Here is a 266,321-nt window from a genome sequence, read left to right on the forward strand (position 1 = left end):
TGTACATATCAAATGACTCCTTAACATCACCTGCCTGAGTTAATGCAGCTCCATATATTTGAGGTAGCAGTAGCAGGAATTTATCTAAAACCAGCACTACACATTCTACTTAAGTTTGTGGAAGCTGATGCTCTGCTTTTGAATATTTTACTAGATTCTTTCTTTTTAGAATACTAAATTAGTTTTCCCTTTCTGCCCAGCTTATTTAGAAAATGACCTGGGAAACTATTTCCCCAGGATACATCTTAATGCTCTCCCTTTCCTTTTTTCTTTTTTTCTTGTAAGACAATTGCTTGGTATGTGACTGTCTGTAGAATTTGTTTACTACAGCATATTAAGTTATCTTCAAGCAGTTATATGTTCTGTTCCCCATCAAGATAAAGGTACTTTCCTGAATGCAGGTCCTGATCTTTCTCAACTTTGTTGTTTAGTAACAAATATGTATTTCCCTGAAAAGTAGAAGCAGAAGATTGTAGCTTGCTACCAGATACGTGGGAATTGGGATTTATGATGTGAGTGAATATTGCACAAAACAATTACCTTCCTGGATTTCTAGCAGCTATGTGGAGTGAGTGGTATGAATATTCTTCCATCCTCTGAAGTTTTCCTGTGCTTCTAGGTTAAACGTTTGAACTCTGGTTTGCTTTTTGAAATAAAACTCAATTTCTTGCAAATACAGAACGGATGTCTACAGTAAAGCTGCAACTTATTTTGACCAGTTTTAGACTTGAGTATGTGTAAGTGGTTATACCTTGTTGTTAATTTATGAATCCTTACAACTTTATAGTTTTTATCCCATCAGGGGACGCAGCCTTCACTTGAAGGCAGCAATGCAAGATTCTTATCTGGAGTCTTTAAACTCCTGTGTTTAGGTATAATAAATATCAACTTTTGAATAATTTGTCATCCCTAATTTCTGCCCCAAAGGAATGGAATTTAGTTCCTTGTAATGTGACTTTTACCCTTGGGACAGCCTTGTAATTGTAGTTTCCACCTTTATCTTCATTTGCTTAGATTTTTGAATTTCTTACCCTTATTTCTGTCTGATAAAAGTGAACCATAATCAATAATTTCCAAGAGTTGTTGCCTAAAATATAACAATAGTGAATGACTTCTGTGTCTAAACTTGATTTATGAGTGCTCCGCATCTAGGAAAAATCAGGCTGCAAAATTATCAGGACATCTAACTTCAAAAATGGTCCCTGAGCTTTGCTTTGTAGTGACTTTTGTTACGATGGCAATCTTGTTGGCTAAAGAATGCTGAATTAAGTGTAATCTTCCACCTTCTGAAAGGTATATTTAATAGAAAATTACAATGTATGCTGAAGTTGTAGAAAGGCTGGGAATGGAGTGGCTACTTCTGAAGTGAATTTCACCCTGCAGTTCCTAATATTTCTCCTTCTTGTCCCAGCAGTGTCTTCAGGGTGTGTAAGGTTCTGAAGTACAACCCAGAAAAAAGTGAACGTGGGGGAGAGATTTAGGTTTTCTGATCTGTTTTCCAGTTCTATGTTTGTGGGGTAGTGGGTTTTTTGTTGTTTGGGTGTTTTTTTTTTTTTTCTTTTTCCCCACAAAGTAAAATTCTAAGTTCTCTCTTTAGAAGCCAACGATAATCCCAAAGTGTGACTGTGACATGGCAGACATTTGTACTATTTTCTGTTGACTCAGATGTCAGTGAATCTTTTTGAAACAGCATCCTTCTCTTGTCTGTCCCAAGCAGATGATGTCCTAAGCACAGTATTCTTTTCTTTTTTCTGTTCTTAAACTGAACTCTGAGTCAATGTTTTTCTTCAGCCAATAGAACCGATAGATCATTGGGTTTATTTGATACTGCCTTTTAATTAGATGTATGTTGTGTTTTATCCAACTGTTTTCTAAATTGCTAAAAGAGATAACTTATTGTCTTGGATTATATATGTTACAGAATTCCAGATTTTAGAGAAACTTTACCCTTTGCCATTTTCAGCCTAAGACAAGAAATAAGCCAAAGGCCTAATTTCCACCTACTTCCTGATAGTGCCACAAATTTGGACACAGGATGTGTGTTGTATTTGCTATCAACTTTGCCTTCCAGATATACATCAAGAAAGCTGAAATGCTTCACTCGTATGTTTTTACATCAGGCTTTGCAGTTTCTAGCCACAGGGGCTAATGCTTTAGTTGCTTGTGCACTCTTGAAAAAGTGTCAGCGCATCAGTGTAGATGTTATATATGAGCCCATTTCTACTTTAAAGGGACATATTAAACTTCTGTCATAGCTTTACAGTTCCACTGTACCACATGGATTTACACGCCAAGACTGTTATATTGTGCAATGGCAGTCTTTATACTAGGGAATTGTTTTAATGAAACTTAAATTTTTGCACCTAATATTGCAAATGTAGGCTTGGTTCTCTGGTGCAAGCACATTCTGTAATTTCATTATAGTCGATAGATCTATTCCATTGGATAAAGTTTACTACTTAAATGTTTGTAGGATCAAGGCCTTATTTTCTGATATTTTGTTTTTCTGCCTTGAGCATTGCCTAAATGCAATTAAGTTCTAATGCATTGCTGTGTTGTCCTAGGTTTAAAATGGAAAGTACGGACAAGTTCATAGAAGTATAGAATGGTTTGGGTTGGAAGGGACCTTAAAGATTATCTAGTCTAACTCCCCTGCCATGGGCAGGGATACCTTCCACTAGACCAGGTTGCTGAAAGCCTTTCTGACCTGGCCTTGAACACTTCCAGGAATGGAGTATCCACAACTTCTCTGGGCAACCTGTTCCAGTGTCTCACCACCCTCACAGTAAAGAATTTCTTCCTAATGTCTAATCTAAATCTACCCTCTTTCAGTTTAAAACCATTACCCCTTGTCCTATCACTACACTCCCTGATAAAGAGGCCCTCCCCATCTTTCTTGTAGGCCCCCCCTTAAGTACTGAAAGGCTGCTATAAGGTCTCCCCGGAACCTTCTCTTCTCCAGGCTGAATAACCCCACCTCTCAGCCTGTCCTCATAGGTGAGGTGCTCCAGCCCCCTGATCATCTTTGTGGCCCTCCTCTGGACTTGCTTGAGCAGTTCCATGTCTGTCTTATGCTGGGGGCCCCAGTTAGTTACTCAGCTAATATTCTATCTCCAAATTGTTAAGTGCTCATTTGCCTGTGGCTTAAACCAACTTGGCTGCTCCTCTGTGGTGACAGGCAAGCGTTGTCACTTTTTTTGCAAAAGTCAAGTTTGCTTTCTTTCGCTCTCTCGTGGCTGTAAAGTTATTAAGAGTGTGAATGGCTGAGAGTGAATCTGGGGGCAGTGACTGTGCTGTTTTCCAAGTTTTAGGATGAGGTTGAAGAGACTGACCAAATCTTCATCCTGCTGTGTGATTCTTGCTAGTTTCTCAAGGATTCTGAAGAATTTTCTTAAGCAGGTGCAAAGATCTACTTTTTTTGTAGGTTTTTGTGTTTGGTGTGTTTTTTTTTTTTAAAAAAGAGGCTGGATGAGGTGTACAGACTTTTCTCTGGTATATTTGCTCCCCTTCAGATAGGAATGAAAGAAAGGACATGGGTTTTCCAGAGATATGGAGGTCTGTAGAGAAGATTCCTTTTTTCTGTTAATGAAGCATCACTGCTTCTTCCAGTACCTGTAGCACCACCACACCCCATACCTCCCCCCCGCCACCACCTTTCCTTTGAGAAAAAAGGGCTGGCACACATCTCAGTTACTGCTAGGAGGTCTGAAGTAAATCTTTGGATACATCTCTTCTCCTTCACTCCTTCCCTTCCTGTGAATCCTGTGAATCCCTCTCTGGGATTCATTGACTGACTAGTCATGACATGGATTTTCCAGTAGTTAATTCCTGATGTTACTTGCTTCACCAAAGAGTGAGTGTCTGTGTCTGAAGAGCTGATACTGTCCTGAAATATCTTGCCATTAGCCTGATAAGTAACTTTGTAGGACTGGATGGAGGATTTGGAAAACTGATATAGAAACTTTTGCTTGTTATTGTCAGTAGGGCTCTACACCTTACCAGAAACTTGCTTCATATGCTGGAGTGCTTGTGGCTTCTTTCTTAATGTCTTTTGCTTTTTTATAACAACTTAATGGTTTAGACAGCAGCCCTAGTGATGTACTGTTACCCTCTTTCCTGATATATTTCTGATCTACATACTTTGAGGGTTGGTCATGTCCCTCCCCCCCGCCTTCAGTTCTGGGCATCTTTATTTCTTCCTATGTATCCAAGTGCGTGTATATATATAAGCCTGTAAAACTTCTGCTCTATTCAGCAGAACTGTCATTCAGCTATGTGGTTTTTTTAGAAGTTCTTCTATAACTCTAATTCTAGTTTAGAAACAGAGCTACAGGCTGAACAGGAGATACTCTAGAGTTGAGGTACATCCTAGAGAGGGATTATAGTGAGCCTAGAAAGCCAGCGTACAACTAATTTCGGTTTGTACTAGAACAGGTTTTAGTATGAGGTCTTAGCTGCTGCAGTTGTATCTGGAAGTGCAGGGATGAAGATCAAAAGCCACTCTGAATCAAAACTTTACATGGTAATGGAAGACTTTAAATCTAGCAGATGCATATGAGAAGTAAGAGTTTGCTAGAATTCTAGTTGTTACAGAAATGGGTCTTTAGTCTGCAGAAGAGAAGGCTTTGGGAAGCAGGGGAAACTAATAGTAACCTTCTGGTACCTATGGGAAGGCTATTGAGAATATCAAGCCAGGCTCTCTATAGCAGTGTGTGGAAGGCAGGCAAGGGACAGCAGACATGCATTAAAATAACTGCTTTTAAGAAGAATGTGTTTCACCATAGAGCGGGACAGTCATTGAGACAGGTGAAAGAGGTTCGGCAGCGTCCATCCTTGGATGTTCTGATGCCCAACTGGATAAAGCCCTGAGTAATCTAGACTGATCTTGCTGACCTTGCTTTGAGCAGGAGGTTGACCAGAGAACCTAGAGATCCTTTCCAACTGGAATTATTCTATGATTCTGTAGTGGAAAACTAAAAAAAACCCCTCAACTTCATGAATATAAAGTTGTCCATGTTAGAGCTTGAAACTAAGTATCAGAAATGGACCTGTATTAAAAGCCTTAATGTAGATAGTGTGGCTTCAGTGGAAATCCAAGAAGGTTTTTAAACTTAAAGGTAGTCCTTGATGTAAACACTGAAGCTTATGGACATAATACAGAAGATCGCTGAATCTCTTGCACTGTCAAAGGATGTTTGTTTGTTGTCTTAAAGTTTGAGCTGGTAGCTTAACAATTCAGTGATGAAATTCTCAGGAGTGAAAGAACTTTTCCATACACTGTCCATGGTACTGCAGGTGCAGGTGCTGCTCTTCCACAGTGGTAGTCAGTCTGAGAATGTGTTGGAATAAAAATGGTTTAGTATTGAAGTTTGGGTAGGTTGTATGTGTCGTGGGTTTTTTGTGGGTGTTTTTCTTCCTCTCTCTCCAGTAAGGTTTTTCTTTTTGTTTGTCCTTCAGGCTAGATACTTCTGTTCGAAGCCTCAGGAATAGTGACAGCGCTGTATGTGGCTAAATGCTTGTTCCTGTAGTTGTGTGTCTGTGAAAAGCAGGAGAAACAGAATTCGCTTCTGTTGGCTAAAAAGCACAATTTTTTTAGTAGCTAATCCAGAATAATTTGTGCAACTTGTAACTGCAAGTATGCTGTAATTTGTCTTATAGTAGAACTTCAAGTCTCAATTTTCTGCTTAAGCGAAGACATTTGGGTAGCTTCCTAGTGATCAGCAGGATTATGAATAGTCCCAAATGAAAGATAAAATGAGGTGCTGGACATCATTACGGTGGTTCATAGCTTCTGCAGTGTCTCCTGGGAGAATGCAGGCAATGAAGGAAACCTGGTCCTAGCACCCAAAACTCTTCTTCATCTTTGCACTATGCCTATGGATAGTGTCCTTTACACTAGTTATTCTAGATTTTGCAGGTATTCTTTCTCAAGCTTGGGAATTTTGTTTGGGTAGTTAGAAAACTGTTTTTAAACTAACCCTTTGTTAGGTTAATACTGCTCTTGGAGGAAAGCTGAAGGACACGTAGTTTTTCGGTACCTTAGTACTTATATTTTCTCTCAAAACACTGGATGATAATTCTCACTCTTTCAACTCATACGAAGACTTGTGATGGTTTAATGGCACTTGCAAACTAAAACTGATTAGGGATTGATGAACTAATATAGGTGTTTGTAAACTATCCAATACCTTTATAGAATGCTGTAAAGAAAAAGAGTGTGTTTGAGAGAGCTTTTTGTGTGCCCAGTAATATTGTTCAGTTCTTTCAGTCAAGTTTAGCAGGAATAATATAAGTAATCATCAAAGTGTACCTTAATTCTGTCCTGGAGGAATGTGAAGGTAGTTCATTCTCCAGGTTGACCTTTCTTTGGCTTCTCCCCACAACTGGTAACTTAGCATGGCATGGGCAAACTGGGGTACTGTGGGTACTAGAGACCTGGACTCTAACTGACAGTTATAATAAGTAGTTTGCATGTCGTGGTCACTGCTAACCCTGAACTAGATCCTGGTGCCAGCTGGAAGGTCAGAGTTCTAAAATATTCAGTGACTACTGGAGAAGTAGTGCTCTGCAAACAGCATAATTTTAGCATTCTCTTCTAAGAAGAGCGGAGATGATGGGCAGGCTCTTCACCTAAATGTATGATTTTTTTTTCCTTGGTTTTTTTTTCTTGGAAATGTTGAACATAACAGTACCTTTTCTGTTGTTGTGGGTTGTTGCAGTTTGCCTATTATATAATTTATCAGTGAATTACATTTGGTACTTTGACTGTTGCTAGATATATTGAAAATAAAACTTAAATAATATTGCCTTTCTCCATCTAAAAATGCAAGTGTAATGTTTATGTTGAGCAAGATTTTTTTGAAGGGTAGAGGGGGAAGCTACTTATACCATGTAAGCAATTCTGCATCATAGTCCTTTTATAGATAATTAGTATAAGAGAACCATTCTGAAAGACAAAACACCTTTTAAAGGTTGAAAAAAGTTGAGAAGTAGACCCTGTGTGTTTTGTGGAGAGCAGTAAAGTCCTAAGCTTTTTTCAGTTTAAGCTTGTGTCAGTTAATATATTTCTTTCTGTGCAAAGTGCGTTGTAATAACAAATTCTAGCTGTACATGACTGCAGTTTCACCTAAAATAACCCAAATTTGTGTTGAACTGTGAGAAGACAGATTAGTAAACATGTTTAAATAGGAAGTAAACGTAGTTGGGATGTTCCGCAACCATAATGCTGCCTGTTATGGACACTGTGCAATGACTGTATAATAGGTACTTCAGGGATTTTTTTGTCTCTTTTAAACTGATGTAAGATGTTTATTTTACTGCTCAGGTATAGTATGCTGAAGGCTCTACTTTTCTCCTCCTACCTTGTCTGGAAAGACTTTGGTATAGTGGGTAACTTACTATGTGTTTTGTTCTAAGAGTATCTTAAAAACCTCTTCTACCCCTCCCACCCCCAAGTGTAGCTATTGGTTTCCTTTGCTATGCCATAGCTGATCTTATTCAATTTACTTTCAAAATGACCATGCTTCTCCTCTTGCTGTTCACTGAGAATAACAAGGTATATAACTCTTAATTTTAATTCTTACGCATTACCCTAAGAACAATTTTTAAATTAATTTAACAAACTTCTCTTTAATTCTGATGAAAATTTAGGACATCAGAACTTGGCATAGAGTACTGAATATATTGAAGAGCCTATTTATAACTTATATCAGTCAATTAACTGAATTTTGGAAGTGTCACATTTTGTCATCCTGTCCCCCTGTGCAAGGTGGAGGATGCAGAGGTAGTATCTTCTTGGATGCAGAGATAGTATCTTGTGTTAGACCAGTATACCAGTTCATTGTACATGTTGGTCTGATAAAAGATACAATCTCAGCCTACAAGCCTTGTGGCTGCTTTGGAGTAGAATGAGTGCAGGAGTGTATGCAAGGCACTAGGATGTGGCTTCTCCATCTTTGGCAGCCTCAGGACTCCACAAAGGTGCACAGTGCTAGAAAGATGACAAGTTTTCTTTCCCTCCATGCTCACTCTCACCTTCTTTTGTGGCCATCCTTGATCTGTGTCCTTCTGCTTAAGAAAAGCTGCTGTGGGCACATGCTTTGTTTTTGGTATTGATACCTCTGTGTTCAGCTGTGACAAGGTGACTTGTGATTTCATGTTGAAAACCTTAATTCGGTATAGTGATATCTTATGCTATTTTATATGCTGTCTGTGATCTTAATCCAAAGAGAATATTCTGTGTGCTCTAGAATTCTTAGTCTTATGCTTAGCCATGTGTCTCAAGGAATTAAAAAAAAAAAAACAAAACAAACCCTAACCCTGTGGCTATAAGTGTCCCTTTAAAAGTGTTTAGAACAGCTTTCAGGCTTTTGTTGAAACTGTTTTCATATGAAAGTCGAAAAACTAAACAGGAGTTTTCATTGAAATATGATTTCTGGGAAGTAGTACTTTACCTTGGGACCCCTTGCAGGGGAGAAATAATATGAAATCTGGGTGTGGTCAGTTTGGAGCTCTTGCCTTGCAGAGGAGGCAGCTAACCTGGCAGCTGCTGTAATCTGTAACCCTAAGGAATGGGGCAGTGGAAAGCATGTCCCTGCCGCTGACGTCACCAGGCTTTCTTCCTCCTGGGAGAGGATGTTACTTTTCTGTTACTCTCTGACTTTGGATTTCGTCTCTGCACTACCTACTCCACCCAATGAGCATTTCCTTCCAGAGGGTCTGGGAACTGAGTTGCTGACATTCCAGCAGCAGCAGTAATACTTCATCCCTTTCCAAAGGTTTGCTGTTTGTATGAGAGCTGGGAATTTATCTGACTGACGTTTAGTGTAAATTTGGGAATGATGATGTAGTTGAGACGTGCCTACATAACCAAGTTTTAATAAGCAGAATAGAAAAAAAAGAAGAGGGGCAGGGAGAAAACCCACAAAACCAAAGGTGCCATTTATTCACCCTGACTATTCATTGTTAGTTAAGTATTGCCGTGTTAATGCTTTCTGGGCAATCTGAACTACCTGTGTCTTTCTATGTGCATTATGTTATCAACTAAAACTCTTGATAACATTTGATTTACCTAGCTGTGTGCACAGTACTGAGCACCAGGCTTTTCTATTACAGTAGCTAATGAGAAAACACTAACCTGCTTTTCAAAGACAAATGTCCTTTCCTAAAAAGCAGATAAAATCTGTCTGTTATTTTATTGAGTCAGAGGACCAAAGATACTTACTGTATGTGTTGTTGTGATCTGTACAGATTATTTAACACCCTCTCCATTACTTTATGCATCTGGCCCTTATGCAGATGGGTATTAAAAGAACTTGGAATGTGTAGCCTGTTCCCTGTGATGTGGCTACAGCACTTGTCAGGAAGCAGATAACCTGGTGTCATGCTTTAATCCAGCAGGCAGCTAAACACCACACAGCCGTTCACTCTCCCCCTAGTGGGATGGGGGAGAGAATCGGAAAAAAGATAAAACTTGTGGGTTGAGATAAAGACAATGTAATAGGACAGAAAGGAAGGGAAAATAATAATACTGACAAAAGAATATACAAAACAAGTGATGCACTGTACAGTTGCTCACCACCTGATGCCCAGCCAGTTCCCAAGCAGCAGCCCCACCCTCCCTGCCACTCTCCCCGGTTTTTTGTTCAGCATGATGTCATGTGGTATGGAATATCCTTTTGGCCAGTTTGGGTGAGCTGTCCTGGGGGTGTCCTCTCCCAGCTTCTTGTGCACTTCCAGCCTCCTCGCTGGCTGGGCAGTATGAGAAGCTGAAAAGTCCTTGAGTTAGTGTAAGCACTGCTCGGCAACAACTGAAACATCAGTGTGTTACCAACAGTGTTCTTATCCTAAATCCAAAAGTCAGTATTATACCAGCTACTAGGAAGAAAATTAACTCTATCCCAGCTGAAACCAAGACAGTATCCACCCCTTATTCTATACCATCTACATCATGCCCAGGTCCCACACTTTCCAATACATTCCAATTACTCACCATCACCTTTTCTGTCTTTTTGTATATGCACACAGATGTCATTCTCTATGGGCCATCCCTCTAAAATGTCTGTTGAGTTCATTTAGTCTGATTTTTGGGCTCCATCTGTCATAACAGTCCTTCAGAGCAGGAGAGATGGTGTGTGGTGTTGGATTGTTGCATGCTGAAGCCAGTTCTGGTTCCATCAGCGCTGTGCTTGTCTAGTTCTATCATCACTGTACTTTGGCTTGCTTTCATCAAAATCATTCTTCATTAATCTGGGTGATTCTTACTGTAATACCGTTGACATGGCATATAGCAACCACAGAAGTGATGACATACAGTATCATATATCAATTAACAGCGTACAATTAAAATCATTGGCTTTTCTCACCCAAAAGCAAATTCCCTTAAGGTACACATCAGACTTCCCCATCCTTCTGCACCACCCACCAAGTGCACCCAGGTCCTCGAGCAAAAGTAATCCCATGGATAGGTTTACTTTTGTCTGAGGCGGAAATAACCCAGTCTTCCCCAGCATATTTTTTTTATGTGCACTACAGGGACTTTATCCCCTTCTACAGCACATAAAAGTTTTGATTGGGAAGGGCTAGCTCGATTGGCAGATCCCGTAGTATTGGCTAACCAGGTGGCCTTTGCTAAATGTGTATCCCAATGTTTGAATGTCCCAGCACCCATTGCTCTCAGTGTAGTCTTTAACAGTCCGTTGTATTGTTTGATTTTCCCGGAGGCTGGTGCATGATAAGGGATGTGATATACCCACTCTTTGGCCCAGGCGTCTCTGAGGTTGTTTCGGAAACGAGTTCTGTTGTCTGACTTGATTCTTTCTGGGTGCCATGTCGCCATAGGACTTGCTTTTCAAGGCCCAGGGTAGTGTTCTGGGTGTGGAATGGGGCATGGGATATGTTCCCAGCCATCTGGTGATTGCTTCTACCATTGTAAGCACATGGCATTTGCCTTGGTGGGTTTGTGGGAGTGTGATATAATCAATCTGCCAGGTCTTCCCGTATTTATATTTCAGCCATTGTCCTCCATACCACAGAGGCTTTAACCGCTTGGCTTGCCTGATTGCAGTGCATGTTTCACATTCATGGATAACGTGTGTGATAGTGTCCATGGTCAAGTGTAGCCCTCAATCACAAGCCCATCTATATGTTGCATCTCTTCCTTGATGGCCTGAGGTGTCCCTGGGCCCACTGAGCTATAAATAATTCACCCTTATGTAGCCAGTACAGATCCGCCTGAGCCACTTCAATCTTAGCAGCCTGATCCACCTGCTGGTTGTTTTGATGTTCTTCAGTGGCCCAGCTCTTGGGTACATGAGCGTATACATGACATACTTTTACAGGCAGGTTCTCTACCCAGGCAGCAATATCTTGCCACAGTGCAGCAGCCCAGATGGGTTTGCCCCTGTGCTGCCAGTTGCTCTGCTTCTACTGCTGCAACCATCCCCACAGGGCATCTGTCCATGGGTCAGTATAGAGATAGAGCACTGGCCGGTTTTCTTGGTCAGCAGTGTTTAAAGCTAGCTGGATGGCCTTCACTTCTGCAAATTGGCTCAATTCACTTTCTCGTTCAGCAGTTTCTGCGACTTGTTGTACAGGACTCCATACAGCAGCCTTCCACCTCCAGTGCTTTCTTACAATACAACAGGACCCATTGGTGAACAGGGCATAATATTTCTTCTTTTCTGGTAGTTTATTACACAGTGGAGCCTCTTCAGCATGTGCTACCTCCTCCTCTGGCAATATTCCAAAATCCTTGCCTTCTGGCCAGTCCATGATCACTTCCAAGATTCCTGGGCGACTGGGGTTTCCTATTTGAGCCTGTTGTGTGATCAATGTGACCCACTTCCTCCATGTAGCATCAGCTGCGTGATGTGTAGAGGGGACCTTCCCTTTGAACATCCAGCCCAGCATCGGCAGTCAGGGTGGCAGGAGGAGCTGTGCTTCAGTACCAACCACTTCCGAAGCAGCTTAAACCCCTTCATATGCTGCCAATATCTCCTTCTCAGTTGGAGTATAGCGGGCCTCAGATCCTCTGTATCCTTGACTTCAAAGCCCTAGGGGTGAACCTTGAGTCTCCCCTGGTGCTTTCTGCCAGAGGCTCCAGGTAGGGCCATTCTCCCCAGCTGCAGTGTAGAGCACATTTTTTACATCTTGCCTTGCCTGGACTGGCCCAAGGGCTACTGCATGAACTGTCTCCCATTTAATTTATTCAAAGGCTTGTCATTGCTCAGGGCCCCATTTGAAATCGTTCTTCTTCTGGGTCACCTGATAGAGAGGGCTTACAATCAGACTGCAGTTTGGAATATGCATTCTCCAAAAACCCACAATGCCTAAGAAGCTTGTGTTTCCTTTTTCCTAGTTGGTGGGGACATAGCTGTTATTTTGTTGATCACATCCATTGGGATCTGATGATGTCCATCTTGCCATTTTATTCCTAAGAACTGGATCTCCTGTGCAGGTCCCTTGACCTTACTTTTGGTTTACAGCAAACCCGGCTTTCAGGAGGATTTGGACTATTTTCTTCCCTTTCTCAAAAACCTTTTCTGCTGTACTGCCTCATACGATGATGTCATCAATGTATTGCAGGTGTTCTGGGGCCTCACCCTGTTCCAGTGCAGTCTGGATCAATCCATGGCAAATGGTGGGGCTGTGTTTCCACCCCTGTGGCAGTTGATTCCAGGTGGGCTGGACACCCCTCAAAGTAAAAGCAAACTGGGGCCTGTACTGCGCTGCCAAAGGGATGGAGAAAAATGCATTAGCGATGTCAGTTGTGGCATACCGCTTGGCTGCCTTTGACTCCAGTTCGTATTGAAGTTCTAGCATGTCTGGCACGGCAGCACTCAGCGGTGGTGTGACTTCATCCAGGCCACAATAGTCTACTGTTAGTCTCCGCTCCCCATTAGACTTTCACACTGGCCACGTGGGACTATTAAAGGGTGAGCAAGTCTTGCTGATCACTCCTTGGCTCTCCAGCTGATGAATCAACTTATGCGTGGGAATTGGGGAGTCTCGGTTGGTGTGATATTGCTGCCCATGCACTGTTGTGGTAGCAATCAGCACCTGTTGTTCTTCGACCCTCAGCAACCCCACAACAGAAGGGTCCTCTGAGAGACTGGGCAAGGTAGACAGCTGTTTAATTTTCTCTGCCTCCAAGGCAGCTATATCAAAAGCCCACCAGTACCCTTTTGGGTCCTTGAAATACCCTCTCCTGAGGTAATCTATGCCAAGGATGTACAGAGCCTCTGGGCCAGTGAGGGGGGGGTGCTTTTGCCACTCATTCCCAGTTAAGCTCACTTTGGCCTCCAATACAGTTAGCTGTTGGGATCCCCCTGTCACTCCAGAAATACAGATGGGTTCTGCCCCTCTGTAGCTTGATGGCATTAGGGTACACTGCGCACTGGTGTCTGCTAGAGCCTTATGCTCCTGTGGGGCTGATGTGCCAGGCCATTGAATCCACACAGTCCAGTAAACCCAGTTGTCTCCTTCCTCCATCTGGCTGGAGGCAGAGTCTCTCTAGTCCTGGTCATAGTATTTGTTACTTATGTCTCTTAAATACTAATTGGAAGTCCCTTAATTAAGATCAGAAGTAAGATCAGCCCTTCTACTTTGTCTGGGGAACTGCTCACTGGAAACTGGAGCAGTAATTTTCCTGGAAGAACCCCCTTTTATGATTGTTTTTCTTTGTAACTCACATACCCATGCCTCTAGGGTCAAGGTAGGTTTTCCATCCCACTTCCTCATGTCCTCTCTGTGGTCATGCAGGTAAAACCACAGAGTGGCCTGTGGTGTGTACCCACTACATCCTGTCTTGAGCAGAGGAACGCTTACTCCTCATAGCTGAGATACTGGTCTGTACAGATAGGGAGTAGGGCATATCTTTGAATTGCTGGAACTCCCAGGACAGTTTCTCCACAGCTGAGATGTTGGCCCCTAGGGAGGAAGAGAGACTTTCTTAATATTGCTGGAGTTGGCCAACCAATTCATCTACTATTTGTCCCTCTCCGTGTTTCCAGGTCATTACTACCAGTGAGTTGGCATATCATGCTGATGCGCTTCATACAACTTCCGCCACATGGGTCGTGTGCACCTGACTTCATCTGGATCTTTGGATAACTGCTTGTTGTCCAGGTCACTATAAATCACCTCCAGCATGTCTAATTCTCTCAGGTACTGGATACTTCTCTGTGGTGGTCCACTTGCCTGGGTAACATATAACATCTTCCTTGAAGGGTTACCTTTCCTTCATGCCTGACAGTCGCCTCCAGAGGCTGAGGGCTTGTGCCCCTTTTCCAATCGCTTTGTCAATGCCAGCTGCTTGGCTTCCCTACCCTCTAATTCCAGGCTGTTGGCCCTGTTATCCCTGCATTGGAGCAGCCAGGTGACAATGGCTGAAATCTTTTCGCATATCTCGCAGCTCATTCAGGGATAGGGATCTGGTGGTTACCGCCTCATGAGTTCTGCCTCTTCTTTCTCCACCTGTTCTTGTGATGGCCCTGCTTTGGAGTAGCATGCCTCATCCACTCCTTCCTCCTTCCCATTCTTAACAGGAGTTTCTTCCCTTGCTAAATGAGCTGTCTTTTGCATCCAGTATTTCTTCTTGTGTATAGGGGTGACTGATACTGGCACAGGTTGGTTCTCTGGTTCAGCGGCAGTGCCTGTCGCTGAGGTTGGAGTAGCTGCAGTGCCTGTTGTTTTCTCGTCAAAGCCAGAGACCACCTCTTCACCCTGAGGATACTGAATAGTGTTGAACAGGGCTCGGTAGGCATGGGCCAGGCCTCAGCACATTGCAGTAGTATCATAGAATCATAGAATTGTTTAGGTTGGAAAAGACCTTTAAGATCATCCAGTCCAACCATTAACCTAACATTACCAAGTCCACCACTAAACCAGTTCAGGGTAGAGTAGCAATTTTGTGTTTCCTGGCTTGGTGGCTGGATTATTTTTTAATTAAAGTAAAAACTAGGAATCATTAAGGTTGGAAAGGACCTCTAAGATCATCAGTCCAACCAACTCACCATGCCTACTAAACCATGTCCCAAAGTGCCACGTCTACCTGCTTTTTAAACACTTCCAGGGATGGTGACTCCACCACCTCTCTGGGCAGCCTGTTCCAATGCTTGACCACCCTTTCCGTAAAGAAATTTTTCCTAATTTCCAGTCTAAACCTCCCCTGGCGCAGCTTAAGCCCGTTTCCTCTCGTCCTATTACTAACTACGTGGGAGAAGAGACCAACACCCACCTCACTACAACCTCCTTTCAGGTAGTTGTAGAGAGTGATAAGGTCTCCCCTCAGCTTCCTCTTCTCCAGACTAAACCACCCCAGTTCCCTCAGCCGCTCCTCATAAGGCCTGTGCTCCAGACCCTTCACCAGCCTTGCTGCCCTTCTCTGAACACGCTCCAGCACCTCAATGTCCTTTTTGTATTGAGGGGCCCAAAACTGGACACAGTATTCCAGGTGCGGCCTCACCAGCACCAAGTACAGGGGGACGATCTCCTCCGTGCTCCTGTTGGCCACACTATTCCTGATACAAGCCAGGATGCTATTGGCCTTCTTGGCCACCTGGGCACACTGCTGGCTCATGTTCAGCCGGCTGTCGACCAACACCCCCAGGTCCTTTTTGGCCAGGCAGCTTTCCAGCCACTCTTCCCCAAGCCTGTAGCATTGCATGGGGTTGTTGTGACCGAAGTGCAGGACCCGGCACTTGGCCTTGTTAAACCTCATACAGTTGGCCTCGGCCCATCGATCCAGCCTGTCCAGGTCCCTCTGCAGGGCCATCCTACCCTCAAGCAGATCGACACTCCCACCCAATTTGGTGTCGTCTGCAAACTTACTGAGGGTATTTTGTGTGTCTCTGGAATTGCCAGGGTGACAGCATACTTTTTCCAAATATTTTACTAATTTTTTGGGATTCTGCACTTGTTCAGGGGTGAAGCTCCAAATGCTGGAGGTGCCCACTGTCCTAGGTACTTGCCCGTACTATCCCACACACCCTGCCACTCATAACTGTCCAGCCTCAGGGCAGATCTCTGGACAGTATTCTTAAATAGTTGTTTAACCTTAAACAAGACCTGAAACACATTCAGGAGACATAGCAACAAAAGCATGCTGGCTTGAACGTCCCAAGGATACTCAAAATTCTCAAGAGCTATTGTAACTAGCCTGGAGGAGAAGGGGAAGGTGAAGGAGCAGGGGAAAGTGTCCCTTCTTGTCTCCCCCATAAATTGGCTCTCCGAGGAGAAAAGGTAAAGAGTGTAATTATTAATAGGTTCTGAGAGATGGTTCCTGAAGTACAGGGATGATGACAATGCTGAGTACAAATACTAGATTAGTCTCACGACCAGTAATTTTATCATCATATCATAAGCCAGTGTTACCCAGTACAGCAAAATGATAACCTTAATCCAGCCCCCAGAGGTGATAAACAGCACAACAGAGAACATGCAGCAAGTGAGGTGTTAGTAGCACAGCTCTGAGAACAAGCACAACAACTCTGAGGGCAAATAAATCAACATTGCAACCAGTGACTATTAACCTAATAATGCATGCTTATAACTAATTTGTTTTAGCATGTTCTGGTCAGATCTGTCATTATCTCAACCCTTTGAGCCCCATGTTGGGCTCCGAAAAGACTGTTGTGGTTTAACCCAGCAGGCAGCTAAATACCACACAGCCGTTCGCTCACTCCATCCCCCTAGTGGGATGGGGGAGAGAATCAGAAAAAAGATAAAACTTGTGGGTTGAGATAAAGACAATGTAATAGGACAGAAAGGAAGGGAAAATAATAATACTGACAAAAGAATATACAAAACAAGTGATGCACTGTACAGTTGCTCACCACCTGATGCCCAGCCAGTTCCCAAGCAGCAGCCCCACCCTCCCTGCCACTCTCCCCGGTTTTTTGTTCAGCATGATGTCATGTGGTATGGAATATCCTTTTGGCCAGTTTGGGTGAGCTGTCCTGGGGGTGTCCTCTCCCAGCTTCTTGTGCACCTCCAGCCTCCTCGCTGGCTGGGCAGTATGAGAAGCTGAAAAGTCCTTGAGTTAGTGTAAGCACTGCTCGGCAACAACTGAAACATCAGTGTGTTACCAACAGTGTTCTTATCCTAAATCCAAAAGTCAGTATTATACCAGCTACTAGGAAGAAAAATAACTATCCCAGCTGAAACCAGGACAGCTGGGTGCCATGTCACTAAATAATGATACCTCCCTCCCTCTCCAAGTCTTCAGGAAACATGCTTCTATAATTATGTTGTTTACTAGATAAATGTTGAGAAATATCTTTTAAAACCCAGGGAGTAAGTCTTTAGTGTGGTGACTTAGCATTATTTTGAAAGTGGACATTTATATTAAAGACAGTGAAACCACTTCACTCTGATGTAGGAACACTAATAAGCGTTTTCTGGTTGCTCTTTAAAATGCTTAATTACTATTCAGCACCTTGCAGATAAAGACTAAACCACACTATATAGTTCTATTACAGGTTTGTAATCACACACTAGCCCGCACAAAAGTGGCAGTACAATATGACCCATTGGTTTATTTTCTTATTTCTGCACACGCATTTCAAATGGAGCTTCTGTGGTTTTAAGACTAATTTTGGAAGACTTTTTCTCATCAAATTAAGCTTCATGCTTAACTGTTGTCCTAAAGCAAATATAGCATGTCAGATACCAGCTAGTGCTGTCTGTCCTGCAGTTAATACATGTAGTAGGCATAAATGTAAAAAGCACACATTTGTATTTCATTCTGGTTCATTACTACTCGGCCTCCTGATGCCAAGACCCTAGAAATTCCGAACACCAAAACAATAGACTGAGTGGGTTGTTTTTCTTGTTGAATGCAACTGCTGAGCTGATTTAGATTTATTTACATATTAATATTTCAAATACCTTGATTAGCAGGAGTATGTGGCTCTTTATAATAGCCATCTGCGCTAGCCATTTTCCCTTCTAAAATTGGATTTGCAAATTATATTTCTCTAAACTAGAAATGTCTGTTGTTTTTTTGAGAATCAGTTTTGGGATATGTGCGAGTAACACTGTAGTTATGTCCAAGACCCAAATATCAGAAAGCTTACTAAGTGGAATGTCCTAATGAAAAGAGAATGATGATGTCAGAAGAGTAGTCATAAATGGTTGGGCTCTGAAAACTGAAGGGCGAGAGTCAATAGCAACACATCTCAAATACGTGATAGTAGCAAGGGAAAAGGATGTTGTTCTGATGCTCGCTTGATTCTGTTCTCAGGGGTCTTGTACGTGAGTCTGGACATGATGAACATCTCTGTCTTGGGGAGCTGCTGTACTTGGCCTGGGATAAGGGTGCAGCTGCTTCTTGGTTCTGTCCTGCCTGAATTCAGGAATTACTGTTCAGATGTGTGTGATAGATTATATGGCTGCTTTTAGTGACAGGCTTGTTTGGAATATGTTGCTCATTCAGATTGCAGTTTGGTGCTAATGACTTTCAGAATAAAGCACCTGATACTTTTTTTTTTTTTCTTAAAGAAATCCCTGCAGCTTGTAACTTTATTTCTTGATGGTCTGCTTTGATATATGTTTGTATGGGTTCAGCTTCTCTGGAAGGAATGCTAGGAGAGCCTTCTGAGCCTCTCCTGTGGCCAGTGTCTTGAAAGGATCATTCTCTTCAAAGGCTTATGTTGTTTCTTGATCAGTATAGCAACCCAAGATGTTCTTCCTGCATTTAATCTTCTAGATCTACTACTTTTGAGACTTCTCTTGAATCTCTGTTCCTGACTGTTACCTGGAGAGGACCATGATGCTTCTGGCACTGTTTTGCACTGAGGACCTTGGTGATTGTCACTGTGCTGGCCATTCAGAGTCTGGCGCTGGAAGAGATCACAATAAACAAAGCTTTTTAATTGTCCCCGAGAGTGGAGAAACTTGGAGCCAATGTAAGGGTACAGTCTGAAAAATTCCTTTCCTAATTTGAGACGCTAACATCTTTGGCCCCAAACAAAAAACCCTCGCACCATTGCTAGTGGAAGACAGCTGTGTTCCTTCTTGTGCTTCGTCCCATAGGGTAAAAAAGGGCAGTGATAATCAAGCCAAGGATTTTCAGCGGGAGCTATAGCTTTTCAGAGAAGTGATGGTGGCATGCTAGGTTTTTGGTTTGTGGGTGGGCATTTGGTTTTGGTGTTTGGTTCCTCCCCCCCCTTGCTTTTTTGATGCTTCCACAATCTTTAATCATACTACCTTGGATGGTGTGAAACTGTAATGCAGTAAACTACTTTTTGCAAAGGCAAGGATCTCAACTTCTGGGGAAGGCTACAAGGCAGTCTCATTCAGCTTAATTTGTAGAAAGGTAAGAAATATTTTACAACTGCAAACATATTTTACTGAGATCTAAACATTCACCCTCCTAAGTCTATTTGCATCAGCCTCTAATACAATTAAGGAATGAGTTACAGATTTTCTAGGAATGGAACATACTTGCTAATACATTCTCAAAGTTGGCTCTGGATATAAGGGCTGTAGCACCTGACATTGGTATGAGATTTCTGTTGTTTCAAATGTTAATTGCTTCAACAGCAGCCTAGTCATTCAGTGGCCATAGAGAATATGTTCTCCTTACAAGCAAATGTTTTTCCATCTTTGCTCTTGAAATCTTGTGTAGCCCTATCTCAAAGAAAACCCATGTGTTTTCTTGTGAGGTAGAGTGTTGCTACAGTCATCTCAGCTTTGTTGTTAGCACCAGTCCTCTGAATTCCTCTTCTGCAAGACAGGGTCTGTAGACATAATGTATGATGCCTCCTCTATGTCTGTTGCAATGGTTTAACACAATGGACCTTGTTTAGAAGTGACTGATTCTTCTGTAAAACAAACTGTGCAAACAGTCTACAACTCGGGGTAATATGCCTGACTTGCAAGGTTTAATGTTGCTATTTCACAGTATAGGTGCATTGTGGGAAGGCAAGGAAAAGACCTCACCTTGACGCAAGGTGCATTTAGCTGATGGGGCTAACTGCAGCCTCTTAAATGTTAAAACAAAAGTCTTGTGTACTGACTTCCCTTGCTGGAGAAATTCTGTGCTGCTTCTCTAGAGGATTTTCTTGTAAATGAAAAGTTTTGGAATGCATTGAATTACTTAGAGTCATGGCTCTGGGCTGTGATGGGTGGTTTTTCTTCCCAAGGAACTGATTTAGGCTTTTCTCAAATTCCTGTGATAGGATCAGATGCTTGTGTGCTGGCTGTGTGAATGTCTTTTTAGAGACTTATCTCTAATTCCTGGTTGTTATTGTTGTATGTTTGATCATAACCAGAAAAAGTGGAGAATTTCTTCGCACTTCTTCATTGTGGTACTGACCTCTGGGATGCTTGCCCTTGCTGGGGAGATAGAGACTTTCTCTGAACCTTCGAAGGCTGCATGTGATGATTGTTTATTCCTACTCATGCTGGTTGGAGGATGTACTGTGTGCTTCTGCCATCCTTCCCATTGCAGCAGAACTCCTATAAAATCTTTTCCATGGCTTTTTGGTCCATCGTGGAGTCTTCCACATGCCTTGGATCCTAAAGATTTGGATAGTCTATTTTAATCCATGGCAGCCTGCTTCCTCTATTTTATACCTATGAGAGCAGAATACAATGAGGACAAGCTTACTCTTGCAGTTAACCAGAGGGATTGCTGGAATACAGGATTGTAACTTGGCGGCGATTTACTTTATCATAAGTATAGAATGACTATAAAGTCCAGCCCTATATTATTGGCCGAAGTGGGCTTGAACTCTTAATCTGAACAAATACATGATTTAACTAACTTTCTTCCCACAAACCTTACCCAAGTCAAAGTGAAAATGCGTGGATTTGATTGTGATGATATTGTCCAGCTGAGAAGGTACAAGCAGAAAATGTTTGAGGATGATCTTTCTCCACCTAGTGGGAGTCTTGATGTGATAGGGTTTGCCACCAAGTGATAAACAGGGACTCTCCTTGGAGGCTACTCAAACTGGGCTTACCTAACCTCTCTTATTTTTCCCTTCACATTTCCCACGTAGCAGTACCTGTAATTCTTTGCAACTCTGAGCTCTGTGTATTTTGATGCTACTGTTTTCCAGAATTTACTTCAGTCACTCTATAGATTAAAACTGTACTCACTGCTGTTGAAAGCCACTTGCTAATGAGAAGGAGCAGCACCAGTGTGAAAAACATTAGAAGAGAGTCCTTCTAACCAGGCAATATGATGCCATGAAATCTACTGACTGTAGATATGTTGCTGCTTCTTTTTTCCAATGGTTAAGATTTCGGTTGTGGCTGCCACTACAGATTATGTATTAAGTTGTACATTAAGCAGTCTGAGGTTCTTGGATGTGGTTATTTGAGACATTGCTGTGTCAAGAAACAAAGTTTTGTTTGTAATAACAAGTAAACAAACCAAAAATAGTATGGTTGCAACAGCTTGTTCCAAGTGATATTAGCAGTAGGTAAGTTAGTCTCTTCTGTCAATGCTGAAGTTTTGGAGCTGGATATAGCTTTTTTCGTGTGTAGTGTTGTTCAAATAATACTGCAGAAACAGTTCTGTACTCCCACTTTACGAGTAGGTTAAACCAATCTTGATTTAACTAATGTCTTCCTCAAATTTTTATCAGTTGCGAGAGTCTAGAAAAGCCTACTTATGGATAGTATGTCAGTGCTATGACTAAGTGTTCCGCTGTCATAATACCTGGTATTGCTGGACACAGAAATGCTTTTTGCCGTAGATTTGCTCATGATGCCTTTTAAAGGGTTGTAACTGAGAGGATCACTAGACAGCAGTGAATTCTGGGAACTTCAGGCAGTACCTATAGTGTGAAAATAAAAGTGTTGCAGCTGTGATTCCTCTCATGTAGTATATGTGTGGTTACCTGGCAGATGCAGAGATTTGTAACATTAAATTAGCTTCTCATAAGTTTTGTTGATGAAAATTAGCAATATTTCTCAGCAGTTCAACATAATTTCCTGATGTACTTCTGCGAAGAGCTATGAAGTTTCACAGTGTGTGTGTATCTGTTGCCTGGCTAACTGCTGGTAATCAGCTTCAGGACTTCTCATGAAGTTACAGAGGGAGAAGTTTTCTTGATTTAAGTTAAACATGGAAGTCTTTATATTTGCACTGCCTTTTCTATATGGTGCATTTCTTCCACTTGTGTTTAGCAGATGCTAGGTAAATAACTGCTTATGCTTCTAACTGCTCTGTCAAGTTGTAGTCGTCATAAAAGCGTGTTTATAGAAATGCTAAAGTCAGCTCTAGGGATAGGAAATAAAATTAAAAAGATGTGGAAAGAATCCAGTGTCCAAAACCACTCAAACCCAGTGGTGTGTATTAATGGTTCTTTTCCTCTTCCTTTTGTGTTTCCAAAAGTGTGGAACTTGGTAATAAATTAGACCAATACTGTGTGCAAGAAATGCTGTACTGGATCAGAATGAAATTACCTAGCCCAGTATCTTGCTGTGGTTAGTGGCTATCAGCAGATGCTCTAGGCCAGACTCTGAGGTCAGGAAGAACATAGTGATACTTCTAGGATGCTTTCAGATAACAATCCCTAAGTCTATGGACTTCTCCAGCCCAGGAAGTGTCTAGGCCCACCACTTCCTTGGCAGTATGTTAGTATGTTTTCTGCTTAACGGTGTTTGAGCTACTCGCTTTACACACTGCATCTTCTACCCGGGTCAGCTTGTCTGATTATTTTTAAACCATTTAAATTCTGTCATCTGCAACTTTTGATAGCAAAGAGTTTCATGGTTTAACCAGGCACAGTGCTATATTTTTTAATATATATATATAAAAAAAGTAACATATAGAAAAATATAATGTAACATATATAAAGGTGAATATATACATATTCTCTGTTTGTCTCTTCCATTCTACTTGTGTACCCACAGTACCCTTTTTCCAGTGGGTCAGTTTTGTTGCTTACAATACATGCGGTAATTCTTGTTATTCCTTCTGTACTTGCTAGATCTTTCTGCATGTGGGGAGAGGAAAGCAGAGTTCTTCTGAGTAAAGGATGCAGGTGCACTGTAGACTTCTACAGTGACATTGTTTGGTGCTTTTTTTCCTAATAATTCCTTGTATTTATTTTGGCTTTTGACTGTGATTACTGAGCTGATGTTACAGGAGATACTTATGACAGCTCAGAGAGCTTGTTCCTTAAAATTACTAGGTAGATTGGTGCATCATTGTGCTCATTTAGAAGTCATTTTTCCTTGGTTGCATCATTTGCCATTTAGCAACAATGTATTTGATACTGTTTTATCACTCTTCAATCTCATGAGATCCTTCAGATTTCTGTGCTGGTTTTAAATGGCAAGTCCTTTGGTGTAGTAACTTCTGTCCACTTTCTCCTCGCTTTCTTTTTCAGATCACTAATAAATAGAATGACTTATGTCTGTGATACCAGAGAATCGTGTGGAGCTCCCATGGTTGACTTCCCTTGTTCCTTCTTTTGTTTCCAAGTTTTTAAAATAAATTTTTAATCCATGAGAGGACAGATGCTTCTGATGCCAGCCAGCTTAGTTTCTTTAGAGAGCTCAGCAGAACCCTATTGAAAGCCTTTTTGAAATTTAAGGAGAGAACAAAATCGTTCTGGTCCACATGATCTGTGACTTTCCTCAAAAAATTACTTATGGGGCGTGACTTGTCTCTCCATGAACAGTTGGATATTTTTTCTCTTTGTTTTGACTGCCTGCTAACTTTAGCTCTAACTAGCGTGGTCATTGGACTTGATTACAGACTAAATCTTAAAAGCTGCACGCTTTGTGGTATTTGTTCACACCTGGAGAATCTGATGTGTTTCTGTTTATGAATGGATGCTTCTTTGGATGGTTAATACCTGGCTGGAAGCTGAAATAATGTGCAGTACTGAAAGTACCAGTGTACCTCTGATTCCGTAAACCCAACAGGAGGAGAGGCAAAGAAATTCAATCTACTACTTACTTTCTCTGAAGTACCTTAACGCTTTTCTAAGCAAAACGTTTCCTTTCAGTACAGGACAAGTATGCAAAGTCCCTTCTAAAATGTTTTTACTATAAATTCCTGTTCTTAAATATTGCTACTGCAGCTACCTGTTAAAAAGCATCTGTGTAAACTCATTAGCAAAAGTTTTGAAGTACAGGCTCAGCAGGTAAGAACTGTGCTCCTCCCCAGCTGCCTGATCAACATGTACTACTGACCAGAGTCTGACTCTGTGAAAGCAAACCTGCAAATAACTTCTAAACTAAACTTGTAGAGACAAACCCAAACTCTTAAGCAAAATGGCTTTAAAAATAACTATGGACTAGAATTTATAGCTCTTTTGGGTAAAATATTTGTGAAGATATTTATCCTTTACCCTGCTGAAATTTGATTCAAAACTGTCTGATCAAGCATTAATTATGCTTGATTTTATAAATTTGCACTCCTCATTTGTAGCAAGTAGAGTTTGTATTGAAAAAAAGTCATCGGATAAAGAATCAATGTGCAGATACTGAGGGGGAAACTCTTGCCAATTTTTCAGGTCATGTGTATTAACACATTGGGGCTTTTACAATTATATTCTAATCAAGGGAGGCAAGAAATCCCAGTTCTAGACTACTGCTTAATATATTCAAGATTTTGTAACATTTAATGACTGGGAATGGCAATTCACGTGTCAGTGTCCTGTGACTAGTGGCTGGTTGTCACTGTCTTTCCCAAACTGCGTGTTTTCCTTGAAAATTCAAAATGCAACTTCATTAACTTTGGCTTGATGCTTCGAAAGAGAAAATTCTGGCTTTGTTCTTTCTGTGCTGAGTCAGGAACACTCTGAACCCAGGGATCTGTTTGGTTTCTGTGCTCCCCTCCTACCCCGCCCCCCCCCCCCCCCCAGCCTTGTTTCAAGAAATGACTGGACAAAATGTAATGGCTTATTTTATTTTCACATCAGACCTGAATTTGGAAATTCACGTTGTCATGTATTGCAGTTGTCTGCATTATGTCTGCTCTGTACAAGTGAGCTCTAGACCACAGCATATTCAAAAAATGTGACGTACATGAAGAGAAATTACTGCTGAGTTGCCTGATTTAAAAAAAAAAAAAGGCAAGCTATTCATCTTAGTTTGATCATATGTAACCAGAGTCATTAAAAGGCAAAATACTTGATTCAGACTTGGAAAGATTTTAGATGGTATAGTGCAAAAAAGCTGATAGATGAAACCACAAAATCTGTCAGAAGCTGTTACTGCTCCAGCAGTTTTCCTTGCACTCTCTCCTGTACAGAGGAATGGCAGCAGCTGTGCTATGGCTCCTACACTGTATCTTTGGGTCTGGAAATATAAAGTGATTTAATAGTTTTAAAATTTAACATTTACCTTCTCTGTTCCATTCCTGACCTTTTCAAGAATGGCTTGTGTGGTGATTAGCAGTTGGTTAGCAGTTGTTTTTTGATCATATCATCGCTTCTTTCTTACTCTTGCTGATGTCTTTAGTTAAAGCCAAGAGGTCTAGTTAGTAGCTGCCTGCTGAGGTTCCTGCTCATAGGGCCAACCTTGGTGTGGAAAATTCTGCCTTGAGAAGAGAGAGGTACAGTGTGGTTCCTGCTAGCTTTCCAAGGGAGCAGTTCCAGCTCTGGAGGAGGGGTATCTCTGGAGTTCTCTCCATCGTTTTATGTCTCTTTTTAAAGAATGTAGATTTTCTTATGTACACATTAGGATGCTTTTCCCTTTTTTTTTGTATTGTTTTGTTTTTTTGTTTGAGGTTTATAGAAACTTTCAGGAGTGAGGCATGCTTTCTAGTGATACTGAATCTGTGCCATTCAGACTATTCTGGTTATCACAGTTCTTATTTAGAAGGCTTCATTGCTTCATGGCATCCAGTAGGACACTTGGAATTGTCAAGAATAAAGCTACAGCCTGGAGAATCAGAAGATGATTTTGAGATCTTTGTAAAGCATCCACGTAATTCCAGAGTGAAATCAAGATCAAGAACTACTGTGGCTTATTTTTTTTCATAAGTTAAGGTTAGACTTAAAGTACAAGCTACTACTAGAACTGTGGGGAGGCATTGACATATAGGTGCTTCACAGTTTCTGACCAGGGAAGTGACGAAGAAGTAGTTTGTGTTTTACTTGTATAAGAATAAGCAGGCACGTTCCATCTAGTGCCATATGTGGCTGTTGATTTGTTAATCAGTGTGTCATACAGCATACTTCATGCCAGTCCTTTAACCTCTGGCATCAGCTGCCAGCAAGTTTCAAGATAGAGTTGTGGGCACTGGGGAGTGCAGGGACTTTGACAAAGACTTTTTATTCTTCTGAGCTCAATGCTTTGCATTATTACTTGATTAGCAGAAGTACTCAAGCTGGAATCACTGCTCATCCAGAACCTATAGATGAGCTGTATAAGGCTTTCTCTGTGTGGATTTCTCAGTCTTAGACTTGTTTTGGTTCTTCTCTCCCCTCCAGCCCAACTAAAAAGTCTTTATACTTTCATGGATTATGGAAAAACATGGGAGACCCAATACCATTGTTGCTAAGAAAATGGTAATTATGCTGATACTATGTTCATGTTTGCTGTTCGAAATTACTTGAAAAGCGCATAATAGGTCTGTTGCTCTGTAATACTTAAAGGTCAAGTTATCCTTTTGGTCTCTTTTGAAAATGTTGAACGACTGCAGGAGTTGAAGCCTAGAATAAATACACCTTAATTGAGAAGGTGGGGAGAAAACAAACCAACATAAGTAGTTTATCAGCCATCTTCTGAAGGTTGTTTTAGACAAATTTTAAACACCTACATAAAGAGCTTTGAGAATTATCTAAAATGTGTTCTCTCTCAGATTTTCTGGTGTCTTAGTTTATGCTTTCCTAATTTCAAGGATGTTACTGAAGGGAACTGAGGGGTTGTTGCTAACACTGACTGGATCTCCCATTCCCTAGATCTGAAGTGTATTCAGCTGTGTTATTAAGCTTCAGAGTGAAGAATTCTTAGTTTTATTCATGTGTTGGTAACACAGAATAAAGGTTACCTAGTAGAGTCACTTTATACTCTTTTCTGTTCAAGAAGAGCATCTCAAGCAGTCTGTGGAATTAAGAACAATGTTCGGGGAGGCTCTCAGAGGCAAGGCAGGTGGGGTGCTCAATCCCCCCTGCTTATGCATAAACAGAAAATTTACTACTTGCCATGTGTGTTGTGTGAGGGTTTTTTAATAGTACTAGTATATGGCTGATACACTTTTCCGGTTTGTTATAGCTTAGTATTTCTGTGACAACTTAGTAATACATAAAGGGAGGGTTAAGGAACTTGGAAGGTTCCCAAGATACTTAGCAGGTAGGGATAAGAAGCCATGACCTGTGATCATCCAGTCTTCCATTTTATACCTAGTTTTCTACAAGTCATTTTGGGAATTCTTACTGGCTAAAGGAATATCTGTCTGTCTCTCTAATGCATGGTGCTACAAATAAGAATGGTGAATTTCTTGGTGTGATCAGCTTTTATCGCCCTTTTCTGTTCTTCTTCCCCCCTGCCCCCAGCAGCTCTAACTTCTAGTAGTATTCCCAAGATAATTTCAGAAGTGTGTGTGTGTTAACTACTGGATGCTGTTTCCCTAAGAGCAAAAGATAGTGCTGCATTTTTAACAGTTAAAGATCCTTAAATTTTTGTAAAAAAAAATCCAAAGAGAAAAATTTCATGTGTAGTGAAGTAATTCCAATGGCATTTTCCTTGTTATGCTTTCTGTAGAAGATACGGTTTCTGTAACTCCTTCTTCAGGGACAAATAACAGATAATCCTTTTGCTGTAGAGGAAGGTATAATATAGATAATAGATAATAAAAAAATCTCTGGAGATCTGTTTGCAGGAGTTTTAACTTAACTTTCTTTTTCCTTCATTTGGATAACATAAATATCCAGGAATTATTAAGAAAACTGGTTACAAGGTTTTTGCACTGGGTGGTACAACTGTTGTAATTACTGAGTACAGCTGGATGGGCAGGCTAGGACTTCTAAAGATGCTGCAGCAGTCTTGTTTGTGCTGCACCATGAAAATGCAAGTGAGAGGGTTTTTTAATGTAAAATGTCCTTTAATGCAGGTTTAAAAAAAAGTCGCATATGCATTTTTCTGAGCATACTGCATTGATGGTGCTCTGCTAGATTGTACTTCAGTGATCGTATGACTCTTGTTCTTCAGGCATCCTTTCAGATCAGACCAGTTGTAATATTAAGTGTATGTGAGCTAATGCAGGTGGAGAAGCAGGTCAAAAATAAGTCCTTCTGGTAAATTATCCAGAAGATGATGGCTGCCAGCAGGATGTTGCAAACTGGGTTATATTCAAATACAGTCTTGCAACCTCAAGTGGGGTGATTTTTTTTTCTGTGTGTGAGAGAATTTCTGGGTCGTCTCTCTTTAAGGCTGTGGAGCTCTTCAGAGCTGAGCTTTTCTTTATAATTGGATCTGGGAATACTCGCCATTATGAAGTATGCAATCATACAAGCTAGCACAAGAAGTTTTCATTACAGAATGGCGTTTTCTTACCTCTCTTCTTCAGTGAAGAAAGAAACAGACTGATAAAAGCTCAAGTAGCCAGAAGCCTGGAGGAAATGCTGGTTTTCTCATCTTCTGGATGAAGGCATCCTAGGAGAATGTGAATAGGCTGAATGGCACCAGGGAGACCCATGAAAAGTGGGAGATGGTGAATGGGCTGCCTAGGAGACAAGCAGCTGAACTGTGTCCCAGGAGAGGGAGAACAGCCTGAACTGCTGTGCAAAGTCACCACTGGTGTGGTGAACTTGGTCAGCATATTGTGGGTTTTGGGTTGGTTGGGGTTTTTGGGGTTTTTTTTAAGTTTTAAATTGGTCTGTAGATTGTGTCTTTTAAAATTTGTTTGTTTGCTCAACTACTCCATCAAAATCAGTTTGACAAGTGTTACAACGTAAGTCTTCTACTTAGTTATCTTTGTCACTTAAATTGGCATTTCCTCTAGTAGTCAACATATTCAACAAATAATCAATACACATTGATTGATACTAGTACTGAGTTCTAGCATTAAATATACTACTAGAGTTCACTAGGTAAAGAACTGAAATCTGTTTACCTGCTGTAATGACTTTTTTTGAAGGCACAATCAGGCCAGGTCACTTTAATTTACTGGTTCAGTGATGTGTTCATTTTCACTGGAGGAACCAATTCTCTTAAGGTGAAAAAGATTTTTTTCTTTTTTTACCCTCAGGAAAGGAAAATGAGGATATGCTATACTAGTTCTGAAACCTTGAAGGATTTGGAGTTATAACCTACGGTTAACACTGCTACTTTTAGATAACTTAATTGGTTTCAAGTTTTGTGAACATACTGTCTTACATTACAAGCACATCTAAGAGTTTGTATGACTTTTGTACACTTTGCTAGTTTAAAAATTCCATGTAGATTTGTTTTTAAAATAAGTTATTAAATGCACCAGTGTCACTGGATTAAGAAAAAAACCCTCAAAAATCAGAGGAACATATTACATACTGAAACAGCAACAGCTTAAATGTGGGTAATGCAGACTTTCTGCTGAGGTAATTTTAAAAAAAAAAAAGCTTTGTTTAGTTGTATATCAACATATACAGTAGTTATCAATAGAAAAAATGTTGTAGTTGAAAAGTTAAAATCGGTTTAAATTGAGGGGAGGGTTAACTTGCGGTTTGTCTTAAAATCAGTAATTTTAAGTCATAGTGATTAAAAGGCAGTAGCAGGATAAGAAACTCATAGATAAGTGAGATGCTTCATTTGCACGAACTCATGGTTGGGGTTGCAACGTGGGATAAGTTGAAGCTTGAAGCTGTTCCAGCCAGTGTCGCCAAATTTACTCAGGATAGCACCAATAAAACATCTGTGTCTAGGGTTTTTAATCTGCAGAGGTTAAAGCACTGGAAAAACTGGAGGTTGAAAGCTTCTGTGAAACAGATGGAGGCACAGGTCAGTGAGGTCGAGCTGCCATCACTCGCCTGGCCTCTGTGCCTTGCTGTAGAGAGTTTGAGTGGCTGAACAGTGTTAGCCTGTTAACGTTATCATTAAAAAAGCTCAGTCTGCTGGGGTGCTCTGCACTGATGCTGAATACACTTTCTTACGTTAGTGACTACATTTACAATTAAATATTGTTATATCAAAATTACTGCGTGTGTATGCATTAGCAAAGCTTTAGTCTCTAAGTCACCTGTCTTTCACAAAACACTTTGTTTTTCCAGAGTACTGTTTCAACTGTCTGATAGTGCTCCTGTGCTAGAATGGGAGTCTTCTACAATGAAATCAATATGCTAGTCTTCAAACACAGAGAAAACTGGTATACTAGGACGTGGAAAGAATAGGAGTTTTCCAGTGCTGGTAGTACTTTACAGATTTACAAGGAGGACAAGTGTGTGTTTGAGTATGTATCACCTTACTAAGGACTAAATAAAACACAGCATTATGGAAAAATTGAACTATGGTACACTGCGTAGGTACCCCAACTGCAGAATGAGTGTTTTGTGCTAGGGTGCTGCGTGAACAGAATAAAGACTCCATTCCCCAAATAGGCTGTTTAATAGCTGCCTGTGGTTGCTGCATGATTGGCAAGCTGATCTATCTAGATCCTCTTTCTGACAGTGACTGGTAGCAGATGCTCTGAAGAAAAAAGTACAAGAAATAGAGTAGCACCCTTTTTCCCAGTAATGAGAGATTTAGGGAATTCAGGATAGTTCAGATGGAACATATTTCATGTTTAACAGGAGCTGATGGATCTATTTTTGGCAGATTTTTTTGCATGGTATGTTGTAGTCTCTGTAACATTCTTTGACAACAATTTGTGATATGGAATTTGCTGTATAGAAATCTATATAGGTATGGCTATTTTGTTTCACCTTTTACTTGAGCATCTCCTACTTGTGTCCTGAGGAGTTGGAAACAATCATGCTGGAATATGTATAATGATATTAGATGGTCACTGTCTGTGACATAGGCTTTTAAAATATTTAAACTAATAATTGTGTAGCCCACTTCTAATTCATTATCCAAATGCTCTTGACATATCATGTTTATATGTAGTGGTGCTATAGGTACAAAAATGAAATGGGGACATGCAGAAAGAGAAAGTAAGGAATACTGGCGTTCAAGTTCTACCGTGAATGAATGTGGGAAATTAATTTAGACAATTAGAGACCAATATTATGCTTTTTATTTCATTGAATGAGTTGACCTAGATGCTAGGATAGTGGTGTTGTCTTGCATAACAGTGTCCAAAACTTTATGTGCTTGTAGATGAATCTGTCAGAATCTTATTTGGCCTGTTTTCTTTCTAAATAAAATCTAACACCTTGATTCTGTTCATGATTTGTAAGAAAGTAATTTGAGTAAATAATCTTTTATTTGGCATTCATGTGTCACTGATAGCATGTAGCCCTTTATGCATAAAAGCCCTGAGTCCCATAACACTAAGCCTACAGTGACCAATTTTTGCTTCAGTGTAAATGAGAGAAAAGCGTCTTTTTGTGGCAATAACTTTTTTTGCCACATAACTGTCTTGAAATAGTTTGTGTTCGCACTGGGTTTATAAAGAATGATTAGTTCCCCTTTTACTTAGCAGGTGGCATCTGACTCTTCTATTTTTGTTATTAGGGTGCCTTGAGGGCATTAGGTTGAAACTTATCTAGTGAATTCTTTGGCTGATTTTTTGCAGTTGCTGAATACGCTGCTTGAGCAGTTGCTGCCCCTAGGTGCCTGTTTCTATGTCTTCACTGTGCTGGTGTAAGCTTTTGCATGGCTGTGTGATGAACTGGATGGAGGATTGTTTTAGGTAAAATATGACCCCGCAAAAATAGTTATGTTTTGGTCTTGTTGGTTCAAGTGACAGTACACCTGTTTATGCTGGCAGAATTCAAAGTCTGAAATGATGAGTGAGCTCCCTAAGCACTTGCAGGGAGGCTTAAAGCAGAGGAGTCTCTAGAGACTCCAGTTTTGACCTCTTTGAGCTAAATAACTTGAGGATAATCCTAGTCAGTGTAACGCTGTTTTTAGAAATACTGAGATGGCTACCTGATTCCTGATCATACTTTCTAAACATTCGGGGGACTGTCTACCTCTTACTTTTCTTATGTGTTGTTTGTACCATGATCACAAGGTAGTTGCAGACCACACATGGAATAATAATGTTCAGAGAAGACATGAGTAAAAACAGACTGTGCAGTTGCCGGCATGATTTTGAAATAAGCAGTACAGTTTGCTTTACATGTTCAGCACGGTCAGGAAAATGAAGTAGGAAGTGAACTTTCCCTTTGTCTCAAATGAAAATTAACTTGGATGAATTCAAGAGCCTGCTTGTTTGCCACTGAGGTGTCTTTGTTCTCATTCAGTAACAGTGCCATAAAACTTAGAAAAGCATAGCCCATTTTCAGCACTCCTACCATCTCCTGCATCAGTGTTGCCAACCAGGTGATTGTAAAATATCACTGTATTTTGATGTGAGTGAAGAGCTGGTGGGAGAAAGGGATTACTCTCCTTGTGTAGTGCTTCAAAAGCTGACAGGCAGGTAGAGCTTAGCATGTCAAAGAGGTGGCCTGTGGAAGTTCCCCAGATTTCTTCTGAATTGTGTGGATGACTTACTTGAGACACAAGACTAGATGTTTTAATGACTAGACCATCCGTCCATGATTTGGGACATGCATATATGAACTTCCTCCTGTATGGGTTCTCTGTGGGGCCCTGAACAACTAAGTTGCTGGATCTCCCTCAGTTCTGCATGCTTAAAAAGTAAAAATGTGCTTTTTCTCTGCAGCCTGCCTATGAAAGGTTTTGATGCAAACCTTCCTGTGGTCACTGCAATGCAATAAAGTGATGGCCTTTCTTATGTTCAGAGACCAAAGGAAATCAAGGTTGCTTTCCTTTCAGCAGTCACAAGCAGGAGGAGGTCATCCAAGTGTGGGCCTTGGGCTGCTGTGCCCCCGTGCCAGCCTGGAGGAGAGTGCTTCGCTGACAGAACTGCCACTGGTCCCCTGATTCAAGGAAGGGATAACCCATTATAGCTGCTGCTTGCAGTCTGCTTGCCTTTGCCCTCCAGCTGGTATGTAGGTTCACCACAGAGGTGAAGCGTCGTGGTTTAACCCGTGTCAGCAACCAAGTGCCACACAGCCTCGCTCGCCCCCCCACCCCCGGTGGGATGGGGGAGAGAATCGGAAGGGCAAAAGTAAGGAAGACTTGTGGGTTGAGGTAAGAACAGTTTAATGATTGGGGGTGGGGGGGAAACTGTAATAAAAAGGAAGAGAGAGAGAAACAAAACCCAGGAAAAACAAGTGATGCAACTGCTTACCACCCACTGACCAATGCCCAGCCTGTTCCTGAGCAGCAATTGCTGCCCCCTGGCCAACTCCCTCCAGTTTGTATACTGAGCATGACGCTATATGGTATGGAATAGCCCTTTGGCCAGTTTGGGTCAGCTCTCCTGGCTATGCTCCCTCCCAGCTGCTTGTGCATCTCCTTGCTGGCAGAGCATGGGAAGCTGAAAAGTCCTTGACTAGTGTAAGCACTGCTTAGTGACAACTAAAACATCAGTGTATAATCAACATTATTCTCATGCTAAATCCAAAACAAAGCACTATACCAGCTACTAGGAGGAAAATTAACTCTATCCCAGCTGAAACCAGGACATTAAGTGTGGAAGGATCAGTCCCCTTTCAGCAGGGTGGGATCAGGGGTCTTGGGGGGCTGCCTTCCCCATGATGTTATGCAGGCAGCATCTGCAGTGTGTTTTTGAGACTTCTCGGGGCTGATGAGCTTGAAAAGATACTAGGCCACAAAAAAAAAAAGTATGAGTTTCTGTTTGCATAAGTTTAATGAGCCCTTACTAAAGGTTCAGTGCATAGACTCCGACCCGTTTCACTTCAAGTGTCAGGTATGTTTGAACTTTAAAGTGAAACGTTAGCTAACACATGTCTGGATTTTTTTCCTTCAAGAGGCCCTAAGTCTCCAAATATTTTCTGGGATGGGAGTCCTTTACTCAGGTTTTTCATTACTAGATTTTGACAACTTTTGGCTGTGACACTTTTAGTATCTTAGAGCAGGTAGCAAGGCTGAATTCAGCCCATTGTGTGAGGGGGAGAATGTGTCTGTATACCCTGGAGCTAGCTGCCCTGCTGGGGGAGGACTTAAAGTTTAAGGTACACTTTTACTAAAATGAACTGCTAGCAAGTGGAGATGTTCTGGTGTCTACTGTGGGGAGATGAGGAGGAGTGTGTGTCAAGTCTCAAACTGGTGCACTTCAGGAAAAAGAATAGATAACAAGCTAGTTGTTTCTTCCCTGCCCCCCCCTTTTTTTAATGACCCCTTTTAAAACTAGATGGGGAAGATAAACTGCTGGAAGCTAAACTTGCTCACCTCAAGTGAAAAAAGGAAAGGCAACGTTTGCATCCTAAATGGACTGAAATCACTAGCTATATTAGAAGTGAAATTGTGTTTAGGTTAGTACCCTCAAGTAGTAGGATCTCTTTTTCCCCGACTGCAAAATTTGGAGGATTTCATCAAGAGAAACAATTGTACAGTGAAGCTGATTAGACACAGCTGTCAAATCCACTAAGTAAGCACTTCTAGAAGTTAATGAAAAATTATCTTTTTTTTTTTTTTTCATTTTGCATATGTTTGGAACAGAAGGGAACTTGTTAGTTGGTATGGTGGAAGGGGTGAGACACACAACTTTATATTTCTATATTTTACTTATTACCTATTACAAATTCACTAAATCTGAAAGATGCTGCTAGACATTGTCCGCCTCCACTCCATCCCTGTGTGTATGAGTGTTTTGGCAGTCTCCTGTAAACAGGATGTGGAGCTGTCAGAGCCCTGTTTGACTGCAGTTGTCGGTGTTTTGGAACGTGTATGGACAAATTCTAGCTGCTTGTATCACATGTGTACACGTGCACAACCTTCCTTCTTTTCTTCTCTTGAGATGCTATTATTTTAATCTATTGGAACTTGATCCCAAAGACCACTCTGGATTAAACACAGCATGGAATACTGCCTTTTGGTTTTTGCCATTGCTGTGTTACTTTTCATGTGATGTTAATCTTGAATTGTTTGGAATAGTCTTAGAGCTGACTAGTTACTCTGTGTTTCTTGGTAGTGCTATATGAACAATGCATTAATGATGCCTTACTATGCATATTACTCTGATTTTGAAAAAAACAAGCATTGTTCTGATGCAGAGTTGAGACACAGACCCTGGTATATAAACCCTCCTAAAATGGAAACACGCTTCAGTGGAGAATCTCTAAATGGGATGCTTGAATGGTCTTTTCCCAAGTAAATAAATATTGCCTCTTACTTAGTTTCAAGAAACATGGCACACAGCTGCTCTTTACTCCTTGTTGTAAAATAATGGGCCATTTGCTGACTGAAGCAAGCTATTGGCATTATTGCTAGCAGCTGCTGAACTCTTAGTGTTAACTTAAACAGCTCATAAATGTTAATCATGTTGCAGTTTTGTTAGAGCTTGTCTGCATACCCCAGAGGCACTAGCTAATATGTCACACTTTTTTTCACATGAACTGATGACATCTCTTAGTGGAGATTCCAAATAGTAACTAAATAATTGAGTAGTTTTACTGTGGTGGCTGAAGTTTCTTCAAAACTGCACTTTTAACTACAGCTTCACTAGTACTAGTATAGCTTTATTTAGATGTGTTTCTGTAGGCTCAAAGCTGCTGAGCATGTGGTGGAATGAGTACAAGGTTGAAGGGAATATGCTGTCTGTCTACCAACCTGTTGTTTGGACATCTGTGACAAAGGCAAATCCAAATCTAAGCTGAACAAAATCCGTTCAGTTTGTCCCATGCTGCAGTTTAAAGTCACTATCATATTGTAATGGTTTTGCTGCTGTACAAGTGTGAAAAGTTTACATGAAATGTAAGGGTTGCTGTAGAAATGTGTGTTGTTATCTGCATAATAAGCAATTAAATAATGTGCTGTGGCCTGTTAACAGTCCCTCCTGCTCTTCAGCCAGTGGGAATGTGTTATTAAAAAGAAGACAAAGCTCCGAAAGAAACTAATCCTTTCCTTCCTTCAGGTCAGATTCTGCTAATGTTCTCTCTAGAAGACACTAGTAAGGTCCCAGAAGCCGGTTTTAAGCCTGTCAAAATGATTGTAAATATAGCACTAATGAAAGCATAGATAATGAAGTAAAAGCTGCTGTATTATTGTGGGAGTTTAACTTTTTGATTTTAATCATTGTGAAGGTCAGAAGGAGGACAGTGTTGTTACTAGTGCATGCCATATAGAGAAATTATGCTTACTGCATCTAAAATCTGTTCTCTCATCCTTACTTTTATGTAAGCATCCAGTGGAACTTTTTCTCTCTAGGGCAGTGGTATATGTTTACCAGAACTGCGCTTTGTGCCTAGAGGCTATACTCCCGACCAAGCTAGCTGAAATTGCAGTTAGTCTAGGCTTCTGGTATCACCCTGTGAACACAGGTTGACCTAACTACAATGCGACCATTCCCATACAAAGCTATATACTTTCTGCTGTGTATTTGGATGATGCTTTGGTTGTGTGCGTGTATGCTGGTCGTCTTCAGGGTTCTGTCCTGGCTGCTTGCAGAGGAATTTCTGTCCCTGAAGATGTGCAGGACAGGGATAAGTATTGTGGACTGATGCTAAATGGATCCTATCCTGTAAGGTGGGAGGTCCCAACTTGAGCTGGAACCTCTTGGGCTTTACAAGATAGACTTCATGCAAGGAAGTACGGTTTAGAGTGTGGAAGATCATAAATAGGACTGGATTTTTTGTGGTTGTTATTTAGAGTGTGGAAGATCATAAATAGGACTGGATTTTTTGTGGTTGTTAAAATATCAACCCAAAGATACGTAAGGCTAACACTACAACATACAGAAATCTGTGAGGAAGTGTTTTGATCTCAAAACAGTCATCTTATTTCCAAGGACAGGAGTAAATGTTAGTCGTCTTTTGTCTTTGAGTAGGTGGATGTGAGAATTTGTTTCTGGACTTGCTCCTAAAAGCCCAGAGAAAGATTGGATAGTACATGATCTAGTAGTTTTTGGTTAGATATGTAAATGGGAAACTCTCTGGGAAAGGAGAGGGGATTCCAGATTGTATGTGTGTCATTAAATCATAATTGCAAACCAAGCTTCCTTGGTTTCGTTTGATAATTCTGTAACCCTACTGCAAAGGCTGAATGGATGACCTAAATGTTGTTGCAAATCTCTGATTGTTTCAAGTCTCTGATGTTTTGGGAAAGGCATAATTGTAAAAAGAATCTTGGATTTTTTCAAAACTTTTGAGCTCACTTTATTTGTAAAGAAGTGGTGTAGTTTGTTGCAGATAGTGTGACCATCCAACTATCAGTGCTGGTCACATCTCTTTCAGTTCAGTGGGTTTCTAGTTCTTTTCCTGCCCCCCCCCCCCCGTCCACCTAAAAATTCTACTGTTGCCCTTTAATTCTGTCCCATCTACATGCATGTATTATGCAGCAGATCGAGACAGCTTGATGAGATTAGATAAAACTTCAAATGTCCAGAGTGGTACTTAAGTGAAAAAAGAAAGAAGAAAACCCCCAAACTGATTGACTGTCTCAGTGATGACTGTATGTGCCTTGTTTTGAGTCTGAAAGTAACTTCTTGTGCTGCATTCTTAAACTGACAGAATAGAAGCATAACCAAATGACTGAGTTCAAGAAATGAGTTAAGAAAATGGTGACCTGAATTTTGGTTCTCTTTGAAATTCTGATCCAGAAATACTTTATTGTAGCTGCACTTTATGTTAAAACTTAGGATTTTTTTTCAACCACATGTGTATATTTGGGCTTTGTTGTGAATTGATGCTGATGAAAAGCATAAATGACTTGATGAAAGTTTGTCAAATATAGAAGGCTGTGCACCTGACAAATCTTGGCTAATGCTATAGTCCTAAGGCTGATCTCGGAGATCAATCTCTGGACCAAAAAATGAAATGGACAAAGTAATGAATCCTCCTGAGTAAGAAGCTTCCTTGGTTTCATTTGATAATTCTGTAACCCTACTGCAAAGGCTGAATGGATGACCTAAATGTTGTTCCAAATCTCTGATTGTTTCAAGTCTCTGAGCAAAAGAATAATTTGATCTTAAACATGAAGTCCTGCATTCAAGGATTTGACTTTGGGTTTGTAGAAGATTTCAAGAAAACAATAGTTAAAGGAGCTGGCAGAACTTAGAAGCAATGTATGATGTACACTGTTAGGCATTTCTTTGCGACTGTGCAGTTTGAAACCCACACAGGCTAGTGAACTGCCAAAGAAGTGCTTGCCTATCCAGGTAGGGAGGTACATCACCAGTACTATCTTTCATATTCCTGGTGTGACTCATAAGCAGGAAGAGACACTCAAGTTTATTAGGGAGTAACGTGTGTGTTAGTAGATAATTTGCATGGGGAGAAGGAAAGTGGTGAAGAGCTGAAATATTAAAAGGTGCAAATGAAAGGTTGTCAAAAGTACTAATCACTTTTTTCTTTTTTTTTTTTTTTTTTCTTGCAGACCTTCAAGTGCTGACCTTCTTGGTCTATTAAGTTATTATAAACTTTTGCTGCTCTGCGAACATATAAAGATGTCTCGCAGCCCTGATGCTAAGGAAGACCCTGTGGAATGCCCCCTTTGCATGGAGCCTCTGGAAATTGATGACATCAACTTCTTCCCTTGCACCTGTGGCTACCAAATCTGTCGTTTCTGTTGGCATCGTATCCGCACTGATGAGAATGGACTTTGTCCTGCTTGTAGAAAGGTAAATATCCTGGAACAGCGGCGTGTCTTGCACATATCACAAGGCTCTTGCATTGTGTTGGTACCAAAGACATCCTTTTCCTTCGGGGAAACATTCATCTAGTCGTGGCCTAGTTCAAGGGTGAGGTGTTGGATCTTTCAGATTCTATCTGCATACGTGTCAAAACTGTTGTGCAACGGCTAGTCTTGGTTTGTAAAATTCAGAACTGGATTAATAGGGGAAGCTGTGGATGAGAACCAAGGCATGCTGATGCTGGGAGAACTGCCAAAAAAAAAAAAAAAAATCTTTTGAGTTGGGGTGCTCATGCATTGACAAAGTCTTTTCAGAAAGGACAGTGAGGATTCCAGCATCAGGGGTTTGCTGAGGGCCAAGGTTCAGCTAAACTAGCAGAGCTGTCTGAAGCAAGCTTATAAAGCACCTGCTTATTTTGTTTGTGGCACTGGAGCTTTTAATCCATATTTTTCTGGACACTAAACATATAAAACCTTTGGAAAATATATCCAGTGGTGTTAAACTTTAAAGCATTTTGAAATCTAGGCTAAGTCTATTTGTCTAGTATTCAGATCTTGTTGCCAAATGCTTAAAGGTAGTACTTTGAGAGTCTCACTTAATTTCTCCCTGTCTCTTAATTGATGTCTGGCTGATACTTTGGTTGGCCACAACTATAAATTTCATCTTCACTAAGTTGCCTGCTTTTTCCTTTGAGTTATTTTCCTCCTCCTTTTAGTGTTCTGCTTAACCTCATTATTTCCTTACCTTCAGTGTTTAATAAAATTCTTTCTCAAGGTCGTCTTCTCTTTAATGACTTCCCTTGATTGTAACTTTCTTGCCTGGCCTTCCTCTTTTTGTAATCGCAGCTACTTATGTCCCCTCTTTCTCCTGCTATTTAATCCTACCCTCAGTTTATGCCTTTGTTGGCTTCCTGTCTCATATTACAGCTCCCTTTTCAGACCCCAAGTGATCTTACTTGGTCTCACTATCTTTATTCACTGCCACAGCTTTCTATAAGCACTTCCAGTCATATTTTCTTGTTGCTCTTTTGGGCTTTGGCTACAGTAGAGCTATCACTGCTAACCTGTGTTTGGACGCCTCTGCAAGCCTGAAGGCTATCCCACAGCAACGTATGTTTGTTAACAAATTGTGCAAATTTGCTGCAATATTTGAGCCCTGTCTTCTACAAGGAAGATCCACCTGTCATCAGCCAAATCAGTCTCCGCATGTGATACCTGCTGTAGATGACACATGCTGTATAGTAATTTTCATAATACAACTAAATTTCTAGTCTTCTGGTACAACATGAGATTTCTGGAGTTTCCTTGTCTCTGGCGTTTCATTTACCTGGATTTATTATGCTACTTTTTGGCAACAACTACTTGATTCACCTCTGCCTGTTCATTATTGGAAATTTGTGGAATATATCTGAAAAATCACAGAAGCAGCATGCTATTCACTGCCTGTGGGTATCTGAATTCTTTGAAATATGGATACTGCCATAGCTGAACTTTTTAATGTGCAATAATCTGGCATATGATTGGATGTGCAAATACTTTGCTGAAATGGATACAGTTCACTCAGAAAAACAGTTTCGGGAGAAAAGCTAAAATGAGTGCTACAGTCGGCATGAAGCACACTAACCATTCCAGGAGAGGAAGGAGACCTCTTCTTTCACAATGGATGAGGATTATGTTCTTGATACTTTCTTCACCCATGGACTGCAAGATGTTCTTGAGTAGAGTTGCAGCTATATCGCTGGATTGTAGGAGATTTGGATGGAGGAGGCTGAGGAGTGCACTCCTTTTGTGGCATAGACAAAGACATTATCCTGGAGAGACTCCATCAGGATCTTGGGAATAAATCACTTTGAGCTACACAGTTGATGGCAGCATCAAATAAGTCTGAAGAAGCTACCTTTTGAAGTGTGCTGGACCTTTGGAACCAGGTATGTGTTTTTGTGTGCAGTATGTCTAAATAGTTCCTATCTGTGTGTAGTGAGGTTTCTGGGGGAAAGAGCTAAGCAGTTTTCTGACTCGTATCTACTATGATTTATATTGGTTGTGACCACTTAAAATGCTGAAGCGCAGAAAATGGCAAAGCAACAAAATTTTTGCAGGAAAGTTTATAGTAGGTACTATGGCTTCAACAGGTACATCATATTTATAATGCATATACCAGTGCAGGATACTTACTACAAAATGGACTGTGAATAAACATATATTAAAGCAAGGCTGAGTATGTTATGCACAATTACATAATAGAAAGCTGCTATTTGTGCCCATGGTATTGAATGCAATGCGAGTTCTACAGTGGTTTGATCACTAGTCTGTGGAGGGGAGCAATGAAGAAGTTCCATATCCAGGGATTTTGGTTGAAAGGTTTGGGGAAGATTTTGGAAAAGTCTATGATAAAATAGTTTGGCTATACACTATAGTGGTACCTATGCCATTAGTTTGCTAGATCTTAACTGTGCATTGCATATATACCATTATTTTCCTAAGCTTCTCTAATTTACTTCTAACTGAAAAGATGTTACCTTGCAGTTTTTTTTACCAAGGAGAAAATACTTCTACATGCTTGAATTGTTATATAGCTTAACACTTGCATGTGCAGAATATGTTCGTGTGGTTGCAGTCAATTGAGTTAGTGTGTCTTAAGTTTCCTCCTGTGAGTAACAGTAGTAGACAAACATTTGCTTTGTTTTGATTTGTGAAAGCAAGGTGCTAGTATGAATTTAACTTGAATGCTTGTTGGGAACTAGTACTTGTTAGTCTTAACACATTACAAGCTTTCTAAACTTTGCCTGAGTCTTCTGAAATAGACTCGGAAATTGTTTAATTCATTAACTACAAAAAGTACTTCCTTTAAAAAAATAGAACTGACCTGCTTTGAATTCCCTATGCCCTTCAGAATTGTAGGTGTAGTCAATTGTAAGATGCTAAGCAAGCCTTCCTGTGTTTTCCAGTCAATTGATTTCTTAACTGTGAGTGAAATAGCTGCTAACTAGTCAAATTAGAATGAAAATATGCTGTCCTCAAAAAAGACTTCTGTAGCCAAAAGCTGGTTTACAGGTCACCAGACTCGCTGGTTCTGGTTGTAAAGCCAGTGTTTTTTATCTTTGCAGTGATTTTTCTTTTTTCTTTTAAAATTCAGCCGCATAGGTACTGTTTGTCATATGAATAATATGTACCATTTCGGTCACCTGTGTTGCTTTAATCGAGCATAGCATTCTCATACCTTAGTGTCAGTTGTTGCAATTTTTAAATCCAACAATAAAAAAAGCCTAGCTCCTTCATACTTCTTAATTGCTTTGCCCTTCCACCAAATAATATAACTTGATACACAGCTGTTTCTGTGGTGTGGCTTTGCCTTGTTCTCTGGTTCCTTGACTTAGTGAGCTTTATTTGTCCTAGCACCTCGTGTTAGAGATGGAGAGAAATAGTAAATTGCTACATTTATGAACAAGAAACTAATACGTTTTAAGCATGGTTTTGTACATGTTTCTCCTCCTCCTGCTTCTGTGTAAAAGGAACACCTGGTCTTAATGCACAGTCTCCAAATGTCAGTTGTTTCCTCTGGTGCTTTTAATCCCACAACTGAGTAGTTTGGTGCAACAATTGATATTTAGAAATATATAGGAAATGGCTATTTTTTGCTCTTGATACAAGTAGTATGGTGTATACTATGCATAAACCTTACTGACTCTCTCTGTATTTCTCATTTCAGAACCTATTCGGTAGCAAGGCAACAACTGAGAAATGTTGGTACATCCATTGTGTGGAAGGAATGTGACCCATCTGGGAATGACAAAAGCAAAGTGCTTGATAAATCCCAGCTCAGCTTTCAACAATTGGGAAAATGTGGGGAAAAAAGTCTGAAAGAAAACAAAACTTAAATGACAAGACAAACTTAGTCAGGAAGACTGAGAATTCATCAAGGGCCATCTCTGGTTAAAGAAATGAGACTGCAGAAGAAACATTCGAACTTTTGATGAAGTTCTTTTCTTGTAGGACTACCAGCAACTTTCAGTTAGTGTAAACAAAATCTGGTCACTTTCCATGTTGGCACATCTTATTCAGGTGGCTTCCATGGTTTTTGCTGAAGAGGATTTGTATAACTTCAGTGGAGGGTTGGCTAAACTTAGTCAGTGAATCAGTGATGTTGACATCTCTTAATGTCTTGTACCTGAAAATATACAAAAGCTGATAAGACTTGATGTAGCTACTGTGCTTGGATCTCAAATCCTCTACCAGCTAAGGAATCACTGATAGTAGGTTAAACAAGTATCTTATGCTTCTTGTTTTTTAAAAAAAAAAAAAAAAGTCATGTCAGTAGCATTGCCACTTCAACTGTTGTAAGACCTGAGAGCTTCTGGTACCTGTGGTCCTACCCCTGTTTTGTAGGGTTAGACAGAGAGTAAACAACAGATGAAACAGTACTGTGAGATACACCAGCAGTCAATCCACTTTGCTTGGCTTTCAGAGCCGTGTTCCACCAGCCTTCCCTGCATGTGTTCTGTCTGTAGTTGAACTATCATCTGAGTTCATGAACTTCAGCACTGTGGGAAGCAATCACTCTGAAGATGAAATCATTTATTGCCCTATTTGTAGACTGACTTTATGTCCTTGTTTGAAAGGAACAGGATTTCTAAATCTTACTGTTTTTTAGAATTAGCTTCTGAAATGTTGGTGTTGTGCTTACTTGCCTTCCTCCCTCCTTAAATGCACAATATCTCTTATCTCTCATCATGCCACACATTATAGACAGGAAAATCATCTATCACTTCTCAGTATTGTGTTTTTGATTTATTCTTGGGATTCAAGAGGTGTGCGCAGATGCATTTACAGGTCCTGCAAGTCAGGATATCCAACTACTCATATTCCTTAGAAGCATTAAACATGTCATAAGAGTGATAAACATACATATGAAACATTTCATATATAATGCAGCTCTACAGTATCTAGCGAGAACTTCTGGTGATTCTGTTGCTCAAATGTGCTGTTATCCATGGCGGCAAATCAACTGCTATACTACTTAATGACTGAAATCCTTATTCAGGCACACTCGTACTTCTGCTGAGATTTCTCTTCCCTGATTCTGAAGTTGCTGTTTAGTGTTAGCACTTCTTGTGCTCTGCTGTACAAATACAAACTACTAGTTTTACTACAGACAAATAAACATTTTTCTCAGGGTTATGCTTGAGCTGCCTGGGATGTCTCCTGACTAATGTTTAGGACCTCCAGTAGCAAATAGCTGTACAGAGAAGGAACATACTGTCTGTCTTGCTTCTCATTTGAGAATATGATCTGAATGTGGCTATACTTGGCAAGAAAGAAGCTGATGAACTTTGGCACTGTTTGCTGTAGTTTTCTTGGACCTTCAGGAACCTTCAGGAACCAACTAAAAACCATGAATTCATTTCTTGCACGGTACCAGAGAGCAGCACACTTGCAAGCCTTGCCTTGTATAGTATGGGATGTGGAGAAGGAATTAATCTGTGAAAGGATGGATTGTGGGTATGATACCACATCACTTGATGTAGGGCAAGCCATTTTATTTTTTGAACTGTATCTACCTTATACTGGTGCACTTGTTTTCTTCCCGTTCCTACCTGAACTCAGCTTGACGGTGATAACTGAATTAACTCTCTCTTTGCTGAGCAGTCTTTCTCTTCCCTAAAACAAAACAGTGTCTGTTCTTTATTCTACATGATTGACTAACACAGACTTTGAGAATCTCTTTAAATAAGTGAAGTGCCTTGCAGAATTATTCTGTATCTCTGAAGTCCTCATGGGTACATGTGTTAAAACTCCAGATAATCATTGGCTATAGCTAATCTCAAATGACCTTACTAACAAGACATTGCTGTTCATCAAGTACATTGTGAAATCTGTATAAGGTATTCAGTGTTACTTGTGAATAACATAACTTTTTAAGAAACGGTACAGTTTTAGCTGTTCTTCAAGAGTAATATGAGTCCTTATTGTGTTTTCGTGTTAAGGACTTAGTTGTGTACCTTTGGCTACTGCTAAAGGATCTTACAAGTTTAAATTCCTTTGTGATACTAAAAACATGTTTCAGAGGCTTGGTGTTAACCATGAGATGCCATCTGCTGAAGTCGACTGCAGCATATTTTCAGAAGATGTCTCAAGTATAGCATAATGATGCTGAACTTTAAAATCTTCAAACTGTAAAATGGATCTTGTTTTGTTTGGGGATGTACTCAGAAGACTACTACGTCTGAGCACTTGGTGGCTCTTTCAGTAGCATCATACAAGTATGAGGAATATATGCTTTTAACTTAAACCTTATTTTAATCTGCTGCTGTAGATTTTTCTCAGGTCATTTAGTATGACAACTAGTTTTGTATTCTACCATTAATAGAGAACAGTCAGGAAAAAGTTAAATTCATTTTTGTTGGACTTGCACACTGAAACCTTTGGTTATGGTAGTACAGGCAAAGAACTTAGTTCAATGTATTCATGAGCTTAACTTCTTTAAGTCTTTACCTTAATGCATATCTCCTGTACTCTTCTCATTTTTTACTTCATCTCAGTGTTTACAAACAGTTTTTATTTGAGATATATATTTTTATATATTTGCTTCTGTGCTTAGCATTGCTTTATATTTAAAGTGTGAAATCTAACTTTTCTGTCTGAGAAAACTGGGACAGGTAAGGAGTATGGGACTGCTTTGAGGAGTAATAGGGAGCAGAGGACAGTGCACTGTAGTCGACAAGACCAGGCTAAAATAGTTCCTTTATAGCAATGCTCTGCACAAATAGAGCAATCTTTCTAGGTAACGCTGAGGACACTTGTACTTCTGCTAGATACTTTTGAGATTAAAATCTACAGTGTTATGTCTGTGTTTGAGGAGTTATCTGTAGATGATAATCTTGAGGTTAAAAATGCACCTTTGTCCAGGGAAGATAAAGCCCAAGTTTCAAACTGGTACACAAGCATGGCAAGAATACTATTAAATCAATATGCAGTAACTGTATTGAAAACTGTCTCTTCACTAGAAGTTAACCATGTAAAGATTGAGCTGTGTAATGGTGCTACTGTCTTGAACTTGGTGGGCCACTGAAATTACATTTGTATTTTGATTTCTTATCCTGTAGTCTTTCCTTTGTAAGTATCTTAAGTTTCCAAATCTGTATCAGACAACTAAATATGAAGTGAATATGCAGGGCATGCTTTCATCCTGCTTACTATGCTATGTTAGTGAAATCTTAACAGGATGTGTTGGCTGTCGTGTTGCAGCTGCCTGTAGCGTTACCTAACTGACTAGGCAGCTGAGTTAGAATGTGGCTATTGCCCAAATCAGTATTATGTCTATAAATAGGAGAATTCCATGAAAATATGCAAGATGTTCACCTTTCCCAAAGGAATGAATAGAATTATAGAATCATAGAATGCTTTGGGTTGGAAGGGACCTTTAGAGCTCATCTAGCCCAACCCCCCTGCAGTGAGCAGGGACAGCTTTAACTAGATCAGGTTGCTTGGAGCCCCATCCAACCTGACCTTGAATGTTTCTAGGGATGGGGCCTCCACTACCTCTCTGGGCAACCTGTAATATGGCTGGCTATAACAATCGGAACAGTATAACAGAAGAAAGAAATTTGTGCATTAAAACATTGAGGCTAATGATTTTCAAATGCATTGTTTCTTACATGGGTTGTTTTTAATGGTATATGTTATATTTAGCCATATCCAGAAGATCCAGCAGTGTACAAACCACTCTCCCAGGAAGAGCTGCAAAGGATAAAAAATGAAAAGAAACAGAAACAAAATGAGAGGAAACAGAAGATATCAGAGAATCGCAAACATTTGGCCAGTGTACGGGTTGTACAGAAGAACCTTGTCTTCGTGGTAGGGCTGTCTCAGCGCCTAGCAGATCCAGAGGTGAGCGGTTCACACTTGCAGATCTTGCTCTTAACTTACTGTAAAGAATCATTTGCAATACCCGTGTACCCACCCATGTCTGTCTCCCTGATGAGTACGAAATGAAGCATCACTGAAAAGGTTCACTGCTGCTGAGGCCCCCCTTCTTCAGGGAACCTACTCAGCTTCCTCCTCCAACGTAACCTCAATAAGTGTTTGTCTTTGCTTTTGGGAGTACAGATGCTCTATTTTTTTAAGGAAATTGTTCTTTGTATTTGTTTAAAAATGGCTTGTTGTTAAAGTAAAAATAAGGTTAAGGATTTTTTTAGGTACTTATTTTCCTAGGCTGGAACTATACAGCTGTGTTGTGCACCACCAATTCTAAAATGGGAGCTTGGTTGGATTATCAAGAACAAATATAAAGTATAGCACAAACCTGTAGGGACAGAAATAAAAAGCCAACACTTGATGTGTAACTAGGAAGGAGCATAATGGTGATGTCAGTTGAGGGGAAAAAAATTAGTAAGAGGAAGACCCAGGAAAGAGTTGGCTTGCTACTCTGCATCATCAAAAAGAACCTTTTCATTTGAGAAAACTGACTGTGTTTAAAATGTTTTATTTACTTCCATCATCAGTCAGCTGCAGGTGGCTAATGGAATTAGTGCTAATGAGTAAAAGTACCCTGAGTTAGAATATGGAGGGAAGGTACTACAGGGTAAGATAGATGTTTTCAAAACTACTGTGTCAAGTTAAATTCACCTGACCAGACTAAATTGTCTGGGGAAATCTCAAATAGAGGTGGCTGTTTCTGAGGACTCACAGAGTATGGGCTGCATTTTGGTAGAGTGGGAAAGAACAAATGTAAAAAGCAGCTTTCAGTGGAGGGGAAAAAAGGGGGGATATGAAGGGAGCTGATCTGGTGTATAACACTCCAGTTTCTACACGAATATAGCAACAAGTATTTGCAAGTAACTGTCAACACTGGCTTGGGGCTATTTATTACTGAAAAATATACTTGATTTCTTTGACCAGATAGAGGATTTGTGAGTAAGAGAAATAGTAGTATGTGCAGGTTTTTTTTTTTTTAACCTCAAATAATTCCACACTGAATACTTGAAGTAATTAGAAGTGGGTTTATTGGTGTAGTAAGGGAGGGGTTCCTAGGTTTGGTGGGAGTACTATTCTCATTGACATATGAGAAGATATATTCAATTAAAGTTTTCCACTTAAGCAGGCAAAAAAACCTCCTGCACAAATAAAGATGATTTGGAAAGGGCAGACTGGCTGCTCTTTGCTGTTTCTGGAAACAGATCTGTGGATCAAAATGGAGTACAGGTGGATCCACTTCTGTTGACATGCTCTTGTGACAAGTGTGAAGGCCATGCTGCCATAATCTTAATCAGGAGTGTAATCTGGAAGACACTTGAAGAAACTCTTCCATTTTGCTCAGGATTGTCAGTCTCCTCTGGAATGATGCCTGCCAGTGGGTGTAGGATCTTTCAAGAGAGTGTAGATCAAGTGAAGAGCACTCCGAGACCAGTGTGTGACTGGTTTTCTATACAACATGCCCTGTAGTTCTACAGGATGTTCCAAATGTGATTAATGCTGTTAGATCTTGAAGACAGTGATGCTCCCTTGAGAAGGGAGAGGAGGCGGTTAGGTAAAGAAGTTCTTGGATCAGTACAGTTTAACTGTACTGTCCAGTGTTAATATGAAGACGGAGTTGGGGAAACAAATCTTCATTTATAAACTCTCAGGTTACTGTCTAGAACTAGAAATACCCTTAGCTTACCCAGCTTCAGCCTGAGTAGTCAGTACTTCTGCACCTCTGTCCATCATGGGGATAGAAAAAGAAAGGCTTTTGACATACATTGCCAATTCTATTGGCACACAGGTAACTGTTACTCAACCGAGTTGCTTAATATGCTAGAGATGCTTTGCACAGGATCCCTAAATGGTATGTTAGTAATTACTGATGCAAGGAAGGACAAGAGAGGAGTTTTGTTTTTTGTTCTTCAGGGATGTGATAGTCACTCATTCATTTCAGCATGATCTTGATTCTGAAACGTTTTTCTTGCCCCTGGGAAGTGTCATATATTGTCTTCCTGTACTTAGTCCCTGAAACTGGTCTTCTGAAAACTTGAGGCTGTCTCGAGCTAATTGGTTTACTCTCCCTCTATTTGGAGTGGGGCAAGTGAGTCAGGATTCAGCATTTTTTTCCTAGCAGTTAATATATCTGAATGCAAGTATAAGGTGGTTCTTTATTTTAAAACTGGAATGAATGTGATTTTTATTTTTTCCTCAAATTATAAAATAAATATGTACAGGAATATTTCATGCTGAAAGGGATGTATCTTGCCAGGGTAGGGTTTGGGTAATCTGAGTACTGAAAGAAATTTTAAAAATACAACATAAAATGTGGAATACCCCTCACTTACATTCTTTACTGCAGTGGCAACATACTCTGTATTGCAAGTAACCATGTTTTACATTGGAAAACAAATCTACATCTACATGTTCTTCTCTTTGTAGAAGGGACCTGGTTTTTATTAGTTAAAGGCTTTAGTTGCACAGTTACACAGAAGAATAAGTACAGCCCTGTATGAATTAACTTTCAGTATACCACTTTAACTTTCTTTTCTTGTAGGTTTTGAAACGACCAGAATATTTTGGGAAGTTTGGTAAAATACATAAAGTTGTCATTAATAACAGCACATCATATGCAGGCTCACAGGTAAGTCAGAGGCCCTTGTGGGTTTTTTATCCCTTTAGAGAAAGTACACGTGTGCAGAGTGAATCTGGGGCTTCCTATTTCTGATTGAGCAACAGGTGAAAGTAGTAAAAAGAAAAAAAATACAGCATTGCAAAAATCAAATTACTGTTAAGTTACTGAGGCATTGTCCAACTAGACTCTCAAAGTTGGATGCAAGATGCAATGTAGAAAGATTAAAAACGGGGAGACAGGATGAGAACCTTCAAAGAAGCAGCAATGTGGCATTTATTCACTAACATGCATTTCAGGGATCAAATAACTTTAAGCGTTTTTAGAACTTTAAGCAACATTTTGATGCATTTCTTCTTTTCCCCAGTCTTTATGCATAACATCTAAATTTTTATGAATTCTACCATTTTTCTCAGTTTTCCTGTTAAAAACATCTAGCTGTGAATATTCCAGTTTATGAAGTGAGCTGCTAAAAAAGCAACTTAGTGTTCTGGTCTGTCTGTGGGGAGGGAAAAAAAAAATGGTATGGTTTTTTTTTTCTAGGGTCCAAGTGCCAGTGCATATGTTACCTACATCCGGTCAGAAGATGCTCTCCGAGCCATACAATGTGTCAATAATGTGGTGGTAGACGGCAGAACACTTAAGGTGGTAATATTTTTACATTCTTATGTATATGTGCTAGGACACTAATATCAGTGCATAGTATAAAATTTTATTTGTATGGATATGCTTGTGTTGATGAATGAAAATGTCCACTTCATTCGGTATTGGGTTTTGACCTGTTTTCCTAGCATTAAGCACAACGTGGAAGTTCAGTGAGCTTCCAGCAGGCAGTGTTTTAGGGGGTTAGCAGGTAACTTCTTAAAATGAAAGTTTGAGACAAAGAATGAGATGCGCCATCTCCCCTTTCCCACAGTGGCTGCAAAAGCTGTATAGCTTAATAGCATAGTGTGAAAACCTGATTATTTGCTTTTACAGAGCATTTCTGTAGTCCAAACACCACACCTCTCAAAAGCTCCCTGGGAAATGCAAGGTTTTTTTGTTTTGGTATCTGTGTAAACAGGTATTCAGGCTGACTTGGCCAAATCGGTGGCTATAGAAAATCATCTAGTTAATACTCATTTCCTGACCCTGCTACAAAACATTACTCAGTTTCATGTAATACAAACTCATAACTACTTATTTGACTTCTTATGATTTTGAATGCAAGTATTTACTGAGGCTCTTATTTTGGTGTTTATTTAGATTGGATGAAAATAGAAATACACCCTAATTATCTAATCCTCAAGGATATAGATTTCTTACAAATGGACTTCCTAGTCCATCTGCATCAAAAAATGCATTATGATAGAACTCCAAATCTTGGGAAGGATTTTTTTTTTTTGCAAATACAGCTTTTTTTTTTCTTATACTGTAAAAGGTGTTATTAAACTCCAGTAATTAACTAATGATTTTTTTTTCTTCAGGCATCATTAGGTACAACAAAATATTGCAGTTATTTTCTAAAAAATATGCAGTGTCCAAAACCAGACTGCATGTATCTACACGAGCTGGGAGATGAAGCAGCCAGTTTCACAAAAGAGGAAATGCAGGTAAGTGTAATGAATGGGAAACACATGAAATGTGGCATGTACGTATTTTATTGTATATAATTTAGTCTAATATATGTATAATGTAGCCTTTTGCTGAATGTTATGGCAGAGATGAATTTTGAAATCCAAAAGGTGATTAACCAGTTGGATATTGGAAGTGAGCAGTTTAGTTAAATTTTCTCATTGCATGCTGCTTTTAAAGGCTGAAAAGTCCACTGAGTGTTCATGAGTCTAAAAGGTGGAGATAAACTCTTAGCAAAGAATTCAAATAACCTTGAGTTAGCTACTTGTTGTTTGTTCATACCAATGCAGGGTAAAAAGAAAGAAGTTAGTGCAGATCTGGGTTTTCCTGTAGGTTTTGTGTGTGTGTGGCCAGTTACCATGGCTTGACTATTGTACTGTGATTTGACCATGGTGTTTGAATTCTGATATCCCTTTTAGCCTGTGAAGAGTATAGAAATCTTCTGGAAATAAAGCACTGAGGGTAACTCTAATAGAGCATAAATACTGCTGTGGAGATTTTTTGACTATCTCAACATCAAAATGCTTATTATCTAGGGTAGGGAAGCAAGTGAATGGATAGCTTTACTTCCTCAAAGGTGGTGCATTCTGAGGTCTTTTGGGTCTGTGTCTGTCCGTCTACATGAGGTATGGTAAGGCTTTTAAACTCAATCTCAAGTATGCTAGCCTTGTATCCATGCTGTAATTTTGGCATGTGGTCTGTCCGTGAAGCAGGTGGTCCCCACCCCTAGTGATAGCACAAAAGTACAAGTAGGTTTTATTTCATGTGTTAGGCTGAGGTAAGCCAGAGAGTAAGGAAGAATGTCCATATCTATTAAACACTTCTTCCACAAATTAGCAGTTATTTCTGAGGATTTCAGCTACATTTTCATAAATTAAAAGAATACCGTGCTGGTTCAGATGAACAGTCCCTGTAGTATATATTTTGTTGCAGCGAATGGCAATAGGAGGTAAAATTCAAGGAGAACTTGCAAACCAGGCCACCTTCCCTGTTCATTTCCCTGTATTTCTCCCACCACCTAGATCCGTTATACGTGTTTGAGGGTATGTTCCCGTCTAGGCTTTTTGGTTTTTTTTATAGAGCTGTCAGCCCTAAGTAACCTGCTGATATTGTCAACCCTATAGTCTTTTGTGGCAGCAAGTCCCAGAAGTTCACCAGCTGTTTTGTAAAGTACTTTCTTTTGCCTGTGTTAAACTATCTCCAGTTAGTTTTGTTGAGTGTCACCTAGTCTTAGCATGATAATGAAAGCAAAACCCTTATTTGCCTTATCCATTGGCTTTGTGATGTTGTAAAACTTGATCTTATCTCTCAGCCTTCTCTCCAAATCACACAGTTTCTGGACTTTTACACTTCTTCGTAAAGCAGTTCCTCCCTTTCTGTGATAATTTTTGTTGCCCTTCTCTGTAACTTCCAACTGTGTCCTCCTCAAGATGCAGAGGTCAGATGTGCCATACTCATGATGTGGGGGAAGCAAAGTTTAATACAGCAGTCCTCAATGTTTTGTGTAGTGTGGTGGTGGTGGGTTGGTGTTTGTTTGGGTTTTGTGGTTCTGGGTTTTTTGTTGTTGTTGGTTTGTGGTGTTTGGGGTTGGGTTTTTTTTTTTTTTTTGTTTTGGGTGGTTTTTTTTTGAAGTGCCCTTCCTAATGATGCCCAGCACATTTTTTTGTGTTTGGTTGCCAGTGCATAATCAACTAACAGTTTCAAAGATCTGTTGGCAGTAACCTCAGTATCTCTTTTCTGAGCTGTAATGGCTAGTTCAGAGATCAATAGAGCATTAGTATGGCTTAGGCTACTCTTTCCTTGGTGTGTTACCTGACATGTTTCTGGTGAAGCTTATTTGCCACCTTTTTGCCTATTTACAGAGTTCTCTGGGGTTCTTTTGGAGTTCCTCATTATCAGCATGGCAGCTTACTACCCAAAGAGCTTGGTATTGTCAGCAAAGAACGTGCTCTTCACTCCTTTCTCATGCATACTGATGGTGGTGCATAAAACTGATGCCAGTCATCAGTCCTCATCACTTGCTTCTGCACCCTAAAAGAGTGACCAGGAAGTCTTACCTTTGCTTTTCTGTCTTTGAATCAGCTTCAATCCACACAAGAACCTTTCCTCTATCCCAGGGCAGCTTCGTAAATAACTTCTGGTGTGAAACCTTATCAAAGGCTTTTATGTAAACTTTGTAGATCTTCTTTATTTATGCTTATTGACACTATCATAAAATTCCATGAGTGGATTATACTTGATCTTGGTGACTTAAATGAATCTTCCTTTCTTGTTCCTTGTTACATTTCTTAAACTTTCTTCTTGATTTCATATTGTTTTCTTGGAAATAATGGAAATTACACAACTATTGAAAAGTGCATTATGCGTTCAGTGTACCAGCTTTCTGGGGTTTGCGTTAGTGTCAATAAATTTACAGGTCCATTCAATGAGATTGAATGTTCATTGTCACAGACCTTGATTCTCTGTTTAAAAAAAAAAAAAAAAAAAATTGTCAATGGATGAACTTGCGTTCTAAGTTCAATAATTGTTGATAGAGCTAAACATTGTGACAAACTGAAAAGAACTGGTAGAACTCCAGGAAATCACTGAAAGTGAAGTTGGGAATTTAGGTAAGGTAGGCTGGAGATGCTAAGTTTGGCCTCTGGATTGCTTTTTATAAAATAAAGCATGATTACTGCCAGCTTCTGTATAGGATTTTAATCTTGTTTCTTTCTTACATTTATGTGACACATAAGTGAGCTTAGGACTGGCCTGATGTTCCTGGCCATGACATTCAGTCTTTTGCTACTGAAGTCTTAAGCACGATGAGCTATCCAGGGAGGTTTCTTCTTACTCGGCTGCTTAATGTTTGCAGTGCAGATCTGTGCATCTGAGCTAGTTGCTTATATTCTATCCATAGCAGATGGTGAAAGAAGCATTTCCAGGGTGCAGTGTATATCATAAAATTTGCATTTGGGTGAACCACACTCTAGAACCACACTTTTTTCTACTGTAGGTAGTAGCTGGGGTGTAGACACTGACAAAGTTGGGTAGGATGATGCATACACCACATGTTTTAGTGTCCTTTTTTTGAGGGTTGTGTAGGTTGATTACATAGAGAAAGACACATTCAGGAACCAACCAGTTATGGAGAACTGGAGAATTAAGTAGCAAAAAACTGGAGATATTTATAGCGTTTGACTGACTTGGAATATTCAAATGGAATATGCAGTTGCCCTCCTAAAGGAGCCCATAAGGGAATTTAATTTCTCAGCAGTACTGTTTTTTGAATTTTGTCAAATATTGCTACTTAATTTTTTTTAAAGCAAGTAATAGTTTTCTTTTAGATTCTGATATTTTTCTAGGAGGATGTCCATATTGCCTGTGCATCAATTCCATTCCTGTTCCAACAAAATATTTATAAAGGGGATGAATTAAGTAATGTACAAATGTTAATTTTTAGGTGTACAAGTAGTGTGAGACCTTTTAAATTGATACTGAAGATGTGATGGATAATAACATTATCTAAGTTCCAGACTTAAGATTCAGAAGGCCTGACTAAAATCTTCACACTTGTTTCCTTTGCTTAAAGGACATCTTTTAGTACCTGGAAACTCTAGATAAAAGCTATTGGCAACTTCAAATTCACTGCTCTATTTTGCATCTTGAGTCTACTCATTACAATACTTAACTTGCAAATAGTAATTCTTAGGTTAGAGTGGTATAACAACACACAAAAAATGTGAATGCTCATCTTGAATTTGTTTCAGATATCTCTTTAAATGTTGGGGGGGGTGGATCTTGCTGGTTTTGTTTTAAATATTTAGCTACAGAATGTTATAATGAGCTAGACTGAAAAATGCTCTCTTCATTTCAATATTCTGGAGTTGGATTGGGCCTCCTCAATTTCTGAAAGCAAGAAACTGTTCTCAGTTAACCAGTTCAATTAGTCAAAAGAATATTTCAATTTTTCTGTTATTAAAAAGAATGATTTATCAGTTATTGCTCAGAATATACCCCTTGTTATGTGATAGTTAACACTCAAACCATCTCAGCTGTTTTTGTTAAGCCAATATAAAATGACTTCCATTTTGGAACTTATGGTTTAAGAGAGACACTCTTTACTCCTTCCCGTCTTCTGAAAAGCTTAGTATGGTTGATATATCAAATGCAGACAGCCTTGGAGATTTAGCTGTTCGTGATTTAGAAGGTATATTGTGAAGCTCTTGATTAAAACTGAAGAGCAAGTTCTAATAAGGCTGTAACTATTTTTCTGCTTTAGAAGTCTCCAAAGCAATTACAAATTGGTGAATACATCCAAGGGATTTCTAGGCAAGCTTTAGATTCATTGAGATCATGTCTATGCTGAGATTGTAAAGCACTGGTTTGAGTTTGTCAGGAGTGACCTGTTAAGTTGTTAAACCTCAATTACTAAGCTTTGGGACATACATATGTACATTAATAAATAATTTTTTTATATAAATCTATATATATCTATCTATAAAAATATCTATTAAACCAGTATTCATTCATCGTGAGTTTCTCTTTCCTTAGGCGGGAAAGCACCAGGAATATGAACAGAAACTACTGCAAGAATTATACAAACTAAACCCCAACTTTCTCCAATTATCTACGGGTACAGTTGACAAGAACAAGAACAAAGTGACAGCACTGCAGAGGTATGATGCACAAGTACTAATGCTGGACTACCTGGCTATGCTTTCTTTCTGTTTTTTCCTGAAGAAAACTTTTCTTACTCCTATTGCACCCCCCAAGTTGCCTGCTCTTTTTCATGGCTATTACGTGATAAACTCTATCTGTGTGGACATATATGCACCACTTTGTTCTAATACAAAGTGAGTGGGAGTCTTAGTAAGGAAATGTTTTTCTGTTGTGTGCATTTGGATCATGAGTTCAGAACGAGGTATTCTTATTCTGAAAGACTTTGTATTTTATATTTGCATGAATACATAATATTTATGAAAGACCAGATGTCAGCTTTCTTGGTGTGGTGTTATGATCAATGCAGTCTGTACTCTCACATCTGGGACACCTTATAGTCTTGATATGTGGTTTTTATTGTGTTTTTTACATTATGATTTATAGTGCAGTCCTTACATTAGGTGTAAGGACCTTGGAAATTGAAAGTAAAATCAGTTTCTTTTGTGTGAGTGAGAATTCACAAGATGTGAGTAAAAGATTTCTTGCTTTCATCAAGTAAACTGAAGTGATATATCTTTCCTTGTGTTGTCATTGCAGATATCACTTATTACTGCTTAAAATAATACTCTGTTGAAGTAGTTTGTTCAGTAAGTTATGAAAATAATCTGTCCATATGAGTACATAGTCATGCAAAGAGAAATGAAAGCCTACGGTCATCAGTCCTTATGTGAATTATCCACTCAAATGTCATATTTAAGATAAAGAAATAAAACCCGTTAATTTCCTCCACTCCTTTTTATAGGATTTTCATAAGGAGATGGGCAGAGTGGAATGCAAAAGTTAGATTGCACTTCATGTGCACCTTGGTCTTGTAATCAGGGTTTGTGTTGTGTGCCAGTTTATCCACTCTTGAATTTTTCAGACAATAATATGCCACTGGCAGCATCACTGCACAACAGTTTAAGCAAGAAAGTGGGTAATATATCTAAAATACTGCCAATGGAGCTTGAATAAGCAGAATATAATTCTGAGAACTGGTATCCCAGCTGGTATACTGGGATTATTTTCTTTAACTTCTGGAGGAAGTGTCATATGCTCTTTGACTGCAAGTGGTTAGGACCTCCAGTTGGATCTTTTCTTAAGGACTGTGCCACTTCTTATTTCTTGGGCACCGGTTCAATATTGACTTGGAAGGTAGAGTGCAGCAAGTAAAGCAAATAGACCACTTTCTGCATTTGGGTATTGATTATTTTATGTTCAAAGTCTGAACTAATCTTAACTTGAAACCTAATTAGATCCCAGCAAAACAAATGATACCAGTGAGGAAAAAATGCTCTATCTGAAACTGCAGCAAACTTTTAAGCCTTCAGAAAGCAATTATGAGTTGGAGCTTTGCGAGTCTGCGGTGCTAACATTTTGGCACTTGTGGAAAAAATGGCATGTTACTCTAAAGGCAGCAAGTGGTCTGGAGTTAATTTCTCTTGTCAGCTGAACAACATCATCACAACATAGACTATGTTCTTTGATAATGCCTAGGCACTGCCTTTTGGGTTGCAAAGTGAATTTCTTGCAGCTGGGATTTTGAAATGTTTCTTCAAGTCCCATCTCATCAGTACAAAATGTAGCTTGTGAGCTGGTGAATGTGTGTTGTTCTCCTTCACAGCTTTCTACCCAATTGGGTTCTCGTTTTTGTCTGATTCATTGATATGATATTAATATTTCTGGCAGTTTGTCAGAGGCTCTGACAGTTTTGTGGCTGTTCTTGTGTTTCTGGGGTGCAGGATTTCTGTTTCACTCTGGAATTGAACAGAAGTTGAATTCTAAAGAATAGATGTTTAATTATAAATATCCAATAGTAGAAAACAGTTTCTTAAACTATGCATAAATACTTTTTCACAGTTGTGTTCTAATTTGAAAGGCCCTACTCACAGACTTTTTCTTACTGCTGAAGGCAAATGTTAAAATCCCCCAGTGCCACTTTGTATATGGGTACTCATCTCTTGGTATGTCACTTGATAGTCATGGTGACTGCATTCTCTTAAGAATAGAGGTATATTCCGCATTTAAAACAGATCAAGCTCGCTTCCCCTGCCCCTGCTGACCTTTTCCTAAAGAACTGAAATGAATCCTTTCTTATGCTACAAGTGGAAACACTTGTTAAGCACTTGCTGGTCTTTTAGAGAACAGCCCTTTAGAAGCATGCAGCTTTACACTTAACCAAAACAAAAAAAACCACAGAAAAACACACCACAAAACATAAAAGTTTCTTTCTCTTTACCTTTCTCCTTGGATGCACAATTGACTTTTAACTGTCACCTTTTGAAATTATTTTTAGTGTAGAGATGGCTTTGCACTGCAATGGACGTATATTTTGATATTTAAAATAGACCTGTTAATGGATTGAAAGTCTTGTTACATCTAGATTACAGCTCATTTTTAAGGGTGAGAATATTGAATGACTGACATTGCGCTGATGATAACGTGTCTTCATTCCTTGATGTTCAATATCTGATCAACTTGCTATCTCTTATTTCTAATGTCTACAAAGCAAAGATGAGATCTGTAAATCAGGTCAAGGGTCTTGTGTGTACATATTGTGTAGGTATATGAGAAAAGATGGAGGTAGAATAGCAAATCTTAAATACTGAGATTTGAGGGTAGCTAGTAACACCAGATTTATCTGATTAGGAGTAGGAAACACTTGTGTGGTTATAAGCAGCTATAGGAATTTCCAGATTCTGACTGTGAATTTACTAACTTGACCTAGAGATGTAGAGTAAATGTTGGACCATGTAATAAGAACATATTAATGAAGGGGGGCATCAGGGAGAACATGCATACTTAAAAAAAATTTTTTTGAAAGCTTGTTCCTTATGAAGACAGCACTTGGACACTAAAAACAGCATCCTAACTGAAGTAAATGAAAAGCTAAAGTTAATATAAAAGAATTGGAGAACTCAAAGGCAAATCCTTTATAGTAAGATTTTAGGGTTAGCAGATGACACTGTATCTGAATGTATTGTTATAGATGATACTCCAGCTCACTTCAATTTATATAAACAGTAGCTATTTTCAGCAAAAACTTGGGCTTTAAGTCCTCTCTTGAACTTCTTTCAGATCTAATTTGCACTCTGAAATGAAATTTAACGTTACTTTATAAAAGGGAAGTAATTACAGCTTTAAACTAGAAATGAAGGGAGCAGTAACTTGAATGAACAGTGTGTTGGTCTGACGGGTCTCATGGTCTGTTAGTAAAGCTGTGGGCTCTCATGTAGGCATAAAACACAAACTTCATGTTTTGGGGCCAGTCTTGATAGGGCCTGGAATATAAAGCTTTTTTTTTTTTTTTAAAAAAAAAAAGTGATTTAGTTCATGATTTACAGAACTTACAAATACTTACAAGATAAAGCAAATAATTCTAAATGAGGTGTGTGTAGGTCTGAATACTTGAAGCTGTCAATGGATTTTTTGTTTTATTTTTCCCTCTCCTGCAAATGGACAAGTTTGGACTTCAGCATTGGCAGAGCTGCTATCTATTCAGTGAAGAAAACAGAATTCCCTGCATTTTTCTTTCTCTCCTCCCTACCCCACTAATTCTTTTTTTAAGTCATCACCATTTTAAATCTGAGAAATAATATCCAGATAAATCTATTCTTATGGATTGTCTGGCACAAGGATTCATTTCCCCAGTGCTTACAATTTTTAAAAACACTTTCTTCATAACTTGAACTCTTCTTCTTCTTTTTTTTTTTTTTTTTTTTTTTTTTACTCTTGCCTTTTTCCAGACCCAACAGTAATAACAAAGATGCCTGGCCATCATTACAGAGTTCAAGTAAATCAGCCAACGGTTTAACAATGGAACACAGGAAAACGCCTCCTATATTAGAAAATGGCACAGACCCAGAACACATGACTCCAGATGGTGCAGACTCAGATTTCGGGTAATTGTGCTGCCTTTTATACTTCAGATAGCTTGCTTTCTCTCTCACTGATTGATGTGGAGGGAATGATTCTCCGGTCTCTCTCTCTGGTTGGAGAGCTGGATTCAAATCCTGATCAGGTCACAAAAAGCTGGGTTTAGCCTAGCCCACATCAAAAAGACTGATTGGCAGATTGTGCAGGAGAACCCTAACGTGAGGTTAGTAAGTGATGGTACAGGTAGGGGCTGAGGGGAACTGAATAACTGGGGGATCAACAGCTTATATAGCTGCATGGTCCCAGCCACAGCTGAGCCCTTCATTTCTATACAGAAGCTTCCACAAAAGTAACACACTAGTTGCTATACATCAGGAGGCTTGTCACTTGTAAAAGCTTTAACAGAAGGAAGCTAAATGTTAGGGCTGAATATCTGTCATCTATTTACAGTGGTGTGTTCCAGAAATACAACTGCAGAGGTAAGGGTTCCCTGATTATCACTCAGTAACAGGAACAACAGGGTAGCAGATTCAACTGAGTGAGGCTTCTTTGTGCAGAGGAAATAATTCATCTGCTTGCAATAACTCCCTTATTCTAACCAACATTTTTTCCTCTTTTGGTGCCCTCCTTGAATCAAACTGGTGTTCTCCTCCATCATAAGCATCGTGTGCATTTCCGAAGGTAGTCTGTAGTCAGGCTGTTTTGGTTTTTATGGTAGTATCGGTTTTTTAGGTAATAGCGATTGGTCTCATTTCAGAGGTTGGATGAGAAAATAACAAGGTAAACCCTAATATTTCAAGAACTGGTGTTGCTGATTAGGTAGCTGATCTTCATTTTAAATCAATATTGAACCGATGCATTAATGTTGTGAGTGCTGTTGAAAGTGGTACCTTCTTGTTAGGCCTAATAGGAGTCCTGTTGAGTGTGATCAGAGATCCTGTGGTTGCATCTCAGTAGTGACATGCAGCTTCCTTCTTATGTTTTCTGAAAAGAATGTACTAAATGTAGGTAAAAATATTGTAGCCAATAGATAATTAATCTTGTTCATTGCTGAGGGCTGGAAGCCTGTCTTACAATTAAAGAAAGGCTCCTTAGGCAGGTTCAAGTATAATAAACATTTTCAGCATTTAAATTGTTGTTAAAATAAGTTGTCTTGCGCATATCTTTTTAAATTGCAGCATTGTTACTTTCTGTCAGCAGCTTTGGGAAAAGAATTTGGCTGGAGTATCAGCTCTACAATGAGAATGATTGTGTAAAACATCATTCACAAAGAGCAAACTTTTGTGCTATAGGTGTTCAGAAATTACTAACCCAAGGCAGTTTCTTCCAAATGGAAGAACTTTGTTCATGCTGTTTGACCACTGAGTAGGAAGTATTTGTAAATCTTCACTGGAGTAATGCTTGCTTGCAAGTATATTCCTCTGATTTTTCTTTTATATTTTTCTTTTCATAAATAATTCAGCTTCAGTTATCTTTTTGAGATACCGACTCGATCAGTGTTCTTTTGCACAAAAATTGTTTTTATTGATGGATTACTATTCCACAGTTTCTTTAGAATGGAGAAGAATTAATTCTCCTTGGTTTTGACTCTAGTTATTCTGGGATGAGAAGAACAAATATGGGGGGAAGCAATCTTAGGAATTTTTGACCTTGATATGTGGCTCGATGCAATATTTAAATTTTGCAGCAGCAAGGGGTGTTTGAAAACAAGGTGTAGCTAGAATCAGAAGTCTGCAGCCAGTTAAAATAATTACTGTATACATATTTGTCTTGTGCTAAAACATCATTGTATCACATTCTGGCCTCTTAATGGAACTGAAATTCTTGTTCTTACTTCTGGTCCTTTTTTGTAGGACTGGTGTTTTGAGCTGGGCAGCCTGATGCTTGTGCATCTTCTCTTATGGGTAGATAAAAATGAAAGTACCTTGAAGTTGTAAAGCTGAGATTTTAATCTGAACTTGAACTAATACTGTTTCATTAGTGTGGTATTTAGCATAATTAAGGCAACTCACAGATGCCTCTCAGAATCTTGAATCCTGAGATGTGCCATTCAGCTGAGTTATGTTAATTCCCAGTGAATAGCTTTCTGAGGTGGTTTTCGGCTGTATCTTATGTTTTATTCTGTTTGCATTTGTTGGCAATTTTTTATGCTATGTCTTTTCCTGCGTTTTCCCCCTTCTGTCATCTCAAAACTCAGTTTTCTTACCTTGGAACTAATTGCTGCTAGTTAGCTTCCCACCAGTCTTCAAACTTTAACTTGTCGCCAGGACTAAATAGTTAATTTAATCTTTCATCTCTCCCCAGATTTATTTAGGACTTGTATGGGAACTGACAATTTAGGTATTTGGAAAACAAATCTGCTCCCAGGTTTCTCTCCAGTAGTAGCATAGATGGAACTGACTACTACGGAATACTGCCGTAGTACAAGAGTCCTGTTTTTTGAATGGCGTAGTTACTATGAACATGTTTAAAGCTTTCCTTTTGTTCCTTAACAGGGCAGTCAACAAGCAGAGTGGAGAGTGGTGGGAAGAAGTATTACAGTACATGGCAAATGTTTGGAATGCCTGTGATTAAAAAAAAACAGTCTCATAAATAATAAGTGGACTTTTTCTTCTTAATTCCTCCTAATTAATTTTGCTTTGTCTTTATTTCAAGGCTTTTCTACCCTACAAAAGCAAATGTTGATTTCCACATTAAATACTTGAGTGTCTTACTGTCTCTTTTCACCTCCCACTTTTGCAGCCCTATCGACAAACCTTCAGATTCCCTCAGTATAGGAAATGGTGACAGCTCCCAGCAGGTAAGACATAAAGAAAAACACTGTGAAAGTAAGAATTGAATTTGAGGGCTTGGCGCAACTTCTAGTTGGAGAAGCAAGTACTTTCTGAAGCGTATCATAATTTTAAACAAAACTAAAAAATGCTACTGCTAAGTTGGTTTTTATATTTGATCTTGGACTGAGCTATAGATTAACTAACCTAATTGCAGCCAAAAGTTTTGAGGAAATTTTTCAACTGAATTAGTGAAGAATATTTTATATATATAAACACTCATGTCCTAATTGTTTCTCTCCCTGTCTTGCCTGTAGATAACAAACAGTGACACACCTTCACCACCGCCTGGTTTAACAAAACCCAATCCGGTCATACCCATCAGTTCATCTAATCACAGTGCACGGTCTCCTTTTGAAGGGGCTGTAACAGAATCACAGTCGCTCTTCTCTGACAACTTTCGGCACCCTAACCCCATCCCTAGTGGGCTTCCTCCATTCCCAAGCTCTCCACAGACTTCAAATGACTGGCCCACAGCACCAGAACCACAGAGCCTCTTCACATCAGGTATGTACACAGGTTATGTGGCTGGGTATTGCTTGCTTTTGCAGCTGATGTCTAAAACTGTGTAGAACCAAAAACTCTAGGACTTGCTTCATACTGTTTTTTTTCCCTTCACAAATGATTAAAATTTGCCACTTAACTACAAATAAATTGGACTGATGTAAGGGTTTCTTCTAAAAGAAACTTTACAAAGTTTTCCAGCTGCATCAGTAAATTATCAGAGTGCTTATTTTAGTTTTTCTTAGCCATGTGCCTGTCTAAATAATAGGATGTGACATGTATTCTTAATATTTAATGTTACAGGTCTTTATTGAGAGTGGGGAAAATACATGGTGTCAGTATTTGTTGGTATAATAATTTGTTATAATCTATAATTCTAACATCAGAAGCTGTGCAGTGGAATTCAGAATTTTATTTAGTATCCTGCATAGTTATCTAAAGGTGCCTAATTGTTCTCTTTCTGAAGTGAGATTGTATACATTGAGAAAAGATAAAAATATGGTTAATGGTATCAACTGAAAGATACCTGTATTTTCCAGATACTTTTGTAGGAAATACTACTTTATATGAATGAAACATCCTTTTAGGTGTGTTTGTATAGTCTTGGGAACGGTTAACAGTATTTAAAAGCTCACAAATTATAAATTTGAGGGAGTTAGGAAAATTAAACAATATCAGTAATAAATAGAATGTAAACGATACTTCAAGGACACAGTTGGTTTACTTAGTGATTAGTCTTCTTTTGATGTTTATCTGACTTCTGGATGTCATAATCCTGTTTGTAAACAATATTTATTACCAAGGAAATTATGTGCTGCTAAGGTACTATATGCACCAATTTTGTGAGGATTAAGTAGCAGTGAGAGACAATTTCCTGGTAGTAGAGATCTTGTTTGTTTCATAATTAATATAAAATACATGGTTGCTATTTAAATAGGAGTACAAAGGACAAGTTTTTGTCTGTCTAGCAACTCTTTTCATCTATCATCATGAATTTTAGAGTGAAAATAGAAGCATAGATTTCTTTCATAAGAGAGGATACTGAGCTTAATTTTAACTACTTAAAGCAGCAGATCGGGTTCCCTACCAGCAGAGGGAGTTAATGTGAGTGATGCTACCTTGTACTCATCAGCTTGCATTACCACAGTTTTGAGGAGAAATACTGTGAAACTAGACCCAGCATTCACTGAACCTGCATAAAAAACTTTAGTGGTATAATGAAATAGTAATTGAAAATGCAGGGAAATTCTGATAACCCTTTTTTGCAACACTGCCTCAAAAAATTTAACAGTATCTTGTAATGCAGTTCCTTATTTCCTTTTGTTTTATCAAGGTGTCTACTCAAGAATTAGGCTTGTTTTTTCTTCATAATGGTAGATGAGGTGGGGGGGTGGGGTGTTTTGGTTGTTTTTTTTAACCACTACTCAGAGGTTCCCCCTTTGAGAGGGAACTTCTCCTCCTCACCTTTCTTTCACAGCACAGCATTAATACTGAAAGCAAAATACTGAACTGAATAACAACCTTATTTAAACTCTGCTGGGTCACACTTCTATCAAGTAATATGGGTGTATAGAAGGTTCTAAGCAAGTGTTTATTGGTCTCTACTTGGTGCTATTACTGAAAATACTTACTTGACAAGGCTTTTCTGTAGTTTGGGAACAGAATAATTCTGCAGTAAAAATACTATTTGCTAGTTCTACCACTGCATCTTAAGTAGAAATCTATGACAGTTTGATCTGAAAATGGCATTCTAAGCTGATGAATAAGGTGTCTTTGGGGAATGTGTAAAGAAGTATTTTATGAAAGATAACTGGCAACGTAGATTCAAATACACTGAGGCTGAAATTTTTTTATGGATACTTACTAATTCTTGTTCTAAATCCCATTCCTCTCCTCTCTGACAGAAACTATACCAGTATCCTCCTCCACAGACTGGCAAGCGGCTTTTGGGTTTGGTTCCTCCAAACAGCAAGAGGACGACTTAGGGTTTGACCCCTTTGACATCACCCGCAAAGCCTTAGCAGACCTGATTGAGAAGGAACTGTCAGTCCAAGACCAACCTTCCCTCTCGCCTACATCTCTTCAGAACCCTACCCCACACACTACAACTGCCAAAGGGCCAGGCTCTGGATTCCTGCATCCTGCTGCACCCACAAATGCCAACTCTCTCAGTAGCACCTTTCCAGTCATGCCACAGAGGTTCCCACAGTTTCAACAGCATCGAGCAGTTTACAACTCCTTCAGTTTTCCAGGCCAAGCAGCTCGCTATCCTTGGATGGCCTTCCCACGCAATAGCATCATGCACTTGAACCACACAGCAAATCCCACCTCAAATAGTAATTTCTTGGACTTGAATCTCCCACCACAACACAGCACAGGTCTGGGAGGGATCCCTATATCAGGTAGGTGAATCGGGACAGCTGTAAATATGACTTAATTCATGCTTTCAGCTTCTCTGAGACAGGACAGGAAAAGGGAATAGCCAGCTACAATGGTAGAGTGGTATCTCTTGACTGTCATAATAGGTTTATGAATAGAGGGAGGAATATTGTTTTAAATGGGCCCTTTCCATTTTAAAAAAAAAAAAATTATCTGGATGTTTAGCCTTGTAATATTGAGCTTTATAAGGAAGGTGGAGTATTCTGTGCCCGCTTAATTTTGTGCCAAAGCAGATTGGTATTTTGGTTCTTCAGTCTTGCCAGACTGGCTTTCCTTGAGAGTAGGCCCTGGAAGCTCATTGCAACTTCCACGTCGACATGCAGGTGCTGACCAGAGTTCTTAAAATTGTGCAAAAAATTTGTAGTGATGGTAACTTGTGCCAGATGTCTTGGCTGGGTTGTTCCCTCTTGTGCATAACCAAATGGCTGCACAATAAAGCATTCAGTGCTGTTCATTTCTGTACTTCAGATGGCCTTAATATTATGGTAATCTTTCACTGAATGGATGCTTGCAATGTGTGTAAGAGGATTCATCCTGATTGTGCGGGTTGTGATGTTAGAGGAAAATAAATGTGCATTCGGGCCAGTTCAGGCTGCCCTGAATGGATTGATAGGCTCTTGCAGCAAACATTACAACTAAGGAGCTAATTGTAACAATAATAGTCTTGATTAAAAATTTACTTTTGGAGTTTGAGGTCCTTCCATGCTTCTCATTTAGCTTGGCCCAAACATGTTCTCTTTTCTGAACAGGGAAAAGAATTGTATTAAGTGTATAATGAACTGCAGGTAGAAAGTCTCTGTAAGCTCTTTGTAGCCTTAAGATGGAGAAAACTGCTTCTTGAGATGTTGCCAGTGTTATTTTCTTTTCATGGGTTTTGAGAAGTACTAGCTATGCTATAAGAAAGTGACCTAGAAAAAGTCACTGTGTGTTTTTGATGCTCTAGTACGAGAGCTAATTTTGGCTCTTACTTCCCTGTACTTTGTCCTCTTTGAAGGCTTGTTGAAGCTACAGTACTGCTGTAGGGTCCTTAGGCTGATTCATAGTATAAACACTTGGTCCAGACTACAAATGCAAGTAGTTCAAAACTCTTTATACTCGCAGTAGCGAAGTTTTTAGACTAAAATGAAAGGTGGAGTCAAAAATGCAGCATCTGTAGCACTGCAAATTGTTGCTCACTTTCCCCTAAACTACATAGGGTTTCCAGGAACATTGCAAGACATCAAGTTTTGACTTTAGCACGCAGTTCTAAAAATTGCTAGTTCAAGGGGCCAGTAACAAGACTATCTTCTGGACTAGGGGGACTGGAAAAATCCTTTAGTGTTGAAAAAGATCTGTTTGTAGTACAGGTTGATTCTAGGTTTGCAGAAGTGTTCTTTAATTTGCATTACTTTAATTGCCTTTTGCAGTTTGAAAGTGGACTCTTTGTGTTTGTAGAAGACTCATAGATCCTTGGTACAACTCCTGAAGAGCCAGTTGTGTGGTGTTGGTTGATGCACAGCCCATGCCATGTACTTTCCCCATATGTTTTAAGGCAACAGAATTGATATTTAAGTATATCTTTTTTTGTATGGAACTGCAGAACCAATTAATCTCGAAATATTTTTGGTAGATACAGTGCTAAAAACAGAAAATAAACATCTGTTGTAGTCTCTATGGAAAGTTCCTTTGAGTTGGTTTTAATTTCTTGTTATAGAAAACATTGTTAGTTGCCTGACTGACAATTAGATAGCAGCAGCTGCTGCAGTGCAAACACTTCTCAGCTGATCTACATGTCAGCTTTGATATATCTTGAAAAAAGAATCATTTGCACAAACACAGATTACTCTCTTTTCCTGTTGTCAGAAATCGGCTGAAATCTCAGATAGTTCTGGTTTTGTTTGCTGGGCTATGGATTTGTATTATTTGTATGGTATTTAGAGCCTAGGGTTTTCTTCAGTGATCTGCTTCAGAAGAACAAATAATTTGAAAGTCAGGAGATGCCCTCATACCTTTTTTTTTGTGTGCTGATTTAATAGTTTCCAATTTATTGATTATTCTGTCTTTTCAAGTCTGTATCTAGTGTACAGGTCTCTCGACAAATTCCTTTTATATTATTTTTGAAAGAATAAATCTTGTTCTTTATGCTTGTTTCTAATCTATCAGTAGCAGGTATGTAATTATAGAATTTTCCTAGTTTCCTCACTTGATTTACAGATACAGCTGCCTGGTGGGGTTGGGGAGGAAAGTGGTGCACAAGTACAGAGAAGTCCTGTTGATGGGACTCTATTTACAGTGCTCTGTAACAGGCTCTAGCTCACCTGCTAGAAAGGCGGTGCATATCATAATAGCCATTTAGCAGTATGGAAAGATTAGTTATAGTATACCTGAAGCTGTTTTTCGTTGGCTCTTTTGTTAGTCTGTATTAGGGTGTTTTAGAAAATGTTGTCAACTCAGCTGTTTCAGATATAACAGCAAAAGAAACCTTGTGCAGGTGAAACTTCACATTCTGTCTTCTAGCAGAGACCCTCAACTGCTGTCAAAGTTGTATGTTTCCTAAGGTCTTTGACTGCGATTTTTTTAGAGGACTATAAATTCCTAAAGCAGATAATACTGGACCAGTTCTTTAAAAAACAAACAAACAAAACTCCCAAAACAAAAAAAAAAAAACCAACCCCCAAAACATTCATTTATTCTGTGTGTTTGCCTGCTGTATTTAATCAATGCTTTTCAACTTTTCTATTTCATTTATTTGAAAACAAGCAGATCTGAAAACTTCTATAACTTCAAATGAAGTTAGTGTACTATTTTCTAGGCTTTCTAAATACAATTTTAGTTGACTTTGCTAAGTGTATTTGGAAGTCTGTATGAAGAAAGCAGTACCTTTTAAACTGCTGCTGCTTCTTCTGCCTTAGGCAAGCATTAGTACTCACAGGAATTTGAAATGCTCACGTGTGACATGTTAAATGTAATGTTCTGAAGCTACCTTTTGTTTAGTTGAGAATCAGAGCTGTGCTATATTCATAATCCCACAGCTCCAGGTAGGGCTGTTTTCTGATGTACACCAGATTTTTTTTTTAATTATTTTTTAAGTTCTCATTTAAAAATAATCTCTGTATGGAATTTGGTAGCCTGTTTCTCAGAGGAAGTAGAATTTATTAAACTCATTCTGCAGTTTCCAGTGAAATGACACAATAACACATGATTGACTTCATAATTTTATTATGCATATACTTGAAATGTGTCATATTCATCAGGCATACATTTGTCCCCAACCCATATTTAAATGAACATTTGATTGACTGATTCCCAAACTAGCATTTTTTTTTTCTCCCCCCACCATATGATTTTGCAAACTGCAGCAGATGTTACATGTTCTCATTGTAAGGGACAATTTAGGCTTGTTGCTGTTCTTTGGTGTGGGATGGATTAGACAATTTAATGTGTAATTATAACTGTGTAACTGTGCTTCAGGAGAAAAGTTCGGTGACTTCTTATTCATGGACAGCATGATTGTTGCGAAAAGCAATCTTACCCTAGCTTGTGTGCAAGCTATCCTAAGAATATAGGGCAGTGGCTATCGTTTATTCTGCAGATAATGCCAAAGGAAAGATCCACTGACAGTAATGTGGGTGGGTGTGTGCCTTTATTTTTATGTTACTTTAGGATAACGGGAAACTCTTCGTAATTTCGTAGCTAATACACTAACGTCTTTGCTACCCTACTGCCTGGTGGTGTGTTCTAAAATAATAGGTATAGTATTGGATCATAAAGTAGGTCTCAGATTAGCAGTGTGTTTTGAGACAGATGCTTATAAAATGAGATGCATGCATATTAATAATGGGAAAATAGAAATATATAGTTTTATTTCTTGAGTTTACTGAATGGTTGGTAGTCACTGATTCTGTTACGTAGAAAAAGTATAAGAACAAACTCACACAGTTAAAAGTATGAGGAAAAAGTTGTAAATGGTTAGTCCACCTTTCCATCAGTTCTATGCAAGATGAAGTACTTGACATTTTGAAACACTAGCTGTTATTTCATTTATTAATTTCATAATTTTCATGAACATAATTCCAAATGAGAAAAAACTTAATTGTAAGAACTTATCAATTCAATAATAATGAGATAGTTTGAAATTTGAACTCTTCCAAGACTAATGCTGCACAATTTTGTGTGTATAGTCTTCCCACATAAATCATTGAAACTCCTTGAGTTGGAAGGGACCCACAAGGATCATTGAGTCCAACTCCTGACTTCACACAGGGCAGCCTAAAAATTAAACCATACATCTTGGAGCACTGTCCAAATGATTCTTGAACACAGGCAATTTATGTGTATCCTGCATGTATTCGATTTCTAAGATAGAGGAAATAGTCAGGTGGACACAGAGACAGACAGGAAGCGCAAAGAATTGAACATTGTTTAGGGAAGGGGAAGAAAAAAGTTTTACCTGTTGTCCTTGAAGATAACCACTGTAAAATCCATCAAGTTATTTCAGCCATGAAGCCCATTGATGTGGAGAATGCAGTAGAATTCTGTGAACTGTTCCCAGAACTTCAAAACAGGGGGCTTGAATGTAGTAAGTCTTTGTAGTTGAATATAATTGACAAATCAAAATTTTGTTCTCTCAAGACCTTTCTGTTTTGATGTTGTGGCTTGTATCTGTTGAATATGCACAGCCTAATTGATGGAATTATGTATATTCAAAGATGAGATTGAGACAATAAATAGACAGACAGTTCTGCTAAGTTTGGGTGCCATCCAGCAGTCTTTGAGGTCTGGTATTGCATTCCTTATCAAGACACTGATCAGCGTGCACATTTTTGAGTGTTGCCTGCATTTAGGTTTTTGTGAAGCAATAGCTGGTAGCAGGGAGGGCAAGGCAATGAAGGTTGTATTAAGAAGGTCCAACTTCTTCCCACTTATTTTAAGTTCTGAGCCCTTTCATATCTGAACAACTGATGGTGTTGTATCTTCTCCCACTTTAAATTTTCTGGCCTCTGTGCCCTCAGCTATTGAACTTGCCTTGCACATCAAATCCTTTCTTGCCTAATGCTACCTTTTGGACAACATTTTAGTAAAGCAAGGGAAGATCCCTATATGTTGGCTATGATCATATTGTTTAAAAGACCATTTAGACCACAGAGAAGGCTGAGATACCAGAATTAGCATTGACATGCTCTGCCTTTAATACTAAGAGTCCTTGCCTGACTTGGTATTTTCTCAAAATGTAACCTCATTTCCATTTGGGGCACACATTTCTTATTTGACCTTTGTCCTTTGACTTTGTTTCCTCTCTCTGGATTGATTCTTAATAGCTGATTCTGTCTCCTGAACAAAGAAAAGCACAGCTTGTTTTATACAGTCGTGGAGCCAAAAAAATTGAATTTGCAGCATAGTAGTTGACACTTCTCTGTGGTCTCAGGATAGTAGCTTAGTATGGGGTTCTTCTGCAACCATGCCTTTTTAAAAGAGGGCCTGGCCCATGTGGTATGGCTGTTGAATTCAGCATGTTGTAAAACTTAAAATTCTCCAAATGCAGTGTACAAAATGCATTTAATCCCATACCCTAGCAACAGGCAATGTGACTTACAGTGCTGCCTCGCATCCCTTTATTTGGATGCAGTGGTTGAAAGAGCATTTTGCTACTTTTCCTCTTGACCTGACAATATGTGAAAGGTTTAACACCAGTTTTAAGTATTGATGGCCATACTGTTAAGAGTAAGAGATGCATTAGTCCATTAATTTTCTGTCATGATCCTTTAAAGATGACTGCTTGCTCATTTGATGGTCTTCCTTGACATTTGGCTTTCCAACGGCAGCTGGGAAGAAAGCATGGCAGCTCAATGTTATCTTTTCTGTGCCCCTGATTAGATCTGTGGCTGCCTATAGCTGAAGTCTTTCTCTGATTAGGTATAAATATTGAAAATAAGAAATCTGGTGAAAATCTTGGTTGATACAGCTGTTAGTTGTAGGTGCCACGTGTGGTGCCTCCGAAGGCCTATATCTTTCTGGAGTGCAGAGCAGCTCCTCTCAGAAGTGGATGTCTTACTCTGATAGCAAGGTCACTCCTCATTTGAAAATAAAGGCCTGAACACTGCTTTGAAATTGTAAAATGAAAAGTACTGTTTGTAAACAACCTTCAGCTGTTTCCAGTATTGCTTTTACTGACCCTTGCATAGACCCTGTGTGTCCTGTTTTCCTCAGCAAAGATGACTCTTAGTGCAGCCTTTGCCACTGAATATTTTGTTCTTTTCATTGGTCCTTATGCCCACTGCATCCTGTTTCTTTCCATGGAGGTTCTCAGGCCTCCACCCCCCTTCTTTACAAGGTGCTTTGTGTCCCCCACCCCTGAAATGAATTATCCTTTTATTTCCCATCACAACTAATTTTCTATTTCACTGGTGAAGAGGTGAAGTGTTCAGCACAATATGGAAGAAATTCAATTTGAAAATAAACTTTTGGCTTGCTTCTGTTGCTCTGGAGGTGTTGGTGTTTTTTTTTAAATGCATGCAGGGTGGTGCTGCTAGGTTTAAAATGAAGTAAATGGAAGTGGGATTTCAGATTAATTTCCAAACTATTAAATCAGTGTCAAGACTGAAGTCACACTGTTTGAAATCTGCTATGGATATTACTTGTCCTACCTCTGGTAGGTGTTAACTTAACTCCTTACACTTTCTACATTTACTGCTAAGGCCTGTGTGCCTTAGTGTAATCTTGTCATGATCTGTGAGAGAACTTCATCCACAGCACCTGTCCTTTAAGTCCTGCTACTTCTCCATCTGTTCCAAAAGCTCATCTCACACACCCACCCTTCCCTCCCACCGCCTTTTCAGTGCTAATATTGCAACTGTTTTTAAAACCCTGTGGAATTTTTTTCTTATGATTGTATAGGAGATACTGTTCCAAATTAAGCATGATATATAAATATCTGTGCCCTCATCTCTGGGAGCTTGGTTTTAAGCTCTTATGAATATCTTAAAATCTTTGATTGTAAGATTATTAGGGATGGCAGTGAAAGACAGGCATCCTGCTTTTTTGAGTAGTAAGATGCCTATTTTTAAATGTGTAATTTTATTTCAGAAGAAGAAAATGTGACCAAAAAAATATAAAGAAAAAAAAGTGTAAAAAAAAAAAAAATCCTCTAACTTCTCTTGGCTGCAGTATGTCAGAGGAATGACTAATCCAATTAACACTGCTAGAGCTGAAATAAATGCGGTGTTGGCTGAAGTAGGTGGCCTGAGTGGCTGACCCAGTTTGCATTCTAGACCATCAGTCCTGACAGCTTTTTGGGTAACTCTTCCCCAGAAACCGGGGGAAACAAGCACACGGGAGGTGTTTCACATCAAATTTCCTGACTGTTCATGCCTGTAGTAGTGTCACCAAATGAGCTTCAGCTGCACTAAATGTTGGGCCCTTGCCTGTGTTTTAGGGATGAAAGAGTGCATTTATTGTTTACAGAACAAGAACTTTTCCCTTCCTCTTTAGGGCTGGTTCACCAAAAGTTAGAAAGTCTGTTTCCCTTCAGAGGTAACCCCTAAGATCTTGGGACAGCTCTGCAGTAGTGTAAGAGGCAGCTCTGTTGGCAGGTGTAACATCTGTCTCCCTCCTCCAGCAGGCAGATGCTTAGCCTCAGGGTGCTGTGTTCTCTTGGATGCTTCTCTAAAATACAAACTGGCACTTCAAAATGCACAGTAAACCACTAGTGCGAGTTAAAAGGTATAATTGGCTTAGTGATGTTAAAAATGCGGTGTTTTCCCTTTAAACACTGGAAATTAGTACACTTGGCAGTGCAGTGCCAGCTGTTAGTAGCAGTGTCTAACAAGAGGCTGCACCTTGGGCATGGACCTGAAACTTTGGCTCCTTCTGGGTCAAGTCCATCTCGCAAAATACGAATTATGACTGATTAATTTTAACAAAAAGCACGGACAGTTCATGGGCTTTCTGTGTAAATGCATTTTGAAATGCACCAACTTGAAGAACCATTGAGAAAGGGCAAACATATTTTTAAAAATTGTATTGGGGGAGGAGCGTAAATGAAATATCGCAAAGGGATAACAGCAGTTAAAAGAGCAGCTTTACAAGAAGTGTTTCTCCTCCCAGTGATATGAAATCACATTGGCGGGGGGGAGGGATATCTGATTTTTTACATCCTTTTCTGTCTCTTGGTTCCTTCTACATCACAACCTCATTTGAACTTCAGCGTGTTCCCAAAGGTATTGATTTTAAAAAAACATGTATTTAAAAAGTGGGTCACCTCTGTTGGAAGACAGCATTTAGGAATCGGAATGAATTTCATGTCATGGAAGGTTTGTTTTTCTTCACAGCTTTCTTGCAGTTTATCTAATCTTCCCACAGAATGACTGAAGTATCTACAAATATACATAAGACTTAATTGTTACACATGTGGAAAAACTAAAAATGGGTTTATCATTTCTCAGAGTATGTGTTCACTGTGCTAATGCTGTTCTCACAGCTTTGGTCAGAGGATTGGTTGGGTACTCCTGGAATCCAGAACCTTCATAACTAGATAGGCTTTGCTAACTATCGATATAGCTTTGAATATCTGATTTTTCTTTGCCAATTCTAGTTATTGCATTGGCCATCAGGCAAATTCCACATACTTTGCTTTTATTTATGTCTATATGTATGCACGTACCCACAAGTACAGTTGTACACACGGGATTTTCATTTGAGGTTAAAGGGTTTTTTATTGACAGGGTAGCCTGGTGAGATTGAACCCTGATGCAGGATCTAAGAGTAAGCAGCACGTATACTTAGGTTAAAATTAGATCTGTTTCCTCAGATGAATGGAATTGCATGTCTTTCTGAGTTTTTTAATGAAACTGTTCTGTATGTAGGATTCAGGTATCTATTTCCTTCGCTTCAGTATCTTAACAGTCTTTGTGCGCTCAGTTTAGGTTTATGTTAATATTTAAGATTATCAGTGGTGAGAACTGGCTATTTTCTTATGGGGTCCTTTTTTGGATGGGAAACATCTTATTAGTTCACATGAAAAAGAGGTTATTTATTGACTAAGGTGGAAGCATTTATATTGTCTTTTTTGTATGCAGGACAGTGGGCCACAACTTGAAGTCCTGCATTTGACCACTATACATTTTTATCAATAAATGATTAAAAAGACAGTAATAAAAAATGGTGGGATACTGTGGAAACCTCTGATATGAAGTCAAGCATGTTTTTCAAAGCAAGTTAGAATCTCAATTTGAAACTTACTTATAGCTTAAAATTGGGTGACTGGCTGTTATGTATTAGATTTGGTCTCTTGAGCCATGGTAAGTATAAGTCAATCACAAGAACTCTTCAGAATACTTAATGTAAAACTGCTTTTCTCAAACCTAATAAAATTCTGTCACTGTACATACAAGCAAATATGAATCTTCCTATTGAATATCGAAGATGAGCTGTCCCCTCACTGATGTTGTAGAAAGGATTTCCCCTGAAAAGAAATTAAATCTTCTGACTCTTATTTAGTCACAGAAAGTTTAAAAGTTGTATTGTCAGATCTTCCACAAAAAGGAGAATTATTTAGAAAGACTTATTTTGCTTTTTGAAGTGTATACTTTAGAATTTGATATATTTCTTTTCTACTTGATAGTTTGGCTTAGTGGCGTGTTAAGTTGCACTTGATTTATTTTAAACTGAAAAACGGCACTCTTGATTTACATGGTTATCTGTTAAATTGGGCACACGTAGAATTAATACAACCATAGAAATCAATGTGGAATCAAGATAAAAGCTGCTTTACTTGCATTATTTTAAAGCTGAGGGCAAACTGGTGTCTCTTGACTACTGAAGCCAATTTTGTACCTGTGTTTATGTACGTGTGTGCGTGTATGTACACTTCTTTTGTTTCCCCAGCTCTTAGAGCTCATGACTGTAAGACTTTCATTTGAAATCCACAGTGTGGAATGGCACTTAGAAAGCTCCTTTAGGTGGATTGCCAAGTTGCTTCCAGTGTGTAGAGAATGTCAGTGAGGCTTTTAAATGTTTCCTTCAAACAGCTTTATCTTCTAGTGCTCCTGTCATTTGATATCTCCCTAATATGAAGTGGCTACTTGTATTCCTGATGGGCAGCGCTGCTGTATAAATGTGGACAGATTCCATCCTCTTTAATCTGCCAGTGACATTCTCAGGCCTCTGTGAATGGGTGAAACATCGTTTGGTTTAAGCATTGTGGGATTCCTAGAAATCATAGATACACAGAATCAATGAAGTCTGAGAGTAAAATCCTTCAAGACCATAGCAGTTTAAATGGGACTTTACTCATGGTTTTAAAAATACCATGAGCAAACAAGCTTATTATTCATACTATAGTGACACAGGTACAGTTTTTATCTGTCTTGTTGATGGTTAAGTATATAAGCTTTGGATGAAAGACTTTTGAGTTTATCTAATGTGATGAGGATCACTTCATTTTAGGATGTGGTAAAACACACCTTCTCTTCCCCCCTCGGAGTGAAATATTGGACAACTTTTTGCAAAACAGAAATACCAATAGTGGAAAGTCATTTTGAGATGAAAATAGAGAAGCCCTAGTCACTTCTCGGAGCAGGGTAACGGGCTGTTACACAAAAGCACAGGCTATCTGTGAAAATGGTAGCGCAAAGCACAGGCTGGGACTAACAGGGATGTCACTGCAAAGGGTATGCTTTTCTGGTGGCCCCATTTGTTTCTAATCGAGTTGAAAGACTCCTGGTGAACTCTTTCTGGTAGTCTTTTCTGTTCCTTTTTTTCCTATATTTTTTCCTCCCCGACTCCCAGGTGCAACTTTGTCATTCTGGTTGTCTTGCCAAGGCTTCAGAACTATCTGTTACTGTACAGTGTCCTTGAAGATTTCACAAGGGCCTTCTTACTAGCAAGTCATTGCAATAGCCATTCTGTTACAGAATACACTTTGATAGCCTCTTCACTTCTTTTGTTGCTACTCTGTGCAGTCAGGTACATGACATTGCTAATAAGTTTATTTTTCTTTCATATGATGGTTTTCCTCTGAATTTCTTTTGCTTATTTGAAGCTTTTCTGTAGCACTGTTGTGTGCCTTGGTCACACACATGGCATACTGATGGGTTCTTAAAAAAGAAACAAATAATTGCAACCTAGATTTTCAGACTGCTTTTCTTCAGGACTCTTGGCATAAAGATATTTGTTTTACACAATTAGTACAAAATCAGGCTCTTGCAATAGTTTGGAATATAATTTTGGCAAAGCAAAGAAATACACTTGCTTTACACTTACTTAATGTGATGATCTTGTGATCTTTGCTATTAGTTGTATTTATTTAAGCATATACTGCTTAAATTTTGATATGGATTTGACCATAGACTTGTATCAGAATTGGGGCAATAATTTGAAATGGCCTAGTCTCTGTAGGACATTCATTTTAGTGGGCTTGCCTCCTTCCAAGTCAACTGTAAGATGTGCTATCCCATTACCCTCAATATAAAAGATCAAGTGCGTCAACATCACAAATGTGGTCAGCTAAATCTGAAACACCTTTGGGTCTACATTGTGGTGTCATTTGTCAGAATTTATAAAGTCACGGAACAGCCCATGTCAATGAAGCTGATATTTGTGCAAACATCTTCTAAAGTGTTGATTATGTACAACAGAATAGTTTCTGTCTTGGCCATCATCCTCTTTGCCATCTCTCCCCCAAACACGCACTGCTTTGCCTGATTTGAAGGAATAATATTAAGGCATTTCAGGTAGAGGATATTGAAGTAACACTACCAGACTGTCTGGTAGGATGTCATGATGGGGCAATGATTTTATTTAGAAATTCATTAAATGACCAGGTTTTTTATACAGATGAATGTTCAGGCTTCTCAATTGTATTCTATTTTAAGCTAGCTTTAAGTATTTTTTATTTAAATTAGGTGTACAGGTTAAGTTTGTGATGAAGTGGTTTGGTTTTTTTTCTTCCCTTTGCTCACTTTAAGACAGTGGTTGACTTTGAAAATTTTACATACAAGTGCTTTTATTTCATATTGGCATACTACCTCAGACATGAAAAAGTTCAGTGCTAGAACTGTGGGATTGGTTCACCTCTGTAAACACAATTTTCCACTAGACCAGATAGGGTTATGAAATGCACATCAGGGGAAGACTGGAGTTCAGAATGTGTGTTTAAGCCTATTTTTCATGTGAATAGTGGTGCTTTTAGTGACACTTCACCAGGTTATTCTCTCGGAGACAAAGCCGGAGCATGGGGTAGGAATCTCCAATTTATCTTGGTGTGCAAAATCTTTTCATTGCAGTCTACCGGGTTTTAACTTGTCCCCTTCTGTGTTTTCCCACTGTCCGCAGACATACTGCTTTAAATTACAATGAGGCTATGGAAGGAGACAGTGTTTCCTCTACTCGAGAGAGGGAAGCAGTGGTGTATTGGTTCTCACACCCCTAGGTTATGATGTCCAACTGAGAAGTCTGCTAGCTAGTAAAAAAATTACTCCCTTCAACCAGTTAAGTTTAGAAGTAGGGAAATATAATAGACAGATGCCCTTTTTAATAGATCTGTATTAGCTGAGAGTTAACCTTTTCTCATTTTTAACTACGGTACTAGCTTCATGGTGAAGCATAAATGTAATTAACAAAAAGGACAAACTAGCTGAGGGATGAGTAGTAATTCCTTCTGAAGATACTTATTTTCTTCAGGTGGTGGAAGTAACTCCTGCCTCTGGGTTGGACTTGTACTTTCACTTAGACTCTTGTTTAAAACTTGTCAGACTGTAGCAAAGATGTGATGATTTAATTGTTTGGTTTGGGTATTGCTGAATGGTGCCTGGAGATTGCTCATGTACTTGGGTTGCATCAGACGTTTTTCTAACTGGGTGTTTAATAACTGCTGGTGTTTAATAGCCAGCAACTGAGGCCTTGGAGGGCAGTGCAGGGAGTGTTGTAGAGCATTGCATTCTGTATTGATCCCATCTACTTTAACACATTAATGCGTTTTAATCCCTTACCAGATCCTATATTATAAAAATAATTTAATTGCAGCATTTCTCCTTACAGGCTTGGGAGTCTGACAAAGCTGTGAAACTTTGGTCATGTTTGGTTTTTTTTTTCATTCTGTGCATGTATTAGCCAAGCTGGAAAACCCTGTTACAGACACCTGAGTAATGCATTGCTTGCTCTTTCTTTGGTGTCAGAGGGCAATGTTTTTGTTGTACCTTGCCTTTCAGCCCCACACACCGAGCTGTCTGGGAAGGACAATAAATCTTTTGGAATTCTGTGTTTTGTCACTTCTGAACCCACGAGCACAAGATTTTAATAAACAAACTTCCTTATTGCTAGCAAATAATACAGTTTTTATAGATACTGAATCCTTCTAGGACTTTCATCTCTTGACTTCTGTGATTCCAAGTGGATTTTGTACTGACAGTTGAGATGGACAGCCTTCCTCAGTTTCTTCTTATTTTCTTTTGCTCTGTGTTAGTCACAGCAATGGTGGACTATGCCTCCCTCACAGATTAATATCTCCTCAACGAATAGTGCCAGCCTTTTCTATTCCATGAAAATCTTGTATCTTAACTGCTTACTATCTTTCTGGACTCATGTATGCTGCATTAGTCTTTTTTAAATGGCGAATAACATGACAAAAATAGATACAGTTTCTTAGCCTAAGGTGGCCTAATGCCTTACTACATTTATTTTCCTGTCCCATTCCTTATAAGTATGACATCTTGCTGGCTTTGTCTTCATTAGACTTCCTCAATGATATGTTGCAGGTGTGTAGCTTACTGCCCATGTTTATTTTCTTGCACATGAGCTTTGAGGGCATGTTGGGGGTTAGCAATGTCCATGATTAAGATCATCATGAGCTTGCAGATCCCCAGCTCGCAGGTATTGCAGTGAGTATGTTCACTCGTGCGTGGTCCTAGTAAGCATCCTGTGTGTGCTTTTTGCCTTGTAAGAGAAGCAAGTTACTAAACTGAGCTACATTTCTTTGCACAAGCTGTTGGAAGCAGTGGTGAGAAAATAAAGTGGAAACTAATGGTTTACCATGCAGAATCTGCTGCACAGTTATTTCCGTGCTGCTGAGCTGGCTACTTTTGTTCTGAAAAATGAATTTAGAACTTGTCTCAAATAGGCTTATGGATGTTCAAGAGGGTTGTGAGCAAATATCTATCAAGGATATTTCTGACTAATACTTTATAAAATTTTGATTTTTTTTTTTAACCCCAGGATGGTAGGTTTCAGTGAAAAACATATTGCACCAAACTCATTAAAACTGTTTATTATGTGCATTAGTATGGCAAAGAAAAAAGTGGGAGCTCTGGAGGGAACAGGAAGTAGATTTGATTTACAGTAGGAGAAATGAAAGTAGACATGAAAGCCAGTTGTAGACACTATGGCTCGATGCTAAATGAACACAGAACAAATCTCTGATAAGCCTGCTTTTTTTCACCCAAAGTGACTTGTACACCAGGCCCCACAGAGCACATTGCTGCACGCAGTGTGTGGATACAGTCACACTTATGTCTGGAGGCTTGATTGCGTATGTTTGCTAAGGTGTTACTAAAAAGCTGATCTGAGGTTACTTGCTTGAGGCAGAGCTGCAGTTCTGTTATGACTGGGTTTTTTTTTCTCCTGTAGCATTTAAAATTTTAATCTTTAGATGTAACATGCATGTAGTAATGGACAGGCTTTTGGGTTTACTTTCACTACCTGTTTTTGACCTGTCCTGTCTTTGTTTATGGGAATGCTTTGGAGTTGTCTGTCTCCCCCATGGAGGTACCTCATGCTGTAACCTCTGAGGAAGAGTCATTCCCCAGTCTCAGCCAGTGAGTGGGGATAACAGCAGTCAACTGTAAACCTTTCAGAGTCAAATGTATTCTGCAAACTTGCCCAGGCACAGAGGATGATTTTTGTAGTACACTACACCTGCATCTGCGCTGTTATCCCTGTCCAGGCTCCATGCACAGCATCAGTCTGGCTGCAGACATTCTAGGTGTCAGCTGCCATCCTGCTATGTGGGGACATCTATGCATGCAGATGGATGCTTGTGCTAGAACAGCTGCATTAGGCATGCATAGGACTAGAAATGAATGGATTGCTCCAACAATTGTCACAGGCAAAGTGGATATAGCAGATTTGCGTAGTAATTTGTTTTGAAGTTCAGTTGCTGACATGGACTGAGGTATGACTTGCTGTGATTTGTGATTGAAGTTGCTTGCTGTAATTCTGTACAGAAGCAGAATCTTATATAAAGTTCACTCTAAAAAAACTCTGGCCTGGGGAAGGAAAGTTCTGCATGAAAGCACAGGATTTCAAGAACTTGGGGGGGGGGGGGGTCCCCTAGTTGCAAAAAGATAATTGCTCGAGACATCAGTTCTTTCTGAGCATTCAGTTTTACAAGAATTGCCAAGGCAGGTTTTGATAGCAAGTGAGACTGTTTTTGTCACTGTCCAATATACAGAGTTGCAAGTTAGTGATATCCTCTAGTTTTCCATGAAGACTTAAATCTCTGCAGTTGTTGATGAAGTAGCAGTATTATGTAAGTATCTCACTGTAACACTTCTGATTGACATCAAGGTCCTGTCTGCAATTAGGACAGGCAGAGATGGTTTTAAAAAAAAAAAAAAAAGTTGTATTCTAGGTATTTCTCAAAAAGAGTGTACTACCAGTGTACTACCTAACACTCCTTTTCAAATATATTTGACCACAAGTTAATTATGTATGACTTTCTGTATTGGCTGATAAATACTTGGATGCACGTGTCCAGCTTGTTTTGCTTTGAGATACTTAAAGCAGGAGATGGATCATAGAACCTGATAGTCCATTCCAGATGGCATGGTTTAATGTTTGTGTTCAGGGCTCATTTGCTGTAGTGCTAATAGCCACGTTATCCTGTTGTCCTTTTCCAATACATGCCCTGAAACACTTAGGCAAATAGGTGAGACTTGACTGTTTTTGTGTCCAGCTGGTTTGCTTCTAACCAAAGTTTTGAGGATGTTGCTGTGCCGGGAATTATTCTGAAAGGTCTCTAAAGAATTTTCACTACTGTTCTTCAACTGCAAGAGGAAATTGCACTCCCTCCAACTTCATGAAAACCTAATTACCATTTCCTTCGGAAGAACATCTGTAGGGCTGTGAATGAGCGAGCTATAACAAAACAAAAAACTTTTGTGATACTCTCCGCCTCCATGGTTCCTCATGTTCGGTTTCTATTGCAAAGCCCTACCTAGCCTTTCTTCATTTTAATATACTTCAAAGAAAACCCTTTCGAGCCTGCTGCCCATTAATAAAGCAGCCGAATTGGGTTATCTAGCTTGCAACAGAGGTATTCTCATAAAGGATCTGGTAGGTTTTCCCCTATTAGTAATAGAGGGAGAGCCACTGTGCCCTTGATTATTTGAGTCTCTGAACTGAAAAAAGTGGGGAAATATTAACTGGGGGAGGAGTTAAATCTTTCTCCCACTCCCTTATACTTGGTTTAAAACCTGCCAGCCCCTCTGAGTAATTCATCAATCACATAAACATTGTCCCTAGTTTTTGGACAGAGAAAGTATTAAATGCTTAGCTTAAAAAGTAAAAACAAAATCCCATACCCCACCAAAGAAGGACATCTGTTTCTAACTTCAGCTTTTTATTTTTTTATCTTTCATTTTTTTTTTGTTGGTAAATCTCCCAGACAACAGCAGTTCTGTAGAGAGTTTAAATATGAAGGAATGGCAGGACGGGCTAAGGGCACTTCTACCGAACATTAACATCAGCTTTGGTGGACTGCCCAATGCTTCTTCCCCCTCCAACGCCAACCACAGTGTACCAACGTCCAACACTGCCACCACCGACAGCCTGAATTGGGACAGCCCTGGCAGCTGGATGGACCCCGCAATCATCACAGGTAACCGTTTCTCACTCCTTCAGCTCCGCTGGCAAACCATCAAATGGGTATTTGGCACAAACTGATTTACATCTGGAAAAAAGAAAAAGTCAGTATGCGGTGGTCTCTTCCAGCTTCCATCCACAAAACCTCAAGGGTCCAGGAATTTTTGTGGAACCGCTAGGTATAACAAAGCGTCACTTAGGCCTTTGCAATGCATGCCCGGGACCTCTGCAGGCAGTCAGGTGGATCAGCGCTTATCTATAGGGTCAATGTAGGTGTCCCTTCGCTGGATGGCATGTCCGGTATGTGCGCCGCTGGTCCTGAGGCACTGAAGGCATTCGCTGGACTTTGTTATTTAAAAAGGGACATACTCCACTTGTTTATAAAGCTCTCTTTTATAAGGCTGTCTGGTTGTGTTTCCCTGTTAGAGAGGCTGAAGCATGATTCAGGTAGGCAGAGTAGGAGGTGAAGCATGCAGTGTACTGGTAGTTTGGTGTGGTAAAGTCACGTCAACAGGGATGCAGTCCTTGCACAGTATGTTTGATAGAAAAATGTGTATTTTGTGAAGAAGTGCTCTGAGGGGGAACTTTCTCCTATCTGGATTTAATGTTAAATGTTTTGCGGGCAGGGTAATTATATGTAATAATGTAAAATGCATTCTCTGTGCAAACTAATCATGTTTTCTCACTGTTGCTTTTTGTTAGGTTAAATTGACCTCCTTCGTGCTCGGCTTATTGCTTCTGCTCTGACTTGCCTGTATCCCTGTTTTTTTTTCTTCTCTTCATAGGTATCCCAGCCTCCACAGGAAACAGTTTAGACACCCTTCAAGATGACAATCCTCCACATTGGCTAAAATCTCTTCAGGCCCTCACAGAGGTGGACGGCCCCAGTGCAGCACCATCACAGACGCACCACAGTAACCCCTTTGGCACACAGATCCCTCTGCACAGAGCCAGTTGGAATCCCTACTCTCCTCCTTCAAACCCCACCAGCTTCCATTCCCCACCACCAGGCTTTCAGACAGCCTTCAGACCCCCCAGTAAAACCCCCACAGATCTACTACAGAGCTCAGCGCTGGATCGTCATTAGGAAAGGAGGAAGAAGAAAAAAAAAGAAAAATAAAACCCAAAACGTTAGAAATGCAGGAAGTGTCCCACCCTGACTCCTCCCCATGCCCACCTACTGTTCCCTGTCATATCTTTCTTTCTGAAGAATCCAGTTCCTGATCAAACCTTCCCCCCAAATGCAATGCCATCACAGGGTCATGACCATATCTTTTTGTTAAGTTTCTGCTGAGCCAGTGTTTGAAATACACTGTTTGAAATATTTTCTAACCATTCTAAGAAAAAAAAAAAAAGAGAGAGAGAAGTCAAATTGCAGTCTCAATGCTTAAGGAGAATATTACTGTCTTATGTCTTTTGCACATGAGTATTTCTGCCTAGTGGAAAAGTGTCAATCTGCAGTAGGGGAAAATATGCAATGCAGAATCAAATGCAGAAACATGAAAAAGATATTTAATTTAAATGAAGTTACTGAACATGTGGGGCAAGCAGTGGCCTAGCATTTATTTTGCATTCAGTGTGGCACTACACAGGGAAATTGCTATGCTGGTTTTTTGGTTTTTTTTTGAGAAGGGGATTTTGTGTCAGTCAGTTTGACATGAAGTGTGTTGAAAGACAGAACACTTAGAGCTATGAGTAACTGGCATGTTGCTAAAGAGTGGTTTAAAGAGGGGAGAATAAGATTTTTCTTTAATTTTGGCTTTAGATTTAAAGTAAACTTTAATGTTTTAAAAGTATTCACAGATTTAATACCTAGCGTATACGTAATATAAGCAGCTGAAACACGAGTGATATTTACTTCAGTCTTTCTGTCTCCTCTGTCAGTCTCTCTTTCTTTTTTTTAAAAAAAACAAAGATTCACCTGATTAGGGCACTCTGGGATAGCACTGCATTGGGGCCACATGATCACCATCAGGAGCAACCTCTGACCTCCTCTGCCTGCAGCTTTTACTTAACCCTGTAGTTTCTGGACGTTTGTGCAGTATTGAAAAGACAGGAAAAAAGAAACAGATAAATAAACATGGCTATAACCTGATGCTAAAACTAAAACCAAGGAAATGTACCTCTTTCTTCAGAATTAAAACTAAAATCTTAAATAAAACAGAAAACTTGATGATGACTTTGTGTTTGCTTTTTGGTTTTTTTTAAACTTGGATTTTTAATTACTGCATCTGGTAAAACCGTATGTCATTGCATGGTTTGGGGTTTTTTCCTGTTCATTTAAATGGGAGCTGATTTTTCATGGAAATACTGCTTTGCATGGTGATTTCTGTATTGAAGGGTGGAAAAAGCATACACACTTTAAATTTTGAAAGGGATTCTGTTGTGTTTACTCATGGCGATAGCTAGAGGCTCTCTGTCTGTAACCTTTATTGGTGGTATCCTTTTAAATCTGAAGCATGAAAAACTTGTTTGTACTTTCTGAATTAAATGCCATGGCACTTGGGGCAGATAGCATGCAATAATGTGTCTGAAGGTGTGGCAGAGAATTCTAGTTACAACTCCCTGTTTCCATCAGCATCCTAGCTTAAATGTGTAAAATATTGTCACCGCACAACAGGGGATGAAGAGCTCTTAACATGCAGAAAGCCTCCAACAAGCTCTTATACTTCCAGCCAGAGATACTTAAAACAGCAACCTTGGGATTGGGGTGCTGGGTTGACATAGCTCATGAGGATGGCAGATTCTGAAATCCTAGGGGTGCCCGTGCAGAAGGATTTCTCACCTGGTGTGAGCTGTATAGTTCAGGCTGGTTGCCCTCCTTAAAATGTTTGCTGCTGGCAGGGGCAGGGAAGGGAATTCAGACCGCTGGACTGTGAGCACCTAACGGGGCGGGGGCTGGCCTTTCATGGCCCAGGGAGCGGGAGCAAGTCCTGAATGGATCGCTGGACAGTGGAACCAGGCATTGAATCCGCACAAAGTGACTCTAAATATCCTGCTTTGTAAAACATCACTTGTTGGTGATTGCCCTGCTTTTGCTCTTCTCTTACCTGTGTTGCCGTTTAATGCTGTATTTACCATCTGTGTTAAGGAACTGCATGTACTGTTTCTGGACAGGCATTGTTGCTGCAGATCAGTCGTGTGCCCCGGTTACTTGGGAGAAGGTGCACACCCTTTGATGCCAACACTCCCCTGCAAAGCAAACGATGTTTTTGTTGCCCAGTCAGCGCCTGCACAGTCCCCCACTGTAACTGCTGGTGGTGGAAGAAGTGCTGCCCGCTGGGACGGCAGAGCAGCCTGGGAAGGTCCTCTCCTGTGGCTGTGCCTGCTGCTGCCCCTGGCACTGGGAAGCAACCCAGCGGGAACAGTTTGCTGGAGGTGCTGGTGAAGATGCAATGGGCTGCTTTTTCTTTTTTTTTTTTTTTTTTTTTTCCTTCCCCGGTTGTTAGACATTTTTTGACCTTTAACATGTCTGTTATAGAAAGGTGCCTTTCCTTACCCTGAAAATAAGCAAGACTCCCAAAGCAGCTGTAATTGCTTCATATGTAACACGGCAATTCCTGAAGCTGCCGCCGCCTTCGGTTCTTGATTCATCTCTTTGCCACAGTTCAGGATACACTGAAGGAAAACTATGCCTGTGGTCTGCTACCACTAGAAAATAGGCTTTGGCTGCTCAGGAGAGCACTTACTCCCTGCTGCCATGCAATAGCTTGTGTGGTCAGCCTACTGACCAAACTTAGTGTTAAAGAAAAGGTTTGCAACTTGGAATGATTTTTTTTTTTTCCTGCTCTTCATTGTGCTGTCCCTGCCCCCCCCAAGAAAGACTTCTTGTTGGGTAGCATTGGTGTTATAATGTTAAAATATATCAGTGTTTGGGTTGATTGGGGTGGGGAGCAGCTTCTGCCTCTTTTAGCCTAGCTTTATCTACTGTCTGATGCAGACTCCTGCATTCCCACAGTCAGGAAGCAACCTGGCATTTCACTCGGTTCAACTGTGTGGAGCTCAATTAGTTTCTTCTGAAGTTTTTTTTGTTGATGGACTCTTCCTGCAACAAGAAATTCTGTACAGGAACCTTTATTGAAAGGAGAGCATCCATGTGTCTGCTTTGTCCATGTGATCATCTCAGTGCACGGGCTGTTGCTGTTTTATATATTGTATGGACACTTGCAGCTCTTCCTTGCATTAAGCCAAGAACAGTGCTTGACTAAAAGGTTGGTGACCCAGGACTAGCAACACATTTGGTGGTTGGAGTCTGGTGGAGGTGAAACTGGAGAAGGAGGGTGGACCAGACTCTTCCTCCAAAATGGATATGAATGTGTGTTGAGGGGAGGGAGTTATTAGCCATGAACATGTTGGTACAAGAAGTTGTGTTGCATTTTCAACGAATTCTCAATTCAAGCATAATAATTTGGGGGTCAGTGTACTGGACTGATGTTAAGGGTTCATGACTCTTTTTTTTTTTTTTTTCTCCCTTTTTCTTTTTAATGTCTAATAAGGGACTGATGTTTCTCTGGAGTACAGCAAGGAGTATAATGTCACCTAGGTAAGGTGAAGAGCCACTGCATAAATTCCTTTTCCTTCCTTTTATAACTTTCATTTCCTACTTGCAAGTCAAGTGTGAGCAGGTATGTGCCCTTATAAATGCAGTGTCTTCACAGGGATGCTCTAACTGTACTGAAAACACCATTGCCAATTTCCATGACAGTTTTAATCCTGAAGTTGAGTTTGTATTCTAGTTCCTGAACTCCAAACTTCTGGTTTCCTTCCCCTCTGTCATAGACTCTCTTATCCAAAAAGTATTTTTCTGAGATGCTTCATCATAGGCATTCAAGATGTTGGATTTTAGGGAAAATGCAGTTTTCTTGTGGGGGGTGGTTTGGTTTGGGTTTTGTGGTGGTGGTGGGTTTCCTTGATTTTGTGTGTTTGTTCTGGTTTGGTTTGGGTTTTTTACAGCTCTGTAGAGCTGGCTATGCTGCTGTGGAGATTTTTGGCTTGAACACCTTCCCCCCCCCCCCCTTTCTTCTTGGTGGAAGAGGGGTCATGCACCAATTTCTTCCCTCACCCTTGTAAGGGAGCTTAGAAAAATACACTTGAAAAGGTAGAACAGTTACCTGGGTGTCTCCTCTTCGTCCCTCTCCTCAGGATGCATAGGAGTTGCCTTAAGTTGCAAAGGAGCTTAGATTTGGTGTTGGTCCCCACCATATGTGAATCCACTGAGTGGGATTGTATTGCCTGGGACTCATCCCCTCTGGGAAAAGCTGTAATGCTGGAATAAAAACTGTTACTGCTCAGAACTGAGGTGTGCTGAGAAACACAGAGTGAGAGGTAGCACAGTGCTTGAAGGGTTAGGGGACTGGAGTTGCCACCAGCCCTGCTTGAAGGGGTTGTAGGTACTCCTGACTTCTTGAGGGGAGTGAACTCTCCTCCAGTCTAGCTGCTAGTGACGTGAATTCTCAGCACACAGAAAGCGAATAGTGTCAAGTGCTGTTTGCTATGAATGCATGTCTCAAGAGTAGCTGTTGCTTTACATCTTCCAGCAATATATGGCTAGCTATAGAAGTGCTTTCCACTTCACTCATTTATTCTCATGTGTTCGTGCTGAATGTGGATGTAGTAACTGTAAGAACTTGTGCTCCTTCCTCTTCTCCTGAATCCCAGCATCTCTTTTTCCCTACTTTTGGACATTCCACTGATGGGAAGCAGCTCTCAGGTCCTCTTCTGTCTACCGCTGTGACAAAGCTCCTAAAGCGGAAAAATGTGAAGTATCGTCATAGCTCTGGGTCACAGTGTAAGAAATGGTGTAGCCTCAGTATGCTCTGATCTACATGTGAGAGCACTGTATATGAGCAAGATCTTCATCTTCCCTTCTTTCTGGGGTTTGCCTTTGCCCTCGGCTTACCACTGTTATGTTTATGTGGCAAAGTGAAGGCTCCTGAGATGGAAATGGCCGAATGAAGTTCTTGCCATACAAGTACAGGGAGCTAGAGCGACTTGGGATGCAGGAGCCTGAACTGCTGCATGCTGGAGGTTTGAGGCAAATTGAGTGATCCTGGCAGCAACAGATTTGTTACTGGCTTTGATGAAAAGCACTGGTTTAGAGTGGTCTGATGCGGCGATAACTAGGTGTGGAAGTCATTTGAACAGAGGTGGTGTCACTGCGGAGGAAAAGAGTATAGAAACGTCCTTGTTAATCTGTAGGCAATGGGAGAGTGATCTGCCTGACCTGCGGTGGTCATGAGGAGCCCATCTGGATGAGGTGGAGTCCTTCAGTGGGATACGGCCATCGCATGGTTACTGTTGCTTTCTCCTCTGAAACCTTGCTAGATTACTGTTTCTTTCCCCCAGTCCTCAGACTTAGAAATCTGGCAAATCCCCAAGGAAACTTTTCAGTTTTGTCAAGTAAATATCTTTTTAAATATCAGTTGTATAAAACGCTTGTTTCAAGTTGACATTTTTCTCTGTATGAGAAAGTACTGTGTCAGTTTTTAATTGAAAATGCTAACTTTTTGTTATGACACTTCAAAATCAGCATCTTTCTGGACATGTTTGGCAAAAGATTTTTATATCTAAAATGTGTGTCACTTCAGTTTGCAGTGAAAGCAGGTGTCAATCTCTAATCGTATGTAGCAAAAAAATCCCATTTTTGGTTTTAAAGCCTTGGTTGCATCCAAGGAGCCCAGTGTCTCAAATGTATTTTTTTGCACAAAAATCTCCTTGGAGAGAGGGGAAATTGTAGTGAGGGGTTGTTTTTTCCTTAAATCACGACAGGGGAAAGGAACAGAGAAGGAACAGATACGAAAAATTTCATTCCTGTCCTCATGTTTCCCTTCTGTTTTTTCCTTGTTTCTTCTCTTAACAAGGTAACGCCTTCCTACATGAACAAGAAATTGGCCAGTGCTATTCCCAGGGCAGATCCTGGGCTGAATCCCCGGCCATGAAACCTATTTCAGTGAGATAGAAGTGAAAGTGTAGTCCGTGGGTATGGCACCGATGTACTTGAGAGCCCAAAGCTCCCATAGCACTGTGTCCGAATTCACTGCTGGCGTGTCTGCACGCAGAGCGCCTTTTTCCGCAGGTACTCCGGGTGGTCTCTCGAGCATCCGGGAGGGGACTGAAGAGCAGGTTGCCTTGAAGCAGGAATATTCCCCTCCCTGTGTGTTAGACTTGGCTGGAAAAAGAGGGAGGAGAAAAAGGTAAGGTTAGGACGTGAGCTGAAGGGAAATGCAGAGCAGGTCCTGTTTTTCCGGTCCTTTCTACAGCTTTGGTTGTCTTAAGAGAATGGAAGTTTTTTTTTCCTTCTCATGGTGCAGTTGCTGGTAAATGGCCACTGTGGGCATCATTTTTTGCAAGGGATCTGTAAAAGCTTTACCACCTGGCTCCCTCCCCCATCAAAAGCCAGCTCCCAAACCAGACTTCCCATAGCTTGGTGATGTGAAAAGATGACACAGGAGGTGGAATGGGGAGAGATTCCTTTATTGTTGTTAGAAAAAGAAAAAACAGTGTCCCCAGCCCTCTTTCCAGGGAGAAGCGGCAGTGGTTCCCAGACATCCACTAGTAGGTCTTGCCTTATCACAAAATGTGCTACCTTGCATCTTTTATGGCTTCTTTCCTTGAACTATGATGCAAATATTGACAGAAATGAAGTCAGCGGACTAAAACTCCTAGCCTTTGTAGCAGAGGCTTGTCTGAGTATCGCAGTTTGCATCCTTGAGCACTGTATGATAGGTGATGCTGGGGGTTCACGTCCTGGGCGCTTGTTCTTATTCCCTGCCCCACGTATGCGGCAGCTCTCGGGGCTGCCAGCACCTCTTCCGACTAATGCTGTAATGCCTCCCGAGATACAAACAGCATCGCTGTGCGCACATGGTGCCACGTTACTCAACGAGCCCCGTGTGCCCAGACTGCGTCGGGCGTGCTACACATGCACGGGTCTGTCCTGCAGTGCGAACAGGGGACCGAGGCGTCCTGAAGCTCTTGGCCAGGCTCTGCATACGCTGCCTGGAATGCACCCCTGTATTTCTACTCAGGAAATTCTGGACAGAAATATGGGTGTCATTGCTTTCTGAAGGCAAATGATGGCACTTAGGCTAGCTCTTTATGTGCTGCTGTAGGTCCTGATAGACCTGATGTGAATTTCTAATGCAGGAGAGAAGGGATGAAAAGCCCCAAGGTTTTTTGGTGTGGGTTTTTTGGGTTTGTTTTTTTCTTTTTCAGATGTGATAGGTCCTTTGTATTAAAGATAAATTCCTCTTGACTTGTTTTCCTCTTGGCTGGCTATCTTTGTACACTTGTCGCTGCATCTTGCAAGTCTAAGACTGTGTAGAGATGGGAGGATATGGTGAGTTCTGAACAACAACAGAAAAACCCCTGTAAATCTCAGCCTACATTCAAGTGCAATGAATTGTAAATGCTTCCAATTATCTGATGACATAGATTCCTTGTTCCTGGTAACTGGCTGTCTTCACTTTCAGCCTTTAAAAGAGCCCTAAACAGAAAATCAGACTCTTGTGTTTAAAACCTGAAAGTCTGCACATGCTCAGCCTGTAGGTTAGGCTGGAGCGGCTCAGTCTCTGCTTCATGCGTCTTGCCAAAATGATCAATTAAGAAGCTTGTAACCCAGGAACTCTTGTTTGAAATGTGCACTTCTACACATGGGGGGCGAAATAAAAGGATTATATCAAAAAAGCCTTTCAACATGAAGTGTCAAATTTTCTCCATTTGAAAACCCAGGTGCAGTAATTGGCTCTTGTGAAATTCTTTCCTGAGCTCTGCAGAGTTTCAAGGAATTGACGGTGTTAAAAGAAAAAAGGGGGGAAAAAAAAAGTTGAACGGCAGTTTAAATTTTCAAACTGGCCTCCCAAACTTGTTGAAGAGCTCATGTTCCTCATAGCTTCTGTAGTAGAGGGGGAGCAGGTCCTTAGGGAGGTCGGCACAGCAGGGCATGGCAGGCAGCAGCACGTTGCGGGGCTTGCGGGACGGCTGGCTGGGCAGGGCGGTGGTGGGTGCTGCGCGGGGCTGCAACACCAGCTGGGGCACGACCTGCGCTTCGGGGTGCCAGCTCGGCAGGGGCAGCTTTGGCGGGTGTTCGGGGCTCCTGGTAAAGGCAAGAGGGAGAAGGGGTAGTAAGAGGGGGCTGCAGCACCAAAGGGAGCCTGCAGCCCACCCAGGTGATGCTGAGGCAGGGCCAAGGGATGCCCTGGTCCTCTGGCTCGCCTCCCCCTTGAGAAAGAGCAGGTGCAAGGGTTTTATTGCTGTTAGGTGCTAGGTGGGGAGCGCCTAAGAGGGTGAGGCAGGGGATCGGATGCCCAAGCCATGTGGGCTTTTACATCTGGCTGCTCCTGCCTCCGGGTGGTCTGGGAGGGGCTCTTGCCCCTGCTTGAGGAGCTGGGGAGGACAGTGCCAGTGTGGGGGCTGAGCGGTACCTTTGGAAAGCCAGGTTGTTGCGGCCTGTGAACGCCCCCGGGAACACAGAGCTGGAGAGGGCTGAGAGGTGGTAGTCGCGCCGGTGGTAGTGTTTCAGTCTCCCAAAAGCATTCCTCCCCCTCTCTGGGGTGGAGGGGTCATACTTCCGTCCTCCTCTGCCTTTCCTCCTATGCTGCTGCCTGCAAGGTGGAGAGAGATGCCCACGCAGATGCTTGCTTTGCACTCTGTGGGCTGGCTGTTTTCATTTACACACCCCCCCCGCCCCACATCCCCCCGGAAAGATTGCGTGTTTGTATCCTAAACCCGAGTTGTCACCCAGTGCTTCTGACCCCCTTCCTCCACTCCCCGAGTTTCAGCCCTGCAGAAGAGGGGTGCTGTGAGGCACCAGCCAGCCTGGGGACGAGCAGGCCAGCGGGGAGAGGTATGGCTGGTGCCTGCTCAGAGATTCAGATTTCTCTCTTGCAGGTTTTTTTACTCCTTGTCTTTGTGTGCTCCTGATAATAAGGAATTAGGCTCTCAATTAAAGCTGCATCCCTAGGTAGGCTCCTGCACGGTCCCTGTTGTTGCGATCCCTTGTTCAGGATACCATTGCTGGTAAAACCGGGACGGTAGGCTGGGAAAAAGGGAAGTGCTGCTGCAGAGATGCTGCTCTGTGAGCATGGTCCTGGCCAGTGGTACCTCTGCTCGTGCAGCCCTTGCTCCCCACCGCAGCTTCTCTCCCAGTCCTTCCCAGAGGAGGATGCTCCTCCTTTCCCCACGCTGGGCTGTGGACACGCAGTTGCGCCGAACCTAGCCTCAGAAAAGGGATATTCCCACCGACCACCCTCCGTGTATTGTCTGTTCCCTTCATATGCCGTTAGGGAGAGGTTTTTTTGTAAATCACCAAGCTGACAGCTTCGCACCGTGTTGCGGCTTTTCCCGGCAGGAGCCCTCCCTGCAACCCACCAGCAGCCTCCCCGGCCCCCCCCTTGCAAAGCCCCGTCTTCCTCATCGGGGCCAAACCTACCTTCGGTTTAATTTAAAAAAATTTTTTATGCGCGATCGTGCCACGCTGCCGGTGGTTTCAGATGCGTGAGGGGGGTCGTGCAGCGGGGAGAGGGGGCGCAAACCCGCGCGGCTGCGTGCCTCGGCAGATGGCAGCAGCGGCTCTGCTTCGCCCGCAGCACCCTGGCTGCTCCTCGCACCCCCCCCCCCCAAAAACCACCTCGCCGCCGCCCCCCCCCGCCTCCGTACTCACCCCCCGCGGTTCCTCCTCGCCCTGTCCCGCCAGCAGCAGACGGCGAAGGAGGCGGAGAGGGCCAGGACGACGGCTCCGCTCAGCAGCGAGGCGGCCACCGCGGCGCGGGCGCCGCTGGCCGAGGGCTGCGGGGCGGCTGCGGGGCAGAGCGGGGCGGCCGTCAGGCGGGGCCGGGCCGGCTCCCCCAGCCCAGAGGCTGAAGTTACGCGGCGGGGTCGGGGGTTTTAGGAAGAACCATTGGGGAGTATAAAAAAAAAAAAAAAAAAAGGGTGAACGTGGGTGATGCCGCGCCGGCTCAATTAACAAGGAAGTGAATGGGGGGAAAAAAAGAAAAAAAACCAAATTGTATTAGAAGTTAGTATTTTCTTCAGGTAATTATAGTAAAATAATCTCAGAGGGTGGAAAACGTAACGCGTCGGGTGTGTCTTGCGTGATAGCATGATTTGAGCCCTGAATGAAAAATAGAGAAATGAGGGTAACTTGGGTTTTGGTTTGGTTTTGGTTTTTTTTGTTTGTTTGTTTTGTTTGCTTGGGGTTTTTTGGGGTTTTTTTGTGTGGGGGGGTTTTTTTGGTGTTTTTTTTTTTTACCTGGAACATATATTTCTGCTTAATGGTTCCTAGGGAAAAAAAAAAAGGTGGGGGAAAAAGGCAAAAAGGTGGGGGAAAAAGGCAAAAAGGTGGGGGAAAAAGGCAAAAAGGTGGGGGAAAAAGGCAAAAAGGTGGGGGAAAAAGGCAAAAAGTTGAAAAAAGGGGGAAAAGTTTAAAAAAGGATTAATGAAGCATGAGTATTTGAAAGAAAAAAATAGGCTTGTGGAATTAAAAAAAAAAATAATTGGAAACTTTGGTGGCTGTAATCATAGAATAGTTTGGGTTGGAAGGGGTGTTTAAAGGTCATCTCGTCCAACCCCTCTGCAAATGGGCAGGGACATCTTCAACTAGATCAGGTTGCTCAGAACCGGTCCAACCTGACCTTGAATGTTTCCAGGGATGGGGCATCTACAGCCTCTCTGGGTAACCTGGTCCCGTGTTTCACCACCCTCATTGTAAAAAAATAGCCACTTCCTTCAGAATTTGCTTGGATGGGTGTACAGTCTGTCCAAGTCTGTGATCCCTACCTGCCCTAAGATGGATGCCCAGAAAGAGCAGATGAATTACATCTTGATCAAACTGTAAAGGGAACCTAAATGATGTTTGCATTGTAGAGGTCTACAGTTAGGGACATGGCTCCCATCCCAAGGGCAAAATAATATGAAAGAATTCGCTAAAGTCTGCAAAAATGGTATGTTTAGGTTTTCAAAGTAATAAAACACAGAGATTCAAAAAACCCAACCTTGTCACCCTTGCGAAATGACCAAACTAAGCCTTCTGAAAGTACAGAGGTTTGCTTTTTGTTTCAAAGGGAACAAGTGCCTGCAGATTTTTTCCTTAAAACTGTCTTAAAACCTCTTTGTTTTGGGGAACCCACGGTGTGATTTAAGGTTTGGGATTTTTTTTTTTCTTTTTTTTTTGGTTCACCCAAGTTGTGTCTCCATTAAGCAGTGCACAAACAGCAGCCTCTGTTTAGAAGATAAGGTTTGCTAATGAGCTTTATGACTGTTTGACTACAGGAGTACCTGTCATCTATTGCAACAGAGTTCACTGCTTTTATTTTGCTGTGTTTACTGTTATGAAAGAAAGATATTCGCTGACTGTATATCACCAGGCTTCATGGTTCTGAATTGAGGCAAATTGCTTTATTTTTGTTCTCATTTTTAAGGGGCAAGCTGTCTGGAGTGCTTCTGAGCTGAAGCACCTGCAGGGTTGTCCAGTGGTTGAAGCACTTTGGTTTCTAATTTGACCTTTGTGAGATGCTAGCTTTTTAAAATGGATTTGCTTATCTTGAGCAAGTGAAAGAGAAGTGGCAAAAGTGAATGTGACAGACCTTTTCTGTTTCAAACTTCTTTTTAGCTAGCTATTGCACCACAGGTTTGCCCGCAAACCGTTTCTTGAAAGGGCCCTGGGTCTTTAATTCTCAGCATCCAGCATGAGCAATATAATTCAGGTGTAAGCTATATAGTATTTACAACTTCTGTGGTTTTGCTTGCCACTGCAAAAATATATAACTTTCTTGAGGGCAATTTTCCTGAAATTATTTTACGTATGCACGCAATATGCAGTGCGGGAGAGAAAGCTTTTAAAGCAATAAACTTTGTTCCTTCAACGTTCAGGCATTTGTTCTCGATGAGCTCGTACCACAAAAAAAACGTGAGGGCCATTTGCAACTGGCACATGCTCCGCACGTGCTTTGACAAACAGCACGTGCTGGGTTATTACCGAGTTCAGCTTTCCTCCTGCTGAAAGCTTTTGGCTGTGCCCTGGAGTCCCTGTGCCGGGCACCCGGAGTCAGGTGTCAGCCGGTACCAGGTTTTGACCCCACTTGGTGACTTCTGTACCTGCTACTGGGAGCAAGACAAGGCCTGGTTGTCTTGCCAGGAGAATGCCAGGTGAATTCACCCCTTCGGCAACCCCCCGCCTTACGCAGCTCGTGAAACGCTGCTGCAGGGCCCCCGCTGAAGCATGGTGCTGATGCCCACTGACCAGGTCAAGCTGGACCTCTGCTGTCCCCTTTTTCAGGTGGCTGGGGCACCCCACCTCCTCCTCCTTCTGCCCTTGCTGGCTTGGCCAGAGCGAGGAAACCCCCATGCAAGGGCCAGTGGCTGTGCCTCCCCTCCCGAGGTAGCAATCAGGTGGTGATCACCTGCACCCCATGGACACCCTACAAGTGGGCACAGGGGCTGGGTCACACCGGCGGGCTCCTTACCCTGGCAGTGGGGCGGGGGGTGGCTCCAGGATGAAGTGCTCTCCCGGCGGAGGCAGGAGAGCCTCTCGCTGCCCACCAGCTGGTACCCCTCCTGGCACCAGTACACGAGGACGGAGCCCAAGGAGACGCCCGAGCCTCTGTCCACGTAGTAGTATCCGTAGCGCGGCGGGGGGAGAGCCGTGCATGGCGCTGGGGGAGAAGGGGAGGCATTAAGTGGAGGTGGTGACAAGGTCACCACTGGTGATGCTTTTGAAAAGGCTGCCTGGCCCCTGCGTCACTCCTGTGGGTCCTGCAAGTCTCTGAAATTTTTTTTTGCGTAATCCTAAAGGAGAGACGTAGGGAAGTCGAGTGGCTTTATCTGAAAAATAAGTCTCCTAGTTGCAAACGCTGCAATGTGAGCAGCTGCTGAACAGCAGAAGTGGGACTGGAAAGGTACAGGATGGGGACAGTGTGCAGAGAGCCTTAGGAAGGAAAGGAAGGAATGGAAGAGGGCAGGCATTATTTAATACCCCAATATTCATAGAATCATAGAATCATTCTGGGACAATATTGTTGGCTGGAACTCAAAGCAATAAAAATACTTCTTTATGCTATAGAGAGATACTCTTTGCATCCCAACCTTTAATTTTTTTCCTAATTTGTTACCCACAACTATTCAGAGCTACTCAGTTACACTGCTTAGATCATCCTTTCTGCACTGCACTCTTTGCATCTCTAGTACTTTCCTTGTTCAAGATTGCTAGTACCTGGCGAGAGCCGGGAGTGAGGCAGGCTCCAAAAGGGATGCCAGTCTGACTGTGTGCTTGCAAAAAAAACCTGGATATACTAACACAAGGCCAAGAAAATGTGGATGAGTGGAGTCTTGTGTAACAGGTACCACAGGTACCAATATCCTGAATAAAAGGAAAATACTCTGATCAACTCCTCTTAAGTCAAGTTTAAAACCTGCAGGCAGAAATGTGCTCTATCTATCTTAGGGGGAGCTTTTGAGGGACGTTCCAAGTGCAACAGTAAAGCTAATGCAAGAGAGAGGTTTGGTTTGCCTCTGCTTTTGATGAGATGATGTCGGCTTCTCCTCCAGAGGGGCTGGCAAGAAACAAATCAGGTTGAGTAAGATCAGACTTTCTCCAGGTCCAGCAATACTGTTAACAGGTAGCGGAGATGTCTATATGAGTAAATTCAGCGGTACCAGGGAGGCTGCCTGGATGCCTGGACTGGATCTGTTGTATGGTTAAATTGTGCAGCGCTGGCTAGCACCTTCCTCAACAATCTCTTGCCATGATTTGGAGATAAGGTGGTCCAGGGACTGTTCCCAACAGGCATTTTGGAATCAAAATATAGTTCATAAAGTTTTGGGAAAGTGAAGGGTTCAGTAGTATGGCATGGGCTGCTCTGTGCTGCTGCCCACACATGGAGGTGGGCAGGCTGCCTGCACCGGGCAGGCAGTCACCCCACAGCAGCCCCAGCGCCGTGTCCCACTTGCTGGGGAACAGCACGTGCTCTGCTCTAGGAAGTGGATTAAAAAAAAAAAAAACCCACCCTCAGCATTTGGAGATTATTTGTGCTTTTAAAAAATCTCCATCCTCATTTCTTCCCAAGGGTCCCAGCTCAGCCCTTGGGGATAGGGATGTATTTAGTGCACCCATACACTGGCCAGGGAGCTGGTCCATCAGGATATGCATAGAGGTTAATGTGGAGGCGGATTTTACTCTCAAAAGATGACAGTCAAGCGTTAAATTTCCTCCCTGTGCCTGGCGACTTTGCATCTGATGTGACACATCTCTCCCAGATCACAGAAGCTGCTGTGGCTGTGAGGACCATGCAGAGCCCTGCAGCCCCTATGCGTGCCCTGGGCATGCCTCCGCACCCAGCGGGAGAAGCACCCTCATGCCATCATCAACATGTCCCCGTGCCCTTCACCCTCTGCGCCTGCTCGGTGGGGCCCTGAGCAGCCCCACGGAGGGAGAGGTGGGCAATCGCTCGCTCGAGTACCTGAGATGTTGCTGTGCACATAGGTCCCGTTGGCAACGTCTCTGGGCGGCCCCTTTCTGACGTGTCCTGCCCCAGGCAAGGCGGTCCCGGGCCCAGCAGCATCACTCCAGGCAAAACTCAGGCAGCTCCAGGGCAGCAGGCAAAGGGCGATGCATTTCCCAAACCTTTGTCCTGTCATGGTTTGGGGAAACACAACATCGTCGGGTGCCTGGCTGTCCTGGGTGCCTGGCTGTCCCAAGTGCCTGAGGTTTCCCTTTGCTTCTGAGCAGGAGTCAGCTGGGCTCTTATGGCATTAAGCCTTGAGCAGCAAAGCTAGCAACCGCTCTCCCCCCGGGGCTTGCCTCTCCGCGTCGGCACCAACCCCACATCCCTGCTCCTAGCACTGCCAGCCCTGCTCTGGCCACACGTCTGAGCAGCTCCGAAGCCCCGCAGAGAAACCAGGCATGGGAAAGGGAGTGAGAAGCAGCAAGTGCTTGGCATCCATCTTTTACAGCTCCCTCCTGCAGGGACTGGCTGTCACTATCTCTCTGGGTGCTGGAGTTGCACATCATGCACCCTCCTCCTCCTCCTCTACCTGCTGAAGTCCATGCTCGAGCTCGCTGCTGAAACTCCTGAGCTGCAGACCCTTCCACGCTCATCTATTCCCCCCCTCCAGAGCCCAGGGCTGATTTTCTGCAAACAGCAGTGGAGTGGGGTATGTGCCACAGGAATCAAAAGGGTTTTGTAGCAGCAGCTCTGCCAGATTTGCCGCTGCGGGAACCAGAGAGAAATCTGTTTTCCCTTTTCCCTGAGGTTCCCTCGCTGCGGCATCTTTCTGCCTGTCACTTCAGGCCATGACGTCTTCTGATGTTTTATAGCTGGAAGGGCTGCAGTAGCGACCAGCTCTTGCCTCCTGGGATGTAGGTTGGTCTTATCTGCCCCCACCTGCCTGGCCCCTTGTGCACACCCAGGAAGAGGCGAGGTGTCCTGCATTGCCCAAGCACTCAAGACAGTGAGGTTTTGCTGCAGGCAATGCCTCTGTGCCGAGGCTTTCCCCAGCAGCCAGTACACCAGCTGTGCGACCAGCAGAGCTTTGCAGGCTTTTTTGGATCGTCCCCTGCTGTGGCCGTCTTCTTCCCTCCTTACACCCCCTGGAGCTCCCCTCATTCTGTGGGTCTTCTTTACCCCTCCTGTCCTGCATCCTAGCCTGTTCTGGGGTAATCTGGGACTTACTGCAGGTATAGGGGTGAAAGTCCAGGCCACTATTCATTAATAGCGTTGGCACAAATACAGTGGCCTTGGCAGCTGGGTGTGAGGACATTTGCAAGTGCTCACAGTTTGGCAAGGAGATGCTCTGGCTCTGTGGGCTGGTTTTTGTTCACCTCTCTTTTATATCTGTGGCCTGTAGCTGTAGCCAATGTGCTTGGCTGAGTATGGCTGTCCGACTGGATCTGGGGGGCCAAAATGTTGCCTTGGATGTGTGGGCAGCTCCTGTTTGTAAAACCAAACAGTGGTCTTATGGTCTTTGTGTGATTTACTGCAGTGCATAAAGGGGAAATAAAGATGTCATATGGAATCAAACCCCTATCCCATCCCATCACATCCCATCCAATCCTGGGGGTGCAGGCAAGTGGTTCTGTGGCAAGGAGGGGAGCTGCGGGCCCAGGCAATGGCTGGACCTTGCTTGCAGTCCCTCCCTGGCACTGGGATCCCCTCTCGCTCGCACCCAGCGTGGCTCAGCAATGCCCCATCCCTCCTTGCATTTGCAGAGGTGTCTCGTCACTTCAGTGGGCCTTTGGACCTGGAAACACCTTAATCCTACTCTGTCCATCCATCTGTCTCTCAGACACTCCCTTTTGGCTTTGGCTGTGCTGGTACCTCTCTGGGCTTCTCTCCAAGGGATTTACTTGCTTTCTCAGGAAAACCTGTTTCAACCTCCCATGACTCATAATGATCTCGCTCAAAAACTGCTTTAATTTCTTCTCTTTCCTGGTTAATCCTTCTTAAACTGTGAGCTTTCCTCAGCTCCCATTGGAGAGCAGGCTGAGGAGAGGGTTCCTCCCCAGCTGAGTGAATATTGCTGGTTTCTTGGTTTGGTTTTTTTTTTTTTTTCCCTTTCCTCTTCTGACTGCAGGGATTTTGCTGTTTGTTTGTGCAATGAAGGTAAGCTTTGAGGCAGGCTGGGCAGTGTGAGACCATAATACAGAAAGCAGAGGAGCCGGCCTTGGGGCATTCCTCTGATGCAAACACAGACATCTTCCGGCAGCCCAGAGCTGGGGCGCAGGCAGCCCCATGGGCACTGGGCATGCATCCATCTGGTCGGACGGGACCAACCCTGAACTTGCCCCTGCACTGAGCCTGAGCCCAGTGCTGTGTGTGCCTTCTCTGCCGGGGCTTACGAGCCAGCCCCACTGCTGCCGATGGCTAGGGGATGGTGGGAAGAGCCAAGGGCAGTGCCCTCTGCCCCCTCCCCACTGCCGGATGTGGCCAGATGCTAAACAGCTGGGGACCGAGCATGTGCCCCAAGCGTGGCCTTCAGCGCAGGGCCAGCAGCGGTAAGTCTTGTCACATGTGCCGGGGAATGAATGGGCTCAGCAAAAGCCTGGGGACACAATAACCACGCTTGAGCTTGTGCTCAAAATGCTGAGTAGATGACATGGATTATTCCTTTGCTAATGCTCTTAAGAGCTATTCTTGGGCCCAAGGGAGATAAAGGGGCTTATTATTGCAAAATCAGTATCCTGCTGGGGGCGGATTTCAACGCCATTCCCTGCACCCTGCTTTCTGGGCATTGGGCCGTGCAGGCAGAGGCAAGGGATGACCCTGGGCTCAGGAGAGGAGCGTGTCTGTGCCCCAACTTGGTGAGCCTTTTCCTTGCAGAAGGCAAGAAGGAAGGGGGAGCTAGCAGGGGAGCTCGTGTGGCTGAGGGCCTGCAGCTCTCCCAGCTCCAGGGTCTTGGCTGGGGGCTCCCACCTTCCCAGCAGATCACCTGTGGGTGATCTACGTCAAGGCCTGCTCCTCCACTGCAGCAGCCTGCAAGGCAAAGCTCAGCTGATGGCTTTCAAAGCTGGCTCAAAGGTCTCTCACAGCTGCACACATCCCCCTGCTGCCTGATGGGCATCCCCTTAGAGATAAAGCTTTGCTGAGCCACATTGGGATTTCTCCCTACCTTCTCCTGTGCCTCTTTGAACCTTTTAAATACCCTCTTTGCAAAAGTGCCCCACTCACATCTTCCCGCCTGCATGAGTGTCGCTCTTGCCTGGGCAATTTTCTCCTCCAGCCCCTGCTCTACAGCTTCAAAGCTGGCACCCCAGCTTGGATCGGATGCTGGGGCTCTCCCGTCTCCTGTGCCGTGGCCTTACCAGGCCAGGATGCCCTCGGCCCTGGGGATGGTACATGGCCACCCACCTTGTCCCATCCCTGTGTCCTGCCTCCCCTTGTGCCAGTGCGCCTGGCCAGAGAAAGCAGCATCCCTCTTCCCATGGCACAGGCAGCCAAGCAGAGGTGTGTTGACATCAACAAGGCACCATGACATTTAAGAGATCCCTTCTTTAATCTCCCATAGGTATTTTTTCCATCCTGGCATGGCCCACACCCTCATACCATTCTCCTGGTTTTGGCACAGGTTCTGTCAGCTCTGTAGTTTCTTACTGTGCTGCTTTGACACCAAAAAGCACCAGCTCTAGAGAAGGACAGGCGTTTTTCTTCTTCCTCATGACACAAGGATGTCTGGAGGAAGGTCCCTGGAGGAGCGCAGATAGATGAACTGCAAGGGTAACCAGAAAAGGCTACACAGTGGTCTGCCTCGTGGGGTCTCGATCGCAGCGTGTCCCAGGTTTTGGCCCACGCAAGGGCTGGGCGTGGTGGGCAGGAGCAGCTCTGCATGGAGAAGTACTCATCCCCTGGGACTGACAAGCTCACCTGAGAGTGGTGGTTTCCAGGACCCACACCCAGGGCAGGGTTGTGGTGTGGCTGGATGAACAGCGACAGGAGGAAAGAAGGTGGCACTGGGTCAGGCGAGACTGGCTGGGAGAGCTGGGCAACTGCAGGGGTCTTCCCAGAAAAGAGCCGGGGAAGCTTATGCATTGCACCTGGCTCAGCGGGTGTTGCTGCCTGACTGCAGCCTGCACAATTTCCCTGGGATACTTGCTTTTGCTTACATGGGGAACTGGTGACGGGAGTGTAGATGTGTGCCTCAGTGCCTCAGTTGTCTTAATATGTCAGGTCCTTTGGATGAGAAAAGGCAACTGAGACGTGGGAGGAGGAAAGGTAAGCACACAGGTAATTCTCTGGCTGGGACTCTGCACTCGGTTTCTTGCTGTGCCATAGAGATCCTGGTGCAAAAGCAGAAAGCAATGATCCCTGACTATTTAAGGGAATTTACTTTGGGCATGTTTGTTCCCCTGTTGTGTTTTAATCAAACAGTCTCTCAGGTAAACTTTGTCATATATCCCAAGTACATTGCAGTGCGTTGCACTGGTTGCACTTAAGTGATGAGACTCATTTCTCATGGGAAATAGTGTTTGTGCGCTTCAGCAGGCCAAGGCTAAAAGCACTGGGCTCACCCAGGTCTGTTCAGTGAGCAGTGCAGAACATTTCTGTAGAAGCCAGCCTTCCACTATCGAAGACGTAAGTACTAATTTCAAGTCAGTGACCATGGGTGATCCTATTTGCTTTCTGCAGACAGAAAGACATTGAGGTATTTTGTGACTAAATTACTCACTGCAAGTCAATTGCTTAGCTCTCTTGCTAGTCCATCCTTCATGCAAACCAACCAGGGCTAGCTCTGTGGAAGAACAAACCGTTCTCTCCAGGAAGATGATTCCAGTTTTTTTGGTGCAAGGTCTCCATGTCACGCCTCTTCTGTATCGCACTGCTTTTATCTCATAGCCCTGAGTTCCCTCTAAACCCATTTTTCCCCAGCTCCAGTAGCTGGGGCTCAGTGCCACAGGTTTGTGAGAGCACTGTGGATGAACCTGCCCTCCCAGCGAGGGGCTTCTTGGTGTGACTCACGGAGCCTGCACCTCCCTGGGTAATGCATGGACAGCTGCACACGGAGGGACTCCTCTCACTTGACTTTAGATACCTTCATCTGTGCCGGTCGCTCTTGGTTGTTCCATAGTTTGGGAAAGAAATGGGATTTGTTTTATCTAGCCCATTTGGGACTCCTATTTTAAGATGCAGTGGAAGTTTTAGAGGTGCCCACTGAATGCAAAGGAAGCTCATGTATCAGTGCCTGCGTTGCAGATGGGTAAACTCAGTGGGAGGACTCTGTCACCAAACCTGCCTGTAGTTGCTGGCAGTGGAGGGCGCTGCCAGCACATTCAGATTTGTCGCTACCTAGATTTTTTGGGGATTGCATGTGGCAGGCACTCACCAGATCTGTACCTACCAGTAGGGCCTTACAAGTTGCCACGCTGGTGCCACCCCAGCTGCAGTTCGGTGGAGACTCCTACAGAGTGCAGGAAGCTTCTTGGTCATGGAGGCATAATCAGGGACAGTTCAGGTTTGCATCTCAGGGTAGCATTATAAGTTGATCCATTATGAAACACGCCCTGGGAAAGACTTTGAGTTTCAGGGGGAAATGTAGCGTAAGAGAGAAAATGACCCTGTCAGGAGAGCCAGGATACAGATGGTCCAGGATCTCCTTGTGGGTACAGGAGACTTGGGGTCCAGACGGAAGATTTGAGCTGGGTCTTCCATGTCTCCAAGCTTTTCCTTAATTAGTTGCTTTTAACTGTCAGTTGGCTGCTTCTGCCCCCAGGGGCATAAACCAAGACACCCTTTACTGCCACGAGCAGCTGTCCAGGTAGCTTGACTGATAGCAGGAGATATGCCAAACACACAAGTATAAAGGGAATTCATACTACATTTTCTTTTCTTTTTGTTCCTAACACATCATGAATGAGATGAACAGGTGGCTGCCTGCCCATTCATTCCTAAAAGCCATTCATACAATTGATTAGGCTGTTATTAAGTGATGACATTACTGGTTAAGCGTGCATCTTTGCTAATTGAATAATTCCTTGCTGTGAAAAACCTCACAGTTTAGTAATTTATTGCTAATCCTGTTATATATGCACAAATATACACATGTACATACACATACAACGTACACAGACATTTGCATGCACACAGAGACTTCCTACATGCTTTGCATAATTCCAAGGGTAGGACATTCCAGGTTGGGGCACTTCACATGAACTCCGTAAATTTCTACTTTAACATGTACATTGTGCTATTTCATAACCTTTTTCTAGATTCCAGATTATGGCATTAACCTTTTGTTGGCCAGAGGCTGGTACTATTAAACTCTTCATTCCTAACAGGTCTACTCTGATGTCCAGGCTTTTGGCTAGGTAGGACTTATTTCCTGCATTTTTCATGAAAACCTGCAGTCTCTTGGTACTCTTAAAGTACATTTTTGGCACGTCAGAGTTTTCCACAATGGAAAAATTGTTTTCTGCCCAGCTTTTTTGAGAAAAGGGATTGTTGTTGTTACTGTTGTGTTTTATATTATTATTATTATTATTATTTTGTTCTTCTGATCCTGTTCACTTAATACTCTTTGTGTGGGAAGTTTCATGTGCTAGTCTAGATGACACAGGCATTGTTATGCACCTGCACCTTTGGGTTGTTACACAAGTTTATACAACCAAAGAGAAGAAGAAATCCTGATGACTGAATGCCTAGGTGTCATTTGAAAACAAGGTTATGGCAGGACTGAGGAGTCACTGAACAGGTGCAGGGCTGAAATTAAGAGGTGGAGGACTGTTTTGATGGGAGGTCTCATAAAAGTCTACTGGGAAGACAGACTAGCCCCAGAGGAACATAGTGCTGTAGTTTGGCAAAAAAATTCACAAGGAGAGAGATTGTGAGCCACAGAGAGTGGCTAATTCATGGAGTGGAGTAGGGTTAATGGAGGATATCAGAACGGACAGATTTAGACAGCTGTTTGGAGAACTGTGCTGCATCCATCGAGAAATGCAAGCAGGAATGTACCTTCAAAAAAGGAATGGAAAAATCCAGTGCTCCTTTTCTTAGAGCCTTGCAATGGTGCATCCTCACTGGTACTGCATCCTTACTGGTACTGCTTAATGGACACTCTTGATATACACAAGATGTGCAATGAATTGCAACCATACAGTGCACTGGATAACAAAACATGAGCAAATCTCTAAAACAGGATGGTTTTGTGCTGCTCCCTCTATGCTAGGAATTGGTAGTTGAAGGCGAAAGCATCCAGGGTAGTTTAACCAGGGAACAAGTTCTCGTTTAGAGCTTGCAGAAAAAAGTGGCCTCATGCCAAGATCAGTGGGGCTGGAAATGCACCCCCTGCGGTAAAAATACAGGGAGATCCCTATATAATGGCAGTTCAGAGAGGAGATCTGGCAAAGCCATGAACATCTGGTGGTTTTGATGCCTTAAGATTTGGCTGTCCGGCAGTTCATAGCTTCATTGATGGTGTTTAGGGTGAGGTTGTCTCGCCCTGTAATGCGGTCCTGGTCTGAAGAGAAGGCCTGAGAATACCAAAGCTCTACAGGAGAAATAGGGACCAGAGTTTATTTCTGTTAGGCTGCTTCCTGTGTGGAAACATTAAGAGAAGGGTAACTGTGCTTCGGGCCATCCGGTGATCACCATTCAGCTAGGACCCTTAGCTGAATGGAGATAATCAGATGGCCTGAAGTAGTCCTTTTTCAATCTTACGTCTTTTATACCTCCCTGGTGTCACATTCTCATGATTTGATTATATTGGTTGCGGCCTTTAATAGGTTTCCAGTAAAATCCTCATTCTTTTCATGTTGTAATAGGATTATTGTACAAGACAATGACATTTGTACCTAAGCCAAAATACACAGCAGTTTACATGTGGAATAACTGAAACCATCTAGAAATTCAATTTTCTCAAGATCAGCATAAAGCTTTTCAAACAGGCCCAACCCACATGGGAAAAACAAGTTGCTGTTGAATCAATAACAAAGCAACAAGTTTCAAGGCTGTGCCAGCAAAACAAGGAAATGTCTTTGCCTCTCGGATACCCCCTCACATCCTTACCTATGGAGGAAGTTTTTTCTGCCATCAATTACTGATTCATTCAGTCTGGGGAGGGGCTGCTTTCCAGTTTGGTTTGCATGCCGGTCCTCTAATCAGCTGGAGAAAAGGAGTCACTTATATAAGCCAAGGGAAAGGAACTGCTTCTGCAATACAGCTCACATGAATAGCTAGGACCGAGCGCTGGTTGACTCCCGAAATCCAGCTTCTGCATCTGCTCACCCCGTTTCTTTAGGGTTGTGTTGACTGGGACAAGTGGCAATTTGGGAGGCTTTCCTCTTCTTACTGGTCTTTCTTTTTCAAGGCAGTCGGTGAAGGAAAGTGGAAGGCATGACCCCCTCCTCAGACAAAGAGCTCAACGGGCTAGATAACCCCAGCTTTGTGGTGAGTCTGCTCTTCTCTGAAGGGTAATGCTTGCATAAATGGGTGCGAGCCCTGCAAAAGAAGGAGAAAGGGAAAGCCAGGGGGCTCAGACTGGCTGCGAGGATGCTGGTGTGTGGTAAATGTCTGTCTCGGCTCCTTTATCGACAGGAATCTGAGCAATGATTTCCTCACTACAGCCTGCTGCTGCTGCTGCAGGATCAGCATGCTTTCTACTCTCTGGCACCCTTTTCACTTCTTTTCTCTCCATTATTTCTAAAATGATAGCTTAGATGAATGGCAGCGCAAGTGTATTGGTACTGACAAGCAAGCGAGCTTGCAGCTTCTTGTGCCTGTGTCCCTGGGTAGAGCATTTTATATATAAATTAGTAAAAATACAATAGAAATTTAGCCTAGTGAAGAGTGTGTTTCTTTGTCTTCTCAATCTATTGCTAGTGAGGCAAATTGTCAGAGAGGTGAGGGAAACAGGAATCTGAGAGTCGTCAGGGGAGAGCACCCTGCCTGGTTACAGCAGGGTGGTAAAAGCTGTAAATGATATGTCAGTTCAGGGGTGTGCAGTGCACTGGAAATGCTGTGGGCTGTAACAGCCATAGGGCAAGGGCCGGGGGCACAGCAGCCCCCTTCCTATCTCACGGCAGGGGTCACCTCCATTAGAAACGTAAAGAGCTGCTTATGTTCGGACTGCAGGTGTGAGAGGGGTCCTGACACTGTCTTTGTACCACGGTACAGACCACCCGCCTGGGGGACCTTGGAGGAGGCATTTAACCTCCTGGTGTGCAGGTCTCCCATTTCTCAGATAACTCCTGGTGAGCTGGCTGTGAGCAGTGGGAGTGCTGTGCCAGCTGCAGGCAGAGCCTCAGGGAAGTACTCAGAGCAATGCAGTTTTCTTTTTCTATTGTTAATGGTCTCCGTTTGTGCCTGTTCTGCCATAATGCAGATCAGGCTTGTGACTTCCTCTGGTTTGAATCACCCCAAAGAAGGCAGAAGACAGAGGTCTTTTACCTGTGGTTCAAGCTGCTCAGTTTCTGACTGCCTTCCTGGTGTGCTGATTTAAGATGCTGTTGAAGGCCGTGATGCTGTGCCTGGAGCCTGAGGTATATGGAGGGTGTCCTGGTCCCCTGGGTTTGTGGGAGAAGCTGGATTGAGAACCACCAGCAGTGGTTCCCCATTCCCACTCCGGACTGCTTCTGTCTTGTCCTCCTGCCAGCATCTCAGCATCACAGGCTGGCTGAGGTTGGAAGGAACCTCTGGAGGTCAACTTACCCAACCCCCCCTGCTCAAGCAGGGTCGCCTAGAGCCTGTTTGCCAGGACTGTGGCTACACAGTTTTTAAACATCTGCAAGGATGGAGATTCCACAACCTCCCTGGACAACCTGTGCAGCGCTCGGTCACCCTTGCAGTGAAAAAATGTTTCCTGGTGTTCAGACAGGACCTCCTGTGTTTCAGCTTGAGCTTGTTGCCTCTGGTGCTGTCTTGTCCTGCTGCATCCTTCTCCTGCTGAGCCCTGCTCGCTCCCCTCCAGTTCCCGGGGAGGGTCAGGCGTTCATGTGATGGTCATGCGGGGCTGTTACTGGCACAGGCTCTTCCAGGCTTGAATATGCCTCCTGGTTAACATGGGAAAAGTTGCAGTGCAAGGCAAGGAGCTTACTGCTGTCTGCCTAGCTTAGAATTCATCTACCCGTGGTGTTATTCAGGAGTAGCTGTCCCCACATAACTCCATGCATGGGCAGTCTTAAGTACCTTGCTGTACATTTGTTAATCCATGGCTCAGGCTCTCTTATTCTGAAATGAAAATGTCTCCACAGGGAGTTATTTAGGAATGCCTTTTGCTCTTGAAGTTCATGCCTGAGCTCAGTTTGAATTAACTCTGCCTTCACCTGTCTCTTCTGAAGTATCTGTAATGCTCCCAGCCTGCCTAGGCTGGGTAAATACACTTTGTTTAAAAGGTATTATTACATAGCACATTTTCAAGAGCATGATCTAAAATGGGACTTTGGAGACTCAACCATGAGAATGGAAACCTGGATGTTTCAGACAAGTGATGAAGTCCTTCAGGATTAATCTGCCACACCTGCAAAATTTACAACTGAAAGTAACATTAACTTTATGTCCCTATTCCCTGACCACAGCATTAGGTGTTTGCCTCCATCGGTAGGTAGGCCATGAGTGTTACTGCAGCCACCTCACTTTTCTGGGCATTTCGGTGTCTTCAGGTTCCAGCAGGACTTGGAGGATGAAAAAAAAAGTTTGGTGCTGACAAACTGGTTGAGCTTCTGCTGACAGCAGGTTTCAGTCTCTGCCTGAAAGAGCAGGGCATCCCAGCCCAGAAAAGCCCTCTGCTGCCCGCGTGCCGAGGACGCGCTGGCTGGAACAGGGTCGATGAAACAAACGGTTTGGGATCTTAATTAGCTTCTGCATTCGGCGTGGCTTCCCAGGCAGCCTCCCTCTACCACACGTGTGTGTGTGCAGGGGGGTGTGTGTGTGCGCGCGCGCATGGGGTGTCTGTGTGCCCAGGCAGTGTGTGTGTGTACGTGTGCACGTCTGTGCTCAGGGGTCAGGGTGGGTTGGAAGGAGGAGTGGACAACCAGGGGCATTTAAGTAGCTTAAAAGCTGTGGCAACTGAAGGAAGGCAATATTTTGCTTTCCTTGGCAAAACGCATTTTTGTATAAATAAACTCTGAAAGGCATACAGCTCCCTGGGGAGCCCTGGGGCTTCTGGCTGCCTGGGAGGGGATCCGAGCCTTCCAGGGGAGCTATTTCAGACCCCGCCACCTCCCTGAGGGCCCAGGTTCCCACGCTGCTTCCCCATCCCTGGTGCTGCCCCCACCCTGGGGCATCCCTCCGGGTGCCGTTCCTCACAGCAGGTGGCCAGGCTGGGGCAGCACCCTGGTAGCCCTGCTTTGAGTCAGCTCCTTGAAACAGACACCAGGACTCCCTGTCCATCGGTGTCCCTGTGTTTCACCCAGCTCCTGTGTAGGAGTGAGGTTTTCTAGTAAGACAAAGGGCAGGTGTGTTTATGGAGGCAGAACATTTGTAAGGGTGAGTATAAGCAGATTGGAAAGAGAAGACTTAAGAAAATTAAATATAAAATATGCTTCTACTCTGTAATTAGTGGTGGCCAAGTTGTTTCAACATATTTTATCAAAAGCGCTGTTTGGGTGGGGCAGACAGGAGGGGCAGAGACCAGGGGACAGTGCAGCTTTCACCAATTAACCCACTGCACACTCTTTCTTGCTTCTGGTTGCAGTTTCTCTGTCCTTAGCTAGACATTAATGATAATAACGTATCTTGTCCAGATGTCCCTTTGAGGCTGAGACACTGGTCCAGACACACACATGCATATAAAACTTTTCCATAGGTGTTTTTACATCTGTTTTAATTTCCCCCTTGCTCTTCTTTTTTTATTCTGCCCTTGTTGAAAGCTACATACAAGGTGTTCCTGCAAGATGTAGAGTGCAGCTGCAAGAGAGGAGGTGGTGGTGATGGGTGCCTGCAGGGCCAGGCTGTGGCTAACACAGGGTCTCTCCTGTTTGCCAGGGTGAAGATGGGAGCCACTGCTGCTCCTCACTGGATTGCGCTGCCCAGGGCCCAGAGGAAGGTGGGGACACGGGCCATGGCAGCAGCAAGCTTGCCTACACCATCACAGATGTGCCCCCCTGGTACCTGTGCATCCTGCTGGGCATTCAGGTGGGACGGGGGAGCAGGTGGAGACTGGGGGTGGGTGGAAGTTTAATGGCTGTTCAGCTCGTTAATGGGGGTGAAAGCTGAACTTGGGAGTGCTTCACCTTCACTGGGCATGAAAGGAGCTGTAGGGCTGGATCCCGAACTCAAGTCCTTCCCACCACCTGCTGAACACCGACTGTTATCCTTGTGCCCACAGTTACACCATGCCCCTTGAAGTGCAAATGGGAAGGCAGAGTCCCGGTGCTGAGGCCAAATAGTTAATAAGAACAGGTCAGACACCTCAGCTGAAGGCAGCCAAATGTCTAAGGGCTTCTGAACTTCTGCCTTCCCACAGCAATAAAAACTAAGCAGAAGGGCCAACAGTGCTTTGGCTGGAGTCTGTGCCCAGGCGTGTTAAATAACCCAATGCCACCAATGCCATGCTGGGTACGGAGCCTCAGGGAAGAGAGAGCTTGGTGGGCATTTTGTACTTTGTTTCCTTAAACGGTCATCTCAAATTTAGAGTGTATTAAACCAAGGTTTTCTGAACACATCTGCATCATAATTTTAATAAAACATGCTGCTAATGAGCACAGTGAGCTTCTGAGTGCCACTAGTTCCACCACTGCAGTCCTGTGCTCCAAGGTGAGAACTAACAACTGAGGTTAATATTTAAAGCAAAATTAAGTTTGAAGAATTATTTTCACATTTAGTAATTAACTGAAGGGCATTGTAGAAATAAGTCTGTGACTCTTCTGAAAAATACAATACCTGATTTTTCCATTCTTTGGCATCCTTTTTTTTATGCTAATCCATAATTGCACTGTGTGAGAAAAGCTACTGATAGGAAAGAATGGGTAGCTCCAATTTGCCAACTTTTTATGTTATCCTTTGTGGTGCACATGAGATGGACTGAAACATTTGCACTCACTTTGCCTGATTCCTCTCTCCCCCTACCTTGGGATGTCCCCACCTTCCTGGAAGAGTAGTCCTGACAGCTTTGTGTGCAGGCGCTGGGGATAATATGTTTGTGTCTGACAGTGGTCTGGGGAGTCCAGAGCACTACAAAAGGTCTTTGGGCATGAAAGCAGGAGAAGTTTGGGGGAATGCATTGCAGTTCTTGTAGGTGCTTTGGAACTGCCCCTAACAGAGCATTCAAGTTGCCAAAAAAGAGAATGGGTAATACTGGTACCGGCTCAAACACAAATCTGTGAGTTACTTTTAGATTTCCCTCAACAACACGGTAATAATATACAGCCAGTTCTGTGTCCTTCTTCACCCAGTCTTTCTCTGTGGCTCCTAGCATTTCCTGACAGCCATGGGAGGTCTCGTAGCCATCCCGTTGATCCTCTCCAAAGAGCTTTGCCTCCAACACGACCTCCTCACCCAGAGCCACCTGATCAGCACCATCTTCTTTGTCTCAGGGATTTGCACCCTGCTGCAAGTCCTCTTTGGAGTCAGGTAGGCCAAATGCAAGAAATGGGACATGTGACAAAACAGTTTGTAGATGCAATTACTACGTGCTCAGCCACCAGTCTGCTGTAGAGTTTATCTATTCAGTGAGGGTCATTTGGTACCTTTGGGCAATCAGGACACACGCCAGAGCATCCTGAAGTCACAGTAGGTGATACTTTGCAGGGCTACCTCACTGTTCTGACTTTTGCATCTCCTGGTACTTGATGCACCTTTCTTTGGGCTTATAAGGAAACTGTCCTGCAAAATAATAAAGCACTGAAACATGCAGTAAGCAGTATCTGCTTGCTCCTTATCCCAGCGATCCTCCAGCTGAGGCAGGACCGTTCTGATCTGGGCCCAGGATCAAGGGAGCACAGAGCCTGTAGGAAACTCTGGGGGATAACTGGGAGAAATCAGAGCCCATCTGCCACCCCTTAGGGACTCAGGCAGGAACTCTGCAGCATATCTTGTTAAGCTGTACCACTTCCCGTGCTCAGGGATTCGTGGCACAATCTGAATGTAAGCAAGGTAAATCCTCTTGCCACTGAGCTGTTGAAGAGCCGGTGGTGAGGACATGAGCATGGAGTTGCCATTCACTACCCAGAAAATGAAGTACTTAAAGAGACATGACTGCAAGCACTCCCCCTTGCCACAAAGACCCTGCATCTTTGCTGGCCTTGCAAAATTTCTTTTATTCCCCTTGTCCTAACTCTGGGCTGCCTCTCTCTTTTCACAGGCTGTTTTTTCCTCCGATATGGTGGGAACCCATGTTTCTTGTTTCAAAGGCAAAAATGACACATTCTTTGGCTTCCAAATCTGAGGGACCTGGTTAAAACTCTTCTGCCATCAAATCACTGGTCAACTGCCAGCTCCACAAAATGTTTTTTACTCCTCCTGTTTCTTTCCCCAGTGCAACTTTTCCATCTCTGTCTGTCTTAAGAAAGTGGCTGTGGGTAAACCTCTTCCCAGAGGGTGGTCCCCTTCTACTACATTGCTACAGGATTAGTGGAGGCGGGGGGGACGCCCTGGCCACGAAAAAGAGAGAATCTGGTTCTTCTCAGTTTGGTTAAATTCAGGCTGGGGTGCATGACTGTGGCTGAAGCTGCTGGTGCGATTCAGGCTGGAGTCCTCCCAGGCACCCCCCAAATGCCTCAGTGAATACCTGAGAGCTGTGACATTTCCTCCTCGCTGTTAGGCAAGGATGAAAGAGTAGCAGGGAGCCTCTCCCATGGCTGAATAGCTAAATGAGGTACAACAGATCAAATTAAGTGGTAATGAGTTGTTCCCGCAGGATAAGCTTGAATGTCTTTTGCTGTGCTGAGGATGCAGTTGCCTTGTTGCTGGCCCCAACTATAATGTGTGAGGACATTCCTGCCAGAAAGGTGGGACTCAGCCTGTGGTGTGGCCGGAGGCAAACCAAGACTGAGGAGACAGTTGGAAGCAGATTATTTTTTTTCCTTTTACTGTTTTCTCAAACGCTGTAGTAGTTGATAACCATGAGTCCCCAAAAGAGAGCCAGAAAAATGGTGAATAATGAGTTGGAGGGGATGCTTTTCCCTGGAAAACATCCATGACACTCTCCAAGGCCCTGGGGAGCACTCAGCTAAGCGCTCTGCACAGTTCCCGGTGTCTATATTTAAGAAAGACTAATTCAGAGGAGAGGTATGGAAATGATCTGTTAATGTGGCACAGGGACAGGGAAGGGAGACCATTCATCTTACAGAGGCTGGCCTGGTTAGCCTGGCAAAGTGGCAGCTCAGAGGGATACAGCTGCAGCCTGAACTAGTCTGGGAGAGAAATGGGGGCAGGCAGGGAGAAACCATTTTGGCTAAAAGACAATGTTGGCACATGAATAAATGGATGGGAACTGGCCATGGAGATGGGGAGGTTCCCACCAAGAGTGAATGTGGTTCAGGAGCAGCCCTCCAGAAGCAGTAGCCAAGGGAAAAGCCCGACGCACTGCAACCTGCAGCTCGTTTGTGTTACACAGCGTGAAAAAGCAGTGACAGGTCCCAGATGGTCACTGGACAGACTATCCAAGAGGCTCCTGAGGGGAGACACAGGTCGCTTGCCATTACCGTAAGCCCCCCTTAGCAGATACTTGGACATCGTGTAGTGATGATCAGAGCATAACTTTTCCTTCTCTAAACTACAGCTTTCCCTGGAAAGAGCTCGGCATGCCCCATATGCATCACCTCAGCACTCCAGTTTGCTCTGAGCCCACCCATGCCAGCACCATCTGTGAAATAGCTTGAGGGCCAACGCAGCAGGAGCTATAAATCTATTGTTAATTCAACAGTGGTGGCACTGGGCCTTCTCTGTTTCTTTTTGCTTGTTTTTTGCCTTGCCCAGCAAAATCCTTTGAAGGCTGCAACATGTTTGGCTGAATGCCGTAAATAAGCGACTCCACGGATGACTGATACTCAAACATAACTTCCTGGCAAAGCACTGACAGTGCTTTGGTTGTGCGTGGCATGAGTAATTGTAGTGGTATAAATATTTGCTTTAGGTGACAGGGACGTGGTGCTGTTACAGCTATACTGTCTCTTATTTTCCGGTGCTTTCCAGAGAATGGTGGAAACGCTTCTGGTTCAGGGAAATCTGTGCCCTGCCAAAGCACTCACCTGGCTTGCTGCCCTGCTGCTTTTCTGAGCAGGCACCATAAGGGCTCCTTGGTGCAAGGAGAGGTTGCTCTGGGGGCTGCTCCCAGGGGCAATTTCTAAATGGAGGAAGCCGAGGCACCTCAGAGGTTTCCCTCAGCTTGTTCAGAGCTGCAGTGCCAGCCCGTGCCCTCGGGCAGCTTTGGGTTTTTCTAGCACACTAGAGGAATGGCCCAAACAACTTGCACTGCAACGGGGGCTTAATGCCTGCGGTGGCTTCTCTGTGTCCATTTCTCCCTGTGTGGAAGGAGAAGAGGCTGGCGTTGCTCACAGGAGCACTGGCTTTGCTGTACAAAGCTCTGTATGAAGCCAGTGCTGAGTGCCTCTGGAGGTGCGAGCTCCTTGCTAGCCTGAGGGGTTTCCAGAGTGAGGGTTACTCTAAGCCAGGAGACACAAAGCGTGTGGGGAGAGCCAAGGTCTCACCCAGCCGGTGCGCTCAGACCCATCCATGCAGGTCTCCTTTCCAGTGTCAGTGGTAACAGGGCAGAATCATTAGCTTTAAAAAACTGTACTAAAAGCCAAGTCACATTTTCCACTGCCCTCAGTCTGAAGATGGTTGTGACATGGGGATTAGCCAGGGCACGTCCTTGTGTTCATAAGCAGGTTGTGAAGAAAACTGAGGCAGCTGCAGGGGACAGAGGAAGCAGCCAGATATTGGATAGATTTGGGCCTAGGTTGATGCTAAGCTTTTCTTCAGTCTTGCCATTTTTCTTCCTTGGTCTTCTCCCCTTCTCCAGCTTTTTCCTTTGGTTATTGTTTTACTCTGTGCAGCTCTAGTAACACCTTAGGAGGAACACATTTTCGTTAATGTGGGGTAGCAGAGTTTGACTCCAACACCAATGAGCCTCCCCATTGGCAGTGTTTGAACATGACCTCTTCCCCCCGGGTACGTTGCTCTTGAGTGCAATGGGCAGCAATGCCCACCTGTGGTCAGTGATGGAGACCTGCCAGAACATTTCAAAAGAAAACAAGGCCCTGCACAGACTGATTTTTAAATTTCTTTCGCTTTCCTTTCACTGACCCCTATGGAGCTGGGTTTCTAGCATTCTTGCTCGTCATCTTTTGCCTCTGCTTCCCTTCCAGGTTGCCTATTATTCAAGGAGGCACTTTTGCATTCCTGACCCCAACCCTGGCCATGCTGTCTCTCCCCAAGTGGAAGTGCCCTGCCTGGACGCAGAACGCTACCCTGGTGAATGCCTCTTCACCAGAGTTCATCGAAGTCTGGCAGACACGGATGCGAGAGGTATATTACATTTTCCATGGCACCTGCTGTGTATCAGGGCTGTTTGCTTTCAGAAAAGCACCTGACCATGGCAGAGCCATCAGTGCTGGAGAACCCACCATCCCCAATGGACCTTGGCCTTAACCTGTTGCAGCTTCCTAAGCATCTAGTCTCCATTAGGAAAGCAGATGCTTTGCTGCTCCTGAACAGGGGACATGCAGACCTCAGGTGATTTATGGTCCCTGCAAAGTCCCCACTGGTCCAGCCAGATCCTTTCTCCATGAGGTGTGGTTAGGCTTGAGGAAGGAAGGGAGGGAAGATGTTTCCAAGGAAAAGTGCCTGTCTAAGCACAGGAAACCTAGTAAAAAGAAATGCAAGGGCAGAGCTTACTGTAAATATGAAGGAAAAGTGCATTCTTAGGTAGTCAAAAAAGAGGAGGAAAGGTCAGGGATCTCAGTTTCTTGTCCTACATCTATTGACTTATCAAAGTAGGTGGCTAAATTTGCCTCTGTCAATCCATACATTAGGGTGCTTTGCAAAGCACACAGGAAGCGTGAGCTTGCAAAGGATTTGCTGTGCAGCACAGGCTGCCCTCCCTACTGAGACTTGTAAATCTGCCACAAGGGCAGTGCTGTCTTCTCCTTTCAGGCTGGGTGCTTCACCCCAGCCCCTTTGTTTCTCTTCCCTTTGAAGCCAGGGGAGGGAAGGTGCTGCGCACTGCAGAGGACCGAGCCTGGGTTTATCACCATATTTGCAGCGAAGGGCGATTCAGGATGCAATCACTGGCTACCTAGCAGTGACTGTCCAACACAGGAATGTTCAGGGTGATAAATGTGTCCCCGGAGGTAAACCGATACTCAGAAAAAAACAGAGGCTGTAATGACCCACCTGCCCTATCAGTGTGCTGAAATGCCCCAAGACCTTCCCAGATGGGACATGAGTGGAGACCATGACCCTGCCCCCATTTTGGGGACAAGAACTTTTCATCTGCATTTTGGGGGAGCCGGAAGAGAGAGTGCAGGGAAGCTGATGCATGCTTGGGTGGCCCAAGAAGCCAGGGAGGAGGTGGTCTCTGGAACAAAATTAGCCCTGGTGAGGACTAAATCCATCAGCCAAGGGGGGAGTGGGTGTGTTGGTACTTTGGTGGTCCTTCCTGACACGTAATGCTCAGCCAGGCTTTGCTGTAGTCAGCAGGAAGCCTCTGTGCTGGTCCGTCACTGGAGGCTGAGCTTGGCTTTCACACTGGTTTTGCACTGACTTATGAAGAAAAGGCTCAACAGCTGGAGCTCCTTTCAACCTCTGTTCTCTTCCTCCATTTTTCCAGGTGCAAGGAGCTATCATTGTAGCTTCCTGCTTTCAAATCTTCATTGGATTTTCTGGCCTGATCGGATTTCTGATGAGGTTCATCGGCCCCCTGACAATTGCCCCCACCATCACCTTGGTTGCGCTACCTCTCTTTGACTCAGCTGGGGACGAGGCTGGGCAGCACTGGGGCATAGCATTCATGTAAGTCTCACTTCCCTGTGGGAAAGTTGAGCGTACACAAACCTCCTGCCGCTAATTTGAAATCAAGCGTTGCAGTCTGTAGCAGGGTTCCCCTGGGTTTGAGATTTATTTGTTGAGCACTAACATGTGGCAGACTTGTGCAAGACAGCAGTGTGGCATAGTCGTGTCCCCCCCCAGGAGGTTAAAGCCCTCAGCAGCAAAGCAAAACCCAAAAACAAGTTTAAAAAAATTATTTTTGTGAAAATCCAAAGTTCATAGGTCAGTAGAGAAACAAGTTTTTCTAGTGTGTGGTTCCTGGAGACAGTTTCCGTCACAGTTGTCTATGCACTGTCTTACGCACCCATCATTTAAGTTAAAAAAACAAATGACAAAGTTGAGCACTCAGAGTTAGGTATTCCTTGAGTTAAAATAGCTGGTGCTTTATGTGTTGTTTTCACATGAGGAGGAGGAATTGTTTTCTCCACAGAGGGCCTGGGAGGCTCTGGAAATGTCTGTGCATGTGGCTTTGCAGTATTAAGTGCTGTTTCAAGGATTTTTGTATGCATGCCCTTGTGCCTGAGTGTATGCGCGCTTGGTGGCAGGATTTCTTTGGCATTTCAGAAACAAATCCAAAAAGTAGAAATGCCACTGCACCTGCACCTTCAGGTCCCTAATGCAGACTTCAGCTTGGGATAACATGCAACAGGAGTAGGTTGTTCGCCTCTCTATGGGCTCCCATGAGTTTGCTAGTGCTTTCAGAGCTGCCCTTAGAGACTCTGGGGCCAGGCTTGACTGCAGCCCGAAGAAGGCAGCATGCTGTGCTCCAGTCCACCTCTGGTTCTCTTCTCCTCCCTGCACCTGCCCTCCCAGGCCCCAAAAGCCACCTCTTTTCTCCACCTCCAGTTACTCACTTAACTGGTTTCTTCCCCCCACACCCCATACGACCCCAAGCCCTGCCTGCCCACAGCTTTCCTTTCACCGTTGTTTCTCCCACCACATCTCCGGCTTGTTGTCTTGTTCTTCAGCTCTGATGATTTGTCCTAGCCCCTTTACTTAGCCAGTCTGAATTTTCACTTCAAAATGTATATCCTTATCTGGACTATCTCTGTTTTCTGCCTTCTTTCTCCAGCCAGTGGCTCCCAACCTCAGTCCCTTGCTTGACCTCTTTGCCCAACAGTGCTGCTCCAGCCCTCCAGCCTGTGTCCCTGTTCTCAATCCTGGTCACTCTTTCTGTGCTGTTCATTTCTGTACCATTTTCTACCCGTACTAATCTCAGTCCTTTCTTCCATGACTCAAACACTTTAGCCCCAACCTGATCATTGTGCTTTGAGCTGTCTGAGTTTGCGTCCTCTTTTTCTGCCTCCATGCTCCATGGGTGCCATTAGGGAAAGGGGGAGAGTGGTGATGGAGAAGACAGAATACATGAGCCGTGTGGTCTCAGCCTTGCTATCCAGCCCCATCACAGCCCAGAGCCCCCATGACAGGCAATACCTGCTGTTGCCTCAAGAAAGTGGTCTAGTGCATGCTCACTTGCTCCCTGGTGATGGTGCATCACTGGACAAGGCCTGGATGTACTCAGAAAGCTCAGAATCTTTATGAGCTGCAAATACTAAAGCCTGAGATGTTTCTGCTGACTGCTTGGGACCTGGGATGAATGATTGTTGTTACAGACTGATCATAGTTGAGCAAATTTTTGTGAGAAAGAGCAATATCCCTCACCCCAAAGAACAAGTTCTACTAAATCTCAAATTTCTGCTCCAGGTCATAAGCAGACCTTGCTACTGCTCAAGAAAAAAAGAGCTTCTCAACGCAGGCTGTATAGTATGTCTATTTCCTGAACATCACTCTTTGAAATAGGTTTGGGATATATTTTTCCAGAAATATTTGGCCTGAGAGACATGTTTTCCATGGAAATTTTCATCCTGAATGGGTAAATTTAGGCAGAATTATAAGCAGCTGAAAATAGCATTTGTTAATGGAATGTGTCAGGCAACCTGAATAATAAGCAGTGACACCTACCCGAGATAGACGAGGGCTCTGCAGTGATTCATAAGGCTGCCGAGCACCTTTGTTAATGCAAATGCACAAAATGTACACTGACGCATTCTGTCTGGGCTCTGTAGCTTTAGAAACCACAAATGGAAAATAGTTCCTCCTCAGACTTTCTGTCTCCAGTCATTCAGTGCTTTGAATCGTGATTGATAGATAACCTTTGGCTGTATGTCGTGGCATGTCTTCACAGACAGGTGAGGTTAGCATTTCCTTTACCCTGCTGGTATTCTGCCTGCCTGTGAATATTGCACCTATAGCTCATCACCTTTTCACACATGGAAAACTACCAGTTTTCTGTGCACTGTCAGTGCACTTCAGCTAGTGCAATTGATTTCTCACCAAATCCTATCTGGATTAATTCACTCAATGTACACAATTCAGATTTGTTATAAAAAAATGAGGAGCCCTTCAGAGGCCTGATTAACATAGGAAGAAGATGTCCAAGGTCTTCTACTAGCTCATCAGTCAAGGTGGGGTGCCTGGTCCCTGCCCTCTCAACCGTATTGCAGCCTCCAGCTGAATCTGGTTGCCCTTTCTGGGGGGAAGACACAGCAGGGATGGACAGGGCTTGCTGTGAGTGCACCCAGCTGTGCTGCCATTTGCAGGAGATATGTACTACACGAGGGATGGGAGAGGAACTGCACCTCGTGGTTGCTTCCACCAGAATGAGCCTCGGGTGCTGCCAGGGGCACACGTGAGCACCCCTGCCTTGGAGGACCCCTCCGCCGCGCAGCCCTCGCAGACTGGAGGGCCGTGCTTTCCCCTTCTCGGCTGGCCGGGAGGGCTCTGTGGGCACTACGTGCAGCCCCATAGTCCCATCATGGTTTTTTCTTTCAAAACAGGGACTCGCACAACCAAATCAAATCCTCTTTCTTTTCTCTGTGCTATGTAGGAGCTTTTTGCCACTTGCAGAGCAGCACAGGTAAACCTGAAATCAGGAAACCAATAAATGCTGTATTTCATAGAATCATAGAATCATAGAATGCTTTGAGTTGGAAGGGACTTTTAGAGGTCATCTAGCCCAACCCCCCTGCAGTGAGCAGGGACAGCTTTAACCATATCAGGTTGCTCAGAGCCCCGTCCAACCTGACCTTGAATGTTGCCAGGGACGGGGCCTCTGCCACCTCTCTGGGCAACCTGTTCCAGTGCCTCACCACCCTCACTGTAAACACTTTCTTCCTTGTATCTAGTCTAAATCTATTCTTCTTTAGTTTAAATCCATTATTCCTTGTCCTGTCACAACAGGCCTTGTTAATAAGATTCTCCCCATCTTTCCTGTAGGCCCCCTTTAAGTACTGAAAGGTTGCAATAAGGTCTCCTCACAGCCTTCTCTTCTCCAGGCTGAACAACCCCAGGTCTCTCAGCCTGGCCTCATAGGAGAGGTGCTCCAGCCTTTGGATAATTTTGGTGGACCTCTTCTGGACCCGCTACAGCAGGTCCATGTCCTTCTTGTGCTGAGGGCTCCAGAGCCGGACGCAGTACTCCAGGTGAGGTCTCACCAGAGCAGAGCAGAGGGGCAGAATCACCTCCGTCGCCCCGCTGGCCACACTGCTTTTGATGCAGCCCAGGATACAGTTGGCTTTCTGGGCTGCAAGCGCACATTGCCGGCTCATGTCCAGCTTTTCATCCCCCAGTACCCCCAAGTCCTTCTCTGCTGGGCTGCTCTCAATCTCTTCATTCCTCAACCTGTACTGATACCGGGGGTTGCCCTGTCCCAGGTGCAGGACCTTGCACTTGGCCTTGTTGAACCTCATGAGGTTCGCACAGGCCCCCCTCTCCAGCTTGTCCAGGTCCCTCTGGATGTCATCTCGTCCTCCTGGTGTGTCAACCGCACCACTCAGCTTGGTGTCATCTGCAAACTTGCTGAGGGTGCACTCGATCCCACTGTCTATGTCATTGATGAAGATGTTAAATAGCACCGGTCCCAGTACGGACCCCTGAGGGACTCCACTTGTCACCGGTCTCCATGTGGACATCGAGCCATTGACCATGTCCCACTGGATGCGACCACCCAGCCAATTCCTTATCCATCGAATAGTCCACCCATCAAACCCATATCTCCCCAATTTAGAGAGAAGGATGTTGTGGGGGACTGTGTCGAACGCTTTACAGAAATCCAAGTAGATGACATCCATTGCTTTTCCCTTGTTCACTGATGCAGTTACTCCTTCATAGAAAGCCACTAGGTTGGTCAGGCAGGACTTGCCCTTGGTGAAGCCCTGCTGGCTGTCTCGAATCACCTCCCTGTCCTCCATGTGCTTGAGCATATCTTCTAGGAGGATCTGTTCCATGATCTTCCCAGGCACAGAGGTGAGGCTGACAGGTCGGTAGTTCCCAGGGTCCTCCTTTCTTCCCTTTTTAAAAAGGGACACAACATTCCCCTTTTTCCAGTCAGCAGGGACTTCACCTGACTGCCATGACTTTTCAAATATCATGGAGAGTGGCTTGGCAACTACATCAGCCAATTCCCTCAGGACTCTGGGATGCATCTCATCAGGTCCCATAGACTTGAGTACATTGAGGTTCCTCAGGTGGTCTCGAATTTGATCTTCCCTTACAGTGGGAGGGGCTTTACCCCCCCGGTCCCCATCTTTTGGTCCATCGATTCGGGAGGGGTGAGGAGAGAGGTTGCTGGTGAAGACCGAGGTAAAGAAGTTGTTGAGTACCTCAGCCTTCTCCTTGTCCATTGATACCAGTTCACCTTTCTTGTTCATCAAGGGGGATACGCTTTCTTTAACCTTCCTTTTCTGGTTGATATGCCTGTAGAAGCCCTTCTTGTTATTCTTTACATCCCTTGCCAAATTCAGTTCCATCCTCGCCTTGGCCTTCCTGACCTCCTCCCTACACAACAGGGCCGTTTCCCTGTATTCCCCCCAGGACACCTGTCCCTGCTTCCACTGCCTGTGCACTTCCCTCTTACTCTTTAGTTTGACCAGCAGGTCTCGACTCAGCCATGCTGGTCTCCTCCCTTCCTTGATTGATTTTTTACACTTGGGGACTGATAGCTCTTGTGCTCTATGGAAGGCATCCTTAAAGATCTGCCAACTCTGTTCTGTTCCCCTTTCCCTGAGGACCGTCTCCCAGGGGGTCCTTCTGACTAACTCCTTGAAGAGCTGGAAGTTTGCTTTCCTAAAATTTAGGGTCCTGACTGCACTCCTCGCTTTTCCCATGTCCCTCAGGAGCGTGAACTCCACCAATGCATGCTCACTGCAGCCCAAGCTGCCTCCAGTCTTGACATCACCGATGAGCTCGGCTGCATTGGTGACCATCAGATCCAGTATCGCGTCCCCTCGGGTAGGGGTGTCTATTACCTGGCTTAGGAAGTTGTCGTCTATGCATTCCAGGAATCTCCTGGATTGCCTACAGCTCGCCGTGTTGCTTTTCCAGCAAATGTCGGGGTGGCTGAAGTCCCCCAGCAGGACAAGAGTGTGCAAGCGCAAAGCCTCCCAGAGCTGGAGGAAGAAGGCTTCGTCAGCAGGCTCCCCTTGATCAGGCGGCCTGTAGTAGACACCAACCACAAGGTTCCCTTTGTTGCCTCTGTCTCTGACTCTTACCCATAAGCTTTTGCCCTGCTCGTGGCTATTCTTCAGGGACAGCTCTTCACACTGTATTGATTTCTTTACGTAGAGGGCAACGCCTCCGCCCCTCCTTCCTCACCTGTCCCTTCTGAACAGCCTGTAGCCATCAATAGCCACATTCCAGTCATGGGATTCGTCCCACCAGGTTTCGTTTATGTCAATCAGGTCGTAGCTGTCTAGTAGCACAGCAGCTTCCAGCTCCTCGTGTTTGTTCCCCATGCTGTGTCCGTTCATGTAGAGGCATTTCATCTGGGCTGTTGGCCGTGTCACCTTCTTAGTGGAACATCCCTTGTTTCCCTCGGGGTGTTTCACGAAGGTTTCCTTGTGAGCTCTAACTATCTCAGGAGCCCCCGGCTCGTCTCTGAAAGACTTCCACTGTGCTGCAGCATCCCCATCATGCCTCTGGGCAACAGGTTGAGGGCTCACAGTAGCACCCCGTCCCTCTAACCATTGCGTACCATCCCACAGCTTGTCACAGGCAAGCCTGATGTGTTCCCCCTCCCCCTTCACATCTAGTTTAAAGCCCTGTCAATGAGCCCCGCAAGCTCCTGTGCGAAGACTCTCTTTCTCCTTTGAGAATACATTTCCAGTATATCTGAATTACACAGAGGTTCAGGGACAGTTTCCTACGTAGCTTGCCTGGAGCTTGCACACGTCTCAGGTTTTTCTTTTACTCAAGTGTCATTTTTAAGCTCTGGCAACTGTGTCATACTCAGTGATGCACCATCTTGGGGGTCAGTTTTGAAAGGGGGAAAAGGGGGAAAAAACAAAAGGGGAAAAAAAATATTAGCAAATGCAGCAGAGCTGTCGGTAGAGCATGATGGAAAGCTTGTTCCACCAGAGACTTGCTGGAGTGGGGACCCACAGTCTCATGCTGAGAGCCTGTTTTTTGGGGTCCTCTGGAGTCCTGGGTCCTTGGGTAGCAGGTATTCGGTTAATGCGGGGGCAGGCGGGCAGCTCAGCACCCACTTTGTCTCATGGTCTGGTTTTCCCTCCTCCTAGGACTATTTCTTTCATAGTTCTGTTCTCTCAGTACCTGAAAGATGTGCCTGTGCCGCTGCCATCTTACCAGAGAGGCAAGAAGTGCCACCTCTCCCCGGTCTACCTCTTCCAGATCTTTCCGGTACGTCGGGGTTCCCAGAGACCCAGTGGTCATGGCAGAGGTACTGGCCTCACCCACCCTGGGCTGTCTGGGCTCTTTCCACTTGTGTCCAGCAGAGCTTCCCAGCCCAGCCTGTGCAGCAAGAGGGCACAGGGGGAGAAGGTCCCCATGGCCCTGCATGTGGGGAGGGAATAAGGGAGGAAGGGCCACCAGGACCCCCTGCCATCCCTCTGCCTCCATCCCACGTGCAGGGAAAAGGGTCAGGCATGGAGACACCTTGTCCCCCACAACCGTGCCAGAGACGCGGCCATGCCCTAACCGGACCCCACTGCTGCGTGTGATGGGCAGGTGCTGCTGGGGCTCTCCCTGAGCTGGCTGCTCTGCTACGTGCTGACGGTGACCGACGTCCTCCCTGCAGACCCCGCTGCCTATGGCCACCTGGCCCGGACGGACACCCGCGGGGATGTTTTGTCCCAGGCTCCCTGGTTTCGGCTGCCTTACCCAGGTACCACTGCCCCCTCTTTCCCCAGCCCGCTGTGCTGCTCCCTGCTCCGGCTTGCACCTCCGCTTATGGCTAGCAAGGGGAGACGAAATGTCAAAAATCAGGCAAACCCCCACAAGCACCCTTGCTGTTCTTCCCCGCCTCTGTAATAGATTTCAGGGCAAATGTGCTCCCCTGATCTGAACCGAGCTCTTTACTTGCAGGCCAGTGGGGAGTGCCAACCGTCAGCCTGGCTGGGATATTTGGCATCTTAGCCGGGGTGATTTCCTCCATGCTGGAGTCCGTGGGAGATTACTATGCCTGTGCCCGCCTCTCTGGGGCCCCGCTGCCGCCGAAGCATGCCATCAGCCGCGGGATCGGGGTGGAAGGCATCGGCTGCCTGCTGGCCGGGGCCTGGGGGACAGGGAACGGCACCACGTCGTACAGCGAGAACGTGGGGGCCCTGGGCATCACTAAGGTGAGCTTCACCACAGCAGGGTGGCTGCGGTGCCCTGCCCCTCCTGGAGGTTTCCCCCCTGGGTGTATGTACAAAGGAGCGGTGCACATGGGTACGTGCTAGACCTGGGATGTGATCTTAGCCCACCTCCTGCAAGGCACGCCGGAAAAATGTGCCCTGGCACATTGGTGAGCACCTCAGCAGCACTACGAGTCACCTCACGGGGTGTCAGTCCCTCTCTTTCTCTGCATATGGTCTGCATATGGGATGAGTGCACGCTGCCATTGTGCATGGCACCTGGCTTAGGTGAGACTAAAGAGAGCATGTTACATCTGAGCTAACCTGGAAACTTCCTGGGGACTGACTTTATCAAAGACTATCTATCTGTCTGTCTGTCTCTCTCTCTCTCTCTCTGGCTGTCTATCTGTCTTCCTAAACATATTTATAAATACGAGAGGGGAGGAGAGGAAAAAGAAAAAGGAAAGGAAAAGGAAAAAGGAGAGGAAAAGGAAAAGGAAAGGAAAAGGAAAAGGAAAAAGGAAAGGAAAAGGAAAAAGGAAAGGAAAAGGAAAAGGAAAGGAAAAGGAAAAGGAAAAAGGAAAGGAAAAGGAAAAAGGAAAGGAAAAGGAAAAAGAAGGGAGGGGAAGGGGAAGGGGAAGAGGAAGGGGAAGGGGAAGGGAAGGGAAGGGGGAAGGGAAGGGAAGGGAAGGGAAGGGAAGGGAAGGGAAGGGAAGGGAAGGGAAGGGAAGGGAAGGGAAGGGAAGGGAAGGGAAGGGAAGGGAAGGGAAAAGAAAATATTTAATAGGGCTTCAAATTCTAGAATTTTTATAACCCAAGGATGGCAATCATGTGAAAGGCAGACTATTTCTTTGGGATTATAAAATGTGATGACAAAGGTTTATGCTTTTACCTGTCTATAAAGTTTTGTGAATCCCTCGAGTATCTTATTGCTCTTATAAGGGAAAGAAATTTCCAGAGATAAGCCTGACAATCAGATCATGGATTTTCACTAAACTTTACAGCCAGGGGATGGGTACATCCAGCAGCCAACTGGAGAACATTTTTAAATCATTGTCAAATAAGCAATGTCATGTCAGCAGAGCTGTGAGTCAGTAAAGAAATGCAGAATTTGACTTATGGCTCCCACTCTATAATATTGCTTATTTCACTGGATTTTATAAACCTCACTCACAATAACCATTTTTCACAGACTGAAACATTAGTGTTTGACCGAGGTGGCTGCTTCCAGCAGCGAGGGCTGTCTGGATGTCTGCATGGAGTCCAGTTTAGCCTGTCACCCCAGGTACCTTGTCACTATGAAATCTGTGCATACTGACCCTATACCTGAGCTCGTTCTTTCCTGACATGTAGTTTGCTGCACACATTATATGTATGGGACGTAGCATAGGGCAGAAGTGCCCAGACTCATAGTTATCAGATGTTCTCCCCATGTACGCTAAATCCTTCAGGTGGACATGCCATCCTTGCTGATTCAGGAGAGACGTTTCCCTTAGATCTCACCTCTGCTGACCTTGTTCACACTTGAGAAAAAAACACAGTCTCATCTCAGTCAGCCTTAAATCAGTGTAAAGACTCTGGCTGGGATAGATGGGACTGCTGAGAACACAAGGCAGATTTCATTTCGTTTTTTTATGTGGGAAACACATTTTTCCATAATAAATGGAAATGCAAGAGACTTGTTTCCTCTGCTTAAACAGAGGTGTCCAGCACCACCTGAAACATCTTTGGATATCTCAGATATCCACAGGGGCTGTCAGATAAGGCAAAGGAGCAGCTGCCAGAAGCTGCCAAGATGGAACATCTTAAATGGCACCAGGCACCTATGTTTAAGCTGCTTGATCAAGCCCAGCATGCCAGTACTGAGCTCTCATTTTCAAGAAAAGGAGGATTTTAAGGGGGGGTAAAGACCTCAGAGTCACCACATAGATAGTAGGGCACTGTGCAGTTTCTTTGACCTTAAGAAACAGAACTGATTTTCTTGTTTTCCTAACATAATTGAAACAAACCCTGAACCAGAGGCTTTAGCAGTGTATGCTCACAGTTGTGGTATCAGTGGATTGGGTAATTTGCCTTTAAGACCAACTCCATATACTGGGTAATTTGACATTTTGGCAAATTAAGAATCTGAAGCTTCATTCTAATCCTGGAACAAATAGATCTGTTGGCTTTTATTAAATTACAGTTTTGATGGCAATGGTGTCCCAAGGTTCTATGCCAAGGAATATAAAAATCCCACCTGAAGGCAATGCATGATTTTATTTTTAAACTCCCCAACAAATCTTTTTCATTTATCTTTCACAATCAAGTAAGACTCAAAATATTTTAAAGGGACACGTTTAAGAAATACTTAAAAAGAGACACTACTAGTTACTGGGGATGTTTTTGTTGAAAGCATTCACAAAAAGCCCTTTCTGGAAATATGACATTCTTCAGCTATTTAAAGGGAGGGATTAAAATATTTAATTGAATTATAAAATGTTTGCAGAGGATTACAGAGTTTCCCTGCCTAAGACATGAACGTTGTAAATCTTAGCATGATTCTTTAAGCTGTCCAAGTTTTTGTGTGGCAAGTTGTATCTTGGATTGAAAATCTAATAAATATTGCTGCTTTTCTTTTTAGTTCCAATAATCTGTAAATGTCTCTTTCATCCCTTTGTTTGTCAGATACTCTTTTTCCTTCCTATGCACATGGTCTAACAGATCTGAATGATGGTGCTGATGACTTGGTGCTTCATCCCATCTTTGTTGTAGCGCCCAACAAAGAAAAGGCCACCCTGGCTCTTCTTAGTGGAAAAAAAATGAGAAAAAAATGGTTTTGTGGAAGCTAGATGGGTGATGAGAGATAGGGGCAAACCAAGAGACTTCCTCGCTTCTTATTAGCTGTTTGTTGACCATGGAAAGAATATATCAGATCCTAGAGCTTGGGATTGAAGCAGCCAGCCTGGCCAGCTCTGCTCTCCCAAATCTTGGTCTCCAGGGAATTGAGGGATCAGTGTGGGACACCTAATTGAAAGCCATTTTTAGATGGCAATCCAAACCCTGGTAGAAGGATTGTCCAGTGAACTGACTGGGTGGTTGCAGCTCCAGCCCATGGGTATGCCAAGATATTTCTAGGCTGGAGCAAGAGCAAAGCTGTGTGTGTGTATTACTGTGTTCATAATTTAATAATAAACTTCTTGTTTAACAGCAAACTGTTAAAGTCCTGATAACAATAGGAAAGAAGATAACATCAAGTAAATAGGTGTGGATCCATGATTGCTCTCAGAGTGCCTTTCATGATAAATATATACTAGTCTGCAAATACAGATGCTTCCCGCCCAGTGCGAGCGTGCCAGCTCACCAGCATCTGAACTTGTGACTGACTGCGCCATTGAGTGCTTTGGCCTGAGGTGCAGCCCCTGCCCAGCAGGTTGGCGCTGAAGCCTGCCATCCCATGCCTCTCTGCACCAGTCAGTGCTTGACTGCCTCCTCTTCCTCTTGCCCCAGGTAGGGAGTCGAATGGTGATCATTGCTGGTGCCTGCGCCATGCTCCTGAGTGGCATCTTCGGGAAAGTGGGGGCGATGCTTGCCAGCATACCCACCCCCGTGATTGGAGGCATGTTCCTTGTGATGTTTGGAGTTATCACGGCAGTGGGAATTTCCAATTTGCAGGTAACATCTGTATGAGCGCTGTTTCACCCCTAGGGAAGAGGACTTTGGTTTCAAGTCAGGTTCTTACCAGGCTGAGTCAGATATAACCACGCTGCAGCAAATGCAAACATTTGCGTTGGTAGTTCCTTGGGTGAAGATGAGGGCACATACCCAGAGGGGCTAAATCACAGAGGGCTCCCTGTTTGGGGCAGGGCTTGCTGGCACCGGAGGCAGCAGGACGACTAATGCCCCAGCAGCACCAGGGCTGCTGCCCAGGTCCACTCCTGCATGCAGTGTTACGTCCCAGCATGTCTCATGAACACAGCAGTAATCCTCAGATTTGGGTAATTCCAAACGTAATGTATACAATTTCTCTGTGCAGTACACAGATATGAACTCCTCCAGAAACATCTTTATCTTTGGATTTTCTCTATTTGCTGGCCTCACAGTTCCCAACTGGGCAAGCAAAAATAGTACACTGCTGGAAACAGGTAAGAAGCAGCACCAGAAGCATTTTCTGTAGCATGAAACTAAAGCAAAGGCTGATCCAGAGAACTCTTTTAAAATGCAGGTTTTCTGGATAAAATCCTGAAACCTGTGCTTTGACTGCTGCCTGTTTCTTTCTGGGAGGGCTGTTCTTGTCCTTTGCTCTGATGCATAGCTCTGGTGTGGAAATCTCTGCTCTTAATCAGTGACTGTACCTCGCCAGATTCCTGTCAGGCTAAGGATTGCAGAGCTCTTCCTTGGGACACATTCCCAGGATGGGGCTTTGGGCAGGAGAATACTCCAGGGCTGAATCCTGATCCAGATCTCAATGAATGAGGCTTTCCTATATGCTCATACACAATAAAACTTTGTGCTTCCAAAATGCAAGAGCAGACTCTTCTACTAAATTCCATCAAGTTCACTTTATTGAAATTTCCAGTCCTCCAACAGTTATGCTTTCATTGTGTCTCGTGTGACTAATGTGTTTGTCACAAAGGCTGTAGTGTCCTCTGTTAAGGTATATGTGGCATGGGTGGGCTGTTGAAAGAGCTGGGCTCACAAATCACACACTCTACAGATGGTCTATCAGATGCTTTATGTCACTGGGCTGTTTTTCACATGTCAATTAGCCCTCACAGAGAAACATCACACCTGATTAAGTTGTGGTGAAATCCCATGCTAAATATAGCTATATTTCTTTGGGATCTGAAGCTCGTGCTTTTGTAGGGAACTGCTTGGTGTTATGTCATGGAGGTGCAGAACATGTTTGGAGCAGAAGGTGGCTTTTTCTGGGACAGTGCTGTGGTCTGTACTGTTAATAGGCTCTTAATGTACTTATGAGTCATCTCCTGCCCACTGGCAGCTGGGTCAGTGAATAATTATGCAGAATAAAACTGTAGGTCTGAAACTGGCAGTGAGATCAATCTCCCTTGCATTGCCAAATCTTAAGCTCTGCTTTGGGATTTGCAAGTCTTGTCTAAACAAGCATGCAGCTAGCAGCTTCTTGGCACAGTGTATGTTGCTGGTCAAATGTATGTCTCTCTGCACCACTATCCAAAGCTTTGTTTTTCTGCTAGGAATCATCCAACTGGACCAGGTGATCCAGGTGCTTCTCACCACTGGCATGTTTGTGGGTGGACTCCTGGGGTTTATCCTTGATAACACCATTCCAGGTAGGATTTGCTGAAATGAGCTAAGCTACTAGTTTGTGCCTGCCCTAGGGTTTGTTTCCTAGTATTTTTTGTCTTCATGACTACTGTTCTATGAGTAGAGTTGTGCTAGCAACCATGAAACGCCATGTGACTGAACTCCTCCCAGAGAGGGGAGAGGAAGAGGAGACACCACTGAAATGGTCTCTGGTTGGAAAACAGTGGCTTATCAAAAACTAATTCATTTTTCAAGAACAACCCAGTCTGAGGAAAAGGTTTATTTGTGAAAAACATCTTTTAGAGAAAATGCCAGTCTAGAGCCATGTTGCTGGTTGAATGGAGAGAGAAAGGCAACTACAAGAAGTGGAAGGAGCCAACGCACGCGTCCTTATGAGAGCTGCTAAAACTGAGGCTGAACTGGTGCCACAGAAGTGGAAAGCAGTGGGAAAGGCTGATGACCAAAGTAGGATATAGCACCTGCAGCTGGCCCTCATAGACAGCAAAGAGCCTCTGATTTTCATCGAGCCTGGGGCGGGATGGCATAAGAATAGGAGAGGAAACCCTCTTTTCTGCTACAGAAAAAGAGCAGAAAGGACACTGTTAATCAGATTCTTAGCTTCTTGGAAAGCCAATCTCCTTTTGGCTCATTAATTTCCTTGTAGCCCTTGATCTTCAGCTCCTCCAGGCAGAATTTCCAGGTGTGCTCACTCCCTTTCCCAAGAGGGACTCAGCCGCTGCAACAATTACAGGCACTTAGCAATTCTTTGGCTAGGGGAAACACCTGTGACTGACTAGTAATTGCTAGCTAAACCTTATTCCCCCACTCCACACTACCTGGGCAGTTAACATCCAGCCTTGCTTTCCTGGCACTGTATGACCCCCGCTTTGAACAGTTCTTGGATGACACATGGCTTGTGAAAACCTGTCTTGGTATACTTGATTCCCGTGGAAAGCAGTGGAGGAGACTGCTTATCTGGAAGCTGTTGCAGGAAGATGGGTATTGTCTAGAAGCTTGTTAGTAAATTTTTGTAAAGAGCTTTGGAGTTAGAAGGGTTGAAGTGCAAAGGATCTGTAGGTTGTGCTGGGTCTGCTGGGATTTGAGAAGTGGGTGCGAGGCTCTCAAAGTAGTCCTATGCTCACAACACCTGCTGTTTTAAACATAACGATCTCATGTTTGCTGTTGCAGGAACACAGAATGAGCGGGGGCTCCTGGTGTGGAAGAACAGCCACAAGGGAGAGATGAACAACTCTCAACTCGTTTCCAAGGTCTATGATCTTCCGTTTGGCATAGGCACCAAATACTGCACAGTCTCTTGGTTTCGGTATCTCCCCACTTGCCCTAAAAGACTACCTGGTGGCAAGAGAATGGATGAACTGAAGGCTGCTGGACAGGAAAGCAGTGTTAAAGCGAGCTCAGAAAGAGACTCTGAGATAGGTGCGGATACAAGGATATAAGCACCTGGCCTGCAGATGAACTCATCTCAGAAGCAGAGGTCTGAAAAGCATCTCTGCAGCCCCCATCATTTGAACATGAGCTGGCAGCTGTTAGAGGCTGGAGCTGGAGAACAATAATGTCTTTCTCCTCCCAGCTCTGCCCCCTGCACCACTAGTGACCTTGAGGGAGTCATTTTTCTCCTCTCTGCTCCTGCCCGCCCACCTCTAGGAAGAACATAATCTCTCTCTGGGGAACACCAAAGCCCAAGAAATGCCTGGGAAAGATGTTCAGTTTCCTTCCTTACACTGAGACTTGGGGACCCCAATGAGCAGCTGTTTAGCTGAAGCAGAGCTCTTCCTGTCCCCTTGTCCTGGCTGCTTAATGGGCCACAGGAGAAGGCATCCCTGATGTGGGTCCTGTACCACTCTCAGGCATCCCTTGGGCTGAGACTAATCCCCACCACCTTAAAGATCTGTAATGGCAATGCTCACCTCTCAGCTTGTGGTTTACACCTCATCCTGGCCGAGGGGAAGGAGTGGGCACCTCTAGATCATGATTAATCTCATTCCATATCCCCATAATTTAAAGTCAGTCAAATGAATGTTGCTGTAAGAGAGGGGTCTAAGGTTAATGGGATGGATTGTCTTCTGAATGTGCCTCTCCCACCTTAGACCACAGACAGAATCTAGAGACCTTACTTAGATTCTTGACCTAACACAAAAACCTGACTTCACTGAAACAAATCCCAGCTGGGGTGCTGGGAGCAGTCTCAGGGGAGCCAGCTTCCCCAAGGCACCAAACCCTATAAAGATGAAGGAATCGTCCACAAAGATGAAGGAATTGTCATCAAAGATGAAGGAGAAAACTCTTCTGCTCGCAATCTGATGCATCTCTGTTACTGCTATGTCCTGTGTGTCCCCCACCGTACTTGTTTGGTCTGGTGTGGTGATTGCGCAGTGACAACCACTCCTCTGGAAAATGTTTTGCAGATTCTTGCTCCTTTCCATTATCAGCAGAAACAGCCTTAACCTATATGGCCATATATAATGTGATTGCACGTGGCGCTGGTTGCCGGTGGTGTGTAATAACATTGTTTCTGTAATGTAAGCTTGTGTTTCCTGCCTTGAGATTTATACTTAGATATTTGCGGGGAAAAATAAATGAAATGTACTGTGTAATGGTATTTCTCAGGGTGATTGCCACAGTGAGTGGCAGGTAGTATTCAAAGAATCACAGAGTAATTCAGTTGCAAGGGACCTCTGGAGAACATCTGGGCCAGCCCCTGCTCACAGCTGGTCCTGTTAGACCAGGCTGCAGAGGACTGTGTCCAGTTGAGCTACAGGTGGAGAGCCATAGCCTCTTTGGGCAGCCTGTTCCAGTCTCTGACCACCCTCACAGTGATTCCATCGTGTCTAACTGGAATTTCTGATGCTTCACCTCGTGTCTGTTGCCTCTTGTTGTGTCACTGTTCCCTTCTGAGAAAAGTCTGACCCCATCTTCTCTGTACCCTCCAATGGACAGCTGAAGGCCATGATATGATGCCCCCCTTAGCCCTCTTATCTCAAGACTGAACAAAACCTGGGTAGTTTCAATGAAAAGCCTTTATTTCTCATGCCCATTACAGTCCTGTTCTTTAGTTCCACCCTGCAGCTGTAGTGGTATGTGGCTTGTTTTGTCAGTAAGGGATATATTGGGTTCTTTGCTTTGGGAGTGAATGAAGCCTGAATAGATCAATTGTGTGAGCACTGGGATCCTAAAGGAGGAAACATTATGGTGTCGTTTGCTGTTATGGGCAGGTTAGAGTGCCTCCATTGAAGGTTGTGGTGGTTATGTCTTTGGGAGAAAAAATGATTTGCACATTGAAGCATATCTGATTCCCCCTCACCATCACAGATTTGAGAGATGACTAGTCCCAGGCATCTCAGCTGTGATATCTTCTTCATCTTCCACAACCTTGACTATGTCTCTAAGCTCATTTAGAGCCAGCCTATGCTCCCAGGGCATCTACCAGACAAACCCATGGTCTTACTCATCATTACTCTTGAATTTACTTATGCTGTAGCACATATGTGAAAGTGAGTTGTTAGTCTACATCACCCTGTCCCCATCTCCTGTACTGAAGCTGCCAGGCTGCTGCTGGCCACACCCACCACACACTGGAGGAGTGGTTTAGATGGGAACAGGATACACAGCTAATGAACAAGGTACACAAGCAACACCAATAGGGCCAAACCCGCTGTACTGTGTAGCCTTCAGATGCTCCATCTTCCATGTGAGACTTTTTCCTTCGGTGCTACAGTTGGGATCCCCATGTGGAAAAAGCAAGGTGGGAAGCACGAATGGGGAAACCTCAGTAATATTAATGGCTTTGTGTCAGCTCCATGGAGGCTGCAGCCATATCTTTTTGCTTCTCCTCGTAAGACATGTTAGGATGCTGGCAAGTGCCAGAGGTGTATATTTTTTTTTAGACTTGTTAAAAAAATAATGTTGGCACAGATTTCCTATGAAAATCAGCCTTCAATTGGCCTTTTGTTCGCCACCCCAAGGACGGAGAACATTGCTCATCTGTTACGCTGTCCTCCTGCATGCCCAGCCACAGTGTGTCCCCATCTTGTATTTGGCTTGCAAGCTCCCTGGAGTAGAGCTGGGCATGACTTCACAGCTCCTGGCACGAGGGGGCCGAATCCCCAGTGGAGGCTCATTCATTACCCCAGCACATCCTATGGCCCAGGAGGTGCAGGCAGCTGTGTGTGGGGTATGCTGATCTGGTGCAGCTGGGTCTGCTGTTGCTTAAGGCTTAGAGGCAGTTTTCAGAAGCTATTTACATCCCTATTTCAAGCTCAGGCCCTGAAATGTCCTTTAAAATTCCCCTTTTGGTGTGTTTGTTTTATATTTATAAAATATCCTTTTATTTGCCTCAGGGGGACATTTCCAAATTTTAAAATGAAGTAGGCAGGTCTTAGGCTGCAGGGCCACCACCCCTCCCAGCTGCATGTGGCCACTTGAGGTTTGGAAACAGCTTTGGCTTTGCACCGCAGCAACACAGCTTCTGTTTATTTGCTACTTAATGAAAATAAATGAAAATCAGAGGATCCTCAAGTGTAAAACTGAACACTTGAGGGCTGTTCTGGATTGCCTTGGGAACAGCCAGCTACCTGTCAACTGTATTACCCTTTGTGCTACTGCTGAGTCCTGAGTGCAGCAGGACTTACTGATTTCAACCAGGTGTGGGGTCACCCTGCTTGCAGCTTTGCAGAGAGACAGAGAGCTAATTGGGAATTCCAGGCAGATGCTCCTGCTGTTCTGGCCGAGGAGACCTGGTGATGGTTATTTGCTTGTACCTAGGTGCACTGGCTCTAGAATAGCTAATCAGTGGCTCATTTTCACAGCATTCTCACAAGAAGATGTGACCTGGGAAGTAGGACTGCCCTATGTTATGCTCAATGTATTGTAAAGTGAAGGGCTGCCACGCTGCAGCACAGCTGTAATGTACTGGGTCCCACTCTGCCCTCTTCAACTTGGCCTGCCCAAACCCCTGCAATGGCTGCACTTCCACTGGTGCGTTCATGTTTCCCACTCCTCCCTCCCTGCTGCCTTTCTGCCTCCAACTCCTTCCCACCACCCTGCCCCAGTAGCCTGCTAGCCTACATCTTCCAGATTTTTTCATGAAAAGTTTCCATCAGACCAACCACTGAGCGCTGCACAATGCGGTACCTGTGCACACGTAGCAGTAACGTGCTCAGGATTTAAGGCTGCTTCCCTGCCAAGGCAGAGCAGACCTCACGCGCACCAGGGCAGAACAGCTATTGTCTGTGTAGTGTTGGCTCTGCAGGAGAGGAAACTGCCTTCACATGTTACGTGCAGGTCTGCACTCTTGTAAACTATGATCACGCAACAGGAGGAACCAAAGTAATGTGTTCTTCATCTTCTCCTTGATGTAACACCTCCCACAAAGCCTGCTACCATTTGGAAGAGTTATTATTTTCACATTACCTGAACACACCTGTTGTTTCACATTAATGTTCAGGCCAGTCTTAACCTGAAATTGAAGCATCAGAAGCTCTCATGTGTGATGATTGAGAGAATGCATCTATATAGTGTATGGTGTCCATCTAAAACTGCCTCCTCTGGTAGGTGGCAGGCTGAAAGTAATTTGAAAATGAAATATTCTACTGTTTAACTTCTGTCTTGGACTGACCTTCAAAAGGGTGGGGATGAAGGGCTAATAAGAAAAGGTTGTTAACCCTTGAACATTATCTACTCACACGGCTGTCCTATGGCACATGCTAGTATTGCCAGGTTTGACTTCAGCTGATGCAGTAATTAAGATGGACTTGGTACAATCATTAATGTAACAAACGTGACCAAAAGTTGTGTGGCAAATGGAACTGGAGATGACAGAAGTCTGTACAATTTCTACAGCTAAAAGCTTGTAGAAGAAGTATCCTCGTATGGAGAAAAACTAACATATTTCCCCCCAAAACTACACAAAGATAAGAAAACACAGGCAGAACACTTAACGTAAACACTTATTACTGTAGGTACACAAATATGTCTCTTGTACTAGCTAAAGCAAAGAATGATTTGACCTTGGAGCCCCTGCAAAGTCTGTACATGTATTTCAACTAGCATGTGGCCCAAAACCCAGACTGCCCAAGGGACGCACATGCTTAGCATTTTGGAATGAGAGGGAGAGGAGGAGGAGGGAGAGCCAGCATTGCTTATAGCCTTGAAGCAATGATAGCCTGTACACATGAAGCACACTAGAGAGGCCAGGGAAAGGCAAGGCTGCACCCTGGAGAACTCAGAGGGGTTCTTAAACCCACAAGGATCTGTAATTAGAACCCCCCACCCCCCACTTCCAAACACAGCAGCCTGGCAAGTGCTACCTGGGAGTGCTACCACAGCCTCAACAGCAGGGACAGAAGTCGCTCTGGAGGAATTATTCTCCCCTTGTACTTCAGTACTAGGCTCTGCATGTGTTTGCTTAAATACAGCTGCATGTATCATGCTCTTATGCACTAAGGCAGTGCTGGGCCACAGCCCAGCCCTCTTGGGTTCAGCCTGGCTGCTGAAGACCAATGGATATTGGGGCATGCCAGCTTCAGTTTTAGATTTTAAAATAAAACTTAGCCTTTCTGTTTGTGATGGCTGTTAGCACGGCCTCAGCATAACCGCTGTCAAAACACAATTTGTCCAAGTCTGCAGAGAGCCTCTAATGATAGCTCCAAGATGTGAAGAATTTTATTCGTCTTCACAGCATTTTTAATTCCAAGACACTATCTGAGCAGCACTACTCACCAAAGAATGCAATGTGGCAGAAGAGTACAGGGCTGATCACTCAGCTTTACACACTTTATAAAAGTAAATAATCAAAAGTATATTCTTGTGCCTGCATTTCTCTAGATAATTTAGGAGTGGGCGGCCACTGCTGCTGTCCTCATAAAGCGATGGAAGAGCCTCATCTCACTCTCTGTGAGGAAATCCCTCTCCCCTTGTCAGCCTGAGCTGAAAAATTGCACTGGAAAAGTAATCATTGCCAGGGTGCAGGGCAGTTTGAGACCTGCATCCTATGGGCGTGTGCAGGCTGTCACTGATGTGACCTCTCTGCAGCTCTTCCACAGCTTATGCTAGGCAAGGTCACTTAACTGTACATGCCTCAGTTTACTCGTGAAGTTAATATTAAAAAAGCAATAGACAAAAGTATTTCTTAAGATTCTATAAATATATAAAACCTGGAACTTTTAAAGGTATAAATTACTCAACTGATATATCAAGAAGCACTGATGAGGGAATGGGAAGTCAACGGTAACAAACCACTTTAACACAGTGTCTCCACACTCTGCTCGAGAGGTGCTTCACTGAAAGAGGTGCAGTCTCTTCACATGCCTGGTGTACTCAGCAATGCTTGGCAGAACATTAGCAAACAAAGATACTGTTTAGAAATCTTCATCATCGAAGGTCTCAGTGCACCTCAGCATCACAGTCTCATAATCGAACTGAAGATCTTCTTCCTGAAAGCCCCCCCAAAGTCAAGCAGGATTAAAAACCACAGGAGTTGATTGTGTTTCAAATATACAGCGGGTTGGTCAAGTGCTGACATGTGTCAGCTAATGCACCATGAGCCCTCCTTCCTCTCTGAATCAGCAACCAGGAGCACTTTTCAAGTGCCTGAGGTGCCTGATGAAGAATGGCTCAAATTTTCAACCAATTTCTTTCTAAAATCACAGGGTTCCATCCTATGTCTATTTACATCATTTAGACAGCTGTTACTGACTGTGGTAGCAAGTGGGTCACATAACAGGCTCTGAAGATATGAGTTTCCTTGAGCCCTTAACTTCTACTGACTTCAGGCTTTGCTGCTCTTTTAGTAACAGAAGGAAACGGTCTTCTCTTTCACCAGCTTACAGATAATAAGTGGCTCTTGAGAAATCAAAGTCTAGGAGATGAAAGTGTTCATGCCTGCAGTCCATCTAGTCCACCTTCTGCATTGACACAAGACTCTTTAGGGCAAGACTGCTTTTAAAAATAGGTGCTGTTTAAAAAATGTATAGCTTAAGGAGCACTAAATCCTACTTGCTTGTGAAGTGACTCATCTAAAATCCATAATTTTAAAAGAAAGTGTGCTTTTGAAGATGCAAAGGTGCTCAGTGCTATTTAGAAAAAAAAAACCCACTGACTTTCACTTAGACATTGTAAAACATTTGGACCTCAATCTAAATGAATTCTTTACTGCCTTTGCTGATAAGCGTCTCTTAGGATGTGACCTTAAGACAACAGCTCCTGAAAAATGACAGGATTGCTTAACTAATCTCATGCTCAGAAATATTTCTCTACCATGTACCATGGAAGCATGCTCCTCTTCTCATTGTCCAAATGATTTCCTCCCTCCTCCTGTGCGAGTCTTTCTCAAACATTTTATACCAGTGGGGTGCACGCCCTTGGCAGCCTTGAGAGCCAGGGCAGCAGCTCAAGAGCTGCCACTCAGTGGATCTGTGACTACGAAATGGTGAATATACACAATCCAGCAACAGTACTCTGTACCTGGACAGTTAATCAGAAATGACATAACGTAGCACTGGCATGTAATGACCAGCAATAAAACCCGCCACCTCATCAGCTCTGCAGATGAAAAGGAACGGAGACCATAGGTTGCCTTTTGCATTTCAGTCAGGTGCACATCACATGCCTCGCCTTGGTACTGTACCTGCTACCCACCTCTGTATCTTCTACAAGGTGTGTGCACAGTGCGCCAGCACCCCATTATCCTTGGGGTAATTTATCCCAGCACTGCCCAAACTCCTGGGCTAGTGTAGCACCAGCATAGGTACTACATCAAGGGAAGGGGAATGGTCTGCAGGGGTTCAGTCACACCCATAAGGTAAGCAGGGAGGCCTCCTTTCCCTGTCAAGTCCAGAGTCTCCGATGCTCTGACTAGCCCAGTTTCTGGGGTAAGGTATGTAGCCTATACTGAGCGCTCTGCTGCTTGAGTTGGTGTGTTTCAAGCTAGCTGGAACATCTCCTATCCCCACTCTGCAACCACTTCCATAACTGCCTCAATCTGTTTGCTTTGAGATGGAGCTGAATTTCTGCTCTCAAAACAAAAAATTCTTGTCAGTCGTAATTTTTTTTGCCTCTTGGCAGGACTCTACAGTAGTTATCTAAACTGAAACAGATTGTGACCTTCACATTATCAGTACTCTCTAGCCTGGGTGATTTCTGCTCAAACTCCCTTTTTATTGTCTTATCACAGACAACTCAAAGTTCCTGCATAAAAACAAGTGCATGCAGCCTTTTATTTCCTTTTGGATCCACAGAGCTCAGTCAACTGCCAGTCTGCAGTACTTCAGCTTCTTTTGCTGCCCATCTTCCCATTATTCCCGTTCTCCTAGTCTTATTTCAAATGTCCCTCTTTAAAGCTTAAAAGACTCACTACCTCTTCTCATACTACCTCATCTGGGAGCTGTGAGATGGACTTGGGCTCACATATAATGATGCAGCACAAGCAGAAGGACAAAATGGGCCCACCTAATGCTGCCAAGCATGACGTTCACAAAAGAAATTTAAAACTGGAAAATACCATAACCTGCCTAAAGCTTTATGCTTCTTTTCTAGGCATGCTCAGTTCACAGTCATTTACGTAAACACAGGAAGAGCTCTGCTTTTACACAGAACATAGTTATTCACAGACCAAAGGGCTGTGTAGATCAGTGCCTGGTCTCTGACAATGGCCAGGATTGGATATTTAGACAGAAAGTGCAAGAATTGTGCATACAGTGTGCTCTGTTCCACAATATATACTCCCACATTATGGCAAACTGTGCTGTGAGGACCTTCTGAGCTGGGAATTGTATCTGGACCTTCAGATTTTGTAATTGTCAATGGATTGATGCCCCAGGAGTTAAATCTGGTAATTTGCATGTACAAGTATTTTTTTAATACGTTGTTTGTTCATTTCATTGGGTGCTTTTGAGTTCTTCTAGTGTTAGATGCAATCAATAATCATTCTGTGTACCAAATCCACACCATTTAGGATCAAAATTCTCTCATGGTACCCCTCAGGTTTTTTTGTCAAGAGTCCTACTCTAGCAGCTCCTGTTTAATGCCTTTTGCTGTGCCTGCTGCTGTTCTCTGCATCTCCTCTAGTGCTACTGTCTCCCTGACACGGGGGGAACCAAATGGCATGCAGCAGTTACTATGTGATAGATTCAGATAGTGGTGCAACAGTAGTTTCTGCTTTGTTTTCCGTCCCAATTACCCCTCATCACAAACGCTCAAACACATTTCCTTCAAAGGAGCATCTGCTCAAGTAACAGAGACTGGGTGGAAGCTAGGCAATAGAAAATGCAAAACAGTGACTACTGTGGAGGTACAATTGACTCTCAGCCCAAGCAAGAATGCTCTGGCTGAGGAATATCTTCCTTTTGGTCCTCCACTTATGTGCAAGCTCTGAGCCAGCTCCTTGGCAGGAGGGCAAGAAGGGGAGGAAGAACACTGCAAACACAATGACTTCTGGCTCAGCGAACCTGCGACAGTAGGCTGAAGTTAAGAGGCACCTCAGCAGCTGTTTATCAGCTCTTCCAAGAATACCCTACTCCTAAGGCCTGCCAGGGGATGGCTCAGGGTACGGAACATGGCACCCAGACAAGCAGCAGGTGGTCCTATTGAGCTCAGAATGAAGCAGCTGGGGGGGTTAATGGAGGACTGTGAAGTGAGCTTCCCCGGCTCAGATGAGATCACTCAAGCTTTTTCACAAGGAACTTCCATGCAAATAATTAAAAAAAATTACGTCATTTGCCATTTTGAATAATATTCTAAGCAATAATAACCCCTCACACTTTGCCTCTAACAAAGGCAATCCTACTGACCTTGTGGAAAGACACATCTGAAGTGATGATCCCCAAGTTCTTATTTGTAATGATTCTGGACAGTATGATCAGAAGCACAGAAAACAAATCCTTTTCTGACAACGACAGAAATACATTGTTCCTTCTATAAGGAATCCTTTGGCAAAGCTTACCTGGCAAAACTGTGTATTAGCAAAGAAGAGGCTTTTTAGGAAGTCAGTGATGTGCAGATAGAGTCTGTGCTGATCCTCTGGATTTTCAGAAGTGCAGCTTGCAAATACTGAACTGAAAATGGAACCAGATACTATATTTAATTTCCTGTTCCCTCATTTCTCCTCCTACTTACTTTCTCTCCTCCACATTTTACTAATACATTAAAAAAGATTCAAATTGTTTTCAAGATGATTCTGATATTAAAGACAATAACCAAGCAAGGCAGGGAGGAGCGGAGGTGGATGTATTGACGACATATTGTCTAACAAATGCAAGGAAGATATGTAAGAATGGAGAACAGCAGTACAAGAAACTGAATCACAACAAAGACATCCACTGACACATGACAGCTATAGTAACACTGTTTTGGGGAAAAGTATATATCCACTATAACAGAGAGCAACAATGGTTATTTGGTAGTGTATTTTGTAGGGCTGTTCAGAGGAAGAGCTTTGACTTCTTTTGTGAAGTTTTTGAGTGAATGCAGTTAACGTGGTCATGGAATGACATATTAGCTATCACTGGCAGGTTGGTACTCAGGTAACAGGTAACTTTGGCAAAAACCTGAGATACTCATTCTGGACCTCACCTCTATATTCTCCCTGGGATTTTACAAAGTTCTGCCATCATGCCTCTGACCAGAATTACAAGGCACAAGAGTGATAGGGAAGGAAGGGAACAGGATAAATGTTGACTACTGAAATACTAATCTAATTTGGGACCTAAAACATCGCAAAGATGATGGCAATACATTGCAGTACTAAGGAATACTTAATCTTATTTTCAAAGCAAACAGCAATTGCGACCTAATAAATAGTATTTAATGGATAGATACAAATTCGTTAAGCTTTATTATGTATTCAAGTATATTCTCATCAACAGCCAAAAAAACCTTATTTCCATTCATTCTGTTCTGAAAGTGTAAGGTGGAATGATGGTGAAAGAGATTCATACTAAAGAACTCTCTAAATATGGAAAAATAAGTAGAAAACAGGATTTTAAAAAAACAGATTAAAAACACTATTTGCAAAGAGAAACAATCCTAACAAAGACTAAGTAGCAAGAATGAATAAAAGATGAGTCATAATGTGATTTTCCTCTTGAGGAAAGCAACGCTTTTCTTTCTTTGGCCTACTGGGAAAAATCAAAGGCAGTGCCAACTTTGTGCCAGACATGTTCTCTTTTAGGTAACTCATCTGACCTGCAGAGGAAAGAGATGTTATTATTTAATGGGTTTTGTGTTTCTCTGATGTTACTGTTCAGGTCAACCACACTTTAGCTTGATCACCTCCTTGTGATTGAATTAGGGTACTTGAAAAAGGTAAGGGAGACAATGTTAAAAAATTATCATTTTTGCTTCATTAAACAACAGTACTGTTTATGATTAGCTGACTTATCCAGGGAATGCCCTATAGTCCTCATAGATCAGGTAAGTGAGAGAGAGAAAAGGAAAACATTACAAATATTGTAATTTGAAAAGATGGAAAGCTATGCAGAGTGGTGAAGAAAGTCGGAAGGACCCCAGTTATCCTGAAGTGACGGACTGCTCTTAATAAGGGATTCTTACTGATTCTGTTGTACATACCTGTAATTCATTTCACTTTTGCACGTTAAGAGACAGCGTTATTGTGAGCACAATTGCTGGAGGCTGCTATTCTAACCATTTACTAAAAATTAGGCACCAAAAACGAAGTTAGGCTATTGCCTTACTCCGCAGCAAACTTGCCGTGGAGTGTTGGGAGTGGGCTATTAACTTATTCTGTCTAGCAAAAGGGGTGAGTTTGTAGTTTACCTCTGGCTAGACACTCCCTGAGTCTTGCTTCTGTCAAGGAAACCAGCAGCAACATCAAATGCATCTTCAAACATTACCTATCAGAGAAAACACTTCAGATGTCAACATATCCATCCACCTAAAAGTTTTACCTAGGGAACCATTTTTAATAATAAAGTCTTTAAAAGCATGATATTCTTTCTTTCCGTTTAACATGTACACCTACAGCTAGAGTAAGCCAAGAGGGTTTTGTGGAGACAGGAATAATAAAGAATAAGTGTATTTCATGACTAGGAGCACAAGTTTAGTCCATTCCCTCAGGCCTGTGCTTCAACCTCTAGGAATTAGACTTAACATCACATCTCCCAAAAAATCAGTAAAAAACATGAATTGTATCAGTCCTTTAGAAACTTGACTGTGGGCTGCTCCTTATGGCTAGAGATCTCAGCTGTACCAACCAGTCTCCCCAAATCTGATTCCACTGTGTGACCTGGCTTACAAAGGAGTTTGGATCCTCCCTGTGACAGACTGATAAGCTCATTAGTTCACTCTGCCATAATGCAGTTCATGCATTTTCTGTGCCAGAAAATAGTGCGCATGCAACATCCCCATGACATCTCCTAACAAGGTCAGCAATATGACTTGTGTCCTGTGATGCAAAAAGAACTTGTCAATGCAATTTACTTACATGCTAAAGGTAGACATCTGTCCCTCCCTTGCAGCTCATAAAATTACACACATGTCTTTGAGCAACTAGTTGCTTAAGTAATCAGTGCTCCAGAAACAGTTTAAATAGAGTTGGCTGTTATTTCATCTCTTTTTAACAAATTCCCTGGTCTACTCAGTCACTGACTTCTTGGCTCTGCAGAGCTGCATGGTGCAGGCAGTCATTAGCCCTGTTACCACTGGAACTGGTCTACAAATACTTTCTCTTTGCTACCAACTGCCTTGATGAAAAAACCCCACCCAACCCAAAACACAGCAGGCCTTGGCAAACTGGGTATTCCTTCTGGATTTAGCTCATCTGTGCTCCTTGGAGAGTTTGCAGAGCACGGTAACTGTATAATTCTTGGTTTTGCTCCCTCCCCCTGGAGTGGGTTAGAGCAAATTTAACTGTTACTTAGCACAGAAACTCTACAGGTCAGTGGAGAGTAGCAGGGTTACTACCACTGCACTCCTATAGCTTGCTGCGTATCTTACCAAGAGAGAATTCAGTGCAGGCATTTACTCAAAGACTACTTATTGTCTCCACTTATGCATTCAAGTGGTCTTGGGAAAACTTAATTACAACTACTGTATGTTTCCAATTAAAAGCTGCAGAGCCAATTAGAGTCCAAAGGTTTGGAGTTTCAGAGGCAGATGATGTATGTTACTGAGCACTTACTTCCTCTGGTGTGGAGACTGAGGAACCACTGGCTTCCTCACTGTTACCTCGGCTGTCCCTCACACTACCTTCAGTGCACGCAGGCTCTTGGCAAGCAGCCTTAGGATCCATGAGGAAATCTCTCTGGCTACAGTACTGCAAGATGCTGTCTCTCCTTTCTTCAGAAAGCTCTTGCCAGAGGTGGGAAATAGCCGTGGAGACCTCAGGAAGAGGCACCTCCTCAGTGCAAACAATTCCATGCTCTATCAGCAGGTCCACTGTGTGCTTATAAAAATACAGGTATCTGTAATGAAAGGAAAGGGAGCATCTCTTAAGAGCAGGCTATGAGGCAGCCTTCTGCTGTAAAGCAGCAGGAGACTGAGGAGTAGCTCTGATTCATAACTACTTCACTGACTCCCCCCTCTAAGACTTCATACAATTACTGAAGGTTGCCCAACACTGTTTGAAGATTTTAGCAACTCTGTTCTGCCAAGATGTCTTCTGCAAAAGGCAGGCTCCAGCCACAGCCTCAGCAGGACTGCCTCACAACAGAAGATCCAGGCACTGCAGGCTGTACTTGTTGCACAGGCAAACCTCATTCTGGTATTTAATAAATGTTGAGTTACTTGCCTTTGTATCCCAAGGCTTTTACACTGTAAGTCACTTTTTATACTTTTACTGGTATTGCACTACACTTAAAAGCCTTGGCGGAGGTCATATCCTGATGTATTAGGTACTACACATGCAGATAGAAAGAGACTACCCCAGGCCTGGATGCTCTGACTTAAATAAGCATGGGAGCTCAATTTCCTCTATTTTACATCTGAGGAAACGCATCCCTAAGACTGACTTCTATGCAGTCTGTAGTGAAACTGGTAATGAAACATAATTTCAACCTGGTGACTAAACCTCAGAATGAGCTCGCTTCTGCTGTTAGCACTGTGTGGCACAGTGAACTGGGGATAATAATGTCTACTTTGGAAAGCAGCACTGAAGGTTATTTTATGTTAATTAAATGCTTAGAGCTTCTCAGATGAAAATAACAAGATCAAAGGAGTACAAACCAAGAGTTTTATAAACAGCAGTCATTGTTACTAAGTTTGGGCTCAAAATGATTCCTTGGAAAATGTCCCAAATGAGCACATTTCCTGATTAACTGAATAGTATTGCATGAGAAAGTAACTCAAAAGAGTTCAGTATTTTCTTTTTTTTTTTTTTTAAATATTTGTTCCAGCAAACCAATATTGAAAATCTTAAGGTAATTCTGCACGCAAGCATAAAGATGTTTAAAGTGCAGTTTCCATACTCTGGAGGATTTTCCACCATTGCTGGAGACAAAATACCGGAAAGGGAATAAGCGTTCTCATGTAAGGTATTGTGCTTACAAAAGATTCTGGATGTCCAGCACCAAACAAAGGATCTGGAGTTTCTCAAACAGAAGAATATGAATCACCGTTAGAGTGCTTTGCTAAAGAAATTAAGCATGAACTATGAATCAGTTATTTCCTTCCCAGCTGGAAGGAGACAACTACATTTTGCACTGGACAGAGTGCTGTGTAGTCCTACCATTGTAGCTCCTTGCTGCTGGACGTGGAAAAAAACGCAGTCTGTTGAAGCTCAAAGCGTTTCTGATGTTGCCCAAATAATGTGATTAGAAGATCACCAAAAGGCTGTTATTTTCTTTGCTGAAGAGTCCCTATTGTTTTATGCCTGTTACAAACAATCATTTTTTGAGAAGAATTAGCTATGAACCAACTGCAGCCTGCCGTAAGACGGTAGGCTAAGTGCTAGAGTCCACACAGTACAGGCCCTGGTCTACCTTGTCAGTGAAGAAGGGGAAAGTCAGGTGTCTACGGCTCTGTCGTGCAGTCTTTGATGAAGTAGAGCTTACTTCCCCCAGAAAATCTTGATTCAGCACATTTCAAGGTCTTGTAAATGATACCTTACTTACAGGCACCTCCGATTCTCACAGGAGCAAAAGCAGGAACGGTAGCGGGAGGCGGGTGCCATCTGCTGGCACAGCTGCAGTCTCATTTTGATGAAAAACTCAATAATCCAAGGGAATTTTATAAATAAACTCCAGTTCAAAGCAAAAGAGAAGAAGGAACTGCGGAAGGTTTTGTTGTGGCGGTGACGCTGTGCAAGAGGATGCCAGCTGCAGCTGTGGATTCTCCTGCACTGCATATTCTTAACTCTGGAACGGTTAGGGCGAAATTGACTCTGCCTGATGGTACAGGACAGATTAGACATCCATTAGTTTCTCAAATCTTTACAATGAAATGATCATTTATCCTTTTGGAAGAGCATCCATGACCTCTAAGTATCTCCTAGTGCTGTCTGACAGCAAGGGAAGAATGTGATGAATAATGTACTCAGTCTTAAGATATCAGTAACTTTGAAAAAGCAGTAATTTTACAACTGCAGACTAAAATACATGGACCGCTGACATGAGAGCAGTGGTCTCTGATTTTTAGGTCCTGCATCAGGCACTTAGGAGCTGATCCTAAAGGCTCGCACCCACTAGCTATAAGTGTAACACACATGTAAGTGTTTAGGTTCCCCTCCTTCCCCCCTATGCTGCAGACTTTTTGAGGAGTGCTTTCTGATATCTTCCAGACCATCACTATTCTGCAGCCTGCAGGCTGAGGACTACGTTATCTTCCCCTGGTCACATCCAGCCTTACCCTGCTCTGATCCCACAAAAATGTACTCCAAGCTGCTAGGAGCTAAGGATCTATTTCTGGAAGGGACAACAGTGCTCAAGCTCCTCATAACAATGCCATTAGAGGCAGGATGAACATCACTGTGGGGGAAAGTATCTGCCTACCTCTGGTTCCTGCACCTCACCAGAACACATACAGCTAGACTCTTGAGAATTTCATCTGGTGCAGCAATTCCTACGTTCCTAAAATCTAGCCCCATTGCAAGGATACAAATTGATAGTGGTACTAATACCACAAACACACAGGGCCACACACCTGCATAAATCATTCTGGTTTAATAACCTCCTATTTCACCTGAGCTTGCCTGTTAAACCACTACTGTTAGTAGGTATGTTGCATCTTACTCTGCAAGCCAAGTCTCTGGGCAGCAGTGAAGTGTGGCCACACAGCGACAGACACACTTGAAAGAAATTTTTTTCTCTTTCTTGAGGATAGGTGGAAAATCCTCAGGGATTTTCTAAGGCCTGGAGAGCTAGTGGCTCCTGCAGTACTGGGAGTTCGTTCACATGCAAGTCACAGGTAAAGGACTTGGGAGGTGCTCAGCTTCATTGCCAGCAGGGCCAAAGTTGCTGGCACAAGGTTTCTGCAAGGCAGATGCAGGCTCCAGCAGGCTGCACGAACACCAGTGACTGGATGCATGGTGTTAATGCAAACAAATTAAAAAACTGAAGGCAACGTGGGGTGCACCTACCGTTCAAATTCCACCAGACCTGGGGATGAAGTGTCTGGAGACTGGATAAATTCTGGCTTCCCATCATCTTCCATTGTTTGTTTTTCACACTCTTGAATCAAATACCAGATGGTAGAGTCACTCTCACTCACAGCTTCTGAGGCTGATGCAGTGCTGGAAAGAACACACAGGAAAAAAAGCCACATGAACAACTCCTTAACTGGATTAATAAGGCCCTTGTCATGGTCACTCCAGAGTCCAGCGCCATTCTTCCCAAGCCAGCTTTCTCCTCCTCCTTTTGCTTTGCAGGCAAATGAGAAGTCCTTGGTGGAGATGAGCTACATAGAAGGGAAAGGAAATATAAGCACTGACTGGAAATGAGACCAACAACATGCTTTGAATGTTCGTGCACTGTATGGGATTACAGGGGCCCAGGTGAAATCTCTTCATCTCTTCCTCACGATGAAAGGCCTCAGCTTCGAAATTCAGAAGCAATGACAAAGAGGTTCAGAGATACTGGGATGGAAGCAAGTGCAAAGTATTATCATCTTTCCTTGATTGGTATAAGCCCTTACCTGTGATTGCTGAAGTGGCTCTTGACATATTCCTCCCCAACTTCCTCCAAGCTGGACGGGTTCCCATCCTCCAGACTGAAGGACTCTGTTGTCAGCAGAAAGGTTACTGTCACATCAGTGGCACTTTTGGCTTCCCTCTCAGCCCCAATCAAACAGAATAATTTCAACAAGTGGTCCTTCACGAGACAGAGCTTTTCATTAGGCAAAAATTATGTGAAAGGAGACACCTCTGCCTCTCCTACATTGTAACTTGCAATATTGGGAGTTTATGATCATTGAGGAACTGAGAATAAATGCCTTCTTGCTAACGTTGGTCTGACAGAACTGATGGTAAAAACAACCAGCAAATCAAAGTCCAGGCAAGCACCAGTTAATACGGTATTTTGTGACTGCCACATAATGAGCAAATTGCATGTAAAAATCCCTGACAACCAACCCGTGATTCACAAGCAGTACAAATTGTACATATATGCAAGTAAATACAAGGGGAATTTCACATCCAAACTCACCTCAACCAGCCTCAATACTTGTGATCCCTTCAATTTTGCTCTGTCAAACCATTCCTTCTACCTATGACTGATTTTTACGGGTTATCCAAGGATGTGGGTTCAGAGGAGACTCATCATTTTAAGCACTGGGACTTTTAATTGAAGCAAATTATTGGAGGTGCAAGCTGCATGACTAGCAATGTGTTTTTTTTTCCTAGCTGACAGTAATTTGGACAGTTGAAGGGACATAAAAATGCATCCAAAGTCTCTACCCCATCAGCCCCCAGTCCTACTTGCCACCACTGGAGGCAGTGGCCAGCATCAGTAAAAGGAAGGCATGTTGGTGAGGGCTTGAAGCCCCGCAGCAGGAGCTGCCTCAACTGCTGACAACACATGCTAGACCAGCATGATGCGTGGTGTCACAGGCGGTAATGAAGGAGTGCATGAAGACGACCCACCACGCTGAAAGAAAACAAAACAGCAGCATCTCTCTTACCTGTTTCTATCGCAGTAAATTCTTAACTAGAGGCTTCCATTTCCTACAGTAGGAAATCCTCAACAGCTTCCCTGTCCTTCTCCTTTAACTCACACCAGAGCCTGCTATTCTGAAGTTTAAGCTCTGGCTGTACTGACTCGCAATGCTGGGTGCTTGCGACGGCTGTGACTTGCACTGCGCCACGTCGCTGCGGCCGGGAGGAGCACACATGCTCCTGCAGCCTCTCAGTGGGAGCCCAAGCACGCAGCCTGGGGACCCACGCCAGCTCCACACCTGCTGGGGGTGAATCGGCAGCAGGGCGACAAGGGCACTCTGCCTGAACTGCCTGCTGCCATGGGATAGCAGGAATTACTTGTTTCCTTCCTTCACCTAGGCTGGGGAGGGGTAGGAATGACTGCGAGTCAGAGCAGGATTTCTGAGGTGCAGTGCTCCGTCAGTCGATAGACTTCTGCGCTATCCCTTGCTTATTGTTACAACTAAAGCCACAGTTGGCTCTAATGCTTTAATGGGCTCAGCTGCGTACCTATCTGTCTCTATTTAACAAATAAATAAAAAACAAGTCCAGGCACTCTGTCCAAGGCAAATACTTGCATACAGTACCTTTCATCTTCAGCAAAGAACCCAAGGTTTGCTCCAGCTTCTGGATAGATTTCTTAGCCTTACGCAAAACCTGATACTAAACATAAGAAGAAATCAGAACTGATTGCTCTCTGCTCTGACTAGATTAATGTTTTAACATGCCTTGGTTGTTTTCTTCACTTTTCCTTCATTTTGACCTTCAGTTATCTTGATGTCTCTGTGAAAACAACTGTGTTTTTTCTCCAGCTACCCTTATCCATATGAAAAGCGGAAAGAACTAATACCAGAGCAAACTTAAATATAGAATATAAATATTTGGGTATATATTATGCAATACATACACATAATACCCAGTCACATAGACATTTGCTACTTAACTCTGATCTTCTTTCATCAGCAACTGGTCTTGTTTGGATCATTCTCTTCTTGGAGTATGTCCAGAAATACCACGCTGTGAAGTCTTGTTGGATGTCTACCAACTTTAGGCATAAGACTTTACTAATCATTTCCCATGAGAACTTTGCTAGGAGAAGCCTTTGCCATGTTCTACTCTCAGCTACACTGATGTAAACGGGAGTAACTTCAGTGCTGCACATCATTCCTTCATCATTTTTAGCAAGTATAACTGAGAACATATGGCCAATGCATTTAAACATACACATCTCAAAAATATATCAAGATTTATGTGATCAGTGAGACACCCACGGTCACCTTAGACAGGATGTCTTCCTTGCAGAGCTTTCACACTGGGTATTTTAGCCAGACACAAAACACTAGGATTATGAGTGAACTTCTGTATTTAGGCTTTTGAAGATATTAACCTTTCTTGGCCCCCAAAAGTCACACAAGGGGCACATGATACTATGAAAAAGCAATTTTAAGAATTGGTATGTGAAGATAGTCCCCTTAGACTAGACAAAACAAGGATCTGTTTAGTCCTGCCTTCTGAGATCATGGTAACTTCAGCTTAACTTGCATCTTGTTCAGAACATGGTACACTGAACTCTTACCTCATACTGCATGAGGTAAGGGGCTCAGCAGGCCCAAGCCTCAGATAGCAGTATTTTGCACGTTCAGAGCCTCAAAGCCCTTTACAAGGACAATTCCTGTCCTAAGAGTCATTACCCTCTCCATTTTACAAACCGGAAAACTGAAAGTAACCAATCTAACTAAATGAATTGGTGGCAGAGTTGAGGATAAAGGACTCCTGTTTATTCCCCTGCCTTGAGCATGGCAATAACCATCTTTCCAGCATTTTGGGTCAATTTCATCTTTATATAAACAATTTTGTTTTGATTAAATAGTTTCTTAGTTCAGTAGAGACCAATAAACAGCACTGGTGGTTGTTTTTTTCCTGACTTATTTTTACAGAGTGTCTTGAAGACAGAGTGCACCTCATAAGGCTGAATGAATTACTCCCTCCCCTATAACTTCTTCTGTCCCTAAACTCACTATTCTGATTTCACAGCAAAATGCTGTGAAATCAAGATAACTTCGTCACGGGATCCCTTGGCTTGTTTCCAAAACACTATAAAGAAGCCGCAAAGCTATAAAGAAGCTGCAAAAACCCTGTAAGAAAAGGGCAGATAAGCCACATGATAAACCCATGACACAGAGACTACTCAGCTCACACTGAGCTGGCAGCTTTAAAGTAAAAGGGATCCAGGAAGGCTGCACACAGTGAAATTACACACACGTTGGTACCTGTAAAGATACAGTGGTCATCCTAATAAACCTGGTTAAATTTAAACATACCCATATATTGTAGCAATACATAGAGAAATACAGTCACTCCTCCACACCTTTGAGGCCGAGTTGTCTGACTGGGGTAGAACAGCTTCCTGCAAGCCACTGAATAGTCTTGCCAGCGTAGCGCGGTGGCCTGCCTGTGACAAGCGCCGCTTTGCCACTCGGGGTTCTACCTGTTGCAGGTGTGTCAGGGGATTGGGACTCACTCTTGCACGTGCCCTTCTACTGTCTCCAGCTGTCTCCATCAAAAGCTGCAATGCAACATTTATATATACTGAATAAGTAAATGTAAGTGAAGAAAAAGAAATCTTACAGCCTGTGTAGTGAACAGACAAAAAAGGGAAGTTCAGGGTGGGTGACTGTCAAGAACACTCCAGCTTATTTTTCTGTAGGAAATCAGGGCATTTGAAGCCTTCTCTTTGCCCGAGGGATGCCATCTCTAAGTACTGACTAAAACCTAATCTACCGCTAACGATAAACTGCACGGCATGAAACACAGCCGAGACAAGCCTCCCACCTCCTGCCCCCTTCCCTGCAATGATTAGATGCTCCATTTCCATGGGCTATCCAGGGCTCGGCTTCACAAAGCACAGAGACTCCTCAGCTCTCCCCGACGTTACTAAAAGACAGCCTTCTTCACCGCATCGCAGTTTTTTTCCCCCAATTAACCATGACATTGGTGCAAGCACTGATACCAGATGTACACATGTGTGAGAGGGCCAGATCCACGCCCAGCCGGGACCGCTGCAGCCACCCCGCCAGCCTGACAGAGCCCAGGGCGGCCGCCCAGGGAAGCCCTTTTCGGGAATCGGACCGGTGCCCCCTGCTCCGTTACCGGCCGCAAGTACGGCCTAGAGGCAAGAACGCCCGCCCCTGCTGTTTCTTCCGCAGCCGGGAGGGGTTGCCCGCAGGGGACAACACCTGACACCTCCGGGGATCGATCGATCGATCGATCGACCGACCGATCCCACCTTGCCCCGCCCCGCCCCGCCTCGCCTCGCCCGGCCCCCTCCCATGGCCGCCGCCGCCGCGCCTCTGCCCCCCGGCACCCAGCAACATGAGCCGCACGTGGCCGGGGGCCAATCGCAACGCAGCCGGCGCCCGGCGGCGGCCAATAAGGAGCCGGGAAAAACGCGGGCTGTAAGCGCCAGCGGGGAGGGAAGGGGGGGCGGGGGCAAAAAGAGGAGGCGGGAAAAGGTGGGCGGGCCAAGGTGGGCGGGCCGTGCGCATGTGCTACGGGGGGGACTACAAGCCCCGGCGTGCCTTGCGCTGGGCGGGCGCGGCAAGGTACGCTGGGAGCTGTAGTCCTCCTGGCGCTGGGCCGGGCCATTTCGCTCGGGGCCGGGCTCCCCCCTCCTCGCCCGTGGGCGGGCGGAGCCGGCGGCGCCGCGGGCTCCCATGGCGGCGGCGGCGGAGCGGACGGACGAGCTGGTGCGGGAGTATCTGCTCTTCCGCGGCTTCACCGCCGCCCTGAAGCAGCTGGACGCGGAGATCAAGGCGGACCGGGAGAAGGGCTTCCGGGTGAGCGGCGGCCGCGTCCCCCTTTTCGGCGGGGCGCCGGGCGCGGGTGCCCCCCGGGGAGGACGCGGTCCCCGGGCAGGCCGCGGGCGCCCCTCCGCGCACCCGCTCCCGGGGCTGGGCGAGGGCAGCGGGACGGGCGGCGGCGGGGGGGCGGCTCTCGGAGCTCCCGCGCTTCCCCGCCGAAGCAGCTCGCCTGACGGGCGGCCGCCCCCGCCCCGCCCGGGCTGGGCTGGGCTGGGCTGGGCGCCGAGGCCCGGCCGGCCGCGCAGGCGGGAACCCCGCATCCCGGTGGCGGGCGTCGCCGCCCGGCCCTGCTGCCGCTTATGTGCGTGCAGCCTCCCGGCGCGGCGGGGGGGGATGTGTGTTTAGCCGGCTGAAGGCTCTCCTCCTGCTTGGCCCCGAAGCGGGGTTAGTGCGGGGCAGCGGCGGTGGGCGCCGGGCTCCCTCCCGTCGCCTGGCTTCGCAGCCCGGGGCCGCCGTCCCCGGCCAGCCGCCCCGCGCCCTGCTCGGCCCCTCCAAAACCGGCGTCTGTGGACCCTACGTCCGACCTGTAGACCACCAGATGTTCCTCAGCGCCGTGCCGAGAGGAACGGAGGAGATGCGTGTACGAGAGGGCAGCGGCCGGAGGACATCTCTTTGCCTGGATCTCTTCTCGGTCATGAGATCTTTTTTTTTTTTTTTTTTTACCCAGCGGCTTTACAGCTCCCGCTCCTCAGTTTGGATGTTTTAAGCACCAGCTACCTTGCTAGATGCGCAGAAGTTGGTGCAAAATTTGCCAGTCTCAAAAATACGGTTTCAGTCTTTTGTGCAAGCTTCGTGTTCCTGCAGCAGCAGTTCTGGGCACTGAGTGTAGGGGTTTGAACGGTCAGACTTTTCTTTAACCAGCAGTACAACCACTACCTTTATCATTCATAAAACATGTTGCTTTTATTCTTAAAACACTTTATAATGTTTAGAGGTAGGCAAACAGTTGATTTAATTGGGATAACATTGTCCAAGACAAAATTAAGAAGGGATTGCTGGGGTCACAGACTTCTGTTTATTTTATCTGTAGGAAGCCACAGAGATAGAGGCTGGACAATGTCTTAGGACATTAAGTGATGAGGGGAGAGCAAACCACATATTAAACAACTTTCATAGCTGAACTTTGTATAGGGTGCAGATTTGTTTTTCTGATGCCTGTCTTGGCCATCAGAAATCACTGAACTAAAAATCTATTCCCATGCCACCATTCTGCCTTATTCATAATGCAGAAATTATTTTCAAAGAGACATAATGACAAAAAAAAAAATTCTGTTGCAAACTTTTATGCCTGCCTTGGTAGTAGATGGTGTTATTAAAGATAAAGGTAATTCAAAGCTTTCAGTACAACAGATCTTTCTTCCTCTTGCTGTTGGCTAAATACAGGGTTTTTTCCTTTTAGTCTAAAAATAATACTATTTGCCAGGTGCTGCACTTGAGTTTTCAACAATTAATCACATTATTCCTGTTTCTTCATTATCAACTGACTTTTAAAAGAAGTGAAAATGTTTTCCTTACTTGCAAAAAATCCCACCGTGTTTAACAAAATGTGATCTTTTTGTCAAAATCTGTTTGACTCTGTTTTTTCCTGGGTTTTTTTTTTTTTTATTTGGAAGGTGCTGCAGACTGGAAGAATGCTAATATGAAAGGCAGAGCGTTTCCTGGATTAGGACAATAGCTAACTCATAAGTGCTAGATTGTAGTATTTTTGCGCAGTTAAAGCTTCTCAGCATTAAGGTAGAGAAAGTCTCTTGTGCCAGAAGAGTCCTCACATGACTGCAGTCTTTCCCTTTTTGCCCTCTTTAGGTGGATAAGATAGTGGACCAGCTGCAGCAGTTCGTTCAGAGCTATGATCTGGCTGCCCTGCGGGATTACTGGAGTTATCTAGACCGACGCCTTTTCAGCCGTTTGGAAGATGTGTACCGGCCTACAGTGAACAAGCTGAAAACCAGCTTATTCCGATACTACCTCATCCATACTGTTCAGGTAGTGTTTGGTTTTTAGGCTCCTGTTTTAAAAAGGTCCTGGTCTCTGAAACCAGAGCAATGAAATACCCTTGTGAGCCTCTGACATGCCTGATGGGTAAGAGACAAGCAATTCATGTGTCATGTAGTAAAGAATCTGACGCAGACTCACATGACAAGCTTCTAAGCAGTATAGGGAAGCTCAGGCGAGAGGGAAATACAGTTAGCTGGGAGCAAGATACTCACAAGTGGACATGAAAGCAGCTCCCCCTCAGACAGAATGGCTGTACTGCTGGCTCAGTCCTGCTCAGCCTCTGTTGATAACTTTAATACTGGGAGAGATGACAAGATTCGTAAACACTTCCTCATGGGGCATTGCCATGAGAACAGAGGAGGGCAAGAACAGCGCTCAAAGCAATCTTTGTAAGTTGAAGAAACAGGCAGAAAAAAGCCCCAAGCACCTGTACGTAGGTAGGTAGGAGTAGTCAGCTGCTCTGGTGCAGAACAAGGAATGATTGAGCAGGCAGCAGCAGTGCAGGGAAGGGCCTTACTAGAGTGCCGGGGATCAGCAGGCAGGATTATCTGTATTCCTTCCACCCTAACTTGCTGGCAGGACTCAGGCAGTCTTCCCAGGCACCACAGTTCTTGAAGCATCAAGGGAGTTGCAGGGTCCAGCAGACAAAAAGGGTGACTTGAAGTTGGTGGAGTTGAGTTCTAGTTTATAAGAGAGGGGAGAAGTGGGCTTCAAATCTGTACAAGGTAATGTGGGAGAGAAAATAAGTGAATGTTTTTTGTTTGCTTGGAATAGAACAGAAAATAATGAGCTTAAAATGGAGCAGAGATTATCTTGTTGAAACCGTAGGAAAGTCAATGGAATATATTACACGGGGTGGGCTTTGGCCAACAGAATAGACAAATACCTGTCACGAATTCATGTATCACTTCTTAGCATTTAGAAGCAATGTTTCCTCCTTGATTCCATTCCCTGACTAAAAATCTGAAATGATGGGTGTTGGTGGAGGAGTCAAAATCTAATGCACGTTTCTGGAAGTGTGTTTTTTCATGTTTTGTTTTGCCCTGTGCTTACCCTGAGGTGTGACTGTTCTGTCTGAATAACGTATCAAATGGAAACCTTTTCAGGCTACCTCTGCTTAGACTTGAGTAATTTTAAGTGTATTTTGGTCCTGTATACAAATGCTCACGTCTTATGTCAGTGCACAAACTGCACTGGTTTAGCTGGAAACCAATGTAAGTGGTTGGTTCCTTTAAACAAGACTGTGGTGACTAGAAAGAAGGTTGGATTAAGTGCATTTGTGAGCTTCACCAAGTGTATTTGAGATTCTTTTGTTCATAGATTAATCTGTTAACTCGAACCACTTGCTTTGTTGGGTGGTAAAAGTAGCTGTTGGTGTGTTCATAAGATAGAGCAAATATTCCTAGAACCTATGTGGTGGCATGAATAGAAGTATGAGCCCTGTTCTTCTTGCTGTGTTTCAGACCGGCCGCAATGACAAGGCGCAGGAGTTTTTCCTCAAGCAGGCCTCTGAGCTCCAGAACCAGGCAGAGTGGAAGGATTGGTTTGTCCTGCCTTTCCTCCCTGCTCCAGACTCCAATCCCGCCTTCGCCACCTATTTCTCACGCCAGTGGGCAGATACATTTATTGTGTCTCTGCACAACTTCCTGAGTGTCTTATTTCAGTGCATGCATATCCTTTTTGCAATTAATAGTTAAATGTCCCTTGCCCTGGTGTTATGCTTACTATTAACAGTGGTGCCAAGAATATAGTGTTACAGAACTTGCTGCTTTCAGGTGATTGTTTAGAGCCAAGACTTAATAGAAAGCTGGTGTTTGCCAGAAGATGTTGGAATAGTTATTGTTCAATTATCTGATGGTATGTTATATTCCCTGGGCACAAACAGTTGTCGTTGTTGCTAATGCTGAACTCATGCCTATGCTAGTGACTAGAAATCTTGTGCTCATCTTGTTCTGAAACACTTTTCCTCTTTGCTTGGCATAGTACAAAACAGGCATGCAACCTTGGGTCATAGTCCATAACTAAACTAGCATCTCGTGTTTAGACCCTTCTCTGGGTTCATATGTTCACAACACTTTCTGGTGACAGCTCACTGTAATAGGGCAGTTCAACATTGGCAGAAATAACAGCTTTTGTCCCACACTACCAAGTTCTGACCTTGTTTGTTTGCTGATGGGCAGGTTTACACTGCAGCTGGTATACAGCTCATTTTGAACTGTTTCTTCAGTGTACACTAATGCAGTAACATAACCTGTCTTGTCTTCCACTTGTGATGTGTGAAAAGGAAGAATCTAAAAATCCTTGCAAAGCCTATGTGAAATAGTGTGTGCAACAATAAAGTACAAAGAAAGTACAAAGTTAGCTTAGGTAACTAAGCTGTTACTAGTCTTCTGGCCTTGCACATAATTCTTGCCAGTAGTATGGACCGGGCAGCTTTGCTGTCTTACAGGCAAATGGCCGGTATGAAGTGCTGGCTTTTAGAATTAAGCCAGGTGCACACAAGTTCTTGCCTTGGTTTTCTTTAACATTCCTCACCAGTTCCAGTCATTTTGAACTTTGAAGCTGAATGTCTCAGGAGCAGTCTCATACAAGAAGAAAATGAATCGTTGCGGCATAAGGTCAGAACTGAAGTCACTCTTTAGTTGCTGACTGTGTGAGGCTGTGAGTTTTGTAAAATTGGTTTCATCAATTTAAGAAAGTTGTAAATGTTCAGTGCAGTTACTCCAAGGCAGGTTCTTCTGTAAGTCCTTTGTTGTTATTTTGGTTTATCTTTCAACTGTCTACAGCAAACTTAAGGCTGTGATCATACTGTGAAATGTCTGTTTAGGGTATTACTGTCCCTCCACTGGAGGTGACTGTTCTTCTCCCTGCGCTATCTGACAGGTGGTTGGATACTGTGTAAACTCCTTTCCTACTACACTGCAAAGTCAAGACAAGGTGAAACTAGTGGCGGGTTAAGTGCATACATGTCTGATTTTGCATGGAAACTTGTGAATAGTATTCAGTCACTTCCAGATTTTAGCTGATGGAGCAAAAGAAACAGGCAATAACTTCTGGCAAAGAGGCAGAAACTGTTACTTCTGAAGTGGCCACTTCACCATGGTTGAAGTGCACTTAAAGCAATTTAGATCAGCTAATGGAAATGTTGTGAATGTCTGTTTCCCAACTCTAGACCTTACAGTAAACTGTAAGAAGGACTGACCAGTTCAGACAAAATGTCGCCCAGCTCCACATCTTGTTTTTGACACTATCATCAGCAGATGCTTAGAGAGAGGGTGTAAGAATATATAAAATGGGTCAGTGTTTTCCCAGTATAATTTTCTGTTAGATTCGGGAAATACACGATTTAAGAACTTTCTGAAGTACAGATTGCATGTGGATGATCGCATACAAGTGGGAAGCCTTATTCACGTAAGCAGGACTTAAGTTTCACTTCCTCCAAAATACCAAGTAAAAGCTTTCTCCATATAAATACTTCAGTAAAATAGGTTTTGTGCTTTACCTCCTGTGTTGCAAAACATTGTATTGTATGTTGTGCTTTCTGTTTCAACTGTCTTGGTAGCTGATCAACACTGTTCATTTGTCCTAAAAATGTTGAAGTAAAATAGAATAATTGATTTCAAAAAGGAGGTTTTTTTGCGAAAGAAAAGTGAGGTTTGTTTGTCACTGTGTACTGTATGGAGTCAGTGGGTCAGGAAAACTTTGACAGGAGGGTTCTGCAAAGATGGTCAGTGAATAGGGACAGCAGGATAAGGTATGTTTTGAAATAGAGCTCTTTTATTTCCTCCAATTTTGTATTCTGTACTTCTGGTCAAGTTAAAGCTGTTTTTTGTTTGTGGTATGTTGATTGATATCACTTACAGACTGCATAAGTGTTCTTTGGCAAATAGGTAGAGGTAAAAACTAGACTTTCCCTTCTGGAGAGCGGCTCAGGTCAGAAAAGGAAGCAGCTGCCCATAGGATACGGGTTTAAATGAAAAATGGTGCGAATAACTAGCATCAAATTCAATACTTGAAATTAAGTAGTGATGCTGATTTCACTGTTGAAACAATGCAAATACATGAATAGCAAGCTGGATTTCTAAAGCTCCTTTTTCTTGTAATTTCTTTCCTTAAATACTATGATAAAAGGAAAAAGAAGAATGATACCTGAAAAACAAATGTGCAGAAACAGAAAAGCCTGAGGAACTCTTCATGTGAACAAGAGTCATAGGCATAAACCACATCTGTCACAGAAAGCTGCATCCTGAGGTTCCTCTCTGCTAAGGGGGAAAAAGAAAAATGTTTCTTTCTCCATAATGTGGAGATAAATTTCACTGTCATGCTTGGAAGGGAGCTGGGCAGGGTGTGGAGCTGGATTTCAGGGTGATCTGATGGCGTTGGCCTCACTGCACCCTGCCAGCTCACCAAACCCTTGTCTGTGGGAAGAAGATTGCCTTCTAGGCTCAGTGCCCATGCATCGCTACTGCCAGTCACGTGCATTGCCCTGGCCGTGAACTGCCTGCAGTTCAAGAGACCCCTGGCCGGGTCTCATTTCCCAGCACCATTAATGTTCCTACAGCAACAGCCCAAGGAGAGAAGGGTTTTAAGTAGGCTCCAGTTTCATGTGTGTAAAGTACTGATTGTTTTGACTACTTGGACTAATGTGGTGCTCAGCCAGTCAGAGCAGCTTTCTTCCTTCCCCACCCGTGTAGGGCTGTTGAAATAAAAGGAGTAAACAACTTCAGCGAGTGGGAAGGAGGTGAATCTCAGTGGCCCTCTGCTTACTTGGCTCTCTTCTCTCCTTGTAGCTTTTTGCTTTGCAGGCTGAATCCTCCCGCATGAAGAAAGAGGAACTGGAGGTGGAACAAGCAGTTGTGCATCACAAGTTGCCTGCATATGTGGCCAACATGGATCGACTAGGGGACTCTGAGCTGTGAGTGCCTGCAGAGGAGGAGCTGGGGACAGGCTCTGCTGCTTTTATTGGGTCAGGGAGGCTCCTGGAGGGTCATATCCTTGTTCCCTGCCCTGGGAAACAATGCAAAAAGACATCCAGGCAGAAATTCTGGTGACCTAAGTGGGTTTAGTGGGGGAATTCATGACAGGCATCTCTCTTGCCATTTGGGAGAGAGATTCTTGCCAACTGGTGAGAGCCCAAGCACACATGGAAGTGATTCTGCTCTGCTCTCAGGATTACACCAAGGTGTTCTGGGCAGCCAGGGCACTGCTAGCAGTGCAATAACCTGCAGTATTGCTCAGATGAAGTGGATTGTCTCTTGACTTCTATTTTCTTTAGTGCCTGCACTGCAGTAGGTGAATGCACTGTGTTGTTTTGTAGACACTTACTGTGTGACCCAAGGGGTCATCGTTACGCAGAGACGCTTTCTTGCTTTTGCAAAGTTAAGGGAAAGGATTTTCTCTTCTGCAAGGCTCAGTTATGCACAGAATTCCCCATAAACTTGCTGTAGTTAGTGTGTTTTATGGCTACATTTATTGTATTCCTATCTGTGGAAATTAGGCAACATACACAGTGATGCACCTTGTTTAATTCTTATTTAAACTCTGATTTCCGCCCCCCCCCCCCCAACTACACAGTTATGCAAAGCAAGTCTGTGTGTTTGAATTCACTGTGTTATTGAGATTTTTTTTTTCCCTCCTTATTTTAAAATGATCTGAAAGCAAATGCAGCTTAGCCACAATGTATTAATAGCACTGCTGGGGCTTTGACTTTCTCATGTGCTTCTTTCACTTCTACTCAGACAGGAGGGGGATTGATCAAATTATGCTGCTGACAATGACAAATAGAACTTGTAGCAGAGACCACACACAAAGTCTTTGTATTAGTCTAAAAGTTGTCGATTAAATAAGACCTAAGTGTCTGGTGAACTATCTTGGTAACTGCTCTGCACAGGACAGGGTACAGAGTTTAATTTGAGATTTTGTTTGTTTGTTTGACTACTCTGTGTGGAAAGCCCTGATGTTCATCTGCACACATGGGGGAGAGGGATGTGAGGGATGGGATAATTTATTCCCATATTAATTTCTGTCCATTTGTATTAGAAAAACTTGCCTTAGAACTGGCATTTCTTGTGTGTGCAACTTGTCTCTTAGCCTAGGGGCCAGTTCTGGTTGCTTTTTCCATGTCTCTGTTCAGCCCAGAGCCCAACTTTGGTAGAACAGTTCCTTCCTAGAAGAGAGGATAGACACAGTGAAGGTGATTGTATTCCCTTCCCCTGGGTGCTGCACTGCTCTGAGGAAGCTGTAGCGAAGTGAGATCAGACAGTTACATTCTGGGAGGTAGCTGCTGCTCTTGGTGGTGTGGGCTGAGAAGGGAGGTCTGTGTAATCATAGAAATGGACCTAAACTTTCTTACTTTCTTTGGGTTCAGTTTTGAGATATTGAGGGCCTGTGCTTTAAAATTGCTGAACATGGCTTGCTGAATATCTAAGGGTGTTCAGTGAAAAACAGGATACAGAATGCCTCTCAGAGTAGGTCTGTTTTATGCCTTGAATCAGGAATCACAGCTGAATAGGTTCTTTGGAAATCGGGATTCCCCTGCCTTTCCCTTAGGGTCTTTCTAAACTAACTAGATGGAGTGGAAGGAGTTTGAGGTGGCCCTACAGGGGATTCAGGAACAGCTGGGCCAGCTGCCTCAGTGGCATCTCTGAGAAATGAGCTTTGGTTACAGTAATTATAAGGATCTCCTCCAGGCACTAAAGGGATGTTTTAAAACAGTTTTTTAATGCATAGTGGTCCATTGGCTTGGAAGGGAACATCTCTTGTCCAGTGGGTCAAACAGCTGTTGCTTTGCTTGTTGGGTGGTCTTTGATCAGGTTGTCTGGCTACACTTTCATATTCTGTTTGGTGTTTTGTTGCGTGTGTGGTGTTTTGTTTTGTTGTTTTGTTTTTTTTTTTTTTAAATTAGTGATATGACCTGCAGCCAGAGGAGTACTGCACATTCTCTTCAGTCCCGGGGAGGCTTCCTGTCTTCCTTTCTCTCTCAAAGTAAGAAGGGCCCTTCCAGACCAGCCCATCCAAGTGGGGCTTCTCCAACGCAGCCTGGCAGTATGCTGCTCGGGAAGAAAGAACCAATAAATCACCAGGTAATTCTCAACTGTGTTCATTGAAAGGTGCTCGGTATCCAAGGAGTTAACTGGCAGCACAGCACTGCTCCAAGCTTTTGCTTCCACCTGAAAAAATAAAATGTCCTTTCCTTCTTTGCAAGTGTATGCTGGGCCTGAATGCAGCACAAAACAGCTGCTGTTGTCTGGGGGCTTGTGGAGCCCTTGCAGGTGCTTGGTTTCTTTGCCTCCTCTTTTGCTCTTTGGTCTGCAGCCTAGCACAAGCGTAACTTTGCCAAATCATTCCTCTGCCTTCCAGAGTGCCAAAGGAAAGGAAGGAACAGTGAGCTGTAAGGACGGGAAGAGCCACTTCAGTGGGTTAGTAGCAGGCGAGTCAAGTTCCCTACAGCAGCGGCAGAAGCGCTTGCAAGAGCATGGGAAAGAAAGGAAGGAACTGCTGTCGAAAGGGACCTTCCAGGTACCAGGCAACGCTGCAAGGCTGGGAAGTGGAGGGCTGGTGTTTCTGTAGTTTGTTGTGCTAGGTGGTAAAACAAGTGCAAGTGTTCCTGTTAAGCTTCTGAATTGCTACTCAGATCTAACTGTATCAAAGGTTAATCTCTGTAGTTAATCAACTTCTTCCACACTCTGGGGTCCCTGGAATGGAATCAGTATTGACATTTCAAATGGAAAAAGAGTTGTCTTTTGTCATGATCTTTTCGACAGCCGGGTCCTGGGGAGGATACCTTTCATCCACCTTAATGGTTATATTCAAATACCTTGTTATAATCCCCATTCCTTAGTGGCAATGGGCTCGGCTTACCCATCCTGTCCAAGTGAGTTCTCTCCTGTGGGTTCTTATACTGGTTTATGCAGGCTCTGTGTGGGACAGATAAAAACTGATAGAAAGTTTTCCTGGATAGGAGTGGAAATACCCTTCATAGCAACATTTGCTTTTTGGAGTTTTTTTGCACTGTATGTTGCAATTTTGCCTGGGGATGTGCCCTGCTTTCTAATCTAATGAAATAATAAAACTGTGTCCTGAATTTTAATTGCTGAAGGTCAGCAGACTGCTTCTATTCACCTATGTAGTGTTTGGCTTTCAGCAGCCATGTGGCCAAAGGATACAGAGCACAGGAGGAATGATGGCAGCATCTCAGCCATGTTTATTTTGGCTGTATGAGACACTCGCTCTGCTTGGAGGAGAGACAGTGCTGAGGGACTGTTGCCTATCGGCCCATATGTGTGGCTGTTCTGCGGGGAGGAGTGCTGCTTTAGGGAGGAGATGTTACTGCACCACTGAGTGTTCAAGGCTATGAGAGAACTTTTTTCTTCATGGCTCATCTAAAACATTTTAATTAAACATTGGTCAGAAAATCGCAAAGCCCAGTTTCCCAATGTGATGTTCCAGGTTAAGGCAGTGTTTTCCTGGCTTTGTAAAAGTTGCTTCTGGTGCTCTAGGGGAAGCTGATACTATTTAGCTTTCTGTTGTTCTCAATGCATGTGAGCAAAAACAAAACTAGAAGGGAGCACCGTTTCTTTCACATGAGTGTCATTCATTGGTTGTTATCTCCCCACATTAACTAACACAGAGAGAGGTGTTCCTGGATTTATTTCCCAATCTTTTCCAGCTTTTTTTTTTCCAGATTATTTGATTATGCAGTGTTTGACCCACTGCTCCATATGTAAAAGCTACTATAAATAAGGCAAGGGTGTGTTAGGGAACAGGGATTCAAAACCACCAATGCCATTTTGGGGCACTTAATCTTCAGAGGATGGTTTAGCACAGGAATGCTTGCAGATGTTTTACTGGCTTATGTGCTGTATCTACTTCTTGTTCAGCTTCTGGTGGCAAGGGAAGACTAAGCTGCTTTCAAACACTTATGTGTGCTGCAGTGCAGCTCTTGTCTCATGCAGGTACCTTCACCTCCTACAACTCCGTTTGTTCTGTCTGCCCTGTCAAACTGGGTTTTAAGCTTTTGGATTCATATTTTGACTCTACCATTATCATCAGTCAGTTGGCTGCCGTGATTGACACAGTGCACACAGACTAAATCTCTGGCAGACAAGGATAATCCATCCACTGGGGCTCACCATCCAACAAGAGTTTTTGTGCAGGTTTACTGAACTGCATATTATACTGACTTAACTTAAATTGCTGAATACAAGAATTCCTTGAAATATGTTGATTTGCTTGTGAGACTGCATTCTAATGTCATCAAAATGGGCCTCATATCAGCTGAGGTATGCTAAACAGATGTTGTGGTTCCTTTGATTCTTATAGGAAAGAGTATGGCTAGGTACACGGAGGGGGATATAAGGGACTCTACAAGCAAGGAGGCCGTGATAAATGGTGCAATTGCACAACATACTATCCTTGTGCTCAGAAAGGTCTCTGGCAGAAGGGGTGTTGAGCTGATAATGCTTCTGTTTCAGTGCAGCTTCTTGGTTTTTTCTCCCAGCAGGCTGGGGTGGCTGAAGAGCTTGATCTGGAGCTGCTGCTTCCTTGTATTTCACACAGGATTTCTTCCTTCAGGGCCAAAGTGCTGAGAAGAAAACAGATATTAGCACAGCTGAGACAGAGCCGTGCTCAGAGCTGCATGCTGAGCAAGCAGAGACTTCAACAAAAATGCCTCCCAGCAGTGCAGAGGCTGTGGGGGTCCGGCAGGAGCAGCCTTTCATCGTCCTGAGCCAGGAGGAGTATGGGGAGCACCATTCATCCATCATGTACTGCAGGTAATGGACTGGCAGAAGAGGGCTTTCTCATAGAAGCCTCTGTAGAGGACCAGCTGTGTCTGGCCTCTTTCTCCCAGCCTCTGTTCTGTCCAGCACATTGTATGTGTACTCTTGGTTGTAGGACAGTTGAGTTGGTGTGACTGAAAATAGCCTGTAGCTTGTGCAGTGAGAATGAACAGAGATTTTTGTGATTGGGAGATGCCAGCCAGGAGGAAACTCCCTGGGAAAGCAGGATGGTATTGCTTAAGGGCATTACGCTTTGCATGTGGAGCTTGGTGTACTTCATTGTGCCAGTTATTGTGGACTGAACAGGAATTGGTGCAAGGAAGTTCTGATTCCTGCAGAAGGAATTGGTGTATGACCCTGAGAGGACGGACTACTGGGGTATCTACTTGCATCTAAGAACTTTAGGGAGAAAAATATCCAATCAGTTTCCTTCTGCACATAGGGTTGATTGTTCTGGACGGAGGGTGGCCAGCTTGGATGTGGACGGGGTCATCAAAGTCTGGTCTTTTAACCCTATAATGCAAACTAAAGCTTCATCCATTTCCAAATCTCCGTTGCTGTCTCTGGAATGGGCGACCAAGCGTGATCGGCTGGTGAGTAGTCTGCGTGTGGAGGCTCGAGAGTCACAGCGGATGATTTGGGGCTGTGTTGCTATGTGTTGCACATTAACTTCTAGGCAGCTGCATTGTGGATAAGATCAGGGCAACGGTTAGTGTCCAGTTTAGTGGGACATGGGGAACTGAAGCCTGTAGGGTCTAGGAAAAACTAGAGTGGGGAGTGTGCTTTGTGTATTGAGCACGGAATTCACCACTGGTTGCCCAAAGACAGAAGTTCCCAAGCTGCAGTGTGGGAACAGCTGCAGGATAGAAGTAGCTCCTTTAAGAGAAGTGCCTCTCTCCAGGCAGAGCAGGCAGCCACTTGTAAAGGCAGGCAGAGGCAGCCTGGTACAACAGCCCATGGGAACCCTGCAGCAGGGAGCTCTGGAGCTTTACCCACACCCTGAGCTAGAAGCAGAGAAGGGAGAGCAGGGCTGAGGAGCAGGGGTGTGATGTTGGCATTCTGCTTGTGCAGGTGTGAAAAGGGCTCCATAGCCAGTTTTATACTGGTGCCTTATGAGTTGAGGGTTGGCATGTGCATAAGGAGCTCGGAGCTTGTTTAAATGTTTCCTATAGCACTTTTTCTCTAATTCTGTTACTAGAGAGCAGCCTTAAATTATATGCATTCTTCTGAGTCCTAGAACTGTTGCTAGTGTTTCATGCCCTCCCCTGGCGAAGAGACAGGGCTGTGTGAGAAGGCAGGCCTGCAACTGAGGGAATATTGTTCACATTCTGGCACTGATATGTGTTGCTGCTAACCCCAAAATGCCACCTGTGAAGAGCTGGTGCTACAGCTTGTCTCTTTCTTTTCTTTTGCTCTTAGAAAGGAAGTTGTCCATGCAGTTGTTCTGATGTTTCTTCTGCATTGTGGAGTTTATTTCCTGCTTGCTGATAGAAAGATTCTTCTTTCTGAAATATATGTGGATTCAGCAGCAAATCAGGCTTTGAAGTGAGAAGGATCTGGCTTGCTTCATTTTCTTTGATAATGCATCCCTCCATGGTTTTACTTTTGATTTAAATTGTAGCACCACTGATAAAGCATGTGTGAGCCCTTCTGGATGATTTTATTCTCCCCTGGATGAAAGGAGGCGGCTTCTACTTGGTTTTCTTTTAAACTCAGATTGTTAATTCTGTGTTACTCTTTCCTTACTCCCCTAGATATTGAGACTCCACATATGTTTTGCATCCTATAATGTTGAGCCATGCTCTAGAAAGTGGCTTTTACTCCACCTTGGTGCCTATCAGATCTTTTTCTCATGGGAAAGCAGTGCTTTTACTCTGACTTCTGTGGCTCTGGGGTAGTCCTACTCAGCGTGATATGCACAGAAAGACAAGATGTACCCTAATGGAGTGAAGTTTAATCTGAATGCATAAGTAGAAAAAGATTTACTCTGTGGTGTTGGTGGTTGTTGGACAGCATCATTGTACTCACTCACACTCCTTCCATCTCCTCCTTGCTGGTTTCAAGCTGTTGCTTGGCAGTGGGGTTGGGACAGTTCGTCTCTATGACACAGAAGCAAAGAAGAATCTCTGTGAAATCAGCATTGATGAAGACATGCCCAGGTAACTCTGGAATACTGTTTTTTTTATATCTAAATGTTGTTGGTTTTGACTGTGAAAAGGTAGGTGAAGTCTCAATGTTCTTGCTGCTTTCCTGCAACTGCAGGTCTATCTAGCCTTCATCCAGAGGGCAGTCCCTGTCTGAGCAGCATAAAGCTGCTCAGTTAAATGGCAGACACTCAAAATCTGTCCAAGCACACAAATCGTGCCCTGCTTTACAGTGCACCGTGTCTTGCAGGGTCTTAATGGGAGAGCTTGTAGTCAAGTGTTGTGCTTGAGGCAGCTGCTGGAGAGAGGCAATTCAGACTGTTTGTGTTTCAGGATCCTCTCGCTTGCCTGTAGCCCAAGTGGTGCCTCCTTTGTCTGTTCTGCGGCAGCCCAGAGCCCCATCTCCCACATGGACTTCTCAGCAGTCAGCTCTGGGGGCAAAAGCATGAACCAGGTTCCTGGGAAGCTGCTACTGTGGGACACTAAAACGATGAAGCAGCAGGTACTTGCTGGGTTTCTTTCCTTTCTCAGTCTGCTTGCTGAGAATGAGTGTCTTCTGTTTCAACGTGTAGGAGCCCTCTGTCTAAATTATGCTGACTTTCAGTACCCTTCTTCCCCCCACCCCCCACTTCCTCCTTTCCCCTCTCACATGCAGGATAAAAATGAATAGTGTGAGTAGCTGCTGGGTTTGGGTGGGTTTTTTTGTTTTGTTAGTGTGTTGGGTTTGTTTGAGGGATTCTTTAAAATAGTCCATGGCCTTGTTTTCTATCCTGCTTGCACAGGTTGTGACTGGAGATGTCCCAAGTGGATTGATCAGGCTTTCTGCAGTTGAGCTATACTGAAGGGTTTTCTTTGCTGCTATTTCCCCTGCTCTCTCTGTTTTTAAGTGCTTCTTTCAGAGGTTTCATCTCATGTCATCTTCTCCATTGTTTTGATTTAGATGGGTCAGATTCTGGCAGGGAATCCTTGTCCCATCCCTTGCCTTTGCCCTTAAGAAATGCTGTCCCTGATGTGTAGAAGGAAGCAACATACTCAAGCTAATGCCAGCCAGAAGCTTGTTTTGCAGCCTTGAGGCCATGGCCAAGAAAGCTGTGGCTTGGCTGAGGTGAATTGTTGGTTTAGTGTCACAGTAAAATGTAGCTGCCAACCTTGAAATCTGTAGTCATGAGAGGTGTAGGGCTCCAAACTGGAGGAGTTCTTGCTACTAGATACTGTCTTTCCTCCCTCCCCTGGAGATCAGCTCCTCAGCACCATCAGCTCCATTTCTTGTCATTAATGCAGACTTTCCCTTCTAGCTGCAGTTTTCCCTGGAGCCTGAGCCCATTGCTATTAACTGCACAGCCTTCAACCACAATGGCAACCTGCTGGTCACTGGGGCTGCAGATGGGATTGTTCGTCTCTTCGGTATGTTGAAATTGGGCAGTGAGGTGGCCCCTCTGTGTCCCCAGCCAGCTGCCCCTAGCACCCTTCTTCTGCCAGCAGGGAGGCAGCTGTGGGACATGCCTGAACACCAAGGTGGAAGCTACTTTCTCTCCTCCACAATAGCTCTCAGGAGTGAATTGGCATAAACTTTCTCCAGGGGACATTGGCTGGAGACCCTGGTAGTGCTGCTGGATTTGTTATTTCCCTCCTGCTGAGGAGCAGAATTAACTTGCCCTTGAGCCATGTGGTCTTAGCTGTGCCATATAGCAGCAACACTGCCAGAGGCTGGGTCTTGAGGAAATGTATTAGTGTGTGACCTTCCAGTTGAAGGCAAGGGCCTCACATCAGTCCCTCTTCCCTGAGCAATTTCAGTTTCTCAGGTTTTGTTCTCTTCGGCCTGTCCTTGTGATAAAGCAGTTTGGGCCTCCCTCTTCTGTGTATGAGGGATCTGCTGCTGGCCTGGGTGCTGAGCTGAAGGCTGCAGTCCCAGGTCTGTGGGAGGGCAGAGCTGGCAGCAGCTGTGAGGGTGGACAAGATAGCAAAGGGAGGAAGAGAAGAAAGGTGGCAGTGGAGCTTGGATGCAGAATGCATGCAGTTGACAGTGAGCATGTGAGCAGCCCTGTAAAGCTGGAGGAAGAGGTGACTGGTTACAGGCAATTATTTTTGTGGCCAATGTAAAAGCCACATGCTGGAGAATAAGCACAGGGTGCTGGGATTGGATTGGGATTGGATTGGGTTCCCCCAGACTGGTTTAGAGGGCTAGGACAGACCTTATGAATGTAAAGGGCCTCTCTTCTCCGCTCTGTGCAAGTACAAGGAGTGTTCAGTACTGGTTCTTCCCTCAGATATGCAGCAGCATGAGTGCGCCATGAGCTGGAAGGCACACGATGGGGAAGTCTACTCTGTTGAGTTCAGCTATGACGAGAACACAGTCTACAGCATAGGCGAGGATGGCAAGGTAGGCTCTGGGTGATCTTCTGCTGGTCAGCTGGCAGCGAGATCCCTTCTGGAGTCTTCTTCATGTGGTAGGGATAGCAGTAAAAATACCATCAGAATCTGGAGGATCTGCAGGCTGCTAACTGTAGTCTTACGTTTGCAGTACCACCCTGCTGCATGCAGTCTTTGCAGAGAGAGTGGGTGGAAAGCATATTAACAGCTGGAGCTTTCTTGGACCTTGTCTGCAAATCCTGCTGTTGGTGATGTCCCCTTCCTAGGAATCCATGTGAAGGTGACCTTTCTGTGCCCCCGAGATCATCACACTTGAAATCTGGGATTCACCAGGGAGCAGATCCTTGACCACTTTGCATAAATTTCCTTGTCAGCAGCTCCCTGTTGCTTATAACAAAGGCTTCAATTTCTGCAGTTCCACAGTCTTCAGTAGTAGAGTTGTGGCTCAGGGAGAGAGACTGCCTGAAGGTGTGGGCCCTTGGCTGATGTTAATTAAGTGAATTAGTTAATTAAGTGAATTCCCACCAGGATCCTGTATGCAATGTGGAAGGACACAGAGGCAGCAGTACTTGTGGAAGGTAGAGCATATGTTTGCCTGGATAGTAGGCACTCTTACAGCCTTTGCAGCCTGTGATTTATAAATACAGCCACTTTGATATAGATGTCAAAATGCCATCTTCTGTTTGTGAGAAATAGCCATTTTGCTTAAAAATGATGAATGACCGCTCTACTTTCATCCCAGTCAATTTAACTATGGGCTTTTTTCATCTTTCTCTGTCATTCTAGTTTATTCAGTGGAATATCCACAAAAGTGGCCTGAAGGTGTCCGAGTACGATCTTCCCAGTGAAGCTACAGGTCCTTTTGTTCTGTCTGGGTACAGTGGCTACAAGCAAGTCCAATTCCCACGAGGAAGGCTTTTTGCTTTTGACTCTGAGGGCAACTATATGTTGACATGTTCTTCTACTGGGGGAGTAATTTTTAAGGTAAGTCTGAGAAGTGATGGGGAGTACTCTTATGCATCCTTACAAGCTCTTGTTGTTACAAGGTTGCAACAGCAGTCACTAGAAGTTCTCAAGCATTATCTACCCATTCCTGCTCTGTGAAAGCTGCTGCTCAGTTTTATACAGTGGTGTTTAGCAAGTGTTTGAGCCCTCTGTAAGTGTTTGGCCCTCTAGAGGTAGTTAGAGTATGTGTACTCCTTGTTCTTAAAGCTTAGTTGCAGCAGTTTTCCTTAGTGCCCAAGTGCCTAGGACAAAGGTTTGATTTTTTTTTAAGTATATTGATGCATACCAGTTCAATGCGAAGTGTGTGATTGTTGACTGATGTTCATCTTTAATCTGCTTTGTGTGCTTGCTGATGTTATGTTAGTCCCAGCCTGATTCTATCCTCTTACTGTGTACTGAAATGAAATGAAGAGTAAGGTTGAATGGTTCCAAGTAGCCAAATTTCTGTGCCGCAATAACAAGCGGTTACTGACTGCATCCCCTTGCCTGTTTCCTCTTGAGTCAGTACCCATCAGTATAAGCCATTGCAAGGCAGATTAGATGAAATTTTTACTTTGCATTTGGGGCATTTGGAGCACCTGCACTAACATGAGTTATAGCTTAGGCTTATGTGCTTGCTCCTCATCAGTGTGTGCTCTTAGCCTGTCTTGTTCAATTACTGCAGCTCAGCTGATGTCAGAAGCTGAGCTGCTTGAGAACATGTGCTTCTGTTGTGAGACTGGAAATTTGCTTCCTCATGTGTGCTACATACATCTCAACATCTCTCTGATTTTCTGCTTATTTATGTATGCTGATAGGGATATGGAGCCTGTAGCAGGCTTTGGCTTCTGCTGTGGGTGCACTGCCCCCACTGCAGAAAGTTGCCTCCTTAAAATCTTACGCTTTCCTTCTTTTAGTTAAATGGTGAGGAAAAGGTTCTGGAGAGCTGCCTTTCCCTGGGAGGACACCGAGCTCCTGTTGTCACAGTGGATTGGAGCACAGCCATGGACTGCGGGACCTGCCTCACTGCCTCTATGGATGGGAAGATTAAATTAACAACCTTACTGGCTCAAAAGTCTTAACCTGGACAGGGCTGAAGGGAAAGAGCAACAGACTTGACAAAAACAGTGTTAACTCCACAGGAACAAACTGCATGGGAGAGAAGGCAAACCACAGATCCTCTTCTCATTGTAGCTTTTGCCTCTTGACAAACATTAAATACACTTGCCAAACCACTGTGCAATAGAATGTTGGTATGGGACTGTATCAGTGGCAGCATTGAAAAATAAGTCTCCACTGACCCATGGTGGCAGCTGGACTCCCTCTGTTAGGGAGTCTTGAGTAGTACGTTCCTAGAAGGCTGCTGGGATCACGTCACGGGTTCTGCAGAAGATGAGACTGGAGGAGGCATGCATGAGGCAGCACAGTGCATGGTGATAAGATGGCTCAAACTGGAAAGGCCAGTGCAAAACCAGAGTATTCTTTTGGTATAGCATTTGTTGTTGTGCTTGTTTGTGTTTTGTTTTATTCTTGTTTTGTTTTTTCCATAAAAAGAAAATATTCCCTTGCACTTGATTTCTGTGCTCTCTTCAGCTGTTGCTGCAAACCATGGAGGGTGGCTGGGGCAGTGATGTGCCAAGAAAGTCTCCTGCATGCAGAAATGACCGTTGTGCTTTCACCAGGTGCTTCCAGCACTGACACCCCCACACTTGTGGGGAACCAGTTGCATTTGTTCAGATGTATTGTGTTTCCTTGTGGTATCTGCTACCAGCTAGAGGAGAAATCCTGAGTCAGACTTTTTGCAATGCTTGTGCTGGAGTTCAGGTCCGAAGCGCTCCAATTGTGCAGCAAAACTAAAACGCATTTGAGGTGACACAGCTTATTAAATACCAAGCTTCAACAGAACACTTGGAATTAGATGCAGGGTAGTGGCTGCACAAGGTGGAAGGCAAAGGTTTCCAGGCTTCCTTCATCTCCCTGCGAGTGCTCTTGTTTTCTGGCACTGGCACTTCCTCTGCTCCAGCATCTTCTCATTGCTAACCATGTTGGAAGTTCAGTTGTAACTGGGGAACAGCAGAAAAGAAAAGGCTGTGTGTTAGTTAGTTTTACAGGAGGCTGGGCCAAAGGCAGCACTGGGAACTGGATCCTGGAAGTACAGCACTAATGCGCAGATCCAGATACCAAAAACCAAACACTCAAATGTGTTAACAAAGTTGCAGCCTGTGGGCTACAGACACACGTGGAAAATTGCATTACATGGAGATACGGATCAACTTCTTGTTGTTTTTGCCTTATTTCTTGTCCAGCTTGTTCTCCCATCTCTCTTTTAGACTGCTCTATTTGGCTGTGACCCACCATGCTAGCTCTCAGCGACTTCTGAGGTTAAGCCCTGGTTCTGCTCCGGTTCTTCCTGAGTCCCACGCAGAGCAGACAACTTTTCTCACAGGTCCTGGTTTTATCTCGCCCGCTGCATGCATTTGTTTGACTGTATCTTCAGCTGTTGGGAAATGTCACCGACTTGTAGGCAGCAAAACAAAAGGAACTCAAAGAGAGAGCTCTAATGTTACTCACTTCCGTGGCAATCCATAAGGTGGGGGGCCATCGAGACTGCATTTGTCGCCTGCTGACAGAGTATTAAAATGTATTAATATCTCGATGTATGGTGACCAGCTCCGCTCTTCTTGCTCAGGGTCCCTAGGACTGCATTCTGGTCGGTGAGGCCATTGACCTCAGCAGCCCTGCTGGGACTCCTGACTCATGGTTTTTACCCATCATGATAACTACATCTGTGTTCATCAACATCATCATCATCTACTGCTACAACAGCAGCAGGAGCCTCAAGAGAAGTCAATCAATTGCAAAAACCAGCCAACAGATAATTAGCAATATGGGAAAAAAGTATACAAAAAGAATCATGCAGGTTCCAGGAGAAAAAAATGATCACCTCAAATCCACCAAGCAAAACAGAGCTCACCTTTCTTCTTAGTTTACCAACTTGGTTGTCCACCTTAGAACTGTTGCTCTTCATCTCTCCCCGGAAACTGAGCTGAGACTCTCTCCCCACATACGCCATCAGCTTTGTCCAAGATCCCTCCAGAAGCATCTTCAACCTGCATAGCAAATTCGTAAGGAAAGTGTGAAACAAAGCAACAGTTGGCCTTTTTCACATACTCTTATGTAAGCAGCACAGCCATGGCTTGCTTCATCCATAACATGCTTGACAGGCCAGGAATTACTGAGAACAGCCAGCCCTCCAGTGGCACACATCACTTGGAGGGCCCAAAGTTTACCTGAACAGAGCAAGAAAAGACTTCTTTTCCTCCCAGGAGAACTGCAGGCAGCCTGCATTTGCAAGGCCTTTTGCAGCTTTTTAAAACCATAGGCTCATGCACAGAAGCACCTTGCAAGATCGAATGTAAGGCTTCAGTTTGCTCACAAACGGTTATGGACATGCTTTTACATTAGAGTTCAGTAAAGCTTGACTTCTACTCAATGCGATATTTCCTTAAAGCACTAAAAAGCCATGCCTGGTACGTTCTTCCTCCAGTGCGATGTTTCTTCCCCGCATTTCGTCCAGAAGCACTTCTGATCGGCATTTCAGCTTGGCCAGCTCCTTCACTTCTTTGTTCTGACTCCCACACTTTCAAAATAGACAACATACATCATACACAGAGCATGGGAACAGGATCCATATGCAGAACATGCAGACAGTGCTCTCCACAAAGAAGATAACACCGATCTTCCAAGTCCAGTCTCCTCTTGCAGCTTTCAACCACAGATCTGTCTCCTGTCCACAGCACACAGCCTACCCATCAAAGGAATTGTGCTGATGAATGCAAGTGCCCACAACTATGGGCATTCAAAGTCCATCAAGCACATTTAAAATGCAGTAGCACCAGGGGAATGGGGAAACGTATAGACTTTTCCCTTGAAGGTGCCCTGCCCAGAAACCTGGGGCTTCCCCACAGCCCACCTGATCTTTTCATAACTTGCATGCCCACAAGAAATTCAGAGACTAAAACCAGTCATTCCCAGAAGCTGCTCATATACCTGTCGATGTTGGTGTTCCTCTGCAGTCTGCGTTGCCCGAAAGCCAGTTATTGAGTCCTCCAGGCCATTAAGAGCCTACAGCAGTATTAAAAGAAGAAGAAAGAAGTCATGCTAGGACTTTCACGACTGAAGGTCATACCTCACAGTCTTTCTTCTTCTCTTGCCAGCATCAGTACCACACCGTGTTTGCCTGCCCTGCAACGCCACCCAAGCACACAAAATACTGCCTATGGAGGTGCCATTCCCTTATGAGTTGCGGATTTTCATCTTCGGAGTTCTTCTCGTTGCATTTTGAACCCACACCTTCTGGCCAAGGAATCCATAGTCACTAAAATGGGAAGGTGACCAGAGTACAGGCAACTGAAGAATTCCCATCACATTCTGATGATGCCAGTCAGGCCTCCAGGATGAAACGCTTGGCACCACCACAGCCCAAGGAAAGTCTGCAACCAGAGGTACCAAATCTCTCTACTGCATGACTGTCTGAAGTGCTGCCTGAGGTCTCAACCTCACGGCTGGTCTAAAGCAGAAAATACCTAAGCCAGTTCATTACTGTCAACTCCTTAACAAAGATGGCATTACATAGGACTTGCTCATGGGACAACTCTCAAAACCAGAAAGCTGGGGAATGAGCCAGCAGGACTTTAGAGCAGTCTGTAGTCAGTAGAGGAGAGGAATTGATCTCTCCTAGGCTCTCCAGGAAAACCTCATCTTAAAATTTCCCCACACAAATATGGAACTGGGCTCTGTAGCTCATGAAAAGGGAAGGCTCTGGCTAGCTTACTGAGGCAGAGGCTTGCAGGTCTTTCTGAAGGGCTTTGATGGTCTTGGCTTGTTGCTGGGCTGTGGCTTCCAGCCTGGCCTTTCCAACATGGAGCCTGGAAAAGAAGCATAGGCCTTATCACAGGAGTCCACAAAAGCACAAATCCCAAAAGAAGAGTGTGAAAGAACCTCATCTAAACCAAAGGCATCTTTGAAAATCGTGTACTATTATCTCGCTGGGATGCAACAAGACAGTCCTGTTGCTTTCACAATTGCAGAAAGCAGAGCCTTGCTCCACTGCATTACTTCCTTACCGTTGCAGGCGTTCTTCCAGCTCTGGGATAGCTGCAATTCCAGAAGATGTGGCCAGAAGGCCCTGCAGATCCCTGGAAGCTGCTAGTTCCTTCTCCTTATTCTTTATGGCGTTCTTCAGGGACTTGGCATAACACTCAGTCCGGATATGCCGTTCTTTCAATTCCTGCAGCTGTCCAACCACAAGAAGAATCCCCAATAGTCAGCTTAGGTTTGATAAAAAGGAGTGGACTGCTTTGACTCTCACACTGACTCTCAAAACCCATGTTCCTACTTCATCTTTTATACTGGCCCCTCTCCTACGCCTACACTGAGTTCCTACAGTGTTTCCCAAATGCTGCTACAACGCTCCTCCTCCTCTGTCAGGGACTCCAAATGCTCTTTGTAGCCACTTTCTGGCTACTCCAACACGGATAGAAGCTCCTCCTGCTCCTAAAGTGACTTTGCAACCCCATAACAATGATGATGTGATGAGGCAATATAAAAAAGCACCAGCACAACGCTCCGGTATGCCTGCTCTTTCTCCCTCAGCACACACTCCAATTTGCCAAACCCAAGAGAAGCAGCAAATACATATGCCTTGGGAAACTTGAAAAGCAGCTTTTTGAAAGGAATACACACACCCTCTTCCAATTAAGGACAAAGTGACTTCATGGTTAGTGACCTTTCTAACTGTAGGCACCAGGCTTATAAAACAAGGTGAGTCACTTATGTGTCAGTCTACTCCTGTTGCAAAGCTGTCTAGTGTACTAAGACCACCTTACCACAGCCCTCCACTGTTAGTTCAAGTGGTGCAAACAGGCAGGCACCAAAGGCAGCAGTGCAGTTCCCTCCCAGCCCCCTTATCACAGCTAGCCACACACTGAACCACCCTAGGTTACACAAAACCCCCAAGGAAGGATCAGTTCCCTGCTCTGGTTTGCTACAAAAAAGGCCTGGGCCCCTGCCAAGAGACAGGCTTTCTCCATACCTTAGCTTTAGATCTGTCCAGTTCCTTCTGTAACCGCAGTTTCTGTTCCTGCAGGTCCCTGCTGTAGCGCTTCTTAGCTTCAAGTGAAGCTTCTGCCAGGGAGTTCTTTTTGAGAGCGTCAGCAAGCTTCTGCTGCAGCTGCCTGACCCATCTCTAAAGAAATGGTGTTCCATGAGCATGGAGAAATCAGTAGGAAGATGACAACATGAGAGATGCTTTTACTCATGAGATTATATCTTAGGTTGGTCTTCAGGATGGCCAGCAGGTCAAGGGAGGTGATTCTCCCCTTCTGCTCTGCTCTCATGACACCACACCTCAGAGCATCCAGCTCTTGGGTCCCCAGCACCAGGAAGACACAGACCTGTTAGAGTGGGTCCAGAGGAGAGCCACAAAAAATGATCAAAGGGCTGGAACACCTCTCCCATGAAGAAAGGCTGAGAGAGTTGGGGTTGTTCAGGCTGGGGAAGAGCAGGCTCTGGGGAGACCTTATTGCAGCCTTTTGATACAGAAAGATGGAGAAAGACCTTTTTACCAAGGCCTGTAGTGACAGGACAAGGTGCAACAGTTTCAAAATAAGAGGGTGGATTTAGATTGGACATAAGGAAGAAATTTTTTGCAATGAGGGTGGTGGGACGCTGGACCAGGGGGCCCGGAGAAGTTGTGGATGCCCCATCCCTGGAAGCGTTCAAACTCAGGCTGGATGGGGCTTTGAGCAACCTGATCTGGTGGAAGATGTCCCTGACCATGGCAGGGGGGGTTGGACTAGATGATCTTTAAAGGACCCTTCCAACCCAAACCAGTCTAAGCTTCTATGACTCAGTGAATTGAAAAATAAGAGATTTTGGCTGCCACCAGCAGGCATCTGCAGGCATCTTTCTCAGCTGAGCACATCTAAACTATTGGCAGTTCTGCATGAGGCTTTCTTTTTCCTAATACACAGAAAAGGCTTAAGTATTCCCCTTGGAACATAGGCTGAGACTCTTCACACATGCTTTTTTCCAACCCCCTGTTATCCCTCTTTATACAGAACTTCTGCTTCATAACGAGAACAAAATGAGGTCCGAAATACACTTCAGGTCAAGACTCAATAACCTCCTCTCAACAGCACTCCAACATGAGCTCAGTACCAAGAACAGATCCCTATACACTGACAGGCTCTATGTATGGATATCTGAATCAGCCTCGAATACAGTCACCTGACTGTTGCCTGGATAATCTGCTTGAGTTGAAGCATCCTTCTTTAGCTGAAGGTCTTCTGTCTCCATTAAAGAAACCTGAGCGCACGAGAACACAGATGCAGATAGTGGGGAAAAGAACCCCAGAAACGTTGCAGCATCACACTGCAGTTCATCACTGGGGCTGCAGAAGGAAGACTTCTGCATTAACTCCAGAAGAGAAAGTGCCGTGCTCAGACAAGAGATGTCATCATCTTCCTCTTGTTCTGCTCCTGCCGCTGGCAAGACACCTGCAAAGGAGGTAAGAAGTGCAGCGCTACTGCGAGTGCTTATTTCACTCTGCTTTTCCCCATCCGCTTCGCTCCAGAGAAGCTTACAAAGGTAACCCTTTAGTCCGTCAGGAACTTACCATGGTCACGCTCCTCTGCAAGAGGGTGCGCGCACGCTCCGTGCTTGGCTGCAGCTGGAGGCAGCACGCCGGCCGACGCTTTCCTTGGGCCTTCAGAATCCATCTGTGTAATTTAAAAGACACGCGTGAGAAGTGGCACAGACTCCATCTCGATGATCTCAAGGGTCTTTTTCCAACCTAAATGATTCAACAATTCGATAATTCTACCTCAGAATGAAAAAGAGAATCATCATCTTCCTCTTGTTCTGCTCCTGCCGCTGGCAAGACACCTGCAAAGGAGGTAAGAAGTGCAGCGCTACTGCGAGTGCTTATTTCACTCTGCTTTTCCCCATCCGCTTCGCTCCAGAGAAGCTTACAAAGGTAACCCTTTAGTCCGTCAGGAACTTACCATGGTCACGCTCCTCTGCAAGAGGGTGCGCGCACGCTCCGTGCTTGGCTGCAGCTGGAGGCAGCACGCCGGCCGACGCTTTCCTTGGACCTTCAGAATCCATCTGTGTAATTTAAAAGACACGCGTGAGAAGTGGCACAGACTCCATCTCGATGATCTCAAGGGTCTTTTTCCAACCTAAATGATTCAACAATTCGATAATTCTACCTCAGAATGAAAAAGAGAATCATCATCTTCCTCTTGTTCTGCTCCTGCCACTGGCAAGACACCTGCAAAGGAGGTAAGAAGTGCAGCGCTACTGCGAGTGCTTATTTCACTCTGCTTTTCTCCATTCCTCCAGCCCTGCGTCAAAGTGACAGTTAATCATTCTCCTACAGGCCACAGTGATTTGTCGTCATCACCTCCTCCATGGCGAAGTTTCCTACCTGCTCCAGGCAGTGCAGATTCATGGAAGGGAAAGTTAGCAGTGTTTCCAGAGGAAGAGATGTCAAGTACTGCTGTGCCTTCTTTGCCTCCTGCATTACATTCTCCTGTCCTTTCACAGCCTGCATTGTTCTCCGGGTGGTTATGCACGCTATATACAGAAAGGAAAGAAATGCATTCCGTAAAAATATCCCCCAACTTGCATACACTCTTTACTGGAAAAGCAACAGCAATTCTTGAGCCATTCTACCATAGTCATAGCCAGCTGGTAAAGGGTAACAGACACACGCACGCACACACCCCCCCGGCCCTTACTGCACTACTGTCGTGGTTTAGCCCCAGCCAGCAACTAAGCACCATGCAGCCGCTCACTCACTCCCCCTGCCCCGGTGGGATGGGGGAGAGAATCGGAAGAGTAAGAGTGAGAAACACTCCTGGGTTGAGATAAGAACAGTTTAATAGTTGAAATAAAGTAAAATAGTAATGATAATAATAACAATATAATAAAAATAATAATAATAATATAAAGCAAGTGATGCACAATGCAATTGCTCACCACCCGCCGACCGATACCCAGACAGTTCCCGAGCAGCGATCGCTGCTCCCCGGCCAAACCCCCCCCAGTTTATATACTGAGCATGACGTCATATGGTATGGAATAGCCCTTTGGTCAGTTTGGATCAACTATTCTGGCTGTGCCCCCTCGCAGTTTCGTGTGTACCTGGCAGAGCATGGGAAGCTGAAAAGTCCTTGACTAGCATAAGCAGTACTTAGCAACAACTAAAACATTAGTGTGTTATCAACAGTCTTCTCATCTTAAATCCAAAACACAGCACTATGCCAGCTACTAGGAAGAAAATTAACTCTATCCCAGCTGAAACCAGGACAACTACCAGAGTAGTGGAGACTATAATGCTCACTACAGGCATGTTAATGCAACAGGTGCCTATTCTTGTCTTTGGAGTAACTCACCCCTTCTGGCTACAGTCTCATCTGATAAACCCCCTCTCCGTTTTGAGGGCCAGCAAGATGAGCAAGCCCCCTGGCAGACTGACATCTAACTACCTGGCTTCTACCTCAGCAGGACGCTATACTAATGCTGCAGCGACTTTTCATGTCAAGTCAGGGTAACGTCTCCTCAAACCCAGTCCTGACTTTGCAGGGCTTCAGCAATTCCCATGGTTAGTGTAAGGAGCTGAGAGTTTAGAGAGGTCCTAAGTGGGATATCAAGAGGCCAACAAAGGTTGAGTTGCATTCCAAGCACTGCAGGTGTTAACTACATTGCATAGGTGTTATCTTCTAACAACCCTGGCAGAGGGTCAGGTGGGGCTTCAGAGAGAGACCACTTCCAGGTTTGCTTCATAAGCAGAACTAAAAACAAAACAAAAAACCCCAAACAAACAAGAAAATAGTAAAAATGTGCTCCAGAGCAAGGCTGCTATGCAAAATGGTGCATTAGTGCAACATTGATACTGTGCCAGAAGCCTGGAGGGAAGGAATGAACATCTTGTTTTGCTAGAGCAATCCTCAAACATGCTTTATTCCTAGCGGAGTTTTTACTCCACAGTTTACCCAGGCATTCTTCTCTCCTGCTTCCCATCGATAGAGGCTGACAGAAGGGGCATGGGGGAGAAGAAATGAAGTCAAGATCCAGGGGTGCAAAACTACGCATGAGAGGAGGAAAATGGCTGAAGTGTTTAACTCAGGGGATATCAGTTAAGTCCCCTCTGAAACAAAAGGCAGGTAGCTGCTAGTCAGTTGAGTGGAGCTTGGCAGCATACAGGTGAATTCTCAGAGAGAACCATGGGAGGAAGTTTTCCTCAACTTCCAAATTCACTCTTAACACAGAAAGAGATGTATCAGAAGTCATCACAGCCCAGCTTCAACAAAGGTCTCAACACCTCATTAAGCCCCGGTGACGTTACCAAAAAGGGCTGTACCTCAGCACAGACATTCTGACAATGCAACTGCTCTAACAAGGATGTAAAATACTCACTCAGCATATGCACGTGCAACGATGTAAGACATAGCTGGCTGGGAAAGCACTTCTTCATGGGAAATATCAACACCATGCTGAAGAAGTAGTCGTACTGTATTCACATCCCCAGCAAAAGCAGCAGTCATAAGAGCGGTGCTAAAGCATCCAAGAGATGATAGGAAATACATCAGCTTCTGTGGACATTGCATCGCCATTACTTCAGTCTCTCTTTGCTCCCCAAACAATTCATTTCCCCTCTCCTATATGCAGAATGAAAGCACAGCCAAACATGTTGAAGTGTCGGAGAATTGAGGTTGGTGAGACCTCAGGAGGTCTCCAGGCCAACCACCTCCTGCCCAGAGCAGACTCAGCCCCGGTGGGGGGGTGTGTGTGCGTGTGTGCGCAGCACCACAGCCAACACTTTCTTGCAGTCTTCAGTGTGGAAATTGTCCCCTGAGGTAAGAGAGCAGCCGAGCACACATCTGCTTTTACAAGTCATGCAGAAGGAGCTCCGTCTGGGCAGCTCCTGGTTCTTTTTCAAAGCTCATTCCTATGCTTCCCATCAATCGAACCTGAACAATGCTAAGGAGTCCCACACGCGCTTTTGACAAACCCTTCACCTTCCACGCTTATCTTCAGCATGCATGGTAGCTCCTTTTTGAAGAAGGAACTCGACCATCTCTTCATGGTGTTTGGTGATCGCAGCAGTAAGCGGAGTGTATCCCAGCTGAAAGGAGAAATCAGCTCCCTTACAATAACATAGAAAAGTCAAGAAAGTTTTGGGAAGAGGAGCCTTACCCAAAGTCCAAGCTTACCTCGTTCTGAGCATCAATATGGGCATTATGCTTAAGTAACAGGTCCACGAGAGATTTGCTAGGAATGATGGCAGCCAGGTGCAGGGCAGTGTTGCCGTCAGCACCTCTGAGGTCAGGGTTGGCACCGTGCTCCAGCAGAATAGCCGCACAGTCTTTGTGCTGGTGCTCTACTGCCTGGAAACAAGACACAAAGGAGGAATAACTTCCAATATCTGCGCTTCACTCTGTCAGAACTCCCGCATCTTCCCAACAGCGGAACATACGAGCACCTTCAGAGATGAGGCAACATATGCCCCTTCCCCGCTGACTACAACATACCTGTTTCTACGCAGCCCTATGTAGAGAATTGTGCAAAGTATGTATCGCTCAGTGCACAATCAATAAGCCCAATGTGCAACAGCACAACATATTCCACGTACCATCATCAGCGGCGATTTCTCAAAATTGTCACGAGGGTTTAGCTGGCACCCCTTTCCTGCTAGAAATCGAACGACATCTGCATGGCCATTCGCACAAGCAAGATGCAGAGGCGTCCTAGAAATTAAATATATTCAGTTAACACAGACAGACAGCTGAAGACATCGTTTCAGGCTGTGGTACCTGCCACATAGGGCCACAAGCCCCAACTGGCAGAAAACAAGCCAAAAGCAAGCTTTCTCCTTCCAGAGCCAGTGGCAGCAGTTGCACACCCAAAGCCTGGGGCTGGCTAGGAAAAATCCCCAGTGCATCCGCTGGGTCAGGAGGCATTTCCTCAGCTGTGTCAGTGAACCTGTGCAAACAGAATCCTGTGCCCAGGCACTGGTCCCTGCCTCCAGCAGGACTGCCCAGCAAGCCAGCACGGCAAAGCCTGGAGCGTCTTGGCAGCCTGGAGTCTACGGAGGCTACGTAAGTCTATGGAGACTGAGGAGTCTGCTTAAACCCCTGGGTTTTCCCCCAATCGGTCCCGTGCTAGACGTGTCCCAGAGACAGAGGGGATGGGATTTCTAACAGCAACGGGAAGGCTGTGCCCTGTCTTTCCACGAATCCATGCCCTGCTCAAGCAAGCCGCTCCGTCCGGCGACAGGAAGGGAGCCGTCTCTGCTTGGACGAAAGCCTGCTGAGCTCCACAGAGTCACTACAGGGACCAGGCTGGCAGAGCAGAGCAGGGCAGAGCGGAGCAGACCGGAGCGGAGCATCTGCCGCTGCCTGTCCCAGCTCGGGCAGGCCTCTGGTCAGGCCAGCGCTGCGGAGCCGGCCCTGCTCGTAGGGCCCTTCCGACCGTGCTGGGCTTCGGCGACTCCGCCAGCCGGGGTGGGTGGAGGCTTTGCTGCGGGCACTGCCCGCCCCTTACTGCTGCTTCGCGTCCCGCCCGTTGATGCGGAGCCTCTTCCACCACCAGTGCCGCTGCAGCTGGGCCAGGTCACCGCTGGCGGCCGCGCTGTGCAGCCCGCCCCGGCCCTTCCCCCGGAGCTGGGAGGCCCCGGCGGCGCCGGGCGCGGCAGCGCTGCCGGAGGGCGGCCGCTCCCGCACCCTCCTGAGGCGTGCGATGAGCCTCTGCATGCTGCGGCGGGGACGAGCGCACGGCCCGCCGCGGGGTTAGCGGCGCAGGAGGCGCCCGGCGGGCTCTGCCGAGCCCCGGGCGGGGAGGGGGAGAGGGCGGCGAGAGGGCGAGAAGAGCCGAGAGCCCAGCCCCGAGCGGCGGCCGCGGCTCGCAGCCCCCGACGCTCCCAGCCAGAGACGCGCTGCCGCTCCCGCCGCGGCGGCGACAGCACTGAGCGGCGGCGCCTGCAGGGGGCGGCCTAACCGCGGCAACGGCCAGCGCGCTCGGGGCGTCACAGGGGGCGGGGCGGGGCCGGCAGAGGGGGCGGGGCGACGCGGGGCCGGGCCGAGCGGCCTCTGCCGCCGCAGAGAGGGCGCCCCCGCGGCGGGGGCCGGGCCATGGCTCTGGAGATGTGCCGTTTGCGGAGCGGCTGTCGTGCCCTGTCTGCCGCCTTGCTAGAATACTGAAAGATGCGTCCTTCTTGCGTCGGGCGAGGTTTTGGAGTAAAATACGGTACCGGTGACCGCGGACGGGGTTGCTGACGAAGCGTTGAACGTCCAGCAAAGCTTCGCCCTGTCCCGCCCCTCCGCTGGTGCTGTGAACGGCGGGAGCTGTGTCTGCTCGGGCGGCACCCCGCTGAATCCACCGGTGCTCCCCAGCTGCCGGGCTGACCCCGGAGCCCGAGCCCGCCTGCGCGGCCTCCCCCCGCGCTTGATCAAGCACCGGGTTCTGTCGGGACCCGTTTGTGGGGTTTTTTTTTTGGGGGGTGGGGGGAGATGTTTTGTTGCCCGCCTGCTCTCACGGTTTAGCGAGGAAGACTGCTCGGAGTGACGGGAGAAAGCTGGCCCAGCGGCACCGCCGCCCCTGCCGTGCTGCGCGGACACGGCTGGCCCCAGCGCGGCGGCGGCGGGGGCAGCCCTGCGCTTCCCGCTCGGGGCGGGGGCGGCTCCCGGGGCCGCGCCGCCTCCCCCCCGCCCCCGGCCCGCGGTGCTGCTGCGCGGGCGATGGCAGCGGGCGGGCGGCGGCGGCGGCTTCTCCCGGCCTGGATGGGGGCGGCGGGGGACGATCGGGCGGCGGCGGCGGCGGCGGCGCCCTCCAAGGCCGGGCGGCGGCGGGCGGCGGCAGGGCGCAGGTAGCGCGGCGGGGGGAGCGGCGGGGGCGGCGGGCGGGCGAGGCTGGGCCCTGCCCGCGCTGAGCGTCTCCCCGTGCGGTGCCCAGGGCGGCGGCGGCCGTGGTGTACTGCATGAACGAGGCGGAGCTGGTGGACGCGGCCCTGGCGGTCTTGGCCGAGGTGAGCCCGGATCCCCGGGGGTGGGGACGCGGCCCCGGCCGTACCCGAGCGCGGCCGGGCGGGCGGGAGGCCTCCGCGGGGCGGGCAGGGAGCGCTGCCGCCCCCGCTTCCCTGGAGGCCCCTCTCCGCGAGGCGGGTTTGGGGAGCGCTGCCGAGCGCCGCCCGGGTTTCCCGGTCCCCTCCTCCCCTTCCCGGAGCCTGCCGGGGCCGGCGAAGCTGCCTTTGCCCCCCGGCCGCCGCGGGACAAAAGCCGCCTCTGCCGCGGCCCTGGGGGCTGGCGAGGGGGTGTCCCGCGGGGATGGTGGGCTGCCGCCCCCCCTGCCCCTTGGGGTGCTCCTGGGGTGAAGTCACGCACAGCCGGGTCTGGTCGTTCTCCCTTTGGTCAGAATCTGCAGTGCGAGGAAGGTGAGGAGGAGGCCCGGCCTGCGAGCGAAGAGGAGCAGGAGCTCCAGCCAACACCAAAGGAGGCTCCTGGAAGCACAGCCAGCACGGGGGGCCGCAGCGACTGCAGTCCGGCTCTCCCATCCCCTCCTGGCGCTGGCGCTGGTGCAGAGAGGACGGGCTGCGAGGACTCCGAGGACGACGTTCTGAAATACGTCAGGGAGATCTTTTTCAGCTAACGTTGCCTCCTCTGCGGCCCCCCAGGAGCAAAGGGGACAGTGGGGAGGGTGCCTCCTCCCACAGCACTGAGGATGGTGGGAGGAGGGCCTGTGGTGGGCTGTGTATCTGCCATGTTGGTGGCCTGTGGAGCTGGCAGGAGGCCCATGAAGGCCATGGGGGAAAAGGAAAGGAGCACTCACTTCTCCCAGCGTGTGCTGGGTTCAGTAGGATTTGGCTCCAGATTAGGTCATGTTCATTTCTGTTTGGCATCTCAGAGCATGAACAGGTTAAAGAGGACATTCAGGTTTCTGTGAGTGTCTCTTTGGTGGATCATTGTTGGGACTGGAGGGGAGCAGGGAGTTGCTGGCCCTGGAAGGCCTTTGCTGGCTCTGCAGGGCCGGATAGTCATGGCTCAGCCCTGGGGCTCCCTTGTCCTTGCGATCCCTGGCAGCTGCAGTGGGGCCTGGCAGGCTGTCCCCATTGGGCCTGGTGCTGAATTTGCCTCCAGACTGGGGCAGGCCTCCTGTAGCTGAGGAAGACTTGGGTGGGAGCAGACTGGCAGGGGCAGGGACCATCCCGAGGCAGCTGACTACATAGCAGCGTGCATGGGGGTCTAGGAAGGGATGAGGATGGCTCAGTGTCCTCTTCCCAGTCCGAAGGGGGGATGAACAAACCACATGAGGCCGGGGCAGGTGTGAGAGCTTTTACTGAAATGAAGAATCAGTCAAAGCAGCATCACCAGCCACGTCCCCACCAAGACTGCAGCAGGAGAGAAAATGGAGCCTCATGCGCTTGAAGGGGATGGGGGGTAAAGCAGGCGCTTCGTTGTGTGAGATTACAGACATGGCATGGAGCGGTGCTCTGCACCGCCGCAGTGGAGAGACCTATCCAGCACTCTGGCTGTGATGGCCCAGCTGGGGCACTGCACCCTGGCCTGTGGCAGCCCTGGCCCTGCTCCCCGAGCACACCCTTGTGCGGGGTGTGCGTTGGGCTGAGCTGGCTCTGTGGTGAGCTGCCCTCGCACAGAACCAGTCTGTCCCAGAGTATCAAAGGCTGCTAGAGCGCTGGGCTCAGCCCTGTGGTATCAGTGGGGACAAACCTGGGGCTCTGCACCAAAATCCTTTGCTTCCTCGTGGCAACCCTCCTCATCAGGGCTGTGTTCAGTGTTCAGCAAGTTGTTAGGCTGCCCCTCCAGGTACCCTACTGCTGCTGGGGTTGGACGTGGGCCGCTTCACCCTAATGAACTACAGCAGAGTCACTCCAGATGTTATTCCAGCAGGTGAAGTACAGGTGCTCCTGCTGAAGAGAGTATTTCCAGTGCACCTCTGGGGTTGCCACTGCTGTGATGGCAGTGCGAAGCCACAGCTCCTCAAGTCACAGTTGCCTCAAAAGACATCCCTGGTTAGTCCAGGAGGTGGAGAAGGAACAGTGTCTTTGGGCAACTCCAAGAATGGAAGCCTGTTTGCTTCTCTGCCTGCCTATACCTAGGCTACATATGGCCAGAAGGATGTGTTCCACTGTGTGCTAGTTTGGGTCCGTCTCCTTCACTGTCCTCTGGGTAAGGGCCAGAAATGCTGTTCGCTTTGATGTTGTGTCCCAGGCTGAGGGGTGTGTTACACGCTGCTGTTCCCAGAAAGCTCCCACGCTGTGCTGTGGGTGTTTGAGCCTGTTACGAATGCAGATTTATGAATCCTGCTGATTATGTCAATTTGTCGTGAATGAGTGACTTCACACAGTTTGATTTAGTAGCAGTTTAGAAGTTACTTGTGGCAAATTGCAGCATTTGATTGTGGTATTTTAATAGCAGTCAGTCATCAGTGATTAACAAAGTGGTTAGACAAAGTTGATCAAAACAGCGACTTAGTTAAAGATTCAAAGATGGCAAGGTTCACTCTATTACTACATGGAAGTGCATAAAGGAAAATTAAGTTACATGAGTTGGAATGATTCACAGAGAGACTGCGTATGCAAGGGATAAGGAGGACCCTCCCGTTGAGTCACGAGGTTCAGAATAGACCCCCTTGCTTTCTAAACTCCTTCTCAGAGAGGAGTCTAGGTGTGGCTGGGTCCAATTTTGGCCTCAGACTTGTGTCGTGGTTTAGCCCCAGCCAGCAACTAAGCACCACGCAGCCGCTCGCTCACTCCCCCTACCCCGATGGGATGGGGGAGAGAATCGGAGGAGTAAGAGTGAGAAAAACTCCTGGGTTGACATAAGAACAGTTTAATAGTTGAAATAAAGTAAAATAGTAATGATAATAATAACAATATACAAAGCAAGTGATGCACAATGCAATTGCTCACCACCCGCCGACCGATACCCAGACAGTTCCCGAGCAGCGATCGCTGCTCCCCGGCCAACCCCCCCCAGCTTATATACTGAGCATGACGTCACATGGTATGGAATAGCCTTTTGGTCAGTTTGGATCAACTACCCTGGCTGTGCCCCCTCCCAGTTTCTTGTGCACCTGGCAGAGCATGGGAAATTGAAAAATCCTTGACTAGCATAAGCAGTACTTAGCAACAACTAAAACATTAGTGTGTTATCTGCATTCTTCTCATCTTAAATCCAAAACATAGCACTATGCCAGCTACTAGGAAGAAAATGAACTCTATTCCAGCCAAAACCAGGACAACTTGGTCAATGGTTTATGTGAATAAGGATAATGCAGCAGTATAAGACTCACTTTGTAATTAAATCATAGATCTACAGACCACTTAAACTGATTCACACATGCATACACGCAGACATGAATGCGCATATATGTGTGTATATATATATATATAAAAATGGTATACCTGTTAAAAATTCCCCTTGAGTTCAGTGAAATATTCATGTCAAAAGTCTTGGCATTTCTCAACGGGTGAGGGTTGAGCCTTGAGGAGTGAAGGGTTTCAGCCCAGGCTCCACCATCAATCTTTGGTGATCGACCTCTGATTTTAGCAAACTTTAAGAGTTTCCTAGCTCTGAGAGGCGTCCCACTCAGAGGGAGATGCTGGCGTCAGCCTGCTGCAGTCCAGGAGAGCTCAAAGGGCCTCACTTAGGACTGCTGTTTTACAGGACCGTGAGATGATTGGCTTTAGTCATCAGTAAATTTCCATCCGAGCCACAATCTGGGTCGGTAATTATTGGAATTCCAGTAATGATGATACTGCTCTGTTCCAAGGCTGTCAGGGGTAACTGATTGTTCTCGCTCTCTGCTTCAACCATGTAGGAGTTTCTGGTACAATTAAGGGGTGCCTAACAGACCAACTCACTACACAAGGTCACTGTCTGGCAGGAATTCCTGAGGTCATAATGCGGTTGAAGAGAGAAAAGGTGGGGGCGGATGCACCACCACCTCCTCTTGCTGCAGGAGTGCTACCAGCCGGCTGCAGCAGTCACAGCTCTGTGCCAGAGCATGGCTGGTCATGGGCATTTGGCCTAAGGATGAAACTCCTGCCAGTGACTAAAGCTGTACTGGGGTGACTGTTTTAAATCAGGTTATCAATAGCTCTTGCATCTTCTTGACTGTCAAATCTCCAAGGGCAGGGCCTGCTCAGTAAAAGGGATTTGATACAGGTGTGTGTGCTTGGCCCAGCTGAGGTACATAGTGACAGTGAGAATCTGGAGCAGTAGCAGAGCCTGAGTCCCAACCAGTGCCATGAAGCCCCCAGTGAAATCAGAGGGGTGAATCCACTGTGAGGTTTGGAAAAGAAATGTACCCAGGCCTCCAGATAAGATTGTCATCTTGATCATGAGTATGATGAGGATGATCTTCCAGCCGTTTCTCTGCTCTGTGCACTTCACACGTACAAGAAAAAGGGGGTAGAAGATGTTGAAGACCAGGCAGGTGTACACACAAACCCTGGCTAACATCATTACTGGTAGACTGATGCCCATAACCTGAAGATGCTTGTAATCCAGGCACTGCAGCTTCCCAGCTGTCTCATTCCACAGGCAGAAGTTGTAAAAACCGATGCGTTTGTCAGGGAGGTCAGCCAGGTTCCCGGCTTCCCACAGCAGTGCGTAGAGCATCAAGACCAAGGTCCCAGCAGCCTCGAGGAGGGCCAGTGCACAGAGCAGGTGCCCAGTGCACCTCCTTTGCAGCAGACCCATCCTGGTGCCCATATGCTCTTTTGATACCATGGTAAAGCCTTCTGTTTTGCCCACTGCAAAACATGAAGAGGGGGACCCCTTGGTTGTTGCATGTTACGGCACCCTTCCTAAGGGCTGAGCCTGTGTCACTGAGGTCTCAGGACTCCCCTTGCAAGTAGAGCAGGAACATCTCGGTCTTGCCTCTGACTGTGCTGCACATGTGTTACTAGGTCGAGGGGGGTGCATTTTTGGTCACCGCAAAGGTGGCTTAACAATGTCCTGTGCATGGACCAGCACTGGGAGGACAGGGGACTAGTGGGGCTCCCTTAGCCCCTGCACACGCCCTTGCACCATGGTCTCACGCTGGACAAAATAGGCATTTGTCAGCAAACTGCAGTGCTGGGAGGGGAGCAAAACACTGCTGTCTGGTAAGGAGCGGGTCTAGGAGCTATTCTTGGAAAATGCTTTTTTTCTCAGTTCTGGTCAGACAAGGACATCACATCCCTTGTGATCTTTGGGCAACTGAGTAAAATGCAGGCATGACAGGGTCTGAAGTGCAGGACTCCCCCCTGCCTTCCCGTCCCCCTTCCTTCCCCCATAGCTCTGGGACACCCAATGCCATTGATGCCACTCATTTCCAGCATCCACGTGCCCCTGAGGCCCTTGCATGGCCATACATTTGTGGGCACAGCAGGGCTGATTGCCTGCAGCCCTGCTCCCCACTGAGGCTGGCAGACATGGTGCTCCTGTGTTCCGGTTGCCTGAGGACAGATGTCCCACACGGACATGCAGTTGTCCACCACAGAGAGGCACCCTGGACCAACCCGCAGCCACTCACCTTCCTCTGGAGCCAGGGGAGATGGGTGCTATGGAGACAGACCTGCAACTGCCCTCCTCCTCGCTCCTCTCTCAGACTGCCTAGCAAACCCCACTCCTCTCCCAGAAATGTGGACTGTCCTCTGTGGCCTCTTGCAGGCTTCTGCTTTGTGCTGAAAAAGAGGGAAGTGGCATCAGGAAGGGGTACCACTGGCTGCTGAGCTGCACAGCATCGCAGCACTGGCCACACGGGTCTGCACAGAGGCACAAACACAGGGCAAGGAGCTCAGAGACCTTGGCTTCAAGCTCAGACTCCGGCTCAAGGCTCTGCAAATAACCCCTTTCCTGCCTTCGCCAAGCATTATCTCCTGTGAATCATTTACCACCTTCCCTCAAGACGTTCACAATGTCGGTCATGCTGTCTCCCCTGCACTGCCCATTGCCCAGCGGTATTTCATCCTGATGTCCTGGATGTCCCAGGCCATCACCACACAGCCACTTGTGGATTTGGTACAGCCTCTGAGATTTTAGAGTGCCAGGAGAGACCCCACTCAATCTGTACCCGGTGCCTGGCTGCAGTGGTGGTGACTAGAGACCCTTCAGCATCCCCCTCTCACTCCCTGTCTCCCCAGATACTTGGGAGTGGGGCACCTATGTTTAATGTGCATGGGGATAAAGCTTCTCTGTCCCAAACTTCTCCTCCACACAGTCATAGCCAGGAGGAGCACACACACAGCATGGAAGGGGGTCACAGCATCCAGACACTAACCTGTCTCCTCCTGGTCAATACCTCACTTCTTCTTGTAGCTTCTCTTGGAGGTCTTCTTTACATCAGGCTTCTGGAGAGACTGGAAGGTCACATGGCGGATGCCCATTGTTCTGAATCTACAATGAAGACACAAACGACCAGGAAAATATCTGTGCGTGGGCCCAGAGTGTGCTGCAGAATGAAGCCTCAGGCACATGTAATTTCACCAGGATTTGTCTTGCTCCTGGTACTGCCTCTTGGTTTGTCTGTCTTTACATGTGCTCTCCTGCAGCCAGGCATTGCTGCTCTTCCTCTCCCTGTCCTGCAAGGGCTCATGCCTGCCCACCGTTCTCCCTGCCACCCTGCCTTGCAACCCTCAGTGAGAACAAGCTGCACTTGGGGGGGGCTTTTGGTTAGAAATCCCCAGGGACTTCTGTAGGAACTCAGAGCTGGAACTGGTACAGTCCAGCCGGCTCCTGGCCCTGCCCACCCATCAACCCTTGCTGTCATATTTCTTTAGACTGATACCCTAAGGAAGCAGGCTTGTAGAAACACAGGCTTTTTGTTCAATCATATCATGTTACCTTTTATTTGGCCCCCCTCCCCCCCCCCATAAAATGTAAAAGTAGTTAAAAATTGTCCTAGTTGCACATGTTTACTAGAGAGGGGACAGAGAATTAAATTCCCAGCAGGTTCATGGAAATGTGTGGCAGGGGTGGAGGAGAGCCGCCTCAGAGACGCTATGCTGCTATGTGATCACTGCATGTATGAGGGGTCGGGGAAATCCCATGGTATCTCTGCCCTCTCCTCTGCTTTGAGACTCATGTCTATAAGGACCTATTTTCTTTTCCCAGCGATGTGCCTCTGTTCACTCCACCAAATTGCAGGCAGATTTGCCCCTCAGTCTCCTGCTGCCTCCCCAGCCCAGCAGGTAAATCCCTGTCGACAGGGACAGAAACATGCCTGGTGCGGGTGCCCTGTGCCAGCTGGGGCAGAGAGCACACGGCTGGCTTGGAGGTGACGTACAGTTTGGCAATGACAGCCCAAGACCTGCCATCCCACCACCAGCGCAGCCACAGACACAGCATTCGTGAGCTCTGCAGGTCGACCCGGAGGCTGGGTTGGAGGCAGCCTGGCTGAGAAGCAGGGGATAAACGGGAAAGAGCTGTCACCCAGTGTCCAGCTGGAGCTTTTCCCAGACTTCTACAGCCCCTCCGCCTCTAAAGAGGTGTCTGTGCCTTTGGATGGGAGAGTCTGTGGCTCTACCTCAAAGGTGCTAGAAAGAGGAACCCGAGCATGGCACAGCGAGCCCCAGCCTGGCTTCAGCCCCCTTGTTTCTGGGCAGGCATCACTGGAAGCACTGGACTTCATCATGGGAGAGCTCTGTCTGTGTCTCAGTCTCTCGGGCAGAGAGAGGCTCCATGTGCATGGCTCAGGAGCTCCCTGGGGTGTCTGTGTGCGAGACGGGGCTTGTAGGGACCCTCTGTGCTGCTGGGACTCCATGGCCCTTCCCTCTGCTGGCTTGTAGGCAGGTGAGCACCCTCCCAGGTCGGGGCTGTGCCTTCCCCCCCGGGTGAGCTGCTGGCTGAGTGCCTGGGCAAAAGGCAGTGGGACGGGGAGGCCGAGGCATGCAGCTCTGGCGCAGGATCTGGCCTCTGTGCAGGGACAAACATCTCTCTGGAGCTGCCAGACGCCGCTGCAGTGAACAGGCTGAATGCAAAGGGGCAAGGGAATGGGCATTTTCTCTTGCACTGAAGAGCCCCCCGGAAGACTTGGCTTTCCTGCATCCCCCATTCCTGGCTGCTGGGGGGAGTAGTGCTGTGCAAGAGCAATGGGAACAGAAGGCAGCTTTGGACTTGGCACCTTTCCTTCAAGCCACCTGCTCCCCCCCAGGATCCCTCTTTCCCCCTCAGGCAGGATCGGCTGCTGGGAAACCACAGGTGAAGAAAGGCCACTGACAAGCTAAGGATGGCTGGCAAACAGAAACCACCCAGCGGCACGGGGACCAGACTGCAGAGGGACTGCCCCGAAAGTGTCCCACAGCTGGGGGAGGACCTGCTCCCTCCCAGACATTTGCACCATGCAGCACCACTTCTCCTGGCAGCTCCCCCCGATGCCAGCGGCATTAAAAAGGTGGGGGACCCAGTGGAGGATACTTACGGGCTGCCCATCTGGCTGGGTGCGGAGCTGAAACACTGGAAAGGGCCGAGGTGCTGCCCTGGCGAGCCGAGCGGGGCTGTGGCTGCTGGTTGGGATCTGATAACCGCAGCCCCGGTTGTGTCACAGGCTGCCTCTCCTTTCTGTTTCGGTTTTCAGTGCCATGGGAGACTGATGCGGTGCTCCTCCCTGATACTGCGTCATCTAAATATGAACAAGAAAACAAGCCGAGCGCAGCTATCGCTGTCCAAGCTGGGGGCAGGTTTGCACTTTCTTCTCCCAGCTGTGCTAACTGATGTGAATCACTGACCAGGAAAGTTGTGCTACTAGAGTGGCCCGGGTGCCCGTGGGGGCTGAGACGAGTTTGTTTTGTTTGGACACTTCTGTAGAGGTGACTGACCGTCCAAGTGCTGACCCCAGCACTGCTGGAGTTCACTGACCACTTTGCCCTTCTTGCACTTTGAATGCTGCTCCCCTCCCCCCGTTTCCCAGAAGTCAGCTCCTCCACACCTGCAGACACAGTGCCTGTGCCGGCACAGTGCAGGAGAACTGGCAAGCTGCTTGCTGTGACACAAAACCTGTGAAGCCTCGAGTGATTTAAGGGGCAAAACTCTCCTTCCTTTAGTCCTCGTGGCCAGATCCAGAACCATTTGTCCTGTTCTATAAGCAGCCTTGGTGGTCAGTCTGTTAGAGGTGTGTGTTAGGGGGTGATACCTGCGGGACACCTAGCCATGAAGCTGTTCACAGAGTTCCATGTGGTAATTCCATGTTTAGGCATGGTCTGGAAACCTCCAGGTGGTACATAGGTTGTGAGCCTGTAATGTTGGCACTCACATCCAAGAGCATGAGGGAGGTGAAAGGAAATGTGGGGGGAAGCCCTAAGAGAAGGGTAGGTGGTGGTGGGGAGGCACCTTCCTATCTGGCCTGTGTGCGTGGAATAATTTTAGCATCGAGAAGGACAAGGATCTGGATTGAGGTGGTTCAGATCACAAATGGCTTGGGCAGGGGTTATGGTGGGAGAAATCAGGGGCGGGGGCAGAAGGCTTGAAGCGAATAAAGCCTAGCAGGCCATAGCTGCTGAGCTGAATGTGGTGAATGGCAGGGACACGGAAGCCTCGGAGCTGAATATGGCCATTATCTAACGTCGGGGCTGCAGGCTGGGAAATTGAGGTATGAGCAGAGACCACGGAGGTGAGACCTATGTTCCAGTGAGGAAACATACACTGGCAGGAGGCATATTTGTGCTCTCAGAGGGGTGGTCACGCAGTTTCGCCTCATGCCACTCACTTTTCTGTCATTCAGGAAAGATAAGGGTGTGTGATTTGGGTGTGGTGACCAGCCGACTCCTTAGCTGACCTCAGCACTGCAGGGGAGGTTGCTGTTTTGCTGCCACAGGCAGGAGGCACAAGCAGCTCCTTCACAAACATCCTCACTTAACATTTGGGTCCTGTTTGCTGGGGCAATCAGGATGATTGCCACAGTGGATCTGCTTCATCATAGAATCATAGAATCAAAGAGTCGTTTAGGTTGGAAAACACCTTTAAGATCATCCAGTCCAACCATTAACCTAACATTACCAAGTCCACCACTAAACCAATTAAGGGTAGAGTAGCAGTTTCATGTTTCCACAGCACTTCTCCCTCAAGCCACTGTCCTCCTAGATAGGTGTCTGATCCCCGTTCCATCTCCTATGCCTCAGCCTTCATGAGTGTGACAGATGGCCACACATCCTGGATTTAGCCTTTGCACACACCTCCATCTGTCTGGCTTCCCCTGCACTTCTCCGAGCAATAAAAACACCATTTGGGAATGTTACTTTTGGAGTGTGGCATCTTCCTGGCCAGAGCTGGTTGCCTGATCGTGCACCTATGGCTCAAGACTTGCCCTTGGTACTACTGACCTTCTTATTCTGGAGGCCTCCTTCCACATCTTTGGCTGCCTCTCTGGCAGGTAGTTCCCCTGCCTTCTCCTTCCAGGCATTTGGGCAGGGAAGACAGTGCCTGAAGGCTGGGCAGGATGCAATACACCCTGCTGTTCTTCCGAGGGACATTTTACAGGTGTCCCTTGGCTGCCCCTTTGGCTTCAGATGCTCAAAGTCTATCTGATGATGGAACAGTTGGGGAGGGTAGGTGTGATGGGTGTGGGGTGCGGTAAGCAGGGGGATGATCATCAACGTGTGTCATGGAGAAAGAACAGGAAGGGAGAGGAAAAAGAGAGCAGGGCTTCTACATATGTGTGCCTGGAGGTAGGAGAGATTGGATGGCATCTTTGGGCTGCTGGGGCGTGGTGTCTGTGGGTGGGAAAGGAGAGCACTTCCCAGGAGCCAGCTTCCACTAAATTCCTGTGCGATCATTTCTTCCTGGAATTGTTTTGTGAAATAGAAATGTAATTTCTTGTGTGCATTAAGGAGAGGTTCACATGGTTTTACAGTGGAATGAACTGCTCTGCAGCTCTTAGTTTCTTGTGGTGCGGTGAAAGCACACACAGCAGCACTGTCAGCAGCTCTAGTAGTACTAAATCACAAATAAAGCACAAGATGAGCTGGGACTTTCAAAAGGGTTTTACTTATTTTAGCCTGCTGTTTTAAAAGTAAGCTACTACACTCACTTCGAGAAATTGGTCATGACCCTGGTCCTCATTCTTGAGGGAATCTCCGCAGCAGAACTCTGTTCCCTCTAGATACTCAAAAACCCTCTCAGCTATAGCTAGTACTGCCCCATTGTACCAGACTTCAGGGATTCCTGTGGGAGTCCTTAGACTGGTGAGAAGAGAGGTTGGAGTTCACTTCATATTCTTCTACATTGTTTAGAAATCACTTTTATACAGAAGAAATCATAAAATTACTATTTTTTTTCTCATCTGTAATCTGCTGACAACTAAAAATAACTGTATCTCAGTGAAACAAAACCAACTCTGTGTTTTTTTTTTTTCTATAGCTGTCATGAGGAAGTTGCTGGCAACCTAAGAGCCAGACTCCAAGGCAGTGCAAAGGTAAATGGCTTTGGCTTTGTGCTGTCTGCACATGTGCTGCATTTAGGATTCCATAAGACTGAACCCTAATCCCACAAGTTATCAGATGTGAGGCTCCCCGAACTCATTCCCCAGGACTGGTGCCTGGCTGGCTACAGCCTTTAGCTTGGAAGGTGCCCTTCTACACCATACTTGCATCCAGTTCTAGCCGTGACAGAAAGCTGACCTACTTGTCCCTGGGAGGCCTTGTAATGATGACTTGTGCCTAGGTGTCTAATTTTTTGTCTTTATTACTGTATTTGTCTTGCTGTAATATGATACCATTTTTCCTCGTTTCTTATACAGTGCACAACAGAGGGGCTATATGGAATACTTCCTTCCTGTGATATATTTAAGTATTTTAAGTATTTGGCCAATTCTTTCTTCTTGTAGATACAAATAATTTAGGTTTTATTTATTATTGGCAGTTCTAGCTCAGCCCCTTCTCAAGTGCTCAAAACTTGATGGCCCTGAGTTTGCAGCAATAGGTTCCAATGTACAGATTAAAATGGAGCACGCTGTAGAGACAGAGACAAGGTAGAGAGAGGAAGCCCACTGACTTGCTTACTGGGCAATCCTAAGTGCTAGGAAATTTAAAGGAGACAAAACTTAAGCAGTGTATTTTTCATCTCTTCTCCCAAATGTCTGTACAATGCTATACAGATTAAGAAAATGCAAACTATGCAGGTATATGACTGTCATGAATAAAATATTACTCAGGTATGTAAGAACACATGAATGGCAAGACTGGTTTAGGCCAAGGGGCCATCTATCACAGCACCCTGCCTCCAAGGCATGTGTGGATTCCCAGGGGAGAGCAGGAACAGAACAAACATATCCGATACTTTTCCCAAGCACTCGTCTATATTCTCACTCTTTTTAGCTGAGATTTCCCAAGTCATATGTGTCTGTTCAAAAACTCCTAGTGGTGTATCTATAAGGTACATGTCCACCTGAATCCATGTACTTTTTTTGCATCCATGACATGCTTTAGCAGAGAGTTCCACAGACTATTTGGGTACAGATTTTGTGTCAAATGTTTTTGAGTTTAACATGTATTTGGTTTGTTGGTGAAAGGGGGGAATGATTTTTGTGGCTTATGACACTCCAGTTTTTCTCCTATCATCAAGGAATGGTGGCTTCAGATGCTTGGTGAATAATCTCTCTCCTTGAGAAGCTTAGGGAAACTTCCAAATAGAGTGAAGAAGAAAAAAAAAGGGAAAAAGAAGAAGGGGGGTCCTTAGCTCTTCACAGAGCTCTTTCTGGAAGTGGAGTCTGCCTCACAAAAACAGTACATATTGTTTAAGACAAAATGATACTTTATATTCAGGAGACTCCCTAGTAAACTGGTTTAGAATTTGGGATACTTCGTCATGTGGTGAGAGAAACTTCATGTCTATATCAGCCAATGTGTACAAACTATTTTTCAGAAAAAAAGCCCAAGAATAATTTTTATTTCTGCAGGTATCTACTCCCTCGCTGGTACAGTCTTAATCCATAACCAAAGTCTTCAGAATTGTTTAAGCAAATCAGATACATGTGCCTTCATTGGCTGAAGAACTGGGGCTCCAAAATATACCCCGGTATTTTGCAGCATGTTGTCTGTTCTTTGCTGCAGGCAGTAATGGCAGAGAGAACCGCAGTGTGTCTTGTGCCTGGCAGGATTTACTCTTCCCAAGATTTACATCTTGGCTTGCTGTCCTGGTTTTCTTGGGCCTTGTGCTTTTTGAGGGGAGCCTCTCCTTCATTTTCCTTTCTTCCTTTTTTGAATTGCTCTTTGTGCTATGATCATGACCTAAGCCAAAAATGAGGAAAAAACAAAACCATATCAACTATTATGGAATTACTACTTACTAAAAAAGTACATGGCTTTGGTTTCCTTCACAAGAAACTGTGGTATTATGGCAGAAACGTTTTCTTTACTGAAGGAGAGCCACAGCGTGATTCAAAATCTAGTATTCCACTGTGGAAACTTAAGCCATAGGCACAGGACCTGGTTTTATTGCTCCAGCGACATGATATTCTATTGACCCGCCCTGGAAAGCCTAATTCCAACATTTCACAGAATCAGACCATACATCCCTTTATGGCGTGCTGATACATATGAAAAGCAATGAACCAATGGCTAGAGCTTCTCCCACCAGTAATTGCAAAAGGACAGTGCAGGGTCAGAGGCATTATCCTTTGCCATTGAAGAGATTTGAGATTTTCCAAGCTTTTTTCCCTGGGCTGTTCACAAAGAGGTTAATGAGCTTCTGGACCTCTAGTGTCTCAGCTGGGAAGCTCCATGACACCAGTTCTGGTATCTGCCACAGTATATCAGCTGCTGCTGAACATGTAGCAGTTTTCCGGCATTGCTAATGTACTGCTACCACCTCTCTTAAGTCTTTCAGTACCTTGGGATAGCTAGACCAAGAAACCCACCAAACAGAACTAAATGGTATTCTTTGGTGTATTTCAAATAGAACAATAACTGAGAAACCTTTTAAATATTGAAATGTCTTCTCTTCAGACTTGGAGGCTTTTTTGCCATTGTATTTCTTCATCTTCTGGGAGATCAGATTAAAGCTGGATGAATGGAAATTTTCTCTTGTGGATAGGATCGTATCACGGCGCACACTTTTTTCTGCCTCCTGTGGCACAGATGGCTCTTCATGTTTGCCTTTAGCATCATGGGTGAGACTTTCAGAGCTAAAAGACAAAGAAGTCAGGCCAGAAAATATTTTATCTCCACATAAATTCATGACAAGATATAGATAAAACTGACCGCGCAGCATAGAATATCCTTACAGGTAAAATTCCTGCTACTGAAGTATTTCCTAAGAATCATATGAGGAGAAAAAAAAGAAAAAAGAAAAAAAAAAGAAAAGAAGTAATTTACTCTGTTTCAGACTATAAAGAACCACAATGCCATCATACTATCTTAAGGACACTATTGCCAATATCATGTCAGGCAGAAGCACCCATCATAGAAGCAGCAGAGGGTTACCTTATCATCACAGAAGTTAAGACAAGCACCAAAGACATTTCGTTCCTCTTTTATCAGGGGAAAGCTTAAAATTTTCATGTTTGTGTAGCCAAGTCTGATCTGTAAGGTGCAAAGCTCGAGTCTTTGAAATCATTTAGTGTGAACAAATTAATATGTATTATTTCATAAGGTGTTTGTGGCAGGATCCGCTGCAATCCAACTAGCTAGCGAACTCCGCTTTGCTCTGTTACCCAACAACAGGCACACGTACGCTTGGCAAGACACTGAACGTTTTATTTTTAGTAGGTGGGTACTTATGAAAATAATCAACACTGATCATCAGTGTTACTGCCACAGGGCCTTGCACACCCATAAGAGTGTACAACCTTCATTGTTCATCACCAAAGCACCAGAACCTAGAAATGAAGGGAATGCACTAGCAATGAGCTATGCACCAGCACCATGACAATACTGTGATTTTAAGATATCCAACCATTCTAAACTAGTAAATGTCTGGTTTGGACTCTCTGTGCCACCTAGCCTGGCTTGGCCTTTATTTTCTCACCTCTGCCCTCTTTCTTAGTAGCTGCACGGCCCTAACTTCTCCCTCCCTCCCTCCCTCCCTCCCAAGGCAGCAGCAATCATCCCTTCCTCCAGAAAAGCACCAGATCAGTGCCTGTGTGCCAGTAAGTCCAGCAAAGCTGGGGAAAAGAGCTTCAACTATGTGCTGAAGGAGGGGGTCACGTGCTTCAGATGAGATGGAGGAAACGGATTCTCTGCTTCTCTAGCATCACCTTCCACTACAGTCTCAACCATGGGGTGAAGTGGCCAAGGACAGCTGTCTAGTTTATGAATGAAAAACAATGAAGCACAATGTCACAGGAGCATAAAAAGGAGGAGAGTGGATTTGTAGAGAAATCAGGCTGGGATCATTTTCTCACTCCTGCTTTGTGAAAAATGCTAGAAACCTGTAAAATATAATAGTAGCCTACCTGAAATCCTCTCCTACTTGTTTGGCAGAGGCTGTAATGGGCAATTTTACTGTAAAAAGTAGAAAAAAGAAAAATATTGAAAGTGCATATCAGATCCCTTAAAAAAAAAATCAACACAACAAAACATCCAAATTTTGTCTTGGCTAGTTCAGACTCACTGTTACTAGTAAGTAGAGTTACAGCAAGCAGACATCGCTGGACACCAAACCTTTTACTCAGATGACCAGTTGTGGTGATTAAGACTTTCCTCATACTGAGCAGATTCCAACTCACACGCCCACCTCCCCTTCTTCATCTATTGCCTAATAAAGGCTGTTTTGGGAAAAAGATGCTCTAGGTAGCTCCCATGGAAACTGTTCCACTATGCATAGAACTGTAAATCAGGAAGTGAAGGTGCCAAAGGCAACGTGATTATTTTGTTTTGGTAAGCATGCAGCTCTGTTGAAGAACATGTTCTCAGTCCTAGCGTCTGCCCCAAGGAAACCAAGCGTTTGACATTCAAATGACACTGGACTAGAGTCATAACAGACATCTCCAGAGCACAAATACTATGTCGAGCCCCACAGGTCAAGCAACATGGGTGGGAGTGGGAGAAGAGAAGAGAAGAGCTGGTGTCACCTGACTGATCTTGACAGGCAATATGTGTTCATGAGCTGCTCAGCTGATAGCACTCACTGCAGGGTGGTTGGCTGTGCAACAAGAACAAGAACAAGGTGCCCTGGGGCACGTGCCAGAGTCCCAGCACCCAGGGAAGCTAGAAGTAGTGTGGCAGCCTCCAGAGCAGTGGTGCCACTGCATTCAGGCAGTAGCTGAACAGGGGTCCAGCGCAGGTGAGATGAAAGTACCCTGAGTGACAGCAACCTTTGGGCTAGAAATTGTTTCAGGTACATGTATAGCACCTGCCTTCACTACACACCTTGCTAAGACAACTCTGGAAGAGCAGTAGGAGGAAGAAAAAAGGGGATATAAAGTGTTTTACAGTCTGTGGGGTAGTACTCCAGTTTGAATCTAAAAAGCACAGTAAAAAATATGAAGAGCCAGGATTTGTTTGTTTGGTGGTTTCTTTTTTTTTTTTTTCCCCCTCCTTCCTCTAAGCAACGTCAATTCCAGGAAAGCCTAGAAGAACATGATCTGTTATATGCTCTTGGGTACGGTACATAATAGCTAGGAACAAACAGCTGCAGGTGGGGAAGAAGGTGCTTTACAGTCACCCAAGATTGCAAAAACATTTAAAAGTTTATTCTTTATTAATCTCTTCTTTCGCAGGCAAGCCCTCATCAGTCATAACACTTAAATGTACTTAACTGTACCATACTTAAACTGTACTTAAACTGTACTTGACTGCCGGTCCCACAGAAGCCAATTACAGCTGTAGTGATTTGTGCCCAGACTTAGAGGCTGGCAGAGGGGGAGTCACTTTTAACTTCATCTTTCCCTCCATACTGCAGGTGGCTCACGTTATCTTCTTTCTCAAGACATGGATCTCCAGCACATCGGCTCCTGTGACAGGCATGGCCCCAGCACTGCCAGCAGGTGAAGACCACATCTCCTCAAGTGGCAAAATCACTGCTGCAGCCCAGACCCCCGGCCTCTCTCTCTGTGTGACCTGAGCCAGTGGATGCAGCTTACCAGCCGGCCATGGGCCAGGTTAGCTGCAGCTGCCTTTAGTGCTGCACTGCAAATACCTCACCTGCAGGGTATGGTGAGGCAGGGAACTACTAGGTAAGGTCCGTGATCAACAGGTGAGATAAATGAGGTCTGACAGTCTATGGGGAGGCATGTCCCTTGGACATAAATAATATTTACAACGTTTTGAAGCTCCTTCTGTTCTAAATGAAGAGGTGCTTTATACTGTTGATACAGAATTTCATTCATGATATTTAACCCACCTGGCCAAAATAAAGTAGGGAAGGCAAAACACAGGAAAACCTTCCAATTATATTTACATAGTTTGAAAAAAATACATTAAGAACACAGGATGCCCTCAATCAATGAATCCAGTCCTCTCCTATCACAGGCACATCCTTCCTACGAACCCCTTCACAAACCAAATATTCATCTGTTAGTTTTCTAGCTACCATGCTACTTTGTTTTATTGTTTTCTGGTTAAATTCTCCAAGACAAAAACAAAATAGTCATAAGGTAGAATAGCTCTGGGTGCATGTCTGAGAAAAACAAGACAGGAATTCAGAACCAAGCACAAAGTCATTACTAAAACACACCACTACAGCATGACATTGTTAGTTTTTCAGCACCGAAAGTGTGAAAATCACATGAATAACAATCATTCTGAGAATAAATTCCAGTATCCTTAATGTAGGCAGAGAAAATTAATGTGTTCTCATGTTCCTCTGTTTAACTGATCTGTGATAGCTCTCTATGAATCTATAAAACTCACATATTTATATTAAAACACAGATAATATGTATGACTACTTTAATATTTCTCATCCAGTCCTCACTGAGGGATTCCAGATCTCTGCTCATGAAAACAACAGCTGAAGTACTATTCTGTATAATTTGCTGACGTGACATCTGGAAAAGATTTTAAAGTTCTTATATCAATAAGAATCCCCTTTTTTTTTCTTTTTGTAATTCTTGGAATATTTCATGAGGCTTGTTTAACTGTGTAGGAGAGGTCAGAACTGAAGACAAATGTACTATGGGCTTTGCAAAATTTTGCCAATAATTGGCAAATTAGTGTCATTTGTACACTGTACAATATTGTAAGAATCTAAGAAGATTAGATTCTAAGAAGAAGAATCTAAGACACGATGCTGTAATTAACACTGCTCAGAGGTGTTTACTGGAATAAATAGAAATTATAATAGTGGCTAAAATCAACGAATGCTGACTTATGGCACTGTGGCATAAGGACAGGTAGCTTTCTATTCAGGACACTTCTACTTCGCTACTTTCTTCACAGATTAACTTGTTGATTTTGTATGCTTGATAGTGGGCTGTTTCATGGCTTTGTGGGTTAACTGTGAAGACATAAAGTTTGACACTAAGAGTAACAAATTCCATTGCTTTTCATTACTCAGTGCACAGCAATGTTTTCTATTAAAACTCTACCAAACCCTATCCTTAAATTCCTGGACTGAATAAACTCTGCATTCCTGTAAGAAACCTATTATGTTTTAATGTGAAACAATAAAATTATAAGTTTATGAAAACCAGATTTTTAAGGCCTGAAAGAACCACAGATCATTTCATAATTCATTTTGCCTACCATGAAAAATAGGCTAGCAATTCCATTCAGTTTTCTGTGGACCCTGTTGTAGACTGTGTGTTTGACTGACATGGGACAGAGAACCCACTACATCTACTGGAGTTTGCACTAATGGGCATTCCGACTCCCTGCCAAAACATGCACCTCTTATTTCTAATGCTAATTTATCTGTTATCAGTCACAGTCATAGCTTCTTATGCTTTCTTTTTCATGGACTGAGGCTTTCTGTTTTCTTTTACCTGCTTTCTCTGTCAGGTTGGATTGGGCTCCAAGCAACCTGATCTAGTTAAAGATGTCCCTGCTCAGTGCAGGGGAGTTGGGCTAGATGATCTCTAAAGGTCTCTTCCAACCCAAAGCATTCTATGATTCTATGATTCTATCTCTGCTACTTACAGCTACTCTACTGAAGAACATACTTATATTTTAGGAGACAATTTTCATGCCATAAAGTCTCATTTCATCATAAAGTGGCTGAACTCTCTTAAGTGTCACGACAAGAGGTTGTTTTCAGTTCTCACATACATTGAGGGGTTCTCTTTTGCATTCTTCTTTTTTAAAAAAATTCTTTAAAATAATGATGACACCGGAAGTAGCCAAAGTAATAAGTTCTACAAGAAAGTCAAGATAGCTTTCCCCTCCTTCTATTTTCACATAGGCAAAAACTGTATTTGTCCTCATGGCACTGCATGAAGATAACTCATGTTGAGCTACTTGTTCACTTTGACACCTAAATCTTTCCCAGATTTCCTAGTGCTTGCAATGACACAAGTCCTCCAGTTCTGTTTCTTTAGCCTCTACATTTGCTTCTTTCATTTTCATAGAATCATAGAATCGTTTCGGTTGGAAAAGACCTTTAAGATCATCAAGTCCAGCCATTAACCTAACACTACCAAGGCCACCACTAAACCAATTAAGGGTAGGGTAATAATTAATTTCATGTTTCCTGGCTTGGTGGCTGAATTATTTTTTAATGAAAGTAAAACTAGGAATGACTAAGGTTGGAAAGGATCTCTATGATCTGATGATGTCCATGATGATGTCCTGATGAACTGATGTCCAACTGTCAACCCAACACCACCATGCCTACTAAACCATGTCCTGAAGTGCCATTCTACACATTTTTTTAACACCTCCACTTTTGTCTGTACTGAAACCAAAAAGTTCTGGTCGATCCCAATTTTCCACAGGATTTGGGCTGCCTTGTTGGACTTCAATGAATGTCTTCTCCTCTAGTCTTGCTGGACCAAATGAGCATGTTATTACAAATGTTTGTACCCTACTGCCAATAGGAGCAAATATTTTTTCATCTCTCTGGAATTTGCCTCGGGTTCAGTTTTTCTCCAGTAAGACAGTCCCCAATCAGTAAAGCAGAGTGTAATAATGTGATGAAGACAGTTTAAACTAAAGAAAAATGAGCCCTTCCAAATGCTGAGACTGAGTGAAATCACAGCCAAAGAACTCTGTACTTATCTTTTTGGGACATACTCTTTACTGAAGTTTGAGATTATAGAAAAAAATGGCTTACTGGGATTTTAAGAATTAAACAAACATATAATATTTACCTTTTTTCACTGGGTCAAGCACCTGAAATACCTTATGTTGAGTTTCAATGCCTTGAGTCTGTGAAACAGAATAGAAACACAAATTATTTATATTACTAAGTTCCAAAAGATTGAATGACAAAAAGGTATCATCATCTTTATGATCAGGTACTTCATGGCTTATTCAAGGAGTGCACACTAGGTTAGGACAGGGGAAGCTTGGTAATGGTTCAATAACTAGTGGGAAAACAGTTAACATGTAAAGATCAGGCTTTTCCTTTTTCTTTCTTTTTTTTTTTTTTTTTTAAGCAGAAGACAAGGTAGGCATTCAGTATTTGGCCTGATTTTCAAAAGCTCAGAAAACTCAGCAACTTGTGTTCACTTTGCAAGCTGTTGGGTGCTCAGCATTATAAAAAAATATTTAAGTTAAATTCCTTTTCATGAAAGTAGAAATATAACATTAGCCTCCACTGTTTACATCTAGGATTTTTAAGAGTTTATCAACTACAACGAGGCTCACATTTTCTAAATAGTTATGCAGGATGCCAAACAGCAATAATGGAGAAGTGACATTTTTAATAAAGAATAGATCTTACGCCAACTATTCTGACAATGACCTTTTGATAAACTTAATCCCATGGTAGTTGCTAGGCCAGCTAATGCAGAGTACCAAATCACACACTCTGGTAGGAAGGGGCATGATGCAGCTTTACAAATATTGCCAGCACAAGTCTTTCAAAGTTGGGGCTTGGTAATGATCCCAGAGTTAACTAAAAAATTTGCTGCCTGTTTCCCTAGAATGTCTTGTGACCTTTCCCTTTCTCTTCACAGCATTCTACTGGACTGGAAAAGACAACAGAAAATGTTTTAATGGACTTGGTAAAAATCTTGTTCAATGAAACTGGAAGTGAAACAGGTCCTGCTGAGGCGGTGAGGTGTTCGTAGTTTTGGAGACTGAAGAAGAGCTGGTATAATCTCCAGCTCCAAGGCATATTCCTTGACAGAAAGATCTGAGTGTACCAAATAATATATTAATGAGACATAATTTTACCATTTTTTCCTGTCCCAGACTTGTTGATGTTGATATTTCATTCATAGATGAAACAGACAATAAAGAGCAATGGGCATTCCAGGTCAGCAGCTTTTGGTGACAAAATTGTTTTTCCAAAGTTACAGGGGCTGAATTAAGTTCTCATGTATCAGTCTCTGGTCAGAAAAAGAGCATAACATGTTTCTACTGGGATAAAAAATACTCACATTTTTGCTTTCATTACTTCTGCCCTTAGCCATCCTGTGAAAACTTTCTCCTGATGTTTTGGTTTTTTTCTGCACAGAAAATAGTATGTAACCATTTTGATTCATGAGGGAATATTACAGTCACAAAGAAAAAAAAAAGAGTTGCAAATAAACATGATAATCACAATGCCAGAAGGAACATATGTAAGCAAGCTGCTCAAGATTGAATTCCTTATGCTGTTCTGTTCAGCAAATGTTTATGAACCTGGACACAAACATATCATATCGACAAGGGACCTCACTTCCTGCTCATTTTGGCTTGTTTATTTTTAGTCTGGGAACCTGGAGAGCCAGGCTTTCTCAGTAGTACTAATTGCCACTGCTCTGTTTTTCCAATGTAGGGACTTCTGAAAAGAAAAATTGGCATAAAATGCAAAAAGCTTGGGAAGCACTGGTCTACCTATTGAATCAATGAAAGCATTAATAAAGCAGCCAACATTATAATGTTTATGTACATAAAAAGAATATTACCCATCAAAATATTAATGTGACGTCTTCTTTCCAAATGACAGTTTGCTTTCTCTAGGCAACAATAAGAGTGCTCCTATTTTACATCTGACAGCCACATAGTTTTCTAGGCTGAACATCAGCAAAGTGCCGTTGAGGGCTACGTACAGCTCCAGTATGAATTTCTGTCAAAAACTCTACTGTACCTGTGATATTCCTTGCTATTCACCTTTCTCAAATGCCTTTAAGAACTTCCATCAAGACCAACAACAGAAGTTTTGGTAAGTCTTTTGATCTAATAAGCTTAATTAGTCACTGAAGTAGATCCACCTGGGAAAATGTGCATAATCATGAAAAGTACAAAAGATAGAAACTTCTTGCAGGAATTGTGATGTACTGTTCTTTCAAACTCATTTGCTAAACTGGTGTTACTTTCTTTACATAGTAACAGTATCACTCTGATGTGTTCTGCTCCTAGTATACATCCAGCAAAAGCACTTTAATTAACTGCATGAAAGATGCATGAATGCAATTCACACAATTTCATTGCATGAAAGATGTCTTTGCCTATGTTTCAGCACAGAAATTACAGAAGAGGACCTAGTGAAACTCCACTAACTAATAATTCAGCAACGTATACTGGTGTTTATAGGTATTGCCAGGCATACGCTTACAGAATCAGGCTCTGAGGTGGCCAAAACCGTATTCAGTCCTGAGCATGCTTATCCTCTCCTAAGACAGGCATGTGATGAGATTGGCTCTGTACCCAGAGGGATGTCTGCTGGAAAAGCCTCCTCTTTATTGTCTATCAAATTAGCGACTCATTTCTAAAGTGCAGACACTTTTGAAATAGGGAGGTTTGAGTAATCACTTAAAGCTATGATTTCACAGACTGCTGAGATCTCCTAAGGGCTTCCTGCTACTGAAGGAGAAAGTCTCTTTTCCTTTGTCCTGCCTCCTTGACTCCAAACTCTGCCACTTTGGTCCCTGCTCCTAGCTAGTGTTCTCCATCCCTTAAACTGGCTCTGATGCTCAAAGAAAAATCTTGTGTGAGCTGACTTAACTCATTAACCCAGCAGAAAACCATCTCATTCTTTTTGCTGGGTTTGTTTCCCATCAGATTAGTGTATTAAACCAGGTCACGGCAGATACTGAACATCAGAGGGATATGAGCGGAAAGAATACACAGCAAGGAATGTGGCAGGAGGAGACAAGGGAGGACAGAAAGCGTCTGTTAAATGGCTCATCACATCATATGAAAAGTCTGTCGGGATGAGGAATATGCTAATCCATTATTTAGTACACACCCTGAAGTAATTAAGCTTTAACAAATGTTCTTTGTGTGGGTTCTGTATGGCTCTTCTCAAGTGTTTCTAGGAAGGCATCCCTGCCCTTCGTTGTTCTTGGTGTTTCTTTTATGTATATTACCAAGCAAGTCTACCAGGTTTAAAGACTAAACTAAATGGACAAGAAACAAGGCGTTCTGTGTTTGTCTGGAGTTTGGCCATCTAAAGCAGTGTTACACCCCTCCAATTCTTTTTCTGAGTTTGAAAGTCCCCTGAAATCACAATTATCCAACAGGGTTCCACAGCTCCCATGTCATCTGGATAAATCTCATTATAGGGCCTTTAATCCTGATCCCTGGGATGAATACCATGCACAGATGTTCTGCAATAAGCAGTTATGAATGACAGTTATGTGGCAGCCTGCTCAATCTACAGTTTAGTCACAGACATCAGGTGAACCCGCCTGCCTTGCTTCTATGTACCATTTATAGACCACAAGGAAATGGCGCTTACGGATGTCAGAAAAAACAGGAATCAATCCCACTGACTGGCATGGTGAGTGTTTTGACACAAACAAGGTTATTTTTAGCAAATGAAGTGGAAAGTCTCACAGTTTTAAGCAAATTTTTTCTCAAGTTGCCACTCCTTACAGCTGCTAGCCCCAAGTCACACCCCCATGCACAGGCATACTGCCAGCCAGATGAGCGGAGATGGGGCAAGAAAGCATGAAGGGCTGAGAAGTACTAGAAGTCCCAAGATACTTGGTGTTAACCAGAAAATGCTGCTAACTTCAGAGTGCATTTACCATTTTCATTCTAAAGTTTTCATGAATAATTTTTTTTAAAATCCAGCACTGGGAAATGTGCCCATGTGAATTTATCATTCACATATGAATAAACTCAATCCCAAAGGTAGCGTTATAAGAACAAACACGACAGACAGTACATTACGGAAAAAATATCTCAAAACTCATCCCTCCTCTGCGTACTTTCACCAACTCTCTGCTACCAGTCCTTGTACCGTGCAAAAGAAACTTTTCATCCAACCCACTATGGCTGACCTTCTGTAACTAATACAGCCCTGGAAATACCATGGCATTAGTGGTGGAAATTCCTGCTTGGTTCTTTAGCACTGAACAGACCAGGGGAAGAAATTTCAAGCTGTGGATAAACATACAAAGTCAACACCACCCTCACAGCCCTTCCATCAGAAATTACTACCCACCAGGTGGGCTGAGTGAGTAGAAAGTCTGTCTGGACTTCACCTTCCTTAAGTACAAAACCCTATAGCTTTGCTTGAACTCTGGATGACAGTAGGACTAAGTGGAACTGTTGGAGTTTGCACAAACATGTGTTCTCCGTATAACTCCTCCAGGGATAAATGCCTCCAGGGAGGGGAAGAGCACATAAAAGGAACCATGGCAGCTTCCCTCACCACAAGTGCTCCTCTGACTCACCAGAGCTTATCTGACTACATCATTTTTTCAAGCTATCATGTCTGAAACTAGATCTAAAGCTCCAAATCACACAATTTGTCAACCAGCCCAGTCATCTGAAATGCCTATCTGTATGTTTTGCAAAGTGTTACAGGGGTCACTTCAGTTTTACATGCTCTTAGTACAGTTTTGGTAATAGTTTCCCCTTTTACTGTTGTTTGTTTACTGTATTTATGTCACAAACAGGAAGCAACAATTTACAGGAACTATTATTGTTGGCTAAAATTCATCCACAAGCTTTCTAAAAGTAATACACTCAGAAAAGTTTGTTTTGCTTATCTACAGGAAACATCTTTAGTAATATTATGGTAATCACAGGCACCAAAGAAATAAACACAAGTAAATGAGGACAAATAATCCCATGTTTCAACCCAGTCGTTTGAGCAAAACAAGGAAATCCAGGTTTCAGGAAAATAAAATGTCTCATTGCTCTCCAGTGAAAGCACTTTGTTAAATCTGGGGCTACATTTGCCTGTGAGATTAGAAGTAGGCAACGGGGTAGTCTGATGCTGACAGCATTTAGCACCAGCGTGATGACTTGCCTGCGTGCGTGAGAGGAGAACACAACTCCTAAACACTCTGAACTGGGTATCTGAAAGTATGGCTGACACCAGTGTACATGGGCATGCTATTTCTTGTGCTTAAAGCTGATGCCCTCCTCCTCCTCCTCACCCTGACCCTAGGTCTGCTTACTCGGCGGTACTGCAGAACCTGACAGGTTGAAAGCCACATTCTTTTGGAACAAAAACACCACCTTCAGGACAATCTGGGTTAAGCTACAGGGAAAATGAATACTATTGCTCTGCACTGTTCATTTGGACTGTATCTCTACAGACTATTGGTTTGTTAATTACTATTCTGACTGACTTAATTCTAAGGTTCTTCAAAACAGAGCCTGTTAAACTCTAGTGATTCTTTCCCAGTGGCATTCAGGACAGCGCTGTAAACAGACAAGAAAAAGTCACAGCATACCTTAGTACCTAGTTTCAGCTGGTGGGCAACAAGATCACAGGAGTCTGGGCTGTCAGTAGTTTGGCTGCTGTGAAAGACAAGCATTGTTTTGTTTAATTTCCAAATATGGTGATTGCAGACAGTACTTTGCAGCATTTATTCCAACCATTAGCGGGTGTTTTCTGTAGTAACCCTAGCTGTAGGGAGTTAAATGTGTTTTCCACATGCCTGTCTTCCAGTTCCACATTTTAATTTTACAGACCTACAGCTAACCTGAAAAAAGTGGGCATCAGCATCTGAGAGAAAGCTTGATTTATTGAAAGAGATGTGATCTATTCGGATGGCATCTCCTGCTTCTACCTAGGTTTTTTATAGTTCTGCTTCACACACCCTTCCTCTCCCCTCCTAAATCCTCTCACAGAACATCATCCTCTTTGTTCCCAGCGAGCCTTCTCCTAGTTCTCTGATGATACATTAAGACTTTGTGTCTCTTTTTATTTCCTTGCGGTTCTGTACCAGTTGTGAATCTCAGCTCTTGGTTTCTATACTCTGGGCACCTGAAGTTTGATGAGATAGATCCAACCTATTAATGTTTCCCCGAAAAAGAAATGTACAAAAGTTTTATTCCCTAATAAATGACCATAGGGCTATAGCTGTTCACATGTAAATGCCCACCTCTCACAAACCACCTGCACAACTGATCTTGGAGTCCCTCAGTCTGCACTGGCACAGGAGAAGCTGATCATGTTTAATATGTGTATCATTTGGTCAGCATACAGATCCTTGCACAGCGTACAGATTCTTGCACTGCTACCAATTACCCTGAACTTAACCCTTTTGGCTAAATGGAATCAGACTAGCATCTTCCATGCTTAATAAAATTAGGTTTACACAAAACCAAAACAATATACCTTATATTGTGGCTAGATTGCTCTGCAAAATGTAAGGCTGAAAAAAAGCATATTGATTTAAGTGATGGAATAGACCAAAGCTCTGTACCAATGCAGTTTCATTTCTCCTCAGGAAGGCTCCCTGGGATAGATACAGAGCTCTACTTCCAATGAACTGGCTATTAAGGTTTGGATATAAGATCTGTCTGCAATCCTTTATGGAGTGTTAAATTAAGGAGTGTGACTATTAAAAGTCTAACTTTAGTAACATTTCCAACATTTACTCTGGCACTTTTTATGAGGTGTAGAGAACATATAATAAACTGTGGCATATCTGAATAGTTCTAAGTTACCTGGAATCCCAGTCTGACACATCAGAATTCAGGACATTGGAGTTCACCCTGGCTTGCTGTTTCACGGCTTTCTCGTGTTCCTTAAGGCACAGATAATAATCAGAAACACCACAAATTTAGTTTACTGCTTAAAGAAAACCATTATCAAATTCATTATTGCTATAACGCTATAGCGTATTATGTTTTGTCACAGTAGGATGAACTGAGGCAAGAGAAAAGGCCTAGGGGGGACTTTCCTTACCTCCTTGTTATGAACACAGTAGTTCAAGAGAGCATCACAGAAATGCTGTCCTATTGACTCCAAGTCTTTCATATCGAAATGGGTGCTTTGTCTGCAGCCTGCAGCATCAATAGGAGCAAGACAGAAATGAAAATGTCAGTCATCCTGCTGACTGCTCAGTATCTGTGATATTTCAGGATGGTGGCTGCCTGCAAACTCACATATCTTTCACTGACAGATGCTAGACAGGTCTATGACTGCCGGAGTTTTGTATAGATGATAGTACATATCATTATTCTGGCTATATGAACAAATCTATCCACTCAGAGGGGGTTAACTATAATGCATAGTTAACTGATTCCCTATTACAAAATTTCCTAAAAATACAACTGGCTTTAGTTACTGCTTTTAATTTGCCATCCACTAATGTTGTTCTTTCATGATAAATATGCAATAACACTAGCAGTGGCCTGAAAGATTGCCAGGTGAATGCCCTAGTTTTAGTGTTTTTTCCAATTCTTATCTTAAATCATCATTCATTTCTATCCAGTAAGACAGAACACCAACAAGGAGATGGTAGCTCAAGCTCAAGCTACCATCTTCCATGAAAAACCAAACGTAAAGGTCTTGTTTGAGGATACCTCCTAAATAGCTACAGGGAATTGTCTCACCCAACTTAGAGCCACAGATAGAGGCTTCCAAAGTGTAGCTGTTGTTGATGCCCAGCTTCCACATTACCACTCGACCTGTGCCTTCTTTGCTCTTTTGTACTCTGAAACGGCAGTCTGGGAATGAGAACTTAAAAGACAGGCACAGCATTAGCCTTTGAAATAAACAGGAAGATGCAATAATTTCATTTTAACCCTGCAAGTTTTTTTAAATCTTATCTACCACATAAACAATTGTGAGTTTTCACTCTACTTGAATATTGCACAACACAGCTCAGAGTATACTGTTATTACTGGTATAATGGAGATATAGGTGAAATAACAGCCCTTTGATTAAAAGTTTATTTTACTTTAAGGATTTCTGAGACGTCTGCAGATAATTTTTTATGTGGCTGTAGTTATTGTTTCTAAACAAACCTATATAGACAGCTGATGAGCTGAGTTACCACAAATCCTGTTATATACCAACATGCATATTTACTAAAAAGTTGGAATAGCTCTTCTCTCATGAGTTAATAGACCAACAGTTTGGTGCAACCAATCTGGAGCTCACAACCACCTCATTATTACAACAGCATTAGCTGCAAGTATGCAATGACATCTGGTAGGTTAGTTTGTGTGGTTTTTTTGTTCCTGAGCCTTTGCAACCTTTTCTGGTTCGAAAGAAGCTTACTGTGGTCAGATTTTGGTGGAAAATGACATATTTTAAAAGCCATCATTTCCTACTAAACTTTTTTTTTCCTAATTGAAATATCTTACACAAACATGGTAATTTTGACTAAATTTTCCACAGACTTTTTCAAAAGAAATTTTTCTGAAGAAACATTTTTCTTCTTTAGTTTCTTATTTGCTTACTTGTTTGCTTTTAATTCCACCATATATTTTAAAGCTGCAGTTAATATATGTATATACAATATTAAATGTTAGTTTTTGACATTGTTAAAACAATGTTACTTTGATATCCCATTTTTTTTTTAATTTTTTAAAAAAATCTTTAAAAAATGCTAACTTTATGTCCCAATTCAGCATGATATGTTTTAGAGCGCTGGGATTTCAAAGGAGTTAAAAATTCATATTCCTACCATTTCTAGTTTTAGCCAATTGAAGATTATTTTACTGGGTGAAGTGCAGTCTTTTAGCAAATGTGATACTTTAACAAAAAATGAGGGATCCCAGATGGTGCTTGAATTTTTAGGTGAGTAAGTTTCTAGCCAGACATTTGCTTACCTTATCTGGGCAGCTCTTGCTCAGCAAGAGTGGGAAGACATGTGGATGCACATATGGTGCTTTTGCTTGCTGCTTTCTCTCACAACCATACATGAAGACATTTTGTTTCCTGTTGTGACCATGGATGTCACAATACAGAAAAACATCACGTTCCCCCATCACTCTGTAATACGGGATGACATAGAACACTTTATTAAAAGTGTTTTTTTTTCCTCCACCTCAGAAATAAGCCTGAGCCAATATGTTACACCGAAGCTCATGTGTAACCTAAAGAGGAAGAAATCAATACAAGTTTCATACTCTGAGCTCGAAGTTAAACTTTTAGTGTGCTAGATTAGAGCCAAACTGCTCAGTTCCCTCCAGAATAAAACACTTGTCACTGCACAGAAATAAGATATGAGTGTATGCATCATCAGCCTTTGTCCATGTGTTTGTTCGCTCAGGCTCAGTTATATATGTCCAGCTCTGTAGACATGTACAACAGCACATTGTACAGCTGAAACCCCCCATTCTTATCTGCTGCTCTTTCACTATTGTACATGTGTTGAATAATACATGCTGTACAATTATAAGACTCAAGCATAAATGGCAGTGAATACTCCTTCCTTTATCAAACTGGAGACATCAATGTTTATGATGTGCCAAGATTCTGCAATGTATTATTGCTTAACTAACTTTTTAAATAAACCTTGCAGGTAGACACATTGGGGTTTAGCAACCCACAATGCCAATGCCCAGTTCATGTCAAAGTGGAGCTCTGCAGGGAAGATGTGATGGCACCACAGCTTGTCACCTGGGGCTTTACTCTGGGCAGGAGTTGGAAATCCATGGTGGAACTAAGAAGGAAGCAGTAATAAACTCAGCTGACAGTAGCTGACTATGAGGCTGAAGGTCAGTAGCACTTCAGCAAACATAATTAATATTAATTACAGGGCACTCACAAGTGCAGTCTGTCTCCATATAGTAAGACAGAGAGAGGAATTCTCATGGAAAAGAAGGAGAGGTGCAGTGCTCATCCCTTCTAAGCTAGGGATCTAGATGTCAAAACATTAATTTAAACCAGGCTGTAACTAGATGAAAAACACTAAATGTACTAATTCTGACACTGGCTTTTTGCACAAGAGTCTTGTTTGTATTAATTTGTTACAGAAGTTAAACCAGAGTGATTTAGTTTACTACCTGCAAATTTAGTTTACTACCCGAAGGTTTAGTTTTATATCCAGAGTATCAATGTCTGGGACTGAAAGTCTGCATAAGAAATCAAACATATTTGTAGCAAAACATACAGCAAACTTGTCAATCTTTGCTGTCAAATGGACATCTGGGATCTATTCTGAACCTAACTTCATTTTGGGATGTGGTGGTATGCCAGAAAAGAAGAAAATGAGAGAAAAATAAGGTATTGGATAAGTAGATTTTGGCATAGGATAGTGGGGAGAAATATGCTGAAAATGTTTTGACGAAAACTCTTTTACTTCAGAGGTGTAACTTATTACCAGGAATGGAGAAAGGATATTAAAGGAAAACCTGCACAATACTGAAGAAAAAAAATAACCCACTCTAAAATGCAACTTGAACGTAAACAAAACAGTCAGAAAGGCTTGGGTACAGGGCAAAGATGTAAACAATACCAAAACAACAAGGGACAGAGAAGTCACACTAAGAGACAGTGGAAAGGAAAATCATCTATTCTAAAGGAAAAGAAAATGAGGTTACCTTTTGATCATGTTTCGGGTATACCAGATGGAAGGATAACATTTCTTCATGTTAGATCTGTATTTGCGGTTCAAGTCCTGACCTGTTAAAGAACAGCGGTGATTTCCCACAATCACACCATCTGGATTCAACATCGGTACCACTTTGAAGACAAAATTGTCCCGCAGCAGTTGAGCTTTGCCTGAATCGCCAAGAATGTAATCCAGAAAGCCCTTTATTATCCAGGAACTGTTAGTTTCTCCTGGATGCACCCTCGCAGTTAGTATCACAGCCTTCCTCTTGGTGCCCTTGCCACTTTTGGGGGGGTTGGTGATAGTTAAAACATAGACTATGTTTCGTGCCAGTGAATGGCACAAGACGCGAATCTTGCAGAATTTGGACTTCACTGGATCTTTATTGATGGCCACCAGGTACTCCTGCAGGTTGGAGTAGGTGTAAGGATAGCAGTGGGCAAAGTAGCAAGTGTCTTGGTCATGAGGGAACTGGAATGTCCAAGTGAGAGAGAAATACTGACGTCCACCTTGGCCCGTATTGTTTTTGTAATACTTGATTTCATTTCCAGTCCTTCGCCAGCCAACCTTGTGTTTCTTAGCATCGGTTTCTGAATACAACAGTGGCCGTAAGCCACGTTTATACAAGCTGTTACGCTTGGTAAAGTTGACAATAGTGAAGCGATACGGCATCCCTGCCTGTGTATTGCTTACTTGGAAGTAGTACCACTGTGTGTGTCTGCTTGTGTAGAGGTCGGTGCGCAGCGTCAGCTGGTACTCAAATTCATTGCTAGCGCGCAGAAAGAAGACAAATGGTTGTGATGCTGGTTAGCACTGTAGTATGATGCAGTGTCAAATAATGAGGACTGCCATGAAAAAGCACCCCGCAGTGAAGCAGGTGCAAACCTCATTTACACTGTCTTAAATCAACGTCTACACAGCTGCCAGGAAAAGATGTCTAATCACACCAAGTGTGTCAATAATGCAACTGCTGTCTTCATTAGGACTTTTAATAGTAACTAGGACTTCTAAAAACGTTCTCCACACTATGCTGTAAAAGGAGGTGCTTAAGAAAAGGTGTTCTGTTTGTGTGGGTGATTATCACCTATAGAAAATGTTCAGTGCTATGGAATGGCTATCAGACCATTTCCTGCGAAGGTTACCTGAACCTACTTTTGAAGCTTACACAACTCATGTAAAACAAGTTACAAACCCAGAGTAACACATCTTGCTCAGAAACTGATAGCAGGCAGCTGGTAATAACAACTCTGATAATAACTCCACCTTAATAAAAGAAAAAAAAAAAGATTAGAAACTTACACTTTGACCACCTTCTGCAAATTTCCACTCTCAAACCGTGCTTCGAAGATCAGTGTGTTGTCCCCTTTCTGATGGAGGATCTGCTCCAGCGGGCAGACACCTCTCACTTGGGAATACATGAAGCAGGAGTTTTTGTTAGCTAGGGGAAGGAGCAGAACAGATTTCTTTCATTTCAGCTTGAGCCATTTTGGGGAATACCTGCATCCTTCTGAAAATTCCTTCTAGAAACAGACAACTGCATGGAGCTGAACTTCAAAGTGTAAAGAAATTATACAAAGATTTTGCTGCCCATTCCCACTTAACCTTACGGATTTCAGCCAGCCTAAGATCTGACTCTGTCTTGGAGGTGCCTGTGTCTCTTTGCACGAGCAAAGGGCAATTCATACTCTGTACTTAGGCAAAACAACTGAGTTCAGTGGAAAGACTCTAGGACTCAGCTCCGCCAGGTCTTTTCACCAGTCAAATGGGCGACTTCTCTACTTAGAAATAATACGTAGCTGACAACTCTGGCCATCAGTTTGTTTTTAAATCTCTGTATTCAATTATTCCAGTCTAGAAGTAAAAAAGAGGATGCCTAGACCCAGCAACAATCACTTCTGTATTGCAAGTGATGTTTTCACATCACATTTAGCATGCAGTTTGAGCCCACATCTCCTTTTGCTCTCTTCTGCTACTTTTTCCTCAGATGAGAGGCTCTCAGAGGCATAACTGAACTTTTTACTACAATCTTCATTACCATAGGTCATTAAAGACCAGAATTTCTAGATTTGCCATCAGCAAGAATTTACTTTTTTGGTTGGGAAGTTGTTTCGGTTCCAGAATATTCTTGGCATAATTTTAACAGTCAAGCATCCTCCCTTTACAGAATCGAGGCAAGAATTATTTTTAACATTTATTTGCTTTCTCTGTATTGACGTCAACATGGTGGCAAAGGTGTGGAAACCCGGGGATATCAAAACTTCCTCTCATCTCCAAACCGTACCCACAAAATAGAGAGAGAGAAGATGTGTTTCTTCTGCCAAAAGCCAGGAGCCCAGAGACCCTGCTGCAGAGTCAGGATAGCTGTGCTGGCGACTCTGGCTGACCTCAGCAGCACGAGCTGTGCTCTGATGCTTGGGTTAGGGCCAGCTCAGGGAAAAGGAGGACAGGTGAAAACTGCAGGTATTCCAGGCTGAAACTACCTTCTGTGAGACTGTGGGTTCCACACTGCCAATATCAAACTGGCTGTCTTATCTGCCAGAAGTGAAATTCCCCACTACATAACTTCCTAATTAGCAAAATGAAGGACTGACTTACACTGGTGGCCAGGCACCGATCACTAAGCTGTTGTATTCCCAGCTCCTGTATTCTTGCTTCTATCTCCTCATTGCTGGATCCTCCTGAGAAGAAACTGCCTCCTTACCATGCTGCCAATTAGGGGGACTGACCCTGTACCACACAGCAGGGTTAGAACTGCACAGCAGCCCCAGTTCAGATGAGAGTCATGTCTGCCCTTGCTTGACTGGGGCTGTGCTAAAGATTTATCGTGCAGCAGTCTGTCTTATTCTCTCCTGTAGCGTTATTAAAGCTCTGACAGTACTACTCAGGGAAGTTATGTAAAGCCAAGATTCCCATAAGTCATTTTTTCATTCCTTGAATCACTGCTGCCATACGCAAAAGGTGCCATATTCAGGGGGGTTGGGCTAGATGATCTCTCAAGGTCCCTTCCAACCCAAAGCATTCTATGATTCTATGATTGAAGTTACTACAGAGCCACAGGGGTTTTCATTAGAGAAGGGCTGTTAGCTTTGCTGGCTGGGATACCCACTTGAATAATTATTTTCTGTTTAGCTGAAATTCCATTCACAGTTTTTCTACCCTTCCCTTCCTCTTCATGCTCTTCCTTAACATTAAGGAAGAATAATGTGTCAGTACTTAATCCAGTAAAACTGTTTCTGGAAACATCTGTATCAGTCAAATGCTATAGAATGAAAAGCATGAATAAAATCTGAGATCTCTATCATGGTATTTTGATATTTCTGCATGGGAGTCGCCATTGGATTGTATTTTTCTCTCCCAAATCAGATTTTAGGAGGGCCTGTAGGAACTCAGCAGCAGGTAGTTCCCAGACAGGCAGTAACTCCCAGCTCCTGCAGAATTCAAATGCAGTGGGAATCAGGAGTGTGCCGCTGCTGTCTCCCACAGGACGCAATGGCTCATTACATGCCAGTCAAAGTCTGTGGCGCTCAGGTCATAAATCTGCATAAGTGCAGATGCCTGTCCTACCCTACAGAGCTTCTCTGCAGGAGGATTTTAGGGTTTCAAAAACTATATTTTCTATAGTTATATATATATATAATATATATATTCTATATAACTTAGATGGCAAAGCTACCAAGCTGGAGGTTTCTGTCCCAGGAACAGAAAGGAGAAGATGAACTCCATGGGGCTCCAAAGTTCTCCTCCTCCTCCCACCTGCTCCTGTCCCCCAGCTGACTGCAGTGCCCAGCAGCCTGGTTGGCACAAGAAGTCTACTCTCCCTGGTGCAAGCAGAGAAGGGGAAGTAAAGGCTCCAGGGCTCTGGAGTTCTCTGCAGGTCCTGCTACCAGCCAAACCCAAGGCAAGGAGGCAAAGCGACACACTCAAGGCAGTGAACGTGCAATTACAGTCACTTAAAAACTCATCCTGTAGTCAACAAATACTGACTATTACTATCCATATGTTTAGGTACAGAGTGTTCACCGTGATAGCAAGTACTCATACTCTGCTGCAGCTTGATGTTTGCTGGCCCAGGAATTGCTAATTGCCTGTAACTGCCTGCACAACGCCATTCCTCAGGAGCAGGAGGGAGAACTGGCCATACTTAAAGGCAGCAGTTTTCACCTCCTCGGTTGGAAAGTTTAATTAATTAAGTTTGAGAACCATGATACAAAACCCACACTTTGCTGGAGAGTTATACAGGATGAAATAAGAACCACTTCCAGTGGTCTGTGCATGAAGTTCAAGTCAGTAATAAAGGACGTGGAAAGTTGCATTTTTAAAGAATTTAAAGATTTTTTAAAGCAACTAAATGGCTATAACAGAAATCACTCTCCTTGTTTTCAAAAAGGCGGGGAGCTGGAATTCAGAGTGTTCCTACACATCTTATGCTTTGCAATAAATTAGCAGGTACAGTTGCAGAGGACAGAAGTTCCTTCCCAGTCACACAGCAGTTACCAGTTTTCTTGGGCACCAAATGTAGCAACCTACTAGTGAGAGGTAATACACCCATACTCCAGAAGTAGCTAATTTCTAAATAAACATGACATCAAAGAGTAACAGTGCTTTTCAGTATATTGCAAGCTTTTACCAACTGTGTTGACCTCAAGAAGGGTGCCAGCTCCCTTTCAGTTTTGTGCTTCTGAAAATTTCGTGGCCACATCTAGTTATCCTAGGATTGCAAAATGATTATCATTCTTTCTTATCCATGTAGAAGTAGCCCAAGACCAAAATCAACAACTGCCAGAAGTTCCAAGTTCATCCAAGGCAACTGGATCAACTCAACAAACACAGGAAATAAATAACTCTGATAATCAACTGGTGATGGTGGGATAAGGCAACTAATTCCCTTCAATTCTGTACAATTAATCCTTGCCAGACTTAGGAGCCTGTAATCAAGCACTGATCCAATCTGGCCAGATTTTTTTTCTAAGTCTTGGCAAAACCACTATAACAAACAGGGTAATAAAATCTTCTCCCTACACAGACTTTAGTGTTGATCCTGCAGTTACACAGCTCTCACCTTTCTCACTTTCTCTTTTGGCTGTTAAGTTCTCTTTCTCCACTCATATTTTCATAACAAACTCACTTTAGGCTGGTTCATACTGTTATTCACTGAGAACAATGGTTTGAGCTGAGCTGGACTTCTGAGATAATTAACAGCATGAGCAGAACTTATGGATTACGAGACAGCTGTGTAAACTAATATCCTTCCCTATCTAATGGAAAACAATTTATTCCCAAGTGCCATAAAATAACAATAGAAAATCGTGTTGATTTCATCAGGCTTTGAATTAGGTTCATAAAGGAGATCAAAGCAGGTGCTTCATCTACCTACAGCTGACAGCAAGATTTCTCAGGGTGTTCCCACCTTCTTCTCCTAGATAAATCACAGTGCCTTTGTCAGGCGTTTGGTATGGCGGCATCATCTCCAAACCTGTTGGAGTGTAAAATGGCTCAGGGGTAGTGGGTACCCAATCTGAAAAAGAAGAGACACACAGAAGGAGTACAGACAGGAAGATTGTACTAGAGTCTTTATAATCTGAAGGACACACTGAAAAGTGATTCATCCTATTTATACCAGTTGCACATTAAGTAATAGGGAAGCCCCCTTTTGAACCTCATTGTTTGGATCTGTGAACAAAACTTCACTATAACTCTAAATAAAAATACATATTAATCTGTGCATGGACTAACTTCTGCTGTGCAAACTTACCTCTGTTCCCTGTACAGCTTGCTTACCATCAGTGAGGATGACAATGGTGAACATTAGACAGCATTGGTACCATTAGGAAAACAGATGCTCCAACTACAGAGTGAAGTCATTGACTGCTCACCACACAGATATGCATGGCTGTAATGCAGTGTCTCCATGTAACTCGCATGACATCTGCCTGGCATCTCAAAGATCTGTTGAACACTAATTCACTCTGACAGCAGGCCTTTCCTTACTGTAATACTAGCAGCAGCCCTAACCCATTCCATTCAAGATACTGGGATCTATTTTCAAAGGTAACAGAGTAAGGGCATAGATGTCTCAGTCCCACCTCTGTGCATTTCCAATTTCTACTGATTACTTCCAAATTGCAATTGGTTGTATCTATAAAGCACAGGGACTGTTCAAGTCTTCGCTGTCTTGTTACAGGTTTGCAGTATGACTTTTGTACAGACTGCATAAAAGCAGTTATCAGCTGACATTCATATCTAACCATACAGCCCTGAAATACAGTACTGATATTGCTAGTAACAAGACATGAGATTTGTACTGAATTTGCAAGACCTCAGGACTGAGGCTTGTCAGGTTTGCTCTGCCTGAACTTTTCTTTATCTGCCTGCAGCTTTGTTTCGCTTAATTTAGCTGTGACAGCAATTTCTCTAATTGATGAGGTATGTATTGCTAAATTGTTTTATTTTTGTTTGTCTTTGTGTGGTACAACCATAGGCTTATACAGACAGCAGTAATGAGGAGTTGTTCTGTGTAGAAATGCAGACCTAGAGCTGGACAAAACTCATTTTAGAAGTAACAAAGAGAAGAAGGAAGTAATATCTAACACATGTAAAGAACACTGTACATGGTGAATTCAGGCGTAACATGGAGCTGCAGACCCATGAAGAAAGAGATAGGTGTAAGAGTAAGCTAGCCAACATATGAAAATGACTCCAAGAGTTATTTGGATGCTAAAGTGGGGAAGAAGAAATCATCAATACAAACATCGCATTTCTCCCAGCAAAGGACTCCAGAGGCTGACAATTTGCAACAAACAACCCCTCCCCTCCACAAGAATGAAACCCCTGCAATGAAACCACTGACCTTAGGACCTAGAGAAGCAGTGGAAGGGGAAGCCAGGAAAAGGGTGTGAATGAAGTATACATATAACAAATTTAACTGCATTATTATTTTTTCTTTTTCTGTAACAATTAGATCTGGACTAATAATGATTTGTCTCTTAAGATTTTACTTGCACTAACAATAAATTCTTGGCTTTATTTATATATAAAGCGTGCTTCCTCTTTGCACATACACAAGATTTTAAGCATAACACAATAACTTACCAATGTGCTCAATTCTGTCCCTGATGACTTCACATTGGTGTGGCCAGTACACCAGGGAAAACTGACTGGCAGGTGACAAGTCACGCAGATTCTGAGGCTCCCAAGGATGGGGTACCACTGCCTCCAAGTCAGATGATGACAGACTCTGTTTTGCCCTTGGAAAAAGATGAGCACAAACGGAATCTATAAGAAAGCGAAAGAACCCTCACATCAGCCTCTCTTGCTCTTCCGAGTGGAAACAGGCTGCGGAGATTATCTACGTGAAATAAACATAACTTAAGCATTGCACAATAAAATTACATCCCACTGAAATGTAAATTTAATGCTCCATCCTATAAACCACATTGAATTTAAAAGTAGCATTGAATGAACAGTTAATCCATTAAACCACAAAACACGTCAAGTATTCAACTGCAGCAGGGAATACCTTATTTGGGTTCCTATAGAAAACGTTGGCACCTTTTATTTTACTGCTTTTATTACTAGTGTGTTATGGTAGGGCTTACAATCTCAATGTCTGAATCAAAATCTGTGCTGTACAATATTATACAAATAACAAAGAAAGCTTATTCCGACAAAACTTGCCACACAGAGTGCATGCAACAACAAGATAGTATTGGCTAGCATGACAGGAGAGGTAACAATCTGATGCTATCACAAATTTTGTAAAGCATTTGGAGGATGGGGGGGTCTTTGCTTGTCAGCAAGGAATTCTTCAAAGTTATGAGAAGCCACTTGAATGAAAACATGATAGGCAGAGAAAAGTCTTTGAAAAAAATCTAGTAATTAGATGATTGGGACTGCTGCTACTGTGCACTAACCACAACACTGCCCTGAGAAAGTCACTTGTCTTTGTCATAGGTATGAAAAGATCCCCTTTCAAAGCATTCCCTGTCCTTCCTACTATCTGCTTAGAGCAGACCAAAAGATAGGAGTTTGGTTTCATAGGAAATTTTTTTGTATTTGTTTTGGGTCTGAATCAGACACCAGCACCTGTAAGACTTATTTTACCAGAAAAAAATTTGAATCAGCTTTAGACCTGGTTTCTAGACCTGCTTCTCCTCACAACAAACAAAATTACATAATAAGCAAAAATGCTTCACCTGAAGGATCTGGTTTCAAGTGTAGATGACATCACATGTGAAAAGTAAATGAATTAAAACTAAAACTGCTGAACCCATTTTTAAACTCTAGTGGATAGCTAACTCTAGTGGATACCTGGCTACTATAATGCCAAATCAGTAACTGGTGATGAAGGGCATGCTGCAAGATGGGACTGAGATAACTACTTACCTAGATCAAGAACCATAACTTGTCACTAGATCTAACCCTGATTTTGTTCAGAACTTGACAGTTATATGAGCACTAATAGCTTCCCCCTTGCCCTTATTCTTCCACCCTGTGGCCTTACAAGAAAGATGTAGGGGAATAATTTAAAAGGTCCTAACCTGTAAGAACAGCACACTGCTGATTGTCTTCTGTCACAAATGAGTTTGGGGGGCTCTTCATCCTAAAAAAAAAATATAAAATACTTAAATAAAATTGAAAGTCCACAGTCAGACAGCTTGCTTTTGTTTCTTTTCAGAGAGAAGAGCTGCCTGTGTTTTGGCTTACTTTATAGCCTGTGTATGAATTAGGCCAAATCTGCATGGTCACGCACTCTGTCATTATTCCTGGCCGCCGCTCAAAGGAGACATGCTTTCACTTGTCTTCTTTTGCTTCCCCAGTGCCTCTTTTGCATAGTTCTACTATTCCTACTATTGTGTGAAAAGCTAGAGTGGAAAACTAATGTAAGAAAAAGATGTTTGGTTTTCAGCTGCATTAATTAGCTCTCTGATCCCACTCATCAAACAAGCCTACTGATGTAGGAACAGCAGAGGCAGTGGAAACCAATAGCTACAACAGCCCTTCTGGTGGCAGCCCAGATATATGCCACAATTATCCTAAAGCAATAAGGACTAGGACAGGGAGGTGAGGAACTTGATACTGGGGAATTGAGGCGCAACACTTGGCAAAAATTGAAAAAGCATCACTCTGCAGCCAAAGTGCACATGTGCCGTGAAAAGCAACCAACTACTCTGGTTAAATCTGAAGCACATTGGCAAGGCAGCACAGAGACAACAGTGCTTGTCCCCTTGATATCAGTAAAACATTAAGCTGCTTTTGGTCCCTGTATAGTCCTGACTGTGCCAGAACATGGCAGAAGATTTATTGTAGATATACTGGTCAAAGGAACTGAGTATAGTGTAAATGGAAGACCACAGGAACTTGGGCAAACGATGGATGAATGAAGAAGGACAACAGAATTGGGCAAACAATGGAAGAAGTTTGGATGACCACAACTTGAACTTTGGTAACAAGCCTAAGGGGTATCCAAGCTGAAGTGACCACCGAAGACCACCGGAGACCCCTATGGAGCACGCGCAGTTAGACTTAGTGTTACACATCTATGTGGTTACGTAACGTATGTAAATTAAAATGCATATATGTATGAGAGGGGAAGGGCATGTGGAATCTATTGTATAAATATGATTAAGAGCAGACGTCGGTGTGCTAGCTTTGCGGACTTACCACATCTCTGCGCAGAAATGAAATAAGGCAATATCTCACCTGTGCATGTGGAAATTGGCTGACTGCACACCAGGCAACGAATTTTTGGACAACACCCTTCGCCGTGCTTAACACGTAACATTTATTTCCTGGGTTTTCAATCTAGCCCCCTTTCATTATCATCATATTCAATGAAAGTCCGAATTTCCGTCCCGAAATATGAACAAATGTTGCTAACATCAAATGCGTTTCACAGCTGGTGAAAATACCCTCAGCTTTATTTACTGCTCCTGTTTACATTCACATTTGCAAATATAATACAGGGATTCTACAAATCTGCTAGTCCAGCAGCTGATCAGGAGCTTGATTTTTACAGGTCAAGAACTGAAAATTGTTCACAAATCAAAGCACGGATGAAATCGTAATGTCGAGTGGGTAGAGGATTTTACTTTGCTCGTTAACGAAGAGCTGCACCGCTCTCAGTAACATGGACAGCGCTAGGCACGGGCGCTCAGGACAGGGATTTGGGCAGTGCGATATACAACAAGGTCCCAAAATTTAGGCTAGGGACAAGCGCACTCTGCATTTCGGGTGCCTGTGGAAATGGTTCGTTACTGGGGCTGCCTCCCGATTTTCTTACGAGGGTAGGAAGCAATCGCTTCTCATGCATTAGAGCTGACTGCCCCGTGATGCGGGACCGCCTCAGAGGGGGAGCAGGCACCGAGGGCACTTACTGAGCTGCCTTCCTCCCTGACGGCGAGGCTCTCCCCTCCCCGGCCCGGCCCGCTGCCCGCCGCCGAGGGGCCCGGCCCGGCCCGGCCACCCCGGCGAGGCGGCGGCCCCGCCGCGCCCCCTGCCCCGCCGTGCCCCCGGCCTCCGAGCGGCCGCACCGGCCGCAACCGCCCCGCTCTCGCGAGAGTTGGGTGCGGGCCCCGCTCGCCGCCGTTGGGGCCGGGGCCGGGGGGCGGAGCGTCCTGCAGGCCCGAGGCCGCGGGGACGGCGGCCTGCGGCGGGGAGCGGGGCCTGCCCGCCCCGCGTTCGCCCGTGGGGCTGGGCGGCTGGGCAGCAGGGGCCGAGGCACAGCTTTGTGCCGCAGTGTCCCCGCCTAGCAAGCGCAGGGTGGGCGTGCAGCCGTCCCGAAGAGGCCTGAGGGGCGGCGGGCAGAGGCTGTGCGGCGGCGGCTTCCCTGTGCTTCCTGGGGCTTCTGCTGGCTTGGGCTGCGTGGGCAGAATCATAGAATGGTTTAGGTTGGAAAAGACCTTTAAGATCATCCAGCCCAACCATTAACCTAACAAGTCCACCACTAAACCAATTAAGGGTACAGTAGCAATTTTGTGTTTCCTAGCTTGGTGGCTGGATTATTTTTAATGAAAGTAAAAATTAGGAATCATTAAGGTTGGAAAGGATCTCTAAGATCATCAGTCCAGCCATCAACCCAACACCACCATGCCCACTAAACCATGTCCCGAAGTGCCACGTCTACATGTTTTTTGAACGCCTCCAGGGATGGTGACTCCACCACCTCTCTGGGCAGCCTGTTCCAATGCTTGACTACCCTTTCCATGAAGAAATTTTTCCTAATATCCAATCTAAATCTCCCCTGGCGCACCTTGAGGCCATTTCCTCTTGTCCTATCGCTAACTACTTGGGAGAAGAGACCAACACCTACCTCGCTCCAACCTCCTTTCAGGTGGTTGTAGAGAGCGATAAGGTCTCCCCTCAGCCTCCTCTTCTCCAAGCTAAACAATCCCAGTTCCCTCAGCCGCTCTTCACAGGACTTGTGCTCTAGACCCTTCACCAGCTTCGGTGCTCTTCTTTGGATGCGCTCCAGCACCTCAGTGTCTTTCTTGTATTGAGGGGCCCAAAACTGAACACAGTAGTCAAGGCGCGGCCTCACCAGCGCCGAGTACAGGGGCACAATCACCTCCCTGCTCCTGCTGGCCACACCATTCCTGATACAGGCCAGGATGCTGTTGGCCTTCTTGGCCACCTGGGCACATTGCTGGCTCATGTTCAGCCAGCTGTAGACCAACACCCCTAGCTCCTTTTCAGCCAGGCAGCTTTCCAGCCACTCTTCCCCAAGCCTGTAGCATTGCATGGGGTTGTTGTGACCCAAGTGCAGGACCCGGCACTTGGCCTTGTTGAACCTCATACAGTTGGCCTCAGCCCATTGATCCAGCCTGTCCAGATCCCTCTGCAGGGCCACCCTACTCTTGAGCAGATTGACACTCCTGCCCAATTTGGTGTCATCTGTAAACTTACTGAGGGTGCACTCAATCCCCTCATCCAGATTGTTGATAAAGATATTAAACAAGACTGGCCCCAAAACTGAGCCCTGGGGAACACCACTTGTGACCAATCGCCAACTGGATTTAACTCCATTCACCACAATTCCTAGGCTGGCTTAGACCTCCCAAGTATCCCTAAGTGCCAGGTGTGACCAAAGGCACCCACATTTTGATTTGAGAAATTGCAAATGTGTGGCAGGTTGGTCAGGCTGCTGCATGCCTGTGCAGGGCTTGATAAGTGTGCATGCTGAGCTGATGCTGCAAGTGTTTGGCTTCCTATGTGCATATGTCACACACATGTTTGTGCTTGCACAGTGTGTCTCATGCTTCCCAGTCATTCTGTGCAGTAAGTCTGACTTCTCTGGAAAGCTCATGGGCATGCGCCTCTCTGCCTGGGAAATCTGTCTGGGCAGAAATCGGGAAACCAACATCTGCTGAATCTCTGTGACCTAGTTGTGGAACACAAACAACAGCCTGTGATTGATTTAATTTGACCCCTGCCCACACCTCCTTCAACATTTTGAAGTACAGTTTGGGGAGGCATAAGCAGGCAGCTCTGATGGGTTACACATGGGCTATGAGGCACATGAGGAGATACATCTACTTTGGACTCTCTGTGCCTGAGAGACAGAAGGAGACATTTCCCAGTCTTCCTCTTCTTACTGTAGAGTACAATAGGTGCCTTCTGTAGAGTTTTTACTAGCCCTTTCACAGACCAAAGGTGTTCTGCTCAGTAATCTGTTTTCTAGTTGCTTGTTACATTCTGGCAATTACCCTATCACTTCAGTCTCACAGCTACAATAATTTCACAGCATTGCTTTTGTCTGAAATAAGACAAAGGGGAGGTAGGAGGTTGCACTGAGCTTTAGGTGTCATTGTCAGTGCCACAGTAAGGCTGCAAACACAATTTGCATGCAGTGTGAATCCTTCTTCCTTGGCATTGTCTCTAAGAGGAGGCTGCCCTCTTAATTTCTAGCTTCCTTGCCATAGTTCTTCACCTTTCTAGTGCCTGGATGGCTGACTCCCAAACGAGCTAGCTTACAGGGCAACACCTCTGCACGAGGCCCAGAGAAGTGCCCGGAGTCCAGAGCCTCGGCAGAGACCACCCAGGGCCCAGGGGAGGGAGGGTTAACCTCTTTGCTGACCAGTGCCAAATTTGTTTCAGAGCCCTGCAGCTCGCTTGCTGGTGCCAGCCCCAGCTCATGGTGACCAGCCTGGTGTCAGTGCCAGTGGTTGACCATCCCTGGCTGAGGGGATCAGAGAGTGAAGAAGAGCAGACCTATGCATTGAATTCCTGGAACAATGTCAGTGTCTAAAGAGAGGAACAAAGGCCCAGCTGAAAGGGGAATTTAGACAGGAGCTCAGGAATAGCTGCGATGTTGGAGGTTGCAGTCACCTAAGCAAATTAGCTGGACTCCCTCAGTTGTCCTCTGTTGTCCATGAAGGCAGGTTCTCTCAAAGAACAATCCAGAGCACTAAATTTTGGATCTGCTTGGATTTGCCCTCTGGAAGACCTGCTTTTCCTCCATCAGTTATAGAGGGGCTGGTGGAGAGCTCCTTGACTAAAATAGCAGTCCAGGTTGGTTGAGTGTGAATATCCATCCCCAGGATTTCTGTGAATTACGGGCAGGCGTGACTGCCCAGCACCCTGAACCTTGCCCAAAACAAGTCACAAAGGTGACATGTGGTCACAGAAGGGACTGTGGGCAGTAAGCGTACTCTTTTACTGAGCAGAAGAGAGAGAATTTGAACCTGCCTCTTACAGTAACGACACGCTACCATGCACTTTTGGTCTGTATAATTACAGAACACCTATTAGCTCCACAGCTAGTCTGCAGGACTAAACACTCATGGGATTTTTGCTGTTTGCTGCCACAAGACAAATGCCAGGACCTCTGTATCAGCAATATCACCAATATGTGTTACAGCTGGATCAATTTGTACATGAAATGGTGTGCGTGTGTGGGTGTCACTGCTTCTTAACACATGTAGGAAAGTTATTTCCTCCTTGCAATAATCACATCCCACATATACAACCCCCTCTAGATTCAGACCCTGCATCTTCAGCATTGGAAAGCAATGTGTATGTTTCTCTCTGTAGTGAAGATGGTCCTGAGATGCATGCAGGTGTGGAACATCTGTCCCATGCTATTAAAATGTTTGAAAGAAATTAAGCCTGTGAGAAAAGAGATTTGAACCATGATGTTTCCCTACTTATGATGAGTGAAAATTATGCATTTAATGTAATCATAGTTAAAGTACTACCATGTGTTGCAAGAAAACCTTTATAACATGAGCAAATCATGGGAAAAATCGTGAAACAGGCTTTGAAAATTATTCTGTTTCGTAGGCTGAAAAGTAATATTAACTGACCAATATCCTCATATTTCCAGAATTGCTTTTTTTGTTTCCCAAAATGCCAGCTGAGTTATCAGATTTGCTTCCTTTGTATAATAATAGTCTCTGTAATCTAATCACAAAACAAATAAAATCAACCTTATGCTCTTATTTCAATTATTCACTTCTATTTCTAGCATCATGGTACTTAAAAATCATGATCTCAATCGACTTACGTTGCGTTAGGTGCTGTATTTTGCTAAGAGTCCATCCTTCCTTTACAGAGCTGAACAGGAGAGGCAGGGAGGGCAGGGATAGGAGGCAGGAGTGACTTTGCCTGAAGGATGGAGTGGCAGAACTGAGAATGGAAGCTGTGTCATAAACCTGTCCTGCGCACTGGGCAGCATTGTCCCCTACAGGAGCTCAAAAGTGAGCTGCTGAGCTGGCAGGGGGAAGTTTGAAGCCTAAACTTCAGTCTGGGGTCTCCAGGATCCTTTGGGTACATCTGGTGAGAAGTTATGTATTGCTATATTCTTTCTTGTAAAAAACTGTTTGTGTTGGTAGCAGCTTGATTTCACATGTTTTCTTTAAGCTTTGCATTTCTCTGTCTCAGTCTTCATTTGTTCCTGAATGAATCAAGGATGGTAGGACTTCAAGATGAGTGCATTAAAGCTGTGCTTGATATTACAGAAATTGTTCTTCACAAATAGTTCATTTGTTTTTAAAGCATCTGTGCTATCTTCCCTTAGAAGGGTTTTATGTGCATTTTCACAATGGAGCAGTAGGTGCTCTTGAGATTCTTGTGTAGACTTCAAGAAAAAGGTTTTTGTCACGTTTTTCTTTAATGTTACTGCTTCTACAGTGACACAGTTCTCCCACAGTGTTTTGGGTTTGCTACTTCTTTCCCTAAAAATAATTTATCTCCAGTGGAACAGCTAAGAGAACAGGAGAAATAAGAATTAACTTTTAAAGGTTTTGGCTCCTATTGTCAAACAGAATGGCCACAAGGTGGTAGCAGTCTGTAAGGGAGGGCCAGGAGATGGCTCTCAGCTTTGCTTATTGATCCAAGGAGGCAAATACTGCCTGTGTGCGTTATGCCATACAGTGGAGCATTGGCAGCGTTCAAGCAGAGTTATTTTAGACCTGTTTTCTCTTAACTTGTATTACTTAACTTTGAGGTAATCTTGTGTGAAGTAGCGCAATGGGGGATAACACCATAGCATCTGTTAGGCCCCGTAGGCTGGCAGCACATGACTTGGCCAAGGGTGCCAAGTGCAAATCCATTTTAAAATTGCCAGCATAACCTAGCATCTGGGCTTGTGCGCTGCTGTGCCTGAGGCTCTGGCTGGCCGGTACAGTCCGCCTGCTTTTCAGGCTCTCCTAATGGCATCCAGAATGGCATGGACCCCGGCTGCAAAGCGCTGACTTCCTACATACTCCTTCTGCTAGCTCAGTTCGATTCAGAGTAATGTAATGGGTTAACTTCCTACTGCCTGGCTTTGTGAGAGATCAGACATCATCCACCCTCCCAGGGCTGACATAAAGTTCGTGTTAATAGAAGACAGTGAAAACTCCATCATGTGCTCTGTCTGATTTGACAGAAATGCAGTCATATGCCCAGACATGATCAAGATTAAATTTGTGCTGCTGAATGATCTGGCAGTGTGCAAACCCCTATTAATGCACATGAAACCACAGTTTTGGGCAAAAAATACGCTTTTACTTCTGCTGCTCCTGCTATGAGAGAAAAGAAGAGAAAGGGGAGCTTCTGACAGGTTACTGGGGCAGACAACTGCAGGGATCATTTTGGTCTGGGTTACAATTACCAGAAAAGATATAGGAGATTGTTCTGTAAACTGTTTCACTGCAAATTCGGGGAGAATTTCATCCTTTCTTGATGCATGGGAATTATGGGAAGGTGTGTGAGGACTGGCAGCACTAACCTATTTCTACCCTGTATCTGCTCTACATCGTACTTGAGTGAAGTTTTTGTGTGTGAGCAGGGCTTAATATAAAGGCAACTTGAATGTTACAGGATTATAAGGTTAATTTAACTCTGCAGTGAAGATAAGCCCTGCGCTTCTTGCTGCACTTCTATGTACAAATGCTAGTTGTGCTGTGAATAGCAAGAGTTTCATTTAGATGTGGTGCTCAGACATGAATGCTCAGACACATTGCAGCATGCAGTTTAAATCTTTTAAAGCAAAAAAAAAAAAAAGGGTGTCAATACTAGTATGGCCTCACATTTATTGTCATTTGCTTACTGAGAGCCATAACCAACAGTCTGAACTGCTGTTTCCTCCACGGAGTCCATCTTTGCTCTTGTACAAATTTTTCTCCTCAGTGCTAATTATTTAAACACCTATTCATTTCTCAGTAAGACTCTGTCCCCGGAGACAAAGAAGGAATGAAAAAATGTCACTTAATGTTGCGCAAAGGGAAGCCATGGTTTGTATTAGGTCCCTTTCACCCAGTGCTGCAAACATGCACACATGCTTTAAATTTCTCTCAATTTCTGAAGGACTATTCTTAGCAGTACGGTGAAATATGCTTGTATTAAACGTGCTACAGAGGAATTTCAAAATAAATCATGTCCTGAATTGACCTGATTCCCTTCATTGTTGTTTTCCTTTGGCTGTAATATAGCTTATGAAGTGATAAAATGCAGCACTGAAGGTAACGGTCTAGTTTGTTTCTCTCTGGTACAATTGTTGATACGTTTTTCTGTTTCTGACTTATTTTCCATGTTTTCCTTTGATTCCACAATTCTCAAGGGTGTGTCCACCATTTTACAGAAAGCAAGCTGTTTAAGAATATATATTCCAGCTACTTTTAGCTAAATAAAAGTAATATACTCTCTGGATACTTATACAACTGGCTCACATGGGATTTAGCAAATCTCTGTGAATTTTTACAGGTATTTGAGAAGCTGTTAGTCAAGCAAGCTCCTTTAAATCCAGTTATTTCCACTGTGTTCTTTTCTGTTCTTTCCAGATATTTTCTTCTCTCAGGCCATCTCATGAAAGTCACATCCCTAGCTGCCAATACTGATTCTTGTGTCCATGCTCGGGTTTCTTTTTTTTTCCTTTTCCCAGCTCCAACTTTAATAAGCCTCCTGGGCTTTCTTTGAAGATTTCATCTGCAACTGCAAATAAACCCTTGTGTATCTCTGACGCTTCTATTGGATTAAAAAGCCAAGTGACCTTGTTTTAAAGATTGAACAAAGAGCTCTTGAAGATACATGGAGATATGTACTCCGCACACACCTGAATTCAAACCTGAGTACAGAAGAAGTAAACAAATTTTTAAAATTTTTTCTGCCTTTGTTAACAAATTGCTCTGAGCCTGTTGTAATGTTTAAGTTCCTTCCTGTGTTTACTGAGTTAAAAAGGAGTTCTGTAAATTTTTTCATTAGAGGGGGTGTGTTTGTTTCTCATTTTCCCCCAAACGCTCTGATTCTTGTATATATGAAAAAAGTTCTCCTACATACTTGGGGAATATTTCTAATACTTTTCTTTGTTACTTCATTCTGCTTTAAAGCCTTGGCTGAAGCTCTTGACACATGTTGAAACAACCTGAGATCACCCAAAAGGAAACCTGAAATGTCATGGTACAAACTTGGCTTTTTTTTTTCTGCAATGCCAGAAAGTTTGCAAGCAACTATATATGCCCTGTTCTGAGGCAACCCTGTTTTAACACAAGTGCTTCCCAAAATCATGTTACTGAGTTCCAGCACAACCCCTTGAGAGAAACATGCCATGGTGAGACACCCCTCCGGAAATGGTTGGGGAAAAAAAAGTCAGAGAAAATGGGTGGTGACGATGCACAGATCTTACTGCTCCTGCACACGTTCTGCAGGGATAGGGAGTGTCTTTTTATTATATGGTTGTACAGTGCTTAACACAGCAAAGCTTTGAACCCCTGCTAAGGGTTTTTGGATGTTTTGGGAGTGCCGGTCAAAATTGTGCTATTTAACCAATAGTTATTGTAGTGCTTTGAGAATTTGGTTTGTTCCCACAGGTTTTATTTTTATCCACATTCCCCAGCTACATATTGGTGTGACTGTCGCTGTCACTGACGTGCCAGGATTGGTCCTCACTGCATTCTGCACTACTTTATTTTTGGATTCCAAGTATGACACTCACCCCTAACCACAAATGACTGCGTCTGAGCTAGGCACCTTAGATTTTCTCCTTTGTCTGTAGAGGTTTAGCCAATGTGGCTGAGTCTAGGGTACGACTCATCTCATGCTGAAGCAGATGCCTGTGTTTGGTTAGATGAATCCCTCCTTCAACTCCAGTGGTTTTATTGACTAGATCCTCCTTGGCAGCCGTGCTATAGATACCTAAAGTTAGGAGAGATGAATCCCATCCTTAGAGACCTCTACTGTGCTGCTGGTATAACTAAGCATAGAAAGCTGATGTGTAGATGGTGCCTAACCTGATCCCAGTTAGAGGGCTGGGTGATGCAGGGGCTGTGTCCCTGGCCCAGCAAAGGGGCTCCTGTAAGATTTTCCCTATTCTGTGAATCTGTCGTAACCAGGCCCGCAGGTTCAGCCACATCTGCGGCACAGCATGAACCCCAGATAATAATCTTTCTCCCTTTTCCCCTCAGCCATATCTTCCCTCCTTGCCTGCCCTGTCCTGCCCTTGCCTTAGGCTAATCTCTGCTGCTGTTCCCAGTGCTCACACTGCCTTTTACCCAGTCTGCCAGTTTTTCACTGGTTTCATTGTTTTTTCACTGGGCATTTTGCACTAGTGTCTTTCTAGCTACAGGGACAGTAGAAGTAAGAGAAATTCCTTCCTCAGCTTTCAAAATGGCTTAAGACATAAGACAAGCTGCACTGGGCCAGCCCCAGAGTCCACACACCCACCATCATGTTTCTGATAGCTGCCAGTAGTGAACGCTGGGGGAAAATGCAGGGCAAGCCCACGGTGGTACTTCCAACCTGCAGAGGTGTGGCTCAAAGGTTTTCTAAATCAGAGACATTATCTTTGAATCTAAATACATGAACTTTCATAAACAAGGTAGCAACGTGGCAGTGGGTTTGAGGTTAATACGTCTAACCCCTCCTCTCCCCTCCTTGCTCTCGACCAGGCATTGCTGCCTGTGTGGCTGTTATGTGAACATGGGGTTTACTTACAGGAACCAACTCAATTACTTTTTCTGATTTTTTAAAAATTAAATAATAATTAAGTTTTCCTTAGCTATAAACTCCATAGAGATTGGCTACAGTCAGAGAGTGGAGAAGCAGTTAATGAAAGCATTGCCATCTGGGCTGATAAGGGCCTTGTGGCAGGCCAGTGCTAGCAGGGCTGATGCATCTCAGTGTCAGTACAGAGTCAGTGAGTTTGTGACTTGCACTAAAGATTGCTTCTGATTTAATACTCAGTCATCCAGTGCATGGACCTGCTGGGATAACCAGGTTCTGAAGAGCCTTGTGACTTAAGAAGACCTCTGTAAGGTGCAGTCCAGCCAGAAGTCTTCTTTAGCTCAGAGGGTACACCCCCAAATTGTAAAATACAGGCTGATTGTAAGCAACAATGTGACAGTGATGCTGGGAGAAACAGTGACCAACTTTCCAAAATGGCACAGAAATAGGGGAGACAGTGAGAAAAGCTGATGGGGAAGATGCTCTGGGGAGGGAAAAGTTGAGACACCTGTTTTACAAAAGGGAAGGTGGGAAGACAGTATATGCTTACTGATGGCAAGCTCTGCTCCTACCGCACTCCATCAATAAACAAGAGCATTTAGAGAACAGCTATCCTGACTGAGTACCCTGTTAAGGAGCATGAACTTGAATTTACATTTCCACAGCATCAGTGATACCTTAAAGCCAAACCTCTCTGAAGCTAAGCCAGTGGTTTGCAGTCTGCTTTCCTGCCTGACTCAATCTGGGAATGACATCAAGTGGTGTCCCCTGGTGGAATGGCAAATAGATTATTTTGCTATGGCTTCTTGTACCTGCTACATTTCTAAGATACCACCCTGAGCTTGGACTGTTTTATGCTGCTGCACAAGAGCATGGAAACAATTTTGTTATTTGCTCATTTATTTCTTCATGGAAACATGTTGTCTAGAGGTGATGTGGTCTGTGTAAAATTCTCAGCATCCTTCCACTGATTTCTGGACTAGCACATAGATGGCATGTCTGTACTTCATAGCTCAGATGTTCTGGAGCTAGCTTCAGTTAGAGCTGGAATATCTGAACATTTCTGTGCTGAAATAGCAGTCTGGATCTAAGGAACAGTACAGCAGTTTCACTAGGAACTCCATTTCTTTGCAGAGAAAATTAGCTGTCCAGGCTGCTGTGCTGAGGTGTTAGGCTGTTTCCCAGTCCAGAGCTATTTGGTGGGCATTAACTCTGCAACCTTTGCACCAGGCTCTGTTGTACAATGCAGGTATGCTCTGTTGCCTGTTTCTGCACCAAACAGATCTGTGATATAACAGACAACATGACAAACATTAACCCAGCAGTGGTTATTTTCCTCTGTGTGTTGCAAGATAGCTGTACTCAGATTAGGACAATAAGGATTAGATCTGGTGATGCTTAATGAGTCAAGAAGACCCAGGGCTGGCTGGGTAAATCAGCAAAACAGATCTATAATGCAGAAAACACACAGTTCAATAATGTTCCTACTTTTAAGATGAAAGCAAAGCCTCTTGACTCAGTGAAATAACAACAGCTCAGATAAAGTAGCACTAGAAAGGTGATAAAACCACTGCACTAGCTTTAAGCTATCTAGCATGGATGCTACTGAGGAAATTGGTGCAGAAGCAAGAATTCTGCATGGGCTACAAAATGCTCCTGAGAAGCTGTATAGTTGAAGCACTTATAATCTAGAAAGTGGTATGTATGAAGCAGGTTCGCACTCTTTAGGTGGGTTCATGGACTTTTCTAGGCCGCTTCCAACCTTAGATGATGTCTTTTATCTTTTTCCAATAAGTTTCAAAAATTTGTCTAATGGAGTGTGAGTTCTTGCCCATCAAATTAAAAGTGTAGTGACAAGCATCTTGCTTGCCTTGGTTGTTTCTCGTGGACCCTTTAGAAATAGTTCATTGAGGCCCTGGGGACGGTAGACCGCAGGCTGAAAGTCACTTAATAATTCTCTTTCCTGGTGCCTTGCAGATCCCTGGGACACACCACCTGTTTCAGCAACAAAAACAGGGTGATGCATCCACAAATGTGTTCATAGCTTATCTGAGCCAGAAGTTTTTTAAAAAACCATGTTTTTTAGGTCAGGACAGTGGGGTATGCATGGCAAAAAGAACCTGGTAGAGAACAAAAGGGCTAAGTGACATTTAGTGTATGATAATGAATTATTTTCTTAATTTCTTTTTTCATTTGAAACTTTTCTTTGGGAGGTGAGGTGAGGTGAGAGGTAAGTGAGATTGTAGGGTAGAAAACACTGGTTAGACTTACTCTTCTGTGGCTAGGTTTTTTTAATGTTGTCTTGGGGTTAGGAACAGTCTGTGGCTGTTTCTTTCTTCTTCAATTGTATTTTTAACTTGGTGAAGTCTTACAGTCTTGAAGATGCTTATTTTTATAGATTTCAGAAAACAAAATAAATAAAAACAACCTATTTGTATCTCTCTGCTTGTGTCATTCAGAGTCATAACTATGACTTTCACTGGTCAAAACAGGACCCAACAGCTGGTTTTCTACAGCTGTGGAGAGCTCAGGTAATACTTGATAGTGCTAAAGGTGCAATATATTTTCCCAAAGGCCCCTGTCTTTGCTTCCAGTAAGAGAAAGTTCTTATCTGTGGGACAGCTGCCAAAAGATGAAACTCATGTTATAAGACTGCTTTTTTCCAAGTAAATCCGTACCAGCAGCTGGCATTTCCTAGAGCAGAAATCAGTGCTTCTATCTAGGGGGAATTTATCCTGAGATACACACACATCATTGTGGATGAGTATTCCGTCCCTCTCTGCGCTGTCTCTGGCCCCAGACACTATGGTATTGCTCCCCTCCTGCATGGTGGGGTGGGTTGTGGGAGGCAGCAGGGCTCCCTATGCTCTGCATTCAGATGTCAGGTATTACTAATCCCATGGTTCCTCTTCCGTTGGCTTCTGAAAACTATCTAAATGTGGATGGATGAAGTTACTGTCTCACCATACAAGGCTGTGTCCTCAGTAAGGGCATCTCTGTATTAAGGGAATTACCCTTGAATTTGGCATGATCAGGAGCTGAGCGCCCAGCACTGTGTGCAGAAGGGGAGCAGGGCACAGTGACCCTTGGCTGAACAGCAGGCAGAACAAGTGCAAGCATGTGGGGAGCCCCAAGAGAGCAGGACATGTTTGCCAGCCACTGTCATCATCCTCCAAAAGGAGCTTAAAGGGAGGCAGTTGTGTACAGGGAGTGGGGAGCAAAAATCAGAGAGGGTACCCAGTCACACGCCTGCAGCCTTGCTGCCTCCAGTAGCAGAACAAAAGCAATGCCACGTCAGTCCCGGCCTGTGCTTACTGGTGCTGACAGCAAACCCAAGGGGTGGCCTTGCTTCTGCAGCTGGATTGTGCTCTGAGGTAATAGGATTGTTCTGGCAGCCTTCTTGTTAATTAAACCTTTTTTCCTACAAATAAATTATTAGCATCTCTGTGTTTTGATCTCCACAGGGATCTGCAGTTTTCCCTCTGATTCCGCTATGTCAGGTGTGAACCCTGCCTGCTGGATGCACTTACCCCATCTGAACGTTAAGCACCCAGTTTCTGTCCTAGGTGTGCCTTGCCAGGGGTTCTAAGGCAGTAATTCTCCACCATAGCTTTGCTTTGGGTAACCCATAAAATGTAATATCCTAGGTTAGGATATTAGTGAGCATAAGGCAGTGTCTTCTGTTTTGCCATAGCTAGATAAAATGTTAAACCAACAAACTACCTTGTCTTCTCTAAGATGTTCCTCCTTGCTAGTTACCTCGTGAAAGCTAAGAACTTTGCATCTCTTTTCATAGTAAAGCCCTTGTCTCCATTGTTTCAATGAGCTTAGCTGGATTTTACTGCCAGGATCAGCTTCCAACCCTTGGAAGAACCCAAGGTTGATACTGTAAATGGTGGTGCCTCAAAAACCAAATGTGGTAAAAGACTGCTTGCTGGAAGAAAACACAGTTCCTTGAAACAGGACACAAGAACACCTTGAGCTTCTCCTAAGGACCTGGGAAACTGGTCTTGCAACCAGTTGCAGGAAGTGCGTGGTGACTTATGGGAGCAAAGTCAATTTTCAGCACCAGAGATTCTGACCCTCTGTGTAGGGGAAGGCTGTGAAGTGTGGTTTTTTATCTTGAAACTACTGGGAGAATGCAGTAATTGTAACGATTATTTTATCTGCCCACAGCAACTTTACTAACCCAACTTCCAGTAACTTCTAATCTCCACCATGTCCTAGCTGAATTCTTGAAATGCTGCTCTTAAGTAACACTGGCTTAAAAGAAAAAACAACCTCCCAATGTCACTTATTACAGTGTATTGTAACTATATTTAAAAGCACATCACCTCTCTAGGTGAGGAATAATTTAGAGCTTTTAATATTTGTCTAGCAATGATGTTCTAACCTGGAATCCATCATTTGCTGTTGGTTACAACTGTCTAAACAATGAATGACTACAGCATCCTCTGCTCTGGAGAACGAAGAGAAGTAGCAAAGCTTTGATTTTGTCAGTATAGTACTACTCTTTCCTCCAAGGCAAGCATTGGGGAAACTTGCAGGTGTCAGCAAGCAAAGTGAGGTGGTTTTTTTCTGTATTCTGAGATAAGCAAAAGGTGACACTTTTATTTATTTCTCTATCAGGTATGAATGGGTTTATTGTATGAACTTCTTGCCTAAGGGTACTGTGGATAGTAAAGGTTTCTATAGGTTCAGAAGGTGTCTGGACTGAGTCATGAAGGAAAAATTTCAAAGAGCTATGAAAGACAAAGACATTAGCTCTGCCCCAGGATGTCCTTGAGTGCAAATCACGGGAAACTACTAGATTGTGTTAGTGACATACGATTACATATTGCCACCTTTTTGTATCTTCTCCTTTGCATCCATTACTGGCCACAGCTGGAGACAGAGTACTGGGTCTGATTTTGTCTGATTTGGTGGAGACAATTCTAACTTCTTATGCTTTTTTGAATGTTTCTGATTTAAATTAGACATGCAGAAGACAGCAGTGATACCCTATTTTGTCTCTCCCATAGCAACAGGCTAGAAATTTTGCAGTGCCTGTGTCAAACTCAGTGACATTGTTATAACGTAAGTGCCAATCTCCATTTTTTCAAAGACTTATGTATGAGTCTAAAGGCTATCATATTTAAACACAGCTCTTGCTCATGGGCTCCCACCTGTGCACCAGTGGGTAAGGATGGGTGATAGACTGTCAAAACCAGCTGGGATCATCCTAGTGACATCCTGTATATCTCTGACTTCAAAATTTCTCCAGCGGTCCTGCACAAGAGCTCTGAACTGCCTGAGCCACAGATGTTAGCCACAGCATATCTGTCCTCCATCCTGTCACACAGTCTTGGTTTGAAGACCTACAGGATACAGATCATGTGGAAAGTTGTTTCTGAGGTTCATTATTTCCTCTGTCAGAAATGAGCAATGTGGTTCTTATCTGAATTTGTCAAACACTAGTTTCCAGCCACCGGATCTGATTTTACTTTTGTTGCTTGGAAGAAAGACTCGTCTCCTATCAGAAGTCTGTCTCCATGAAGACATTGCTGGGTCTGATCAAATGGCCTTTTGACCATCTCTTTAGTAAACCAAACAGGGGTTATGGATCCCTGATGGAAGGTAATGAAGCCATTTCAGGTTACCGAGTACTGCTCAGCAGCTCAGCTGCAGCAATGAGTTGAGCTTGTGCTCTGAGCTTGCTGCAAGCAGGAAGGATACATGCAAGCATAAGCCACTGTGAACTGTAGTTTATTTGGCAACTGGAGCAGCCAAAGAGGTCACCTTCTCTAACCCAGTCAATGAGCAGTAACTTCTAAAGCTGTGGCAATCCCCTTGCTTTGGATGTGTGTCTGAGCCCTGAGCTAGTTTACCCCCTCTGTGCATGTTCAGTGCCTCATCACAAAGCTTGAGGGACTGAAGGGGCCGTGGAGAGAGATTTCTCTTCTCGTTGTTAAGTAGTGTCAAAGTGAAGACACATGAAGGGCAGTGAATGGTTTACACACTGTTCTGTAGCCCCTAGCCACAATTCCAGTTTGAAAGCAAGCCAGAAGATTTCTACTATTTGGACCACTTGGGACCTTTATTTGGAGCTCAGAGTGAAATTCCAGGCGGTGCCCACAGTATGACTTTTCTCAGTCCTTCAAAAGAGGTGATTTAAAATTTGCTCTGTAATTAAATTATTATAACTAGCAGCAATTTCCTGCTGCTTGCAATTTAGTTCATATTAAATTTATCTCTATCATTTTTGTCTGCATGAACTTGGGAATCTTGGTTTTAATTGACTAATTTAGATAGATCCAGAGATAAGGTTCTCCTGGGAGTAGGCACCCGAAGGCTCCAAACTTCTCATGTTGAATCACTGTATCAGCCCAGGGCCAGGGTAGTGAGGGTAGGAAATATTCCTCCCTGCAGAGTTTATCAAGAGCATCTTGGGATCAGGGTAGCTAATTATTCAGGCTAAACACTGCTTGAAGTTCTTGTGAATGCAGATTTTATATACGTAGAAAAGCTACATGTTAGAAGGATGTGAAAGCACAGCACTTTTTCAGTCAGGTAGTTCACCAGTTTGCAGCGGGTTGGTTTTTTTTTTGGAGCCTGACCTGATCCAAAGCCTGTGGAAGTCAGTGGAAAAACTCCAAAGAGACTCCTGGCTTTAAGTCAGGGAATTAAGTTGTATGTCTTAATGCCATAGGATATTATTGCACTAAAGAGCTTATTAAGATTAAAAATGGGATTAGGCATTACCATCAATGGATGCAAAGAGGTTACATGGCTGGGATAAAGCTGCAAAGCTTTATTCTGCCTTTCAGAGAAGTGCACTCAGACTGGAGCCAAGAAAAAAAAATTACATATCGTAGCATTAGATACCATGAGGTGCATCTTGTTTCTTCCAAAGTGGAGAAAACTGGCACTAAAGGTAGGATGTGGAACTAAAATCTTACTGTTTTTTTCCAAGAAGCAGTTCTTGCTGGTCAGTGAAATGAAAATGTGTCATGTACTTCCGTGCTGTTTCTTTTGAGCCTTAGATTTTTGCTTGTTTTTTAATATTTATTTTTCCAAATGAGCTTTTGGTTGCAGTTGCTCCCGTAGGCCCTAGAGAATGAGCAAAGGACCCTTGGTGCTGCAGGGAAGAAGCCTGTAGAGAAGAGAAGAGAGGAGAGGAGAGGAGAGGAGAGGAGAGGAGAGGAGAGGAGAGGAGAGGAGAGGAGAGGAGAGGAGAGGAGAGGAGAGTAGACCTGAGCCAGCTGCTGTCAGTGGGAGCAGATGGAGAAGATAAAAGGCTTTCCTGAAAGTGCACTGTCTGGCAGAAAAGAAAGGCGAAGTGCATGGGAGGGAGGAGGCAGAAATGGGAGGAAATTGGGGCAGGGAGGATGATGGAAAGGGGGAGCAAATGGCATAGTGCCAGGGACCATGACGGGGGCACACAGATGATGTGTGGGGATCAGGCCCCCCGCGCCTTGGCTCGATGAAGGGCTGCCGAGGACTGCCACTTCCTGCATACGTGTCTGCACTGCGCTTTTGCAGCGCACGGCGAGTTGGAGGCCGTTGCTGCTAACTTTGCGCTCTGATGGTGAAGCAGTCCTGCAGCAGCAGGAGGTCACTTGGGCTGTCTGGTGCTTGCTGAGGGCGATGGGCAGGTACAGCTGCCTTTCCCAGAGGACTTGCTGGGTGCTAACGGGGGTGTGGGTCTGAACCAATGGTCCCTGCTTTTTTTTTTTTTTTTTTTTGTTTTGTTTCCACAGAGAGATAATAACTCCTGACAGGTAACAGGGAGCAGAGGTGAAAGCTCAGCTCAGACATTTTTCTTCCATCATGTTAATGTGTTTCTATTTCTTCACTGGTTTGTTTGTGTCTTGTTATCAGAAACTTACAGATGGCTGCTAAACAGAGCTACCTGTGTATTTAACTTTGATATTGCAATGACTGAGCATAAATTTCATATGAAAAACAAACTTACTTTCTATACTTCACTACTGTATAGCTTGAGAGGAAGCAGGGATGGTGATGGCCCAGTGTGACTGCCCTGCCCCTGCAGGAACTATGCCTGATTTATACCAGATGTTTTCTGCAGGGGATTCTTGGATGCTTTCTACACTCCAGTCACAAACGTCCTAAGTAACAGAGCCTTCCCACTTCCCACGGGACAAGAGGCCAACTTTCCCAAGGAAGGCATTTTTAGGACTTCTTGATAACAGCTACTTAAAATTTTGCTGTCTTGTTATGTTCAATTAGATATTCTTTGGATCATCCTAGCTACTGTTTGTCTATATCCTACAGCTACCTACAGTCAAGCATTGGAACAGGCTGCCCAGAGAGGTGGTGGAGTCACCATCCCTGGAAGTATTCAAAAAATGTGTAGACGTGGCACTTTGGGACATGGTTTAGTGGACATGGTGGTGTTGGGTTGATGCTTGGACAGATGATCTTAGAGGTCCCGTCCAACCTTAATGATTCCTAGTTTTTACTTTCATTAAAAAATCAAGCCACCAAGCTAGGAAACATGAAATTACTACTCTACCCTTAACTGGTTTGGTGGAGGACTTGGTAGTGTTAGGTTAATGGTTGAATGGACTGAATGATCTTAAAGGTCTTTTCCAACCTAAACGATTCTATGATTCTACCTCTAGGTGGGAATGACAGCTCCACCTGGCTGTTTCGGGGGGCTGTGCATGCTCGAGCAAATTCCCTGCTGCCTGTGGAGTCCTTACTTCTCCTTTCTTCATCTTTCTATCTGTAAGTTTCTTTCCTCTCCCTCCCCCTTCTACACCAGCTTGAAATGGTTAACAGTTTATCAGCCTCTGTCCTCCAAAAGCCTAGAACTGAATGCTTTCTGGATGGGGATGCAACAGTGTTAAATTCCTCTCAGGTTTCTCATAATATAGCTCCTTGTGGTACTATTTCTGTATAGGCAGTTTTAGACCAAAATTGCCTCATTTGCTGACCATATTTTATTCCAATATCATTGCTGACTTGCTTTCGCCTTGCTCTTGTTTGGGACTGGTGCTTACTAGATCTTCTCGTACCTTAGGATTTGTGTTTGAAAGGACTATTCCCTGATGCCTCCATCTGCGTGTTCCTCATCCCAACTGTCTGTAAGTGACCATGTACTGACATTTTCAAGACTGTTTGTGCTGCATCTCCACTGTCCCCCTCTTGTTATTGAACTTCAGTATCCACAGGCTGGAATAGCACCCTGGCTCGGAGATCAGGATTATTACTAATTCATCAGTTCCCAGTGATGTATATACAAAAGTGCCTAGCATGGAAAGACCTTGATCCCAGTGAGGGTTTCTGGTAACACTGCAGTTGCTAAAGCCAGATCTAACACTACTCGTTTCCCATGTGGTTGGCCTGCTGTTATTTTTCTTCCTTTGCTTTCTGACCTGCAGCCAGCTTCCCTGGTGCAGACAGATGCAAGCTTGCTATGACCGTGACAGCAGCTGCCTGGATAGTAAGGTGGCTGTTGGGTGTACAGGTTCAAGCTGACTTGTATCCATCTAGCTTGTGAGATGAGCAGATGAGCTTGCTTTCTCCTTGTGCCTAGAGAAACCAATGGGGGGATGGGGGGGGTGTGTGATAAAGCAATGTGAGTTTGTGCCTCAGGTCACTTGTGGGGCAGAAACCTCTGTTTGGCTGAGGAACTGGCCCTGTCTTCCATCTGTCTATAACCTGCTGTGCCCCTCTTCACCCTGTGTAAGCCTGCAGAGATCACACTTCCAAGGGATGTGTGCTAACAGCCTACATTGGAGGGGTTGTTAACAGTCCTGGGATTTCCATCTTTTACTCCTTCTGATGTCGTAACCAGATGTGAGGGGAAATAAAACACAGGTTATTGAGTTCTTCTGATGGGTCTTCTCCTAATAACACAAGCTACAGGTTCTCCCACTGTTTTTATTCCTGGTTATCTACTCTGTCACCTGTGGTTACATGGCCATTGTGGTGGTAGTCTGGAGCAACCCTTCCTCCCATACTTTGATGTGTTTCTTTCCAAGCTCTCTTTCTTTCTGGATGGTTGTTCTGCTTCAGCCACTGTCTCACAGATGGAGCAAACTTGGCCTCTTAAGGGAAAGGGAAAAGTTCAGCTTGCTCAGTGGATACCCCTTATAGGTAGGGGTGCCATCAAAGGATGCCCCTTTGTGCCTTGTGTGGATGCTTTTCTTCAGTACCATGACAGGCTTGGAGCTCCTACAAGTACTCCTTGGCCATCTTCCGTACCCTGTCTGCCACAGTCAGCGGGGCAGAGCCAGGTGTGCTGCTTTGGCAGGCAGCTTACAGAGCAGAGGCTTCACCTCATTGCTGCTCCATGCTCTCCATGTTCTTGAGGGAATCTTTTCTTCCTGTGCACTTTTCCTGTGCTCACCGCTGTCCTGACCAAGCTCTCAAGGTACCAGAAGACTGCTCCACTCCCAGTGCCCTCCTACTCTTCATGGGTAATGTAGTTCATCTGTTTGTGTTGTATCCTTGGTCTGCCAAGACATCCAGACAGCCTGGTGTATGTTGCATATGTGTTGGTGATTGCTATGGTCAGCCACTTTGTTTACAGCCTCAGAAATGTGAGAGGCCCTCAGAAAAATGCCAGAGACAAGAAAGTGTTTGAAAATGCCTGAAGGTAATGAGCCTTCATAGTGAAAGTATCCATTTCACCCAGCAGGAGCAGCAAGGGCCAAAAAGCTCACCACAGTTATGCTAAATTTCAAGAAGGGGAACCGCATAAAAAATAAGAGCACTTGTTAAAGATAAGCTAAAATTTGCAACTGATAGAATACAATCCTTCTGTCGCCCCAATACAGGGGCTTCAGCCAGCCCACCCCCTACAGGTGCTGTACACCCTGAGAGCTGTAGGCACTCCCTGCATCGGGCAGTCAGGACAACCTCTGGAGGTGCAGGTGCCCAACATCAGGGTACTAAGCTGAGACCAGCTTTAACAACCCTGGCAGCACTATGGGGACTGGGAGTGAGATTTCAAAGTTAAGCAGTCCAGAATGAGAAATGCCAGAGCTGATCACATTCATAAGCATGTGATACTATCTTTAATTTTAATTGCATGATCTGTTCTTTTTTTTTTAACCTGTCTAGATTTGAATCACAGTGGTGTGGTGATGCTGAAACAGACTGTTGGCTGGAACAACCTGCCTACCCTGAGTGATGCTCAACAGGTCATTCCTATGAGGCATTACATAAATGCTCTCAAAATACATACTCATTGTTCCTCAGACCTCCAAGCTGAAGCCCTGGATCTTGCTGTCTGAGTGAGATCAGACTGAGAGAGAGTGAGACTCACTAATGAGTACTCATAGCTGCAACCACAACCAATGACAGCTGTATTTTAAACACAAAGACATAATGTTAAGTACTCTGAAAGATCAGGTACTGGAGACCTAAGGTGATGGATACTCTTGACACTAATTTTTCTAACTCTCGAGATGCCATATATAAAATAGAAAACACCCCACAAAACACACAGGGATATTGTCAGAGTACATTTGTTAGTCCATATCATATTGACCAATACCACAGGAGAATGTGATAGTGGTTTGATACTGAGTGAGGTGCTGATTTGCAAACTGTCAGAGGATGGGAATCTTGCATTAAGCATCTTCAAATCTCATGAAGAACCCAACTTACACTGAAGATTTTTATTTTTAAATTGGGATTCCTGAGGTGATTTAGATATATTGGGGGAGGAAAAGCAAGACAAATGCTTCTCACTTTTCCCAAGGTTCATTCTTCTTTTCTTGCAGAGATTTAGGTTTATTTAACTTTCTCACTACAGCCAGAAACTGAGGTCAGTGAGGATGGGACTCATCTTTGAGGGCACTCTGGGCATGATACAGAATTTTCCAGGCATTGGCTAAACCCAGTTTTAAAGTTGATGCTGTTAAATAGCAGTAACCATGTGAAAGGACATTTTTCTGGCTTTCAAAGTGCTGTTGGGAAAGGAGTTGTAAAACGCCACCCCAGAATGACTCCTGGCTAACTCATATTTGTGTCCCACAGGATACAGAGCATTCAAAGACAAAAGACTTTCAACTAGACACTCAGTGATGAAGTGCAAGAAAAAAGCTCCAACGATGGCACAAAAGAAAACGCTTTCTAAGGCTGAGACCTGACAGCATATGCCAGTAGGCAATTGAACCTGACCAACTTGAAACCCCTGTGAGTGTTTAGAAAGTTCAGCAACAGCAAGAAGCAAAAGGAGATGAGCATTTGCAGCTCTATCTTGCAGTCATAGCAATGAGAAGGAGCTAAGTGGCATTCACATCTCAGTCGTTTATTGCTACGGGGCAGAAACATGCTGACATTCAGTTGTATAAAAAGTCCCAAAAGTCATAACCGGCCAAAAGATTTCAGCCTTAAGGAAATCATGTGCACCACACCTGGGAGAATACACCAGTCATCACTCAGGGAAAAACTGCTTCTCAGATGGTATCAGAGTTAGTCTTTATTGCCTATTGTTTGGAGATAAATAGCTGGTTTTCTCTTGAGAGGAGTGGTGAGGGGCTTTCAGAGCTTTCCTAAGGAAAGGATTTTAGAATGAAAAGCTAAGTCTTTCTCTGGATATTTTTTATAAGCAAGTCAGACTACATTCTTAGGATTTTAAAAAACTTTTTATTAATTTTTATTGCTTTTGACATGTTTTTATAGTAAAAGAACAAAGAATAACATATTACAATGTATATAGACTGAAGTCCTTCAACAAGCTACTTCAATGCATTTGCTTTCTTGCACCATAGCCATGACTTACTGTTTGAAAAATTGAAGTTTCAGGGGTTATAGCTCATTAGAAAAAGCTTAGAACCTCAGACAAAACAGCTATGAGGATGTTTTAAGACTCCTAAGTCTCAAAATTCCTTACAAGTAAAGTAATGAATGTAATACCTATTAATGAATAGAAATTATTTTGAAAATAACTAACAAACTGTGTTGACTCAAAACATCTTTTGACACAGCTCATCAGCTGGGCATGAGAGCTGGGGTATGTGTGCATTCCTGTTGGACTCCTCTAGGAAGGAGAATGGAGTAGGTCTCTGATGGGAGCAGGGGTTATGGCAGTCAGGTGTGAAACTACACCAGGACCCTCCCATTTGCTGAAATACTTCAGTCCCTGGGCTAAGGAGAACTTTGCTTTTACCCCAGTGTTTTCTGACAGAGGATCTCACTATTTTTGGACTGCTTTCACAAGGCCTGGGATGAAAAAGGAGCAAAAGGACTAATTCAAAGGTTGTCCTGCTTAAAAAAGGGAAAACTCGATGATAATAGAGGCAGACAGCTTGCAGGATCCAAAACTGGATCCAGTGGGTCTTTTCCCAGATAGAAGAGGACAGACTGAGAAGGTGGAATAAGGATCACATGCTACAGGATGGTGTAACATGAGGGAAAGCACAAGAGCATTGACATGGGAGCATTCACATTTAACCACAGAAGGAGAGGGCTAGCACATGAGCTTGAAAAAAAGTGAAATCAGTCCCCTACAGTAAAAGCTAAATAAAATGTAATTTACATAAAGAACACTTAGGCAAAGAAGAAAAGCCTTAAAAGGTGAGAAAAGTGGGAGAAATTTGGAGTAAGTGGGAAGGACAGACTGCCTCTGCCCAAGGAAATAGCTGTGCGCTGCAATTAGCTAAATCGTACATGACTTCTGCACTGTGATTTTGTTGCGGTTCTGAACTGCTCATTGGTTTACTGCTGTTTCTAATGGCACGAGTGCTGAATAATAAAATCTGTACTCTGGACTGCCAACAGAAATTTCCTTTAGCTTTTGGTGCTGAAGCTATATTTGAAATGAAAACTGCCAGCTTTTATTTCTGGAATAACAGTAGCGGATAACTATAGCACAGCCATGGATTTATAGCAATGCTTTATGTGCGGGGATCAATCTTTTAGGCAGGATTTGCTCTCCTCTCCACAACCACTCCTTGCTCCCATGAACATGTTCATCATAGGAAAGATAAGCTGGGGGGAGGCAGTTCTTACGCAATGAGGCTCGTCAAGATGAAGACAATGATTAAAGATGCCATCTCCTCTTATGAATATTATGTAGCTACGACAAAACTTGCTCCTTGCCTCCAAACAAAACAAAAGCTCTTCCTTAATGCCAGGACAGCAGGGAATCTTGGTGCCTTCCCTGAGCATTTAAGTGGTTATGAGTGCCTCACCACTCACCAGCACTCAGGCTGCCAGAGACCAGGAAACACAAATCGATAGGGTTAAGTGGATTCGTTCTGTGCTTGCCTGCATATACACATCCTAACCTCCCTGTCTCCCCACCTGCTCTGCTGTTATCTCTCGCTGGGGAGCCACCATTTGCCTGCTTGTCCAGACAAACTCCAGAGCTTGAAGTTGCCAGGGGGTGAAGAGAAAAGCCTTCCTGCTGATGGCAGGGCAGTGTGTGAAGGGAGACTTGCCTCATGCTAAATACATGGAAGAGGGAGCAACTAATGCGTACTATCTTCTGCTAGATGAGGCGGGACTACTGGCACTGTCTAGTGACAGATCGTAATGATTTTCTGTCTTCCTAACAGGCAGCAAACATGTCCTGGGGAGCAAATGCCTCGTGTAAATATGTATGGGCCTGGGGACAGTGAAAGCAGGAGTGAAAGCAGGAGCATCCCATCAAAGGAGAGGAAACACAATGTCATTTGGAGTGCTGCTTCTTTGGAACTGCAACTACTCAGGAGCACAAAAGGAATGAATAGTAGGATTAATTCACTTAGCTATTGATCTCAGACACACACATTTTCATTTAACATTACTAGAACAGCCAGAGTCTCATGGCTCATAGCTAGTGGGCAGCACAGCAGAGACAACATTTGCAAGCCCTTTTCCCCTCTTGCTGAGGAGGTAAATCTTAGCAGCAGATTCCTTATGGTGAACCCTTGGGGAAATGTCTCCTTCTACATAAAAATAGCATAATGTCTGGACTGGTGACTCTGATCCTGTTCTCTACAGATGTACTCTCAGCAACTAATTGGTGGCCCGGATAACATGGGGACATACCCACAGAAATCCTATATAGAAAGCTGTCAGGGGCAGAAGGAAGAAAAAAGAATGGGCCTGATATAATTAGGTCTGGGCATACATGCACAGCCATGCACACAGTATCTCAGCTAACCAGGGGAAAAGTTCAAATACAGCCTCCCCTTATTTCCATACACATGAAGATCTACAACAGTGGGAGAAGACAGGATATGGTGCAGGGAGGCATTAAGACAGTTTTCAGTAGTTTCATCACATGGAGCATGAGGTCTGTTCAGGGTCCTGAATAACTTCTTTGCCAAATTAATCTGCAAAGGACTTGCTCATAACTAGCTCTTACAAAACCACCCTGCCCATGAGCAGGTGGATGTAAGGGCCAAAAATAAATGTCAAAGGTGATGAAGAGCATGCTGGTATCTGTGGAGTCACCAGGTGACACCAGTAGAAGTGCTGGCACCTTAGATGATCCCAAACTGGGCCAGCTCGTGCAGTTCCAGATGGCTGAAAGCTTCCCATGGGCAAATCACTGTGATATCTGCAAAAGAGAGAGAATGAGAAATGGGTTCTGGTCACTGCACTTATTTCATTTCTTTTGTATTAATAGAAAGGTTGATTTACTCAGGAAACATTAGAGATGGGAAGAGCAAGAAGAATGAGACTCCACTTGAAGGTTAAATGAGCAGATGAGCTCTTCAAATCTGGTACTACCTACCAGACCAAACAAGACTGGGGTATTTTCTCCTGTGCCATCTTTCTCTGTGAGCAAAAGCAAACCAGCATTTCCTATAGCCTCTTCAGTGACTCTGTAGACTGGTGTGAAAATTCATTCTGGTTATGTGGTTTCTTCTGTTCTTATAAACTGCCTGTAGCCAAACTGTGATCTCCTTGAAGACATGTGCAATCTTAAATCAGATGCTGAATAATTTGGTTTACAACATTCAGGATCTGTAACTCATTGATTGATAGGTACAGTTGTTATTGACACATAAGAAGTTCTGACTGGCTACAGCTCATCCAAATGTGTGTTTCTCAATTGCAGACAGGTTCATAAAATTCTTAAAATTAGGATTCTGGTGATAACACAAATACTTAGCCAGCTGGGATTTAGTTCCTGTGATTTTTGGTATTAATAGCTTCACATTTGGCATTTCTTTGAGAACCTCATTCTGCTGAAATTCTTAGCCAGAGTATTAGCAGAAAACAAAGACAAACAAGCACATTTGCAGCCAAATGAAAGTATTCAGAAATTGAAGCATGCCTAAATAGCCTTTCTGTCTTGTAGTGTATGTAAGCATAAGCATGACTGTGGCAGCTTGCGGAGGGAGTACTAGTCTTCTCTGGTACTCTGAGAGTTGCAGAGAGGCCAGGGAGACAGAGAGACCACCCCAGACAGTCCTCTCCCGTGCTGAAGCATGACTGCACTTGTGTTAAAGCAGGGCATGACAACAACATCCTGCAGCGCTTACCTGTGCCCAGTCCCTCCATGCCTGGGATGTCATCTCCAAACCTAGGGGAGAAAAAAACAGGCGAGGGGTGAGTTTGGGCCAGCAGCACCCAGGAAAGGGGAGCTGCCCTGCACCCTCAGCTGGGGAAGGAGAAGTGTGGGTGGGCAGCAGACGAGAAGGAGCAGCTCCAGGAAGGAGAGCTGATGGCACCAGGGGGCAGGGAGAAGCCTCCTGGCTCCTTGCCCAAGGGAAGATGGTAGCTCAGCTTAGCAGTGGGGAGCCACCCAGCTAGCATGGTTTCTTTTCTTTCCAAAATACCCTTACCCTTTTACTCCTTTTTTAGGAGGCTTGCTCTTGAACTGCCTTGTCTGTCTCTGCTTGAACTTGGGAGGCCCCTTGCGTGGTGTAGTGGGACCGGTTGAAGTATCTCCAGCAGTGAGGTTGGTGGCTGGCTTCTCACTCATTGCTGGGCTGCTGTGTATGGCAGCTGCACGCGTCTCTCAGATCCCTCTGTCTGCAAGATAAGGGCAAGGACTGACACAACACTCTGCTTATCATTTCTAGATATCAGTAGTCAGGTGGCAGAATTACAGAAAGCATAACTGTGACAGGATTAAAGATAAAGTTATTAAACATAAAGAAAGATTGTAATGCATGCAAAGTAAGCAGAATAGCACTGCCTTTCATCCGGCATGCTTGAAATAAGATGCCATACAAAGGACACTTGAGCTAAGGACTGTTTCAGGATATGACTACTAGGAGCCACAAAGACACTTAGGGCTTAGAGAAATATCCTATCCTTGGGAATCATCATGATATACTTCACCTGTTCTTATACTTGTGCCTAAGCAGTACCTTTTGGACACTGATGGAGATGGGATGCTGTGCTAGATGGGCCCTTAGTCTGCGTACAGCTGCAATTAGGGCCTCATGTTTGTCAATACCAACCTTAAGGGAAGAAGCACAGTATCTTTAAAAGGTTGTAAAGAAGGCTAAAGCAAAGCATCGGAGACTGTCTTTTAGGCAGAAGTTAATTTCTCAGGATTTAGGAGAACAAAGCCCACAACTTTCCCCAGAATATGTCCATTTTGGTATTTTTGAGCATTATATTACATGCATTGACCTCCTCTGCCACCACACTGCACATGAGCCAAGCTCCACTTCACAGGGGCTAAATAGTTATCAGGGAGCAGTTCTTGTGTGGGAGACATCTCTCCTGCCTCGGAGGGCAGAACTGCTGTATTCAGAGCCCTTTGCTTCATTCCCAGAGAGGACAGTGATAACTCTCACCAGTGCCCAAGGGGGAGCTTCCAGCCCTTCATCAAATTTTGTGGTAATTAGTATGCTAGAATGATCTGACCAAGTGCATTTATGGAACATAAATAATTGCCAACTTTTTCTCCCCTCCTTGAAGTCACATTCTTCCCCATGACCATTACATAACTCCTATCTCCAGGTGTTCGTCCCTGTGCAGCCAGGCTGACGGAATCGCTGATGGAATTAATTCAGGATTTGGTATTAAAGGCTAATTCCATTATGTCACCATAGTGCTCTGGCCTAATCCCCAACATGACCTGCAGTGACACTCTGGACTTTTAATCTCAGAACTATAAATGCCATCAAGGATGGGTATTTTTTTTCTTAGTTTGAAGACAGTTCATGTCTTCAACAATCCTGAAATAGCCAGAGTGGCAGAAAGCAAAGCCTGAGATGCAAGGAGAAAGAGGATCCAAGCAATCCTCTTGTGTCACTTCCACATCAATGCAAGGCGAAGAGCTGTGTTTCTGTACCTGTGGCAGTCTGGGAATACTTCACCCCTGACATCTTTCCATCTGTGCTGGCAGTAGGATGGATCCTAATGGTAGCACCTAGAGGCATGCTAGTTCTTTTGTTGCTTGCGGTCAGGCTCCTGTCTCAGCTGTAATATCCCAAGCAGGAGACTGGACGGGTTCCAGCAGCCCCAAATGGAGCAGCAGATGGTTGTGTCTGCAGCTGAAGTATGCACAGATGCTATTCCCCCGCCTGTAACACAATGCTTCCTAAGCACACACTGTGCCCACAAACACAGGGATCAGCTCAAATTGTGGAAGTTACTTATTTGGCTGCCATCTCTAAAGCACCTGAACAATCACCCCATATTTACAGCTTTATCCTCACAGTGTGGTGGCAGGACAGGCAAACACTGTCACCTCCATCTTTTACAGAAGGGAATGGAAGTGCAGTGATTGGTATGACCTGGACTGCACAGCTGGGAGGAATGACAAAATCTTTTGACTCACAGTTATTTAAGGCCAAACTGAGAGGTGAAGGCAGTTTGGCTCCAAACCAAAGAGAATTTGGTGCCTCACTGTTACTCAGGACCAGTTAGGGATTCAGATGGTACTGCCCTACAGCAAAATGCTTTGCATTGGGAAACTGCTCAATGGCATGTCTGCTAATGCCCCGAAGTACAGTATTATGCCTCCACCTCAGGAGCAGTTGTCGTCAGTAGGGTGTCTGTCTCAGTGCTAGGTACCCTTCCTGATCTATGAGAGACACACATCCACTTCTAAGCACCTTCAGTTCATCTGACGTGCAGAGATACTTGGCACCCCTCTCAAGGGCTACTCCCGAAAGTACAACAGAAGAAACAAACAGGCTAACAGATTTCCCACCCTTTGGCCTGACATCCAAAACTTGTAAGAGGCAGCTGAGCTTGGTCTCCAAGTGAGTTCCCAGCACGGTATCTTAACCACAAAAACATCTTTGAGGGTTAACTCCTCTTAGTTTTTTGAGTCCAGGACTTGCCCCCAGCCTTCACTCAATAGAGAAATAGCTAATGGGAAGACTCAGTCCCTGGAGTTCCCTTTCCCCCAGTCTGAAGTAGTCATATACATCTGCCAGCTACTTGATACCTGGGATTTGGTAGGAAAAAGAATCTGCCCAAATCACCCTTCATCTTCTCTCTCACCTGCATGAATTCAAGAAAGGGCACTCAATGAAACTAAAAGGGACAATTCTAACCTCTTTCTTACCAGCCTGCCTCTATCTGTTCTCCCATGCATCACCAAAAGAAAGGGTAGAGGATAGAAAGCAGCCTTAATGCCACAGAACATCCTCCATCTCGCAGCAGGAATCAAGCTGCCCTCCCACCAGTGAGTTGGTGGGACTCACCTGCCATCACACACAATCCAAGATGTCTCCGTTCATGCTGGAGAGGGCCCTGCCCCACAGCAAGGGAGTTGCCCCAGTTCCCACACCTCGGGAACAAGCTGCCCCTGCACACAGCCAGACGTGGGTGGGTAGGGGGCCCCAGGATCACAGATGCAAAAGAAACACCCGCGGCAGTTTCCCAGGGGAATTTCCCATCCTTTCACCTCCCCGTACCTGGGTACTTGGATAGTCCTTGGTACCACACCAAACAGGTGGCTTGACAAACGTTCAACTAGACTGGGTCTCCTTCTTGAGCTCTCTGCAAGTGCTATGCTGCCTCACCCCAGTGCTTCCCAGGCTGCCAGAGCTCTTCTGCTGCTGCTGGCACTGGGATGCAGCTTCCTGGGTAAGAGCTGATGTCTGTGGATGCAAAGGCTGTTGAGGAACAAGATGTTCTTCCACGTACTTCCTCTGCCCCCTCCTCTGACAAGGTGTTACCTAATTGTCCCTGACAGCATTCCTGCTCAGGCCAGGGTTTAATCCTCTGGGTAAGAGCTTTGCTTGCGTCTGAATGCTAATTATACCTAATGTACGGTAATGGGCTTAGCTCAGTCGCATCAGATATCCCACCTCGGGGTTGCTGACCAGGTTAATAATCCTTCTTTTAGTTTTCTTTGAACTTAAAGAGGCTTGAATACTACTGACAAATGCTGACTCTTTAATCTGCCCCCTCCTTAATCTCTGATTCTCTATGGAAAATTTTCCTGACAGATAATGCAGATGCCTCACTTGACGTTCTTCAGACAGATTCGGTGTAGGATCTCATCTTCCCCTGTCTGAAACCTTCAAAAATACGGACTTCTCCATGAGCACTTGTCTTCATGGTGCCTCAGGGGTGTCAGACACAGAACCCCTCTGTGCCATGGCTCTCCATGCAGTGATATGCTGGGAGGAGACACCATCCAGGAGAAAACACCCTCAATTTTACATTCCTTTTGATGAGGTTCTTGCATGCTCAGCTCTTGAGCTCATGAGAGCCAATAGCTTCATCCCTGCAGCCAGGCTTTCATCAGGAAATATTGTATCCAGTGTAAGATGCCTGTGAGGAGTGAGGACTCTCACAGCTCCAGTCTCAGTTGCTTGAGCAACTAGCTATAGAAGAAGTCCACGCAGGTTCAGCCCTTTCTGATCCTGTGTAAAACAGGCCCTTTGTTCTAGCAGCAGTTTTAAGACCAAGAACAGGTGAAAGAGGATGTACTCTAAAAGACAGAAGCTCATTTCAAGTAGAACTATATTCCCACAACCACTTCCCAGATGGGGATCATTGGAAAGACTATCCCAGGTGAAAGAAGGGATTCAGTAACACTGGAAGTACAGCATCACACGGTATAAACTCCCCTCTGATGTGCTCTGCACGTACAGCTGGGCACTGGAGCAGGAAACACCAGCTGCCTGTCCCAACCGGTCCACAGGAACCCCCCCTGGTGCTGCTCACATGTAGGCCTAGCCAGCCGAGGACAGAAGCCAAGGGGGTGCCAGGAAACCCCAACCGAGGGGTGCCCAGCATGAGAAACCGAGTGGCCCCGTGGAGGGCAGAGCTGCTTGCACAGCCAGGTAGCTTTGAGACAAATCAGTTCTGCAGCACTTGCCCTAATGTTAGAGGAAACAGAAAATGACCACACAAGAACCACAACTCCCTCTCTTAACTACTGGGTCTGTTCACGCTCTCCAAGCACAAGCATCCGAATTTTTCACCCATGTGATTTTATCAGGACTTTTCTCTCCTCTGGGTTTTGTAGCCAATTCCTTTTTCATCCCCCTGCCACCCTCGTTATTGCTTTAAGCTCCTGGGAAATACTTACAGTGTCAAGGGCTCTTCTTGCAAATCATCCAACTCCTGTCCTCCAGCCTGCGTAGAAAGGGTCTCGAGGTGTCTTTTCTCCTCCAGATATACCCTGCCACCAGGTGACATCAGGGCGCCAATCGTGGGCGGGCCCCCACACGGCGGGGGGGGGGGGACGTGTGGGGAGCGCTGTGACCCCGGTGCTCTGTGGGCACAGCTCCAGCGAGGTCTAGGGGAGCAGCAGAGCCTCGACGTGCTCCTGAGGGGCGATGTGCCCCTTTCTGCAAGAAGAGGTTGTGGCTTCTCTGGAGCTCCTGCGGTGTGATGTCTGGAGAAGCAAAGAGGAATAAAGAAATCACCTGCCCTTTGAGCAATGCTGCTGCTCGTGAACACACACACACACACACACACACACACACACACGCTTGTACATGCAGGGAAGGGAGGAGTTGGTCCTAATCACTCCAGGTCCCTCCCCTGTGTTGGTGAATGCATGGAGAGGCTTCCAGCAAACTTCTCAGCTGTGCTGCAGGGGTCAAGATGCACCTGACAGAGCAGTGCATGCGTTCTGCCCGGTGCCAAGAGGGCTGAATCTGCTCAAGGGAGTCATAGGAAATGCTGCTGAGGTGCTGCATGGGGCCCTGGTGAATATTTAACTGCATCCAGCAGATGGAATGGCAGGGGAAGAAGGGGAAACCTTTGTGTTGCACATGGGTGGCCAGCCAGCGGGGTGGCCTGTCACCCCTGAGACCCAAGGTGTTGGGCTGATGGTAACAGCTAGGTCACATCTAGGTACCAGTAGCATTGCTGCTGTGAGGGGCTGTCTGAGAAAGGGAAGAGCTGGCTCCTTAGCCCAAACTCCAACCCAACAAAACTCCATCGATAGTAATGCACACTGTTTTATCAGGTGCTTTGTATCTCTGATGCGTTTTAATAGCCTGCTGTGACTGCCTGGGAGATGGGTGTCAGAGATGTGGAAAAAGTGGGAGGAGTCTCAGGATGAAAAGAGGACCAGAGCCCTGCTAGAAGGTGCTGGAAGATCATCCTCATCCTCACTTGCAGCAGCACATCAGCCATGGACTGTAGCTATCTGGCTTGAGGCATAACCACAGGGTTAACAGTCCTGTGGGATCTGTTTGCTCTGGTGAAGCAGTGCTCACTTACCCTTGTTAAGCATCCAGCTCACAACATGAGACCAGGGCTGGCAGGGCCAAAAATGGTCCTAGAGAAAGGACCTGTGCTAGGAGCATCAGAGCAGCACAGTGGCAGTGGTGTTGTATCTACTGAGGTGTGGGTTTGTGTAGTGATGGATGGGGTTCATCTTTGGGTGAGGCTGGAGGAGGGGATTTTGGCCTTTCAGATGGCTGAAGTTAGACGAGATAAATCCCTCAGCGAGACTCTTAGCTTACATCTAAAAAAATCGATAAGGTCCTAGCCCTTAAGTGGGCACAGAAGCTGGGAAGTAAATCCTACATGAAGCCGAGGGGCTTTCAATCTAGCAGAGAAGCAGCAAACACACTTAGTGTTCCCACGTGTTTGAGGATGATCACACAGCTTTCGGAGGCTTGTGCGATAATTTCTGGGCACAGGAAAGAGGACGGGAGCTGCATTATGTTGGCATCATCTCTTCCCTGTGACGACTGGAGGTTGTACACAAATGCGTGGAGATTGATTGCACTCAGCAGCTCCTGACAGCAGAAGTGATTACTGTGGGCAGGGACCTGCTTGTGTGGATATAAAGAGGTGCAGCCTGCTGGCAGCAGACTCCGCTTCCATCCCCGCTGCTCATTCCTATGCCTCCATCTGCTGCAGACAGGTTTCTGGGGGCTCCCCCTCCCCTTCTGCCTTCTTCTATGTAGGTAGAGTTGCTGGGGAAATCGGCTGTACAGCTCCCTACTCCTCTTTTCTGAACATTAAAAATTTACACTCTTTCAGGCTGTTTGTTTTCAAAACACCCCCTTTGTTTTCCTGTTTTCCCAATTAAATCTGGCTCATTTCTCTTTAACAAAAGTGGACGTGTGGGAAAAAGATTTCCATGGTGTCACATGAAGCTATTTTTTGGCCAAGGAACTCCCTATATGGCCCCGCTTATCATGTTCTTTTTTATCTCCCATGATTATCAGGCCATTTCCCCTCTCCTCCTCCCTCTCTCCGTCCATCCTCTCTCTCCCTTCCCCTCACAAAGCAGGTGGCATTTGCTTTGCGGGGGTGCGGGTGCACGGCTCCTCTGCAGAGCCACAGGCACCAGCTTTTGCTGCCACCCCAGATGGATGACGAGTACTGCCCAGGGACAGAGTACCTGATCCCTGTCCCTCCCTGGCCCTGCCCAGGCTCTTCCTCCCCTAGCCCCAGAAAAGCCTTTTGGGCCACATAAGTTGCCACCTGATCCAGATCAGAGCTGCACCAGAAGCTGTGGGGTCCAGGCGGTAGCAGAAGTGCAGTCCCTGTGGCCCCAAAGGAAAACCCATGAGCTTTGTTACCTTTGGCCGGATTACTCCCTCTTCCAAAGAATCACTTAAAAAACATCTCCAAAGTTTCTGACCCTATTTATGAGCTGGTGTAGCCATGGTAACTGTAGTTATACCAGAAATAGCAGCTCACTTGAATGACAAAGAAAACACAAGTTTACAAGACAGTGACTTTTCCAGGGGCTGGCTGAGCTCATGGGACTGTGGGAGGAAATCCCAGCCGAGGCGTAGACTCGGGGATGCAGCGGATGAGGGCTGTGGCTGGCATGGGCCACAATAACTCTTTTGAAATGTATCTCTACAAGCTTGTACCAGGTGTTTGGGACACTTTGTGCCTTATTGATAGAGCTTTATCACTTGCCACACAGACATACCTGACTGGAAATGAGCAGGGAATTTCCCAGACATCTGCAGTTAAACCTTGGTTTCCCTCCTGTAGACAGGCAGCCTACCAAGTGCCTCTGAATTCCCGGCAGGAGAAGGACAGTGGTAGGACCTGGATTTGGAATGAAATTGTCTGTCTTGTAGATGGTCAGTGAGGTTGTCTCATCAACAGCATTTTGGTGAGAAACTTAGTGCACCAAGGTACCTGCAAAAGAAGATTCCCATGCTGTAACCCCCCTTCCCCAATGCCCATCATGCTCCTAAGCTGTCTGTTGTTTGTGCTAGTGAAAAAAAGAGAAACAGATATAGAGGATTTGGCTTTGCCTGGTGCAGATATTTAGCTGTTTGAATACATGCAAATCAGTCCATCAAAGATGCAGAGAAGGCGGCATCCTTGTGGAGAGTTTTATTGCTCTTCCTTCAGGAAATCATGCACCACTATTCTGGTGTCAGGATTAAGCATCTATAACAGCCTGCAATAAACCAGGTGTGCTGACTTTGAGAATCTGTGCCTGGTGCCGGATACAACAGTCATGTTGAGTGTCTCAGAGCTCAGCTTGCAAAAGAGCCTGGTCTTGATTCTCATTTCCACTCGTGCCCTGGAGGCTGCTCTGGCAATGGGGCAGAGATTAAAGAGGCTGAGGTCTGGTTTTCACTACCAGGGCTCTAGAGGGAGATTTCCGTGGTCAGTCTGGAGAAAAGGGTCCTTTGAGGAAACATAAATCAAGCTGTAAGTTTTAGCTGAACTATCAGCAATGGCCCTGTCTGTGTTAGAAACGAGGCAGCACTGGGGACATCACTAAGTCCGCAAGCCAACTGGCTATTGCCAAGGCTTCAGGAAAAATGAAGTCCCCGCTTTTCTCATTCAGTCAAGGGTGCTCCATTTGTGCATGTCAGAACATCGTTACAGGCCCCAGGCTTTCAGGCACCAACGCTTTAGGAAATGCTGGGGCTTTTTATAGCAGACGATATAAAACCCATGTAGCCTGTCATACACTTCATTCGTTACTAGAGAGTTACATTTTCTTCTGAGCAGTGAGTCTAGCCTTTCTTGGAACAGAAAACCAAGTCTTACCATTTAATACCACAAGAATGCTACATTGGTGTGATTTTATTAACTTACATGAACTTTTCCCTGGTTGGCATAAATAAAAGGAAAACTAGAATGAATCCTCTATTTTTTAGATAGCACTTTTCACCCACAGATCTCAAAGCACAAAGCTAAATTTTCATCGTCCCTATTTGTAAATATGGAAACTGATGTACAGAAAGTTCATAGACCTGCAGATGAGACCCAGCCACCCAGAAATCTGCTGTGGGGACTGATGTGCTTGACCATGCAGCACAAAAAGCTCAGTACTTTATAACTGCTTTGTGATTCATTGTTTAAGAGCATCCCCCTGTGCATTGCAGGGCTGTCCCATGAGAAAGCAGTAACATTAGTGAACATCCTTTCCTTGCACTAATTTTGCTTAATGTCTGCATCCAGGCTCCTGGTAGTGCTGCAATGGGATTGAGTTTGTTAGATCATTTTAAAAAGCTTCCTCTCTTTCCTGTTTTCATACTGCCCACAATGAAAATATCTGGTTTTTATTTTATAAGATTATTTTCCTCCTGAATGCAATTTACAGAACATGCTCCACATTAATATAGTGAACCAGGACCTAACATTTTTTCCCTTTTTTTGATCAAACCCAGGTAGTTAATCTTGTCATCTATGTGACTGCCAGAAAGCAGAGCATGTGGTTGCTCTTAAAAATGTACCTGAATAACACAGTTTTCACAGTATTGTCTCAAGGGTCTTCCTTAGATTTTTCATTTTCCATAATTGAGTCCTTCTCTATGAATTACATGCCACATACCTGTGAACAGTGATTAAATGATCCACTAGCACTCACTAAAATGATCATACATTGAACTAAACAGAGAAGTTAATATGCCTTGTTTAAAAAAAAAAAAAAAGAGACTGCAAGAGAGTGTTTTTATTTAAATGGAAATCAGATAATTCCAGGGCTTTATTCGGTTTAAAACAGTGAAGCAAATGATTCAGTGTCACTGGGCTAAGGAGAAGAAACCGTATACAAGTCAGCTCCAGATGTCTTCTTTCCTGACAGCTCCTTTTCTCATCTTTTTTCTGAACGATCAATTCTTTCTCCTTGGCAACCAGCAGCCCAATAAAGAAAGGGTCTTCTAAAACATTTTGGTAAAATGTTTCTTTCTTCTTCTTAAGGGGACACATCTCTTCCTATGGCTTTCACACCATGCTACAGACATACTCTTCTTTCCTCCTCCTACCAGATAAAAGCACCGCTGTGCCATCTCATTCAGTTCAGCTCTTTGCCACCATTATTACGATTTTTTTCATGTAACAGCTGAGGCTTTCAAACAGAAATGATTGCTTCTGGGGAGCATCTCGCGCTCTCCTTGGGAACATTCAGCTAATGGGCAGAGGAGGCAGCTCTTCCTGCTCCATTATCTTGTCCCTTGGGTGACTGTTCACCTCCCAGGCACACGGATGCTAAATGCCTTAGCTGCCATGCGATAGCAGATCCCTGGTGGAAATAACTGTGGAAGGGGAAAAGCCAGAGGATGAAAATGTAAACCAATTTTAAAAAAAAAATTTATCGTTTTATTGCTCAGGTATATTGCCAGGTACTAAGCATTCTGTTGTCCCCTCAGGATCTTGCAAATGCATAGGGTTTAATGTTTTATTTATTTTTTTTAATGGCCTTTCACTGGCAGATTCCAACCTTTCTTTTAAGTTAGAGCCTCTACACTCTTGCTTTCCAGTGGAGGTACACATGTCTATAAGGTGAATGAGAGCCTTTTACTGGGAGGCCCCTAAGGATATTTCTGTGACAAGAACCTGGAACTGCAGCCCACTTCTGGGGTCCAGTCAAGCATCATAGACTTGTGAACTGTTTAGAAGGCATCAGTGCACGCTGGGTGAATGCATGTTGCACAAAGGATGTTCTGACAGTTTCTTACGCACAAAGATTTATTTGTGGTGTCCATACCTGATGGCATAATTTTACTATAATAGTGAAAGTTATTTCAGGAGAAAAATGAAAATAAAGGAAGAGAGAGAAAAAGGGGAAATTTTCCCCAGTGGCCAGCTGGGAAGGGCAATGATGGGGTCCCATAGGAGCATCCTCCTCTGAGGGCTTTGTCCAGTGCAGCAGGTGATGACAACGAAAATGATGAGGATGATGATTTCTTGCCGTGCCTTCCCTTAGCATTATATACTTTTCATCAGAACCCACTTAAACTCCCTATTGGTTATTCCTGGCTGTGATTCTGTTAGCTCTGGGAGGAGAATGCTCATCATGTGCAAATGTTGCACATTCATTGCTTGTTAAGCTTCTGTGAATACATATTATTAGATAATGTTTATTGAGATTCTAAATAGCTCTTACCTGCTTTATTGAGCACATTTGTTTTTCTCTTCTACATACTAAAGTCTACAAAACAAGAGATAAAGAAGGAGAAGGAGAAGGGGCAATTCTCACATCGGTGCTTTCCACAAGAATCCACCACAATAACGCTGTGGGGGTTTGCAGAGGCAGGGCTGTGAGAGCAATAATATGGGAACAGCACAAGTGCAATAAAGGAAAAATGTTGCCACAGAGACGCTAATAATTACTGCCTCATGGCTTCAGAGAGAGGTTATGTAGCTGCAAGCAGCATGCCCTGAGCACTGCTAAGGCTAAAGCACCAAGGCACATAAGGCACCTAAGAGCTAGTGGGAGCCTGGACACAACCTGACACGGAGCCACGTATTCCAGTACAAATCAAGGTCTCTGTCGAGAGGAGTGTTTAGCACAGGCAAGGCAGGGTGCAGCTGGCAAGGGAGATTTTCTAAGGCCAGCAGAGGAGGAGAGGATGGCACAGCTTTCCTCCTAATTTAGTCTCAGCTTCAGTTCTGGCTGTTTTGGAGGAAAGTCACAACACAAGGAGTGCTTGGATAAATACCTCCTAACACCCTGCCTGGTGATCAGCTTAGGGTTGAGATTTGACCTTACATAGCCACCTGTTTTCTGAGATGTCCTAAAATAATCCAGTCCTCTTTCAAATCCAGTTCTGGTGGGTGACTTCTCTAGGACACCACCCCCTGCAAGACACCGGCTTGCACCACGACATCCACTGAGGGATAGAGAGCAAAAGCTGCTTTCTTCCATTCTGGGCTCTGGAGTGCACGGGGTGCAGAGAAGACACCTGCAGGTGGCAGAGACCTTGCCCTCACCCAGCCCTGTCCTCTAACTCTCCCCCTTCCACCCGCTTAGCTTGCTCTCTCCTTTACTGGGCTGCTCTCTCCATCCTCAGCCTTTCTCAGGCTAACCTCTGGAGGAAACTGGCTCTCTGTTGCCCTTAACTCTCTCATCCCCAAACAAATCCTTTTCCTTTCTCTGTCTTGCTGTTCCCCTCACTTGCCCAGGAGAGTTGAGTCATCCAGAAGTGACATGTGAAGTCTTTGCGCACATTCAAGTTGGAGATGGGGGTTACTGGATTAGCACGTTAACCAGCCTGAAAGCTGCTTAGACAACCATTAAATCTCCAATCTTCTCTCCATCTTTCAAGGAAATCTCTTTTGGAGGAGCTGGAGAGGTGGAGCACCCAGTCACGTTTTCTGAGGGTCAGCTCCTTGCCCAGCTGAAAGCCCTCAAGTCCTGTGGCCAGGTGGTCTGAAGGGATTGCCATGGGATCAGGAGGTGGGAAACCCAGCTAAACCCTTATCAGGTGCTCTATAGCTGCAGCCCAAAGTGCCGCCTTCCTCCTTGCTCTCCATGCTGAATATTGGCTCCCTTGCCTGGCACCGTGTCTAGCACCCATCCCTTTCCTCCCTTCTCACCCCATAGGCTTGTACACTCCGTTGCAGCGTGTTAGGAGGGGTGAGTGGCACCGAGTAGGAAGAAGATGGGTACCATGCGTGCTAGACACAACAGGATCAACCTTAGGATGCTGCCTTTTAGAGCAAATCCTGGGACACCTAGTGCCTGTGTTTTATTCATGTGCAATCAATTCATGCTTCACAGGCTGCACCCCCATGTTTATCCCGCTTAACTGGGAGGTGGAGGAGGCAGTGCTGGGTTTACCAAGGAGTTAGATGGCACCTCGTGATGCAGTGAATGCCTCCTCATATGACAGGGAAAGGCCTCGTGTCCGAGCTCCCTGACCTGTCACCTTCCCCCATGCTCATCACCTCATGACTGCCTCAGACCTAGATTACCTCCTCTTATCTCTGGAGGAGAAAGGATCTCTGCACTTCTGTAGTGAGGGACACCACCTGAGGACATCCACCTGGGGGACACCCATGGCCAAAACTGATGCTTACCTTGCAGCAGCTGTTGACATGAATTTGCTGCACTGTGAGGGTGTCTTCCCAGTGTATTGCCTGTACTATATGTGTACTATATTGCAAAAAGCTTGAGGGGGAGGCAAAGCTCATGACAGAGACAGGACTCGGCAATGTTATTAATTAGAGAGTAATGTGAGTTAGTAACACTATGTACCGAGTTCAATGCAAATACAAATGAGAAGCTCCAAAACAAACCACTTTACAAGAGCAGTAGGAAAAAATATTACACTATTGGGCCTCTTAAAATCACAAAAATGTATTCCCTGCCTGGACTAAAATCTCTATTTTTCTCCCCAGAGCTTCCAGCCTGTGAAATTTCAGCTCCAAGTCAGAAAGTTTTGGAATTAAAGAGTAGGTGAAAGTAAAGGATTCTAACAGGTGATGGTTTCCTGAATTAGTCACTTCTAAAGGCTATAAAATAGTTCCTTTACTCAAACACAGCCTCTTCTTCCACAGAACACCGAGATGACATTTAGCAGCATGCAGCAGCAATGTACCATCAATCTAGAAAATTTAAACCCAGAAATGCTGGACAGCTTATGGCAGTAAACTAAATGCAAATGAAAAAAAAAATGCCGTGCCTGATTTTTTTTTAATCTTACAATTTTTAAGAAATCTTAAGATTTGTTGGGTCCAGTAAGGTGCTACAGAAGACATGTGACTGTTGAGACTAAAAGTTGTGTAGTTGAAGGATATGCATTTAAAAATTTGCGTAAGCTTTTGGCTATTTACTTGAAATAAGTTTAGACACTAGTGGATGATTGCATATATTAATGTGGTCAACTAATTGCACAACTAATTGTGATCAGTGGGGACAAAGTAAATAAGACATTATAATAATAATATTTTAAGTATAAAATATTTTTTCCCAACTAAGGACACATTTGAAATATTACTGTTTCCTTCGGAATAAAGCAGGTACACTCTAGCTGCTGTCATTTTCTCCTTCTGTCACAGACATAAGAATTGGCTGGGGTTGGACGTCTGCCAAGAGATGATCTTCATTGCATGGCATCAGTTTGTCAGAGATTAAATACTCATTGGTAGGGATTTGCCTTCAGTGGTGTTCTGCTCCAACGCAGTTCAAAACCTGCCTTTCTTCCAGCAGATCAGTGACGTGGTTCCCCAGTGGGATGCTGGATATGCTGACCCAAAGGATGATGCCTGGCTTCTAAGCTTCCATCTGCTCAGCATGGTGCGTATCCAACGTCTGCAGCTCCTTCTCACCCCTCTTGCCAACAGGAAGATGAAGCACGGAGCAATGGCATGATTTGCCCATGGTTACATACTGGCTAATTTCTAATCTAGGAGTAAAATCTGCTTCTCCTGCGTGCTAGGCAGACATGCCAAGATAGGTTGAGTGTACATACCTATGGTGGCACACAGCTATACATCCCTATACCTCTGTGCACATTTGTTGATATACTGGTCTTGATGTATACTCACATATGTTTAGAAATACTGTGCAAATAGCTACACAAAGACACAGGCAGTCTGATACTTAACTCCAACTAAAAAAAAAGAGAAAAAGCTAAACTCTACTATCCTCCAGCAAAAATTATCATAATAGCACTAGAGTTATGATTGCACTGGTGTCTCTGTACATAGCCGCTAAAATCAAGGAAATCTCAAGCCAAGCCATGAGTGAACGGTAACCTCAACCCACACACCCTCCCGGCCAAAAGGGAGTTCTGGTCTCCCAGTACAAATTAGGAAGTTGACTGAAATCAGAGAGTTAGTCCAGACAGCACAGGAACCACGACAAGAAGTTGATGTACAAGATGCAGGGGCTGCTTAACAGAACCATTTCCTCAAAGCTCCCCATAATTAACTCATCCAACTCTTCACACCTTTCCCAGACCAGGACTGTTCACATGAACAATTTGAGACACCATAACGTGGCACTGTCATTGAAAGAATTTGCTCTGTCCTTTCCCCATCCCTATCCCACACTGCTCCTTCCCTTGTGCTGGCATGAGGGTTTAGCCACATTTGGCCATTGTGAACAAGGATCGGGAAATCGATCTAGGTTTAAAACTTACTGGTATATACTTATGTATTTGCTTACAAATATTTTTGCCAGGTACGTTTGAAACTCAACTCAGTGCTGTAGTCAGCTCAGTTCTCTTGTGCTGGCCCACAGGGAGGGTTAGCGTAGGAGTGAAAAAGAGCAGCAGAGAATAAAATAATTTCTCATCGTGGTGAAGCTAATTCATGGAGGCTTAAAATGTTTCTGAGGCTACAGCCCCTGCTAAATGGAAATCCACTGCCAGCCAGCCATATGGTCTGTTTGTCCCCTGAAATGCATGAGGTCAGAATCAAAGTGCCACCCATAGCTTCAATGAAAGCGACAGCAGGCTGGGAAAATCTTCCCCCTCTTCTGAGATCTGTCCATCCCTGAAGGAGAGCCCTCTTACTCAGTTGTTTGCAACCTTTAAAAATTTGTGTACAATAAATGTTTCCTAATGGACATATGGATCCGGGGCAGTGAATTTAAGCCCATTGACAATAGATTTGCTTTGCTTATTTTGCTTCTGCAAATGCATTAAGGGCAGAGTATCAGTCATTGCAGATCCAGATTTGTTGGTTGCAAACCGATGATCTAATTTGTTCTTAAATTCTGCACTGAGGATTGTGTGTGAAGGATTTGTGACTGAAGAACTAAGTGGGCACTCCGTGAGTGGAAAAGAAAGAGAAAATCTGCTGATACTTCAGAGAGGAAGTGGTGTAAAATCTTTCTGATCATTTAAGCATCCCTGCGAAATCAGAGCTTGTTCTTCCTGAGGTAGTCGGTCTTTGAAACTGCTTGTGTGAAAATGGCTGGGAATTGGGAACAATTAGCTGATTAAGAGCAGCAGGTAGCACCAGGAAAAATGAGGCTCATCTGCAATGACCCCCGTTT

At 44.3% G+C, this 266,321-nt stretch overlaps 9 protein-coding genes and 1 pseudogene across 17 annotated transcripts; 4 read left to right on the top strand and 6 right to left on the bottom strand.

Moving 5' to 3' along the window:
• Positions 1–38,485: 38,485 nt before the first annotated feature.
• CNOT4 (CCR4-NOT transcription complex subunit 4) lies at positions 38,486–84,246 on the top strand. Of its 9 annotated transcripts, XM_075706135.1 has the most exons (12): positions 38,486–38,707; positions 46,408–46,605; positions 49,232–49,318; positions 49,850–49,951; positions 50,773–50,898; positions 55,454–55,578; positions 59,347–59,502; positions 62,219–62,276; positions 62,565–62,814; positions 64,716–65,213; positions 81,887–82,099; positions 82,869–84,246. In XM_075706135.1, exons 1-12 carry the CDS (start codon positions 38,534–38,536, stop codon positions 83,168–83,170), a joined length of 2,289 nt encoding a protein of 762 aa, XP_075562250.1. In that variant the 5' UTR covers positions 38,486–38,533; the 3' UTR covers positions 83,171–84,246. The 9 variants fall into 9 exon arrangements, with proteins under 9 accessions (XP_075562250.1, XP_075562262.1, XP_075562257.1 ...); XM_075706147.1 differs by lacking the exon at positions 59,347–59,502 and having other exon boundaries at positions 55,454–55,584; positions 62,216–62,276; XM_075706142.1 differs by lacking the exon at positions 59,347–59,502.
• Positions 84,247–90,927: 6,681 nt separating this feature from the next.
• Positions 90,928–97,713, bottom strand: LOC142596339 (uncharacterized). The gene is made up of 5 exons (XM_075725483.1): positions 97,536–97,713; positions 95,544–95,732; positions 92,744–92,879; positions 91,506–91,685; positions 90,928–91,177 (listed from the first exon to the last, which is right to left on the bottom strand). The coding sequence occupies exons 1-5, from the start codon at positions 97,711–97,713 to the stop codon at positions 90,928–90,930; spliced, it is 933 nt and encodes a 310-aa protein (XP_075581598.1).
• Positions 97,714–105,896: 8,183 nt separating this feature from the next.
• On the top strand, positions 105,897–130,842 carry LOC104025661 (solute carrier family 23 member 1). The gene is made up of 12 exons (XM_075723637.1): positions 105,897–105,950; positions 109,485–109,634; positions 110,914–111,071; positions 114,809–114,968; positions 116,272–116,453; positions 123,065–123,185; positions 123,513–123,669; positions 123,870–124,123; positions 127,610–127,774; positions 128,136–128,244; positions 129,316–129,411; positions 130,574–130,842. Exons 1-12 carry the CDS (start codon positions 105,897–105,899, stop codon positions 130,840–130,842), a joined length of 1,875 nt encoding a protein of 624 aa, XP_075579752.1.
• Positions 130,843–136,761: 5,919 nt separating this feature from the next.
• STRA8 (stimulated by retinoic acid 8) lies at positions 136,762–151,041 on the bottom strand. The gene is made up of 8 exons (XM_009490889.2): positions 150,850–151,041; positions 149,069–149,144; positions 147,485–147,569; positions 146,931–147,083; positions 143,538–143,820; positions 142,175–142,251; positions 140,343–140,454; positions 136,762–136,836 (listed from the first exon to the last, which is right to left on the bottom strand). Exons 1-8 carry the CDS (start codon positions 151,039–151,041, stop codon positions 136,762–136,764), a joined length of 1,053 nt encoding a protein of 350 aa, XP_009489164.2.
• Positions 151,042–152,194: 1,153 nt separating this feature from the next.
• On the top strand, positions 152,195–171,094 carry WDR91 (WD repeat domain 91). The gene is made up of 15 exons (XM_075722981.1): positions 152,195–152,317; positions 154,145–154,324; positions 155,800–156,007; positions 156,872–156,954; positions 159,127–159,251; positions 161,241–161,418; positions 161,696–161,854; positions 163,910–164,109; positions 164,558–164,708; positions 166,180–166,274; positions 166,593–166,761; positions 167,555–167,663; positions 168,527–168,639; positions 169,416–169,613; positions 170,531–171,094. Exons 1-15 carry the CDS (start codon positions 152,195–152,197, stop codon positions 170,693–170,695), a joined length of 2,256 nt encoding a protein of 751 aa, XP_075579096.1. The 3' UTR covers positions 170,696–171,094.
• Positions 171,095–172,377: 1,283 nt separating this feature from the next.
• On the bottom strand, positions 172,378–182,434 carry LOC142592884 (uncharacterized; annotated as a pseudogene).
• A 984-nt stretch (positions 182,435–183,418) lies between these two features.
• Positions 183,419–184,656, top strand: CYREN (cell cycle regulator of NHEJ). Its single transcript, XM_075727770.1, has 3 exons — positions 183,419–183,546; positions 183,633–183,705; positions 184,092–184,656. The coding sequence occupies exons 1-3, from the start codon at positions 183,419–183,421 to the stop codon at positions 184,323–184,325; spliced, it is 435 nt and encodes a 144-aa protein (XP_075583885.1). The 3' UTR covers positions 184,326–184,656.
• Positions 184,657–186,797: 2,141 nt separating this feature from the next.
• TMEM140 (transmembrane protein 140) lies at positions 186,798–188,461 on the bottom strand. Its single transcript, XM_009478369.2, has one exon. The coding sequence runs from the start codon at positions 188,429–188,431 to the stop codon at positions 187,817–187,819; it is 615 nt and encodes a 204-aa protein (XP_009476644.1). The 5' UTR covers positions 188,432–188,461; the 3' UTR covers positions 186,798–187,816.
• An 8,178-nt stretch (positions 188,462–196,639) lies between these two features.
• AGBL3 (AGBL carboxypeptidase 3) lies at positions 196,640–223,000 on the bottom strand. The gene is made up of 15 exons (XM_075705169.1): positions 222,940–223,000; positions 221,492–221,674; positions 219,810–219,917; positions 215,702–215,840; positions 214,392–215,171; positions 212,676–212,838; positions 211,452–211,578; positions 210,802–210,899; positions 210,561–210,640; positions 209,339–209,405; positions 205,100–205,168; positions 203,864–203,921; positions 199,071–199,119; positions 197,593–197,801; positions 196,640–196,905 (listed from the first exon to the last, which is right to left on the bottom strand). Exons 1-15 carry the CDS (start codon positions 222,998–223,000, stop codon positions 196,640–196,642), a joined length of 2,457 nt encoding a protein of 818 aa, XP_075561284.1.
• Positions 223,001–249,249: 26,249 nt separating this feature from the next.
• On the bottom strand, positions 249,250–250,700 carry PDE6H (phosphodiesterase 6H). The gene is made up of 3 exons (XM_009482948.2): positions 250,561–250,700; positions 250,258–250,298; positions 249,250–249,326 (listed from the first exon to the last, which is right to left on the bottom strand). The coding sequence occupies exons 1-3, from the start codon at positions 250,698–250,700 to the stop codon at positions 249,250–249,252; spliced, it is 258 nt and encodes an 85-aa protein (XP_009481223.1).
• Between the last annotated feature and the right edge of the window lie 15,621 nt (positions 250,701–266,321).

Source organism: Pelecanus crispus, chromosome 1 (genome assembly GCF_030463565.1).
Source record: "Pelecanus crispus isolate bPelCri1 chromosome 1, bPelCri1.pri, whole genome shotgun sequence".
NCBI lineage: Eukaryota > Metazoa > Chordata > Aves > Pelecaniformes > Pelecanidae > Pelecanus > Pelecanus crispus.

What these genes read in the sequence shown, in the direction of transcription:
- PDE6H (XM_009482948.2), bottom strand. Translation starts at nt 250,700, where the DNA reads ATGAGTGAGAAGCCAGCCACCAACCTCACTGCTGGAGATACTTCAACC. An exon ending in CCTAAAAAAGGAGTAAAAGG is followed by an intron (nt 250,299 to 250,560) that starts GTAAGGGTATTT and finishes TTTCTCCCCTAG; the next exon opens with GTTTGGAGATGACATCCCAG. An exon ending in CATGGAGGGACTGGGCACAG is followed by an intron (nt 249,327 to 250,257) that starts GTAAGCGCTGCA and finishes TCTCTTTTGCAG; the next exon opens with ATATCACAGTGATTTGCCCA.
- CYREN (XM_075727770.1), top strand. Translation starts at nt 183,419, where the DNA reads ATGGCAGCGGGCGGGCGGCGGCGGCGGCTTCTCCCGGCCTGGATGGGG. An exon ending in CGGGCGGCGGCAGGGCGCAG is followed by an intron (nt 183,547 to 183,632) that starts GTAGCGCGGCGG and finishes TGCGGTGCCCAG; the next exon opens with GGCGGCGGCGGCCGTGGTGT. An exon ending in CCCTGGCGGTCTTGGCCGAG is followed by an intron (nt 183,706 to 184,091) that starts GTGAGCCCGGAT and finishes CCCTTTGGTCAG; the next exon opens with AATCTGCAGTGCGAGGAAGG.
- LOC104025661 (XM_075723637.1), top strand. Translation starts at nt 105,897, where the DNA reads ATGACCCCCTCCTCAGACAAAGAGCTCAACGGGCTAGATAACCCCAGC. An exon ending in TAGATAACCCCAGCTTTGTG is followed by an intron (nt 105,951 to 109,484) that starts GTGAGTCTGCTC and finishes CCTGTTTGCCAG; the next exon opens with GGTGAAGATGGGAGCCACTG. An exon ending in CACTGGGGCATAGCATTCAT is followed by an intron (nt 116,454 to 123,064) that starts GTAAGTCTCACT and finishes CCCTCCTCCTAG; the next exon opens with GACTATTTCTTTCATAGTTC.
- STRA8 (XM_009490889.2), bottom strand. Translation starts at nt 151,041, where the DNA reads ATGGAGACAGCTGGAGACAGTAGAAGGGCACGTGCAAGAGTGAGTCCC. An exon ending in AGCCACTTCAGCAATCACAG is followed by an intron (nt 147,084 to 147,484) that starts GTAAGGGCTTAT and finishes TGTTCTTTCCAG; the next exon opens with CACTGCATCAGCCTCAGAAG. An exon ending in GGTCTGGTGGAATTTGAACG is followed by an intron (nt 143,821 to 146,930) that starts GTAGGTGCACCC and finishes CTTTCATTACAG; the next exon opens with ATACCTGTATTTTTATAAGC.
- LOC142596339 (XM_075725483.1), bottom strand. Translation starts at nt 97,713, where the DNA reads ATGACAGGACAAAGGTTTGGGAAATGCATCGCCCTTTGCCTGCTGCCC. An exon ending in GCGAGGAGGAACCGCGGGGG is followed by an intron (nt 91,686 to 92,743) that starts GTGAGTACGGAG and finishes TCCACCTTGCAG; the next exon opens with GCAGCAGCATAGGAGGAAAG. An exon ending in AACAACCTGGCTTTCCAAAG is followed by an intron (nt 91,178 to 91,505) that starts GTACCGCTCAGC and finishes TGCCTTTACCAG; the next exon opens with GAGCCCCGAACACCCGCCAA.
- CNOT4 (XM_075706135.1), top strand. Translation starts at nt 38,534, where the DNA reads ATGTCTCGCAGCCCTGATGCTAAGGAAGACCCTGTGGAATGCCCCCTT. An exon ending in TAGACGGCAGAACACTTAAG is followed by an intron (nt 49,952 to 50,772) that starts GTGGTAATATTT and finishes TTTTTTCTTCAG; the next exon opens with GCATCATTAGGTACAACAAA. An exon ending in ATGGTGACAGCTCCCAGCAG is followed by an intron (nt 62,277 to 62,564) that starts GTAAGACATAAA and finishes TCTTGCCTGTAG; the next exon opens with ATAACAAACAGTGACACACC.
- TMEM140 (XM_009478369.2), bottom strand. Translation starts at nt 188,431, where the DNA reads ATGGTATCAAAAGAGCATATGGGCACCAGGATGGGTCTGCTGCAAAGG.
- WDR91 (XM_075722981.1), top strand. Translation starts at nt 152,195, where the DNA reads ATGGCGGCGGCGGCGGAGCGGACGGACGAGCTGGTGCGGGAGTATCTG. An exon ending in TGTCGAAAGGGACCTTCCAG is followed by an intron (nt 161,855 to 163,909) that starts GTACCAGGCAAC and finishes TTCTTCCTTCAG; the next exon opens with GGCCAAAGTGCTGAGAAGAA. An exon ending in GCATAGGCGAGGATGGCAAG is followed by an intron (nt 168,640 to 169,415) that starts GTAGGCTCTGGG and finishes CTGTCATTCTAG; the next exon opens with TTTATTCAGTGGAATATCCA.
- AGBL3 (XM_075705169.1), bottom strand. Translation starts at nt 223,000, where the DNA reads ATGAAGAGCCCCCCAAACTCATTTGTGACAGAAGACAATCAGCAGTGT. An exon ending in ACCCGAAACATGATCAAAAG is followed by an intron (nt 212,839 to 214,391) that starts GTAACCTCATTT and finishes CCCGTATTACAG; the next exon opens with AGTGATGGGGGAACGTGATG. An exon ending in ACTGTGTTCATAACAAGGAG is followed by an intron (nt 210,641 to 210,801) that starts GTAAGGAAAGTC and finishes CTGTGCCTTAAG; the next exon opens with GAACACGAGAAAGCCGTGAA.